The sequence below is a fragment of the Bicyclus anynana genome, chromosome 6 (assembly GCF_947172395.1).
Source record: "Bicyclus anynana chromosome 6, ilBicAnyn1.1, whole genome shotgun sequence".
NCBI lineage: Eukaryota > Metazoa > Arthropoda > Insecta > Lepidoptera > Nymphalidae > Bicyclus > Bicyclus anynana.
This window is the reverse complement of record NC_069088.1, coordinates 12320712-12609069: the sequence shown is the minus strand read 5'-3', so window position 1 is coordinate 12609069 and position 288358 is coordinate 12320712. Positions and strand designations below refer to the sequence as shown.

The following is a 288358-nucleotide window of genomic DNA, read 5'->3' as shown; positions in this document are numbered from 1 at the left end:
GAACTGTTTATCGGTTCCACAACTTAACATGTACAAAGGACGGAATACTTCTATTAAGTGCACATGTATTATTTATGTTAGGTCCATCCTATCCCATACATAGATAGATGACTTACTGGCAACAATGCCGCCTTTTGTTTGTCTGTTTTTTTGTTATTTTTTTCTCTCCTTATTTCATTGCCAGTATTCCCCTTTGTCGAATTAATTGTAAAGACAGTGTTAGGAATGGGCGCCATGCTTTCAAAAGGAAGGGGATTGACCCCATGACCTTTAGGTGTTAGAGTCCGCTCTCTTAACCGTGAAGGATTAAAATTGATGGTTGAGTTTTTACTTCACCCTAATAATCAAACTTGCAAGTATAAGTAGCGATATACTTTCTCTGCTTCCGGATTAAGAGTTTAACCTTGACGATTTTACTCTTGAAAGTTTCTAGAGTAGATTAAACTAATAAACGAGTAAGTTCAGGCGGACGAAGTCGCGGGGCTTCAGTAATGTCATATACCTATATGTATGACAAAAATTAAACATCACGAAAACATTTTAAGAAATTAAATATCACGTGTCTTAAAAGTGAAGGAAAACATCGTGAGGAGACCTGCAAACCAGAGAATTTTCTTAATTCTCTGCGTGTGTGAAGTCTGCCAATTGGCCTAACCCCTCTCATTCTGAGAGGAGACTCGAGCTCAGCAGTGAGCCGAATATGGGTAGATAACGATGACAAAAATATTTAGCACACTTATAACAAGAACAAAGAAGACCCAAATTATTAAAGTGTAGGCACAAGTGCGTAACGACAAAAATATGCAGCAATTAGCACTAGAGTTCCAAGACTTAACACAAATAGAACTATTTAGAGCGAATTGTTGCCACGTTACAAGCCGGCATGGCTTCCTGGCATGCTTTGAGTTATACGTATAATATGAAACGGCAAAATATGCCATTACTTTTTTTGTATAACTACAGTTAATTACATGTAGGATGGTGCGGGTGACAGTTTGTTTCACTCTTGAAAGTTTGCCGCGATTTACAATAATAGTACGTACTAAGAACGTCATACAAGCGACTGTCACCGTACCCATGATGATACCCATCTGAAAAACATTTTAATACAGAGCATTTTAATGTTCTTAAAAGAGAATTAAAAAAAAACATGAGGTTAGATTGCGTTTAAATTTACACATAGTATTAATTTATTCTATAACACATTTGCTCGTAAAGTATCTCTAATTTCACCAATTTCAGTATTGTAATGTATCTCATTACGCACATGTGCCGTAATGTAAAGTAAAACGCACATGTGATGTAATGTAATTTAAAACGTGAATCATCCTTCTAAAAACAAACGGTACTTTTTTAAGACGTAGCAGTTTTTATGGCAGAAAAGTGCTCAACATTTTATGAATAAAATTAACTTTGTGAGGTAAACTATAATAAAAAAAACATTTGATTCTTTCATTTTATTAATTTTGACAATGAATACAACCAATTATCTGTAACACGTGATAAAGTTAGTCCATACATTTTGTTAGTTTTCGAACCGTTAGCGTTTGTAGAAAGAGAATAAATGTGCCACATGGCTACACGCCCTACCTCTATAGCCAAGTGGCACGTCGATGACATTTGCTATCGACAGGTCACGTAATCAAGATCTGTCATTCCCATACATTTTTCTAGTTATCGAAGCGTTTGCGATCGTAGAAAGAGATTCTACGTGCCACTTGGCTACAGGGACTGGGTCTTTCCCGCATTTGACCATTTACGTTGACCGTAGAGTAAAGATACGGTTACTTTTTGCATTACTTTTCTTGGTGCAAGAATCAAACATTATATGTTGAGTTCAAAATATTAATTGATGCTTTTTTATGGGAACAGTTACTATATTATCTATACTAATATTATAAAACTGAAGAGTTTGTTTGATTAAACACGCTAATCTCAGGAACTACTGGTCTATTACTACTAGTTAGTACTATTCCCACGGGAACGGGAACCACTAACTTAACTAGTCTTTTAAATATTACCATTGTCCCAGTTCCTTCTTTAATAATTCGGAGCAACTTTGTTAGGACGTAGTACGACAAATAGTCCAGCGGGCGGGCATCTATGACCTCTCGGTGTTAAACCTTTATTCAGGTTTCAACTATATTACTAATCTAGGGTTTTGGTAGGGACCTTAATCTACTCTACTACTTTGAGTATCTACTAAGGGATTACGAAACGGGTATGACGCTATATTTGGCACAGCGTTGTTTGACTTTACAAGGTCATAATTTTACTTTCTTGCTTGGTAACTGTGATAATATTTTTGAAGAAAAATATTATAGGTAGATTGATTGTCACTTATTATCAGGTGATATCGCAGTCAATTGTCCTAGGTTAGAATTACTATGTACCTATGTACCTACTTATAATAATTTCATCTTCTCTACAATCAAAGTTTTCATGCAAAATACTCATAGGAGGCGACAAAACATCGTTCACAAAAAGGTAACGGAACAGAGATTGTCAATAAATAAATCTATTTCTTGTAATTCTCACAGCTCGTCCTGTGTGTTGTGCTGAACCTCATTCCATTCAGCAGCTGTCTCCCTCCAACCAGTGCATGACGAGGTGATGCCGTCTTTTTCGTGAACTTTGAATGTAACCGCCCTCGACCGAGGTTTTCTGAGAATCGAGCTCGTGGCATTTTTTAGAACGCTTTATAATTTGATCGGGAAATATTTATGGAAAGGGTGGCCGGACGCGGAGTAGTCGGACGAGTCAATTATCAGCTCTCTATGCCGCCGACTGAAAGCGCAATGGGTGGTTATCTGAAGGTACCGGATTTTAAGCTGGAATTTATGGGCAGAGATAGAGACTGTACGAGATGGAATTCGATAGACCCGGCGAACCGCGAAGCGTCTTGCGTTACGGTTGGGCTCTAATAACAGCCATAATCCTAACATTATTATCAATGTTATTTTCGATTTCGTCGTCCCATAATACATTGAGTTTGCATTTAGGTAACATTTTTAAGAAAGTTGAGTAAACTTCATCAGCTTTCTATGCAGCGCTTTCAGCGCAATGGGTGGTTATCTGGATGTACGCGATTTTAAGCTGCAATTTATGGGCAGAGATAGAGACTGTACGAGATGAAATTTGATAGACCCGGCGAACCGCGAAGCGTCTTGGATTATGGTAGGGCTCTAATAACTGCCATAATTCTACCATTATTATCAATGTTATTTTCGATTTCGTCGTCCCATAATACATTGAGTTTCCATTTAGGTAACATTTTCAAGAAAGTTGAGTAAATTTTATCAGCTCTATGCCGCCGACTGAAAGCGCAATGGGTGGTTATCTGGAGGTACCCGATTTTAAGCTGCAATTTATGGGCAGAGATAGAGACGACGAAATGGAATTTTATAGAACCGATGAATCACGAATATACTAGCCTTACGGTAAAAAAAAATCACCATAGTCCTACCACGATATCAAACATTATTTTAATGTAGGCATTTTATTCAAGGACAAGTTAGTTTTTTAGTGTAATATTAGCTAATTCAGTCACTTTCAGTCCACAGAAGACAATCGGTACTAGTTTATCACTCAAAATATAAAGTACTGCTGACTTAACTTTCAAAAGGTACCTAGCAGATTAAATAGGAAGAGGTTCGAGATTATTTTCAGCATATACTGCTGACTAACGGTTTCGACGCAGCATACCAGAAGCTTGAATGGCTTTTCGATACGTTTTTAGCGATAGTGTGGCAACTAGCAGCCAAAGCATCCAGACCAAATGAGGCCAATGTAAGAAATATAATGTAAAAAGTTTGGAATATAAACTAGAACATCTCAGTAGTCAAGCAATGTTTCTAACTATGCCTAAGTTAACAAAACTTTGTTGATAAAAGATGAACATTTTTAAAAATTGTGAAAGTTATGTAATTATTTATTTACTCAATATTATTGTTTATAGCTTATGTTTTGCCCACGGAATTATTAAATACAGTAAACTTTAGCGTTTTATATATTTTCTGGTTTAACCAGCGATACGTTGTCATTTGTACCAAATATCACATGCTCGGTACTCGAAGATGTTTAGATGATGTTAACGATATGTCTTTTAGTCGTCACCATCATCATCATTTAATTTTATGGTCGGGGCTCTTTTCTTATATGAAGGGATTTGAAGTTTACACCTACCTAACTGGCGAATAAGGCGAACTGCCATGCTGAGTTTTAGAATGTTTGATTATGTACCGATAAGTTACGTTAGAGTCAAACAACACTAGAGTTACATGAAAACCTGATGAAGGTCTTGAAGATGGTGTACGGAACTCCTTAGCATGGAACAACAAATCAATCCATCGATATGATTTACTAAACTTTGACGGCCTCCGTGGCGCAATGGTATGTGTGATTTGACGGAGGTCCTGGGTTCGATCCCCTTCTGGGCCGAGGTTTTCTTAAATGGTCCAGGTCTATCTGGTGGGAGGCTTCGGCCGTGGCTATTTACCACCCTACCGACAAAGACGTGCCGCCAAGCGATTTCGCGTTCCGGTACGATGTCGTGTAGAAACCGAAAGGAGTGTGGATTCATCCTCCTTCTAACAAGTAGCCTACCATCTTAGATTACATCATCACTTACCATCAGATGAGATTGTAGTCAAGGGCTAACTTGTAAAGAATAAAAAAAATATATTTTCAATTAGAGCAATGCAATATTATTGATGACAGTTTTGTATGTGAAAATATATTATACTAGCGGTCGTTCGCGACTTCGTCCGGTCTTGGACCTTCTTAATCCGATCCTCTTGCAACGTCCGTTCTTAGCAGACGTCTACCAAGTATAAACTTCTTGCCAAATTTCATCTTTGTATACTCTTTGTATACTTTCAAGTAGTTTTCGAGATTTCGTGATGAAGTGACCTTACCCATTTATATATTAAGATTTATGTTATATACATTATTGAACATAACATTATAACGACATCACGAATACCGAAACAACTGTTCAAAAATTGAATAAGATATCTGAAATATCTTCAAGTCTTACAAAGTGAAACGAATGACGACATTTTTGTTTGTTCGTGTTGGATGTGCTCCGACCAAATTCGTAGCACGGTGCTACGGTTGCTACGAAAAGCGTAGCTTTACTGTATCAAAATCTTTAAGAGTGAGTGTATCTTGTAGCTTCTAACCTTGTATAGCGGCAAATTGGTTTTAGAAGTTATTTGAGTGCGAATATATATTTTTTGTGTTTAGAATTAATATTTAAACATGTGTAATATTATAATTCCCTTCAATCTTAAGCATTATCGCTAGGAGTGAGCAGATCAATGGTTCCGCGGGATCGAACTCAAGACCTTTTGGCCTTTATTTCGGGTCCTTAACCGTGGAGATTGAAATTCAACGTACTAGAAGCCAACATCAGGGTTAATCCTCTTGTAATAATTTCTATAGGTACCCGTATTATACAGATACCACGCGCGCTTATACTATACGAGTAAGCATTGCTTCGACGCATTCGATCTTGTTTTGCTATTCATGAGTGGGGAATCTAATATTGTTCCAGAACAAGGTTGTCTTTCCAGTACCTGTTTCCCTAATGTTTATACCTAGAATACTACCCTTTAGTTTAGTTACTTGTTTATCTGTCCAGTACTCTGTTTTTTGAAAGGGTATCTTCTTATTTTAGATATGATTGTATAAAGATATTCAGATCAATATAATTATATACTACACAATACACATGTAAGCAAATACATAAATAGATTGGAATTATTTACCAAGATACGCCACGCTTGCGTGCGCAAGTAAGTATGACTTACGCAGTGAGTCAATTATACACTTACACGAAGTATGAACTCCCATTGTTTTAGGTATATGTACTTAGGCTCAACTTTCAAAAGTTCATTTCCCTCTATATAAATATAAAGCAAATCAATCTTCAAAGTTCGTTGTCAGTGACGTCACTTACACGCGCATACAAAGTTATCGCGCACAAACATTTGAATAAGCCGCCAGTTGTACAAAAAAGAACCCGTTAGATGATAAAATAAACATGTCCGAGCAGACGCAAGACGTCATAATCGTTTCTGCTAATTTGTCGCGAAGACGGGGCAAGGGGGGAGTTTCCGGTGCATGTGCATGACAATGAATGGGCCCATTAATAGCACCGCAATGAATGAACGTAAACACATGTGCACCCTCGACCGGTCGAACCCACTACCCCCCGGCTCAGTCCGGCCACATGGGCGACTTATGCAAAGGGCCATTCGGATTTCGGAGAACCAAGCCTTTGCGAGCTCGACAGCCACATGATGCAGTTGTTGCGTAAACCGTCATAAAACACCGTTAACATTGATTTCACGAGGGAACAAAATATAAATGGCGGCTCTAAACAGTTTGCCGGTCATTTTGTTTTTTGTACAGACTATTGTTAACTTTATCAAGATTGTATTAAAAGCAAATAAATACGCATTGATAAGCTCAGCACGATTTAGTACAAACTATTGCTCGCTTGGAACATCGATTCCAGATTATTCATGTTTATAAATTTTGTTTTATGTTTTATGGGGTCTGTTCGGTGAGAAAATATTATAAATACTATTGTATAGGATAGCGGTTCCCAAAAGGTGTTCCGCGGAACCCTGAGGCTCAGTGAACGGCACTGAGGGGTTCCGCGAAAATTCAAGATTTCCATATTGCAAATTGTTTCACTTATGATAATATGACTTAACACGCAACAAGACGTAAGGTAAGTGTATTTCCGTCTTTAGTTTACTTCTTTCTTAAGCTAGGGTTTCGCCAAAAAATGGTAAAAAGAAAGGGTTCCGATGTCAAAAGAATTCAGGACATATAGGGTAACAATATACAAGTAAACTTACCATACCACATTTTAAACTCAAAATATCCAAGTAACTTTTCTCCATCGATAAAAAATAAAGGAGCTTTCTTTGTCTTTATCAATGCATCGTTATCACTTTTCTACTCTCAAAATGATTCGACCTCAACCCTACTCTAAATCAGCCCTAAATGATCTATTTTCAAAGTCCCCCTACGCCATTGCCCTATTTATCTATCCTTTATTATATTTAAATGAAATAACAATTGAATGGCTCATTATTTTCCTGTCTATCAATTACTATTGTACAATGTGTAGTAATATACGTATTGCTTAGTTAAATTAAATAGCTCAGAGGTAAAAAGGCCGCGCTCATCACATATAGATCGTGGTTCGATCCTCGCTCATAGGAGGGAGTATAGTCGTGCCCACTCCTAACACTGACGTTTCTGGCTGGTTGGATGGAATAGGAATATTGGTCATATATAAATGATATGGCAGTTGTTCTAAAACAAACAGAAAAGATAAAAAAGGCAGGTAAAGAGTATTGTTCTGCCTACATAACACTAGTAATAATAAAGAAAAAATAAAATATTTAAGGACATAAAGACTTCGAAAACGAAAGTAAACACTCTCATTGCCTCGCGAGCATAAAGGTTTACAGGGAATTGGAAGGTTATTTAGAGTTTTAAGTATAATATCGCTTCCTGTGCAGTTGTTTGGTAAGAAATGCGAGTAAGAGTGTAAAGTTGATACCTGCGGCACAATGGGCAGGTACAAAGCCTGTCAATTTGTCGGGAACTGAATGCAGCAGGTTAATGCGACCGTTATGCGTTTGTAGTGCGCGCGACGAGCTGGCGCCAGATATCCGTGCGCTATTGTGCACTAACTACGTGCGGTATTGTGCACTGACTGCGTACGCCATTCTTTACTTTGCATCCGAAAAATCAGGGTTTTTTCACACTTGCTCACGTACCTCATTTCATTTTAACTATTTAGACACGGTTAATTTAATAACTAATTTTTTTACCAGGTACCTGTTTCCCATTATTTGCAAAGTCAATACAAAATATTTTTGGATTTTAGTAATACAAAATTCATTTTGTATAGTTTTTACCTATCCGTAGTCCGTTATCTGGACTCTGCAATCAAATGTCATCATCATATCAGCCGATGGACGTCCATTACAGGATATAGGTCTTCGGCCATCCAGCGAAATTCTTGTGACTCGCTGGGTGTCGTCAGTCCAACTGGTGGGGGGTCGACTAATACTGCGCTTTCTAGACCACCTACGTCCAACGGCTCTTCGAACTATGTGCCCCGCCCATTGCCACTACAGCTTCGCAACTCGTTGAGCTATGTCGGTGAATCTGGTTCTTCTGCGGATCTTGCTCATTGAATACATCTGTAATAGATGATAATACAAGATTTGGCTGGTGGGAGGATTCGGCCGCGGTCAGTTACCACCCTACCGACAAAGACATACCGCCAAGCGATTTAGCGTTCCGGTATGATGTCGTGTAGAAACCAGAAGGGGTGTGGATTTTCATCCTTCTCCTAACAAATTAGCCCGCTTCCTTCATAGACTGCATCATCACTTACCATCAGATGAGATTGTAGACAAGGGCTAACTTGTAAAGAATAAAAAAAAAGATAGAGAGCCTGTGATGGCAAGACATTCTTCATTTTATAAAAAGAAGTCCACTCATGGGGTAGGCAACCATGGAGTTTTGACAGTTTTAAAGATTCCAGATCATCAAGCATGATGAGAAAAAGATAAAATAAAAAAGGTTTGATCATCTCTGGCTCTTAGTTATTACCAACACCTGATGGCCTATTCACTAACTTTGAGTAACTTTAGTAGATATACACGAAAGCCAAAAAGCTGATTAAGAGTAATTCTGATTTATTTATTGTAAGTAAAAAACACGTGATTTTGTATTTACTATTAATTTATTGCTAACTGATTAAGTTACTAATCAATGTGTTATTGACTAGATGTTAATTATATTAGGTGGTTAATATACCAAAGTCAGTGAATAGGCCAGCTGGCAGATTGTTTGTTTCGATTATACGTACTTTATGTATTTTTTTTTAATGTTGGCACATATGAAGTACAGTAGGACTATTCTGTAAAGATGTTTTTATCACTTCGACAGTGTGAGCTTCGAACTCGTATCTATCGCTCTCTGTCTATAGTATCGTGTAAGACAGAGAGAGATATAGGTAAATTCGAAACTCGCACATGCGAATTATACAAAACATCGTCACAGAATAGCCCTCCAGAACCGGTAGAGCATGACAATTCCTTTCTACGAATATGTAGGCTTTATTTCCCAATAATTGGAGGAAATATTAATTACTTTGTTAACGCTTGAACATAATTAAGTAGACATTTGTATCAGTAGTCTTGTCACGTGTGTAATTCACTTAGAACAAAATAGGGCGATGTTTCGTAACTGATAAAACAATTTCACAGAGTGGATTTATCGGTATCATGCCATTAAATTTGTTTGCATAAGTTTATGTGAGCAGTTTATCACTACATCGACGTCCGGATGCGTTGGCCCCCGGGCGTTCGGCGCTTGGCGACACACATTCAGTGATACCTAGGGTTGCCAACAGTTCGGAATTACCCGGATTTGTCCTTAAGCTCGTTAAGAATGGCCTCTTCAAGCTATAGATAATTTCTTCATGTCTATCTTACTTGCCTATAGTTCGGACTACTTTAGTATTTTAGTCGAGTACGAACAATTTTTGGATTTACCGCCCAAAAATTGTTCGTACTTGACTAAAATACTAAAGTAGTCTGTACGGCCTATTACGGACCTTATAAAGCCGTGTGAAGGACGTATCAATCAAAGAAATTATCCGATAAGTAACGTGCATTGTTTCTAAACTTTAGCGAGTTATCAAAGTTTTGATCTTCTTTAAAAAGTCCATTATGGCACAAACAATATTGGTTTTACCGTTAATTATTTACATCCTTCGGCATTTTTTATACTTGAATACAATCTCCATCATAAGTGTTTCTGGACCGAAGATACATTTCATAACGAGCGTATTATATATAGTATATAGCGTAGTATGTGTAGTACAGTATAGGCCATATATATAGGGGATATAGTTAAGGGAGTGTTCGATCGCGGTTTAGTTTCCACGGGCTTAACAACTCTTTAGGCATAGGTAGGCCGCCGCTTAGCACCAATCAATGCACCGTGATCAACGCTGTGCTATAGTCTTACGTTAGGCTATGCGGTTACGGCAGTAAAAACAAGGATGAATTTCGAAAAATTCAACAAAAACTGCACCGATCGTCGTCGAAAATAAATAAGTAAATTTTTAAAAATAAATATACTGATAATAATCTATAAAACCAGATGTTATATGTCCGGTTTCTGAGCCCCAAAAATGTTGTCCTGGTTATAAGATTTAGGGAATGGCAACCCTAGTGATACCTAACGATTTTATCAATAGACTCCAAAAATTCAATTAAAGGTTATCAATACGATGCGAGTGACAATAAGAAACATCGAATTTTTTATCACCGGATGGATAAAGTGGGATATTCTCGGGTTTGTCTTCTTTGGTTGTAGAGCTTAATAAATAATAATAATCTTAATAATTTACTTCTTAATTGTAATTCTTGTAATTCGTAATTCGTGTGTATAATTCGATAGCTACTTTTTAATTAATATTAATAATATAAATGTGAGTTTGTTTCTTCGTTTGTTACGTTTTGCAGAGGAAAATCGCGATTCGCTAAATCAATTCGCACAACCACGACCTCGTTTGATATTTTAACATTTCCCATAGAACATATACGAAGGCATTTCGAATGGGCGGGGTGCGATGAGCCACCATGTGCACTGACGACATCAAGCGAGGGATTCACTGGACGCAGGCGACTCAGGATTGTTATGTTTGCAAGTCCCTATATCGGCTGATATGATGATAATATGTCGATAACGAAGGAATTTTGTTTCACAATGACAATCAGATACTGTCAGGTGATAATTTAACAAAATATTTAGTGTTACACACTACCACGCTTATCAAAAGCTTGATTTACGCACCTAAAGCCTAAAACTCTTTCTACTCTTGCTAAGAAGAAAGACAATAGGCAATCAAACAGCTGGTAGGAATGCAGTAAAGCGGTAATTTGTCGTTATTAAAAAAATTCAGTCACGAATTGCAACTAACTATCCGCGATGCAATATACGATTTGGCTGCCTCATAATAAGGGCTAATCAAACGGCCCGCATGCTTTATTATGAGACGACTTAATTGAGAGCGCGATTAACTTGAATACAATCATAAAAGCGATCCAACCATCACGCCAAATAGTGGTCACGTGGCCCGAAATTCGCCACAATTGCCTAGCGAAGTTTAAATAAGGGGTTTTTGATGAGCCGAATGGGGTACTATACGATGTGTTTATTATGTGTAACTCGGTTGGTAAGCGATACGGCGTCGCCCGTATGTGAATTGCATAAGTTATTTGAACGAGCTAATTACAAAAACGTTAATGCTCGCTTTAGAACTCGGTGTCAACATTCGTTTCATTACAAAATCCATAAATGAACCCGGATACATCGATATACAGTTCATTGCTTTCGCTAAAATGAATGAAAAGATAATAGTGTACTTACCTAAAGTATCCTCAACATTTAGATGCTTCACAAATCGACTTACGAATTTTCTATACCTATCTAACATTTCTCCATTTCTAGGTACCTATCTTTATTTTTCTACTCGCAATTACGCAATTGCATTAGCTTGAATGCTCTTTTATTTAAGACTCCCGAGCTTGACCTAGGAGGTAAATAGAAATCGAGGTATAATAAGTTTTAGCGCCGTACGTTACACATAACGATTTTTCAATTTTCAGTTCCGGTTCCCGTAGGAATACGGGGATAAAATATAGTCTATAGCATCCGGAAATAGTGTAGCTTCCCAACAGTGAAAGAATTTTTCAAATCGGTTCAATGGTTTCGGAGCCTATTTAATGCAAACAAGCAATCAAATATTTACCCTTTATAATATAAGTATAGATAGATAAATATAAATAATAAAGAGTAAACTCTAAACAAGAGCCGTGATAGTCCAGTGGATATGACCTCTGCCTTCGATTCCGGAGGGCGTAGGTTCGAATCCGGTCCAGGGCATGCACCTCCAACTTTACAGTTATGTGCATTTTAAGAAATTAAATTTCACGTGTCTCAAACGGTGAAGGAAAACATCGTGAGGAAACCTGCACACCAGAGAATTTTCTTAATTCTCAGCGTGTGTGAAGTTGCCAACCCGAATTGGGCCAGCGTGGTAGATTATTGGCCTAACCCCTCTCATTTTGAGAGGAAACTCGAGCTCAGCTATGAGCCGAATATGGGTTTATAATGATGATCTCTAAACAAGTAAAAAATAATAATTAATTATAATATTCCATCACCAATTAAATGGGTGGGTGTCATCCCCTTATAACTACTTAGGTACGAGATCATTTCTTCCAAACAAACAAATTGTGAAAACAACTTCTTGGTGCGGTGTTTCTTAAGTCCTAACCTTTAATTTAAGGGGCGGATAAACGAATCCGTCAAAAGCCGGCAACGCATTAGCAGAGCCTTCGATGTTGCAAGTTTAGGGACACGCACGAGAATATGGACGGCGAATAATCACTTGACGTCAGATTCACATACTCGTTTGCCTGTTATAATAGCATTAAAAATTTACCCTGACTCTAAAATTGATGCAGATTAGTACAGGAAGGAAGGGAGTGCTTATGAAAAAGCGGAGGTATTGCCATTGGAAAGCTAATTTAAAATGCTACATACCTAAGAGCCGTGATAGCCCAGCGGGTGTGACCTATGCCTCCGATTCCGGAGGGCGTAGGTTCGAATCCCGTCTGGGACATGCACCTCCAACTTTTCAGTTATGTGCAATTTTAGAAATTAAATATCACATGTCTCAAACAGTGAAGGAAAAACGTCGTGAGGAAATTATTTTTCTCTTATTAGCTCTCTTTTTCTCTTATTACTAACTTCTCATTCTGAGAGGAGACTCGTGCTCAACAGTGAGCCGAATATGTGTTGATAATGACGATGACGATGACTGCATGGGACTTATGGCTGTATGGCAGTGGCGAAGGATGGAATTTATCTGAAGGTAAGCCGTTCCAAAGAAAAGGAAATATAGCGTGATACAAATTACAGTTTCTCATATAATTATCTTGATCCAGTACGTCAATGAATATGCTTTTGCATGGATTTTTATAGGTAGCCCGGTGGGAATCGGCTTGCTTAAACTCTTCGCCGCTGCTGTATGGGACTCACATGTGAACTGTAACTACCACATTTAACACAATAGATCTTTATCGCTATTACTATTAGTCCATTTTTAACATAATTTTTACTGAGTTGAAAGGTAGAGATAGTCAAAATCGCTATGTGGTAGTTGTCGATGGGTTAAATAGATTTGGATTATTGGACTTTTAGCATGGTTAGTTTGTCTTAGAACTGGAGCAATTTCACTGTCTTCCAAAGTTCCAAGCCAAGCCATTATTATATTAAATGCTGCAACAGTCACTGGTGGACCAAATAAATAAATAAATAAATAAACTTACTCCCTAGGTATCTAGGTAGGCACTTGTATACCTAATTGAAGCGAAATTTAATGGAATGACGGCCTCCGTGGCGCAGTGGTATGCGCAGTGGATTTACAAGACGGAGGTCCTGGGTTCGATCTCCGACTGGGCCGATTGAGATTTTCTTAATTGGTCCAGGTCTGGCTGATGGGATGCTTCGGCCGTGGCTAGTTACCACCCTACCGGCAAAGACGTACCGCCAAGCGATTTAGCGTTCCGGTACGATGCCGTGTAGAAACCTAAAGAAGTGTGAATTTTTATCCTCCTCCTAACAAGTTAGTCCGCTTCCATCTTAGATTGCATCATCACTTACCATCAAGTGAGATTGTAGTCAAGGGCTAACTTGTAAATAATTAAAAAAAGAGTAAAATTGGCTTTTAATGAATCAGCCGTTTAACATTAATTAAAAATGTTTAATCAATCCATACATACAAATTTAATTACATCAATTAAGTACGATTTTAAAAACGTTTCTGTAAAAAACAATAAGTTAAACCACAATGTATTAATACACACAATTCGTATAAGCAACGTTCACCTTACAAACTAGTTCCCATGGCGCATTTCCCATGCAGCTATCATATATCGGACGGTCCAGAGGTCAATGCTGCCGATAAGCCATCGCTTTGATGGTGAATATACAACATGGCACTTTGATACGGATATAGGCCGACGTCAATACATGCTTCCCATTGAAAGACGTCACGCTTCCCACACTGGCTATCATAGTTTCGATAAAACTTATGGCTGTATGGGAAGTTCTTTATATGCGAACTAGTAGATGCCCCGCGGTATCACCCACGCAGTTCCCGATCCCGTGGGAATAGGGTATAAAATATAGCCTATATTATTCGGTGATACTATAGCTTTCTAATGGTGAAATTATTTTTAAAATCGGTTGAGTAGTTTTCAAATTGTAGCCTATGTTTTGCTCCGAAGTCCAATTTATGTCTATTCTATACTAAACACCCAAATCGGTGCAGTGGTTAAGCCGAGAAAAGGTAACAGACAGACAAGACAAACAGATTTGCTTTCGCATTTATAATATAAGTATGGATTGAAGGGTTTATGAAATATCATCATATCATATTGTTAATTAAGGTACAATATTATATTATGCTTCTGACTAAATTGTTTATTCTTTTTCGGCCAAAGCGGCCAAATTTATGGTGAGATTAACCATGTACGCAGGAGATATTATAGTGCACAAGTGTGTGCACTCTTTTTTCCTTCACTCTCATAGTCCGATGACCCGAAGACCAACAAGAACGGTGAGAGATCAGGCGCAGCACCGACGGCTTTACGTGCTCTCCGAGGCACGAGGGTGTACCAACACTGCCAAGTACCAACTCCAGGCTGCTATTCTTGTAAGAAAAATCCCAATAGGTATTTTTTGGCCTGGCCCTGGACATCAGAACCAGCTAACCACAGGACTGATGAGGCAGTTATAATAATACTGGCAAGTACAGCAGTCTGCGTAGTCCATGTGGCCTGTGGCAGTGAAACAAAGGCTGCGCCGGCGCGTTCAGACTATACATGCATACTCGCACGCTCGCACGTAGCAAAATAAAACTCCAAGGCAGCATTCCGACGAGAGATATTTTTAAGTGACTTCGAAAAAGTAAGAGGCTCTCAATATGTTGGTATCGAGTATGTTTGTCGATTATCCAAGCATAATTTATAATAAATGGTTTTATAATAAACTATTATCATTGTTGTTTATGTATTAAATCTCTGTAAAATCGTGGAGAAACCAGATTTTTTTAGATCAACAGCCTAGTTTTGTCTGCCTTCGGCCGTGATTAGTTACCACCCTACCACCGTTTTAGCGTTCCGGTACGATGTCGAGGTAGAAACCGAAATGGGTGTAGATTTTCATCCTACGCCTAACAAGTTAGCTTGTTTTCATCTTAGATTGCATCATCACTTACCATCAGGTGAGATTGTATTCAAAGGTTAACTAAACTAGGCTAGATCTCTTTAAGAGGATTGGAGATTTGGAGCTTAGACCCACCACGCTAATCCAAAGCCAAAATTAGATTGACGGACTTAGGTTGATAATGTTTAACGTTAAATATACTATGTGATCGAAACCATTGCTTAAAATCTTATTTTCGGCAGCCCTAACATGCGACTAAGTGAACAAAATGTCTATTTCTGTTCACTTGGTTCAAGACTGGTTTTCTTATTTTTGTAATCCACTTCTGAATCTGCTAAAAATATATTATCTAATATTTTATGGATAGTTTACCAATGGTATGTTATTTTATAATGTCATTGTAGTTTACTATACCTATTCTATCTTTTAAAGAAATGGTCATGTATAATGAAAGTTTATCGCTTTTTCGCAGATAATTTCGAGGGCTTCCGCTAGTAACCTATGAAGATCGAATCGATCGTTTCCCAGGGCGTAAGTACGAATTTGGTCCGGGGCATGCACCTCCTCTCTTCTCTCTCTTTTAAGTTGTGTGCACTTTAAGTGCACTAGGGTACAAAATGGAAAATTCCTCCTCCAATACAGGCACGTAATTAATATTCAGGGTATGCCTTTATGCATATATGAAGCTATATGTAGCTACGCTTTGGTAGGTACTATTTATTTTTCTTAAGCTTTAGATTGGTCGTGTTTGTAGACACAAGGAATTTGTTGTATAAAATGTGCTCCATGCGGGGGGTCTAGCGACGGTCAACATTTTGTCGAGATGAGAAAGAATATTGACTGCAGGAGAAATTAATGGATGATGTGTATTTGAATAATGTTACTTTATTGGGAATGTGTCTATAATATATTTAAAAATATGGAATGCATAGTAGGTACCTATTACGAGAGCTGGTCGACATTTTTGGGTAGGTATTTGATTCAATCAATTTGGACAGGCCACAATCAGAGGCACAGAAAAATGGAGGAAAACAATGGTATAGAAGTCATATGCAAAGGCACAGAGGAAGACCAAAACAGAGATGGGCGGATGAAATAAGACGTGTAGCAGGAAAATCTGCAAGGGATCGAGAATTGTGGAAAAGCTTGGAGGAGGCCCTTGTCCTAAAGGACAATCAAACAAATTCTAAATAAAGGCTTTTAGTATTATTATTATTTCATGCAAGCTGAATATTTATCCTGTTTCTTCTAAACTGTCCTAATATAGGCATACACTAAGATTTTATTGTATAAAATCTTTCAGTATACCTACAACTAAAAAAATCTACGATGATATCTTTGCGAAAAAGCCCTAGTACTCCCCAACCACGTCTAAAGTTCTAGGGTTAGTGTAGGAGATACAGGCCAAGTTTTCAGGTTGCTTCAAATAATTATATCTGACTACCCAAAAATGTCGACCAGCTCTCAGACTACGAGATACTTACAGATTATTATGGAAGATTAGTCAAAACCGTTTTACAGTCATTATAAACCTATTTTTTTTCTTTCTAGGTGAGAAAATATGGAAACCACTAGACCCACCACCCTGCAGCAATGCGGTTTGGCGGCCTTTAAGTTGATATAACATTTATGTTAAGGTATAACACCACCAAGCTCGCAGCCTGGGAATTTTAAATTTAAATTTTCAAGATAGAAAAGTATTTATTTCATAACCCAATCCATTACTCGGACTCAAGACTTTGTGATACCTTTTTTATATTTTTTTCGCAAACGAAGTCGCGGGTATCCGCTAATACCTATAGCATACTTTACAGATCAACTTAAAGAGATAGGTTCAATTAAGCCACGGCTCACACCATAATAATTTATGAATGAGACACATTTGGTTGTTACAAATCCAAACCACACTGATCAACCAAGGTTGGTTAAAATATAGAGACGACTATTGTATCCTCGTCGTTAGCTTGGCGGTAACTGGGTTGCGGAGGAGTTCAGAGGAATAGTTTAACCACAGACAATGAAAAAAATTATCAATTCAAATGTAGTAAGACTAGTTACACCCGTGACATGCGTCTATTAATCTATTGAGGGTACAAAGCCACCCTGAAGGACAATCGGGCGTGGGAGCTACGCGGGGGTATCCTAATGGATGTCTCAAATCTTATTACTTTTGTATTATTGTTGTGAAAAGTTTTTATTATATTCCATACAAAGAGAGTAACCGCATTGCATAATAGATCGTTCGCTGGTGCTAACAATGCGTTATTGCTCCGTTTTTGCAGCAATTGAAATTGTTTTGAATGTAGGACGACAATCGATATCATATTTCAGAGTTGAGTTGTCAATGCGACTAAATATATGTGAACGTAATTTCAATGTTGGTTGAATGAAATTCGCTTATTATTTATGGGAGGAAAATCCGTTTTCCGGCATGCAATTTATCAAAGCAGATGAGTTTAATATGCGCCATGAATTGTTTTTTAAGAGCGATACAACTCTATGCAGGTCAATTTTTTTTTGTAAAACAGAATATTTGCCATATATCTTTTTAATAGTCGGGAAATACTGTAGGATTGGATACGACAATAGCCGTAGGTGATCGAGCCACCACCCCTCGGTGATGAGTCCGACCGCTTTACCGTTGAGCTATTGAGGCTCCAAATAAACCTTCAAATACTTATGCCCTCGTGGGGTTACGTTACACCCCTGTGCCTCGAAGGGCATATTTATTAATTTACATCTGATAAGAACGTCAACCCGCATTGAACCAGCGTGTTAGCTCCATATCCCTCTCGTATAAGGTAGGAGACTTCTTGTCTTTGACTTGTGGTGAAGACTATTCAAATATTGCATGAAACAAATATTTTCCACTTGTGGTAATCGAACCCACGGCCGTGGATGCAGAAACACTATCCACTACGCCACGCGCCACATCTTAATATATATTTAAATGCGAAAGGTCAAGGTACCTAAATTTCGAAAACAGCTTGACGTACAAAGATGAACTTTGGTTGGGAGGTAATCTATAGTTAGAAGGTACCCGCTAAGAACGGATTTTGCGATAGGGCCGGATTAAAGAGGTCTAAGGGCGGACGAAATCGTGGGCGTCCGCTATATGTTTGGAAAGTACGTACGGAAAACATAACTCTGCGTATATAATATGTATTCTGTCTCTGCTCAGTCAGCCAAGTTCAGGAAATTGAAAGAAAAGGAAGGAATGTTTCATTCACATACCGACTGCGTTGGCCTGCATTGGCCTGTGACGCTCCAGCAGTTCGCCAGTTCTCCCGTCCCACACGCCCAGGATGAGTTGAAACTTTTTTTAAAGGGAAGCGATTCTTGGAAGAGCTCGGAGGCTGGCGCTCGCCGGCCATTGTAGCGTGCGGCTAGTTTTGATCTTATTGTTAATGGGACGCCAAGTTTTTTCATCGGCTTCGGAAAAAAGGTATCATCGGATCCCAACGGAAACGTTACGGGCCCTTGTGAAATAAAATGTGGATATGTATACGTTCTACGAAGGTGTTATTTTAATCGTAGGTCGGCCTTTGTTGTACAGGAATGTAGATGGCCTGTCATATTTTTAATGGGCAGTTTCTCAGCCCGTGGATTAGATGGTCAGGCTGATAGGCGCACTGAATGCTCGAGTTAGGTTCTGAGCGGTAGAAATTCAGCTGGTTACAAGAGCATAAAGGAGTAGAAAGGAAGTGTCCTGATAAAACTAACCTAACTGACTAAACTAACCTACTATTGCGTTAGGGTGTAAATAGATGAGCAGAGTATAAAAAATACACTATCTGAAATTTGCCTTAGGTTCAATCAAATTAAAGGATTTTCATGCTGTTCTCACAGAAATATAGTTAGGCCATGAGCATGACTTAGGGATAAAGTATCCTTAAACAGTAATATGTCGTGCAGAATACCAATTCCGTAAACCTCACTTTTGGGTTGAGTAATGATAGAAAAACCCTGGGTATAAATACTTCTTTAATTGTAAATGTTTACAAGGGCATTATAACGTTCGATATAATTTTTTTAAACGCCACCACAAAGCGCTCGTACTTTTCATTCATCGCACCAAAATGCGGGAAGCTTATACTTAAACACTATCCAGAGGCACAAAGGAAATTCAGAGAAAGGCCGGTAATGTACACATAATAAGGTACTCGTTGAAAAATCTTTAGAAAAGGGATCGATTTGAATGATACCGGTCTACCCTCACACGCCAGCGGGGAGGGAATCTCTCCTCCCACCAAAAGGATTCAGGGAACACGCATGTGTGCGTTAAGGAGGATTCACAAAATGTGCGTGTGTGCGTAGAGGAATTTTAAGGTCCAATTACTATCGAGCCGCCTTCCATTAACAACTTTATTTATAATGGAATGAATAAGTTGCGGCTTTTAATCAATCATGTGGTTTACAAGTGGCATCCGGTGTCGACAATTGTTCAATAAATGTTGGCCGTTTCAGTGAATTTCTCTTTTTTTTATTTAGATTAATATTGGGCACATAAATTAGCTTTGACTAAACTGGTCTGAGTAATGACAATATTGTCATGTATTTATGTTGATAAGAGGATTATTATATCTGTAACATAGAGAAGGAATAAGAGTTTTGTGATTGCGGCGGTATTAGGTGGTATGTAAAGTAGGTATACTATTGCTTTCTAACATATTATTTATGCTTTATAGCTTCTGCTTTCGCCCTAACCCCCCGGTTATGCTGCTGAGGTCCCATTAAGGAGCCTACGTCAATTACATAATCAGACAAAAGGAAAAGGAGTATCGTGATGAATTAAATCATTATAAAAATCTCCTATTTGCTAAAAACGCGAGGAGTTTTGATGGTCTTTGAGGAGGTGTATCACTTAGCCCTTATACCCTACACAAAGACGTTCACACATAATTATATATTTAAGGTAGCTTTGCAATCTAAAAAAAGTATGAAAAGTCGTGGAGTAATAGGTATAAGATTAGCGTGAACAGATAGGCCGGGTCTCCTACCCAAAAACGTTGACCAGCTCTCTAGCTACAATTTGCGACTCCGCGTACAATCCAGGTTTTCGGATAACTCTGTTCTCTCTATTAAATATCATTAAATTAAGGCCCGATTGATTGATTGATCGATCAATTAATACAATTGTAAAATATCAATGATCTCTTACAAATTTAATTGTCCATTTCATCGCCATATGAAGATCAATATTCAAGAGCCCACGTCGAACATTTGTTTTTATTTCATTCTAGTTACGGACTTTGGGAGTTTTTAACAGATAATTGGATGTACATTACCTAAGCTTTTAAGCTACATTTTAATAGACTTTTTATCCCGAAAAAGTCCACGGTTTATGCGGGATTTTCACAAATCCCAGACCCTGGGTATTTTTCAGAATTTCATCCGAACGGAGTTGCAGGCGTCCGCTATTTTAAAATGAATATTAGAATGTGGAACTGGCAGACCATTTGTAAATACATATTATGAAAGATATTATTAGCCGTGAGACTAAAGTAATAATATCCATTGTGAGGAAAATGGTTCATAACATTAATAATTCATTTATTGCGTAAACTATGTACCGTACATGTAAATTAATTAAATATTATTACAACAGTTTGTAACTTCACATGATTATAACACGCAACGCAATATACATGGAATGGAACATAGTCTTGCCCAATTTTATATAAGGATTCGGAGCTTAGAACCACCTCTGGGTTGGCGGGTTTATTGTGATAATGCAGTGGCGTAGCGTGCCTTAGAGCCCTGTACCAAAATAATTTGGGTGTCAATAGAAGAGCCCGCGTACGATACTGCTGGTACAGCGGTAGCTACGCTCATGTGGTAATGCTTCTTTAACGACCACTATAATGCACGAGGGTGTAACACCACCAACTTTCCAACTCCCGGGCTGAAACTCAAAATTTCTTAGAAGAAAATAAGTTCAGCATATCATAATCCCAGGACCTCATAATCAAAAGGTTAACCATTGGGCCATCGAGGCAGTTTGAAAGTATACTATAAAAAATAAAATGTTTTGTGAATCTTTATCCGCACTAAGCGCAATCCCTTTATCCAGGTTCGAGTGGCCGCAGCGACCGACCACAGCGCGCCCAAAAAACACCCCGAGACGTAACATAATATTTCCCAAGCAGCCTTTTATTTATTAGACTCGCACCGTAGTCCCGGCGCCGCGACTGCACCGCTTCCCAGAAACGAACTGCACCGCGTCGACTGAAGCCGTTAAATATGGAAAAAAATTATATTTATGTCGATGAAAAAATTGGGAAACGATCCAGAATTTATCTCCAAACTGTGAGCTACGAGCTTTTTGTTTGGATAGTGATTCGCAGGAGTACACAAACACTGCTTTACCTACGTGTCGTTCGATTAAAGAAAGTGCAACTTGTTATTGTCTTTAATGTATCTATACTGTACATACTTGTACAAGAGTATGACCATTATTCTATTATAACATTACTGCTTTTAATTAAGGGAAAAGCTTTAAGTATGGGAAAGGAGTCCGTAAGACAATAGTCTAATATCTAGGCAGTAAAGAATCCATTATCTCTCGATGTTTAGCCTGGTCACGAAACTGTGGATTTACTGAGGCTCAATGTCTAAAGAGGAATGGCTATCCCCGGCCCAGGCCTACCCTAACCACTCGGCAGTTTACTTATATCCAAAAAAGTTAGCTACAACGTTTTACGACATTTTTAATTCATCTCTAAGCCTGAGTTTTACGATATTTTTTAAAGACTTATTACTGTTTTTTTTGTTCGTTTCCTTGTTTGTTACTCAACAGGTACCAAAAAAAAATAATACGAAAAGGAAGTTGGTACCTAGTGCTGTTGTTCCCAACAGTGAAGCCCAGGATTCAATTCCCAGATTGAGTTACTTTAGGATTTTATATTTACTAATACTAAATCGGCTCAGGTCTCGCCTGGTATAAGCCTCCCTGGCCATAAGATAGGCCAGTATGAAGTTTGGAGAGAGTTGACTGTCAAACGTCCAAATAAAGAGCGTATTTTTTATATTGTAACATATTGTCTAATGGTATTTAAACTACGCTTCGCAGTTTGGCCTATAATATATACCTAAAACTTCTGATTATTACTTATCTACCTATGTGACAAATAAAGGATGAGACTGGTTTTCTGCAATTATTATTTAATTTTCTTACACGCAAACATATTTATAGTTCTGGTAAGAACGTATCTTAAACTATAAATCAGATAACAACACAACCGTAAAACACCTGTAAATGAATAGAGGTGGTACGAGTAGATCACAACAATGAAGCGACGTTACATCGCTTGAATGCGTTTTATACCCATAAAAATGGAAGGTCGAACGGCAAAAAGCGCAGAACTGAGGTACTACGAAGATACTAGTTCGATTTAAGCCGATTACTCAACTGTACTACAATATTTTACTTTTATTTAAGCGGATTGTCAGCATAACAAATAACAACAATTCTGTTTTTGTATTAAGTCATGAAACTAATAATATTTTGGCTGGTGGGAGGCTTTGGCCGTGGCTAGTTACCACCCTACCGGCAAAGTCGTACCGCCAAGCTATTTAGCGTTCCGGCACGACGCCGTGTAGAAACCGAAAGGGGTGTGGATTGTCTTCCTACTCCTAACAAGTTAGCCCGCTACCATCTTATATTACATAATCACTTACCATCAGGTGAGATTGTGGTCAAGGGCTAACTTGTAAAAAAAAAAATGTACTAGCAACGCGATATACGAGTACTTACCTAACCGTATATAGCGAACTGGAGAGTATTTCCCATAACTCTGGAGTTATTTACCGAAAATTAATTAAAAATGTTCAAGGAACATGTGTTCTAAAACTAATATTTTCGGGGTAAATAATATTTATTTTGTAAATAGATCTTAAAATGTGTCCCTTATACGTATTCTTACAATTATGACGTAGTCAAGTTTTACGTATTTTAAAATGCAAGAATAGATAAAGGGGTGTGTTACATAGATAGTCGGAATAATTTGAATTACTTTGTATAAAAACATAAAAATTTGTAATTTTTAGTTAAAAAAATATTAGTTATAAAGTTCGGCTCCTGTAAGTGGACTTATCAACACCTTGAGTTACGGGAAATACTCCTGAGCATCCTGTATAATAGAGTAGCTGTACCCCACAGTTTCACACGCGTAGATCTGGTTTCATTAGGAATATCGGGATAAAAAGATGATCTACTAATAACTCACAACATTTCGTTAAATATATTGATATTTTTAGGCAGCGTTATCGATGAAAGCTCCCTTGCTTGAAAGCTTGACTTTCCAAATTCCAACACTTTCAACAAACATCGTCATATTTCAAAACCTTGATGAATTTACACCTAAACTTGCCTAATGATTCACTCTATCGATATGAGTGAAAACCGCATGAAAATCCGTTCGGCAGTTTTTAAGTTTATCGCGAACAGACAGACGGACGGACTAAGAAGACTGTTTTATAATATCTAAGTAGGTATACGAGTAGATAGGCCACTGCTATTGTCCGAATAAATTATATCGTTTATCTGACTAAATTTAAAATTTTTCCTAATCAAACTATACACATTTAAAACAAATGTTGTGTGTGTGTGTTCACAAACAGTGAAAAATATGACGTACGTCGATTCTCTTTCTACAAACGCTAACGCATCCAAAACTAACAAAATGTATGGGAATTATAGATCCGTCATCGGAACGACAAGTTGATTACGTGACCTGTCGATAGTGTATGTCATTCCCATACATTTTTTAATTTTCGGAGCGTTAGCGTATGTCGAAAGATAATCGACGTGCTTCGCCTTGACTTATGTGCACTTACTTCTACCCTACCCCTACTCTACTCTATCCCTACCGCGCCATCTATTATATACTTACTTACTTAATCCAATTAACATATTCTCGTAATTTGCAATAATGAATGATTATGGAATTTTCTTGGAATCTTGGTACAGCGCCATCAACTCATGGATTATGTTTTCATCTAATATCTCTGTTAAAAGAAAGTCTGTTTGCCTTGACGAGATGGCCGACGAACATACCGGATTTGACACAAGCGCTGGACAGCGTTGATGCCGCAGTCCGCGCGGGGCACAACATTGGATATGACACCGCCCTCCGCAGGATAGAGAGCAATCGCAGTCCGCATGGGGCACCTGGACTTACACCCAAAACGACCCATAGGCCACGCAAGGACTCAGCCTCGAAAGGGGCTACTCGAAAACGACCGGGGGAGCTAGTTCCCCAGGCCTTACCGTGGCAAGGAGGCTCGAGGCCCGCACCCCCACCCGGATTCATCATCTGGAAGATGATCTGCCTGTTAGAATGTTTTCGAGCTAACAGACAATAATTTTGCAATGTATTGCGACTATAGATTGAGATGTAAGCTATCCTATCTTTCAAGTTAGATGCTCAGACTTACCATGGCAAAACGTTGTATCTAATGAAGGAAATAGTAGTCTCGAATCAGATATGACACCCATAATTTTTCATGGGTTGCTTGGGATAGGCGAGGAGAGTGACTTGAGTTGAGAAGGGGTGTGTTTGTTCTAAACCCTAGACACAACGTTCACAAGTGCGTGACTTCACTGCCATTCTCTGCCATTCTAGAGTCTTATTGTGGTTACAGTTTGATTTGTTAATTAAGTTGTCTTGACAAATATTTTGAATCAAAACCTTTGTTCAACATTGGTTTTCTTATTTTTTTGAATCCACTTTTGAAGCCTTCTGCTAAAACTAAATATTAAAAAAAATTACGAAATCGTAGTCAGTCCAATGAAAATAGACATATTATGCTTGTAAATTTTACGATCCAGTTCTACAGCATATAAAACGAACCACATAGCCATTTGTAGTTAACTACCGAACGCACTCAACTTTGTCCGTCCTAAGTCTTCCTAATCCGACCCTGTCGCATAATCCGTTCTTCGCGGACGTCTACTAACAATGAACTACCTCCCTGCCAAATTTCATCATTGTATGTTAAGTGGTTTTCGATATTTGATAATATATGTATGTAGATTAATTTGTTAGGTCATAATATTTATGGATTTACTTATTTATTGTGGTCTTCCAGATTCTTCATCATCATCATCATATCAGCCGATGGACATCCATTGCAGGATATAGGCTTTTTGTGGGACTTAAAAACATCACGATCCTGAGGCGCATGCATCCAGTAAATCAGGTTATTATCTATACTAATATTATAAAGCTGAAGAGTTTGTTTGTTTGTTTGATTGAACGAGCTAATCTCAGTTCCTACTGGCCCGATTTGAAAAATTCTTTCGGTGTTAGATAGCCCATTTATCGAGGAAGGCTATAGGCTACATATTATCCCCATATTCCTACGGGACCGGGAACCACGCGGGTGAAACCGCGCGGCGTCAGCTAGTACAGAATATTTAGCTTCTTAACCCTTCACCTATGGTTACAAGTCCAGGGTTTTACTCGGATTTTTTTCTTACAAAATGAATTCATGGAATGCATCAATCTCCTATTAAAAAGTGGATGCATAGTCAGCGACCAAAAAATGTCCCCACTCAATGAGTGCCAGACACAACTTCTTGGCACTCAATTCAAGTAGTTGCATTTGCAAATTCAAACTTAAACTTAATCCCTAATGTGGAATTTGCTCTGAATTTGGGATTTTATTGAATATTGGACTATATTTAAAGACCTTTAGGTATAATTTTCTTTTATTTTATATATTCTTATTATATATTTACCAATAATTCTAAAACTGTCAAAGCAAAATTGGCCAGTTTTAAGAGAATTTTTCTACATGTTTGTGCATCCTTTTATTATAAGAGGTCAATGATGGTATGCTATATATTTATCTCTGCACATTGTTTCTCTCTATTGGTTATGATTAAGTAAGAAAAATAAATATATTTTTGTAACTGATGTATATTTTTGTATGTGATATGATATGTCAATGTAAAAACAAATCACTCACTGTGAATCACTGTCACTGCCTGAATAGCCGGCCAACAACGAAAGTCCCGATGCAGTGGGGACACTCGCACTACTGTTTCCACACACATTTTCTTGTTTTTGCACTTTTACACTTTCTCCTCCATTTTCTTCTACTCCAACCTTTGTTTCCTCAGTTTTCTTTCTCACGAGATTCGCTAGCGCTGGTTTCTTAGATATGACACCCAAACTTCGATTCCATGTCTCATTTTTTTTCTTTGAAACAGGTTCTATGGGTTTCGTGTCACTTTCGATTTTAATGTTCTTTGCTTTTGGTTCATCATCTTGCACTTCTTCAATTATTTCTTCAGTTACGATTTTGTGTTTGGTTGTGTTGTTGAATTTCACTGATCTGAAAATATAGTATAATATGGTTAGGGTATAATTGATGAATGGTACTCTGTACATATATCAAAAGTCTAAACCTTAATATTCATTTGAGGCTGCATTGGAATAGAGATAGCTTACAAAGCTTCGGATCATAAGATAATAGGTTTGAGTTAGGAAGTTTTGAACAAATTCTCAATTGCATTTAGGAGTAGGGATGTTGATGGTGTAACATCCCGTACCTCAGAGATCACATAAAGATGGCATTTCCGGTCACTCATAATAACACTCAATACACACTGCATTAATTATACTAGCGGACCCTGTCAAGTTTTGTTTTGAGCTTTAACAAACTACTAAAATCAAGAATCATCCAAATTGGTGCGTCATTCGACTGTTATGTGGTCACATAAATTTTGAAATCCATTTTTATTTAAATAGATGAATGAAGTGCCCTTCTTGCTTATGTTTGTTATGCTGTATATTTTCCATAAATCCCACAGGAATCATGGTTTTAACAGGATAGATATAAGTACCCTGTGTTAATGCAGGGTATAATCTCTCTCCATTTCAATTTGAGTAGTTTTGGTGTGAAACAGTAACAAATATCAACACAAACATTTGCATTTATAAAAGGTAATAAATTGCTTACTTAATGAATTCATTGTCTTCTTTTTCTTCTCTTATCTTTCTTTCTTCTGCAGTTTCTGCCTGGTACTGTTTAAGCAAACCCTCGTAGTCTACAGTACGCTGTCTACGGTTAAGCTCCTTCAGCTCCTCAAGACTTTCTAACAACTCAATTTCTTGCCTGGATTGTTCAGTTCTATATTCTGGAAACATTTAAACAATCTTGATATAATATTTATTTATATATATTGCAACTACATACAGTGAGTTCTATAACTGCCATTGCATGGGGTAGTTGAAATTCAGGAATCCTAAAGAAAACCCAAGCTAATATTTACTATAGGATTTGTGGATGACTGTGTACCCACAATCACAATATTATGATTCTTTAAAGAAATTTAATTGAATCTATTTAATCTCTGTTCTAAATATACGTCCCACTAAACAACATATGGCTGACTGCACACAGCAGCAGAAGTAAATTGTATGTGTTTTTATGAAACACCTTCCTTTGCTAGCGACACATTCTTTGGAAGATATTTAACAGTTTATAGAAAACTTATACCTTACAACTTAAAACAGCTTAGCTTGTTGTAAGTAGTATTATTAAACATGCATATGCATATATAACATAAATCCTACTAACATTATAAACGCGAAAGTTTGTATGGATGTTTGTTACTCTTTAACCTTAAGTTGATGACGACGATTATAAGACCAGTATTATAATCGTCGTCATCAACCCATATTCGGCTCACTGCTGAGCTCGAGACTCCTCTCAGAATGAGAGGGGTAAGGCCAATAGTCCACCACACTGGCCCAATGCGGATTGGCAGACTTCACACACGCAAAGAATTAAGATAATTCTCTGGTATGCAGGTTTCCTCACAATGTTTTCCTTCACCAATTGAGACACGTAATATTTAATTTCTTAAAATGCACACAACGGAAAAGTTGGAGGTGCATGCCTTGGACCAGATTCGAACCCACACCCTCCGGAATCAGAGGCAGAGGTCATATCACATATTATGATAATATTTTGCAATATTCTCACAACTAATATTATAACATTTGATTTTGTTATGAATAGGTACTAATATTATAACATTTGATTTTGTTATGAATAGGTACTAATAACTACAGGGCCTATTTTAAAGTCTTTCATTAATTGAATGCTGCATTATCAGCGTGTGCAAAGTGAGTCCTGAACTTCTGACCAACAGGTGTAGGGTTAAAATTATCCTAGACAGCTAACCCTCCCCTTCTCCACTTGTGTTGTTCTCCCTGCCTATCCAAATATTTGGTAAGATCTTACTAGAGCAGCTTTGGATACCCATTCTAAGACAGAACGTTTGTTTGGAAAAAAGTTAATGCCTGGTTTAAATAGCTTTGTATATAATTTTAAGTGCTCTATAATGACAGTGTGAGTAAAGACCTATCCAGGGGCATCTTAATAAATAAATCGGCTAAAGTATCTCTGTATACCCACAGAAACAGGAGTTAAGACAGTGAAACTGTGGAGGGATCTGCTAGTATAATAGTAAAGTGAGCACCTAATAATTTCATAGGGTTGTTTGCCTCTTCCTCTTTTTGTTCTTCTTCTTCCCTTTTAGCCTGTTCCTCTGCCAACTTTAATGCCATAAAATTTCTAGTAGCACCTGCCTCAATTTCATAATCTGTATTCTTCGGATCTGTCTTAAAAGATATTTCTTGCAGACAGCGAGTGCACTGAAATGATAAAAGTGTTTCATTGTTTAAAAAAAGAAGTAATTTTTTTAGAACATAATCAAGAATTCTAACCAAGGTGAGTGGTTAAGACTTCTAAACTTGTGATCTAAAACCACGTAGACTAATCACTAGATTAACAAGACAGTTACTTTTTCATTGAAAACCCATGTTCGGCTCTGTTGAGAAGGAGTCTCCTCTCAGAATGAGAGAGGTTAGGCCAATAGTCCACCACCCTGGCCCGATGGGGATTGGTAGACTTCACACATGTAGAGAATTAAGAAAATTCTCTGTTTCTCCTTTACATGATATCTAATTTCTTAAAGTGCACCTAACTGAAAATTTAGAGGTGCTTGCCCCAGACCGGATTTAACACTAAGCTCTCCGAATCGCAGGCAGAGGTACTAGGTATAGGCATATCCACTGGGCAATCACGGCTATAAAAACCAGTAACTTACTTTTATGTAAAATCTGTATATTCTTATGCCCAGGTAATCTTCATTCTCGACATCTTCTTTTCGTGCATTAAACTTCTTCCCCTTATAAATATATTCGCCACAAGTTGCACATCGCATGTTAAATGGGGCCATCAAACGTACTGTGTATTGACGATTTTTCGCCAATTTCATACGAGGAATTTTCGAAGGATCGAAATCCGGAGGATAGTATTTCTAAAACCGAAGAATGCGATAAGGTTATAATTACATATTTAAAATTCATATTCCAAGCATTCAATGAATGTTTGGAAAAAAGTATGAATACTCACGTTTAAAACTTTTCTTTCCGACATTTTGCTATAATATTATCTTTTACAAAATAAACAACAATATTTTAAATTAGAAAACACTCAAACTTTGTACTTTCTTGGTTTCTTTGTAAGGTATTTTAATTTTTATCACAGACTATCCGTCATCTGTCACCACATCAAATCTGTCACTGTCACTTGCCTGACATTTTTAGCTTTATTCTTTCCCTTAAGGAAAAGGCAAAAGTATTACACCGTACATCCATGACTTCAAGGCATTCCTCCGGTCCACCAGCATAAAAAACAAAACTTTTCAAAACTCACTATAATCACTGCTGGATATTTTTATCTTACAAGTTGTAATGCTATATTATTATTATACATTTTACACATCAAAAACGAAGTTTTAAGTAAGTTTATTTACTTTAACTTTTGTGTGCCTTTTGTATGGACCGTACATGCAGTCTATGTACCGTAGGTATAATATAATGTCGTTGATTATAACAGCCATTACACATTACTATTCAGACCAATTATAGAAGGACCTGTATCACACTCATAGTCACAAAAAAAAATGTCTGTCATTTTCTGAGGAAAACGAGCTTAGATTTGTTATATATCTTATAATAAACTAGAAGTTTTTGTACGTTTTAACACCATTAAACTACACAAAAAGGTATTTTTACGGAGCTCTTTAACCGACGAACACGATTACAACTATTTAACATCGATTCAATAAAGACAGCTTTTATAATAGCATTAGATCGTTGATCATATACTTTGACAGAAAAGTAACATCTAGTGAGGCAGGTCCTATACAATGGTTGGTCTGAGCATAATGATGATGATGATAATTTACGATTTCGTTTTTACATAACATATATTCAGGCAATCCGTAATTTTTATACCATAAAAATAAAATTAAACATTTAAATAGTAAGAAAAAAAATAATCTAGGCAGCTTATTTATTTTAATTAAACTTTCTAAATATCGTTCCAAAATACAAAACTCCCACTGGTACTGGCACAATTTTTCTTCCAGAAAATACACAGGGATCATCACCAACTAAAAAAAGATGACTTTCTGTAACAAGAAAATATACTTAATCAAGAACTATCTATCAGCGACTCGAGTCTGCATATTTTATTTTATTTGCCCGGAATTTCCCTCATTGTAAGGGCTGTTGTCAAAAGTACGGCAATAGCCAAGCGGGCGAAAATTGAACCATAGCCAGCATAGCCTCTCCGTGTTGAGTCTGGTCCCACTGAAAATTCATTCAACAGCAAGAACAATTCCGGGGAAATGTTCCATAATAGTACAGAACACATAAGTAGTGGTAATAGTAATGGGCATAGTGCATTAAATGTCGACGGTAGAAAGTAAAAATTGTTTAATTTTTATATTTCACCTTTGCTACAGTTAGCATTGGAATGTTCACTATTTTAAAATGTTAGCTTTCTGTATTCTCCGTTGAAAATAAAAAATACTCGAGAAAGAATTATTAATTAGATCCCGATACATAGAATTTTAAAGTGAGCGCGCGGAGATCAGCCCGCGTTTAACGCCTAATTTTGTACTTCTGCCTTAAATACAAACTAATGGTTAGAATTAAAAAATTCTTATTGTGTTAAAAAGCCCATTTATCGAGGATTGGTATTTTTAAATAAAACAGACAGTAGTGTATCTGTATATACATATAAAAGCTCTAATGTAACGAAGTTTCAAATAATTTTGCATACCTAGAAACATTCTTCATTTTTGACGCATTGGCATAAAAGCAATCGAAAGGACATTTGAAGATGAATTTTTTTTACTTCTAATACCTACCTTTTCCTTCTAATACTACCCTCTAATCTCTTTGTCCACAAACCCATACAGTAACATATGAAACGTAACTGTATCTCTTTCTATATTCACTAACCTACATTTAACTCCCTCTCAACTTCCCTTTCATAACGTCACGTCACGCATTCATCAACTTCATTCCCAAGTCAAGCGTGCGTAAAGAAGTATTACTTCAAAATACCAAGAACTATTTTATTTATTGCCATGAACATAATAGCTGGCGTTGATGCGAAATAAAAGGGTGTCGCTGTTGTCGCGCTTATTATTTGTAATGTTTTGCAATATGGCGACCGCCACGCGTTAGTTCCAGTCATAGATTGTTAGATACTACGTTCCAGTTTTGGCAACCGGGTCAGAAAAGTTTGTAGCACTATACCTTTCTCGTCGGTTGCCGCCCGCTGCCAGTTCGTGCTCAAGAGCAGCAATCTTCTCCTCGTGCCGCGTGCGCTGCGCCTGCGCGCGTCGCTGCTGCTCCTCCAGGACCAACACTATCTTCTCTAATCTATGGATTTGCTGTTGCTTGTTCTCCAGCGTTGCGAACAGTTCTTGAATCTCGTCCGCTTTCGCTGCTATTTGTTTATTTACCTGTAAATAGTGTTTCGTATACAGAGAAGATTGGATTTTTAATTATCTTTATCTGGCTGCACCAAAAATAGGTACCTACTACCTATAGGTATGTGTAATTTTTTAACTAAATTTCAACGTTATTTTGAGGTACTATGACACATTCAATATTAGTTAGTTCTCTGCGCTCTTCGCGTTTCATTCGAAAGCGATTAGGTAAATGTATGACAAATTGATTTTACCCGACTGCACGAAGGGTTATTAGTGAGTTTTATACTTTCTTACTATTTTTATGTCTTTTTAACGACCTAGCGCAGTTATTAATTCTCAACAAAGAGGTATCGGGTTCGATTCCCAGGAATTAAGATTTTAAAGTTTTTTTTTGTTAAACACTACATTAACTGTACAACACGGTACCATGTACGGTGTAGTAATACACCATAATAATGATCTTTAACATCTTAATTCCAGCAGCTACAGCATTGAAAACATTGATTCAAGGCGAGAAATTTTTGAAAAATCCGAAAAAAAAATATAACTTGGTCACCCTAGGGAAAACTAAAAATTAGTACAATAATTAGGTTGTGTATCTACTATTTGCATATTATCTATTAAATAAGGGACACTCTGTATAATATGGTCATTCATCACATCTCGAAAACCGCTTAACGTACAAAGTTGAAATTTGGCAGGGAGGTAGTTCATAGAAAGTAGACGTCTATTAAGAACGGACTTTGCGAGAGGGCCGCATTAAGGAGGTCTAAGGGCGGACGAAGTCGCGGGTATCCGCTAGTTAATAAAAAAAAATCTCACTTCATCTACAACTTTCATGCGCTGCTCAAGATCCTTCTGCAATGAGAAGAGCTCGCGAGATTGCTCGGATTCCTTGTTTTTGAGCACGTTGATCAGTTCCTCGCGAACCTGTGTAACTTATGAACTTATATTTCAAATAATTATAAAATTGTCTAACATAATTCATAATTATAAGTTTAATTTAGTTATTATGTAAGCCACCGACCAACACACGATCAGTTTCACCGGACGTCAAGCCGTTAGTGCTGCAGGCATGTGAGATTACTAGATCGTCAGTGGCTGACATTACTTTTTATAAATACAAAAGTTAAATAAAACCGTTCGCTTGGATACCTACACTATAGCGATAAAAAGATTTAACGACTGATATTAAGAATGAACAGCCTGCAATTGTCAGACGTGCCTCATTTTATGAAGGGAGAACTATTTTTGAGGGCCTCTGTGGCGCAGTGGTATGCGCAGTGGATTTACAAGACGGAGGTCCTGGGTCAATCTGGAGGTCAATTGAGGTTTTCTTAATTGGTCCTGTTCTGGCTGGTGGACCCTATCGACAAAGACGTACCGCCAAGTGATTTAGAGTTCCGGTATGATGTCGTGTAGAAACCGAAAGAGGTGTGGATTTTCATCCTCCAGCGCAAATATGACCCTATAAATCTCTGTAGCTCCAAAAGTAATGACCGCAGATACCTTGTTATTTATACAAAATTGCATTACTAATAACATACTTACTCATAATTATACAATTTAGAACTGTCATCATCCCTATTGGATAACGTGTTTACCTATGACTGACTGGCCGTGACCATACTACCGTTGGTAGTAACATGGGCTGTCAAACCTCAAGCCTTTTTATGCTTAAGCCTCATGGTAAGTGATGATGCAATCTAAGATGGAAGCTAACTAAGGAGTAGGATGAAAATCCACACCCCTTTCGGTTTCTACACATTCGTACCGGAACGCTAAATCGCTTGGCGGTACGTCTTTGCTGGTAGAGTGGTAACTAACTAGCGATAGCTGAAGCCCACCGGCCAGACCTGGGCCAAATAAGAAAACCTCAATCGGCCCAGCCGGGGATCAATCCCAACAATAGACGATTAATTATATAAAAATAGAATAATATTAAAAGGCATTTATAAAAATGAGGTAAGTACTTAGGCTCGCGTTCTATTAAATATTCTTGAGTTAGGGTCGTCATTGTCAGTCAATTATTCTCACGTATCAGCAGTACCCACGCGGCATACTATACAAGTCATGTACGCAGTAACCAACACACGATCAATTATAGTCGTGGGTGCTACAGAAACGTGAGAATAATTGACCGTTTGTGGCTAGCTTTATTATTTAAGTAAATATTTGATTCTTTGAGTAACCTTGATGACTCTTGCCTGGGCTTTTGAAGTGCTGTCCTGGGTTGAAAGTTGTTGCTCCTTTTGCAATAGATCTTGTGATAATTTTTCATTGTGATATTCCGCATCCAGGAGCCTCGTTTGAAAATTCAAAATCTAGGAAAAACGATTTAAAAAAAAAAAAACTGGTCAATTGAGTGTCGGTCCACTCTCAGATTAAAGTGTTTTTCAGATAGCATGGGTACGGTGACAGTTGCCTTGTGACGTCCATAGAACGTATAATACTATTATCGCGTAACGCGGCCAACTTTCTAGAGCGATACGAACTGTCACCCGCACCATGCTATCTGAAAAAACTTTCGTGTCTACTTTAGAATTAAAACGATCGTAAGTTACAAAAAACAGAAGCTACTCGTACTTTCCATATTTATAAATAATGTATTTTTTTTAATACAAGACGAAAATTATCATGTTTTATAATGAGTAAATCAACATATTAAGTTATTTTATTATTGATATAAAGGTTTTGATAAATAAAACGAAGAATTTATACTATTAGATATGTCAGTAGCGCGTTGAGACTGAGGCGAACAATGGTGGCTAATTGTCTTAATTTCATTTAGTCGTATAATAAACAACGAAAGTTATTTTAACGAAAATAATATCTTAATATTGTCTACAATGTAGAGTTGTGTGTTCAAGAACTGTAAAAACAAAATGTACATAAATATTATATAATGTAAGTAAACACAAAATTGTGCATGTGTGTGCTCAGTGGAATAGCTAAATTCTGATTACTTTTTGCGATGATTTTGAAGGTATGTAATGTAACTAATAGTAGAAAATCTTTGCCCTTACTGATGTCCAATTCATATATTAACCATCGCCATAAATTAACACTCGTAAAATATATAGTATTTTGTCGGACCTGGGTGACGTTGTCGCATTATATAATCATGATGAACTTCCGCAAAGTAACGCCTGCTTCTATCCAATATTGAAAATCTTTGCCCTTACTGATGTCCAATTCACATATTAACCATCGCCATAAATTAACACTCGTAAAATATATCAATAATATAGGTACGTCTCAAACCTGATCTTTAAGTTCTTGGTAGTTAATATCATTTGGTGCTTCCTGACAATTTGTCCGAGTTCTGGCATACGAGTGCAGGTCTTTTACATAATTTTCGTATTGGATCACTTTCTGCTCACTGCAAAAAGTAGACTTCAACATATAAATCTACTAGCGGACGCCCGCGACTTCGTCCACTTGAAACTCGATGTAAACTTTAAAAAAAAAAGTATCCTATGTCCTTCTCCTGGCTCTAAACTACCTCCGTGCCAATTTTCAGCTAAATCGGTTCAGCCGTTCTTGAGTTATAAGTGGAGTAACTAACACGACTTTCTTTTGTATGTATGTATAGATAGACAAATAATTTGCAATAAAATAATATTGTGACTATAAATTGAGATGTAAGCTATCCTATCTTTCAAGTTGGATCAAAATGCACACGGAATGCAAATAAAATTAAAATCGGTTTAGTAGTTTAGGAGTCCATCGCGGACAAACACGTGACACGAAATTTTTATATATATAAAGATTAAACCTAAGTATTAAATACTCTAGATTTTTTTTAAAATAAATTGATTGCATTTAACATACTTATGCTTCATGTTCTTTGTTAATTCCCTGATTTGTATTTTCATCTTTGATATTGTTTCTTCTTTGTTTAATATTTCACTCATCAACTTTTGTTGCATTCCTGATTTATTTTCAGTTTCCTGAAATATAAAATTATGTTCGTATAGTAGAGGACTAAAAAGTTAACATTTAAGGTATTCAAATACAAATCAGTTAAATACGAAGTAAAATAAAATATATAAATAATAGTCACCGCAATCTTCGTCATTGTTTCCAAAAAACGGACTTTTTCTTTTCTGACCGCGGATACTTCTTCCTCTGTATTTCGTAATATATCTTTTGTTGCAGACAATTCCGCCCATAAATCCATCTCTCTCTCTGTCGGCAATTCTGTCGGAATAAATAAATATTTTTGTTACTAAACTCGATACCCAGTTTATACTTCCTTTTGAAATTTTGTCGCTTCAAGATCTGGAAAAAAACATGCTTAATTGTTTCATACCTGGATTGGGTATACTATCTTCAAGATTGATGATTTGCGTTTTTAAATCTTCTATAGTGTTTTGAGTTTCCATCAATGACATTTCGACCTCATGTTTTTCTTCCGTTATTCGCTGAGTCATATTTTTCTGCTCTTCAAGAGCTCCAATCAATTCTTTCAATTTGTTATTTAAATCTTGCACTTCCGATTTATGTTGTGTAGTCATCGATTGGATTTGTTCTTTTAATGCATTTACCCTGTATATACATGTCATCGATCAATGAAAACATTAGTAGATAGATGTACCTAGTACATGAAGTATTTTGTAAACTTTCGACTTACTCAGCCTGTAGTGCATCACGTTTTTGTGCTAAATGACCCGTAGCCATTTGTTCCGTTTTTAGCGTCTCTTTTAATTTCCTAGCCCTAGCTTCTAATTGAACATCTCGTTGTCTGTTCTGCAAGGTAAAATTATTTGTATTTTCTGCATTTAAGATATTTTTAGAGCTTGTCATTTTAATTAAAATATTGTGTTGGAGTACAGTATTGGTACCTGGTCTTCTAAGGCTTTCACGGTTCCGGTAAGGCTGGCTATACTAGCTTCAGACTCGCGCAACTGCTTGTCCATTTTGGAGACACGTAAACGTGTCTGTTTCAATAAAGATTCAGTTGTCGCTAGTTTCTCTTTCAAGGCTGTTTTAGCAGTTCGCTCTTCTTCTAATTCACGACGTAATTCCTTGAACATGACAGGATTGTATGTTAAATTTGTAGTTTGCATCTTGACTGGAACATAGATAGGACAACTGGAAGGAGATCCAATATTTGCAGTTCGAAACAGGTACCAAAACGATACGTATGACTCCAAAGGATATAGATTACGTAAACTGACGATCCTAAGGTAAAAAGAAGGACGAACTAGATCGAGAAGTTTTATAAAATATTAGTAATAAGCTACCTCATTCGCTGTAACGTCATCCTCAGCACGTGTTTCTCGTTTCTCGAGTCTTACACGAGGGCGGTTTTCTAAATCTTGACGCAGTTCCGCTATTTCGCGAACTAACGTTTCACCGACTGCTATTAACGTTGATCTTTCAAGACACATTTTCCTATAATAAAGTAGGTACACATTTACTTGACAACTAATATACTAATAATATTAACAAGCTGTAGAGTTTGTTTGTTTGCTTGAACTCGCTAATCTCAGGAACAACTGGTCCGATTTGAAAAATTCTTTTACTGTTGGATATCACATTTATCGAGAAAGGCTATATATTATCCCCGTATTCCTATGGGAACGAGAATCACGCGGGTAAAACCGTGCGGCGTCAGCTAGTAATTTATATATTAATTATAACTAAGACTAAGACCTCTTTAATCCAACCCTTATAGTAGTTTCGCTGTAAAAATGAAGTAACTTCGCCTGTTTTCCCAACATTTCCCTTCACTGCTCAGCTCCAATTGGTCGTAGCTTTATGAAAAGCATACTATAACCTGCCTAGGAGTATAAAGAATAATTGTACCAAGTTTCGTTAAAATCCGTAGAGTAGGTATTGTTTCTATAACGAACATACAGACAGACAGACAACAATTTTACAGATTGCATTTTTGGCATCAGTATCGATCACTAAATACCCCATGAAATACTTATATTTCCAAAATAACTATATTTTGGAAATATAAGTATTTCATGTACAGAATTGACCTCTCTACAGATTTATTATAAGTATAGATTTGGCATTATAGTGAATGTATAAATACTTAGAGAACTCTGCAGCGGTGTCAACAACGTTGTCCGCCCGGGACTTCATCTCGCGGAGAGCTTCGCAGAGTTCGAGCCCCTGCGTGTTGTAGCGAGCTACGCGCTCCACTGCGTCAGTGCCGACAAACTCCTGTGGAAAATGTTTGTGTTTATTGTATGTGCATTTAATTGGGGCTTAACTCAATATTTCCTCTTCTTAATGCTCTATGACAATGAAGATTTAACCAGGGACTACGATGTTTGATGACGTAATCCACATCGCAGTCTACGAAGCAAAGCCTGCGGAAGCCCCAAAAAGCTTGACGTCTTGAACGCCGATATAAAAGTCAACAAAATGAAAAATCGGATTCACATGGACCCGGCAAAATGTGCTTGTTCATGCCGGAAAGCAGATACCACGTAGTGTGCCTTCATTAAAAAAAGAAAAAGATGAAGTTAATCAACTTGAGGAGACTTCCTGAAGTAGATTAACTTCATCTTTTTCTGACTTTTTCATGGTTTGGATTTCGATGTAAGTATTTGTAAGTCGATAGCACAAACGCCTTGGTTGTTGGTATGTAAAGAGCATACGCGTTGTTAAAATATTTAAAATTTTATCAGAGGAAGCGTGTAGTACAGTAACCCGTTTACCAACAGACCGTTGCTTAGCAACCACCCACAGGCAGATGATAATTTGGAAGCATTTTTCGGCTCGAGTACTAGTTACGCCCACAACGCCCCTTTCAAACGTCTTTTTGTACACCTTACTGTTAGTACACACAAAGCTACGAGTATACTGGTGGATATACGGGTGTAATCAAACCCTGGCCCTCTCAGATTAATCTGGACCCCAAACCGTACCATCGTTTAAGGCATAAAGGCCTGAATTAATAGTAGTTCTAAAACTAATAAAACTCTTATACAAAATGGCCCGATAATGAAGAAGTCAAAGTGTGTTTAAAATAGCTATTAGATATACGTAGACTTTATAAATAGTATATTATTAATATTGTGTACTTCTTTACTTACATGGTTCTGTATAAATTCCTTAACCCAATCTATCAATTCTTGTCTTTCCGTAAACGCCTGAAGACATAACTCAGCAAAGTATCCGGGAATATTTAACGTCTTGGATTGTATGTCTGATAGAACAGAATCATCTGAAAATCAAAAATATAAACTAATGTTAGACTTTAAAAAGACTCGCTAGCTCACGTAGCGCCAGGGTGCAATCATACGCTACGCCCCCTAGTACCTATAAAACCGGCGTGGCGAGTGGCGCTTGGGCGCCCCTGAGATTGCGGCACCCGGGTGTAACGCACCCCCTTTAGGAGTAAATTTGCGCACGTCGCTTTCATCTCTTCTATCGATCATTATTAGACAGACGAAAAGAAAGATTTTTTTTTTATTTTTCTTTACCATTTAGACGCCCTCTAGGATTTGGCGCCTGAAGCGACCGCTCCGTTCGCCGTATGGACGGGCCGGCCCTGGGGTCAGGGTGGTGGACTATTGGCCGAACCCCTCTCATTCTGAGAGGAGACTCGAGTTCAGCAGTGAGCCGAATATGGGTTGATAACGTGGGAGTGGGAACTGCCACCAAACAGTTACGCCGCTGGGAGGAATATACGTATCATCATACATAGACTGCTAAAGTTATAATCGAGACGGGAAAATGATACTATCACTGACCAACAGGTAAAGTCGTTTTGAACAGTTCCAAAGCTGTACTGGTGTCGGGTGAAGCGGCGTCTCGGCACATTTGCGCCACCTCTTCCGGAGCCCAGTCCGCTACGTTGTACATCACCAGCTCCTGGTGACCTTGACACGCGTAGGGGATCCCCTCCCGTGTCATGTGCTCACGCAAGACACGTAGTCCGTTGTAAAGTTCTAAAACTGTTTTCTGAAATTAGATTTAAAAATTTACATGTACATTAGCGGATGTTCTGCGGTTAAGTTCAATTTCCGTTTCCGTGGTAATACAGGGATAGCATTAACAATATAGTCTATATTATCTCTGTGAAAAGAGCTTTAGCTTTTTTATTTTTTACAAGTTAAACTTTGAATACAATTGGTAAGTGACGATGCAATCTAAAATGGAAGCGGGGTTTTGTTTGTCTATGTCCAAGTCCATGCAAGAGGCCTAATTCCAGCATTGGACGTCTATCAGCTGCTTATGATGGTGATGTTGGATTATGATAATGATGATACCTACGATTATATGGATTTTATTCGTTAGTACCTGTTTAAGGTCGAGTTCCTTTTTCAATTCCTGATATTGTTTTCTTTTAATAATATATTCTGATTTCAAATCATTCCCATTCAAGGGAGAGGGCGGCGCAGAAGATTTCTTTGAGGGTGTTTCGGGTCGGGATAGTGAAGAGGCTGGTACAGATGGGGTCCGGGGTTTTGTTGGTGGGGTGTTGCGCTGCGGGGTGTTGGGGCGGCTGGCCGGGGTGCCGTGACGCTGCGACGGGTGCGCCGGGGTGCTGGGGCGGCTCAGGGATTTGGGTGTGGGTGGACAACTCGACACGCTTCCCGGCGTCTGTGGCCGACTTCGCAAAGGCTGCTCAGGACTTTCTGGTAGCAGTGGTAATTGTTCTGAAACAACATGTGATTGAATTTAACATTCAGTGTTCCTATAAGTCTCACTTTTGTTAGTATATAGTAAGCAATTATTATTAGTAAAGTTACGAGGTGGGTGGCGTGCACAAGGCTTGTAACTAGTGTAAGCATTATGAATGTACAACACTGACGTAAGTAAAGCTTTCTATTTTCGAATAACTTTGGTTGTGGATAAAGGTAAGTATTTTGTATTTGTAAAGGAAAACAGAGAGACATTGTAAACTTGTATTACCCTTCTTTTATTTTCTTTTGAAACAAATGTTCTTTCTTTGCGACCAGTGAGTAGCGCTAACATGCGACCAACGAGATAATTTCGTAAAGAGAAATAGATATAATTCAATCAATGGCGGCGCAACCGGAACTACCGCTATCTCCTTCATTGTGTTGGTACGATAGCGATGGGACTGGGACAACACTGACACCTTTGGACGAAATTTTGTCTATTTCTTCACTGGTCGCGGACCTCAGATGCGCGAGCGAGAATAGGCATATAGCGAGCGTAGGCATCTGTAAGGCTTATTCTGAACTCGGTGTACCATTCAAATAATAATAAGTCACTACATAATTTTTCATCGTATTTTCGTAATTGTGATCAACTAACATAGTTATTTCAATGAAATGATTCTTGACTACGTCATTTTACATCAAATGACAAAGACTTTTTTGTTTTACGACCATCTAACATGATTATTTCAACGAAATTACGTAAATTACGGTTTTTCGTTGAAATAATCTTACTAACTCCTACTACTTCTACTCGTATATAAGGTACTGCCACTTAAAAGCTTAATGTAAATTCATTAAAAATACGATGTTAGATGATTGCATAAACGAAAATGTGTTGAAAAAGCGATGTAGTGACTCATTATTTGAATGGTACACCGATATGTATAATAACCCTGCTTGCTGGACGGGATATATGTAAGTTTTATGTAAACTTGGTACCCACCGAGACCAGCTGCTGGGAACTGCACAGGAACAACCATCGCCTCCACGACTTGTATATCTGGAAACCGTAATAGTTAGTTAACCAAAACCTACATCTTATTCAATTAATATCTATTATTATCATAAAATAGCTGACACCGCGGAAACAATGGATTTTTCCGGGATGAAAAGTATGTTCTATTCAAAGAGCTTATTTTTCTCTACTATACCAAAATTCATCAAATTCAGTTAAGCTATTTAGCCATAGGTAAACAGACTTCCTTTCACAATTTTATAATATTAGCACTCTTATGTATTAGATATCGATAGATTGTTCAGACGTTTGGAAATGTTTTATGGGTGTAAGCATTCAACCCCTTTTACGTTATAACATTTTATACTATAGATATTTCACTATATTACTCATGGTATAGTAGTCATATAAAGAAAACAATATTGCGATCCACATACCGTACGTTACAGGTACATAATTGGCAATATCCTGCGATTCAGCCATGCTCGAATAAACAACAGATTCCTCTTGTTTAACTCGTACAGCCTCCGCAGCGCTACATGTATTGGTTTCTACCTCGGGTACCTCCTTATAATTAATAAAAATAGATATTAAGTTATATACGACTAATAACCTATAGACTCACAACATCTAACAATTTTTCACTTCAAACGCAGGCCACTTCTGTGACTATGTGAGCGTATGAGTCAAACAAATTTCACTCGCCGACACGCACACAAGCGTTCTTATCGTAGCGTAGCGATGCGTCAAGGGCTCCCATTTCGGGGCACTTATAACAGCTTACGAGTACACACTATCTATGTGTTCTAATCTATGTTAGTTATGTATTAGTATTTATACAGATTACTATTACCGTAAAGTAAATGTATACCTACTCGTATTTTATCAGGCGGCCCATCTAATGCCATATTTATTGTACTTGTTTTTATTTTTACAGCAAGCAACTACTCAAGATTTTGAAGCTCTATAGGTTCAGTTAGAAGATAAAGATTGATTATAAAATGTCTAGTCTAGTAAAAAAGATGTTATACTTATAAACCTAAAAGTAACATACCTCAAATGTAGACTCGTTAATTTCATGTTCACAGTTTCTGTTTATCTGAAAATGAAATGAAATTGTTGGAAGTTGTTGTTATAATATGTTAAACATTGTTTTTTTAATATCTACTATATATTAATATTTTTTAAACCTTTAATTTAAAGGAAAGAAAGAACGATTTCTAAAAATGATTACTTAAATAAGATGTAACCAAAAACTTGAGCATTTTTACATTTATATTAAATTGTTCCTGTATGTTAGCAAAGCATAAAATGATTTATTTAGATCACCAACACAATCATTACGTTATATGATTCTGAATCAGTAGTGCAAAACGTATTTTTTTACTTAAAGGTCAAAGTAAGGTCAGGTAAAATCAACTATCTATCAACAACTGAAATAGGTACGACACTCACTTTGATTTCAGGTATTGATTCAGACTTTTCGAGAGTGCGCGTGACAGTCGGAGTCCTCATCTGTAACTGTTTAGGGGTTAGATGGATTTAGGGATATTTAATACTAGCGAATGCACCGCGGTACCCACGTACTATGTTACTCGTTGATAATGAAGCTGATGATTGTGGTAAGATTTTTAAAATCAGTTTATTGGTTCAGTCGTAATAATAAACAAACAAACACACTTTCGCATATTATACATATGTACATACTGTTAAGCGCATTATCAACATCTATCTAACAACTGAAATAGGCCACTCACTTTGATTTCAGGTTTTGATTCAGACTTTTCGAGAGTGCGCGTGACAGTTGGAGTCCTCATCTGTAATAGTTTAGAGGTTAGATGGATTTCATCATCATCATCATCATCATATCAGCCGATGGACGTCCACTGCAGGACATAGGCCTTTTGTAGGGACTTCCAAACATCACGATACTGAGCCACCTGCATCCAGCGAATCCCTGCGACTCGCTTGATGTCGTCAGTCCACCTGGTGGGGGGTCGGCCAACACTGCGCTTACTAGTGCGGGGTCGCCATTCCAGCACTTTGGGACCCCAACGTCCATCGGCTCTTCGCACTATGTGCCCCGCCCATTGCCACTTCAGCTTCGCAACTCGTTGAGCTATGTCAGTGACTTTGGTTCTTCTGCGGATCTCCTCATTTCTGATTCGATCACGCAGAGATACTCCTAACATAGCTCGTTCCATCGCCCGCTGTGTGACTCTGAGCCTTCTTATGAGGCCCATAGTTAGCGACCAAGTCTCGGAACCATAGGTCATCACTGGCAACACGCACTGTTCGAAGACTTTTGTCTTCAGGCACTGAGGAATTTCGGACGAAAAGATGTCGCGAAGTTTCCCGAATGCAGCCCAGCCGAGTTGGATTCGACGGTTCACCTCTTTCTCGAAATTGGACCTACCTAACTGGATCATATGTCCTAGGTATATGTATTCGTCTACAATTTCGAGTGCAGCGTTCTCAACTATAACTGGGTGGAGCGATACATGAGCATTACACATTATTTTTGTTTTGCCCATGTTCATTTTCAGGCCCACCTGTTGAGAAACGCTGCTGAGGTCATTGAGCATGGTACTAAGGTCATCCAGAGTCTGTGCCATGATGACTACATCATCCGCGAACCGCAGTTGAGTGATGTACTCGCCATTGATGTTGATGCCAAGTCCGCCCCAGTCCAGAAGCTTAAAGACGTCTTCCAATGCGGCGGTAAATAGCTTCGGAGAGATCACATCTCCCTGACGCACTCCTCGCTGCAACTGGATTGGCCTCGTATTCTGATCCTGAATACGGACTGACATAGTGGCGTTTTCGTACAAGCACTTCAACGCTTGGATATACCTGTAATCAATTCGGCATCTCTGCAATGACCTTAGCACAGCCCAGGTTTCCACCGAATCGAAGGCTTTCTCATAGTCCACAAACGCTAAGCAAAGTGGCTGGTTATACTCGTGAGTCTTCTGTATAACCTGCCGCAGCGTATGGATGTGGTCTATGGTACTAAAGCCTTTTCGGAAACCGGCTTGTTCGGGAGGCTGGAAGTCGTCAAACCTATTAGCGAGACGATTCGTAATGACTCTCGAGAACAATTTGTAAACATGGCTTAGCAGCGAGATGGGTCTGTAATTCTTCAGCAAGGTGTTGTCACCTTTTTTGAAGAACAGAACCACCACGCTCCTATGCCACGCCTCAGGCGTCGTGCCCTCGTGAATGACGGAATTGAACAATCGCTGAAGGACTTTAAGTATCGGTTTTCCACCCGCTTTCAGGAGTTCTGCTGTGATTCCGTCCTCACCTGGCGCCTTATTGTTCTTCAGGTGTTTGAGAGCCACACTAATCTCGTATAGGCTGACGTCCGGGATATCTTCGGTATAGTGTCGGGTCAACTTGGCTCTGGGGTCTTTAGCCAAGTTGTCAACAGGCTGCTGGGTAGTCGTGTATAGCTGTCCATAGAACTTCTCGACCTCACTTAATAACTCGGGCTTGGAAGAAATCAGATTACCGTGCTCGGTCTTCAAACGCGTCAGCTGCCTCTGTCCAATAGACAGATCTCTGGCGAAAACTTTCGAGCCGCGATTGTTTTCAATCGCATTTTTAATACGCACGGTATTGAAGTTTCGCAAGTCAGCGGTTTGCGACTTAGAGATCTGTCTACTGATTTGTCGGTATTTTGACGCATCTGCTGAAGACTGCAATCTCATTTCTTGCCTCTCTTCCATGAGTTTAAGTGTATGGTCTGAGAACTTTTTGGTTCTTTTCGTACGGTGGGTCTTATAGAACTTAGACCCAACGGAATGGACAGTTTCCACGAACCTGTTGTTCAGATCGTCCACAGTTTCGCAATTTGCTAGACAATCAAAGCGGTTCTGCAGTTCTAGTTGAAAGGACTCGGGGTTTTGGATATGGGCACGAGTAGGTCGGAGCGTAGACTTCACCAGTCGATACCGTTCCAGCTGAACGTTGATATTCAACGTGCCTCTAACCATTCGGTGATCGCTACCGTTTTTCACCCTATGGATCACAGAAACATCGTTGAATATTTGCCGTTTGGTAGACAAGATGAAGTCAATCTCATTTTTCGTGGAACCATCGGGACTCATCCAGGTCCATTTCCTGTGTGGTGGCTTCTTGAAGAAGGAGTTCATCATAAAGAGGCCCTCCTTCTCCATGAAGTCAGCCAACATTTGGCCCCTATCGTTCCGTTGCCCATACCCAAATCATCCCACTTTCAACTCTGAACCGCTACGTTCGCCCAGCTTTGCGTTAAAATCCCCCATCACAACATTGTAATAAGAGTTTGAGGCATGTATGGCTTTAGAAATATCCTCATACAATACCTCTACCTCCTCGTCGGGATGTGTCGAGGTCGGTGCGTAAACCTGTATAACCTTCAACGAATACCGTTTGGTAATTCGGAGGACCAGGAACGCTACCCTGCTCGACACACTCTCGACTTTTACAACATTGTTCACGAGGGACTTGTGAACGATAAATCCGACACCACCCTGGGACTGTTGGTCGCCCTCCCGGTAGTAGAGCATGTTGCCGGATTCAAGGATTATCGAGCCCTCCCCCTCTCTTCGGACTTCAGACAATCCTATGACATCCCAGTGCAACTTGCTCATAACTTCTTCCAGCTCGATGACCTTTTCGTCGGATCTCAAAGTGCGTGCGTTGTATGTTGCCAGGTCTAGTCGTCGGGGTTGGCAGCGGAATCTCTTCCGGAGATTCTTAACACCCCTTGCCCCGCCGTTACCGTAACCGCTGCCAGAGCCAGGAATAGCGGGGCTGCCGGGGACTAGGGGCTGTGTTTTTGTTTGTTGGTCCATCTACAAAGTTTTGCCCGATACTGACCACGCTGGGCATGCGGGTTGGTCAGCGCAGTGCTAGATTATTCGCGCCGATGTCGCTGCTGCCCGACACCGGCCTGAGGCATTTCATAATCTAGCCCTTGGGAATGGATATACCGCCATTCGTCGGTCGCCAGAGCCTCGTCGGTCCATCTGCAGGGTGCACCACGAGCAGGTGAGGTTGACAATTGGGGAGACAGACTGGTACCAGCCTCCCCCTTACACCCCAGATGGATTTAGGGATATTTAATACTAGCGAACGCCCCGCGGTACCCGCGTACTATGTTGATCGTAGAAAATTAAGCTTCCGATTGGTGTAAGATTTTTAATATTAGTTTATTGATTCTGTCGTAAAAACAAAGAAACAAACGCACTTTCGCATTTGTAATACGTATGTATTTATATAACTGTTAAGCGCTTGTAGATATATTTTATTGATCAAGTGAATCTGATGGTAGACATGCATAACCATAGAACAGGTAGTTACTCGTGTCAACATGAACGTATGTTCGTTACGTAGGTACTCTTTTAAACAACAAAAAGGATTTTGATGAAATTTGGAATGGGAATGGAAATTATACAGTGGATTAACACAAAGGGCTACATTTGTATCTAGTTACTTTATATCACAGTGACATGAGTCATGACTAAGTTGTGTTTGCATAGTACTATTAACTTACTAATAAAGTGGGCAAGTGATAGTGACTTTTAGTAAGCGTGTCACCAACAGCTAACAATAACAACTCATTGTAAAGTAGAATCAATTGATCTATCTAATTTTGTTTATTCTAATTTTAATTGATTGATCTAATTAACATATTCGTTTTTATCTTTTTTTAATTCTTTACCCTTGACTACAGTATCACCTGGTGGTACGTGATGATGCAATCAAAGATGGAAGCAGGCTAACGTGTAGGAGGAGGATGGAAATCCACACCCCTTTTGGTTTCTGATTGATGGTATTTGTATCTTACTTACCTTGGAAGCCTTAGGCGATATTGGCCGTCTAACTGGAGAAGTTCGTTGCGTTGACGCTGCCGCCTGGTTGCGGTTTGTAGCGTTCTTGGCGGCGCGTGCGGTGGACGCGTTGGTTGGACGCGGCAAGATTCGCACGCCCTCTATTGTTAATTACATCACATAAAACATATGTACAAGGTTGCGTTACGTGTACAACTCGTGCGAATTAACCTGACACCTGGCTCGAATGACGTTTGTTTATGGTAATGAGTGCAAAAAAAATGCGTGATCTGATGTAACGTTCCATTTCGGCCAGGGTTCGGCGAAAAAACATGTTCTGTAAAAAGCTGTAGTTATTATATTTATTATTTATTTATTTGATAAACTGCGTCAATAGCTGCCAGATGCATTATGGATGGATTTGTTGCAGAGTGATCAAATATTAAGTGTTTGAAAAGAAACCCTTTTGTATGTAACTATTTTAACTTAGTTTCATTCGTACGATAAAATAACCAAATGACTATGGAAGAAGGAAGAAGAAGAATATGAAGTGAGGTTTCGGGTTTTAGGACTTTTTGATTGAGACAGATGTCAAGTTAATTCGCACGAGTTATACGTTCTCAGGAGGCGGCTGCATTCCCACCAGAATATTCATGCTATCATGATGTGTTTGACCAAGCATTCGCGAAAACTTCGGGTGCTTTGGACAAAGGCAAAAACTTTGCCTCGTTCGCTCTTGGCTCCAATTTTGCGAATTATCCATACTATTAATATTCATCCAAAGTAATATTATAAATAGATGGGATAATCTGTTTATTTGTTATTTTTTCACGGCTAAACCGCTACAACTATGTTGATGATTTTAGAGCAAAGCATAGGTTACTTTTATCCCAGAAAAAATACATGGCTCTCGCGGAATTTGTTGAAAATTGAAAAAATTATTTATTGGTAACCTCAGAATACAGAAAACCACCAGAAGCCACGTTTAGATGTCATTCTATAGTGCGCAGTGTGTCCAAAAATTGTACACAACAGCCTGCACTCGTCGCAATTCTCACCCGCGTAATGTTGCTAGTACATGAGGCTGTTAAATTTTTCCCTATTTTGTGGTAAAAATTTATAATGTTAAAAGGAAAACAATAAGTGTACAGTTCATCACATTAAATGTTAACTTGTATGGTAAATAATAAAAATAGTGGGACCGGTTTTCTAGTGATTGCTAAGAGTCAGCAAGAAAATGAACTCTAAAAAATTTAAGACAAGGACAAATAAATAATAGATATAATAAGACGGTTATTATAAAACTTATCAACTAACAAACTAAAGAAATACATATTTATAATAATAATTTTATATATTCCATATAATTATATTATATTATTATTATAAATATGTATTTCAATCGTGTGCACAGTTATTATTATCTCGTCTTATTTCTCTAATTTTTATGTCTCTTAAAATTCAAGTATAAATAAGGCCATTGAATTGGTTTAATATCTTTTAAGAATGTTTTGAAGATAAAAATATTTTATTTAATCCTCTTGCTCAAACAAACAAGCAAACAAGTAGGTACACAAACAAACAAAAGACCAAACAAGCACACGAAAACAAACAAATGTGCAAACAAACACACAAACAGACAAGAACGAACGAACTTATTATAATATAGCACGCCATTGTTATTTGTAAAATTTTAAAGCTTTAAGATTATTTTACACTTTCTTTATCTGCGCTGATTACCACAATTTTATTTCAACTTAATTACCGGAACCTATGCCTACCTATTTAGTTGATTAATATTTTACATAAATAATTAATCCTTGAATTGAAATTAAAAGTAGGGAAAATCAAAACAATTACATTGGCAACACTTACAAAATGAAGTCATCGGTTTCTATGACAACTAAATTCACGTAAAAATTATTCATTATCTATACTTATAATAAATCTGTAGTGAGGTCAATTCTGTACATGAAATATATTTCCAAAATAACTATCAGGGGGTGATTAGTGATCGATACTGATGCCAAAAATGCAATCAGTAAAATTTTTGTCTGTCTGTCTGTCTGTCTGTCTGTCTGTCTGTCTGTCTGTCTGTCTGTCTGTCTGTATGTTCTTTATAGAAACAAAAACTACTGGACGAATTTTAACGAAACTTGGTACAATTATTCTACATTCTCCTGGGCAGGTTATAGTATACTTTTCATTACGCTACCATCAATAGGAGCAGAGCAGTGAAGAGAAATGTTGAGAAAACGGGAGAAGTTACTCCATTTTTTAAGCTTCCGTCGCGTGTACAGCCTTAATGGTTAAAGTTACATAGAAATCATGTATGACGGAAATGTTCTCCTTAAAATTATGTATAAAAACACAACAGCATATATATGTCTATCTTTTATGGTTGACTCACAATAACACGTGTAACTCCCGATAGCTTAGCAGTTCGGAGCTTTCTAATTATATTTGTCTACTCTTATGTTTATAACACTCATCACTCATTCCTAACTAAAAAAGTTAACATTATTACCTATTTAATAAAAAAAGAATCATAAAAATCGGTAAAGAAACACCAAAGTTATACAAGAAATACGCTAAACCATCGCGCATGAATACTAACTCATGCTATAGGGATTATTTTTGTGTAAAGGTTGCCGCGCTCGACGCGACTCGCGGGGGGGGGGGTAATAAATAAAGAAGTGCAGCCTTAATGAGTAGGATAGGGGTAGGGTAGGGTAGGGTAGTGGTAGGATAGGGGTAGTTCAAAGTTTACAACGACTTTCACGCGGACGAAGTCGCGGGCGTCCGCTAGTTTTAACATAAGAATATTTATTTGTGCTACTTACACGTGAAATGTGATCCTATTCAGTTTCTTTTTTCTACCAACGGCATTTTTACACGAAGGAATAGCACAAGACGGCTTAATTTAATTAAATTTGTCACCTGTATAGCACGTCAAACAACACGACAAACACAGAGTGAGTAATCGTAAAATGTGTAGTTTAAATGGCTTCACTTCTTTGCGCTATCACTCCTTCTGGTGGTTTTCTGTATTCTGAGTTGGTAACATTCTTAATTTGTTAGACCTGATAGACTTTCATTCAATAATTGTGTTTTGCAAACAACCGCATCTGATGTCAAACCCCTTATTCTCCGACAATAGGTACGAGTAGCTACTTGCTTTTTAAATTGGTGGAAGACTTGCTCAGTGAATGAACACCACCTCAGCGATCTATAGGTTTATATAAAACTTACGTGGTTTATCTTTTTGCGGCTTAACTGTCGCCATTATTGGCACATTCACTGGGAAATTAGCATAAAATTTAATTATTTAAATATATAAATCTGTATAAAAGACAAAACGTTTCCAATTTTGTGACATGTTTATGTCATGTAGATGTTCTAATTTCGAAATCTGACATCATCTTGGTTTAGTATCTTTGATTAAAGATAGTGTGCCAGGGATTAGAACTACCCAAGAAGCCAGAACAGGACCAAAATCCTGTCCGAAACCGTGATATTTAGACACATTAGACACATAATTATATAATAACTAGCTGCCGCGGTTTCACCCCCGTGGTTTCCGTTCCCGTATGGTTACGGAGATAATATATAGCCTATAGCCTTCCTCGATAAATGGGCTATCTAAGGCTGAAAGATTTTTTTAAATCGGACAGTAGTTCCTGAGATTAACGCGTTCAATCAAACAAACTCTTCAGCTTTATATTATTAGTATGAATTCAAGTACTTTTTGTACTATAAAATATAAAAAAAATCCTTGGTATAGTTTTATTATTTACAGATATAAATTATGTTTTCACTATTTTCCTCGTAATTTTTACGTTTTTTTTTCTTAAGAATCTTTCTTTCCTTGTGCCTTGGTGGAGATTGACGGGCAGTAATCGAGTGTCGCGATTAGCAATATAGATATAGATCTACCTAAGCAGAACTATATGAGTTTTGTTACATTGTTTTATTTGTTTTTGTTTGTTGTTGTTGTTTGTTATTTAGTTCTGGAGGCACGTAAATTACCTATAGGTATGGTACATACACAGACAGGTACATACAGATTTTGTAGACTGATATTTCCAGCTGTAAGTATTAGGAAACCGACCCATTTCCATCATAAATAATTTTTGACCAAAAAGATTTTTCTGATAATAAATAATGTCAATTTCTATGTTCATAGAGTTGTCAAAATTATAGTATAATTTCAATTATAACAAATGTAGTATTTAAAAATTTTCGTAGTCTACTTTTAGGATTAATTTTTACTATCATAACAGTAAAATTTTATTAATTTCTTGTAAGTGTTCTTGAGATGTCGGGAGAACCAAAAACGCAAGGTTGTATTATAAGTACACAGTAGATTAAAGGCATACCTAACAAACATATCAACCAGATAGTTGGTATATTATAATCACTACGTTTTATCAACTCAGAAAGGGATCCTCGCCGTATCAACTAGAGCCGTCAAGTATTCTTTGTATAAAACTCCTTCCTGCACTGTCATAACGCGACGCGTAGCAGCGATAAGGAATTATAGTACCATCATCTTGTGGTAGAGGTAACATCTCGAACAGGTAACAGGAAATGTGACCTGGAGTGCAAAGGATCCTTTTAGAATTTATTAGCACTCACCATCCCTGACCGACATGTTCTCTATACCCACACTAAACAATTTATGATCACAATTCACCATTTCACCGATGCTTCTATTCAGTTTTCAATTGATTTCAATGCCGTTTCTCTATGTTTCTAGAACCGAGTAATGTTGAGTGCCCCCGCAAATGTCGTATTCCACAACGATTGCCGCCAGGACGGGTAAAACCTTTTCAACCAAAATATTTGACTGAAGATCAGGTAGGAAGTACGAATGTAACGTAATTACTATAATATCTGAAGACCTAAGATGCCGGTCCAAGAGATAAATTTTGTCTACATATGGTTCGTAGATATACTTTCGCCCCATCGCAATAAAAGAGTTAGCACAAATATCGCTTTGCTGCTATGCATGGGGAGAATAACAGAATACTAGCTGACGCCGCGCGGTTTCACCTGCGTGGTTCCCGTTCCCTTATGGATGTGGGGATAAAATATAGCTTATAGCCTTCCTCAATAAATGGGCTATCTAACACTGAAAGAATTTTTCAAATCGGTCCAGTAGTTCCTGAGATTAGCGTGTTCAAACAAACAAACTCTTCAGCTGTATAATAATAGTTTAGATATAAGGAAAGTGGTCTTCAGGTTTTATACCTTGTTTTATTTGGTCGGATGAAGTTAAAAATAAATTGATAAAAAAGGGACACAAAAAGGTGAAATTTAGATTTAGTTAAATCAAGTATTTATTTTTACTTTTAGAAAAATAAGGCGGACGTTGCCCCGACGCCAATAAGTAGCTCCATAAAGAGTATGACCAGACCAAGTTCAAATGAGGTTTGTATTTAGAAACGTATAAAAATGTTTACCTACACATATTTAAATCTGTATATGTTTTGAGAGTTGTCCTTTGTTGAGAGAGAGAGAGAGAGAACGACGCTCTAGGAGAAATCGTGAGTCTCCACAATTACATGGATAATTAAATATTCCTTGGAGAAGAATCAATTTCCAATCTGCTTTTACATTCCTAAATTTTAATATACTTACCCTTAAATCTATCACGATTTACAATGCAATTTTGAATTACCCGATGAATGACGATATATCACTGCACCAGGTGACTGACGATATAAATACATATCTATCGAAGATGTTGTAAAGTAGACGTTGAATAAAAGTTATAAATTGACGATTGTCGCTGCATCGTTGGCTCCGGAGTGCTTTCCTGTCCTGAGTCGGGCTATGGTGGTGTTACAACCATGTGCCTTGAAGAACACTTTAAACTGATATGGTCAATTTATCATTATCATTTGATAGTGATCAATAAATACTCAAACATTATCACGCTAAGCCCGCCAACCCATTGGACCAGCGTGGTGGATCTAAGCATCCCTCTCTCATAAGAAGGGAAACCTAGCCCTGTGGTGCACTACAATAAAATAAGCTGATCATGATAATGATGATCCCTACCCATAATCGGGTTACTAGTAGGCACGAGTTTCCTCTCAGAATGAGAAGGGTTAGGCTATCCACCTCGCTAGCCAAATGCAGATTGGCAGACTTCACACGTAGTGAATTATGAAAATTCTTAGGTATGCAACTTACCTCACATTTATTTTCCTTCACCGTTTGTGACACGGAAGTACCTGAAGAGATCTCTATTGCACTATTATATTTTTCATAAACTCCGTATAGTCTCGACCGAAGTCAGCGAATCGGGCTGCCGATGATTTTGGGGAACCGGCGACACGGGCGACCCGTACGCGACCAGAGCGAGAACGACTTCTGATGACACCAAAGGTTAGCCCACACCTGCGTTGCTAATATATCTATACTTATACAATAATAATATAAAGAAGACCCAAAGTTACTATTTGTTTCTGTTTTAGAAACCGACGCTGCCAAGAAGAGCCGTTAACGAGAAATTTCTCGAAATGTCGATGAATGGCAGACCTGGAAAACAAGTCATTACCGTTCCACTAAAGCAGGTAGACAGCTAATTGAATAGTATAAAACATCACTATACCGACACGTGTGTAGGGGTAGCTATGTGCGGGAAAAGGAGCAATTGCCCCGGATCGCTTGTGAAAGAAGGAAATTGCAAGAGTCACTATTTTGTACGACGTTAATCGTGGATCTACATATGTAGATATCATTATTTTTTCATGTTTACTAAAATTTAAGCTTCCATGCGTCAATTCAAGGAATCTCTACCTCAAACTTGATATTTAACTTTGTGGCACCTACATTATAGGTATGAATAATTTTGTTATGATTTAAAGCTATGAATAATTTTGTTTTCAGAAATGTAGACCACCTCATCATTACGGAATATCGACAGATCTTCCTGATCAGGTAATTGTTATATAGTCCAAGTACAAGAGAATATACTTTTTTTTCTTGCGAATATTTCTAAGCCTAACCCGGGATAACATACCTCGTAATTTACTAAATTAATGTGGCAGTTATTAAATTAAGTAGTAAAAGTATTCGTTGGGTAAGCATCAGTAAAAAGTCAGCTGTCTCGGAAAATCTCAATCGGCCCAGCCGGGAATCGAACCCAGGACCTCCGTCTTGTAAATCCACCGCGCAATCCACTGCGCTACGGAGGCCGTCAAAAATTATTATTCAATTTTCATAGCGTTTGCCATCGTAAACAGAGAATCGACGTGCCACATGGCTATAAACTATCTCCTTTCCAAATTTCAGCCATATCATTTCAATAGTTGTTGTCTGAAGGAGAACCTTTTAAACACACACTCGCGTACTCATTTATTTTCGTCATTGTACTTGTTACAGCAGTGTGACTAGTAAGTATCCGTTCAGGCAACATTATATTAATAATGCTTTTAGCTATCTTTAGAAGTAATTTTTTTTTTTTTTTTATTCTTTACAAGTTAGCCCTTGACTACAATCTCACCTGATGGTAAGTGATGATGCAGTCTAAGATGGAAGCGGGCTAACTTGTTAGAAGGAGGATGAAATCCACACCCCTTTCGGTTTCTACACGGCATCGTACCGGAACGCTAAATCGCTTGGCGGTACGTCTTTGCCGGTAGGGTGGTAACTAGCCACGGCCGAAGCCTCCCACCAGCCAGACCTGGACAAATTAAGAAAATCTCAATCTGCCCAGCCGGGGATCGAACCCAGGACCTCCGTCTTGTAAATCCACCGCGCATACCACTGCGCCACGGAGGCCGTCAAAAGATACCAAATATCTATAATAATATAAATAAGTAAGATACCAAATATTTGTTATCTTTAGAAGTAAGATACGTACACTATATTTTATTTTTGTTTAGGAAACAATAAAAAAATGTGAAGAGCTAGAGTTGCAGCGAGCTAATTTCTCTGATGCGGCGGATATGTATAATAGCGTGAACGATATATTTATGGATCTTAACGAAGAAGGTTACATTAATTTACGATATCAATTTATTTATATTTAGAAATGAAATTCCGCTCCATAATCAGTCAATTTATTACCAAACCGTACTGCTAAAGCAAAAACAAAAACAACGAATTGTTTTGTACACTCTTTAAGTTTAGTCGCTTTTATCTTTAGGTATACCTGTTGGACTAGTGTATTAAGCACAACACTAAAACATCTTGAATGAAAAAAATACACTATAAACTTAAAAATAACGTAATTCATTAAGGAACGCTTTATCAAATCGTCTTTTAAAATATTTCAGAATCTATTACGTCACGACCGCATAGTGATAAAATAATGCAGTTGCAAAGTTGTTGGCAAGAAAAATTTGTTCAGTTTGAAAAGTTAAAAAATGAATTAAACGACCGACAGGTAACTTTCCGACGTAATTTTACTGTGTTCCACATTTGGCACATCCATTGGCGGATTTGACAGCAGGCTAAGTAGATCTAGGACGACAGATTTAAGGAGGCGAGATTGGTTTAAAAATAATAAAAAATAAAAAAACTCTTCTTGAGAAGAGTCTTGCAAACGAAAATTTTAAAATTTTAGCCCTTACTATATGTAATGTACAATCAAAAAAATTGTGCAATTAATATAATTTCAAACAAGGGTATCGAATTTTAGGGGTCTTTTGACCCTTGATCAAAATTTTTAACAGTTTGGTGGCGACAAACATGTAAAACCGCCACTGAGCTTATGACAAAGATATGAAAAGCTTAATAAAAGCCATGCGTTGGATATAATTACCTATATGTTAAAAATTTTCCAATAAGATATTCGACAAAGTATTTTTTTGTATTATTCAATTAAGTAGCCATGTAAAATGTACTAAGTGATGGTGTAAAAATCAATACCGTAAAATAGGATGTGTTTTTAAAAATATTTTGCTAATAAAACAGAACATTATACTGGAAGTGTACGCATCGTTGAGGAACACTAAGCAGCAGCTGACGACGATGGGTCACAAGACCGAGATGCCGTCGACAGATGACCTGCGCATCATGAACGTGGCCAACATGACGCCCAACCAGTTACTGCAGCTGTGTGCTGAAACGAAAAGTCGGAAAGACGGTAAGGTTTTTTTATTTTAACAAAATATTAGATCCAAAGAACTTCGTACCGCCTTCAAATTATCACTAGCAGCGCCACCTGCAATATCTAATTGAATTTTCGAAACATACAGGAACCCATTGTAAATATATATACAGTACGATATACATGAAACTTTATACCCGGGATGAAATTACGGCACATGAGACTTAATAACCGAGGTGAAATTACAGGCACATGAGACTTCATAACCGGGGTGAAATTACAAGAGACTTTAAAACCGGGGTGAAATTAGAGGCACATGCCTCAAGTTGACGGGCAGGGCACAGGGCAGCGCATTGTAACAAATCTTCCTTGCATTTATCTGTGTGGCATTATTATAATATAGGCGATAGTTTTTCAAGGTTCCTCTGCTAGTTTCGTCAATTATCTATAAACTATAATTATCAAAATTATCTTACCATATTTTATGATACTTTATTGCATGATCTTTAATCACAATTTTTTGTACTTACGATTTAGGTATCTCCCATTTACGATAATAGCACAAACATCAATTCTGAAAAGAATCGTTACCGTATCAAATCAACTCGAGCCGTCCAATATTAATTATATGAAACTATTTACTGCAATGCACTCTAATCGGATTCGTAACGAAAACGCCTCACTTCGGGATAAGCTCACGAACCGAGGAGATACTGTGACGATCACAATCAGAGGTGATATGTGTGCTATATACTTATTATTAATATGAATTCCTTATTAGTTAACCTGACTAAAAATGCTTTGATGATCGATTTCAAAAAGATAAACGAGATTCCGTTAAAGTTAGTGGCTACATGTGAACAGACATTGGCGACGAGGAAAGACATGATAGACTGGTTTGAAAACTTAAAGAATCACGAACAGGTACATTATTCATTGTTTTTTTCCTTTATAACTTATTGATATAAATTTTGCTTCACATGAAACATACTCGTAGATTTACTGGTTTCACAAGTTCTGAGATTAAATATAAATTATGCTTAGTTTTACAAGATCTAGTTATTAGTATTTTATGGTTTTATGTTTACTAATTATTACGATTCTGAGGTTAGAATTTAATAGTAATTTAAAAAATAACGGGCATATTATTTATACCATCACTGTTGCAACAACTTCGTGCAAATACCCCCTTTTTACGTACAAATACCCAATATAAATAATGAATGTTAATACCACCCGTTCTTGAGTTTGAGGGTTCGAGCCCATGATCTCTCGCTGTCTTTATTCTTTTCTTTACAAGTTAGCCTTTGACTACAATATCATCTGATGATGCTGATGATGCAATCTTAGATGGAAGCATGCTAACTTGTTAGGAGGAGGTCTTTACTGTGGAGATATTGCGGCTTTGGTATGTTTAATGTTTCTTTCTTCCAGGGTTGCTCAAAGAGCAGTCTTTCTAAAAAGATATACGAGTTTAACGCAGAAAACGAAATGTTGAGTTGCACTTTGGAAACAGTGAAAAATGATTTTCTTAATGAATTGAACGACATCTTAAGGTAAGCATTTGAATTCGAAATTGGGGGCTAGTAATACTAGTTGATACGTAGAGCCCGGTCCATTTCGTTTAAAAACCTAAAAACCCATTTCGTTATATTTAAAATTTTTCTTTTCGCAATTTCGTTTAATGAAGTTTTCATCTTATTGGAAATTTATGAGGATATGAATTTTATTATAATATACTAATAAGCATATATACTAATAAGCATCCATATTAAGTATGCTGTCTGACTATAATACTGTTACCTTTTTATGTTGCAAATAATTACCCTTTCTTTTTATATTATCAGAACATGTATAAACGAAAGAATAGCCCTCCAACTGCGTACCGAAGAATTCACGTGCGAAATATCGGAACTGAATTCGCAGAACACCGAGCTCAAAAAGCAATTATACAATGCCGAGAATCAAAAGTCCCATATAAATAAAATAAGAATTGAGGTATTGGGAATTGTTTGTTTGTACAAATATGTGTAGTGTCAAAGTGTAGTAAAGTCTTTAAGAGTAATTCCATATCTCAAGCGATACCATAGTCCATAGATAATAATTTATTTGAGATTTAAATATATGTTTATAATAAATTACATGCTATAGCTGTTTGAAAGCAATCTTAGGACCCAGAGACTGAGCCAATAATTGCACGTACTTACTACTTAACTTAACTTAACTTACTACTTAAAATTTTCGTAAGTACAATTACGTCTTCTTAAAACACATAAAATAACCATTTAAATGACCATTAATTGTCAATATTTGTAAATCGAATAAATTAGTGTCAAAATTGATCTTTACCAAATTGACAACGTATACACAGGAACTCGAAAAGGAACTGAAAGATGAAAAAGTTAAGAAATTAAGAATACGAGATCACCTATCGCGTGCTGAAGGGCAGTTGAAAATTGAAGCGGATCGAGCAGCACAGCTAGAGGCGGCGCTCAACCAAGCAATCACACATACAAGGAGTTTGGAGCGAACGATACAACAGCAACAGGAACAGGTAATACATCAAAACCCCTTCCCGAACAGCAATCTAAGCCGAGGTCCGAGACTCGGAGGAAACGACCTTAGAGAGTCGTTCCGCCCATCTACTCTGCTTTTGCCGTTGGGCCCAATCAGGCGATGTTTCTGCTCTCGCCAAAACCCCCCGGTGACGCTGCTGAGGTCCCTTTAGGACTTAGACCCTACGGCACTTACACAACCTGAAAAAAACGTAATAATCTACCATACCATTATACCATTTTGACGAGCTCTTTGGCGCAGTTGGTGGTCCTGGATCCGATTCCCAGCACGGGTTAGTTAAGGATTTTATATTTTCTAAATCGGCTGAAGTCTGGTGTGGTGGTAGGCTTCGACAGTGGCTATATACTACCCTACCGGCAAGCGATTAAGCGTCCTGGTATGATGCCGCGTAGAAACCATCAGAGGTATGGGTAGAAGTGAGGTCTTCCAAGTTAGCCTGCTTCCATCTAAGACAATTAACATCAGGCGAGATTTGAGTATTTTTAATTTAATAAAAAAAAATAATTAGATGAAGTATCAACAAAACAAAATAAATAATCTTAATACAATATTTTTTAATTTGTCAGAATCAGCAATTGCAAAAAGATTTCGGCAGTGAATTAAATAAATTAAAAGAATCTATAAAGAAGAACACAAATCATATAGAGGATATTGCTACAGCTAGAGAAACTTTGCAACACGAGTAAGAATTTAATTTAATTTGTGAAAATATTTCATATTCAGGCTTTAATACATGATAACTTTTTTATTATTAGAAATGAAGATCTAAAGAAAAAGCTCCAGGAACTAACATGTCATTATAATTTATCTCAAAGTACAATGAAAGAAGATCTGAATAAAAATATCGCTAAGCTTATTGAAGTTGAAAATAGATACAATGAAGAATTGCGAAATAAAGAGAAATTACACAAAACTGTTGACTCCCAATGGGCTCGTTTACTGGAATATGAATCATGCCATAAAGACATGTTGAAAAAGATACAAGAAGCTGAAAGCACCACTAGTGAGTTTTATATTGGAACCTCACATGTCACCATATTTTAAAATTCTAATGCATTTTGTGTTTCACGTTTATATCTCCGCATATTATATCAATGATATAATATATGACGATATGATGTAAAGCAGTTTAGAACTCTCGTTTTGAATTGACTCCTCCTTGTTTGTCGTTGATTGAAGAAGAAACATCTTCTGAACTCTTCGGTCTCATTACTATGAATTGTTTCCTCTGATTGCATCACATTCTACCTATGTTTTACTTTTTCAGATGAACTTATGAACTACAAAAAAGAGTTGGAACGAACTAAGAACGAGCTAAATGAAGCTGTTACTAATTTAGAAAAATACAAAACATTAAATTCAGAACAGGAAGTTAAAATACTGGGAATTGAGGTATGAGTAAAAAATCCATATTTTTAAAATCTTGATAATTTTACTATTCCCAAACTAATTTTATAATACGTGTCCACAGGAAAACTTGAAAATTTCACTTGAGTTAGAAAAGAAAATCAAAACAGAAATTAGTAATAAGAACAATAACATCGCAGAACTTGAAGAAAGAAATAAGTTGCTTACTCAGCAGTTACTGGAAAAGTAAGTGACTGATTTTTTTTATAAATAGCAATACAATTACAATATACATCACATTACAAACATAATTAAAACCGTTTATTGCAAGTAGACTTTGTTTCTAAAACCGTTAAAAAGGTCTAGACTTCTCTATACTAAAGCCAAACTCAATTAGCAATGTTTATCAATAAACAATTTTTTTTTATTTCATTTCAAAGCTTATTATTTTTAATTACTTTTTCCTAAATTAATTAAAATAAATTTCATATGCATTAGGTATGACATACGTTTTTAAGTTGTTTACATTATGTTTATAAGAAAACAAATTAGAAATGAAGATATCATTTCTAATTTGTTTTCTTATAAACATAGCACAGCATTTGGCTTTAATATATAGGATCTATATTTTTGAACGGACTAATCTTATTAGTATTATAAAGTTAAAAAGTTGTGGTTCAACGAGGTAGTCACGAATTACTGGATTTTACCAGTTAAACTACAATTACTAATGAGAAACTGATTTCAGTCTTGGATAACACATTAGTGAGAGAAAGGCTATTACAGGCTGTAAAACATTAGGCTTTATATGCATTAATTCTATGCAAGTGAAAGAGCGAGGCACAGATAGTAATTAAATTAAAAAAGTCTACCACATAGGCTAACGAGGCAGAATAAACATTGTATATATCTTGTAAATAAATTAAATAAATTTTATACAAATTAACTATTGCAGTGATTGCAAAATGCAAACTTACGAAGATCAACTAAGTACTCTGAAAAGCCATTTAACAAAGATGCACGAACATTTTATTGAGTATGGAAACTTCGAAAAGATACACGAACAGGTAACTTTATTAGCATTTAAGTATGAGAATATTCGACAATTTTCATTTATTTTACTTTTTTTTATCAAAATAAAACTTAATTAATCTATCTTCACTATTGTAGGTCAATCGACAAAATATTAAGCTGGCTGAAACCAAACGAAAGAATGATGAATTATCTGAAGAATTAGAGAAAAAACAAAATAACTTAAAACAAGTAACCGAACTGTTAACAGAACATGAGAATTTATTAAAACAAAGACAAAGTTTTTTACAATCAGAAAAAGATAAAGAACAATCGAATATTCTAAGACTAAATGGCCAAATTAATGAAAAGAATGCTGAAATTAGTTCCCTTATTACAAACATAAAAACAAGGAAAGAACAAATATCTCAATTGGAAAAGATAATACTAACAATTGAAGATCAAAATAGAAAATGTGCTGTTCAAAAACGAAAAGACCATGATAAAATTTGTGCTCTTGAACAAAAAATTGCTGAATACGAACACTACTTGTCGTCTAGAGACCCTGAGTTACCAGATAATTTAGATAATCTGATAAAAATTCTCGAAGATGAATTAGGAACTTCTTATGATAATGATCACATTTCAAGTTGCTTCAAGCAGATTGAGTCAAATTACAGGAACCAAAATGATTCTAGTTATCAACCAAATAGTAAAAGGCCAGCTAAAATTGTGATGGGAAACTTTGTGAAGAAAACTTACATACCAAACAACGATGATATTAATAATTATAGAAACGATATTGACTATCCACGAAAGAAAGCCATTAATAGTACTGATACACAGCATTGTATACCAGCACCTGACGCTGAAAATTCGTTTGAATTTATGAAAAATGACGTGTGTACCGACGGAATATTGCAACATTGCAACCATTCAAAAGAAAAATTATCAAAAAAATTGCAATACATTTTGCCTAAACAAATGAGGGACGAAAAAAAAAGCAAAATGTTTAAATTTGCTAGTCCTCGAATAACATGACTTTATTCTAGGCTACAATATTTTTATTGTATTTGTCCAATGTACATGTAACTTTAAATTTACACGTATTTATTTACATTAAAATGTTTGAGATAAGTTAAAAAAAGTATATTTAATTTGATAATATTATTTTTATAAGCGAAAAAAAGGTAATAATCTTCTCATTCAGGTGAAAAATATGCTTGAATCTGGAACAAACAAATTGTTTTACTTACATAATATTTAAAGAAAAAAGATTTCTGAATTGTAGTTGTAAGGGGGCGTTCATAAATTACGTGAGATGTTTTAGGGGGGGAGGGGGTCGAGTCAAATCTCATCTAATCTTACGTTGGAGGGAGGGGGGGTCTCGGCATATATCACGTAATTTTTTTTCTGAATGAAACAAAAAAAAAATATACTATTTTGGTCAATTTAATCCAGATTGTACATGCTTAAGATTTAATCTTAAGCGTAATCGTAATACGATTAAGATAATTTCCTAATTCGTTCTAAAAAAATTAATTTCATTTATACCTCGACGTTATACATGCGTTAATACGCAACTGTCTACCAATTCAACCGCTGAATGCCTTCATCAGCACGCCTTATGACCTCTATTGCCCAAGGGTACGTGATGATTTAGAGAAAAGATGCTGCAGTACATGCGGTATTTATTTTGCATCTAGCATAAGAGTTGTCTCACAGATTGTCACGAGACGAGCTAATGAGTTACTGTGCGCAAGTGCCAACGGCTTAGAGTGGGTAGATCAGAAATTTCGAAAAAACACCTCACGTAATTTATGAACGCCCCCTTAGTTGTAAGTTGAAAACACAATCGCCTTTGTGTGTTGACTAACGAAACAGCAGAAACACCTAATCAAATAATGCTTTCACCAATAGAAATCTACATTATCAGGAAGTAACATATTATTAGGCTATATTATTATGTACTCGTATTCCCACGGAAATAGGAACTAAAAGCTACTCGGGGGAAGCCTCGTGGTTCTGCCAGCAATAGTATTGGGTACCTAATATTTAAATACTTCGCATTTGGACATTGTAGAGTTAAACATCTCCAGTTTTTCAAGGCTTTTCTGTCGTTGTCTGAGTGACGTTGTCGCTTGGATCCATCGGATTTTTCAATAAGTCATCATCATCATTAACAATCCATATTCGGCTTACTGTATGAGCACGGGTCTTCTCTCAGAATGAGGGGTAAGTAAAGTAAGTAACTATAGCAAATCAAATATCAAATACCAGGCTTCGGTTGTTAACAATTTTCGATGTAGAAACAGCGTGTTTCGAGCGGACTATTTCCCTCTCCAGCAATGTTTTCCGTCGCTCCAGTTGAGTCCTTACTCGTTCTTCTTTCTCCAGCTGTAAGCTTTGCGCGAGCACGGCACTTTCTAAGCTGAGCACGCGAGCACGTTCGGCTCTGAGCGCCGACCACGTGTCGGCTGCACATGAGCACATTGAACTTAAAGAACGTGAAATCTGTGAACATAAATGAAATCAAATATACTCAAGATATAAGTCAGATCCATAATAATAACAACATACTCGTAGGTAATAAAAAAAGCGCGCACGCGTGATGTGATAGTAAAATTGATGAAAGATTAAAAATCACAACAAGTAGCAAACTAAAATCAATCTTTTCGGCGTACGAGTACCACAAAGTGTGTTTATCTATACTACAATATCTACTGTGCTACAGCCTTTCTTAATGAGTACTGTTTACAAACAAACAAATTAAAAATGAGGGTATAAATCACTAGTCATTTCACACCTAATAATAATTATTATTAACTTGTTTTTAAATTAATGAAAATAAATTGGATAAATAGGCTTAGAACAATTAGTTAAGGTTAATATATTTTATATAACATTTTATACAAACAAACCATACATAATTTAAAATAAATAAGTTCTGAAATGACATGCGTTTTCTACTTTTATTTCTATGTATTTGTTGGTAAACAGTACTCATCAAGAAAGGCTGTAGTATAGTTCATGGTTTCCTACATTTTTTAAGTAAAATTTACCCGGGCGCAATTTAATTAGGCAACCCACTTAAATTTTAAATCATTAATTATCAGATGAGGGTTTATATTTCTTATGCTTATGCTAAGTGGTAGATACACGCCATTTCTATCGCCTATAGCTTGGCAACTTCGTTTGTAACACTCCCGATGTTCCGAGCGGGCCGTGGGGCGTGTAGCGGTGAATGAAAAACCCACGACTGATGCACGTCACTTCCCCGCACGCACGATTTCACACCCGCGCAATCCTTCCCCCTGCCGCCCGCATATCATGTAAGTGTTATCAACGAACTTGCCAGACTATAGCTGTTAAGTTTCGTTTGTCAAACCTCAGCATGCATATCATCTCCGATGGGTGGAGGATCAACTGTGTTCTCAAAGAAGGCAACGAGCTCCCGCCGCGTTCGAGTCATTTTAGTGAACAATTCCGCAGATCTTTCATATCGCTCCAACATCAGTGCACGGGATGCTGACGCTTTGACCAGCGCCGACCTTTCACGAGTTAGCTGTTCTACTTGCATGTGCAGCTCTAAAATCTAATGAACATTGTAAAGATAAATAATAAATACATCTTATTATTGCCCGACATAGCCCAGTGGATATAACTCTGCCTCCGATTCCGGAGAGTGTCGGCAAATTCTGTACACTGAAGATATTTTGCTAATTTTTATTTCAGGGCATTAAATAATAATAATAATCTTTACTGAAGTCAAAAATATTTTTTTTATTTTTTGTCTGTATCTTTCCGTGTTTTTGTTGACCGGACATCACACTGAAAATACTGAATGAATTCATATGTTTATAATTATAACTTAGCACGATTTGAGACGATCAGACAATACGAAGATTGATGAAGGATACTTTTTGTCGCGAAAATAAAATCAGAATAGGATGAAATCGGCGTTGAAAGTTTTATAAAAAATCTTTAAGTTTTCAAGTTATATTTGTAAAAATTGGTATATGTATTTCTAGAAATTAACACAAATAATATAAGTCATTCAAGATTTTTAAAATTTTACCCCTAAATGGCGATGTTAAATTTTTTTTTAAATATAAATGAGTTAAATTTTTGTAAAACGATAAGCGGACTGTTTATTATATACATAATTATAAGTATGCGACAATATAAATAGAAGAGGGTGAAATAGGGGTTGATAGTTTATTGCGCCATTCGGCCGTCATAAGATGCAAGAGACTAATGTTTATTACTTATGAGATAACTCCTATACACTATAGAATGAATAATTTAATTCACTGTGTAAGATAAAAAAAAATCAAATGTGTAGGTACCTCTGTTTGTAAGTCTTGATATGATATTTCTTTATCGTATAATTGATAGTTACGCAACTTCATTACTTCTAACCGTAGCGATGCTAATTGGTTTTCATATTCAGTCATACTTCGTTCCCTGTATAAAAAAAAATGTTTGAACATGTTGCTTAATACTAATTTTATGTTGTTGCACTTTGCTTAGACTTAATTTCATGATTTTATGTGAATACATAGAACACACCATTCTCGACCTACATACTCATATCGCCCGTCAGCTAGGGTCAACCAACTTAGGTCAACTCGTGACCCTTAAACCGTAAGTAGTCATTGCCTATCTGACCGATACTTGAAGGCTTTCATATCGCGGTGTAGCGCCGTATTACGAACGCCCGGTTCCCACTGGATCAGTTAACGGGCCCATGATCAATTCGCGTGGGAGCCGGAGGTTTGCCCACACAATTAGTTTTAGATATTTTTTATCCATTAATTACAGGACCTTTTAATGTTACCGACAGTATAATTATATGTATAATATGGCATTGTATACAATGCTTAAATTACCTTAAAACTTATATTTGGCAATGTATGTATAGCACAGAGATAAAAACAAAACTCAAAACACATAACAAGTAGCAAAATCAGACATGTTTACGGTCACCTACATATTACTGTACAACATATTATTTTATTCTCTGAATTTTTCATGTAATCATCTAATTTAGGAAAACTAAGATAAAATATGACAAACAATACATTATTTTCTCGTTTTCGTGCTGTTCTTCGATAACTTGCCGTAGCTTCATAATTTTTTGTTCTCTATTCAACAACTCGGCGGCCATTTTGTCTTCCTTATCTGCGCCTTCTTCTTGCTAAAATGATTACCAATTAACATTACATACAAGTAGCATAAAATGAAGTCACTTCCGCAGTAAATTCGCTTAGATATTATAAAGTATTCAACGGATGTTAATGCAGTTTTCAGCAACGGATAGAATGATCCTATCGGAAGGTTCATATGTTTTAGAAATACATATATAGGCACATATCTATTATTATAGGTATTCGTACAGCTTAGGCAAATGACACCCTTTAATATACAACCTTAACCCTACTTTATTATATAACCCTTCAAAAGGACCACTTTTCCTTGCATAAAATTGATAGTTCTGTGTTAACTACGAGTGGTTTAGGAAAGTAGTCTATGAATTGTGATTCCCTTGTGAGAGTCAGAATATACGTTTTTTTACGTTAACTTTGAAGTTATTTTGAATTTGTTATAGATTCAAGGGACCATAGCCGCGAGCATATGATTTTAATTATCAATTCGATACCTTCACACCTTTGTAAGACTAAGGGTTTTGACAGACAGACAACAAAGTGATGATGATGATGTTCTAAAATATAAATTATCACATTACCGCAATTTTTGCCAAAGAATTCAAAAAACTATCTTTGTCAGCTTTGCAATGACGAATTTCCTCTTCAGCGTGCTGAAGCGCCATACGAGTTGTTTCTAATTCTCTCCAGATCTCAGTTTCTCTATCCGTTGGTTCGTTCTCTATAAAATTATGTTAATCATTGTATTATTACTAAATATTGAATTTTTAATATCGTATTACTAGCTGACGCCACGCGGTTTCACCCGCGTGGTTCCCGTTCCCGTATGAATACGGCGATAATATATAGCCTATGCCCTTCCTCGATAAATGGGCTATCTAACACTGAAAGAATTTTTCAAATTTTTCAAAAGGACACCTAGTTCCTGAGATCAGCGCGTTCAAACAAAAAAACAAATTCTTCAGCTTAATGATATTAGTATAGATTGCTGCAAGGAATTTGCAATATTTAAGAGAGCTAACCTCTAGATGGGATATAATCAGAGCAATGTATGCGTTCCAAGTCCATCAAACGAATAGAACGGTCGCGTACATTGTCCAGATTCTCTTCTAATTGTTTAACATGATTTTCCAATTCCACAATTCGTTCCTTTGAAGCTGATCTTTCCTGTTCCTAAAATTAACGAAGTATATAAAACATAGGGTCTATATTAATTTTTCTTCTAAACTCTAAAGGTTTTAAAAAAATAACTGAGGGCAGCATTAAGGGGAGGTAAAGATACAGGTTTACTTTCCTATCAAAACATTAATATGTATAGAAATTATTGAATTATCTGCCTGTGATTACAAAATAACTGTGTTTTATATAGTTATTTAAAAATAATACTAAAACACGATCAAAAAATTTGTGTATGTCTGTCTGTCTGTTTGTTTGGGCTAATCTTTGAAACAGCTGGACTGATATTAATGGACCTTTTATAAAAGAGATAATTGAGGAACATAATATAGATATTATTTCCATATAAATCCATGGTCTCCGCGGAATTTGTTAATATCACGTGATTCGCCCGCGAGAAATTCAGTTGCGGGGGTGCGATAGTTTATAATATTAATGGATATAATAGATAAAGGTGCCTGGCTAAGGGGTGAGCCCCTCACTGGTAATACTTGAGATAACATGGCACCTGCTCGGCTACCTTCGCCTCCAGCGTCTCCAACCGCGCCCGCTCCTGCGCCTGGCGAGCCTCGATGGCCCGCTCCGCCGCATTCGCTTGTTCACGCAGTTCTTTTACTCTGTGTACAAATTATTGCAATGAAGTTCGATCTCAGTCCATCACAATGTTATAAAAGCGAAAGTTTGTATGTAAGTGTTTGTATGTTACTCCTTTTGATGTGCGACGGTAACTGCTAAACCGATTTGATTGAGATTTGGACTTGTTTTTCTGCCCGGGAAATCATGGTTCCTTCGCAAATTTTGAAAAGAGAATTTTAACCAGAATGACTCAAGGTGCAGGAATAATTTATAATAATTCATCCCTAATTTTTTGATGAGTAATTTATTTATTTATAAATACTATATACTGATGGCAAATTGTGAATTTTATGGAAATTAATTTATTCTTTGCATCCAGAAACATTCACTCGTCGTTGAGAAGTCTCTGCCATTAAGTTAGGTGAGTATTTAACTATCGAGTTTTAGGTTTAAATTTGTTTTAATACGTCGTTTGTGCAGTTCCAAATTTGTGCCTAAAATCTAACAGTGTTCATAATCTTATTTATAGAAACTATAGTTAGTTTTTTTTAGAAACGAGACTTCAAATCTGGTAATACCTCATACTGTTACGTATTCTATGGTAATACTAAGTGACGTCTGTTATGTTTGTAAACGTACCTTTGTTCGAGAGTATCACGCTGCCGGGACAAAGTTTCAATAGTCAGTTCATCCGTCTTCGAAACTTCCATTAGTTTCTTGGAACGTGCATCATAATTGGTCTCACGGTGGCGATACTGTCACAAAAAGTTATTCAAAGTGAATTCGGTAGCTATAAATAAAAATATAGTCATCTAATTAAATTTTAACATAAAGCGACCAAAAGTTAATTTTTATGCATTGAACGCTTATCAGTACGACCAAAGCCTAACAGCCATTTTTTATGGATTATAATAGCGCTAAAGGTAAGTATAGATGTGGCTAAGGTGGAACGCGTTTGACTAGAAAATGCCTATTCACTCTCATCTTAAAGATGTAAAGATCTCATTTTAAGGTTGTAAGATTTAGGATACAGTGACTTCGGTTGAGAGCTCCATACCCTAGCCTTGCCCTATGCGTACTTATAAGAAACCAAGAACCAAATCGCTTCGTACGAGTGCTAGGGATGTCAATGACATAAGGATGGAAACCTACCCGGTTTCAGTGCGATGGAAAAATAGTGACGGTAATAGCAAAACATACCAAATGCTCTAGTTCCTTGTACTTCCGTTGGGAAGTCTCCAGCGTAGTTCCTGCCTCCTTTAACTGCCTTTCCAAAGTCACAATCCTTGCTCGCGCTACTCTGAGCATACTCTCTGCTGTCGCAACTACCTCTTTCAATGATTCTTTTGCAGCACGCTCTTTGTTCAACTCTTCTTGGAGTGCCTAAAGTAATCAAAAAATATTGTCTACAAGACTTATATAACTTTGTCTTAGTTATAATATTTAAGTCAATATTAGATCGATTATTAAAGTAATTCATTTGCGTTTAACAGTAAGCTATTTTAGGATATGGTGGGTTGGTTCTAAGTGAAACTTTTTTCGCTGAAATCGCTTGCGATTAGTGTAGTCTGCTACAAAAATTCAGGCTTCCTTATAAGAGACAAATATAAGAGACAACTTATAATCAAGGAGGCCACGCCGATTATTAATCTAGGATACAAAAATCGAGGAGTCCATGCCCAACGCCAATTATATTTTATTATTTACAAAGTTTACCATAATTATTTTATTCCTTTTATCATGGTCGTAGAAAAAGTATTGTATGGCACTGCATGTAATTAACGATTGCAGCACTCGAGTTACAATGGTAAAAATAAACCCCCCTTTACGTGACAGTGGCATAAATAACTATTTTCCTTGTTTAGCTACTAGCCCGTCGTTTTGGTATAGTGTAAACTAATAAGTCGTCGGAATAGTGTAAACTAATAAGTAATAAATCGTATTACAATGTACTCGAACTCAATATTAATACGAACCTGATATGGTGGATCTGTGTTTGGGTCAGATTTTCCGACTTCAGCTACTTTAACCTCTGAGATTTGTTTCCTTGTCATTTCTTCAATTTTGTTTTGGAATATAGCATTCTCTTTATGCAGACGTTCAATTTTCTTTGTAAGATTCTCACGATCTATCCATGGTATTCTGAAGTAATTTTGTGAAGTGACAATTCTTAATAAAAACTTTTAGATAATGGATGTTAAAGTTAAAGGAAAAATTCGTTTATTTCAATTAGGCTTAATGCCCGTCCAGGTGAGGCGTTTTAATACGAAATTCGTCATTAGAAATAGGTATATATTTTTTTGATCGATATATCTCAATAACGATGAACGATAGGTAAAAAATATAAGAGATTTTAATTGTAGAACCTATGTACGTAAGAACAACAAAATAGTATTGAACAATACCTATAGATACTAATTTTTCTATAAATACCTCAAATATCACTTTTTTGGATAAAATGTGCTCTATACCTAAATCTATTTTGAGCCGTGATAGCTCAGTGGGTATGACCTCTGCCACCGATTCTGGAGGGTTTGGGTCCCAATCCATTCCGGGGCATGTGCACCTCCAACGTTTCAGTTGTGTGCTTTTTAAGAAATTAAATACTACGTGTCTCAATCGGCCAAGGAAAAATATCTTGTGGAAACCTGCATATGAGAGAATTAATTCTCTGCATGTGTGAAGTTTGCCAATCCGCCAGCCAACGTGGTGAACTATTGGCCTAATCCCTCTCATTCTGAGAGCAGACTGGAGCTCAGCAGTGAGCCGTATATGGGTTGATAATGATGATGATATAGTCTAGACCTACCTAAATTTATTTTGTTGATCAAAAATGCAAAAAGATTTTTCAAATCTCATTGGTAGTTCTACAGATAAGCGCGTTCAAACAATCTATAGATACTAGATAGTAATATTTACTTGGCAAGTCGAAGGGTATACGTTATCTTGGCTTTAAGATCTTCTGCGGTCCCCGCCACCAACCTATGTAGCTGTTCTGTCTCCGTATCGAAATCCACGTTCCTTGTCTTCCATTCCAAGTTCTAAGTAATTCGTATAAAATGTAGATATGTAACAATTAAATGTTATAAAATCATCAAAAGCTTAAAAAAGTATAAAATTTCATGGGAATAATTATTTGCCTGATCTTAATGAAGAACGGTGGCACCTGGACCTGCGGGAATAAGAAAAGTAGGCAGACGAAAGACCCGCTGGTGCGATGATATCGTCCAATTAGCAGGACGCTAAGAATAGAAGCGAGTGGTATCGGCTGGAGGAGGCCTATATATTATATACCCAATGAGGAATCCTTACATAGAAATAAGACTAACACTAATTCAACTGCAGGATATAGCCCTTTGGTAGGGACTTCCAAACATCATGATCCTCAGCCGCCTACTTCCTGCGACTCGCTTGATGTCGTCAGTCCACCTGGTGGGTGGTCGACCAACACTGCGCTTTCAAGTGCGGAGTCACCATTCCAGCCCCTTGGGACCTCAACGTACATCGGCTCTTCGTACATATACGTATAATTCTACTAACTGTTAGATAAGTAGCACGATCGCTACGATGCTTGGATCGCAGAAGATTCAGCAGTTCTATGCGACGAGCCATTATTTCAGCGCCCATACTGAGCACCTCTTCTGGTATCGGATTCAGTTGAGCTGTTATATGCTGTAGCATTTGTGGAGCTGTTAATAATTAAAGTAAAATCATGATTATCATTACTTTGGATAATGTCATTCATTCATTCATCATTCATTCATTTATTTATTCATTCATCATATCTGTGTTAAAAAATATATGTAAATGGTCTGTCTCCATTGAAACAATGATCAATTTTTTTTTGTATAGTAACGTGATAACCCAGTGGATATGACCTCTGCCTCTGATTTCAGAGGGCGTAGGTTGGAATGCGGTCCGGGGCGTGAACCTCTTACTTTTCAGTTGTGTGCATTTTAAGCAACTAAATATCACATGTCTCAAACGGTGAAGGAAAATCACGAGGAAACCTGCATACCAAAGAATTTTCTTAATTCTCTGCGTGTGTGAAGTCTTCCAATCCATCCAGAGCTCAGCAGTGAGCTAATATGGGTTGAAAACTTACCAAAAACGCCACTCATATCACAAGCTCGTGGTATATTCAGGTCATCCCTCAAGAGCAGCAGAACGTCATGTGGCGGCCATTCTTTTAGCGTTATGATACGTAATTCATTTAAAGCCTCGTCCGGAGCTCCGACACGCAGTTCTAGTTCTTTCAGTACCGCGAATTGTTCCAGAACCGTATTCTATAATAATTCATAACAATAACAGTATTATATAAATGTGGAAATAAAATATAAAACCTTACCAAAAACATAATCCCAAAGTTAGTACGTAACAATCCCAACTTGTAGGTAACAACTTACAAAATGTACATAAAGGCAAAGATTTTGTATAAAATATTTTTACCTTTAGGTAACCAAAACTACACTAAAGCCAAAGTAATAAAAATGATCGCGTGAAAATCTCGAAATATTTTAATGTATTGATGAAACTTGCCTGCTGTGCAATTAAGTTCTTCTTTATTTTCATAAATTCTCTTTTTTTAGTAGCCAATATTTTCAACGTTTTGCTAACTAAGCATTGCGGCAAGACTACATCTTTCTCTGCAACAAACGATTCTACGTTATAGACCAAGATCCCAGTGCGATGTGACGCAGCTCATTTTCTCAAAGATGAAACCTTGAGTTTCCAGTAGCATCTCATGTGCTTTGAATACCTGCGTCCAAGCCGTTAAGGAGTTCCTTAATCTGCGTTACAGCTCAATTATCAGATCGACTCCAGAACTTTTCATTTCATTTACATTGTAGTGATTTGCTTTAACGCACAAGTTGTCCCTATGATTTTTGAAAATTCCCTTCGATTTCTCCAGGATCCCAGCATCAGATTCTGACATGATAACAATGGGACCACCTCAGGAGTATATACTTTCAAACAAAAAAGGAATTATCCGAATCGTATCGAGTAATCGCGTAACATCTGCCGTAAGGGTTATTTTTAGTGGAGCTTTTAAGTATCAGACAAAAGTTCTGATCAACGAAAAGTGTCTGACACTTTTGATACTGCTTCAGAATATTATTCTTATAAATATGTTAAAATCAGCTATGTGAATTTATAGCGAACACTTCTTTTTACTTACCTTTCTCACCTGGTACCTGTCCAGGTTTCACATCACAAATCACCACAAACACGCAGGTATTCAAAGCACATAAGACGCTACTGAAAACGTAAAGTTTCATCTATGAGAAAATGAGCTGTGTCAGATCGCACTGGGATCTTGCTCTATTAGAGAACATGACGATATAACTACGATGTTTTAAAGTAAGAAAGTATATTTACTTACCTGGTTCCCGTTCTTGGTGTTCAGTTTTGTAGTTAGATGCGCCCTCTTTGGACGTACTGTGTGGTGCCGAAACTGTTTGTTGCGTATATTTCAAAGCATCAGTTGCTAAATTTAACGGTTGCTGTAAAAACTGGGGACACAAACATTTTTATATTTCAATCCGTCCTACTAATATTACAAACGTTTGTTTGTAAGGATGTTAGTTACTCTTTAACACCGCAACTACACAACCGATATGGCTGAAATTAAGAATGGAAGTAGATTTTATTCGGGATTAAACTGGAGGCTACTATTTTTTTAAAAATTTAAATACATATTTGAAAACCTTACATTCTCACTTGTCGGTGAATGACTTTGACATCTCCTGTATTTCCCGATGTTCTTCGCCTGAGCAGGGTTCTAAAATAAAAAGGTAATTATTTCAAGTTTAAAATTATTTCGGCAATGCAGACCCGTTACTGGTATGAATACTGAGAAACGGAGGCACGAGCGAAGCGTCCGTAACATACCGTACATGATACTCAACATAAAGTCAACCACTGACGATCAAGTAAACTCACATGCCTGCAGCGCTAACGGCTTGACAGCCGATAAAACTGATCGTGTGTTGGTCGCGATGTCCATCATCATGCCGATCACGAACAACACACGATTTACTTTATTGGTATTTAAAAATTAAATCCTTTTTCTTAAGAGCATACTTAAATGTAATTTGAAACTAGGTAATTAAATTCTGATTTACATCATCATCCACCACGCTAGCCCAATGCGGATTGGCAGACTTCACTCACGTAAAGAATTAAGAAAATTTTCAGCTATGCAGGTTTTCTCACGATGTTTTCCTTAGCAATTTTTGAGACACTTGATATTTAATTTCTTAAAATGCACACAACTGAAAAGTTGGAGGTGCATGCCCCGGACTGGATTCGAACCTACGCCCTCCGAATCGAAGGCAGAGGTTATATCCACTGGACTATCACGTCTCTCTTCTACAGATTCTAAATACAAGAACTTATTAAAATTTAAGTAATATCGGGTATTCTTTACTCGTGGTTTTGCTACTGGACTCGCAGACTGGGCCCTCCTGTAAAGCACAGGTCGTTTCTTCTTTGTGGTTCCATATTCGTTATCTGTTGCAATATCAAAACATTCAAATGGTTCTATTTATTTATCACTAGTGGACGGCTGCGACTTCGTCCGCGTGAAATTCAGTTATTCACAAATCTCCGGGGGACCATGGATTATTCCGGGATAAGCAACGATATTAAAAAGTAGTCTATATGTTAATTTTACAATTTAAACTATCGTGAGTGTTATTCATATAAATTGGGGCCCTTAGCCATGAGCTGGTTCTTGCATCGCGGCACGATCCAAAGTCGATGCAAGAACCAGGTGACTAAGTGCCCCGTATGGGTTCGAAACTAGTCGGGCATACTCCGACCTAATATCACGTGAGTTTTAGCCGTGTTTCATAATCAATTTATATGTTAATTAATAATCCCCTCTATCTTATAGTGTAGATTAGCTCAGACAAACAAACAGACAGATAGACAATATATTTCCTCCACCATGCCCAATATTAAAAGATAGACGCCAAGCTTCATTCAGCTATAATCTACATCGGATCTGCTACGTAAATTATAAAAAAAATCGGCCAAAATTATTTACTAACTTACTCGTAAAATATTAAACTAATATTATATTTTCGCATACGATAACGTCGGACTGATAAAATTGATCGCAAATAATGTTTTACTTATAATATTTAGTATTTACCAAGTTGATACCCACCGATCAAGGTGAAACTCAAGGTTTTGATGAAAAATATTACATTATACAATTCATAGTACATTATCTATTTTATGTCACGGTTAGCAGTTTTTTGGCAGCTATTCAATGGCATCGATTCACGAGGTCCTGGATTCGAGTCTTGGATCAAGCTATTTAGTGTTATAGTGCGCGCAAAATAAGTTTGCGCGTGGTCAGAATCGGAACTAACCAAAAGTGCCGCCATCTTGTTGTCTATCTCTATCTAACACTTGGCGGGTAAAAGAGATGACTAACGCTGGCAACATAATTGCGCCGCCAGTCATATATTGCGCGCACTCTGAGCTTTTCTTTTGTTCGAGAAATTCTCATTAAAGTTGGAAGTAATTAAGTTGGTGGTAGACCCCTGTGACTTGGAGAGCGTGTTACGCCATCAGTTCCTTCGGTTATTATCGTCAACATACGATAGCAAGCGTTACAGTATTAAACATTATAACCCGCCAACCCGTAATGGAGCAGCGTGGTGGTTCTGTTCGAAATCCACTATCGCATCTTTAAAGGAGATGCCCCGGGTCTGTAGACGTGTAAATAGGCTGATGATTCAGCTCATGAATGAATGAGTGATTCAGCTTTAGCTTTTTTATAATAGGTAGTCTTTGGGAAATTACATCTTCAAATTGTTGAACTCATAAGATACAATCTTTAACCAGTATCTTGCCTGTGACAACGTACGGAGCGTAGGTAATCGTGGACACCGATGGTTTGGGCTTATCCACAAATTCAAGGTTGCACAGACGGGAGGGCTAACAGTTTTTCTAAAAGATAAACTCCACAGGAGAAGTAAAGTCATCGACATACTCGTAGCGCAAAAGATTAGAAAACCGAAGTCACAGTGGACGAGAACTTATCGCAGTATAGATGGCCTCGGGGGCAGACGTGTTCTGGAGTACCATTTACTAATGCACCAGCAAGCGCAGTGAAGTAAAGGACACCCTCCAGCTCAATGCTCTGAGTAAAAGCTCCGACCTTATGAAGGTTGTGCGAAGTGGCTGGATCGAGGCGGAGGATCGAGTGTGGTGCAGCGCTCTCGGAAAGGCCTATCTCCAGCAGTGAACGAAGAGAGACTAATGATAATATTTTTAAACTTTGCATAAATATAGCATACATATGTAGTAATAGTAAATATGTAGGTAGGGGTACATAAAGTCGTTGAGGTATATACAAACTTACTCAGACATGTGAACAAACCAAACAGCGTACTTACCTAATTTGAATTTTAGGTTAGGTACCTATAATAAAATAAGGAACTTAAGCTAACTTTTCCTAAGTTAGCTTAAGTGAGTACACCCTATTCCCACGTGGAATGGTGGCAAAGAATACTGGCTGCGTATGCGCGCTAGCCACAGCAACCAGGCTGTTTCTGCCTAGGTTTACTAACTAATATAGGTAGGTAGTATTTTGAAAAAAATCTCACCCTGTAGCGACTGTGAATTTTGGACTGAGCCTAACATATTAAATATTTTTTGCCTTTTATTTATTGTAACTTGAAGATTTTGACAAGTTATGCAACTATGTCTATGACATCTGCATACATTTACAGCCGTCAGATTTTAATTTTACTTTTTTATACTCGTATTTATGCAAAAATAAAAAAAATCTTTATATCCGTTCCCTGATAGTGAATTTTTATTATTTGTATATAAAAAATAATATACATTAAAATATGGAATTAATTTAATATTTTATTAAGATTATGAAAAATCACGGAAAATGAGTTGAATGTAATTTATATGCAATTATCTAGTTTTATGGTAATAAATGCACCATTAAGGTAATGAATTACTTGCCTATTTAGTACCTATATTGACCTTGAGTCGGTAATATACCGCGAATTGTCTCCTTTGGGTAGATATTTTCAAATAATTTAATAGTTTCATACCTAATTATTACGACATTTTAAACATTTTCGTTTATTAAATTCAAATAAATAAGGTATCTTTCTGTTTTAGTATTTTTATTTAACAGTACCGGGCACCCGCAACTTCGTCTGCGTGAAATTTAGTTTTTACCTCCTATAATACCCCAAATCATGATCCCTCCATGTATTTTTCCAGAATAAAAAGTAACCTATAATGTTGCTCAATAATCTCCTCTGTCTTTCAGTGAAAGTCCTAGTATAATCAGTTCTAACCCGGCCCGAATACACAGACATAAAGACAGACAAAAAGTTTAAAAAGCTCGTTAAAAAAAATCAAAATTGGTTCCGTAGATTATAAATAAAATAAATAAATAAATATACTTAAACAATACACATCACTATCTAGATTACCCCCAAGACCTCACAAACTCACATAACCTTTTAGTTTTAACAATATAATAGCAGAGTATAAACGAATTTCTCAATTTGTTATACCAATGCATTGTTTATTTTATTATTTGTGCAGGTCCAAATTGTGTCATATAGATACATATACTAACCAACACCCCGCGGTTTTATCCGCGTTGTTCCCGTGCCAGTGAAAATACGGGGATAAATTATAGCCCATGGCATTCGCAAAAAAAGCGGCTTTCTAGTGGTAAAAAAATATATAAAATCGGTTTATTAGATCCAGAGATTACCGTTTATAATACCACAAACTCTCTCTGTAGCATTAATATACTTGGATATAGATTTTTGTAAACCTATAACGTACTTGATCTAAGGTGTTAAGCACCTTTAAATGACGAGGTAGATACTCTTACTTGTGTGTTTAAATAAGCCTTATGGCATTCAATACTCAAGTACCTGGGCACTCCACAAGAAATTAGTGCACCATGTATGTACCAGTAGGTATATTTATCGTATATACAAATAATAGGCTACAAATTCTGTAGAACTAGAGGAAGCCGGCGATTTCGTCTTCAAGAAAATTGATGTAAACTATTTTTCTATGTGACCATTTTTTTAGAATATAGAATAAGCTGTCCTTAAAATGTGTTTTTTAAGTGTAACCCTTGATCACGATCTCACCAGATAAGTGTAGATATGATGTAGGTAGATGTATGTATGTAGATGCCTATTCACTGTCATCTTATAGATGCCCAGATTGTAACAATTACAAAACACTGACTTCGGGAGAGAGCTCCATACCCTACTCAAGGCCATACTCAAAATCCAAAATCGCTTCGTACGAGTTCTAGGGATGTCAATGGATGGAAAAAAAATATGGATGGAAACCAACCCGGACATACCTACCTACCTATGCCATCGCGGATTTTTTCGTACATTTGTAAAATACGTATATCTCCCCATGTTTTGTACATATAGAAAGGATTATGCAGAGTTTTTCCTGAAAGTTACCCAGGCGGCAGGCCAGACGGATTGGCTTTTTCCGATACTTACTTTCAAAAGGTATCGTCATATTTTTACCGATTAATACGAAATTTATTAAGTACATCCTTAAACAATTCTATTTATGAAAACTGCATAAAAATCTATTCAGTATTTCATTGAGTTAATCACCAAGAGACTGTTACGTACCTATAGATAAATATTAGATATACCTACAACATAATATATTATTTCAATATAACTATCTCATCTTATCTTTGACCCCCTTTCTAATGAGGTAAACAGCATTTGTTGTAATTAGTAAAGTGCAACATTGTACCTAATTTATAAGTCGCGTCAGGGAAAAAGAACATTTTAAACAACTGAAAGTTATTAACCCCTCAGCCTTATTTCGGTTACTATAGGCTTTTTGCTATTTTTGCTGTGATACAACCCGAGAAATGACTAACACAGTAGTATCCAACGTGGGATGATACTGAATGTTCACGCTATTGTACGGTGAAGATGTTTAAATAGACAAGATATTTTCAGCTACGATCGCTGTAAAAAATGCGACGATCGGCCATGACCCCAAAGCGTTCACGAATATAATGATTCTGTGGGTGAATCGATGTGTTTACGTTTTTTATTTTAAAAAGTTCTGAGTTTTTTTTTCTTTTAGAATGTTGAGGTGGGTAAAAGAGGGATTTTATAATTTTCAAGTTTCACAATTTTTATGTGTGGGTATCAACGACATACATTGTACCTACGGTAGGTACAATATAATGTCGTTGGTGTGTCTGAATATATATGTCTGCAGGCGGCTTCGAAACGACGTACTTGGAAGTCCATCGGCTGATGTAATGATGATGATAAAGGGAAAAACTTATGGATACGCCTATAATAGTAATATTCAAACGGACGAGGATCGAATCCTAGACCTTTCTGTTTTAAGTTTATTAACCGTGAAGCTTTTGAATTAAATCTAATATATGTTTACACTAAGAATAATAGTTTGCCTCATAAAACTAAAATGTTCAAAGTATCAATTTAAATGATTTTATGGAGAAGATTTTCCATTTCCATTGTTATTGTCGGAACCAATGACGGTTCATTGCAATGTAGCAGAATCAGAACTTTTATTTGTATCACACATCTGTTTATAACGACATACTACATAAAACAATAATCCGCGTGTTTTTTCACATTAACGTCCGAGGATACTTAACTGATTTTTTTGCGGCTTTTACTGGTAGTTGCTATGGAAAGGAGAGTTCAGATGTGGGAAAACAGTTATACGACATACATTTTAGAGTAATTAATTTATAGAGATATGATTAAAATATCTACTTTATGAATTGTTTCAGTATTGCAAACGTCGTAGTGTGAAGACATTTTTTCCTATCGAAATGCGATGCTTTTCGCCATTACGGTATCGCCACTTCTTGCTGCTTGCAAGAAAACAAAGTCTCAAACATTTCAGAATTAGATACACCACCAAATGTTTCAGAGCTTCGTTTGAATGCATCATCGCTTACCATTAAAAAAGTCACCTCGCCATCGCAAGAAAAAAAGGGCTTTGACCTGCATATTGGCTCTAATAGGTTGTTATGTTAGTTTAAGCTATTGCTTGTTACGGCGATTCACGAGCAAACCGCTCACCGCTGGAGCGATTAACAGTTCAACATTACGCTTATCGGGCGCGAGGCACGACGATAACGCGGTTTGCGCTCACGCAGCCGTCAGTACTCAGTGCCGCAACAAACGCCGGCGCGACAGCTAGCAACCTACCGTCCGTTGGTACGCTAACTACCGTTCGCATACGTTTTCAAAACAAACAATATAACACGAGTGATATGCCGCAGGCCAAGTGTTTGGTAAACTTCAGTGTTGTGATAGCTTTCGCTTCAACTTGTGACGTTTGTTAGTACGAAAATATTGCTGTCTAGGTGAGTAATTCAGTTGCTAATTCAATTCCCGTGCGAAAATGTGAACTATTTTTCGGCCCGGCACTGAACCTGAAATAGGCCGCGCGCTGTTGTTTTTACCACAATTTCTTCAGGATACGTCTTGGAGATTTATGCTTAAATATGTTGTTGTTATTCAGTTGATAATTGTAATACTTACGTTTTGGCATTTAGGATAATATCTTTATTTGCTTCATATTAGAAAAGTTGTTATTCGTTTGATGGTGAAAATTGCAGATATTCTTTAATACCTATCGGGAAATTCATTATAATTACATTTTTTTTATTAATTGCTACATGTTAGCTATAGTATATTTTTCTACTTTTGCCGCCAAAAGCGGTTTAAAGTGCAGTTTATTATGTATTAATTTTATCTCGTTTATAAGTAACGTTTATGTGTATGTAGGTAAATAATAATTATATTTACAACAATATGTATGTAAAATTGGTATATAAACATTAAAAATTGTAAACATAAAACAAATACTCCATTGGCTTAGGTCGGCTTGAGGCCCCAAACTCTAACGACAGTTCAGTATAAATTGCCTATCCCTGAAAACTTAATTAGTAGGTACGAATCTGTACGAATTTGTTGTACGTGTAGTGTAGTGCCTACCTTTGTTAAAAATCTTGAGCACGCCACTGACGCTACACGTGTAAAATGCAAAGTGTTCCCAAAGTGTTCCTAAAATGCATTGCGAACTGTTTTTTTTTGCGTTTACCATAACCAATCACAATTGATGGAAAGCAATTATGAGGCCTAAGATGGAACGCGCCTAGAAATTGCCTATTCAATCTTGTTCTTCTTTCTACATACGGAGGTCCAACATGATATCTTGTCAACTTCACTTTAACTGGCCAAGTGCGAGTCAGACTCGTGCTCAAAGAGTTCTGTACCAGTGTCTATAAAAACGGCAAAAACACTTTTATTGTATTGGAGCTCCCTTAATTATTTTATTTTGTTGTTTAATATTATGTTGTTATAGCGGCAACATATACCTACATCATCTGCATCGGTGTTAGCGTGCCTTGGAGGGGTCCCTGTGTCGAAAATAGTTGAGGGACCCAAATTAACGGTAAAGAATTCTCAGTTAAATTGTCTGTAAATTCTCTCTTAATAAAAGAAATAAATACTTGTTTAAAATAAATATAAAAGTGATTTAACTTATGTAGGATGTTTCTTACTTTTGGTATCTTAACCCGGGAAAAAAAAGACTGCTTTTTTTAGTTTTCGTCATTTCTGAAGTGAAAACTACAGGCATCTTTTTTACACAGACACGGGCATAAGTTAGTTATTTCTGCATATCGTCTCCAAAGAGTTAAAAAATCTTTTATGGGTTTGGGTGTACTCTTCTATAACAAGATCCGCAAGACTGTAATGGACTTGCCAATGCACAACTTTAAGCAATGTGTTAAAAAACATTTACTTAGTCGAGGTTACTACACTATTGATGAGTTCCTTAACGACAAAGGTGCTTGGAGGCCATTGGATCAGCTTCCACCTTCATTTAATTAATTTAATTGTTATCAAATGTAAATTGTAATACTGTATGACTTTTTCAAAAGAGCAACTGTTGAGTTTCTTGCCGGTATCTTCTCAGCAGAACCTGCCTTCCGAACCGGTGGTAGAATCTTTACAAATAGTCAACTGACGTGTCAAAAGTGCTTGTAAACTGAGCCTACTTGAAATAAATGAATTTTGAATTTTATGTTTCTTTTTTCGGGAAGCGCCAAATTCTTATTTTTACCTTCCAACGTAAGAGGCCCCTGTCGTCCTTGGGTCCCGTATCATTGATAAGACTGATACGGCGGTAGTTACGCCCTGATCATATGTGAAATTTTCAACTGTCTTTCACGGTTCATCAGATACAGCCTGGTGACAGACGAACGGGCGGACAGCGGAGTCATATTAAAGAGTCACGTTTTACCCTTTGTATACGGAACCCTAAAAAAACGCTCTGAAGTAATTGTAAGATTTGCGTGCAAAGGTTCTTGCTGGTTGTCGAGCGAGTAGCGCCGAGAGTGTCGTCTAGCAGCGCACCCGACCGTAACCGGCAAATGGGATTTATTTTCACTTACTATAGGTACCCAGTACCCACCACTTGTAATAACACTTTCTTTTACTACTTTAGCGCAAAATAAGCAAAGGTTGTATTACGAGAGATCGTGTAACGCTCTCTTTGAACGTGTTGTGTTAAATGTCTACTTGTGTGGGAATACAAACGTTAAATAACGTTAACGTTTCGCTATTGTTTTATATATATATTTATAGAATTATCCTACTCGTAATGACCTCATGTAAAGTTTGGAAGTCTGCATGCATGGATGTTACGCGATAACGGATATGGTACATGTAAAACTACATATATAAGCAAAAAATACAAAAAACTTTGCGATTTTATAAAAAAAAAAAGTATTTTTGGAACACGCTCTTGACGAGTTTTTAACATAGGTATATAATCGGTAGATTAAAAATACAGTAGGTAGGCTATAGAGTACAATAAAAGTAATCATATTAGTCTAGATAAGATTTATTGTATTAGTATCTAAAACATTTGCCGACTGTATCAATTTTCGAGGGCGTTTATTGAAATAACATTCAATTAAAAACATAAAATAGCATTTTCAGTAAATTCTGAAACACAAAATAGATCATATACCTACGTAGTGTAGAAGATTAGGTAAGCATAAGGTATTAAAAACCTAACCTTTAAAAATCAAACATTAAGAGCACAATCGAATCTGTAGCACACAAAATGTATGTACTTAAAATAATGCTATGGACATTTTCTACAAAGTAATTTTTTATACAATATATATAAAACTAACCTATGTTAATTCATTTATAACACTAGCTTAAGCGGCGACTTGCAGTATTAATATGTATAGTAATTGGAAAGTTATCTACTGTACAGTATGCGTTTATCCTTTATTATCTGAACTTGAAAAGAAATATTATTTTTTTCTCTATTTCAAGTGCACCTCTAAAGTCAAAGTCAAAAAACATTTATTTAAATTAAGCTTAGTTTACGAGCACTTTTGAAGTAGTTCTACTTGCTGGCTTGTTTAAATTACTGTTGGTCCATATCACACTGAAGGTAACAAATAAATTGAAACAAATAAGTCAATCAAAAAGAATGAAAGACAATAAATATAAAATGTTCAAAATAGAAGCAAGCCAAACACGTGTAAATTTTCATACTTTGTAATTGAATCTATTTCAAGATATCACACTACGTAATATTAATATTTACTATTGCGATTTGCGAGAGATAGTATAGTAAAGTTTCCTAGGTTTGTTGCACTAAAACTTGAAAAAAAAACATAAAACATTCTTTATTTCATGATATGAGTTGGCAATATATTGAAATTGTGATTTACACAATTATCAAATAAAAAGTTAAAAAAGTGCACCCAACTCTAATATTTTATTACTTCTGCCAGAAAATGTTATGGACTGTTTACTTCACAATGAAATAAAATTCACCTGGCTCGAGAACAAAAATACAAGAGCTTTATTCTGCAACTTTTTAGGTTTACAAAGTAAACGTAGTAAGCGAAATGAAAAGCGTAAAAGGGTACGAAAGGCTTCTATTCCCTTAGATTTCATTCAAATCGTTAGATTTGAAGATGAAATCTTTTTAGTTTTATTTTTTTTTACGAAAATATCCTACCTTATATGGTTATCCCATGCGCTAGAGCTATCAGAAATGTTCTCTTCGCATATTCAATTAGACAATTACAAATGGGGTTATTGGCTGAACGAAAATTTAAATTTTATCTTCCATTTTTCATAATAGAATCGATTTTGATGTTAGGTAGTTGCATTTATATAGACATAATGTATTTTTATTTATTCTTATTTATCACTTCTTGCTAGACACAACTAATTAGTAAATTAGCATTTATTAATAAGGATGACATAATTAAACTGTAACCAACTATATTACAATGAGAGTACATACTTTTATGAAACAGTTAATTATATTTACATATTACAAGTTATAACAGTCATTATAATATGTCCCTAATGTAATACTTAACTTTGCAAAAAGTCATTGTTGCTAATTGCCTAAATATTTTTTTTAATTATATTCAGAAGCTCAACATAAATAATGCAAGGAAGGAATATTAACCGCATTACCTACTTGCGAATTCGTTTTCGTCAATGAATATAGAAAGAAAATAGGTTATTAGGCTAAACACAATAGCGAGAACATTTTTATGAACTCTATTGCTCGCTCTACAAAGTTTATTTTTGTTACTCTTTTAGTAATTTCTTTAATCTAACGAAGGTCAGACAAATCTACAGACCTAGATTCCTCAATATACTATAGATAACCAAAATTAATAAATTTACGTTATATACTTAAATTGACAATCATTAAAATTATTTATGATACACTATAACCTTAATAAATCTTTATATAAACCTATAACCTTAATAAATCGTGTCACTTTTTTAAAGCAAATATAGATTACAACGGTGAAGGAAAGACATCGTGAGGAAACCTGCATATCAGAGAATTTTTTAAATTCTCTGCGTGTGTGAAGTCTGCCAATCCGCATTGGGCCAGCGTGGTGGACAGTGGACTATTGGCCTAACTCCTCTTATTCTGAGACTCCTATCAGAATGTGAGCTCAGCAGTGAGCCGAATATGGGTTGATAATGATGATAGATTATAAAGCTTATCGTAAGAATAAGGGCCTTAATAGGTACAAGCTCTTAAATGATGGCTTCTGTTGGGCTTATCGCAGGATTGTTTATATACGAAAAAATCTTTGTTTAAGAGCTCGTACTTAGGCCCAGGTCTAACGATGACTACAAAAGTAAGTCCTGTGTTTTATGCAATGGATGTTTTTGACGATTTCCGTGACGCAGTCGTATGCGCGGTGGATTTACAAGACTGAAGTCCCGGCTTCGAACTTCGATCCTCGGCTGGGCCGATGGTGGTTTTCTTAATTGGTCCAGGTCTGCCTGGTGGGAGGCTTCGGCCGTGGCTAGCTAATTTATAGCCTCAATAGCTCAACGGTAAGAGCGGTTGGACTCATCACCGAGGGGTGGTGGTTCGGTCCCCGCCCCGTAGATCTATTGTCGTACCCACTCCTAGCACAGTCTTTCTCGACTAGTTGGAGGGGAATGGGAATATTGGTCATATTATAAAAAATATGGCAAATATTCTTTAATAAAAAAAAACTACCACCCTACCGGCAAAAACGTACCGCCAAGCGATTTAGCGTTCCGGTACGATATTTTGTAGACACCGATAGGGATTTTAATCTTAACAAGTTAACCCGTTTCCATCTCAGATTGCATCATCACTTACCGTCAGGTGAAATTGTAGTCGAGGGCTAACTTGTAAATAATAAAAACAAAATCAATTATTAAACGTCGCGTGGTTTCACCCGCGTGGTTCTTCAATTCAAGTCAAAGACAGTCATTCACTGTTACATTGATCTTTGCTCTTTGACATTAAACTGAAAGTACAGTTCATTCATTCAGAGTAACGTGAGCGGAGCATTCAGCATTGAATATTGTATTGTGTCATTATGTCTCGCCCATAATACACTGACGACAAAATGCCATCTGAATGCTTACTTCCTGGAACCGCAGTTAATCTCACTATTGTTATTTGTGCATTATAGACGGTCATGCTTGAGTTTAATTAAAACGAATAATAACGTTCATTGCATAGCTCAAAAACTTCAATCTAACTTGGATAATGATCGTAAAAGTTTAAAGACAAAACGCTAAAAGCTAACGCTTTGTGGGCATACCTAAATCAATACTGGTTGGTACCTTTATTATTTTTTAATCCCAACTATTTATTTCATATTATATATACAATATATATACAATAATATTAAAACTACGTATTTATCTATATTAATTACACATATTATAAAAAATGAAATATACTAATACATATAATAGACTGGTACCTAGATTATTATACTATAGGTACCATTGGGTATAATATATATACCTACCCAATACCAATACCCAATAATTTTAATTACATTTTTATCTTAACTGTACAATTAAAGGATAAACGGTTTGCCAAATTATTAAGTAATTAGTAAATTAATTCAATTGCAATACTGTTTTAACTGTGTACTAATTAGGTAAAGGTAAACATAATATCTGTATATTTTAAATGGGTTTATATTTACTTTTCGGTCTGTTTTGCGTTGTGATCGTGATTTTTTTCATATATTACTTGAAAAATGTTTTTACTCCTCTAGTTAAGTAATGATTAAAAAAACGTGGAACAACGAGGGGAAACTCACAAATTCTATAAAATCATTCATTATTTAGTACAAAGTAATAGGTATCCCTACCTATTACTTTGTACCAGTATAAAAACATTCATAGATGCAGAAATACACTGCCTACCCTGAGAACTCATGTTAAACTCATCATGAACCTGTATTTGAGAAAGATTTAGTATTTTTTTACAATTTTCTCACATAATACCCTACCCTAGTTGAAAACGTTGTGCAAGCTACTGTTGATTCCCTCAGTGAGACTGCCTCATTGGTCCATTGGTTAGCCTACGTGGCATCAGATCGTTAGGACCTGAGTTGGGCTATGAGTTACAAAAAAATCTAAATATAAATTCTTAGTCCGGAGTTATGTAATAGCTATTTGCCTCTTTTTTAAATAGTGTTTAAACTGAATTATTGGAGTACTACCGGACGCCCGCGACTTCGTCCGCGTGGAATTTAGTTTTTTACAAATCCCTCGGGAACCTTTTCCGGGATAAAAAGTAGTCTATGTGTTAATACAGGCTATAATATACCTATCTTAATACCAAATTTCAGCTAATTCGGTTCAGTAGTTGAGGCGTGAAAGAGTAACAAACATTCATATCATCAAAATCATCAGTTTTCGCAAATCTCGGGAAACCATGGATTTTTTTCGGGATAAAAAGTAGCCTATGTATTAATCCAGAGAAAAATCTATTTCCATTACAAATCGCTTCAGTAGTAGCGGCGTTATAGAGTAACAAACATTCAAACATACTTTCAAACATCCATACAAACTTTCGGGTTTATAATATTAAGTAGGATAGGATAGTAGGACTATAAGCTATATTTAGAACTGCAGGCAAGTAGCCTGTTGGCGGGCACTTCCGACAGATGGATAGACTTCCCGACAGCACGTAACAATTTACAAATGTTATCAAAGCCGGGAGCGGTGCTAACTTGTTACTAAGATTATTATCTATCTGTCAGATTAAACAATCATCTACACAATATTCGATCTATAAATAACTAATCCGTATGACATTATAATTATTATCAAAAGGATTAGTTATTTAAATAATAATGTTTCGATAAAACTACTTTATATAATAACTCCCTAAATATAATATCAGTGATTAAGTTACACAATAATCAGACATGGCGTAAGATCAATTATGGCCTACCTAATAAAAAGTATCCTATCTAGTACCTAGGCATATTATGTCAATCCAAGTCATAAACTACAATATATATTTAGATATTAGGAGTCGATAATTATATTAAAATGTATTAGATAAATTACGTAAAAACATATTTTGAATAGAATTTATGTAGGTAATTTTTAATGATACTCGTATGACCAATATTTTCTTTTACTCTGCATCTGAAACAACTGTCTATGATAGTGGGTACAACAATAATCTTTTTTTTTTTTACAAGTTAGCCCTTGACCACAATCTCACCTGATCGTAAGTGATGATATAATCTAAGATGGACGCGGGTAACGGTTTCTTCACGAGATCATACCGGGACGTCAATCGCATGGCGGTACGTCATTGCCATTAGTAGGGTGGCTAGCCAGGGCCGAAGCCTTACACCAGCCAAACCTGAACCAATACAGCCTAGCCAGGGATCGACCCCAGAACCTCTCTCTTGTAAATCCATGGCGGATACCACTACGCCACAGAGGCCGTAAATCTAGTGAAAGGATATCCAACTCAAGACCACTTGGATTAACGAGTAGTTCCAGCTCTTTAACCTGGAGGCAAATAAAAAAGCCTTTTATTTCCATTAAAAAAATTTCATTTTTACGAATTTACCTATAACAATTTAGTGCTTAATTAACTTAGAGGTATTAAAGCATTAACATTAGTAAAATTACAACCCAAAGAAAATAAAAGAAGTATTAACCTTGCACGATTTAATTTAATCGAAAATATTTAAGTACCGCTAAGCCTGAGACCTCATCAATTCCTGCTATCAGTCGTCATCTGTAGTCGCCCACGCTATGTTATTTACTTGTCACATGCCTTTTTAAGAAACACACCGTTAGGTGGTCTATAACTCTATACTCACAGAATAAAGAATGTCCAGAAAGATCTTTACAAGCCGGTGAAACCCATAAAAAAACCAAAAGTCACGCGTCTCCTTGATATCCGCTTATAGAAACTTTTTTCATAATTTGTATTTCAAAATTTAACAATAATAACAGTTACACGTAAATTAATGATAATAATCAATAATTACCAATAAAAAGATACTCCGTCTTATTTCTTTAATTTTTTTTCACATTTTTTAAATTATTTAGAAATACAAGACGCCATTTTTTTTAATAATATTGAAAATAACTGATGCGATGCTTCGTGCCGTACTAATTCGAGAATGTGTTAACTTTTGAATTTTGTATTTGGAATGGCTACGACACCATGGTGTTCCGTGCGCTCTATCTGCCTGTTATTCTTTAATCTTTGTCTATAGTCTACAACTTTCGTTTGCAGCTTGAGCTAAATCAATCGATCTCTACCAAACAAGTAGCCAGGCATCAAGCCGTATCTCTGTATGGTACCTAGTTAAAGAATATGGCATTAACGGTCGTGATCAAACAAAGTTTAATCATGATTAGTATTAATCTGAATGCTGAACAATAAAATCTCGGTTAGATTTAAAACAGGAATCAAAATATTATTAATTACTTACCTCTTAATTTTGAGTAACATTAAATTTACTTTGAAAACTGCCATTTTCCATTAAAAAAATATGGAGAATAGGTAAGGAAAACCGAATAACGTGAGCATTTACCCAAAAAATCCGTTTATACTGTTTCAGTTATAGTAACTAAAATTGGACGAGTTTTAAGTATGCAGATTTATACCTACCCCTATACTTAATTTATTTAATTATGGAGAAAGAACTACCTTACGTGGTCGATCTATGAATGTATCTCTTGAACGTATCTCTTGAACGTATACATTTTAGTTCCTTGTAAGTTCCTTTGGTTCCTTGTCCCTGATCCGCACCGCTAAGATACAGAGTGACCCTCCAGATGTAGTTTTCCAAACTAACTATAATGTGGGTATCTTCAAATCAGGAACCTTTCATTTCACCGTAGGAATCTTCGCTTACCGGCAGGACTGTTTGCACTCAAGCGATAACCTAATAACATCAAAAATATCAGCAGATAAATCGATGTCAAATCAGATGCACCAAATTACATAATTTAATTTTCCGCTAGAATACATCCTTTTGTTTTTGTATGACGACAGTATTATGGTATTTTCCAGTAGGAATTACGATCGGAACAATTGATACTCGTACAATAACGACTCTTAAACATTCTTCACCTATGTGCGAAACAATGCAAACTTAAAGCCCCTTTATGGCGTTTGGGGTAATAACCGCAAGACAACATATAATTGATAGTCTTCCACATTCGGATATCTATCTATCCATGGCACAAACAGATATTACATTTACTATGACATTTCTGAATTTTGTAGGCAATGACTAAGTGTCGCCGCGAATGGGCCACACGCGACAGCCACATACGCCGCCACAAAAAGCAAAAAGGGGCCACAAAAGTAGCTAAAGCGCGCGACAGCCACTTGTGGCCGGTGGTCGACACTGGCGGTCGGTGAGATAAGAGAGAGGGGTGCGGAATCGCGAGAGTGGAGTGTGGCGGCTTTTAGTGTCGGCGTTTAGTGGCCGGATCGGGCCACAAGAAGCGAGCAGCGACGATTGTAGCGTGTAGCGGCCACCGGCGTCAACCGTGTGCGGCGAGTCCATATAAAATGTTTGAAAACTACAGAAAATACGCCGGGAGGGGCGTTTTGTGGTTGTAGCTGGCGGCCCGTGTGTGGGAGCCCTAAATATTTAAACGCTTGAAAAAAACAAAGATACATAAAGAAAATACTGGTTGCATCCATAACTTTTAATTAGGCTAGGAGCTGTTTCTGACGACGTGCGACCTATCGTTCCGTGGCGACGCCGACGGTGCAGTAACGTGCAAAAATAAATCACGTACAACGTCATGACATGATGATGTGACGAAGGGGACAAGCCCTTAGCCAATGTAGATTCGTTTCATGATATCTTGAGCACCTGGGTGTGGATTTGACATATTGAACTTTTTTGTACCAACTTCGTCTCGAAGAACTTGTTATTTTCCCAAGCTTAGTGCTTCATTGTGATCCCAATCATCATCTTTATTATATCAACTAGATAGTGATCTTTATACATTGGAGCAGCGTGGTGGGTTACAGCTCCAAACCTCCGCTCCAGAAGGAAGGCCTGGCCCTGTGGTAGGCCTTCAGGTATTGCAGGTTGAGAAAGATAAAGCATCTATGCTTTAATGTTACTAAAATCTACTGCGTACAGAAAATTAAAATATCTTAGGTACCTGATAGGTACATCTACCTACTATTCAGTTACTATAGAGCAGCAAATGACGTGCAAACAGTACACTCACACACTCCCCACACACTTCCCGTTTATCCTTGCCGGGGTCAATTGAAATAGTATTGTGTCGTGACCTCTATCGAGCATGACCCAATCTTCATTACTAAAACAGTACATACACATAATTTAATTTTTTGAGGTGTATTTATTTTTATTTGACGAAAAATTTGAAAATTATGTTGTTGCACTATAATACGGTTCAACAACATTTTGTATTTAAAAAAATTATGATTTTCATAATTGGGGCTGAGATATAATATAGAGAGCCTACCGTTGACTCTAAGTCGCATCGAGTCCAATAGACGAGACTTAAGCAAATTTAGAAAGTATAACCGTGGTAATCAAACAAAGCAATGACAACATCAACTTCCTAACTACAGAATGAGAATTTTAATTTAGAATTTTGTGGAGGAAAAAACGTTTACCATTTTATAACTCAAAGCAGGATTCGAACCTAGATCAAGATAAGAAGCCACAAAGGCGACTTAGTAAATCAATATTTAAAAGCACTTCTTTATTCCTGTTAACTGTCAATAGCACCGATATACGAGTATTAGAAACAGGTTGACATCAGAAGCGCATTTAAAGAACAAAACACAATTTTAGAATAAAAGTCTGTCAGGTCTAACAATTCTCACTAAGAATGTTACCAATAAACTGTCGAGTGGCAGAGAATGACCTTGAGTGAAGTCCCGGACTTGTGACCGTTGTAAGTAGGGTTAAATCTAGTTATCAGTCTCCTTCTCTACTCAAGTCATTCTCCCAACGGATCGAACGTCACAACAAGAATGAGCTAGGCCGTCCGAGCGATTTACCACTACTCCCCACCTAACTCACGGAACATTTCGTACTATCTCGGCTCATGACGACACGAGCCGACCTATCGAAAGACTCACTCGTGCTGACATACATTATACTGCTTTTTCACAGATCCAGAAGGTGAGAGAAGATGGCAATGAAGGAGTGGCTTCAATGGCTGCCACCGCCGCGTTCCCTGCTGGCACTGCTTATAGCCATTGCCGGTTTCAGCGGCCGACTCTTCGCAGCACATCTGACACACTCGCCAACTCTACTCGTCGACACCTGCCATTCGCTATGTAGACTCGTTGGTCTGATCACAACATTACTAGCTTATAAGGTACGAAAATGTGCATTGAGAAAAAGTTGATGAAAGCATGATTCTTCTAAGTTATGATGAATAAAGAAGAAGTATCCCCATTGGGCCAGCGTGGTGGCTATTGGCCTAACCCCTCTCATTGTGAGAGGGGGTAGACCGATGAGAGGGGTTAGGCCGATGAGCTCGAGCTCAGCAGTGGCTCAGCAGTGAGCCGATTAAGGGTTGATAATGAAGATGCTGATAATAATAAATTAATGAAGCATGGCGCATTTGGTGGGTTGGATTCCCAGCTCGGGTCACTTTTTATTTTGTATAAGTTGGCTCTGTTCTGGTGTTGTGGTAGTCTTCAACCGTAGTTAGTACCGTTCCGTTCGTAACTATAATAATGAAACTTTTATCTTTAACTATGATCGTTAGGTAAAATCATGATCCGATTAGTGTCGCGATTTTCAAGGTCAACCTCTTCAGATGGTTCTTTTCCTGTCTTAAGTTGATATTACAAAGTTAGGTCTTCAAAGCTCTTTCATCTTGAAGTATAAACACAACACTTGCCCTAACTAAATTGGTTTATAGTTAGTCTTATCGCATGAAATCGTTTTATTACTCGCTCATTTAAAACTCCATTAATTACTTGCTTCATTTATTTTTAAATAACTATTTAACTTTATTGGTTGCGCCGTTATTGAGTTAAATAAACATAAAATAAACATAGAATAAACATAAAACATAGAACTTGAATTTTCAGAAATTTTTCAATATACTGCGAATTTTTTCTAACTTTACGTTTTTCACGGTTCTTTAGAAGATTCTCACCTTCTGCAAAGTACCTATCCGAAAACGTAAAAAGATGAATGAAATCGGTAAATTCGTCCTCAAGTTATGATAGGAAAGTGGGATTTCCACTTTATATAGGAAAATATATACGGTCGAATTGAGAAGCCTCCTTCTTTTTTTGAAGTCGGTTAAAAATTAAAGTTCCTCCAATTATAAAATTTATTCTCCACCATAAAAATCTTCTTAAACATACTCACTTCTTTGGCGTTTTTAATACTGAATCCCAATAAAAAAACACTTCGTCCCCTTTAACCCACAATCTTTTCCAAATTCAAACAAATATAAGCTCCACACGTAAATTAAAAAAAAATATGTTACTGATTAAAAAATCAAGTTATTTTTCACAGTATGAAAGAGCCGACGAAGGCGCCGGTCGAGAAGGTCGTCTCCGGAACACATTCGGCTGGGCCCGCATCGAGGTGGTGGGGCGCCTGTCCATCCACGTGTTGTTCGCGTCCTTCACCCTGGCCCTCGTCGTGAACGCGCTCCAACTGGGGGTGCACTCCTCACATGTACAACCCCCTAAGTACCCGAGGGTGATTGTCGGCAGCGCTGTCATTGGGCTGCTGTTTCATGCCATCAATTATATGCTACTCGCCGGTGAGTCAAGCTATTCATTAATAATAATAATAGTGTGTTCTATACTAATATTGTAAATGCGAAAGTACGAGTATGTCTGTCTGGTTGTTACCTTTTTACGGATAAACGGCTGAACCGATCAAGATGAATTATGGTATAATGGTAAATGGAAATTTGGAGCAAAACATAGGGTACTTTTTGATCCTAAAATAAAAATAAAAGGGGTTGAAAGTTTGTATGTAAAGTTCTTTATTTATAGTTAGATTTAAAAATTTGTTCATAAATCATAAAAAAATACGAAATAAAACATGATTCAAAAATTTTTGATATTCTAATTCCGTAAAGTGGTGAAATAGGGGTTGAAAGTTTACATTGATTTCTACTCGGACGAAGTCGCGGGCGTCCGCTAGTTTTGTTATATTTAAATGAAGCTATTTACATTAATTGCCATTAGGTACGAATAATATCGATATCGCGCCATGTGGTGTGTGCCGTGTGGTTACTATCGACCACAGTGAGAAAGCTTCCTTTCCTATCCTACGTACTTACCATAGGTATGACTAGTTTGCGCTGCAAACCACAAACAGCGAACGTCGTCCTATTTGTATGGTCAAAGAGCTGGTTGACATTTTTGGGTATGTTAGGTAGGTACTTATTTGACTTAGCCACGAGTATGAGGCAAGCTGAAAACATGTCATCTCTGTGTCTTATACTAACAACCCTAACACAGAACTGAGACTTGGCTGACTGAATAAAGGATATTTTTTTCAAAAAAGTCCTCGCTTTGGAAATAATACAAGAGCTAATAATATAGTACCACCCACACAGGTTTAGTTCTATGTCTGGGTAGTATACAGATCAAGTTTTCAACTTACTTGTAATACCTACTCAAAAATGCTAGTACGTGTTACTCTGTTGCAATGCTTTATAATAATTTGATTTTATTTCATTAGGTCGCGAACTGAGCTACAGTCGGCGGCTGAGTGTGACGGAAGGAGGGGAAGTGGTGTTGAAGACTGGCTCCGCAGAGCCCGTGCTTGCTCATGCTCCCACAGACATAGCCAGTAAGATTTTTAACTATACCTCACACAATGCTCCTAGAACATGGCCAATAAAAGCATTCACTACATTTACCGCAAGCTTTCAATATCCAAACAATTTCATAAGAATAAAACGCTTAAGATTGAGTACGCAAGAAATTCTGTACACATTGCGGCCCAGTATAAAGAGGTACTTAAGCAATACTCAACATCATACAAGGTGCCATGCTCGAGTAAATCCCAAAATCTCATCTTGGGCTCTTCTACTATTATAATTTTTACAAAGGTACAGCAAGGGATAGGTTTTGTGTCACATTTTCAGAGTACAAATATAGATAATATACAAGACTTTATATATATTTACCCAAAAAATTGTTATCATCATCATCATCACATCAGCCGATGAATGTCCCTCCAGGACACAGATAGGTCTTTTCAAGAGACTATCAAACACCATGATTCTGATTCGCTTGCATCCAGTAACTCCCTGCGACTCGCTTGATGTCGTCAGTCCATCTGAAGACTTACCAACACTGCGTATTCCGGTGCGACGTCGCCATTCCAACACCTTGAGACCTTAACATCCATAAGTTTATCGGACAATGTTATGAGAAATTGAACTATGTTATGTGAAAAGTGATAGTCGACCCCCCCCCCCCCCCCCCCAACTGACGACATCAAGCGAGTCGCAGGTATTTTAGGTTGGATGCAGGCGGCTCAGGATCGTGATGTTTGGAAGTCACTACAAAAGGCCTATGTCCCGCAGTGAACGTCCATCTGCTGATATGATGATGATAATATGTGAAATTGAACTTATTTCCACCATGAAGGCAGTCTATTCGTGATGGGCGCGGGGCTCACGCTGGAGTGGGAGCCCGTCGCCGCCAGGATCGCGGACCCGGCGCTCTCCGCCGCTGCTGCGATCATCCTCGTCATCTTTAATTATCCTTTCAGTAAGTATTAGTTAGGAACGAAAAACTGTCATATAAGCGTCAACCTCACTCATATCCGACAGAAAATTATCTACGTACGTTTTACTCTGTAACCAGGAACTCAGGAGATTTAGGCAATACACCTTCGTTTTTAAGTCTCATTAAAAAGAAGTTACATATACCTATGTTAATGATTTTTATTGTAATTGTATTCACTCAAGTAGTAGTTTTCAATCAAGTACTATCAACCCATATTCGGCCCACTGCTGAGTTCGAGTCTCCTCTCAGAATGAGAGGGGTAAGACCAATAGTTAACCACACTGGCCCAATGCGTATTGGCAGACTTCACACACGCAGAGAATTAAGAAAATTCTCTGGTATGCAGGTTTCCTCACGATGTTTTTCCTTCAACGTTTGTGACATGTACTTGTAAATATTTACTTTTATTTTTGCCCATTACTATTTTATTTATTAGGTCTTAAAAATGTACTTAGCCACTTGTAACATTAAAATAAATATTTAAATTTTATATCTACGTAATAACGACTGCAATTATGATAATTTATACGTGTTAAAAATAATAATAAAGTAAAGATGAATGGTACAACATACCTAGTAGGTAGGGTGCCTACTTTTTGGCAAATACGGAAGTTTCACAATATTGTAGTTTGCATATATGAAAAAGAACATTACCAAGGGCGTAGGTATCGCTGTATCAGCCGTATCAATGATACGGGGCCCCCAGACTACAGGGGTCCCCTACGTGTGAAAGCAAAAAATAGTAAAATGTAACCCAAAATCTCACTAAATCTGGTGCTTCCCGAAAAAAAGAAAAAAAAACTTATAAAAGACTGAAGTAGTATTCAATCAAGTATGCAGAAAACATTTTATTATATAGCATTAGATAGTTCTTTTTTAAGGATCAAATTTTTATAGTGATGAGGTCATTGTGCTCAGATAGTGTAGAATAACATAAACTGTCCTTCCGCGGTAGTATTGTTAAAGTATGGTTAATTATAGTTTTATTTACCATAATGTTATGCATCGGTAATCAGTTTAACGTGTTATTTAAATTTTGAACCTGCTATTTAACATAAACTCTAAATATCTAAATATCACCACAAGATTATATAATAGAAACTTTTTATAATAACAATGCAATTCACACAGCTAAAGGGCATCTAGAATATGCTTATCTATATATTATGATAAATTCAAAATGTACCTTCCTTGGTCCAGTGGTAAACTAAGCGGTCTTGAAATCATGTCTACGTCTTTAAAATATAGAAATTTTCTTTCTTCCAAGACTCTCACAGCAATACTTAGTTGGGAAATAGGTGGTCCCCATTGAACCCCATGTCGCGGAAAGCAAGTTAGGCTGTCGATCATTATCATCAAAATCTCGTCGCAGAGTCTATAACATTATCATCCTAAGCCCCTAAATCACATCGGAGCAGTATAGTCTAAGTTACTAACTTCCTTCTATAAGGCCCTCCTTAATATATGAGTTCGGGCCCTGCAGTGAACTAGATAATATTGCATGATTCTATGAAATAGATGTGTTTTTCTTTTTATACAGTGCGCTCGGCGGGACTGGTGCTTTTGCAAACGGTGCCTGAAGGTCTGGGCGCGTGTGATTTGCGCGCCGCCGCGCTGCGCGTGCCCGGCGTGCTCGCCATACACGAGCTGCATGTGTGGCAACTGCACCGCGACCGCCTGGTGGCTACTGCTCACGTCTGCTACGGCTCGCAAGAGGTAAGCTATATATTCTGTACCTTGGAGAGTACGTGAAGACGTCGGTCCAACCGCTTATACACTTAACCAATTTCCGATTGTGTTGATCATCCATCGGATTATGGAAGTAAGGAAATAGAGAATACCTTTCTGTGCCCTGTAATATCCTGTGCAAATAGCTATACTAAAGCCATACTCGATGTGCACTGTTACATCATTAGCAACCCATATTCGGCTCACTGCTGAGCTTAAGTCTCCTCACGGAATGAGAGCGGTTAGGCCAATAGTCCACCACACTGGCCTAATGCAGATTGGTAGACTTCACAAACACAGAGAATTAAGAAAATTCTCTGGTATGCAGGTTTCCTCACGATGTTTTTCCTTCACCGTTTGAGACACGTAATATTTAATTTCTTAAAATGCACACAACTGAAAAGTTGGAGGTGCATGCCCCGGACCGGATTTAACCCACACCCTCTGAAATCGGAGGCAGAGGTCATATCCACCGGGCTATCACTAGTGCACTGTTTACCAACAAACAAATTAGAAATGTAGATAGAAAACGCATATCATTTGAAGGCTTAAGTATAATCTCAATACGAGAATACTTAAATCTTGATCAGAGAATGGTAATTTGTATGGGATTATAGTTTTTTTTTTAATAAAAAGAAATTTATTTATATTTATTAATAATTCATACAATGTTAATTGATAGAACAAGCAAATATTGACTAGAAAATCATCGAACTTTATTATTTCTACAGCTTCACGTATCCGTATTCGCTGTTTAAGTAATTACGACAAAATATAGATACTTCTTTTATTTTAAACCAAACCATTGTTTTTTGTAGGCTTATCTGCAAAGCTCTGGACTAGTGTGCGACATTTTCAAACGCTACGGCATTGGACTGGTAACGCTTCAACCTGAATTCTCGCTATCTACAATCATGGGTAAGATTTACTGATTATTATAAGGCACTACAATATTTTTTACCCATTTACTATATTTCAGAGTTTTCATGTAAACAACTACAACTGAATAAGTTAATATAACTGTTTCGTGAAATCACAATGCGTTTTAAAAATTATATATTTAAAGGTACGGATGAGGAAAAGAAAATGTTAGTGGACTTTGCAAACGCGGCCTGCTCCTGTCCTTGCGCCAAGGAATGCACTGCGCCGCGCTGTTGCCAGGCGCCTCGGAGACCTTCTATTACTCGTATTTGATAAAGTTCAAATATCTTTGAATGCCATCATGATTCTTAAGCGTTATGTATAGAATTCGCATTTGAATTTACATTTATAAGACAAACCAAGGCTTGGTAAACATTTTGTCTATACTCGTATTGATAAATGTATTAGCGATGAAACACGACAATCGACCTAGCAATTCATCGTCTCTATTGATGGATCTAGTATTACCTAATTTCCTGCTGAGATCAGTTTTGTTCTTTTTGACTATTTTTAGTGATCATCCAATGTTTAAAATAAATATTTTTTTAAAGTAGAGACCTACTTTGTAAGTATGCTTTGTATAATATTACATGGATACAGGGTAATTATGTGCTCACTTTAAACGTATGCAATTATTATGAATGTGAGAGTAACTTTAAGATAAGAAGTATTTTATATTGAAGTTATGCGTGTTATAATTAAATCTGTAATCAAAGTTAGTACACTGTAAGCGCTCAAACGTCTATTTAGTTATGTATATATTTTAGTCACTAAGTTATATAAGTAAAATAACCATGGAAATATAAGTGAAAATAATTATATCAACTTTCAATACAATCGTACAAAAACAAAATCAGTACAACCAAAGAACTTTCCACAACTAAATCGACTGTTTTTTTTAGTTTAATTTCAAACTCAATGTGAAAGTCTGTAAACGTTTTTTAAGATTTTTATTTACTTTCACTTATAAGTTATTGTATACAATTAAATATCTAGTTGGTTATTTCTAGAAAATGGTAAGAAAACGACTGTTACAACGAATAATCGACCAGGCTCTTCGGGATGCCGCTAATTTGTAACTACAATATTAAAAACGATTACAATTGGTAATAGAACGATGGTCTGTGATGACCTTCATCATTTATAAATAGAGCTGAATTTTTTTTATATTTTTGTGCTAAAATGCATAAAAATATTTAAAATTAATAAAATAATGCATAGGAGACAAATTACCTCAACCGCCCCGTTTATTCAGTTATTTTAATTTAAACATACTAACAAGTTTTAGTATAATTTTTAATGAAACAATCTTATGTAAGTAACAAATATTTATTTGATAAGTATACACCGCAAACTAATTTTAACACTTTGCTGCACAAAACAATTAATAATTTAAAGCTTTAAGTCAAATCTTAATTAAGTAAATTAGAAAAAGAAATTAGATATGACAGAAACATTGTTCTAGGTCATCGAAAAAATACTTTGAAAATACCGAGCACCTCAAATTTTTATTGTTTAATTACATATATAGATAATATGATTTGAAAAAAAGACATTTTCCCATTAAAAAGACAGTTTTCACAGATAAACTTATTTACTACTCGTATCTAACCTTTTTTAGAAAACCAAACACAAGTACGTTCTTAAAGTTCATAGTAAAGAGCGAAATCGCCATACTGCTCGTTTTAACTGCGTATAGGAATATAAATAACTCTGTGTAAGATTTTATACATTGTTCTTGTTATTATAATCAAGGAGTTTCTGATTATATGTGATGTTCCTAGACAGTATTATGTGACGAATATAATTATAAAGATAATATTACTAAGTACCTAACTAATTAATGTAACAATGTTGACAAATTTAATGATAAACTGTACAAAGTTTTGTTGACTATTATTGTAAAATATATCAAATAGAAATCCTAACGATTTAAGTTTATTATTTACTTTTAAAATAAATTAGCGGTGAGAGCCACAATTTATATTTCAACAAGGGTCATAGCTCATTTGAGCCATACGGCACCTGAACACCGCTTAGAGTCGGACGGCTCATAAAATATATGGACTTCTATTGACATACGCTCTCTACATTATCTCCATACCATCACCGAGGCGAGGAGGGTAGCTCGGAGTAGTTTTAATGAGCCATGAACTTAATTTTAGTAAGATTTGGTTTGTTCGTTCAAAACGAATCGATGAGATATTTAGCACATTTTAATTAATGAAAACACAATTATATTTAATTTTTAATGCCTACTAAATGTTTTAAAATTTTCTATTAATTTAATTATTGTAAGATTGTTTACATAAATCGCATTATCGCATACAAAAGGCATTTTGAGGTCTCGTTATTGAGACCTCAAAATGCCTTTTACAATAATTATATTTAGTCGTCACGTTCATCGCTATTGTAAGTTTCAGAGGAATTGTACACGTTTAAAAGAAGTCTCCTGCAATGTGCTGGTTTACATGAGCGACTTTTCATTACCTTGTGACACGGTTTTCCTGATCCAGAGGGATGATGCTGAAAAAAATCCATAATTATGATCTAAGATATTTCCTATAAATCTATATCCCTTATATAAAACAATTGTGTTAGTTCCACTATTTATACTTCAAGAAGGGGTGGACCGATTTGGCTGAAAATTAGTGGAGAGTTTAAAACCAGGAGACGGACATAGGATACTTAGAGTAGTAAGGTTTCACGCGGACGAAGTCGCGGGCGTCCGCTAGTTTTAATTAAATCTGTCTAACCGTTTCAATGTATTCATTATTTTCAATTTATTTTGTTTGCAAAAATTTTTTTTTTATTTATTAAACAATAATTAATTTAATCACTATCGTATTTTGATTGACTGTTAGCGATCGTGTATTCATTTAAGGTCGTTTTTCTGGCACCACTTTGTATAATTTTTCCGAAAGCTTTCATTTAAATTGGTATAATTAAACGACATCATTGTTTTCATCAAAAACTCATACAAAATGATATGTATGAACAATAGGTAGGTATATCATTAACTTAAGAAATGATTTTCCGTATCATGTAGCAACCAATTGCATAACAGTAAGATCTTAAAAGACTAATCACACGACACGGCATGATGTCGAGCGTTTCGAGATAATCGCAAGTTTCCAACTAAAACGTCCACGAATAATAAAGTATCAGTACTCACGAGAATGTGTCGGTAATTGAGTTTGACTGCGAAGTCGCATTCGCCGAAACACTCGCTCCATCCCAGCCACGGACCCATCTCACAGTCGACGTCTACCGGAGCCGCCCACCCGCGTCGGAAACAAAACTAAAGCGAAAGCCACAACAATGCGTGCTGCGTGCGATGTTGCGTTCAATTTTGCGTCGTGTTCCCGATCACAGAACAGTGTGAACAGTATGAGCACAGCAATTTTTTAATTAATAAATTGGATGAATAAGACATATTTAGTAGTAGAAGTAGAGCTTACAGTGACAAAACCATTGATTATACACACATATGGTAAACTACTCGCACTATGAACATGCCCCGCCTACAGAGTGAAATGCTGCGCTTGTCAATCGAGACGCGCGGAAGAGCGTCAGACAAATTAGACAGGAAGGCAGACAAAGCGATAAGGTATCTTTACACGAACCATTTGAAACTACTTTTGTCTACCTAATAACTCAAAATAATTTTACACCAATAATTCAATGCCTGACATAAGTTAATAGTTAATACGGCTCTAATGACTAATAAGTTATAACTAAAATATATTGCTTTGATTGTGTAGGTATATTATATATTTACTTACTACTTAGTTAATTACTGTTTAAACTGCAGCGACGTACATTAACTACTACAAATTACAATGGTAGACTGCATGACGCGAGCTTCGTCACTGTGGATAAAGTTGAAGTGTGTTGTGAATGGGAATATAAAATTAAACGCAACATTAAACGGTTTTGTGTGGCCTTACCTTTATATATTAACAACTACCTTAAGATTTATGATATTGTATTTTAATTAGTTCGTACGATGAGACACAGCTAAATGATTTAGCTGTATTCGTACAGAATACAGTTATACATTAAACATCCATCAAGCTTACATTTATTAGTATTGTTAATTTTTTTAAGATGGATTAAAATTGCCGACGTTTTTTAATGCTATTTTTATAAGTTGGTAGCTTTTACCTAACATAAAATGTGGACCATATTTTTTCAACTAATGTTATACAAACATAACCTTTTCAGCCTTTTCATGAATCTTAGCCATTTTTTTGCACAAATTAACCGAGAAGTCAATAACACAACACAATATTATTTGTGTCAACTGAGAGGCTTTAAGTAATGAAAGTTTGGCGATATTTAAAGAAAGCATCTGTAAGTAAAAGAGGTAGGAGAAAAAATAAAAAAGCACTGTGAAAATTTGTTGAATGGCATAACATTACTCGTATGTTTCTCTCTACTCTGTTCTAGGTATAGCATTATTATTTTTCATCAAAACAACACATTAAAAAATTGCAACTACTGCATTTTGTAAGCTCTCTGCTCTCATTCCTTTTATACTCGTAACTTTTTCGTTATAGTAAATATGTATCCATACATAGACGAGTTCGCTTTCTAACGTATGAATACCTAACCTGGGGCTAGATAGCCATAAAAAGCTGCAGTTTTTCTCTTAATGGATACAGACTGCATTCATAAAAGCTGAAAGCTTTTAGAAATATGTATACAGAGCACGAACTAGTGATACAGAGTACCTATATACAGAGATAGCTAGAAATTTAAAAAAGACCATAGTAGCGGGTATAAATCTGCAGGTAGGTATGAAAAATATAAATAGCTACATCTAACTTATTTATTAACCATTTTCAAATATTCTCTCCATTCGTTAACTTTACTAGAACGACGGGGCTATAACCGCGTGGAAATCCTCTGAGAGGATTAGGGATTTCCACATATATTATATATCTTTCAATAATGTCAGTCAATATATCTCAGAGACACATTATTTTAACAGACCGACTTATTTCTCTATCTTTTATAGATTCAATTCTGAATCTTTCAACACTTTTTTTTCAAGTCTACTTCACAGATTATTATCTAATGATGTAGTATCTACGCTATTCTACTTACCAGGAGGCGATGCATCATTCGGCATCACTTCATTGTCGTCCGTTGATGGGGTTGGTTTCACCCTCTTTGTGCTTGCTTCTATGAGTGATGACGTTACTAGTAATGATATTATTCCCATTTTAAAAATTAACAAAACAACAACGGACGAATCGAAGTGGAATCGTCACCCAGACCCAACAATAAATTATCTCCGAACGCCGAAGAATCTTTCAACTTATGTTTCGCCTTTGCCATTGAATTCACTTCACAAATTGAATAATGAGAGTCTACATTTCCTGTGGATGCTCCGGTCGTAACCGGAGCGTAATGTGACGTACGATTTGTTGAGTTTGGATGACGTTGTTGTTGGATTCGTCGCTTTATAATGAATTAGGTAAAAGTATCCTTCGTACATAGTGAATTTCCGCAAAGTATCGCTTACGTGAAGTGCCGTTAAACAGTATGTATGAGCGACGTCGAATTTTGAGATCGTGGATAGGAACTAAGGTTATCTTTTTTTCCCAAATAATTTTCAGTACAAATTGCGAAGCCCGGAGTTAAGCTTTGAGTCATTATCATTAAATTTTGATATTGAACCTACCAACCTGCATAGGAGCAGCATGGTGAGCCTTAGCTCCCCTCACCTATTAGGAGGGAGACCTAAGACCATAGCTGGGCATTAACTCGTTAATCCGTTAATCGTTAATTAACGAAGTTAACATTTTGATTAATGGATTAACTTTTAAAAATGTTAACGGACCCGTTAACTTCCGTTAATGTGCAGAAGTCCGTTAATCGTTAATCCAATGCTTACTATTTACCGCGCGACGTGATTAACAGGTTTAGACAAGTAAGAAATTATGAAAGATTTTTTCAAAGAAATCAACAAATTACTATATTTATGTTAAAATTATAGAAAAAAACAAATTATGGCACTTTTCCCCAGTGCTCACCTTTATTTTTGCAATGGGGATCTCACACAATGATATAAAAATGCAATATTAACCAGTCATATTAACGGATTAACGATTAAGGTTAACTTGCGTTAATTCTTCCGACATAACGCTTTAACGTTTAACGAAGCTAACCTTTTTTGTAGCGGACTAACGATTAACGAAGTTAACTATTTGATTAACGGTGCCCAGCTATGCCTAAGACGCTAACATGCGACGAACGAGATAATCTCGTGAAGGGAAATATACAAAATACAACCAATGGCGGCGCAACCGGTAATACCGCTATCTCTTTCATTGTGTTGGTGCGAAAGAGATGCGACTGGGACAACTCCCATTGGACAAAAGTCGATATTTCTTTTCACTGGTCGCATATTAGCACCTCTGGCCTGTAGAGGGCTTAAACCATTAAGTTATTAATATTAATGGTCGAAGTTAGTGGGCCATTAAAATATGTTGATAATGATCATCACCCACGTCTAAGTATTCTAAACTCACTTGTGACATTCGTAGTATTGCACATTCTGGCGCACGTGTCTCTGTTGCGAAAGTTGTTAGCGTTGCCACCGCAGCCCGTGAACCCGAAAGGCTCACAGTGTCCGCGCGACGAGTCGTAGAACCACCGCTCTTCATACCCACGACAAGGTCCCACGGACATCGGCAGCTTACATATTTCTTTGAAAAAACATTAAGCGGTTAAGGAATAATGAAAAAAGTAAGCCTTAATAGATTTAGAAGCAGTCCACAGTTAATCCGAGAAGTTGTGGGATGTGGGTTCACCGCCAGAAGGACTATTTGTAATTTCTTACCCACTCCACACACGATTTCGCTTAATTGCAGGGGAAGAAAAGACATTACCATAGCATGATATTTACAGACATCCCAATTTTATTTTGTGAAGAATATCTTTATTTTGATTAATAATCCAGTAATTTAAATAAAAACATTAGCTAAATGTTTTTGATAATTTCTGGCAAATTCTGATACTAATTATTATAATAATAGGCTAATAATATCTAATTAGTACGAGCAATAAGCCAAAGATTGAACAAAACAATAGGCAATGCTAACTATATTACTTAATAACCAATAATTTGATTATAGCAATTTGAGTAGAATATTATGATTACACATGCAAATAGCACATATTAACGGCTAGTCGATATCTTTCTTGTACCACCTATCGACAGTGACATTTTTATCCACATTTTCGAGGTCACACTAAAATATATTAATCAACGGAAACTTTTCAGCCACTTGTCCTTGTTACTAAAAATACCACATTTAGAAAATGATAATTTCACCTTCTGTAACTGTCTCGTTTTCACAGTTGATGTCCTCTCCATCACACAGAGCTTCTTGCTGAGTCAGCGTAAACTGACAGCGGTCTAAGTGCTCCAGTACTTGAGACTCTAATTTAGGATCCTCGCTTGTGACATTTTCAAACGGCAGTTCCTTTTGGGAAAGAAGTAATACAGATTAAATCAAATAGAATACATAAACCTCAAAGGTTACAGGGACAGTGTTTAAGGAGCAAAAGAACAGGGAAGTCATGTTATATAGACAAAAATATTCTTTGAAAAAAATTGATAAATGATGAAATATTATCAATATAATATTATCGTGGTGAAAGCAATCGTAGCCGGTTCCATGTTAAACTGCATCGTCACTTAACATCAAGTGAAATCATAGTCAAGGGCTAACTTGTCATATAATTAAAAAAAAGTTCGTTGTATTGACTTAATTGGGTTAAGTAGCTAAATGTTTATTTTAACATTTAGGTACTTGGTAAATAACCATACTAGTTATGTTAGCAAAAGAAATACTTACGATATTCTGCAATTCAGCAAATCGTTGATTCCAATTGGTCAAGAGTCGCCGAGTAAGCTCCTGTTGGACCTGTGCATTTTGTGACACATAGAGACGAGTACGAATTCTCTTGCCGCGACCACAGCGCGCGGAGCATGGGGACCAGCTACCCCATGGCGTTATTATGCAATCAGATTTGGATTTTTCCTGAAAACGTACAACTTGGCTATAAATGTATCAGGGTTATTTTAGGCTTAAGAACAAACATGGAACCCTGCAAAAGGATTGATAGTAGCTGATAAAACATGACATGGACTTACTACGTAAAACCAATCGAAGTTCGTCGCGTTTTTTGGATCACCAGGTCTGTAAGGGAATGGAATGTGTTATTCTTTCCAGAAACTGCTTCTTAAAATCAAACATTTGTGTACCAATAGAACTCCACCTGTGTCTTCTGCTTTTAGAAAGACCACTAAAACTACGGTGCGTTCTCGCGTGTCTATCAAAGGCTTAATAAGTAGTTACGACTATGGTGCAGCGTGCAGCGCATAGTATACGACTCGAGGTAGAGATAGTTTATAGCAATAAGGCCATGTTTGCATGCTAAGTTCTTAGTTAATATAATTATTTTTTAATATTTTAATTAATTTTTTTCGCGGCTTAAGACGCCCAAGGTGCTTTCTTGCGGAGTGGCTAAAAATCTCGCCACGGACACCTGGTCCGGATTACCACCGGTTACCGGGTTGTACCCGCACGAGTTTTAGCAGACTTTCTGAGTAGCGAGTGACTATAAATATATCCAAATAATACCTGCGACCTATTACAAACCTGAGGCACGGTCCAGCGTCACACGGCATGGCCTGGCTCATGACGGTGCGCGCTCGGAAGCCCACGTGGCATCGCTTGTGAGCGCGCGGCGCCAGGTAGTGACGGGTGCGCGCGCGCACGCCGCACCCCGAGCACGGGGACCACTCTGACCACGGCGACACCGCGCACGGGCCTGATGATTCCGCCGGGTCGGGCTCGTACTCTGACTGTACCCTGAGAATCATCAGCCATCTACATCTACTGATATTCGTAAAATAAGGCTGAAGAGCTACATAGATTACATAAAGACGAGCATTACTTGTTTGTTTTAATGCCCTATATTCTCTGGAACTACAAAAAAATGTGATTCTTGAAGAGTAGTGAATAATAGAAGAATTTGTGTACTCTGTTAGGTTACTCTAAACCCTTTCTGACTAAAAACTCCTTGGTTTTGAAGATGTCATTGTCATTCGTCTGGGGAGAAATTACCTGCAATGCATCCTCGGTCCCCGACAGGTGCGGTACTCAGTGAGGGAGACCCTGCAAGCATCGGCCTTAGCCTTCGCTGGCCACACGTAGTGTCGCTGGCGGGCCGCGCGCCCCTCGCCGCACGACACGCTGCAGGCCCCCCACGGACCCCACGCGTGGGTGGCGCACGCCCCGCCATTGTTCATCACATTTTCCGGTATTTGTTCACCGACGACCTCTAAAGATCATTATCATCAAAATTATATTATCAGGCTATTATCAGCACTTGGCTACAGAAAGCAAGCAATGGCCACTTAACGTGCTCTCCAAAGCGCTAGCGTGTACTTAACTATGGACCTGAGATTAACATCTATAAAATTAGGTTGCATAGCCAATTGCCTCATGGCATGGCATGCTGCAGACTAACCAAGCAATTAAGGCAATCAAGTACTATAACCAAAAACACATCCACTCGAGGGTGGCACAAATTACAATATTTCCCAACTTAATTTTATCAACCAGAAAACATCGTCCTTAGAATATTATAATCAAACGAGTGATTGCAAAAGCCACATTCTGGTTCTAAAATGAGCAACTACGAGTATAACTAAAGCTTATGTAATTTTCACCAAAACTAAAAAGTAGAGACCTGTAAGATCACAGCTCTTCTCATAGAGTCGTAGTCGTGAGAGGCGCAGGCGGGCGATGGGCCGCATCTCTCCCGTGGAGCTGTAGAACGGCGAGCGAGCGTCGCGCGGCCACTCCGGTCGCAGAGCGCGCACGGGGGCTTGAGGAATCGTCGGACTTCGGCGGGACTGGGTAGGTAACATAACATGTCATCATCAATATGGCCATGACATGACAGATATGGCCCGCCGCAGATATGGCGGGCTATATCTGCGGCGGGTCATATCTGTCGTAGAAGAAATGGCCGCTGGTGCAGATGTGTTCTGAAGTGGAGACCACGTACCAGCAAGCGCAGTGTAGGACGCCCTCTAGCTAGGTCCGACGACATGATGAAGGTAATGGGAAGTGGCTGGATGAGGAAGGCGGAAAATCTCGGCCGATGGAGGTCCACTGTACATAGGCCTCTTGCATGGAATTTCAAACACAACGTTCTCGAGTCAACAGCATCCAGGGGCTCCATACAACCCGCTTGATGTCCTCGATTCTGAGACTGAGAGACCTAATGATGACATGCACACGATCCAGTCGGACGACGCAATACCGACTTATCATCAACTCCGAGCTTATTATCATAAAATGGCCGCTCTTCTCAAAGTGCAGTTCGCGTTGCATAGCTCCAAGGCTGAGTGGCCCACTATCCAGCCTGGCAAACCATTACCGACTTCTCAACTCCGGGCTGAGAATCTTTACTGAGAATATCCCGTGATCCGAAGCCACATACACTAACCATTAAACCAACGAGGCAATCAATATACTTACCATATAACTAAGGCCATTATCAGTGCCAGCGTCATAAGGGTACAGAGGTAAAATGGCCGCTCTTCTCCAAGTGCAATTCGCGTTGCAGAGCTCCAAGGCTGAAACGCCTACGATCCAGTCGGGTGACGGTGCTATCTTGGCAGCGAGAGACACGAGGTGATGCCTGGCGTCCACACGGAAGACTGCGAAGGTGCTCGGCATGCCCGCGCCGGCGACTTGCTGCCACGATATGCCGCGCGCTTTGATTATTGTGCGGATACGATCGCTCTACAATCAAAGTTGAGTTTTTAATTTCAATAATAACACAAAAATCTGTGCAAATCGTTTTTATTTTATATCATGGCTAAAGTAAGCTGAGTAAAGCAATGGACAGAACAACCAGAGTACAATTTATTTTTAATCTAAGGTTTTTTTTGTCCAAAAGGTCAAGCTATCAAACATTGCAAGCATTTTCTAAAGGCTTTGATGTACCTAGTTTGTCTAAAAAAACTTTTTTCAATATAAGGTAAAAGGCCCTAGGCATCATTTCACATAACAGGGGCCTCGCAAATGCTGTCACCGCGTTCTTTAGGTCTTATTTATTTATTAATTTATTTATTTATACTTTATTGCACAAAACAAAAACAATAACAAAGAAAACAAAGGAAAACATAGAAAACAAGTATGTGCAAAGGCGGTCTTATTGCTTATAGCAATATCTACCAGACAACCTTTGGATAAAGGAAGGTCTTTTATCTTTTTAAAACGCATAAGCTTTTGATGGATTTAATAAAGAGAGTATCACTAGATTCGTCTGTGTAGAGTAGAGAGAGATACGAATTTAATACAAAATAATCTTGGACTTCCAATAACTTTTTAAGCAGTTTAGTTTTGATGGTTTTTAATAAATTTAAGTTATTTATTAAATCTAATATTTATCTAGTCTTATAAATAATGGAAATCTTGCCTCTGCCTTCAGTTCTTTTTCCAAAGCTGTGGTGGTACCATCGTCCGCTAAGCGCCGCAAGCCCATGCTAGCCACTCTTCCCTCTTGCCACACGCGGTACTGCGCGTTGTGAGAGGCGCCTATGACGTCACCGAAATGCGCCCGCGCTCCCTCGGGGGGAAACTCGCGGGGGTGAGTGTTGCGAGACCACAGCCCTTCGAAAGTCACCTGTGATGAAAGTTGAATTCACCTATAGCAACAGTGGCGGATCCAGGATTTTGGTTTGGGGGGGCTTGACCCTGAAGGATAGTTTTGATCAAGAAAAACAATATAAAAACGGCCGAATGCGTATCGGGCTACGCGCGTGTAGGGTTCCGTAGATTGAATTAGCACTTTAATCCCCATGTAATGCACCAAAATACCTATAACCATACCCCACACCATGAGATAGACGATAAAAAATAAATTCTCACTTTGCATGTAAAAAAGGAACCACAAAAAAAATTTTTTGTTCAGCCTCTTTTTGTTTCTACGCCACTTGAAGGTTAAAAGACCAAATAGCTCTTCACCTTAGAGTCTAATTATATTTAAGAGTTTAATAAGAGTTAACTAAGCGTTTTAGTTTTCAGAACTTCGAGCCCTAATATTAATATTAAACTAGCTTTTTGAAAAGACTAGCTTCTTTTTTAAAAAAAGGCTAAAAGGCTAAAAGCTGAAAGCCCTCGCGCAGAGCCTAAATAGGCTCTATAGAGTTTAGGTTTATTTATTGTGAAAACATTTTATAACCACGTTTATTATAGATGAAAATGCATGTTTTGCTGCGTTACGTCCAATATGGCGGACTTTTACATGGCGAACTAAGTATATGCACTTCTACAATATGGATATCAAATGAAAGGGATTGCCGAGTGTAACTAGAAAATAATTGTGATTTCTTTAGATTTTCTAGAAATTTTTAAAATGGCGGCCATTTTAAAAATTTTTACTTTAGCGTCTGTTTTCGTCATTTAAGCAATGCCCAGATATCAATTTCATACGAAATCGGTGCAGGAATGGGAAATTTCAAATTGTCGCCTTTTTTACCTTAGAAACTGTTTTCATCATTCATACAATTTACAGATATTAATTTTTAACGAAATCGGTGCAGAAATAAAACAAATCAAAATGGCGGTTTTTTTTTTAATTTTACTTCAGACTCTGTTTCCACTATTCATGGAATGCGTAGATTTTAGATCGATTTTGTATAAAGTCGGTGCAGTTGAAAGAAATTACCCAAAGGTGGCATTTAAAATTTTACTTCAAAACCCGTTTTTATCAATCATGCAATACCCAGATATTGACTTTGAACGACATCGGTGCAGTGATGAGAAAATAGCGGCTTTTTTAAATAATAACTTACGTACCTACATGTCAAACAGACAAATCGTCCAACACATCGTCGTTATAGGTACAAAAAATATTACTTAAATGTCGATTTCTGCCAATCCACCGTAAACAGCATAAAAGAACATGGTTTCAATAAAAAGGCTACTTGCATCTAGGCGGTGCTAAGCCGGTGATGTATTAATTCAAGCCATTTAGATTTTGCAGACAGTGTTGTTTCATGTGGTCCTGTCAGAAATGGCTTAAATCAAGACAACACCGGCTAAGCACCGCCTTCATACTGATCAGCAGGTAGAACATATTATGATGTTATTTTTCGCTTTTTAGTTTACTGGGTACGTTTTTTTGGTTTTGAAGTCGGTTGTATTTTTTGTATTAAATTTTTTATTATTTTTCCATTTTTAGTGTAAAATTTCATCTCAAACGAACACATCAGACCCCTAATGACAGTCACAACTCATCTTGGTACAAAATTCTCAGCAATACAAATTAATCAAGCCCAAGCACAAGGTAGCTACCGTACACCGTTAAGGGGTTCCCTTAATTGACCTTGGTCTTCATCATCAGACCCCTAATGACAAGTCACAACCCATCTTGGTACAAAGTTCTCAGCAATACGACGATCGCCGAGGAGTTCCCTTGTCTGTTTTATGGCTCCATCATCAGATCGATTTTTAACCTTCATGAAATTCTAGTGCTTAAAAGTACTAAATGGAAAAGTTTACGAACACACTAGACACCCGTATAATTTTCGAAAGTTCCCCTCAATTTCTCCAGGATTCCATCATCAGATCTTGACATGATGGCAATGGGACCAAATGGGGACTATACCGTTTCAAACAAAAAAAGAATTTTTGAAATCGGTCCAGGCGTCTTTGAGTAATCGGTGTACATACATAAAAAAAAAATACCGAACGAATTGAGAACCTCCTCCTTTTTGAAGTCGGTTAAAAATGTAACTTTACTTGTAGGGGTGTGTACATTAAAAAAATACATTTTTCAAGATTTTATTTTATGACTATGTCGACATGTTGAATGTTTAAACTCATTATAAATTACATCTTTCTAGCAGAAATAGTCTTTGCGCTAAATCGCGGACAAGCGGACGGACATGGCGAAACTATAAGGGTTCCTTGTAGACTACGGAACCTTGAAAATGCTGTTCGGTTTTCTGCATATATCTGAAAAACTATTAAAGATTTTGTAAATTTAATAAGAGATTCAAAAAGTAGAGCAAATTCTGTAACAAAAAGCTCTAACTTTTGGATCTGTCAGACCAATATTTTAGAAATCCCAGTGGGATGAACATACAGCCAAAAGCAGGTAATCTGTCTCACGGACGTCTATAGCAGTACAAGCTACTGAACGAAGTTTAGATTTGTCAAGATATCAAATACTGTAATAAAGAAACTTAATTAACATTTGAAAACAGTAACTATCATAATTTTATTTTGAGATTTTTCATGGGAGGACTTCGATCCTTTTGGGGGGGGCTTGAGCCCCCTAGCCCCCCCCCCCCTGTATCCGCTAGTGCATAGCAACATCACATGACTATGTCTTCACGTGACTATAAATGACTTATCACTTTACGATATAAAACGCAGTGCGTTTAAAATCCATATTATACACACAAATTCAAAATCTTATCTAATTTAATGTAATGTACCTAACTATTATAAAGAGATTTTTGATTGTTGGTTTATTACGAATATGCAACGGCAAAGACGATGTCGTGTAGAAACCGAAAGGGGTGTGGATTTTCATCCAACTTCTAACATGTTAGCCCACTACCATCTTAGACTGAAACATCACTTATTATCAGGGGAGATTGTATACAAGGGCTAACTTGTAATGAATAAAAAAAATCCTTTTACAGAATTTTAGATTTCATGTATGTTACATGAAAACTAAAATTCAACAAATATTAGTTGACTCACTCCCCACTCCGCTAATAATAGTTAGCGTAAATCGAGTGATTTCAAAAAGTATATCTACCTAGCGTAGGTAGATTAAGATTTGTAACTCCGATAATTTTTTCATCACGGTTTTTTTACGGACATAAAAAAACCATATTGCCTAAATTCGAATTAGCGTAGTAGGTATATATAGGTATATAAAAAATAAAAAAGGTGTCTACTACGAATAACACACGCACCTCATACTTGGCTTCGTCGCAAGCACAGCAAGGCTCGACGATGGGCGGCTGTCTGCTGAGGGTGGCGGTGACCGGCGCGGGGCACAGCTTGCGCGCCAGCACGGAGCTTCTGCTGCCTTCGGTCTGCGTAGCGCGGGCGCACAGTCGCACGCACGAGTCCACAGCGATTGTTGGTGCGCTCCAGATCACCTGAATACTTAGACTAGTTACCGTTGGACATGCATCGCACTCAAATTCACCAACAAAGCTGTCTGTCGTATTTTGAGGAGGCCAAAGTAAACTCACACATCGAAAATTTTAACACCGATAAATATATCCTGTGTCCTTACACTACACACAACTATAAATTTAAATCGTAATACACATTCGTGAAACATCGATTCTGTACACACGTTAGATCGTGATCATATACTTTGACAGAGGGGTAACATCTAGCGAGGAAGGTCCTATGGTAATAGGTCTGAGCCTGAATAGTACCTTTTTAAAGCCGGGAGCACATTCACATCATTCGCCTAATTCCATTGATCATTTAAAACATTTGTCGTAACTTTATTCACATACTAGCGGACGCCCGCGACTTCGTCCGCGTGAAAGTCGTTGTAAACTCTCAACTACCCCTATCCTACCCTACCCTACATCTATCCTACCCTATCCCAAGCCTACCCCTACCCTACCACTACCCTGCCCCTGCACTACCCCTATCCTACCCCTACCCTACACTACCCCTACCCTACCCCTACCCTACCATACCCTACTCATTAAGGCTGCACTTATTTATTCCCCCCCCCCCCCCGCCCCCGCGAGTCGCGTCGAACATGAATTAGTATTCACGCGCGATGGCTTAGTGTATTTCTTATATAACTTTGGTGTTTCTTTACCGATTTTTATGATTCTTTTTTATTGAATAGGTAATAATGTTAACTTTTTTAGTTAGGGATGAGTGATGAGTGTTATAAACATAAGAGTTGACAAATATAATTAGAAAGCTCCGAACTGCTAAGCTATCGGGAGTTACACGTGTTATTGTGACTCAACCATAAAAGATAGACTAAAAAATATGCTGTTGTGTTTTTATAGATAATTTTAAGGAGAACATTTCCATCATACATGATTTCTATGTAGCTTTAACCATTAAGGCTGTACACGCGACGGAAGCTTAAAAAATTGAGTAACTTCTCCCGTTTTCTCAACATTTCTCTTCACTGCTCTGCTCCTATTGATCGTAGCGTAATGAAAAGTATACTATAACCTGCCCAGGAGTATGTCGAATAATTGTACCAAGTTTCGTTAAAATCCGTCCAGTAGTTTTTGTTTCTATAAAGAACATACAGACAGACAGACAGACAGACAAAAATTTTACTAATTGCATTTTTGGCATCAGTATCGATCACTAATCACCCCCTGATAGTTATTTTGGAAATATATTTCATGTACAGAATTGACCTCTCTACAGATTTATTATAAGTATAGATAAGTTGTTTTGAGATAAAGATCCTGTAATAGTCAGATCTTCGTCATATAATAAAAGCAGAAAGTTTTAAGAATGGTCTGACCAGTCACCGCCGGAGACTTTTAGAGCAATATGAAATTGCCAATATACCGGCCACCAGAGAATTTAAAGAAATGTGAAGTCGCTGTTATGTCAGCTCATATTGTTGATCGAATAAAATACAACGATATCATAGTGGTGCATCTCCGTTTAAACGCTTTATGTTTTTTGGGTTTTTTGGTGCATCTAGAATAATTATATTGACCAATGACGTAAATGTAGACATAGCTTTCCTCGGCTGCACTATGTATTATATGTAATGTATGTTTGTATGTCTGGGTAGATCAGTCAAAATACGTTAGAATAAAAAATATATAATATATCTACGTACCTAAATAGAAAGTAACACTTGTTCGGACAATAGGTAGCGGTCTCTATTCGATGAGGATGCTCAAGTTACAAAGAAACGAGTTGTTGAAAATCAATTTTCCAGGATGAAATGCGTCTTTGTACAAAGTAACAATATAGAAATCAAAGGAACTGAAAAAGCTTTGACCGCATTAGCATCCATACAAACGTTTCTAATCCTCTTCAAATCGTGTTTCAACTTTCAAGGGGATAGGATTATTTACAATACAGATTCAAGAAAATGAATACGTATAGGTAGGTAGGTACCTACCTACCTAAGTACAAATCTGTAAAAAGTTAAGTACGTATGTTCGTAACAAGGTATCTTGGATCTTTTTACAGATTATTAGAATTCATGTGTGTTGAATTAGTTGACGAAAAAAGTGGTCCAACGCTACCACTGATAAATACAAAGAGATGATGATAACATGATAACGACACCAGCAACTTCTACCAACACCAGCATTTAGCAATTAGCACCACCATTAAATACAGGATGTCCCGTAATTAATGGACACAACAGATAAAACATTATTTATAAAAATAGTATTATAGTACATTGGTAATTGAATCCTTAATATTAAACAAAAATCAGATCCTTAAAATTTTAATTACAGCAGCTTCAGCATTGAAAAAATTCAGTAAAGATGGAAAAATTTGAAAAATCCGAAAAAATATAACTTGGTCACCCTAGGGATTTTTGGAAAACTATTCAAATTAGTTTTAGATGGCGTATCTACCATTTGCGTTTTATCCATTAATACACTCCGTATATATGAATATAATTTATTACACTTCCTAAACATAGAACTCGACATTGTAGACGATATTTAGATAGTATTTGTTTAAATAACGTTCGTTGTTTACCACAAAGTGACATTGAGTTGACTATTCCTCTTTTGAGCGCCTCATTTTTCATGCGCTAGTAACCACAGATATAAGAAGTAACTTTTATAAAGTGCCAACTGTTTGTATTGAAACCAGCGTACCCGGGGGCGTGGCCTTACAAACACATTTATAGTGTAATAATACTTATCACACTGATAAACTCTTCACTTTATTGGCTGTTTAATATTTAGTGAAAAATTAAATATGTTACCCTTATTTTAGAGTTGAAAATTATTTATTACTGTTGTCTCAGAACAAATGAAAATTCTTGAATGAAAATTCATGAATGAAATCTATAGTACCGCTACTCGTCACTAGTTGTCTCTATTTATAAGCTTTATTATCTTATAAATAAGATTCAAAATGATCCTAACTTTGTTTTATTAATATTGTCTAGGGATGTGAAATAACGATAGTCTTAAACATCGATAGTCTCGTTACTCGCAGTACATAAAACGAACGTCTATTGTTTAAAAAAATTTGAATTTTATAAAACTAAGAAGAACAACATAGGTCAATTAAAAATTAAAAATATATGAAGAAACACACACAAGAAAGTAAAGAAAAGCATTTGTTTTAATGTACCACTCTGAAAAAACATTAATTCAACTGAAACTTTGCACGGTTCGAGTTTACACAACAAAGAAGGTCAAACACAAGTCCATAACTTGTGTACTTGAAAAATTTAGTACTTTCCACGAAACCTTAACTAATAGGGGATAACCCTATTTCACCCTTTCTATTTTTATATTCGCAACATGAAGAATCTATAACCTTCTTCGTAGTATTTGCTTAAATTGTGCTAAGTTTCATTTGATTTTATTAAGTAGTTTCGGAGTCATACATTTGGAAAAACCAATGTTAAACAATGTTTCACAAATTTCTCAGGACAATTTGACTAACAAATGAAAGTGATATAAAAACAAATAATAAAAAATAAAACACGAGATAGTACAGTATCGTCATATCTTTCTCAGACTATTCTTTTCCAACTATATTTAATTACAGAAGAAGATTTTTTATAATTTTTTCAGTATGTACTGTACAATATATGCCAATACAAAATAGACCAAACTACAAGTATTGATAAGCCTATCTGTCAACTTAAGATATCATCAGAAAAACACCACAATGTCACAATATTGCAATGTCTTAATTCGTTCGTTTAAGTTTTGAGAAACACGTGACCAGCTGCTCTAAGTATTTCGTAAATTTAATTCCTAAATATATAAAAAACACGATAGTATATTTTTTTTTGATTCGTCGGTTTTTTGCGGAAAATAACTCAATTATATCCTATTTATATATTTATTTTATTCCTAACACTTTAAGTTCGTCACTTTATTTGTATCCTAAAAGACACGAATACGACTTTTAGAATAAAAAAAATCTTTTTGTTTGGCACTGCCGTGACTACTAAATATCTTCTGTTTCCACTTTACATTAACGTGTCTGACTGCTTAAAATGTTTGGAACAAATTACAATGCGGTTTTGCATAAAACAAATTTTGCTTCCTAGTCGCCTCGATTCATTTTTTTCCTCTCCGGATTCCTAAAAAATTTTTCGAAAATTTCATCATGATCGTGTCATCATAATATAATAGTAGTAGATATAAAATATCGATATATTATTATCGACATCCCTAAATGAATAGCCAAATGACATATGCCAGCTGCTTAAATTCAAAACTAACATAAATCAAAATTACAGTTTTTTCAGGAGAACTAAAACAAGAAAAATAAAAACTATTTTTTGGTCTATTTTTCCTCTTATTTTATATAAAGCATAATATAATAAATACATTGGAATCATATTTTCAAAATGTTTTGCAGTTTTCTGATAAACTGAATGCTAGAGGAGATATTAAAAGCATAAAATATGCTGCTTTTCAATTGAAACCTTTGGCTTTGAAATCAATAAAATAATCGTATATTTATTTATTATTATATAAATATAAAATAACAAGGATTATTAATATTAATAATTAATACATTTAATTAGGAATAGATGAATTATTGAAATAAAATCATTTTTGTAAATTTTTGATTTATGATAGTTTTGTTGTTGTTGATGATGCAGCAAATGTATGCCCACTGGTGTCAACGGAATCTTCGAGAAAATCGAACTTGTATTAAAATAAAGTAAACTTTAGTACTATTCCCGTAAAGTTAATTTTAGTTTGTGACTTTGAGTAAAATTATTTTTTCATATTTTAATGAAAATAAAATAAAATACGTCTTAACGATGGTACAAAACACCATAATTTGATACATGTTTGTGGCGGCTAGCATTTTTGTATTCCAAAACGGCACAATACAGCATTTTTCTAATCGTTTTTAATTATTTTCAATTACCGAATTTGACAATCGCAGGACGTAACGTGTCAGTCAACGAAACAAGACTGCTAGTACATGCGTGGATAGGCTTGCGAAGCTCCGCACACCCGGGTGTAAGCGGGCCACGCCCCTATGCTACTTCTATTGCTAAAAGCGTTAGCTTTTAGCGATCTCTGTTCTGTGCTAGTAACACATCTAACAGTATTTAATATCATTGACGCTCATTCATAAAAGTGTAGGTTACAGTAGACGCTTGTAAAAAACTCAGCTCAGCTGCTTTTGCAGTGAGAAAAATAAGACAGTTTACTGATGTTGATACAGCTAGACTTGTTTATTTTGCGTACTTTCACAGCGTAATGTCTTACGGTATTTTGTTGTGGGGCAAGGCTGCTGATATACATTCTATATTTGTACTTCAAAAAAGAGCAATTCGAGCAATATATCAACTAAAATCACGCGAGTCCCTTCGTCAAAAGTTTAAAGAAATAGGCATTTTAACAGTAGCCTGTCAGTATATATATAACAGTATAGTTTATGTAAGACAAAATATTAATTTGTACAAACGAAAAGGAGATTTAAACCCACGTCTTACTAGACACGGGCATAAGTTAGTTATTTCTGCATATCGTCTCCAAAGAGTTAAAAAATCTTTTGTGGGTTTGGGTGTACTCTTCTATAACAAGATCCCCAAGACTGTGATGGACTTGCCAATGCACAACTTTAAGCAATGTGTTAAAAAACATTTACTTAGTCGAGGTTACTACACTATTGATGAGTTCCTTAACGACAAAGGTGCTTGGAGGCCATTGGATCAGCTTCCACCTTCACACAGGAAATAAAACTATAAGAAATTGTAATTTAATTGTTATCAAATGTAAATTGTAATACTGTATGACTTTTTCAAAAGAGCAACTGTTGAGTTTCTTGCCGGTATCTTCTCAGCAGAACCTGCCTTCCGAACCGATGGTAGAATCTTTACAAATAGTCAACTGACGTGTCAAAAGTGCTTGTAAACTGAGCCTACTTGAAATAAATGAATTTTGAATTTTTGAATTTGAATTTGTAAAGGGAAAAACGTGATATCTTTGATAACCGCGCAACACAGCGACGAGTACGATTAGTGAACTGTGTGTAACTCACAATCCGCTAATAATAATTAGTTGGCGTATAGGTATTAAATCTTTAATTTTTTTTTCATTTCAAAAAGTATATCTACTTAGCGTATAGTATAACAGTTGTACCTCCGTTATTTTTGCATATTTATCACGGTTTTTTACGGACATAAGTAAATAAAAAAATCGATTTTGCCTTAATTCGAGCTAACGTAGTAGGTATATTAGGTACCTATAGGTAGGTTAGGTAGGTACCTATTGCTGAGTGTCGATAAAATATCATAATTACCTGTACTTCGGTTTTAGGATGTGCGGTGGCATTGTCAACGGCTGTCTTGCAATTTTCGTGAGGTTTAGTTTGTGCGTCGTACGCTTGGAATGTCCCGAGGGAATGGGAGTTGACAACTTTAGTGGTGTTGGTTTTCTCATCATTCTCCACTATTTCGGACCATATGGCGAAACTTCCGAATGGCGTCGGCCCTTGTCCGCTGTCTACTCCTTGGACTGATACTACAACAAATGTACTATGAAAATTTAAATGTATTAGGTAGGTACTTTCCTACAAAAATAAATTAATTATGATAAATTTTCTAGGCATGTACCCATTTAGCACGTCGATTCTCTTTCTACAAACACTAACGCTTCTAAAACTAGCAAAATGTATGTGATCCTATCGACAACTTCATCACGTGGTCTGTCGATAATGAATGTCATTCCTAAACATATTTTTAATTTTCGAAGCGTTAGCGTTTGTAGAAAGAGAATCTACGTGCTACATGGCTACAGGCCCGGATTTGATCCCCAGCTGGGGTCAAATTAGGAATTTATATACACTTTCGCATTCTTAGAATACCCTAAATTACCGTGTATTCTTAGGGCCCCATATGGGTTCGAAACTAGTCAGGCATACTCCGACCTAATATCACGTGAGTTTTAGCCGTGTTTCATAATCAATTAATATGAATAACACTCACGATACTTTAAATTCTAAAACCAGGTGTTACCAATATAAAGTTCTCCTGGTAGGAAGAAGTCGGGGTCGCCCGCCACGCTCAGCTTGTAGTGCACGTCGGTCGGCTGCGCGTGCGGCGGCGCGCGCTCGCACTGCGCTGCGACGGACGCGCCCGGCCAGCGCAGGAGACACAGCGCAAGCAGCAGCATACTGAATGACAAGCTCTATAGCTTGGTAAGTTGGTAATAAAGGAACAGGTATAGGTCCCTGCAAATAAGTTGAACCACAACAAAACAACCAACAACTCGGGCGAAACCGCGGGAATTCTCTAATACATTAAATTTACTCGGAAAAGAAGACTACGTAATGTTTGATATTCGAAACCTTAATAGCTCCTCGGTTAAGGCGGCGGAATCAAAAGCCCTCTGGGCTTGGGTTCGATCATTGCTGAACTACGGTCCTACCTACTTACTTTTAGTACAAACTAATCGATTTGTTTAAAGTCCTATATTATGTTTTAAAAAATCAACGTACCTATATCTATTGGTATTATTTATTAAAGAGCATGATTTGTTTATGATTATGTTAATTATCTATGGATAAATAAAATACAGACAGAATGGTCAAGATTTTATTACGGTCATAAAATTTTAAAGGATCAAAGAAAAGAAATTTATAAAAAAAAATTTAACAACGTTAACAAATAGCAGATTTATAATATCTGATCTCTAAAGATATTTCTCGCTATATTAAACTTTAAAAAATAAATAGAATTTTTAAACTGAAAATCTTTTTCTTTTTAAAAGAAAACCAAAATCATCGAAATTGATTCAGAATTGACGAAGACGAGTAACTCCGACAAAAACAATACCTACACTACACGACGCAATTGACCTTCCAATAAGTTGAGAAAATATCTTGATACAAGTAGGTAACATAATACGAAATTAATTTAGAGATACTTGTATCAATCTCTTATTAATAACAAAGGATGTCAATCCGTTGAACTCTAAACAAAGAGATACCACTCACCTGCTTTCCACCTAGTGAAGACTGGTCTCAAATAATACAAAACAGAATTTAAATACCAATTCAATTGAAATAAATCCTCGTAATTCAGGTTAATTTAAATGAGACAAAAGAAGCTACGTAGGCAGCTACGAACAACCGTCCGCCCGCCCGCCCTACGCGCGCGACGGGGCTAAACTGTGAATTGAATAAAGGAAAACAGGCTCAGAGGTTATGGATTGGGGTTAGGTGATATAATTATTCAAACCGCGTAGTTTTTGATTTTGTTAATTGATTCCGAATATCGATAACTTTCACTTATATTGAGTTTTTCTTACTAAAAAAGGTGTTTTGTTTTGAATACCCTTACATGTTTAGAATACAGATTATTATCATAAGTTTATATAGTTGTTTAATCACGCAAAAATGGCTAAACGCATTTTGTTAAAGTTTGTTCCATACGTTGTATTTATTTTACCGTTATTTATTAAGGCACCCACTTCATTATAATGTTAAATCTAGACTGGCTATCTAGGTAACTCTTTTTATCACCTACCTATACATATTATAAAAGTCCTCCGCCGCCTCAGTTTGTCTGTTCGCAATTAACTAAAAGACTACTGAACGGATTTTCATAGTGATTTTCAACAAAGGTTTATCAAGGTTTTATATATAAATCGGTAAAAATATCACGATAATTGTAGAAAGTGTCGGAAAAAGTTAAGCCGCCTGGGAGTTTTTGTTGAAAACATTGTATAATCCCTCGAGATATAACAAAACAATGCATGGTGGAGTTATTTATAACTAGCGGACGCCCGCGACTTCGTCCGCGTAAATTTTGATGTCAACTTTACTACTACCCCTACCACTACCCCAACCCTACCCTACCCAACCCCTACATCTACCCTACCCCTACCCTACCCTACCCCTACCCCCACCCTACCCCTACCCTACCCCAAACATACCCCTACCCTACCCCTACCTTACCTACACCCTACCCCCATCCTACCCCTACCCCCATCCTACCCCTACCCCCATCCTACCCCTACCCTCCCCGTACCCTAGCCCTTTCCTACCCCTATCCCACCCGTACCCCTATCTCACGCCTACCCTACCACTACCCTACCTCTACCCCTACCCTACCACTACCCTAAACCCGGCCCTAAACCTACCCTACCCCTACGCTTCCCTAACCGTACCCTACCCTACCCTGTAACTTCTCTATCTTGCTAGCAAAATCGGTCCAGTCCTTCGAGAGTCATGGTGGTATGACCAAGAGAAATAGAGACTTCTATGCTTATAATATAAAGAGGTAAAGTAGTGTACCACTACAACGTGTGGTTGTAGGAGGTAATCTCTGGATCTACTGGACCGATTTGGAAAATTGTTTTACCAATAGAAAGCTGTGTCATAGGCTATGTTTGATCCCCATATTCACACGGGAACGGGAACTACATAAATGAAAGCGCCGGGCGTCATATAGCGGAATTTCTGCGTCTTTTAGAAATTTTGTATTATCTCCGAAACTATTTAAGTAATTAACATACTGTAAAGGGCAAATCTTATCTCCATAATATCCTTGTGATTATTAAATAATTTATTTTAATAAGGATTAAAGTTTAGTTGTATAAATAATGACGTAAACCTAAGTATATAAAATTAATAATTTTTAAAACACAAAAGGTACTATATCTGCTAATATATAGAAGATAGATATATGGTGTCGCGGACTTTGTTGTAGAACTTTTAAAGATACATAAAGCCTCCATACATTAATATCAATTTTACACAATACTTAAGGCAGCGCATGCGAATAAGTTTGTTTAAGAGGATTTTCAGTCCGACCTGTATGACAAAAACTGTGATAACTCGGCTAATATATATGATATCAATATAAAATATAGCCTATAGCACTCCTCGATAATGTAGCATTCTACTGGTGAAAGAATTTTCAAAATCGGACCAGTAGTTCCGAAGATTACCCCATTTAAAAAATGTGACAAACTTACAAACTTTACCTCTTTATAATATTATAGTATGCGCATTATCATCTGAGTCGTCCGGTCATAAAAGTCAAAAAAGATAGGAATGTGCAGCGCGCCTACCTGCGCACCCTAATTATCGATAAACGGCTACCTGCGCACGTGCTAATGATGAGTCAATAATGATTTGGACGATTCTGATTGGTCGGTTTCTAATGTAATTGCATTGCGTATTTTTTTTGCTATAAATGTGTTTACTGCAATTAAATAAATACATTCATGTGTTACTCGTTGCGCACTATGGATACTAATATATAATAAATTTGGCAGAAGACGAAGATTCTGATGATGAAGACTCAGATGAAGATTAATTTTATTTAGTTAATAATTATATAATATGAAATATGTATTATATTAAATCAAATATTGTTATTTTTTTTAATTTTGTGAACAAGATACGATAATAAACTTTACTTATCGATAATATGTCTTTCATTGTTACACCCTTCACTAGACGGCTCCATAAGACCCATAAGTGCAAGCGAGATAGATATAGAGAAATGATTTATGGCCCTAAGACTCAGTTGTTAATGCTATTAGTATAGTATAGAAGTATAGATATAGTTTTATCTATACTAATATCATAAAGAGGAAGGTTTTGACTGTTTGTTTGTATGGTTTGAATAGGCTCTGGAACTACTCAACTGATTTGAAAAAGTCTATCACTGTTGGGAAACTACACTATTCCCGAGTGCTATAGGCTATATTTTATCCCTGTATTCCAACGGGACCGTCAACGTCAACCACGCGGGTGAAATGTAATATAAAACATAATTTATCAATAATAAGTAATATTTTATTACAGAAATACTTAAAGATAAATAAAAATTTTAACTAATTTTAAAAATTCCTCAATAATTTACATAATTAATTTTTATAATTGTATCATATTTATAATACCGTCACTTACAAGTACTCGTACCTATTAAATCTCTAGGATAAATAGACACTTAGACATTTTTCTTTTTCACCTTAAATTAAATATTTTGAAAATTTGACATTCCTACGAGTAGAATGTTAATTTTCCATACTGCGTACTGCGCACATTTCTTTCAATTGCTTTCTGATGTAATTTATATTAAAAAGATCTGATTTTTGTTAAATATTTCGGATTAAATCACCAATGATTATATACCGGAGATAGCGTTATTTAGAAGCTGAAGAAGTAAAGAAATATGCGCAAGATTTTGAAATGAAAAAATTAAATGTCCGTTATTTACTATAAAAGTATATAAAACTCAATTACAATTTGTTTAAAGATAAAAATATACAAGTTGACTAGGTTAGTTACAACTACAGTTTGATACTATGAAAGTAGATACACAACATCCCAAAACTGTACTTCACATAATTCTATATTGATGTGCTGAAAAATACAAACACGTACTACACTAAACATTAATATATTTTACAATAGAAAATTGTGAACTGTAGAGTTAAGAATTTAAATTATAATAAAGTGCATTCTTAACAATTTATTCATAACCTCATTTATATCTAGATTTTGGTTTTAGGCGTTGCTGCCACTTCGAAAAAAAATGGCGGACAGTATTTATGCCATGCCCTATTTCGTTATTTATAATTTTAAATACCATATAGTAATTCCTAGAACATTCGGTAAAACTAAATCTTTGATATTTTAAATAATTAAAATAATAATGGTACATATTTAATTTAAATAATAAATTTAATAATTGAAATCTCTATAAAGGTATATTAAAAACGCATATAGCTCTCTACCATTCAAAATATATTAGCTCTACCTATACTCAATATTAGGTATTAGGTATTAATTATATTTATAATCAAAAGGGTCTTCATGCCCTAATATAACAGAAAACAATGTTATATACATATATTCAAAGCTTTGTAGCTTTTATCTACACAAAATAGTGCCTAAAACCAGTAAGCAATGCGATAAACTAGGGCTGTCCAAAGCACATACTATCTAGGGCCAGAGAAAATAACTACATAAATCAATTGAAGGGCCCAAAGAATTTTCTTACACAAAAGTAGATTTTTCTACTTTTTCACTAGATCCACAGGCCGTAGTTTGGACAACTTGCCATAAACAATTATATTGCAGTTACAGTTTGAGTAATTTTTTGTGCCCAATGTCTCTAAGGAAGTTTTCACTTCAAAAAAAGAGATGGCTATGACTTGTTCTGCAGTGGAACATTATATCAGGATGATAAACTGGTCATTGGTCGCAGGGCCGGATTAACCGTGTCAGGGCCCATAAGGATTAGACAATGTGATTCTCTGAGTGAAAACTACAGCATAAGTAGCATCATTGGAATGTTGCTTCACTTCTCAGGAATCTAAAGTAAAATATTTGTAACATACAAATGTCACTTGTATCAACATCAATCTATACTAATTTTATAAAGCTGAAGAGTTTGTTTGTTTGGTTTAACGCGCTAATCTCAGGAACTACTGCTCCGATTTGAAAAATTCTTACAGTGTTAGATAGCCCATTTATCGAGGAAGGTTTTAGGCTATATATTATTCTCGTATTCCTACGGGAACGAGAACCACGTGGGTGAAACCGCGCGGCGTCAGTTAGTACAATATAAATATGTAAACGTATGTCTGTTATTTCAAAATAACTGTGTTTCACCAACCGATTACAATTGGGTTTCCACTCAAAGATAGAAGAGGGTATTCAACAACATAATATTAGCTACTTTTTATATTGGAAAAATCAATGGTTTCTGCGGGATTCATGAATGACTGAAAAACGCAGGCGTCTGGTAGTATTAAACTTATTGGGCGCGCAGCAATCCGGCCCTGGTTGGTCGTTTACGACTGCGGGCGGTTGGGCGGGTGGTCGCGCATGTCGAGCACGTGGTCGATGGGCACGGGGCGGCCGTCGGCGCCGATGCGCGCCGGCCGCACCACGCCCTCCGTCAGCATCTTGTCCAGCAGGTTCACCAGCATCATGGCCTCGTACTCCTTCTGCAGCAAACAGAGAGAAACATAGATTTCTTTCAAGAACTTTATCTACGGTTATGGTTAGAGCCGTGATAGCCCAGTGAACATGACCTCTGCCTCCGATTCCGGAGGGTGTGGGTTCGAATCCGGTCCGGGGCACGCATCTCCAACTTTTCAGTTGTGTGCATTTTAAGAAATTAAATATCACGTGTCTCAAACGGTGAAGGAAATACATCGTGAGGAAACTTGCATACCAGAGAATTTCTGCGTGTGTGCGTGCGTGGTAGACTATTGGCTTAACCATATCGCGCGTTACGAAAGAGGTCTAGACGGAAAAAATTAAGACCAAAAGTTGAACCGACACTTTACCTGACGTAAGAAGGATGGTAATGTTTTTGCTATAGTTGTAAGACGTGACCTGACGACAGCTCCAGGTGAGCTCCGGGGTAGCGATGATAGCTATAGCGATAGCGATTGCGATTTCGATAGCGATTTTGATAGCGATTGCAATTGCGATTGTGATTGAGATCGCGAACTTCGTTCCATCCGGGTGTCCCTAGACAACACTCGAGTTTTTTTCAACAAAAAGGTAATACCAACCTGCTCCTCGGACATGCCCTCGAAGGGGTTCTGCCGCGGCGGGCGCGTGCAGCCCACCACCGGGTCGATGCGCGGCTGCGCCTGCAGGTACTCCTCGGTGTCGGAGTCCTCGCTGCTGGACGAGTACAGCACGGGCCCGCGCGCGCCGCCCATCAGCCCCTTCTGCGCGAGGTGCCCCGCCGCGTTGCCGAAGCCGGTGTACTTCACCATGCGACCCACTGTATCAACATAAATACGCCATACATTGATTTAACACGTTCGCTGCGGTACGAGGTCAGTTAACCTCGTACCACACCACAAAGTTTTAACGCGAGGTCAAAAAACCTCGTATTGCACGGTACGAGGTCAATCAACCTCGTACCACACCACGAAAAGTTTTAGTACGAGGTCAAAATACCTCGTATTGTATTGGTAAAGTACTGAAAAATCAATGCGGCAGAGAATTGGAATAACTAGAATTCATAATTTAAACAGTAAATAATTTAAATATGTAGTTCTAAATTTTTTTCCCTCGCGGACTAAGTCATTCGCTAGCGCTAATGATAAATAAAGTTTCTCAGACTGACCTTTCTCCTTGCACAAGATGAACAGGAGCTCGGCAACCAAGTCCCTCACAGACGTGACAGGAGTAGTAAGCAACCTGCACAACTGGTTGCGGAGGGTGTTCCCTTCCTCGGGAGGTCGAGACACGTCTCTCAGAGGAGGTAGAACAACCTGCCGCAAGTACTTGCGCTGGGGCCGGCAACCGCGAGCGCTCTTTATTAGCACCATGAGTATTGGAGACAGGTTTGTGTATTGGTTTTTGGTGTTCTGTAAAGAAATGTGTGAGGTATTTAAGTCCTACAGCCCTACTCGATGAGTACTGTTTACCAACAAACAAATTAAAATGAGGGTATAAATCGCTAGTATGCGCGGTGGGTTTACAAAACGGAGGTTCTGGGTTCAATCTCCGGCTGGGAAGATTGAGATTTTCCTAATTGGTTCAGGTCTGGCTGGTGAGAGGCTTCGGCCGTGGCTAGTTACCACCCTACCGGCAAAGACGTACCGCCAAACGATTTAGCATTCCGGTACGATGTCGTGTAGAAACCGAAAGGAGTGTTGACTTTTATCCTCCTCCTAACAAGTTAGGCGGCTTCCATCTTAGACTGCATCATCACTTACCATCAGGTGAGATTGTAGTCAAGGGTTAACTTGTAAAGAAAAAAAAAGGCCATTTTTATTGAGATTTTCATACTGATTATAGTATTATCTATATCCACACCACTAAAAGAAGTAAAATAGTGTTATAGTGCTAAATAGTACTTACTGTAGTGACTGACAGCCTGTACTGCAGTAGCTGCAGCAGTGCTTGTAATGCGTCCATGTTCCTACCATCGTATGTGCAGTGTGCTAGTTCGCCGTCATTCAGCTCAGGAGTTAGATACTGGTAGAACACTGGTGGCACACTAGAATACATTGTATCACTGAGCATCACAGATTATAAAGAGTGTTTGACACATTATAAGTAATAAAAGTTTAAGTAATATGATGGCATAATATGATAGAATGATGGCATTTATTTGCGAAAACGCTATAATCTTTATTCTGTGTTGTTATTTTTATTATTTTTGTATTTAGCTGTAAGCTTTCCTTTCTAAATAAATAAATAAAATGAGAATTCAGTGTTGTTACCAGCTGACAAAATGTCATCTACATACTATATGAAATCTAGTGGATATCTAGTATGTAGATGGATATTATCCACTAGTAAGCACCGGATGACATATGTATTTTGTATGTAGATGACATTCTGTCAATTGATTTGTTGATTATTTTAATAAGTTGATAATAAAGACCAAAATAGGAAATAGGCTAGCAGATGTTATTAATATTGTGACAGTTAGATACAGTCTATGATACATGATCATTGATCATATTGGTGACGAATGGGATTTAAACAGTGGCGTGCATAAGGTTGTCGATCAGGGTATGCACTAGTAATAAAATTGAGCCAACTGGAAAAATCTGTATTTAATAAGCACTAAGATGACAACAATTAGGGTATGCAGTACTTTAATGCATGTATGAAGTGCACTCCACTGGATGTATGTATGACCAGTCTACAAATACAAGTCTCTCATGGGAGCGGGGCTCATTCTAGTATCAGAACAGTATATACAGTACAGATATAGTAGATAAAGTGTAAGTCTGACCACCTGTTTGCCCTCATCAGATGGAAAATATATATGGTAATATAACACTAAGTGATATTCAATTGCATATTAATTTAAATTTTTTATATATGATAATGAATAAAGATAAAAACACTAACCCTGTCAAAAGATTAGCAATATTGCTGTGAAGTTCCATCAATGACTCCTGGGAAGTGGTTTGAGCATAGAGCAGGGCTGTGAGTGCTGGCATTAGTCTAAGATACATGGTCTCCTCAGCCTCACTAATTGGGTCCTCGGAAGTTTGGAATGTCAAATTGAACTGGGTCTTCAGTATCTCACACACGACAGCTTGTTGGTTATCCTGCAATAGTGTCAAATTGCGGTCGCAGATCACGGTCACCAAGAATGGAATGCTACCTTTAGATGGAAGTGAGCTTGGAAAAGGTATAAGTTTATTCTACCCATACTTCTTATGGTTTCTAAGAACAGAACGCTAAATCGCTTAGCGGTAAGTCTTCTTGCTTGATTATAAAAGAAATATAAGTGTAATAAATATATACTTTTTTAAAAAAAAAAAAAAAGAAATAGAGAAAACTAATTTTGACAGTGTTTTCACATAACTATTTGAACTAGTTTACAGACTTTTTACATGTTTCTTTTGTTTCAATTACTAATAGAATTTTTAATGATAATTTAACATATAAAGACCATTAAAAGTTATTATTTTTTCAACCATCCAAATTTCTCACACTCACTCAAGACAATATTTGTTACACCCTACCTGAGGCATGTTCTCTTGAGGCAGTTTATTCAAAAGCACATACCTGTAGAAAACAACATTGGGCCTCTTCAACCACCTCCCTACTTCCAGCCACATCACACTGAGATTCAGAGGCCTCCAGGACAAGCTCGTTCAGACAACTAATCAAATAATCCATCCCATGCAATTCATCTTTGATTTTAGCCTTTATATCCTGTCTCAGGGCAGTCAATATAAATAAAAGTTTCAAGTCATAAAGCATTATATCATCTTTGAATGGAATTTCTTTGTACGACCGTAGCCTTGCAACCAATCCCTGCGCTATAATGGTGTATGCACACAACCCGCGAGCCTCATTGCTGTTAAATGTTATGTTGCACAGACATTTCAACGCCTCTACCACCACCTCCTTCACTGGCATATCAACATCCATAGAGTCATCCGGATCAACAAAGTTGAACAAGCCAGCCTTCTCAATGAGTGTTATTATCCATTTCTCACAGATCAAGTTTTCAAGTTCAGTTTTGTCTCGGCTGTAACCAAACTCATTACTTTACTAACAATGTATGGTAAAAGGATATTACTGTTTATTTTGGGTTGATATTGGGTATTTGGGTTACCTACTATTTTAAAGCATTAGTTTAGCAATAAATCCATTAAAGACGTACCTTAACAACTTGATAGTGCCCAAACACAAAACATGAATGGATTCTGAAGACTTTGACTGCAAATGTTGAAATAACGCAGCCCAGAGAGAGACTCTTCTGTTGTTTTCCGATAAAAACGGAAACAAGAACACGCTATCATTCTGAAATTCAAATGTAATTACACATCAAAATAAAGTATTTTAAAATAAAAACAAACACTTTGGAAGGCCGACTTACAGTTTTTATAAATTTCTCTAAAATTTGAGCGATTTCCGAGTAGTTGTTACCGCTTAATAGATTGATTTCTTCTTGATTCATTTTGATCTTAAATATTGTTTAAAAGTCTTGAAATTAAAAATAAAATCGATTTTTAAATTTTAAAATCTAAAAACCCTCAGTTTGTCAAATAACAAATTCAATTTCAAACTGTCAATTGTCAATGTCAATTACTGTCACTGTGAAAGTCTCCATATCTACGTTCCAAATTACGCTCTTTACGATTTTTTAATACCTTATATTAAATCTATATTTTGAACTAATTATTGGGCTTTTAGATCTATGATAAATGGTATGGTAAAAAACTACTTCATTATTAGTTGTTATTGAAAAAATTTACTACTAAAATCATACTAATGTATTTTTAAAAAATCATATTTCCAGATTAATTCATTAGTGCTAATTTTATCTTCCCCTACACTGCGCGTGGTCCAACGCGCATGACGCACTTGGCCGGTTTTTCTTCATCGATTTTATTTCAAGCGTCTATGGTTTTTAACACTTAAAAAGTGGTATCCAGGGCCTTTAAATAAATAAATAAAAAGAACAACTTCGACATTGACAATTGACATATAAATCTAATAAATGTCATTGTCAAATCGGATCGAAAATCGAAATTCTCCGAGAAAATATTTTTGTGGAACTGGAACTGCAACACCGTTTATTGGGTAAAAAAACAAAGATTCTCCCAATAAAGGCCTAAAAATGGCTTCTGCGTTAACAAGTCACTTAAAAACTAAATTAGTACGTAAGTGTCAAGTTTAACTTTGTTTTGTAGCTCTAAATAATAACCAAACTCTTACATAATTGTTATAGTTACAAATTGACATCTGTTATAATTAAACAACATTTAAAATTAAGATGTAAGAATTTATATTAAGATTCTAATTCATTGACTATACTAATTTTCAGCCAAAAATGGGTACATGAGCATTGTTTATATCAAGTCTGCTCAATACAGTTCCGATGGTAGACCTAATTTGGCTGCCTATAAAAGAGGAACCGGTGGTCGCAGCAGTTTCAATGGTATTGTAGCTACTGTGTTCGGATGCACGGGATTTGTGGGCCGCTATGTGTGCAACAAGCTTGGGAAGACTGGCACACAGGTAAATAATACTTTTTTTAATAACTAAGAAGGTTTGATTTAGTGTATGCTCTCATTTATTTACATGTCTTTGGCCTCAGTCAAGTACAGTGTTTCCAATTCAAAACTCAAAAGATTGTCTAACAATAAATATATACATACTTGCATTCTGATAAACACTATATCTTTTAAAAATATATAGCTATGTATTGTTTTGTAGTAAATTTCAAATATTCTGTATGTGAAACACATTTCATTACTGAATTGCATGAATTAATTGTTATCTTTCATAACAAGAGATTTACAATTCAGTAATATAAATCTGAAATATGTATTAAAGTGCTTACCAAGTTGAAATTTTACTTGTGTAGATTGAAATATCAAATTTTTGAATTTGAAATTTTTGTACATGATTACAGATGATTCTGCCATACAGGAGTGACTTCTATGATGCAGCAAGATTGAAGTTGTGTGGTGACCTAGGTCAAGTGTTGTTCACACCTTTTGATTTACTGGACGAAGAGTCAATTGCTAAAGCAGTTCGCTATTCCAATGTTGTAATTAACCTTGTGGGCCGTGACTATGAGACCAAGAACTTCAAATACATGGATGTACATGTGGAAGGTGCCAGGCGTATTGCTAGGTAACATAGTCCTCTTAATTATGTATTTAAATATATAAAACTCAAAGGTGACTAACTGACATAGTGATCTATCAATGCACAGCCCAAACTACTGGACAGATTGGGCTGAAATTAGGCATGCAGGTAGATGTTTTGACGTAGGCTTATGCAAAGAAAGGATTTTGATCAATTGTACCCTCAAGAGGAGGGGATGAAAGTTTGTATGAAACTTTGTCAATTTTAAACCAATCGGGCTGAGACTTTGCATGCATAAAGCTACTATAACTTAGGCATTCAGTAAGAAAGGATTTTGATAAATTCCACCCCTAAGGGGATAAAATAGGGGATGAAAGTTTGTATGGAAAGTTATAGAGTTATAGTTTCAAAAATTTGTTCATAAATCATTAAAAAATACAAAATATAATGTGATTCAATAATTTTTAAAATCAACCCCTAAAGTGATAAAGTAGGGGTTGAGAGTTTACATTGATTTCTACACGGACGCAATTGCGGGAGTCCGCTATATTTTTATATATAGGATGTCCTGTGATGAATCTAATGCAAATAGGAGACAACAATTAATTATCTGAAACGTTTGATTTTTATTTTTATAATATGCAGAAGAAGAAGATGTTATAGTAGTTAACCAAGTTAATTTTTTTTCAGATTTTTAAAATAATGATATGTCTAATTATTTTTAATATAATTAGACAAACAAATTGTTTTAATAATATACATAGATCATACATATTTCTAAATTTTTATCAAAATAATATTACAGAATCAGCAGAGAAATGGGAGTGGAGAGATTTATCCACCTATCTTATTTAAATGCTGAGGAGAACCCTGTGCCGCTTGTGATGAAGAAGCCTTCCATGTATAAGGTCAGCAAATATTTGGGTGAATGTGCTGTGAAGGAAGAGTTTCCCACTGCCACCATCTTCAGAGCTTCTGACATCTATGGCTCAGAGGACAGATTTATAAGGTACCATAACATTCTGTAAATATTACATACATATACCTTAATTTTGTGAGTTTGTATAACTAAACTGGATCTACTAAAGTTTGTGAGCTAACGGGATCTACTAAACAGATCTTGAAAATTCTTATACCAAGAAAGATATGTTATTAGAGATTTTTGTACGCTTTATTTGATCCTTGTACTCAGTATGTTAAACCACAGGGTGTTTGCTAGCTTTTTGTATATACAGACTAGTGGATGCCTCACAGCTTCATCCGCATAGTTTCCATTCCTGTGGGAATACTGGAGTAAAATAGCTTTCCATGAAAGCTGAAAAGAAAGAATTGTTAAAATTACGAAATATTAGTTTCCTTTCTATGAACAAGTTGTAATCCATATGTGCCATATTGTCATCATGATTGGTTTTTGCTTTTTTTATGATAGTACTGGGCAGTTAAAAAAATTATGATAAACATTGGCTCATGTTTTGAATGTGGCTGAATTTGAGGCTGATGCGAATGGGATTTGTCCATTCAGTACTACCTAAACAATAACACTTTTGTTATAATATTTTGCTGATTATAGTAATGGCTGTTGCAGATCGTTTGCGACTTTCTGGCGACGTCACAGCCACTACATGCCACTGTACAAGAATGGTAAAGAGACCATCAAGCAGCCTGTTTATGTAGCTGACGTGGCTGCCGGTATTCTGGCAGCAGCACGCGACCCTGACACCAGGTGTCAGATTTATCAGGCTGTTGGGTAAGTCAATCATCATCATTGTTATCTGACGATGGGCGCCTTCTGCTGGACAGAGGCATTATCGACTTTGCTGACAAAAGAAATGATATCCATCATCATTATCAAACCATATAATCGGTAACTGCTGAGTTCGAGTCTCCTCTCAGAATGTGAGGGGTTAGGCCAATAGTCCACCACACTGGCCCAACGTGGCAGACTTCACACATGCAGATTTCAGGAAATTCTCTGGTATGCAGGTTTCCTCATGATGTTTTTCCCTCACCGTTGGAGACACGTGATATTTAATTTCTTAAAATGCACGCAACTGTAAAGTTGGAGGGGCATGCCCCAGACAGAATTCTAACCCACACCCCATGAAATCAGAGGCAGAGGTAAACTTAAACAGTTTATGCTGTGCATTTAATATGCATAATTAATATAATTTAATTTGATAATAATATAAATCTATATTTTATAAAGGAAATTATGTTGTATGGTATTTACTGTATAATGGGTGTGGGTAGGTAATGCTTCTGATATTGATAGTGTATTTGTGCTGCAGAAGAGAACTGTTTGTGTGATATATAAAATGGGCCCTGAAGTTGTTAAGGGAAAAATTAAAAAAAACTACTGTGCATAGCCAGTAAATATTTCAAAATAGGTATACTGTATGTTCGTAAAAACGTTTGTTTTTGAAAGTGTTTGTAAAGCCTAATTGAAATAAATGAATATTGACTTTGACTTTGAAGTTTGTTGTATTGTAGGAGGTAATCTCTGAAGATTTTGAAAATTACCAACTGAAAGCCGGGTTAGTAGTGAGTGTCATAGGCTATATTTTATCTCCGTATTCTTACGGGAACGGAAACTAAGAGTGTAAAACCGCGGGGCGTCGGCTAATTTATAAAGATAATTATTGTGCAAAAAATTTCAGCTTGAACAAGACACATTTTTAATTTGGCTTCCATTTTTAAATCCATGTTTTGATAATACTCATTATACTATGATTATTCATCATCATCATGTCAGCCGATGGACGTCCACTGCAGGACATAGGCCTTTTACAGGGACTTCCTAACATCACAATACTGAGCCATCTGCATCCAGCGAATACTTAACTTATTTTGTTTTTATTTTTAGGCCAAAAAGATACATGCTCAGTGACCTGGTAACCTGGTTCTATGCTCTTACGCGAAGAGATGAGAAGTGGGGATTCCGCCACTATGATATGAAATACGATCCCATTTTCCCGTTCAAGGTGTGGGTTGCTAATGCCCTGTCACCTGCTTATCCTTATGGTGGTCTACACTGGGAAAGTCTAGAAAAGGTATGTGTTTATGTATTTTTCCCATATCTACATAAATTTTGATATCTCACTTATTCAATCTTCATTTATAAAGAAATCTACTGCTTGATTAAAATATTCTTTGTACAACTATAACATAAATCTTATATACAGACCTGTTTTATATCATCAGAACCTCTAAAATTATTATCAGATGTAGTTTTAGATACCCTCTAGATAAGAGCCTAATAGCTCAACGGTAAGAGGACAGTCATACTCATCACAGAGGGATGGTGGTTTGGTCCCCACCCCATTTTGTCTATTGTTGTAACCACTCCTAATACAGTCTTCCTGACTAGTTGCGAGAGGAATGGGAATATTGACCATATTTAAAAAGATATGGCAAATATTCTTTTTTTTTTTTTTGCTTTATTTTGCAGGAAGCTACAACAGACAAACCAGTGAGAGGTGTACCTACCCTAGAAGATCTTGGAGTTACCCTCACAAATATAGAAGATCAAGCACCTTGGGAACTGAAGCCCTACCGTGCTTACCAGTACTATATAGATCAACTTGGAGAGTTCCCAACCCCTGAACCACCAAAAGTTCAAACAGCATTGTAAATTCATTATTTATGTACTATTGTGATCTAAACTAGAGTGGTAGAGCTCTTCTAATAAATTATGTTTTGTTTTACAAAGTTATTATCATTATTCATGTGACCATTTAGTTGATAGACACTGAAAATAAAACAAAATATTACAGAATTATATTTATTTTGCTTAATTAAGGTGCAGCTGGCCTGCCTCGTCCGAATCCTCCTCTCTGTAACAAAAATTAAAATTTAAAATAATATAGTTAAAAGTATCATCAAAAAAAACATACATACAGCCGAACGTAGAACAGTAAACGAGTAAACAACAGTATGTTTCTGATGAACAAATCATTTCTCTTTCAAAATTTGATTCATCTATTCATTAAATTTCAGGTAAAAAATACAATGCAAAAAAAAATATTACAAAAATAACAGTACTAGTACAATGTAGAATTGTATAAATGATAATGCTATGTATGATATCAATGGAATGGAAGTACTAAGTGAATTAAAATGGATAAAAAAGCTTACAAATTCAACACCAGCAGATCCTGGACCAACATCAGCTTTCTTATCATGTCCACCAGCACCAGGAGTAGTGGGAGCACGACGGTATGCAGAGCGATCTTCAGCCGAGCGAGCTGGGGCATCAGGGCGGCCAACGGCACCTCTCCTTACAGTCTCAGTACGTACTGATCTCTTGAGGGTAGCTGGTACAATTTCAGGGGGCAAATGAAGGAAGATTCTCAAGTACTCAATACCTTCATTTGTGAGGTACCTGAAACCAAAAATAAAATTATATAATGCCCTACACTAAGATGCAATTTATAATGAGATAAGACTAGTTTGGGGTACAGACTAAACAAACCTTTTCCAGTTATTGCATTTAATAATCTATGATTCAATTACTACTCATCTTCATGTAATATTGCAATTGCAGTACAAATTATTGTTCATGTGATAATTACTATAGTTGTAAAAGAGAATGGTGCAAATGAGTACACCAATATGCATTGCTATGCAGTAACAAAACTAGAAGTCAAAATAAACAACATTCAATCCATTCTGAAAGATGACAGTAGTCTAGTTATCACTTTTTTAAAAGGGTCCTAAAATTCATTAGTGTTCCCACTAGATTGAAAAAAAAATATATATTTATGTATGTTTTTATAAATACATACTCACATCACTAAAGGGACTATACTTTTTATAGCATTATAGAGTGGTTGTTATATGGAAAGAAAAATGTATACTTTTTCATTAGTACACAGTGATTTTCTTACACTAGCCATGTTTAAACGTATTAAGTCCATGACTTCTACTTATTGGTCATGGTCAACAACAGTGTACACATGCAATCCCAATTTGTAAACAAAAGAACGAATTCCTTAGAAAGTGTTTTTTTTGCAAGATGCCAACAGTCGAGTTTATTACAGGCTAGGATAATAAAGCGACAAAAGAACAATTTTGGCAACTTAAAAGGTACTTTTTATAACAAATTGTTGCTATAGAGAGTGGGTGTAACGTTATATAGTGTGTATTATTATATGGAGAGCAAGGTAAACCAATCAATTTTGATGTTAAATCGAGTGACGTTACTTGGAGTTTACACTATACATGAAATATTTTTTTTTAAATATTGTTTTCACAATATGAGCCAAAATGCAGTCCATCATGATGGTCTATTATATTTTAAGTGTTTCATGGTGTCACATAAACACCAAACCTTTAGGTAAAGGTTTAGTGTAGTGTTTGATAAAATTGATTGTATCAGAGTCGCAATTCACTTTCAAATATACATATACAAATTAAAATGTTGTCCAACTAAACTGTAAGTGTTTGATAGTCAACCAACTAAGAATTGTAAGTGAGTTTGTGGGCGCTCTTAGCCAACAAAGAACTATAGCGCTTCTAAACATACAAAACTAAACATACAGAGGTAATGAGGTTAAGGAATGGAAACAAGATATATTGTTAGGGTTGGCATATGCCAAATGACAATTAATTTGTTTGATATACACCTTTTCTATCGTCTCCCCTATCAGTGAGACATAATAAATTAAGATTAATCTAGTATTAACAAGTAACACATACACACAATCATAAATGACAATTATCCTACTAGCTATACAAATGATGCCCACATGATATGGTGGCAAGAATACTGGCTACGGGTAATAATTAGAATAAGGTCGCCTCGAGGGAGGGTGGGGGGGAAGGTGGGGGACCTCCCTACGTTATTTATTTACCGCTGAAAGTAGTAGTTTTTTTTTATGATTTTTTTAAATTTACGAATTTTTTAGGTTAAGTACGTATATTTTTAGGTCAAACCTCACTGGTATAATCACGGTTCACTCACAATCATCTTATGCATCACTTGTAACAAGATAATTCACTTTTTTTTTACAAGAAAACTAAAAAAAACTTAATAGTATTGTAAATGATTAATTAATATTGTAAAAATTAATGACAGTTATCAGCTGTGTCAACCATAGACCAAGTTTTTTATGACTGACACAGACTAGCATAGCAAATTTGTCACAGATTAACAAATACTACTAATAAATTCGAAATTATTGCCAAAATTAATGGATGGATGGATATCATCTTTATTGATAATGCCAAACTTCTTCTGTGCCAAAGTTTTAGTAATGGCAGAAAGCATTTTTAAGTGGCTACGCCAGAAGACTCGCTTCGTCGCCCCTTCATTCAGCTTCACCTATTCGGACCTTAGTTTTGCTACAGAGGTCGCCGGCTCTGCTTCTGGCTTCGCGCTTTACAAAAACACTCTAGGGGTAGGGCAGACAAGACTGCTTGGAGTCGGGGTGCCCAAATTTTGAATTTTTCAAGTAATTATCTAACACTATTTCATTATCTGTGGTTATTCTAGGTTTACTGTCATGCATCTGTGGCTAAAAACACGTTTTATAGGTTAGTCTATGACATTATTGCTTTTGTCAAATGAAAATTGACAAAAATATTAATTGTATTTAATTATTTATGTTTTTTTGGGATTTCTTGTTAAAAATGTGTATTATCTTGTGTTGTGAGTTATGCTTGTGATAATTGTGAGTGAAAAAATATAAAACCAGTGACTTTAGACCATGAAATCTGGCCAAAATATACGCACGTAACCTAAAACTTTTTTAACAAAAAAAATAAAAACTATCAGTCTCAGCGGGTAAAATCATGTTGTAGAGGTATTATTAGACTCCACAATATCCTCTGATATCATCATCTTATTTCTAGGAAGGCGACCTTATTCTAATGCCAACCCCTGGCTACATTTCCACATTAGAGAGCCAGGCCTTTGCACAAAAAATGAGCCTTCTCTCACCACTTGAGGCAATAAGATGTGGTTTTAATTCGAAAGTATCATTGACTAAACAACAATAATGCTTAAATTTGATGGATGATTAAATTAAAACTTTGATAACAGTGGCAATAGTAACTATATACAGACTAAATTTACAATACTGTATAATTGTGTATCTGAAGTATAAACATGTTTAACAACTCAATATCTAAAACGGAAAAAAACGTTACACAGGCAGGTTACTTACCAGTAAAAATGCCTCCACGCAAACTGTTCCTTGACGTATCCTCTAGATTTCAAAGACTGCATAGCTTTAATAACTTGGAGGTTAGGAATCTTCTCAAGATCTGGGTGTTTGGGTGCATGGTAGTCCTTCTTCGCTACCATAACACCTTCTTTAAAAAGGTATTCATAAATAGAGACACGGTTTTGTTTTGGCATCAACATCTTGATACACTACCTAAAACGAGAAAATCCTTTTAATCGTTGATCCTCCGGCAAGAGGTTATAAGTCAAAAACTTAAGATTATAAATTTGTGGCATAAAATTAATATTTCACTGTGTTATTAATTTAGCACTTTGGTGAATGATAAATAATAATCGCACTGGTTCTCACTGATTAAAAAGATTTTTAAAGCTATAAATTAAAAACACTACCTTTCGCCTGTTTTGACAAAAGAAAAGAGACAGAAAGAAAATGAGTGAAGTGTCAAAATGTCAATGTAAAAAGTTGACAGTTGACAGTAAAAGAAGGTTTATTTTTAATTCTATTTAGGGCTCTGTTTTCTAACTCTTTTGTGCCTAAGATAGCAAACAACAGACAGGCTGATGTTGGAAAGCCCGTGACTTGGTGCTTCTGTGGACTGAGTTTCTTCTGAAAATCTAATTTTATTGATAGGTAACAAAGCAAACAAACATTGCTTTGTGTTTCCGATGATACCTTCAGCAGTTAAGAAATAAAAAGTTCGTTTGTCTCTCGGAAATTGCTGTGAATAGTGAAAAAAGCACAAGCACAGTTATTCTCTGTTTGTTAAAGTGCTCAAAAGGCTTAGAATCCAAATGGACTTGTGAACAGTGACTTGGATCAAAAAAGTAGAATTCAAGAAATTATCTGTCCTGTACTCAGGACGTAAAAAAAAAATGTGACATCTGTGGATATGATTTTAAACTATAGTCTTTGATGGTTCTTCTTCATTTGTCGTCTGTGATTTAAAATGTTGGAATCCCATAGATTAAATAAATTTACTCTTTGGTTGGAATGTTTGTCGTTCTCGTTGGTTTGTACTTTGTCGTGGTTTGTAACTTTTTCGTGTCGTGATGTTTGTGATTTATAAATTTGGTTAAATTTAAAATAAAAACTCTTGAAGTGCATCATTAACCTGGGAAGTGCATCATTTAGCTAACATAATTTAGTTCAGAATGGATTTTCAAAATCGACCTGGTGGTAAAACCGGCGGAGGAGGCGTAGCATCATGGTCGGAGAGCAATCGAGATCGCCGAGAAAGGTTAAGGCAACTTGCCTTAGAGACGATCGATTTAAATAAAGATCCATATTTTATGAAAAATCATTTAGGTAAAGTATAATTCTCTCATGTTATTGGAAAGCCGTTCCACAACCACACACACAATTTCACAACATGTAGGGCGAGGTGGTGATTTGAATAATATATGAGATTGATACAATATTACTGAGGTCATAAGATGCAGACTACCCCTGTTTTAATACCTCATTTTAAAGTTGCCAGGTATCAATTTGGTCATAAATTCAGTAACACAGCTAACTTTAGGCATCCTACTTCTTGGTTATGTTTCTTTTATTATGAACTTAGTGTTTTATGAATTTAAAATATAATAATATTGTATTCTTAGATTTAACCATCTAACCATCTTAACATATTCCTTTTTAGGATCTTATGAGTGTAAGTTATGCCTCACTCTTCATAATAATGAAGGCAGTTACTTGGCCCACACTCAGGGTAAAAAGCATCAAGCTAATTTAGCACGGAGGGCTGCTAAAGAAGCTAAAGAAGCACCTCAACAATTGGCTCCTGAGAAACCCAGAATAGAGCCCAAGAAATTTGTTAAAATTGGACGACCTGGTTATAGAGTCACAAAGCAGAAAGATCCAGAGAATGGACAGCAAAGTTTACTATTTCAAGTTGACTACCCAGGTAAATTATAAGTTTGCTTTTGTTTTAATATAGAATGATTATTTTCCTTATAAATCTCTTTAAATACTTAATCCCTTGAAATATTTTTTGTGCTTGAACTGTCACTACCTAATTGTTTGATTATATTTTGTAATCATATTTATTACAGAAATAGCAGAAGGTGTTCAGCCTAGACATCGCTTTATGTCTGCATACGAGCAGAAAATAGAGCCCCCAGACCGCAGATGGCAATATTTACTATTTGCAGCGGAACCATATGAAACTATAGCATTTAAAGTTCCCAGTAGAGAAGTAGAGAAACATGACTCAAAGTTCTGGACCCACTGGAATAAAGATACAAAGCAATTTTTCCTGCAATTTGCATTTAAAATGGAGCCCTTAAGACTGCCTCCGGCACCACCTAAGATTTGGGAAAACCATGGCATTCGCTTGCCTCCACCACCTGGAGCTCAGATGATGGGAGTGCCACCTCCACCACCATTATTGCCAGTACCTCCTCCACCCCCATCTATGTAACCAATATTTTATAAATATAATACAATAAAATGTATGAAAAAAAAATTATTTCTATTAATATAATATCTTCAAATAATAGCAATTAATATTTAAAAAAATACCTACTATATTTTAATTCCTTTTCAACAAATCTAAATCATAGCAATGATTTAATTGAAAGACTAAGATCTGTTTAGAATAAGGCATGTAAGATCCCCTGCCACCGCGCTTCTGCGTAACCGGCGATACCTAAAATATTTTATGACAGCTTAACCTCCGATGGATTCTATACGGACATGTCTTGCTAGACGTTACCCGTTTGTCAAAGTACAAGACCAACTTTTTTGAAACGGTTTTCGAATCAATTTTTTATTGTTGTAATGAAAGAGTATAAAGTCAGTACGTTTTATTTTTTCGGTGTAATCATCTTCCTTGAGTTCCCTCAAAATGCCGGCTTCTGCAGTTGAATGGTATAAAAACGGTCAACAACTAAAAGATGAAATTACGTTTTACATCAAAGTAATAAAAACAATATCTAAAGAGAATCGATTCTTCAGCTGGACCAGCAAAACCTCAAAAAACGATAGACAATTTTATTGGTGAATTTGAGTGCGTTGCATTTCCATAATTCAAAGTAATGTGATGTGCAATTCTCCAAAGCTAATTCATCTATGGCGCATGAGATAGATTACAAAGCGTATGTGGTTACCACAGACTATTAGTTCATTCACTAATTTGAATTACTACTTTGGTGTAAGTATAAGTTATCGTAAATCGGAACGTTAAATAACGGTCATTTTGTACGACATTTTTTGTGAAATCGTGAACAATACAAATGACAACAAAAAAAAAGCGCGCGCGATCGTATCATTCGTAAACGAACGAGAGAACTGGAGAAGTTAAAATCTGTTTTTGTTAGAGTTTATCTATTATAATTTATAACGTATCTAATAATAAAATACTTCGGCATAAATAATGTTCTCCAAAGCGAAAAGATTCGATTCAAGTAAGTTTTATTTTTATCTGAACTTTTTATAATCATTATTACCTAGAAATAAAACTATTTAAGGAATCCAATTCAAGATTTAGACGATAATGTGTATGACATTAATTTATTCCTTGCTTCTAAATACTTGAACTTAATGAAAGTTCACAATCAATTATCAACGGTTATTACATATTATTATTACTAGTTACGACTAGCGCACACGAAACAGCCGTTTTAAAACTTTAAATGAATTACTTGTAAGATATTTATTAAACACCCAGACGCCTGCGACTTTTTCATAACTAAACTAAATATTTGTAAAAAGAACATAAAAACAAATTTTCATGGTTCCCCAGTATTTAAGTAATTTATCAGTCAGTCGGTTATCTTTTCATACATAATTATGTATGGATGTATTAAAACTATTCTTGCTGTATTGCCTTTGTGACCTATTGGGTCAAGTAAAAATACATTCATCTGTAGCCTTAAAACAAAGACTAGGTATAGAATAAGCTGTATTTAACTATGTAGTACTTACTACTACTGCTATGGAAAAGGCTTGCAGATACTGAGATGACCTAGAAGTCTTAGAACACCATAAATCAGAGGGTTTTTCTAAATATGATACTTTTATTATAATCATTATCAACCCATGTTCGGCTCACTGCTGAGCTTAAGTCTCCTCTCAGAATGAGAGGTTAGGTCAATAGTCCACCACGCTGGCCCAATGCGGATTGGCAGACTTCATACACACAGAGAATTAAGAAAATTCTCTGGTATGCAGGTTTCCTTAAGATGTTTTCCTTCACCGTTAGAGACTCGTGATATTTAATTTCTTAAAATGCACACAACTTAAAACTAGTAGGTGCACGCCCCAGACCGGATTTGAACCCACACCCTCCGGAATCAGAGGCATAGGTCATATCCACTGGGCTATCACGGCTACTTATATTATTATATTATTAGTTATAATTCCACAGCTTCTATCAAAAATCAACCAAAAATTCAACCAAAAAGAGAATTGGAGAAAGCTGGCGTTAAATTGACTCCAGTGTCGAAACCAGTCAAGGCAGTATCAACTTCGTCCAAAGAGAACCTTGATACACAGTCCCAGTGCAGCTCTATTCCAAGTACAAAGTCTTTTAAAACAGTAAGTAACTTACATTACACAAAGTTATATTAATATTTAATTATTGCAGCATTATATTTTATTAAACCAAATTTCATTAAAATCAGTAAAAGCAGTAAAGTCAGAAATAGGCAAAAATAAAACTCAAATTTACAATTTTATAATATAGTTATGAGTATGACAAATAAATAGTTTTTTCTTAATAATAATATTAGCTTCATATTGAAATGTTCCTCTATCCCTTCTAAATAAGCAAAATGTTTGGGTATGTGTGGGTATGTATTAGTGCAATTACAGCTTTTGAGGATGTCAACGAAGTCAGGGTGAGAAACCTAGATTTGAGTATGAAGCAAATCAGTCATTACTGAATTATTTATACTCAATCTCAACAATTTGAAAAAGTCTCTAAAAGATAGAAGTAACAATTAAAAGATTTTGTTCCTTAATTTACATGAACAATGATGAACATCTCGAGTTTTTTTTTTAAAAAGGATATTTGCGATATCTTGTTTTTTTAATATGACCAATATTCCCATTCCCCTCCAACTAGTTGGGAAAGACTGTATTAGGAGTGGGTACGACAATAGACCAACAGGGCGGGGATTGAACCACCACCCTTCGGTGATGAGTCTGACCGCTCTTACTGTTGAGCTAATGAAGCTCTATATATATTAGTTATAGCTTGAGATGTTCATCATTGCTATAAGAGACTTTATTCTAAATATTTTGTCTAAATCTCCTTTTGTAGAAGAATAAAACCTTGATTCAGCTGCATAGTTTCCTGTTTTCTCGGTTTTTAGTAACATTTCAAGTTGCTTGTGTCTAACTAGTTGTGCCAAAGTTCTAGCCCAGTCTGAAGTTGTAATTGTAATTGACTAGTATAATTAACCCTACTGAGATATAGTTTTGTACTATGTGTATAGTTTTGGCCTAACCCCTCTCATTCTGAGAGAAGACTCTAGCTCAGCAGTGGTTTGATAAAGAACAAACTATGTGCAGCTATACAAGGTGTGTTCAGAACAGAGTAGAAGTTTGGAGTGATTTTTAACAATATAAATTCATATTATTAAATTTACTCAAAAAACTTTATTTACAGCCAAGACCCATAAAGCCTACTAGCACCATAACAAAAACTACAAATAGCATTAAAAAGACACTCTTGCCACCAACCAAAAACAGTACCAAAAAGTGTGACAGCAAATTTCAAGATGACCTTATCAAAGCTCATGAAGTGGAAATCAGGTTGGTAAAGATTATTCTATGATTTTGAACATCTAGTAAAGTAGTTCTTTACTTTTCTTTTCTGATGTCCATAAAAGGAAAAGTTGAATACTTCCATACTAACACACAATGTCAGTGTAGAAGGAAATTAAATATTGTTATTGAATCATGAAATTCCATTAATTAGTCAATGGTATTGAATATTTTTGTAAATACCCAAATACAGTGAACACTTACAATCTAAATCATGACTGTGTTAATTTATTTCTTTTGTTTAGAAAAGCTAATTCTTCAATCTTACTAAAATAAATATTTGATGGTACAGGTTGAGCTTATTCTATGAAAATATGCTTAATACTTTAAATATTTACATGAACATAGAAGATAGAAAAAATAGTAGTTCTTATATACTACTACTAAGTAATTGTATATATCTCTCTTAAAATTTTGGTAATACATTAATATAAATATCATCATTTCAGGAACAAAGATTACACTATATCAGAGTACAATAAGCAGATTGATGATCTTAAAAATCAAATTGCTAAATTGCATGAAACACTCAAACAAAATAATGATGGTAAGGCTGAAGTCCAAAGGTTGGACACTGAATTTGGTCAATTAACTTTAGATCATAATAACATTAAGGTTGAAGATAGTCAATCATCAGATATTAAGGATCAAACCAAGGAATTAATTAGTCAGTTACAAAATCATATATTTGAATTGGAAATACAATGTGAGAAGTTAGAACAAGAAGTCAGTAGCAAACAAGTTGAATTGACATCTCTTGATGAAGTCATAACTATTAGAGATAGTTTGTGTGCAGATTTACAAAAAAAATTGACTGACACTGAGAATTGCTTAGAAGAAACTCGTCAAAGACTCGAAATGGTTAAAGGACATCATGCTTTAGCTTTAGAAGCAAATGAAAGTATTAGACGTGAATATAAAGCTGAATTAGAAACTCTTAAAATTAAATTTGACGAAGAAAAGCAAGCTAACTTGGCTAAATGTAAACTTGACCAAGAAATGCTCAAACAAAAATACAACACATTGATTGAATCAATTAAAAATGATATAATAAAGGAAAAGGATGATAAAATACAGGATTTGCAACATGAACTGGCCGTTAAAGAACAGGAAATGAAGGCTAAACTAGAACAAATTAATGAGGCAACCCATGAAAAACTCAGACTGTGTGAGATACAGTTTGAAGAGAGAAGTAGACTTCTTAAAGAGCATTGGTCCCAGCAACAAAAAGAAATTCAGAATCTCGAAGCAGAAATTAAGGAGTTAAAGTACTCTTTAACCAAAACTGAAGAAAAGAATCAAGTGTTGCATAAAGAATTACAGAATATGCAAACAGAAAATGATTCTCTGAAGAAAGAAAAGCGAAATATTCGTGATGAATTAGAAAATGTGAAAGAGGAAACGAAAAAGAAGATCATTATTTTTGAAAATGACATTAACAAGCTTACTGTAGAAGTTGATAAAACTACCAAAGAAAAAAATAAATTTGAAATGTCACTCTCTGTAACAAGAGACATTGTTCAAGTTCTGACTATGCGCCTGCGTGAGTCTGATAATGAGTTGGAACACTTGGAGAAACAAGTTCTAGGATTAAAAAATACAAAAGAAGCATTAGAATCTGAATTGGCAACCTATAAAAATACACTTAGTAGCACTGTTTTAGAATGTAACGAGTACAAGGAAGCTTTAGTCAATATTTTGAAATCAAAAGCAGCTTTGGCTAAGGAACATAATCGAATTATTGAGCACAATGTTTCTCTGATAGAAAGTCTGCAGAATGTGGAGAAGGAGGCGTATCGTGAGCTGGGCTCTATCAAGGAGGAACTCATAGAAGATGTAGAGTTACTCAAAAAGGAATCAAGTTCACAAATACAAATGTTAAAAGGAGAGGTAAGATATCAATAGTTTATGTAAATTATATGTATTGAGTATTACAGACTCATTTTGTTTTGGAAATGCAAAAAAGAAATTTTTGCCTGCACGGTTATGAGTTAAGCACGGTTCTCATTTATGTGGTTTGTCTATAATGCCTCTGCCACAATGTTACCTGCGCTGCGGCAATAATATTTTTATACTAATACATTAAATCTATACGTGATAGCCCAGTGGATATGACCTCTGCGTTTGATTCGGAGAGCGTAGGTTCGAATCTTTTCCGGGTCATGCACCTCCAACTTTTCACTTACATAGATGCATTTTAATAAATTAAATATCACATGTCTCAGACAGTGAAGGTAAAACATAGTAAGGTAAATTTTCTTAAACTTCTCTACGTGTGTGAAGTCTGCCAATACGCTGCGTGGTGGACTGAGGGCTTAACCCCCCTCTTTCTGAGAAGAGACCCGTGCTCAACAGTGAGCCGAATATAGGTTAATGATGATGATTTTTTTTTCTTTTCTCTTGTTTCTTGGTCTATCGGAGATCAGTCTCCGGACCATAATTCGATCAAATGACTTTTTAGTATGTCGTTTCGAGCTCTGCACATCCACTGATGTAGCGTCCCTCCAGGAATTAGTATATACTACTATACTATGTTGGCCAGTCGTGTTCCTTTCAGGCGGAATTTGCAGTCCCTGACGTCTAACCATTTGACAGCCAGGTTCTTTTTATGGCGCTCAAGCCTCTATAGGCCTCTAGTGACCAGTCTATTTCCTCCTTAACAGGTGAAATGTTAAGATGACTATGTGTTTCTGCAGTCTTGACAAACCATGGTGCATTACATACATGCATAATGATGATGATTACATTAATTTATCGTGTATCGTGTCATCAGGTGGAAAAGAAGCGCGTACTGTGCGAGCTGGCTACGGAGCACGCGGGGCAGGCCGCCGCCGCCGCCGAGCAGGCGCGCGCCCTGCTCGCGCACGCGGCTAGCGAGATCGCACGCATCGAGAGCGAGAACCGCGCGCTGCAGCAACAGGTACACTAACACTTGGCTGTAGCTTTGAGGGATCCCTTTAGAATGCATCAACACTCTAAAGGATCCCTCAACTCCCTTTTCCTGATCCAAGATCCCTTTTCCTGTCAGTCATGTTCTCCTTGCCCACACTAAACAATTTATGATTAATAATCTAAATAATATTTAGATTATTAAATTTGATATGAGTCAACTATCCTATTTATGATAGCCCGTGATAGCCCAGTGGATATGACCTCTGCCTCCGATTCCGGAGGGTGTGGGTTCGAATCCGGTCCGGGGCAGGCACCTCCAACTTTTCAGTTGTGTGCATTTTAAGAAATTGAATATCACGTGTCTCAAACGGTGAAGGAAAACATCGTGAGGAAACCTGCACACCAGAGAATTTCCTGATTCTCTGCGTGTGTGAAGTCTGCCAATCCGCATTGGGACAGCGCGGTGGACTATTGGCCTGACCCCTCTCATTCTGAGAGGAGACTCGAGCTCAGCAGTGAGCCGTATATGGGTTGATAACGACGACCCTATTTATTATTAGAAACAATGTTTTTAATTACTTAATATTTCTTTGTATTCAGATTCAAGACCAACAGTCGTTAGTAGTAGAGCTGTCTCTCCTACGTCAAGAAAACGAAGAGCTGACGATGACTCTGGCCAAACAGTCTTCTGTGATGGACAAAATGATAAAAGACGCAGAACAAGTGCAAGCCAAACCAAAATCGCCTTCTGTGATTCGAAAATCAATGAAAATTGGTAAAGAAAACATGCAAACAGTCATTTCGCCGCTGCGTGAACGAAATCATTAATAATAATTATGATTAACTATTTCTAGTATATGTTGATGAACAATCATCATTTATTTTACTAAGATTTTATCGTGTTCTGTTTTTGTCATTCAATGATTTAATTTATTCTCTGGTTTCTGAAAATTGTTTTCGATTGTCGTTTATTTATTATTGTTTTAATTTATCGGTTATTAAAATTACAGCTAAAAATGATTTACTCTTTATCATGAAGGTATTGAGCTTGTTTAGTTTAATGTTTGAGTTTCATTGGAATAAACGTAAAAATTACAATTAGTTTGATTTTTATTGTGGCCCATTTTATTATTTTATACTAAACGTAAAGTAAGGGCAAAGTAGTCTTTGTATCGTTAGTTCTAACATTGATTAGGACTGACGACTATCTGAGACAGTCTTCTATACGTATCATAGTAAGAGTTCAAATTCTGTAGTACTGCTCTGTACAAATTCTGTGATTATATAATTGATACTGAAGCCTAAAATATCTAATTTTGTCACTGAATTTTATGATGACCGGGCATCGTGCTGAAATTACTGAATGAATTCAAAATTTTAAACAACTAGGCATGATTTGAGGCAATAACACGAAGGTCATGGGATACTTTTTTGTCAAAAATTTAAATGGTATGGTAAGACCTTCAGTATCAGTATCCAAGCGCACAGCAGTGAAGCAGGCCAAGTTCCAGCAACAGGCCGCGTGCATGCCGTGCACTGTACTACCAGAAAAATACTTAAAAAAAAGTGTGTCAGCTCCGTCGCACGAATGGAGTTTACTCTTTTCAATAGCAACGCCTGAAAAGTGAAAGGTGCGCAACCGAGGTGCAGCGCTGCGTGCGCGCCCGCCAACAGCGTGCACGTGCGTGCGGACGCGCTAGGCATGTGCACGCTATGGCGGCTACGTACGGTGAAAGGTGCGCAGAATAGGTTGCGCACAAAAAACGTACCGAGGGGTATAAATGAAAAATCGATTGTTAAGGAGTAAACTCCAATAAGTTATGAAATGACATGCGTTACGTTTTTTGTGCGCAACCTATTCTGCGCACTTTTCACCGTGCGCTGTGCCGCCAACAACTTGCACATCGCACCCATGTGCACGCTGTAGGCGGGTGCGCACGCCGCGGCCTGCTGCACCTCGGTTGCGCACCTTTCACTTATAAGGCGCGAGTATTGAGACGTGCTTCGAGCTAACTTTTTGTTTTTTTTAACATACACACTTTTTTTTGTTGGTAAACAGTGCACATCGAGTAGGGCTTTAGTAATACTTATGTTAAAGAAGACTAAATGTATAGAATTGTAAAATAACTAATAGACTTTATAATATACTTCACATTATATATTTTACTCTTACAATGATATAATCATTAAACAAACAAGCCCAATAACATATAGTATATAGGTATAGTCGCCTATACAGCATACCCTATGTACGTCTCAATACACTCACAGCTAAATTAGAAAGTTGCGCACTAAAGGTGCGCACCAAAAACGTGACACTTTTTCGTTAGTTCAGTTGGTTTTACCCCTCGGATTTTTCTCATACCGGGCGCCTTATATATAAAAAATCGATTCTTAAGGAGTAAACTCCAATAAACTCCAATAATGTCATTTCAAGACAATAATGTCATTTTGTCGTTACGAGATCAGCGCATCTTCGGCGTGAGACAGAGAAATAGCCAAAAAAGTAACTGAATATTTAATTCAGCATAAAAATGCGGTGAATATTGAAACACTGTTTGTAGCCTCATACATAATATATTTCATATACCAATTAACAAAACGAAGCTACCAAACTACTAACTCTAAGAAATTAAATTACCCAGCATGTGCAGTTCATTCATTGAAATCTTGAGTAAAATGCCAGTCTTGATCTAGCTATTAACTGGTATCAACACATATGCACAGTTTCATTGAGATTCAGATCTCGTGCAAAACAATCTTAAATCTAAGCATTTAAAAATAAATACATCCAATCATTTCTGGCAAATTTCATTTCTATATAATAATAATGGCAAGATGTAATATAATAATACTTGGGGTCATGTCATGGTTAATTAAAATACCTACTTATTGCTATTAATTCACACAAATTTTTAGAAGTCACTACGCACTCATACCATTTAGGTTATAGCAGATATACCAATTCGGAAACAGATTCAAGTTGAACCGTTTACAAGTTATTTGTATAAAATCTAAATATTGCCCTGTGCCTTGCTTGCAAAGCTTAGTGTGTGATCAGAACTTTCAATAGGTAGAAGATACTTTACCGAGACACTGACTAAATGTTATCTTTGGTTGCTGCTTATATATTAAGTTTACATGTGGGTAATATGTGTAAGTATTATTAGACATTTAGACCATACAAAGAATATTAAAAGACTCGAGTATATGATTTAGTCAATGACTCATTTCCAAGGTGACATGTTTGCTATAACCTTTATCAATACAAAAATTATCCACAATTTATTCTTTGGATCATCAGACTTTAAAGTAAATCACTATTACTGTAGATATGAAATACCATCTTAACACTACAAATATGACTATGGAGCCTTGGTTTTTGGAAACGTTGTCTATCACTTACGACTCTTATCAAACTATTTTACAATGAGTATAAAGTACACCTATATATAAAAGTAATAAAACTAACTACAAGTATTACATTAATTTCAGATGGTACATAAAACATTAAAGCGACTATAGTTAAATGTTGACATGAGATCATCGTGTTTTGATGGGATTCGAAAATCAGTCTTATTATCTTAGTAAATAATTCCACGATAAACGGTACACTCTCTAAAACAGTATCAAAATCATTACAAACATATCTATCTGAGTATTATAAAGATTACAATGTCATCGTCTGCGAACACAGTGCATGCTAAGTACAGAAAAAGCTACATCCACATAAAAAGTATATCGGAAAAAAAAACTAAGTTTCAAGTTACACACAATGAAATGTAAAGATTCTATAAAACTCAGCAGTATTCAATCGACGTGCGCGTACCTCGGTACTACGTCTTTCTGTATCAGTAAATCGCACTCCGGCAGCCCCCGGTGTGGCAGGAAGTCTTGCCCCACCGCTATCAGGTCGTGTTGCTCGCCCGGCAGTCTGCCGTTCCACACGTAGTAGTAGAACAGTTGCTGAATGGCCGCCATGAAGCGGCGCTGCTCGGGCATGACGGAGTCGAAGGTGCCGAGGATGGCCTGGATGTCGGAGTCCACGTCGGCCAGGCCGGAGCCCGCCGCCCCGCCGCCTGCGCCCGCGCCCAGCGCCACGTACAGCGGCGCGCCCAGCCGCAGCCGCGCCAGGCTCACCAGCGGGCACAGCGTGCGCACCGACGAGATCAGCTCCACCAGCCCCGAGTACGACTTGTCGAAGATCTTGAACACGTCCTCCGTCAAATTCTTCTCCCCCAGATAGCTCTCGTTCACCATTTTCTCCACAATCTCAGCCGACCAATTCAGATGTTTCATTCTCAGCAGCTCAGAGTGGCCCGAGTGTTGCGTCGTTCCGAACACCATCGGTTTGAACATTTTCTCTTTGCCGATATTCTTGGCTTCCTTCTGTGCGTCCCAACGTTCGTACGCGTGCGTGCGCAGGTAGTGTCCGTCGAGCACCAGCCACGAACGTTTGGATTCGTCGGACGTGGGCAGAGTGCTGACGTCGCTCCCGAGCCACGTGTCCGGCGTCGCGGTCAGCACCTCCAGCGCGGATATGCGACGCAGACACTCAACGTCGTTGCACTTGCTGATCTGTTTGAACTGATCGTTGCTCTTCTGCGTTTGCTCCAAGGGTTTCCCGGGGAAGATGACGGAAGGCGACGAGAGCCACACGCGCGAGTACAGTTTGTGAGCGTTGAGCACGGTCGTCAGGGCAGCGGTCAGGGTGGCCCCAGCTCTGTGTCCGAGCAGAGTCACCGACTCAGGGTCGCCTCCGAAGTGTTTGATATTATTCTGTATCCACTTCAACGCAACGAGGAGATCACTTAGACCGTAGTTGCCAGAAGTCGGCGGGTATTTAGAGTTGGACAGAATATCTAGAGCTAGGAACCCAAATGAACCGAGCCTGAAATTCGGGCGTACGAAGACAACCTCTTTAGTACGTGCGTACATAGCGGAGGGCTGGGCGGGGCTGATGCCTCCCGCGAGAGTGTTGGCACCTATCAGCACGACTACAGGCAGCGGCGAATCATACCTCACATGGGGGGTTATAACGTCCAGAGTCAGACAATCTTCGTCTCCAATGGTGGTTCCGTTTTCCAAAAATTGTAGGCACAGTGGCCCCGGCTCGTGCACTTCTAGTGTACCGTTCCAACACATTGATATGTTGTTCAATGGTTATGCGTATGTGAATCTCTTTTCTTCCACTGGAGGAGTTGCATATGGTATACCAAAGAAATTGTAGACCCCATCGTCCAGAATTCTGTAAAGTTAATAGCCAATCAATCATGATAATTGTAATACAAATCCTGAGCCTCTATCAATATTTATTAATCTGTTTGTTATAGCTGCTTGATGATAATACATATATCAATAACAACAATAATTTTCATTTGATTGAATTGAATAGGTTCTGAAACTACAGGACTGATTTCAAAAATTCTAGCGCATGTGATAACTGTAAAGTCACTAAATGTGTTCAAGAACTGTTTGTCAGAAATAATATAAAAGTCATAAAAAAATCATAAAAAAAGTCAGAAATAATATTTTATCTGTGGCTCACCCTTCAATCAGTCCGCATGAAGTCTGTGTGGTGATGAACCGTCCGAGGCGCAGGGGGCGCTCGGCGGGCGGGCCGGAGCGCGCGCCGATCACTATCCCAACGATGACGGCCAGCAGCACTAGCAGCGTCACTCCAACCACCATCAAATCGTCTGAAACAATATCAAAAGGTTAGTTGACACATTTTTTAAATGGTCTTAATTTGTACATTATCATTCTACTAGATTGAAAAAAAATTGTCATACATTTTTGAGACATGATTACATGAAAATTTTAATTTCTAAACATTAATCAAGTCACCTATTATAAACTTCTTTTGTCGAATTCTTTCTGTCAGAGGCAGTCTCGTGGCTACTTTACCATCTTTCTCATCGTCCTGAAACAATTTATAAATGTTTTTTTTATTATATGTTTTTAATTATAAATGCCTCAAATGCTCAAGATAAAGGGGCCAAACTCAACACTGAGAAAACATGATTGTGTTCATTTCCTGCCAGTTGGCCTACATATACTCACTCCTAGTAGTTTTATGATCAAGTGGGAATATTGGTCAAAAGATACGGCTAATATTCTTTTTTTTAAGTATGACTATGACAAGACATTCATCTTATACAAAATATCTGTCAGTGAACTCCTGTTTAATAGTCCCTTAATAGGGATGATGACAGTTTTATCTATACTAATATTATAAAGAGGTAAAGTTTGTAAGTTTGTAAGTTTGTCACATTTTTTAAATGGGGTAATCTTCGGAACTACTGGTCCGATTTCAAAAATTCTTTCACCAGTAGAATGCTACATTATCGGGGAGTGCTATAGGCTATATTTTATATTAGTATGATATATATTCGCCGAGTTGACACAGTTTTTGTCATACAGGTCGGACCGAAAATCCTCTTAAGCAGACTTATTCGCATGCGCTGCCTTAACCATTGTGTAAAATTGAAATTAATGTATGGAGGCTTTATGTATCTTTAAAAGTTCTACAAAAAAGTCCGCGACACCATATATCTATCTTCTATATATTAGCAGATATAGTACCTTTTGTGTTTTAAAAATTATAAATTTTATATACTTAGGTTTGCGTCATTATTTATGCTACTTAACTTAAATCCTTATCAAAATAAATTATTTAATAATCACAAGGACATTATGGAGATAATATTTGCCCTTTATAGTATGTTAATTAGTTAAATAGTTTCGGAGATAATACAAAATTTCTAAAAGAGGCAGAAATTCCGCTACATAACGCCCCGCGCTTTCAATTACGTAGTTCCCGTTCCTGTGTGAATATGGGAATCAAACATAGCCTATGACACTCGCAAATAACGTAGCTTTCTATTGGTACTCGCAAATAACGTAGCTTTCTATTGGTAAAACAAACTTTCAAATCGGTCCAGTAGATCCAAAGATTATAATTTTAGGATAGAAGTCTCTATTTTCCTTTGTCATCGCACCACGCTCATAGGACTGGACCGATTTTGCTAAGAGTAGGGGTAAGGTAGGGAAGGTATAGGGTAGGGTAGGGTAGGGTACAGGTAGGGTAGGGGTTGTGTAAGGGTAGGGTAGGGGTAAAGGAATGGTAGGGGTAGGGTGGGGTAGGGCAGGGTAGGGCAGGGTAGGGGAGTGTATGCCTAGGTTAGGGGTAGGGTAGGGGTAGGATACAGTTAGGGTACGGGTAGGGTAGGAGTAGGGTAGAGGTAGGAGATCGATACTGAAGCCTATTTTCTATTTTTTGTCTGTCTGTTTGCCTTTTTTTTGACCGGGCATCACGCTGAAACTACAGAATGAATTCAAATGATACTTAAGACGATTTGAGACCATAATACGTAGAAGGATAATAAGATACTTTTTGTCGCGAAAACAAAATCAGAAATGGGTGAAGTAGGGGTAGAAAGTTTGTACGGAAAGTCCTTAATTTTTCTAGGTACATTTGTAAATGTAAAATGATAAGTGGACTATTTATTAGGTATAAGTTATAAAACTTGCAAAATGTGAAATAGGGGTTGAAAGTTGACATCGATTTTCACGCGGACGAAGTTGCGGGCGTCCGCTAGTAAATTATAAACTAAGATTAAACTAATGGTAAAGCAATTTTGTAAGTAACAGGGTATCTGCGATCATCACATTACTTTCGGATCTACAGGAAATTAAAGGGTCAGATTTGTGCTCACTTGCTTAAAAATATTGGCACAATGGAAAAGGAAATTCCAACACTCACAACAATATCTAGTTTAACATTCTCCATTCCATCATTAGGTGTGTCAAGTTTGTCTTCCAGAGTCTCCATTGAAGCAAGAGTGGCTTCAGCAGCACCGGCAGAGCGTCTTTGAAACATCTTTGGATACATAAATGTAAATACACCAAACTTTTTCTTCTGTCCAGTGTTATCACCCTCTGAAAAATTCAGTATATCAATTCGTCTTTAAGTACTTCTAGCCCACTACTTTCGCATGATATTCCAAAAGTTTATAGTAAGGCTGGTTTATAGTAAGGTGTAATGGTCAGCTCTGGGTCGCCATGAGACGTTTGCAGTGTAGAACTGATCACTGCAGACTACAGATGCAGATAATGTGGAGTGTGTCCACTCATGATTTTAATCTTATTTCGTGATTGTTCATTACGAATATAATTAAAACGGGTACATACCACGACACAATTACGAGATTTTTTATGTCAATATTTCAACCCAGTTGCATGGAAGTGGAATCCGGTGGATATATTTGTCCAAACCAAGAGGGCACCATGAAAAACCGAATAGCAAAAGCGATGTCGTGAGTGTGGTTTGCCGAAACAGCCAATAACGTGAAAAAGAACAAGAGGGTAGATCGGTTCTGCCTCTAACAGCTGCTGTCAGCTTCGCATCTCGCAAACTTCAATCCCGTCGTGACCACTAGTCGTGCAACTGGGTCGAAATATCGACATTAAAAATCTAGTCGTTCTATTGTATCCAGCTCACTAATGGAGGCCAAGAGATCTTAATTGTGAGTCCAAGGTTGTGTCACTGGCGTGAGTCAGTATGGCTGCTAACTGATCAGTATTGACAGCTATACAGTATTCTAAAATGTGTCCTACAAGATCACACATTTCTTCTGTCAGTGCAGATAGTAAGTGGTATACAGAGACAGAGTAAATCTATAAAAAAAACACCTATTTCTATATGAACAAATTTGTTTGTCTTTTCATTTGTAATAAAAAATTTAATTCTCACAAACCTTCCTTTTGAGGCTGCTTAAGGAATTTGGTAAATGGGCAAGTTTGTAAAAACTGGAAACGCTGTTTAGATTTGGACTCTTCGTCAGTTTTTTCAGGATTCTTTTCATTGTCTGTATCTTTTTCAATTGCTTCCTCTTCCTGTAGACAGTAAAAAAAATACAAATACTGTTATTTTAATAAAGCTAATAAATATTGAAATTAAATATGTCAGTAATTGATTAGTAGTGGACATGTGCAACTGTTTGTGTGAAATCGTTTATTTTTTTCAAAAATAAAATAAATAAAATTCAAAAGGAAATTAATATGTACTTTTCTAATGGTTTAAGTAACATGGTTTGGGATTTTTTCAAAGTATGTAGTGAACATAGAACCATTTTTAGTATTTTATATAAGTATTTATACAGATAAGCCAACTATATTTCTCTAGAATGACTATATCTAATCAACCAACCGGAAGCTGCTTTGTTTTATACAATGTGGAGGGATAAAAATTACATATAATTATGTGAACATCCATTATACAATAGTTTATGATTAACAATTTACTATAATTTTAGTATGTCATGTAATCTAATTATATTGAAAACAATATCACTTTTAGTTGTAATTTTAGAACTCAAGAATGGGCTCATCTATCCAAAACAAATGTTTAGGCTTTGTTCGGACTGTTATTTGTGCAAACTTCACATAAACCATCTAGTAGATGGTTTATGTGAAGTTTGCACAAAATTGTTCAAATGGATTCTTCATTTATCACATTTTTTGTTCTAAATTAATTCAGGGTTAGGGTAGGTGTAGGGTGGGGGTAGGGTAGGGTAGCGTAGAGTAGGGCTCTAGGGTAGAGTAGGGGTAAGGTAGGTGTAGGAGTAGGGCAGTGAAGGATAGATAGGGAAGAAGTGCAAATAAGTCAAAGCAAAGCTTGATCTGGTCCACTAGTCATATATGTATAAGTATTCTAGATTATTTCTTTAGCTTATCTGTATATAAACTTAAATCAATTTTTATGTACCTATACTATGAAACTATATCTTAATGAAGATGCCTGTGTACTGATATATATCTTAGGTTTTACTACTAAATTGTTGCACACCTATTTGGCAGATTGTAATTTGAGACAGTCCAATTTAACATCTGTACCACTGTTACCACATTCTGGCGATAAATGATTTTGAATATTGTATGGTTGGCCAAAATGTGTGGGTAAATGGCAGGATTTAATTAAACAAACATACTTCTTCTGATTTTTATCTTTAAAAGTTAGTTAGTTACTTTAAATTCTATTAAAAATCATAGGATTTACTAAAGTATAATATCAGGCAAATTTTAATAGAATTGAAGTATGTACCTTTGACTTCTCCCTGTCAGAGTTCCTTGTAAAGAATCCAGGCATTTTAATGGCACCAATAGGTATAAATTTTGGTTTAACTTCACGACCTTGTTCAGTTATGTCACCGGAGAGAGCTATCTTCACTGGGCCCTCATCATTACGGAGTTCCACCTCATCTTCAGCAGCCTGTTCTACTTTCAGCATCATTTCCTTCTCTTCAGCCTCAATTTGCAACTTATCACTGGATATTTTGTTGTCATCTTCATTGTCTACTTTATTTATATCAGTGGTACTCATTGTTATGTTCGAGTGACTGCTTGATCACAGATTCTGGTTAAATACAACATATACAAAAAATATTATAAAAAAAGTTCAATAAACTGAATGCAAAACTATTGTGTTAAAATGTAGCCTATGTTACTGGTTCATTATTAAAATTTAATCATCAAAATTGGTTGAATAGTTTATGTGCTAAGGGTGAACATACTTAAATACAAACAAACAAAGACTGCTGAAATAACAAGCCAATTGTTGTTATTGTAAAGAAGGCTGCACCAAGGAATAGGTGGCACAAATAAATGTATCCTTAAATTCAATCCAAAACTAAACGATATTCAATTCAATTAAATTTTTCATTTTATGTAAACAATATTAACGTGTGTGCGTTAAGTGATGTGATTGCTATAATACACTTGCAATGTACAAATTCATAACATAAAGTAACCTCGATTTGTACTTTACTCATTACTTAAGAATACTTTACTGGCTTGAGATTTCTATTACTAGACTTTGTCTAAAGGCAGGGATAAAAATTATAATAGGACATAATTTTATTTAGTTAAACTTGACATCAGGTAGACCTACAAGAAAAGAAAGAATGGAAGTACTTACGGCATATAGAATTAGATAATTATTGTCTATAAAACAATTTCATTTACACTAAATGTAAATTATAAAATGTATAATGCACCGGATATCAAAACACAATAGGCCGGCCACCGCTTTTCCGTTACAGAATAATAAATTATCAACGCATCGCGCCGCCGCTTCGGTCGATTAAATAAATTCTCTTTGGAAATTGGAGTACTTCCACAGACAAAAAATATTATTAAAAATTCCATAGACAGTGCAAAGAAAGGTTCTATCTATAGTCTGTGCATAATACAGATAATAGTTGAAATAGGGCTCAAAAGGTCTAGAACTCACAGCCATAGAGATAGTACAAGGATTTAAAAGTAAAAATCTAAGACCAAATACAAATGGACCAGTTCTCCTAAAAAATCTATATTTTTAGAGGGTGACGACCTTCATTGGTAGTCTGTGGTGACAAAGTAAACTTACACTTCGAAAATATCTAACACAAATAAATAATTATTGTGTCCTTATCATCCTTACACACAGCTATATTAGTTCGCAATACACACACACACACACACAGGATTGTGTAATTTTTACTCAGCTAACAGTTACATCGCTAATACTTGTTAGACAGTATATTCGATTATTTGATCGATGTTTTGCTGTTCCGTCAGAAGAATCGATTATTTGTAGATATAGTTTTAATTACAAATTTGGTATAGGTAAATAAGATAGAAATGCTTACAAATGAAACGTAACTTTATCTTTTAGTGCGCTACAAGTTGTTGATCGAAATAGGCATTTTAAGAGCGCTCTTTTTACGACAAAAACGATTGAAACAAAACAAAACGACGAACAATGAAACATCGACTTTTTATTTAAAGTTTTAGTTTTTTTTTAAACGCGTTATATTAATGATTCTTGACCTTGACAGGGGGTAACATATAACGAGTCAGGTCCTTTTGTAATTGATCTGAATGGTTTACGTTTATTTTAGTAGCAAAAGCATTCGTTTCCATAGGAAAATGGGGATAAACCCTGTTGACTGTTACTCGCTAGTAATGTAGCTTTCACTTGATAAATTCCGTTTAGTGGTTTGGGCGAGAACGTGTAACAAACAAACAAACTCATTTCTAATGCGTTATAATTTAAGACAAAAATTTATAAATAAAACTACTGGTATTAGAACATTTATAATATTTTATAAATTAAGTAAATTTAATATTTTAAAACTAGACTTCAATGTTTTTCTAAGGCTTTCACTAAAAGTTCATTAATATTCGTTATTAAATTTCTGGCATCCATTAGTAAGCCAGCGGTAACCATCGCATTGGAAAACAACTGCTGAGCGACCATATTTGCTAATTCCTTATCACTATTAGTAAGTTTGTGAAGCTTTTTGATTATAGGATGCCTGAAACAAAAATAAAAGACCACAATTAAAAAGTTTTAAAAACAAAATAGTACAAATCAAATCAAATCAAAAATCATTTATTTCAAGTAGGCTCAGTTTACAAGCACTTTTGACACGTCAGTTGACTATTTGTAAAGATTCTACCACCGGTTCGGAAGGCAGGTTCTGCTGAGAAGATACCGGCAAGAAACTCAACAGTTGCTCTTTTGAAAAAGTCATACAGTATTATAATTTACAATTAATAACAATTACTGTTTACATTTTTTATAGTTTTACTTTCTGTGTGAAGGTGGAAGCTGATCCAACAGCCTCCAAGCATCTTTATCATTAAGGAACTCATCAATGTTGTAGTACCCTCGACTAAGTAAATGTTTTTTAACACATTGCTTAAAGCTATGCATTGGCAGGTCCATCACAGTCTTGGGGATCTTATTATAGAAGAGTACACCCAAACCTACAAAAGATTTTTTTACTCTTTGGAGACGATATGCAGAAATAACTAACTTATGCCCGTGTCTAGTAAGACGTGGGTTTAAATCTCCTTTTCGTTTGTACAAATTAATATTTTGTCTTACATATACTATACTGTTATATATATATATATATTGACATGCTACTGTTAGTATACCTATTTCTTTAAACATTTGAAGAAGGGACTCGCGTGATTTTAATTGATATATTGCTCGAATTGTTCTTTTTTGAAGTACAAATATAGATTGTATATCGGCAGCCTTGTTCCCACAATAAAATACCGTAAGACATTACGCTGTGAAAGTACGCAAAATAAACAAGCCTAGCTGTATCAACATCAGTAAACTGTCTTATTTTTCTCACGGCAAATGCCGCTGAGCTAAGTTTATCAGACAGTTTTTCTATATGAGCACCCCACTGAAGTTTACAATCCAAGGTCACTCCCAGGAAAACTGTGGAACTCTCCATTTCCAGTGTTTCACCATCGATCATTATAGACTTATCTAATTTTTTAACATTTGGCAATGAAAACTCAATACATTTAGTTTTCTTGGCATTCAAAAGTAGATTATTTGCAGTGAACCAATGCGACACATGCGATATGGCACGGTTTACGTCGTCAGAGTTATCTTTATTTCTGTCGGACTTAAAAATTAAGGATTTGTCATCAGCAAACAGTACAATCTCACATATGCCGCTGACATGGTATGGTAAATCGTTTATGTACACAAAAAATAGAAAAGGACCCAGAATTGAACCCTGTGGGACGCCCATTATGGTAGTGGAACCGTGCGACTTTATATCATTTATGCATACCTTTTATGTTCTATCACTGAGATAAGAGGCAATGAGATCAAGTGCAACACTTTTGATGCCATAGTGGCTTAACTTGAGTAGAAGGGTGTTATGGTCAACACAATCGAACGCCTTGGACAGATCACAGAACACACCAATAGCATTCTTAGAACCTTCCCATGCTTCATAAATATGTTTTAAAAGTTTAGCCCCTGCATCAGTTGTATTGCGACCTTTTGTAAAACCATACTGTTCAGGATGAAACATGTTATTTAAATTAAAATGACATAAAAGTTGATTTAATATGATTTTTTCAAAGACCTTGCTAAGTGTTGGCAATATTGTAATCGGTCTATAATTATTAAGATCTGATTTGTCTCCTGATTTAAAAAGTCGTATCAATTTGCCATGCTTCATTAGGTTCGGAAAAATACCTAAGTCCACACATTCATTAAAAATAATGGCTAAGTGGGGAGCAATGACATCAATTATATTAGATATTACTTTCACTGACATGCCCCACAGATCTCCGGTTCTTTTAAATTTTAACAAATTGAAAGACTTTTTAATGTCTGATACAGTTATGTGGTGAAATTCATAAATAACGTTGCACTCTTTAACATTGCCTCTTAATAGTCTCTGGGCTTCCGTAGCAGACGAATCTAGTGAATCAGTTAACAAGATAGGAACATTCTGGAAAAAATCTTCAAAGGCATTAACAACCTCGATATCAGTGTTTACCTTTTTGTCATTGAAAATTAATTCAAAACTGATATCCCGCGGTTTGATTTTTCCTGATTCTCTATTAATTATATTCCAGGTGGTTTGTATCTTGTTCTCAGACTCAATTATTTTCTGTTTGATGTGTAACGATTTCGCAAGAATACAAACACGTTTGAAAATTATTGAGTAACTTTTTACATAATCTAAATAAGTTCGCATTTGAGTATATTGTTTTTCCTTGTACACCTCGTACAGTTTGTATCTACTTTTGTAAATGCCTACAGTAGCCCATTCGCTAAACTTTAATTTTTGGCTAGCATTAATGCGTTTAAAGTTAAAAATTTTACTAAACTCTCTGTCTATTGTCTTGAAAAGTGTACCAAACAGCATGTCTGGATGATTATTTTCAAATGCAAGACTTGGAATTTTAGAAATAATTGTGTTTTTGAATCGCTTTAATTTACTTTCAGTTATTGGCCTACACTTTACCCATTGATTGCTATTGGTTTTATTATTTAAGATAGTAATTATTTTACCACTATGATCAGAGCTTAATTTATTTATTATCTTCTTTCTCTCAAGCACACAATTATAAAATATATTATCCAGACAGGTACATGAAGTTGCGGTTATCCTAGTAGGTTCGTTAAAAGCATGCATCAAATCAAAACATTTAAATAAGTTAAGAAATCTAACAGATTTTGAGTTTTCTGTTAGAATATCAACATTAAAATCGCCGCAAATCAGTATTTGTTTGGAAGATGTTCACTGTGGTTGACAGCCATTAAAAATTAATGACTGCCTGAAAACTGTATTGAAAAAAATTACAATTTTTCAGAAAAAAAAAACCAATCTATTATAGCTTGGCAACTTCGATCGTAACACTCCCGATGATGCGCGCGGGGCGGGGGGCGTGTATCGATGAATGAAAAACACACGACTGATGCACGTCACTTCCCCGCACGCACGATTTCACACCCGCGCACTCTTTCCGCCCGTCGCCCGCATATCATGGGAGCGTTATAAACGAAGTTGCCAGACATTACTTCGCTACAAATGTAACGATTTTTATTAATTCAAAATCAATTGAGCCTTAGGCTGCCTGTCCACCAAAACGGAGCGAGGGAGAAACGGACTAATGTGGAGCGGAGTTGCGTACTGTGTCTGTCCATCGGAGCGGAGTTGCAGATTATGTTAAATAAATAAATGTTAATTAAATTGTAAATTTATTTAACCTCGCTCCGTTTCCCCGCTCCGCTTACCGGTTTTATATGAATTTTTAAACTAGCTCGCAAGTCCCTGTGCACTTAAGAGGAGCGGAGATTTTGTGCAATGCTATTGGTTAATAGGTATTTCTCCGTTTTTCGGCTCTGCTTCCTCGCTACTCTTCGGCGGACTGGCAGCTGGCTATCTTGGATGATGTAAAAATCTAAAATCCGCATCGTATGTATAGAACAAGTGTATCGGAGCGGATTTTATCTACCGTAAAATTAAAAATCCGTTTGATGCGAAGCGTCCGATACGTACAATGCGGATCTGTGGACGTCTACCAAAATCGCGTTCAAAGGGCCTATTACATAATATCGTCTTCACGACAAAATATCGATGCATGCCTTATACAAGCGGTTGCCCGCGACTCCATTCGCTTAAAATTCTGATTTTTTACAAAACCCGCGTAAACCATAGATTCTTCTGGGATTAAAGTAGCTATGTTCTGCTAGGTACAATTTATTTCTATAGGTACCAAATTTCGTCCAAATCGATTTTGTGGTTTAGCCGTGAAAAGGTAACAGACAGAATAACTTTCGCTTAGTATGGGATTATGGATAACCATAGTGAATAAGATATAAAATTGCAGCTCTTACTTTGGATTGATCTCCAATTGTGGTCTCAACAATGCAAATCTATTTTCGTCGCTTAGATTTTGTGCTTGAGTTCTAATAAAGTGTCGCGCGGCGGCCATTTCTGGAACTATGATCACGCAGGGATGCGAGTCCAACTTCTGCGTTGTTCGAACTTCGAATACTTTGCCCGACAAATTGGATTTTAGGAATGAAATCACTTCGTTTACTTGTCCTTGCTGCAAGTCGTCGCTTCCTGTAAATTCACAAGCATTGAGAGAGGAAACAAAATACGATTTTGTAGTATCTATGCTCAAAAATAATAATAATTACTATGTGTTACATTGTGAATTTGTTATTACCACATTACAGAAAGCTAAGCTCAGCCAAGTAACAAGCGTTTCTGATTTGGATGATCGATGTCCCTAAATAAAATGCATGTTTTTGTTTGTATATACGTATGTTCCATCTTTTACGTCTTAACTACTTAATTTAGAAAAAAATAAAATGCTCACCAATTTCAGAACCTCCTATGTGGAAATTGATTAAAAAAAAATACAAATTCATGAGATTATTGAGGTTTGTAAAATGGCATAAACTTGTGCCAACTACAAATAATAATTAGTTTTTCAACTCATACAAATGTAAATCCGGCTTTAGCCGTGTTCCATAATCAATTTTACGCTACTCGACTAAACTGCTAAAGTAGCATGAACAGGCTTTAACAGTTCTAAATGCATATACACTTCTACTTTGAACATACCAATGATCGACTCGCTCTGATCAGCGGCGTCTTTCTGCATGTCGTTCTCCACCGACACCAGCGCCCGCCCGCCGAACTCCTTCAACTCCAACAACACGAGCTCGTCATACATTTCGTAGCAGAACAACACTTCGACATCGCGTTTCTTCAGGGATTCGTAATATGGCGATGACTGTGCTAACTCGCGGCTGTAATTTGACAAAATCACACATGTAAGACGTAAGACTGTGTCTGTGTTTGTTAGTCTTTAATGCTGAAATTACAAAACCAATTTGGCTAAATCACATGGGCTACTTTTTATCCTGAATCTACAGTTTCTACGATATTTGTGAAAGAAAGAATTTCATACGAACGGACTCAGGGCCGTTAGTATAAAATACATATATTCATCAAAGTTTTTAATAAAAATTAAATATTCAAATATGTTGAATATTAATTTATAGAAAAGCATATTCATTACCTTGGTGCTGCCAAGTAATATATATTTCGCTGATCGTTATTCTGCCTCGCGTTGTAATCGGCCAATGAGGTTTTGACGCCATTCTCTAACTTTGAAGATTCAAAACGCAACAGTTTACCAATTTCTTCCTGCAATTATTATAACAATTACTAATTACAATAATAGGTATTACTATTTTATATTTTTTCTCTATGCAGTACACTGTTTAGTTAATGACTTCAGTAAATACCTTTTCTAGAGCATTTTGATTTGTGACAATGCCTTCTTTAAAGAACAAAGAATAGTCCTTGTAAAACATATCATATCCGACAGGATCTTTGTTTGCTGTGTCCACCATGAACTTAAGAAACCGGTTAGTCAATACAGTACGTAATTTGCTGTAATACAAATAAAACAAGTAAATCATATAATAATACGTTTTACGATGTTTAAAATAGAAGTTGAAAAAAACGTATTAACTGTGTGAAAAATCGCACTTATTAATCTAAACTAATATTATAAAAAGGAAAGATTTGATTTATCTTCGTTAAGATTTAACTTATATACTAATCAAATGATTTTAAAAATTCTTTCACCATCAGAATGTTTTTTCTTTACAGAGTAATGTAGGTTATACATTACTTTGTGAAGAAAAATACATTTCCCCGTATTCCCACAGGTACGGGAACTATGCAGGTCGGGGCGGAATATAATTGAAAAAATGTAAAAAAAAAAATTTTTTAGCCTTATCACCTTCCAAAAATGGTGGTATAAATATGTTTATTAAAATTAACCTTTTGAAGAATCACAAAATTGTAATTGTAATGTAAAATAATGAAATACTTACGCAATCAATGCACTGTTCTGTAGTAATTCTCTACTAAGATTAAGTGGAATGTCTTCTGAATCAACAACACCTAGAACAAAAAGCCATGCTTAGGAGTAACTAGTTAAGAATGGATTAATAATAATTGTTATCAAGCTGCATAATCATAGAAAATGAAACTCCACGTTTTTATTAATAAAAAAATATATAATAAGCATATCAATATTGTACATTTTACATTTAATCCAAATGGTAAAATTATAACTTGCATGAGTTTTATTTTGGATGACGTTCATTCAACTTCTAGACTACTCTGAATATGAGGATTGTATGATTGTACAGTGTGCGTAGTTGGGCATATTACAAGTATACCTGAGCAGTTTCACTTGTTACAACTTCAAAGCGGACTAGAGTTATATGGACATTTTTTTTTAATTCTTTACAAGTTAGCCCTTGACTACAATCTCACCTGATGGTAAGTGATGATGTAATCTAAGATGGAAGCGGGCTAACTTGTTAGGAGGAGGATGAAAATCCACTCTCCTTTCGGTTTCTACACGACATCGTGCCGGAACGCTAAATCGCTTGGCGGTACGTCTTTGTCGGTAGGGTGGTAACTAGTCACGGCCGAAGCCTCCCACCAGCTAGACCTAGACCAATTAAGAAAAACCTCAATCGGCCTAGCCGGGGATCGAACCCAGGACCTCCGTCAATAAATCCACCGCACATACCACTGCGCCACGGAGGCCGTCAAAGACATTAAATAATAGCACAATTTGAGACCATAATATGAAGAAGGAATATGAGGAAGTACACTTTTAGTCACTTTTTAAGAATAAACTACAAGTTGTAGTTGTACAAGATGTAGTAGTAGACATCATCACATAAGTAATACTAACCTTTAACAAATCTCAACCATTTTGGCAAGATATTCTCAGCTTTGCTCTTAATAAGAATCTTCCTAGAGTACAAAGCCACACCAACATCTGAATCTCTTGATAACTCAAAGAGCCCCGGCTTGCCCTCTGGCACATATAGAATAGACCTAATACTGAGTGGCGCATCTGTCTTATAATGGAGTGTGAAACGTGGTTTGTCATATGAATTGCTTATAAATCTATAGAACTCTATATGTTGCTCTTGTGTAACTTCTTTTGGCTCCATTAACCACAAAGGCTAGAAAAAGTAATATACACAATATTTTAGTCGGAATTAAAAAAATATTGCAAATATGTATTGTCTGGTCTGAGAGGATATGACTTTTGACTATTGTCGGAATCATTCAGTCGTGTCCTTGTTCCTTGAAGAGTGGGCCTAAGTAGGTGGGGGTTAAACTGGACGGGAGCGGTGATACAAGGCGCACGCCGTAAGGTCGGTTTCAGTATTCTGATGGAGGCCGAGCGTATATTAAAAGTATACAAGGCAAGTACAGACTCATAGTGTTCTAGCACTGTATGGTTTCAGAACGTAAAACAAAATGAAAGTTCTGGAAAATATACACAAATATTCTGCATATACTTTCTGATGCAAATTCAATTAATACTTCAAGAAAATATACAAGGCTAGACCAACGTGTTCTAAATTGTCATTGTATACATTTAGAATGCAAATGTTATCAAGTGTTTGTAAAGTAAATTTCGCAGGGATATGATAAAAACATGGTTTTGGACAATTCCCGAAGGGATTCGATCAAATAACGGAGAATGTTAAAATAACAACACAATTTAATCTTTTCCCTAAACATATCTAGTGAATTGAACAAATCCCTGAATTGGTCAGTGGGTATTTTTTTATTACTGTGGGTAGTAAAGAAGATAATATTATAATTTACATAAATAAATTTACCAACCTTAATTGAGTTTATTTGTTCACTGTTCAATAGAATTGGGCTGCCAATGAAATTGCTGTATTTCATTATTATATCTGTAACCAAAAATGGATCTTTACCAACTAAAGAACAGAGACTTACTAAAAATAGACAAAAGACTTGTTGAGGTCATCAACTAATAATAATGATTTTTTTTACATAAATTTCTGTGATATTACTTAAATTTACTGTAAATTAATACTAGACTAATTGTACTGCATTGGCTATGGTAGGACAGTCTCTTTGCACAAAGCCTTAATTAGTAATAAAATATTATAATATTTAACCAGAAATAAGAACTAACTTTTGACTGTTGCATCATCAGCAAATTCTCTGCAATCTGTCTTCAAATACACAACAATTTTGGTACCAATTGGTACACCATCTACTTCTTGTATTTCATATGTCCCAGATCTGTAAAATAATACATTATATTATATCCTTTTCAATCTTCAAATGAAAGTATGTACTGCAAAAGTAATATTTATTTAATTTTGAACAATGTTGCTCTACAAAGATTTCAAACATGGATCATACATCAAGTATACTCTTTTGACGGCTCTGTGGCGCAGTGGTATGCGCGGTGGATTTACAAGACAGAGGTCCTGGGTTCGATCCCCGGATGGGCAGACTGAGATTTTCTTAATTTGTCCGGGTCTGGCTGGTGGGAGGCTTCGGCCGTGGCTAGTTACCACCCTACCGGCAAAGACGTACCGCCAAGCGATTTAGCGTTCCGGTACGATGCCGTGTAGAAACCGAAAGGGGTGTGGATTTTCATCCTCCTCCTAACAAGTTAGCCCGCTTCCATCTTAGACTACATCATCACTTACCATCAGGTGAGATTGTAGTCAAGGGCTAACTTGTAAAGAATAAAAAAAAAAAAAATTCTTTATTTAATGAATAAAGAAATTTGTGATACCTACTTGATTAGCAGAGTTGCCAGGACAAGATTAGCTACATCAGCTGCAACTATAAGTAACTTCAAATTCTAATCATCATTATTAACACATATTTGGATCGAGTCTCCTCTCAGAATGGGAGGGGTAAGGCCAATAGACCACCACGCTGACCCAATGCAGATTGGCAGACTTCACACACACAGAGAATTCTCTGGTATGCAGGTTTCCTCACGATGTTTTTTCTTCACCATTTTAAGACACATGATATTTGATTTCTTAAAATGCACACAACTAAAAAGTTGAAAAGTAAAATTGTAGTACCAATATATAATTATAACTTAAATTCAACGAACCCATCAGAACTCCATTTATATCCAGAAGAGCCTGCAATACTGCTTCTGGTGAATACTTCAATTTTCTCAGCAACCATGAATGCTGAATAAAACCCAACTCCAAACTGTCCAATGATGGAACTGGCCTGCTCTGCGCCTTGCTTCTTTATTTCTTCTATAAATGATTTTGAACCTGATCTAGCAATTGTACCTAGGTTTGCAATTAGTTCTTCTTTAGTCATGCCTATACCAGAATCCTGTTGCAGAGAAAATATTCTGTCTATATGAAGCTTTTTGCAAATATTTTAGTTATTAATGTAACATATATATTTTTTAATCAATAATAAAAAAAGATTTACCTCAAAAGTGAGAGTCCTATTTTGTTTGTCAGTTGTTAATTTTATCTCCAGGGCTCGGTCAGCATTTTCCAATTGTGGTGAGTCTCCCGTGGCACTTACACTTAAATAACGAAACTTCTCCAAAGCATCACTTGCATTAGAGATAAGTTCTCTGATGAACACCTGTAATATTGAGATAATTCAGAATTAATGGATGTTTTTTGAATTCAAATGTGTTTAATAGTACTGTAACATAATTATTAAATCGATCTTTAATCAAAATTATGTTAAGAAAAGTAACAAAGTAATCATTAAGTACCAATATTTTATAGAGATAAAGTGTGTGAGGTTGGGGGTGGTAATCTCTAGATTTATTAAATAATTTTGTTCTTTTTAACAATAGAAAGCACTACATCTTAAGCAACTAACACATAAACAACAATATTTTATCTTCATATTCCCACAGGAACAGGGCAAAGCCATGGGGCATGGGAAATAAAATAAAAATCAATGAATGAATCAGGAAAAATGTACTCAATTTGGAAGACTTCCTCCTAAACTATGTTTCTGTTTTATTGTTTTGTGGTGTACAAGTGTATAAAAGGATACATTTTATTCCATTTCTAGTTTAGATTAGATCTTGTAAGTTCTACTCACCTCTTTATCTGAATACAAAGATCTTGCAACAATGTCTAGAAGCATTCTCGTTTCTGCTTGAAATTCTTTCCGCTCAGAATTTCCTTTTGTAGTCTCAGAGGGTTTTTGGTCGGAAACAGTGCTATAGTTCGAAGTAAACATAGGATTGCCTGCAATTAAATAAAATAACAACGTTAACCTGTTTACTGGTATATTATATAGTTTTATGATTATTACTTCATTTAGACACACCACTGAATCCATTGGCTGCAACAGTTACACATTTTACTGGTTTAAACTTATTAATTGAATGTTGATAAAGTAACCTAGAAAGAAAACTGTAGGACCCCAGTCTAGCTCGAAGTGCCGACATACTTAAGAGTACAACTAATGTACTATAATTAAATTAGTCTGCACAAGGATTTTTAGAAATTACAATTATTTAACTTCTTATTATGTTCTTTCTTTTAAAATATTTATTTTTAAAATTATTAGAAAAATTAAATCAATTCACAGCAGCGGTTCACTCGAATTAAACTGACAGTGACACTGACACTTGATAGATTGTCAATGTCATAGAAAAAATCTACAGACTATTGTCTATGCCTAACGTTTTTAATCATTATTAATTTTTTAATCAACGTAATTTTTTTTAGTTAAAACAATTATTAATAATACTTTTTTTAATAATTGCAAAAAATAGGCTCATGTTTGAAAATCATTACAAATATTTAATTTTTATAATACAAAACAGATACATTACTGATGAAAACAAGCAAGCAAGCTGCAAGCGTCACTTTCCGTCAGTTTGCAATCTACAATTCCACAGTTGATGTTTGAGAACTTGGTGCAAAGTGTCGTGTGTATTGTTGTAATTAGAAATATAAAAACAGAACTTTCATGTTGTTTTTAAATTTTAGAGAGAATTATCAAAACGTTTTCCGAATATATAACTTTTTAGATCTTCCATTTTACCAAGTTCATACAACTGTTTGATAAATCATTCCAAAAGTGAGATATTCTTCCTGCAAATGATTGTGCTGTGACTTCATAACTTGTTCTGTATCAAAACATTTGATTTTGGACAGTGTATTTATAATCCGAGACATTTATTACGTGCACTTGGAGACAATTCCTAACCATAATAAGTTTTACGAGATAAAAAAGTAGACCCATTCAAGTGGTTTGAAGATAGTCAGTGTCAATATGAAAAATGTGCTCAGAGTGTTCAGGACGAACTGGAACTGTTTTCTAATAGTGTTATCACAGTTGCGTTGCAGTACTTGAGGACTGGGTAGTTACTGATAGACATAATGGGGTTATGGTGGTGTAGTTGAGGAGTGTGGCTGTGCTGGCAAGGGAGTGAGAATGAGAGAGCAGAGGTGAAGGGGCAAGGCATCACCGTGGAGCACCTGGTCGGAGGCGGCGGCCCGGGCGGCTTGCTGCCCGGCGCCTCGCCTGCCCAACATCCACCTAATATGCTGCAACCCATTGAAGATATGAACCTTCCCCCCAAACGTCAAGCTGTTGTTGACCGACTAAGGTAACCTTTTTGCTAACACATCATGCTAGAGTATGTAGTAAATCATTGTCTATATATAATATCATATACCTATTAGGCTATTATCTATGCAACAAGTGATGTGCAAAAGGTTCTCAACTTGGGTAGGAATTGTATATACAAAATATAATTTGTAAACTTCTTCCAAAACAGGTTTGTGATGATTCCACATGGATAGATAGTGCATTTTTATATTTGTGAAGTCAACACTCAATCAATCTAGTGCCATTGAACAAGTTTTATGGTGGCACATACTGGTTTTTAGTGGTGCAGGACTTGTGTTTAGAATACCCTACAATAGGATATATATCTATTGCATATTTGTCTGGGACAACAGTGAATGTCCATTGCCTAACAATGATGAAGATGACCTGGCTAGAGTCATTCTCCCTTATACAAGAGGTGATTGCTTAAGTATCTACTTTGCCACCTTACTTTCCAACTAGTAATTAGTTAATTAGTTGTTCTAATTGGGATAGTACAATGAACTATCAATAACTGGACACCTGTTACTTCATCCTTGTGGAAATTGATTTTTTAGCAGATTTATTTTTCAGATCTTTACGATTTTCTGCCTGTCTGAAATTTGCTCCAAAATTAGCTTAATCATCTGTGAAAAGTGCATGAAAATCTGTTTTTAAATTATTCTATTCAAAAATTGTATGTATTGTATTGCCTAGTAGTGGGAGTAGTATAAGGGGGTGTGAGTAATGTTGATGAAAACCTGCATTAATCAGGATTAAATACTAAATATAGCTACCACTTACCGTCAGATGAGATTATGATTAAGCCTTATATAGGCTAATATGTATAAAAATTTAAATGTGTGTGTCATAAAGATATTCTGTAGGCTTTTCATAATAGTAGTGTATACATAGCACCCCTGCAAAGCCAAGGCAGAAATAGGCATTTGTTTTGTAATATGGTCTCCTTAAATCTCCTATGGGTACTAATTTAAAACAGAATATTTTTTAAAATATTAAATCTAGGATAAGCATAGCATGTAACTATTAGAAAGTATTACTACTACAAAGAATATCATCAGAAGCATATCCATAAGGCCCATTGAAGGGTCAGGTCTTTATCCTAATAAGAATTCAATGTAGGTTAGTGACAATGATTTGACTCAACAATGTTGAATATTTACTAGTATGATCAGCATCACAACTTGTTTACTAAGTAATTTACAATTAAAACTCCAAAAATAGTTGGTTACCAGACTTGAGCCAATTTAGAATATATAAAATCCTAAACAAACCTGAGGTGGGAACCGAACCCTCTCTCTTGAGATTGAGACTCACAGCCCTATCAACTGCTCGAAAAAAGGTATAGTTCTTATTATAGTTTGGCAAATTCATTCGTAACACTCCCGATTGTCCGCAGGGGCTGTGAGGCGGGGAACAATTACAGCAAAAAGTTGACCCTACACACAACTGAATAAGTTTTCAGATATTTCTGAATATCTTATACAACATAACTTGATATTATAATATACAAGTATGTGTATTATAGATTAACTAACTATTTAATTAAATATTATAATATGAGAATCATTTGCGGAATAAAAAGTTTAATTTGTTTACTTATAACATTGAAATAAGGGTTCCATTTTTGTATGTATGTACATTTGGAACCCTAAAAAGACACAAACAAATTAAAATTACAAACATTTCCCATTGAATAATAAATTAAATATCAGATAGTATAACATTGATATAAAATAAGTTATTAGGTTGCCTTGACAATCAATAACTTATCAGGTTGTCAGACTCACTTTATATGAATATGAGTATTGTATGCGTTTTGTTCTGACAGGTCATTAAATACAAGTAGTCGTCGACAGTGACTGCTCACGACTGAGCAGTGATCACTGAATCACTAATGCACCTCACTTCCAGACTCAACCCTGCGCGCACGATTTCACACCCGTGCAGTCCTTCCCCCTGTCGCCCGTATACCATGAGAGTGTCAAACTTGCCGGGCTATAGTGCATAATACAGTCTATTTTTCCCTAACTTCAGAGCAGTGGTGTGCACAAGGTTTTTAACTATCCTCTAAATAACCTGCTTTAAAGCTACTACTTCTACTAAGCTTTAAAGAAGCTAAAACACTTGATTCAATAACATAACTTCAATATTTGTTAAGAATTCAATTACTGTAGAATATTTTCATTAGCAACAATGATTTTTTAATTTTCGATTGTTCTACACTACAATAACAATAACACTCCACTGATAAGATATGCACATATTAAGTTAGTTGTATGGTAAATTACGTCGACGCTAACGGGACGGAACGGTCACATGGAACATGTTCTTAGACTCCTATAGTAGGTACAATACAAGTACTCAGTCTTATATGCAGCCAGTAATCTGCTGGCACAGATATGCTAACTTAAAGCGTTTTTAGAGATCCCTACTTCAAAAGAAAAACGACGGAACCCTTGTTTATTTTGTAATTTCTGTCAAGCTCAAGAGTCAAGACCTTGTCATGTGGGGAACGTCTGGAGGTATCGAATTCACATAAAAAGCATTAGGACCTTAGATAAGATTTCTTAGATTCTTCTTTACAAGTTAGCTATTGACCGCAATCTCACCGAATGGTAAGTGATCTTACCATTCGGTGAGATTGGCTAACTTGTGAGACGGGCTAATTTGTTAGGAGAAGGATGAAAATCCACACTATTTCGGTTTCTACACGAATTCGTATCGGAAAGCTAAATCGTTTGGCGGTACGTATTTGTCGTATGGTGGTAACTAGCCGCGACCGAAGCCTCTTACCAGCCAGACCTGGATCAATTAAGAAAACCTCAATCGGCCCAGCCGGGGATCGAACCCAGGACCTCCGACTTCAACCCCGCATACCACGGAGCCTGTCAATAAAAAAAAAATTACTTTAATATTTTTATATTTTTTTAAAACAAGTTTTTCTCGTACTTGGCCAAATAATTGACTGTGGCATAATATTCTTGATCGTGTGTGGCTAGCGTAACATGTACAATGCAAGTACAAAGTACACATTTTGCAATGGGATTTTTGAAAATGTTTCATTTTCGAGTTCAAAACATTGATGAATTAAATATACCTAGAACACACCAACAATCTCAATCAATTGTAAAACTCGACGAAATAGAAACATACTCAAATAAATAATTTCATCAATATCGGTCCAGCCATTATGAATTAATAATGGAACAATTACGACTCCTATGCGGACAGCTATTTAAATATGTAAAAGATTAATTTGGAAATAAGTTCCACTTGAAAGCATTCTGAACTGAAATTGTTCTATAATCTAGATTCTAGATAGTTGAAGTGTTAGCACCAGAGTCGATAAACTCAAGGAAAACAGACGGCAACGCGGCTCGGGCGGCTTGGACATGCGCGGAAAAACCTTCAGCAAAATCACTGCTTACTATTACCTATTACTACTAATTACATGCTATTTATCGCTTTTTATCAAATTAATTCGCTGTTCCGACGAAATTTGTAAGGCCTAATAAAGTTTTTCCATAAGAACTAAGAAAATAAGAAAAAAACGATTTCGGTGAATCGTTTTTTTCTGTAAATAAATAATGAAAGTTTTGTTTTGTTTAATCTAATTGAATACTCGAAAATATTCGAAGCGCGGGTGCCATACTCCCGGGTTGGCCCACCAGGTGGACTGACGACATCAAGCGAGTCGCAGGGATTCGCTGGATGCAGGCGGCTCAGGATCGTGATGTTTGGAAGTCCCTACAAAAGGCCTATGTCCTGCAGTGTACGTCGATTTACTTCTTATTCGTTTACGTACGATTATATTATACTAGCCGATATTTGGGGATAAAGTATAGCCTATTATACTCTCAAATGGCTTTCTCTGGCTCTTGTGGTAAAAGAATTTTCAAAATCGGTTCAGTATCCCCTATAATACTACAAACTTTGCCTCTTTCTAATATTAGTATAGACTAGAGGATGCCCGCGACCCCTTTCGCTTGAAATTCTGTTTTTTACAAATCCATGCGGGAACCATACATTTTTCCAGGATAAGAATATGTAGCCAATGTTCTGTTTCAAAGTCCAATTTCTCTCTACAAGGTTTCATTTAATCGTTCAGTGGTTTACCCGTGAAAAGACAAGACAGACTTTATTATCGCAACTATAACACGACCCAGGGGATTCGGGATTTTTTATTGTAAAAGCAAGCGCTTGAATCAACAGATCATGGTGATATTTTGGCAGACATATAAAATGGCATAACGTACGTTTCGCAAACTAGGAGTATTATCGAAATCAGTTCAATACTTCGTCAAACACATCGTAACTTCTTTTAAATTATATTTTATTGTTTTTGTATTCATTTGATTTACCCCCGAAAAGGGATCCTACTTAAGATTGTCGTTTAAATAAAATTATCTACTCTCACCGATGTCGTCTCTACTCTCGCCTGCGTTGTGGAGAAAGTTGAAATGGATATTGAACTGGGACGCGTATAATAGATAGGTATGATCTACAAACGCAATGCACTCAATGCAATATGCAGTGGTTATAGACTAATAATAATAAAGTAGATCTCCATCATACATTATTTTATTGAATACCAACGACCGCCCGTTATATGCGTGGAATTTGTTTAGTTTTTTTTTTGTCGGATTTTACCGAAAGCTAAGCTTAATGGACTCATGCAGTAAGGGTGACCCTTACTGCATGAGTCCATTTATCCGGAAATTCTGCGAAAACCATGGATTTATTCGGGATAAAAGTAGCCAGTGCTAAGGTTCAATTTATCTTTGTACCAAAACTAACCAAAATTCAGTGCTTGGCCATGAAAAGGTAATAGACAGACAGACATACCGATTTGCGGACAGAAAATGTTAGTATGGATTCTTGAATATGTAAAAACAAACAAAAAATTACAAAACAACTTCTTGAGGTTTTGTTATTTACCTGACGATGATGAGAAAGAATTGTGTTTTTGAAGTCAAAAGTTTGATAGTAGGTAGCTGGTAGGTACTACATATTACCTCAACAAATCTAAATATGTTATTGGCAGCATATTCGAAAAGATTAATCTTAATCGATTCTCTAATTGAAAAAGAAAAAGATCGGTCCAGGCGTCTTCGAGTAATCGGTGTACATACATAAAAAAAAATACCGACCGAATTGAGAACCTCCTCCTTTTTGAAGTCGGCTAACAAGTAACAACAGTTGGCCAAGATTGTTTGGAGAACTTCCGAGAGAACAATACGAGGAAACCTTTTAAAAGTCGCCAAAAAATGTATGAATAGCGATCGATTGCGGTTGTATTCATAAGTACAAGTTGTTGTTATTAAACAAACACTTAACAGAAGCCATGACCTGCCAGAAAATGTAGCTATAAAGGCTAAAGCTTTATTAGGCAACTACTAGTAGTTACACGAAATATAGTAGAGTTGTAAGAGTCAAAGAAACACGAATCGAAGTATTTTTTAAAGAGACGAAATCGAAAGAAGTCATAAATTAAGGATACTTATTACTTACCTATTAATCTAAGACTGAAGGTCTGAATGGTCTGGTCTTATCTATAGTAATATTATAAAGCTGAAGAGTTTGTTTGTTTGCTTGTTTGCTAATCTCCTAGGAACTACTAGTCCGATTTGAAAAATTCTTTCAGTGTTAGATAGCCCATTTATCGAGAAAGGTTTACTTATATGTATATATATTATCCCCGTATTCCTTCGGGAACCTATGTGTCTTGTCTATCACAAGAATTTACTCGAACTCGAACGAAATAAGGACTTGCGCGCGAATTGGAGTTTATTGCTGTTGTTCTATGCCTGAGTTCCAGCCCCGAATAAACAGGGTTATCTAATGAAAACTTAGGTCTTCAGTTTCAGGGGACCCTGAAATATGATTTCGTAAGAAGTTAGTTCGTCTTTCAGTTTATCAATATTAGTGAGAAGTAATGCTGGAACATGCCATATTATTGTCTTTCTAGTTAGTTCCTATATTGAATTTTCACTTAAATGAAATGATTATTAATAGTTTAAACTCTATACTACTGCAAATTTTTGAAAGCACTTTGACCACCGAAAATGATACAGACGAATTTTTTTACAATTTTCCTCTCAAACGCCAAGAAAATTAACATAGAACCTCCTCCTTTTTGGAAGTCGGTGAAAATATCACTACGATAACCATCTCGTCATGTCAAGTACCTCAGTGACGCCGACGTTCCAATGTTTACAATACGATAATGTCGTAGAGTTTCCCAACGAAATTAAAAATGGAGCAGGTGTACACTTGTACAGTACAGTGTACAGTGTACAGTGTACAGTGGTACCTGAGGGAGTTGGCGATACGGTGTCAGTGACATAGCGTGACACACAATCGGGACTTATCGGAGGCGTTGTTTGCTTTACGCGACTGCCGTGTCGCGGCCGTGGTCAATGAACTAAACAAAAACGAGCGCGGTGCTCCTTCAAGATAGCCAGCCTTCCGAAATCCATCCGGATTTTAAAGCTCTATAACTGATTCAGATTTCAAGATTACAAGAGTTAAATTGTTTATTCGATGAACTAGGTGACCTGTGCTGGTCTGTTCGCTAATTTGGTCTATAATATCAACCAATTATAATAAACATCAAATCTACTGAGGAATGTCATCTACCTACTGTATGATATCCACGAAAGGTTGTCAGGTAGTCGGATGACATTTCTAACATAGAATCTCAATTCCGTATAAATTCCTAAAATTCCCTATATTGCTTAATAATCGTTCCATAAACCTCCATTATTGGAACAAATACCTAAAACAAAACGAAAAATTTAACCAGTTAAGCTGTTTTCGAGTTTTAACACTGACAAACAGCTATTATTAATTAACAACACTAGAGGAAGCCTGTAACTTTGTCCGCGAAAAATACAGTTTATCACTATACCTGCGTAAATGTTTTCATGGATTGTGTTAATGGTTAATCCGATTCCAAATTCCATCCAAAGCCATTCAGTAGTTTTTACATGAAAGTGTAACAAACATACAAACTTTTATTAGTAGAATAATAATAGCTTACATTATTTAGATGTAGGTATCATAATATAAGTAGGAACTCGTTATGTAAGAGAAAACGCAACCATGTGATTGCAATCACAAAAAAATTGAAGTTTCTAAAACAATGTATGATGTTCATGTACCTATAATCTAGATGTTGTCTTTTTCTCTTTTTATACTTCACTGCATAAAAACTCGTAACTAAGTATAGCTCAGCTCAGTGTTATTTTCTTGGAAATAACTAATTACTGAAACAGTAAGCAATACTTATTCAAATCATCATTCAAAGAATCAGTCAACTCCACCCAATCGTCCTCCAACTCTCCGCTTAGTACCAAGTCATCTGAATCGTCCTTTAATTAAACTTGAAACAAATGATAAGACTATATCGGGGACTGTACGGACGATCGCTGTGTAATGCTATCAATGAGAATGAATCAGCAAATGCCTACTGGCACTCTTCGAATGTACGCGGTATGCCGTTACGGACAAATATAGTTCATCATTATCAGTCTATTTTAATGGCCCAGTAAGGCTATATAACCCCTCTGCCTTAAGGATTCTTCCTTAAGGCAGAGGGGTTATATAGCCTGGCCCTATATGGAGCTTTTATCCACCAAGATATTCCAATGCGAGATTGCGGGCTATGTATAATAGTGTGTCTATATTCGTATTTTTAACCCCCGACGCAAAAGCGGGGTGTTATAAATTCTGTCTGTCTGTCTGTCAGTGACTTGAGCTTTTTAAAAGTTCTGGAGGGTGAAAGTGGGGAAGAATAACAAAATGTCTGCAAATATGCTCTCAATTGAAAGCTCACTTATGGAGAATATTGATGAATTGATCGAGAGTGTAAATGTATAATTAATAATATCATTACCTTCGGGAGTTTTTCATAATGTTCAATTTTATGTTATTAACGATCACTATCAGATTTTATTTGTTATTTGTGTGTAAGGACTGGATAATGGACTTCTCAAATCTGGGCTGAGAACTTTTAATGAAACTTTCTTAGAACGAAGAACAGCTGATTATTATATAGTCCAAACTCACTAAGTCGTGTACGAAGTCACACAGACAATCTCTTTAGTTTTAGAATACTACCTGTAGAAGTATAGACAAGTATAGAAATTCAATGAAGGAAACAAAGTAGGTTTTTAGAAATGCTTTCCCTGCGAGCGATATCACTGTCGCTTTGCGCTGCCTCGCGACATTACCCGGGGAAGTTAATTACGGTCGATGTTACCAACTGCAACCAGTTTAACTCCATTATTCCACTTTCTCTTAGATATTACACTCACCCACATCTAAACTCTACGTTGACAAAGTAAAACAAAAGGTTATTCAAGTTTCTTATTTGGCAAACTTTAATTCAGTATTAAGTTGCCTCGTTGGTCCAGTACTTAGAATATTGACTTCGGATCATGAGGTCCTGGGTTCGAGTCTTGGGTCAGACTGTGACATAGTTCATAGTTATTTTTTTTATTCTTTAGGTACAAGTTATCCCTTGACTACAATCTCAACTGACGGTAAGTGATGATGCTATCTAAGACAGAAGCGGACTAACTTATTAGGAGTTCGGCCGTGGCTAGTTACCGGCAAAAACGTATCGTCAAGCGATTTAGCGTTTACGGTATGATGTCGTGTACAAACCGAAAGGGGTGTGGATTTTCATCCTCCTCCTAACAAGTTAGCCCGATTCCATCTTATATTGCATCATCACTTACCATCATGTGAGATTGTAGTCAAAATCGATTGTCTGTAAAGTCGGTTTACTGACGATAGTTGAACGTGACAACGTCATATGAAAATGGAATACTCATGGAATGGTTGCATTTTTCACAATAAAATGTTCGTTTTTCTAAAATACTGTTTAAAAATCTTCATAGAGCAGAATATAGGTACCTAGTTTGTGCAGCCGGCTCCATCGAATTATAAGACGTTGCCACGTCAAAAAATCTATTTCTTTTTTTTAATGTATTAGGATAAGTAGATACACCACGTAGTTTATGCGCATCACTAGAAAGGTTGAAACATCGCGCGCGTCGTGTGACGTACCGCCGCGGCGTCGATACAAAACTCGTTATGTAATGGCTACAAATCAAAAAGATTACCTAACTATGTACATGATACGGTGAATGACTATGCTATTATTGTTACCGGCAAGCGAAAGTAAAGCACTTACTCAATTTAATCAGTTTGTATTGATACTAAATTCGAAATACTTGCGTTATCGTCAAACTCATACAAAGTAGTTGGTAGGTACCTATAATGTTTGTTGTTTTTATTTAAAAGAATTTTATAACACTCGTCAGAGATTATCAAAAAGATTTGCTGTGATATTATTACTTTTCCGGTATTTGGTAACTTCTTTATGTATGTGTCTTAGATGTTATTATGTATTTTGTTACTAGTTCGTCGAAACTGAGGCGAACAAAGGTGGTTAATTGTCTTAATTTCATTTAATCGCATAGTAAATAACGAAAGTTATTTAAAATAATACCTAAATATTGTCTACAATATCGAGTTGTGTGTTCCAGGAAGTGTAAAAACTGTATATTAGACATATTTAGTGAAACTTGTGCATGTGTGCGCTGTAGGCAACTATCATATCTAGTATTCAATATCATTGATCTAATGCACTTTATAATATTCTGTTGTAACAGGTCAAAGGTCTTTAGACTAGACTAGCAGGTCGTTAAATAACTTAGCGGAAGACGGAAATCGTGCAAATCTTGTTAACACTAAACTAATTTTAAGAGTTAACTATTTCGAAATATATGGACCCGGACTGTAAATTTATTGTCAGTACAGTTTTTATTGTAACTGATATAGCTTTTATATGAGTTAAACATTTTTTTAGTAAACTGGTGTCCGACTTAGCTAATCTAGGCATGTTTTATCCCCTTCACAGTAATTTCTTTCACCACCACCAAAAGGTATACCTTTGTAGAGCAATCACATTGATATTATAAAGGTGAAAGTTTGTGTTTGTGTGTGTGTGTATGTGTGTAAGTATGTTTATGTTATGTTATAATATTATGTCCTCCTTTACGCTCAGCTACTGAAGCGATTTGGTTGAAATTTATAATGGAAATAGATTTTGCTCTGGATCATGGGTTACATTTCGTCCCGGAAAAGGCCATGGTTCCCGCGAGACTGATGTAAAACTTTATTCCACGCGAACGAAGTCGCGGGCGTCCGCTAGTAAGCAATAAATATTTATAGGACAGCGCTAATACCATAATACGGTTTAAAATCATTGGTAAATAATTGCAACTAATGTAATCGTTTTTGGCAAGTAGATATATTTACTTTTGCATTGATTCACGCGCTAGAAGAGTTTCTTTTACTTTTAAAACGCCAAGTTTGACTGTTTGTAGGCCCCAACTACTCTACTACTGATTTAGAAGCTAGATTTATGAGATTGAACCAGATTTATTATATGTGAGTTGTGACCTGACATTGAAGTAAACAAAATCGCGAGCGGCATCTAGTTTCCTGATAAAAATGTAGTTAAATATTATAAATATTACCATGTTTAAGTTTCTCCTTGTGTTGAGCAAACCGAGTCATGATAGTAATTTGTCAGTGGGAAGAACGAAGGTAAATCGCCTTGAACCCTTCACTGTTTGGTAACAGAGTTGAGTGACGAATAATGAAAAGCTTGTTGTGATATTTTTTGTTAACGAAGTGTCCGCATTAACATTTGCCCAAGGTGACCGCCGAGTCGCGGCTGACTGAGCTACGTATTGTTTGCAGCACCTTCATTTGCCTCATCTAATTCTGAAGTGTCCCAACAATGTATTAGGTATTACTCCAAATTTCAGTTGCGCCACGGCTAAGGTATTACAATCTGAAAGATACTCGTACCTCGTACAATGGCCGCTCATTGGCGTATTTGGTGTAACTCACTCCTGTTATAGTACTTAGAAGGTTTTTGCTTACTTTCATGGATAAAGAGTATATGGGTTATGTTTAAAATATATGGCTAATATTCTTTTGTTTTAGTAAATCAATTTGCGGTGTTGTAGGGGGTAATCTCTGAATCTACTAACCCGATTTTAAAAGTTCTTTTACCACTAGAATGTCGCGTTATTTGTGAGTGTCGTAGTTTTATCCCCGTATTCTCAGAGAACGGGAACTACTCTACGCGGGTGAAACCGCGGGGCGTCGGCTAGCTAACAATACATATATCCAGTCTAGAAACTCTGGTTATTGTACCTATGAGTATGTAGGTACCTAAGGGAAGTCAGAGTGGCCCTTATGACTAACCTAGTTTAAGGGCCAGGACGTCATTGTAATTCTATACTGAGTATTTCAAATAAACATTTCTTATTCTTTTAACTGTTCGACATCGTACTATCACTATTTATCCACTGTACCATTATAGGGCGTCAGATGGGTTTTTCTTAATGTTGACGTTGTTAATGCTTTTATAGTACTTATTCGTATAAAACATTTTCCGTATTACATGTCTTAAGGACATTGTTTGGATCTGTCTGTGTTTTCTGATTTTTACAACTTTGGGAACTTTCAAACAAGCGTGAATAGCCATTTCCTGTAGGCAAGCATTTCACAGCTGTCTGCCAGTATTCCTAATTTTCCTTGACTATATTAACTACTGCAGTAGAAGCCAGTAGTTAGTAAGTTTGCAGATCCAGTTACAATTTTTGCCATATTAGTAACAATGTATATTCTATTGCCAGGCGGAGGATAGACGCGTATCGGAGGCGGCAGTCGGAATGCGTGCCGAGGTTCGACCAATCGTTCACCGGGGCCTGCGAGCAGCAGAACATGGAGACGAGCGCGCTGCAGAAGCGGTTCCTCGAAGGGAAAGCCAAGCGGCAGGCCAAGAAGACGGACCGCAAGCCCGACCTGCCGTCCATCAGCAGCAATCTGCACAGCAGCGTGCATGTGAGCTGTGTGAGCTATCCTTTGTTTTTTTTTATTAGTTTTAGTGTTCATTAGCTTTTACCCTCTTCCCCCGCTTGATCGTCCCCTTTTTTTAATTTTTTGTTACCAATAATCCCATTCTCCTGCAATTAGTCGACAAACTGTGTTAAGAGTGGGTACGACAACAGTCCAGCGGGCGGAGATTGAATCCATGACCTATCGGTTTGACTCCGTTTCATTTTGTTACGTGGAAGTACTTAGCAGTAGGTACTTCCTGTATTTATTTTTTCATATGAATTAATGATGATCATGATTTAGCAAGTGCAGATGTGGCCTAGGATAGATAGCGCTTACCTAGATAATGACTATTCAAACTTCTTTTAAAGATACCCAAATTGAACTAAAAGTATTAAACTGAATGAAATTCTATGACACGTTTTACGATATACTATAATTGGGTTCAACTACTAGTTTGTAAAAAACTCATTATAATCCGTTCAATGATCCTTTAAAAACTTCTTATCTTGTGTCAACGATTTTTCCGTAAGAGAATCCCCAGTCTGCACAGAACTAAAACTGCTGTTATACAAAACTTATAAAATTATATTCTGAATTGATTGTATACTTGCATATTATTGCATTTCCATCTGATGATACCGATTAAGTGTCAACTTACTACATAGTAAAACATCATTGCATATAAAGTTTCGATATTCTATATCATATAGCTTCTGCGACATCACTCACTGCTTCATCGTAGGTTGTGACTGCATATTAAATTGATACATCTATGTATACTAATATTATAAAGCTGAAGAGTTTGTTTTATTAGTTGGTTGGTTGAACGCGCTAATCTCAGGAACTACTGGTCCGATTTGAAAAAAACTCTCAGTGTTAGATAGCGCATTTATACTTACGGGAACGGGGACCACGCGGGTGAAACCGCGCGACGTCAGCTAGTAAACTTCTAGTCCGCTCTGATATTGCAACACGCCAAATAGCGCAGCAACGAATATTTTAATTTAACCCCATTGAGATATGTTTTGTACCTACATTGAGTAGCTATACGCCTCGTGTTCAGAGCTCGAAGTTTGACGCATACATTTGGCTTCGTTACTATAGTATTATACGCATACATTATGTACATTTTAGGCACCAGTGATAGGTAACATAACTGGTCGCGCGGTTCGTTTGAATGTCACCTTGAATACACAACCTAAAGTTTCCTTTAATTTCCTACATGCGAAACTGATTTTTGTGTGCCTAAAGTGAAACTTTGGCTTTTTTGTTTTGAGCGAAGAGGTCGTGAATGATTTAGAAGGATCGTTCGCTCCCTTCACCTCGCAGCCTTGCCGGTAGCCAATCCCTACTGCGACGCGCCTTGTGCTCGTAGTGTGTACGTACAGTACACATAGTCCACACTCCACACGTTTGCAGTCATCGATTGTATGTAACCTTGCCGCTGAAGTTCTTTTGCGATGACGTCGGTTTCACGATGCATGTTCATACATTATTGCAATATCCCGTGTATATTTTTATTTCTATGTATATTGACTATTGATGCATAAGTTTATTTAGAGTATTTTGACGGCCTCCGTGGCGCAGTAGTATGCGCGGTGGATTTACAAGACGGAGGTCCCGGCTTCGATCCCCGGCTGGGCAGATTGAGATTTTCTTTACTTGTCCAGGTCTGGCTGGTGGGAGGCTTCGGCCGTGGCTAGTTACCACCCTACCGGCAAAGACGTACCGCCAAGCGATTTAGCGTTCCGGTACGATGCCGTGTAGAAACCGAAAGGGGTGTGGATTTTCATCCTCCTCCTAACAAGTTAGCTCACTTCCATCTTAGACTGCATCATCACTTACCATCAGGTGAGATTGTAGTCAAGGGCTAACTTGTAAAGAATAAAAAAAAAAATGTTGTTCACTTTTTACTAAAGGACCAAATTGCAAGAGTCGGTGATGTAATGTTTTTTTGGATCGAATCACTACTTTTTAATAAATAACTAATACAAACCTATACATGCACAATAGAAGCTCAATCTCTCCTATAAAAATCCATGTAGATCCCGGCAAGTAAGTTGAACAAAAAATGACAGTTGTTTGCGAAGGTACTGCAGCGTGGTTGCTCATTAAATATGTCAAATAAGTACCTAATTGAAAATTTCGTACATCATCATCGTCATCATTATCAACCCAAATTCGGCTCACTGTTGAGCTCGAGTCTTCTCTCAGAATGAGAGGGGTTAGCCAATAGTCAACCACGCTGGCCCAATGCGGATTAGCAGACTTGCAATTATTCGTGGTACCTCTTACTGTACGTCGCAAAACACCCGAATATGTGTTTCTGCACATGGTTCAACCTATAGGCCGCTTACTATACCTACAAACATTCACAATGGGGATGATGACTAGGTTTGAATATATTGATTTTTATGATACATTCGGGTAAATAGGGTCAATGCTAACTAATTTATATATAAAAAGCAAAGATTGTCTGGATATTTGCAAAATAAATGAGATTATAAAATTTCAAAAACTACTAAATTTTTTTTATCGTAATTAGATGAAAATTCATACAGTTTTAGCTTCCTTACATTAAATGTGACATTTTTTAATATATGAACTATAAAGATAAACGCACAAATAACAAAGATATTAGTAATTTTGTTTGAACGCGCATACAAATCTAACGACCATTACATGCCTATGACGTCATTTTTTCGAGCCATTTTGTATGGGGCGTTTTTCAGGGATCCGCGGCAGCGCCGCAAATCTGACTCTTTAAATCCCTGTAGCTCCGAAAGTAATGATCGCAGATACCCTGTTACTTTTACAAAATTGCTTTACTATTAGTATACTCTTAATTTATATACAATTTAAAAAACTGTCATCATCCCTATTACGTTTACTAGGTATCACTATACTATAGATTTCAAAATATAATAAATTCTCTAATGTGTAGGCACTAGACAAATTAATTAAAAGTTAATAGGCATGTTAATCCTTTTTATTACTAAATATGTTATTATAAAGATATAAGTAGGTAATGGTTTGATGACAAAGTCGTTGGGAATAGATCATAATCAGAATCATTTATTCATGGCTTCATGCACTGCGCACAATGCTACAATATTAGCTACCTTTATTCATGGTATTCGAACGTTAAGGCTTTGCGATGTTGTAATAAAATTATATTAATTTCATTATTATTTGCGCTTTTAGACTTATTTTTTTAAATGTTTTGTTTGCTACTCTTTAACGGCGCAACTACTGAACCGATTTAGCTGAAATTTGGAGTGGAAACAGATTTAACACTGGATTAACACATAGGCTACTTTTCCAAACTTCACACAAGCAAAGGTATAAGAAAATTTTATGGTTTCCTCACGATGTTTTTCCTTCTTCGTTTGAGACACGTGATATTTATTTTCTTAAAATGCACACAGCTGAAAAGTTGAAGGTGCATGCCCTGGACCGGATTCTACCCCACACCCTCCGGAATCGGAGGCAGGGGTCATATCCACTGGGCTATCACCGTAGTCGGACTTATATCTACTTGATAGATTTAGTAGTCTATAGCTAGCTAAGCATTATGAATGTAACTTTGCTGACCAAGAACAATTTATTAATATTGTAAAATTTCTCGAGAACCTCAAATAGCCAGACACACCTTATTTTATGAAGGCTAAGTTTATCAGTCCGTTTTCTTACCAAATTGCAGCCATTACAGTTCGTGCGCTGTAGTATGGTGCGGGTGACACTTCTTTTCACTCTTGAAAGTTGCTGAGATTCACGATAAGAGTAAGTACATATTACGAACGCCATACTGTCACCCGCACCATGCTACAGAGCACGAACAGTAATGTAGTTTCAACGTCCAGGCTTCATAAAATGAGATATTTGGCTATATCAAGCACTCAGTTAAATAATACAGAAATAAATTATACGAGTATACATATTGATATTAGATATACGTATGCTATATGGTCTACATGCATTCGTAACAACACAGGGGCAGGTGGTAGCGTGTCGTGAAACATAATTGTCAAGCAGCACGTGCCGCGGGACGCGACGAATCGCGCCCGGATGTAACCCGATGTCAATTGACTTGACCCCTGCCGCCGCATCCCGTGCGCTCTCTCTGCCGTCTGTCGTCAGACACGGCCTAAGGAAAACATCAGTCCTACGCCTAGCATGCGGCCAACGACATATTATCTCGTCAAGAGAAATAGACAAAATTTCGACCAATGGCGACGGAGTAGTTCGTCAGTCACGGTATAAAGAAAACATCAGTACGCCTATCATGCGGCCAACGACATATCCCGTGAAGAGAAATAGACAAAATTTTGACATAACATCATATTATCACTATTTATGTATATAAAAATAAATAAACGCCGGGCTTCCTTTGTCGTCTGTCGTCAGACACACCATAAAAAACACCGGGAAAGATACACTTGCACTACTGGCAACATCGCCTAACTATGTGTATGTGTAAAAAATACAATTCTCGATGACATACATCGTCTTCCAGGAATTTTTGGATCTAGTTCCTCCTTAACCCTTGTATCATAGATCTGCCATGTATCGCAGTAATCTGCATTTACGTAGTTGATGTCCCTTGTACTCGTCTGAAGCGTTTTGGCTCTTCGTTCCTGATTCGCGATTATGGAATGCTCTTCCGTTTTCCCTACCACCAACAACATGGGTATCTTCAAGTCTAGAATGAATAGCCACCTTCAAGGCAAGCGCGTTTCGCCATAGGCTGCATCATTGCCCACCTTGGCTTGATTGCAGTCAAGCAAGTCTGCATTAAAATATTTAGGGTCTTAGCAATTTTACACATACACTAAACGAAAAAAATGCATTTTAAGCGAGCAAAGTCAATCCATACTAGTTAGTATAGTAGTACCTACTCGTAGTTGATAAGATAGATGACTCACGACACCTGTATCCGCACGAGATCATTTTAAAACTTTACCACTTTCTTATTCTATCCGATAGTCGTGAGTGGATTGTCGCTGTTACGAGTTTAACCATAAAATTCATCCACGTCAGTAAGTCAGAAACAGAAAGCCCGTCGCAGATTTGTCTCTTTGCCAGTTGCACTTGTAAACTAAATTCTTTTAGGTGTATTGAAACTTTATGACGTCATAACAAAACGGTAGACCCGTTAAATTAAATAATGTAGTTATCTCAGGTGTTGCCAAGGTTTCGCTTTAGGTTCGCGTCAAGTAAATTTACCGCATAAAGCACTCTCGGCAACGCAATCCACCCCTGCACATCGCCTTCAATGAAAAAGACTAGGCATGATTTAGGACTATTACATTCCCCTGACATGCAAGCCATATAGGATCACAGGGACTTCAGGACTGAACTCACTCAGCTCCAGTGTTCGTAACACTAAGCCATCTGTTCTTAGAAAAGATTTTTATAACCCGGGATTGAGCTACATCGTTCCTCGGTTATGCACCACTAGTCCAAGTTACTCTCTCTCCATCTTTACCTGATCTAACTATGCATTTCCTTGTAGAGCACTTTTTGGGAGTCGGATTCGATAAAGAATTTTGTGTTACCTCACTAATATTTCAGTACCTATTAGTATAAGAGTCAAGTGTTAGCTTCCACACATGAAATCAGATGTATTCTCAAGTGCTACTATAAATACTCGTAGTTGTTGCTAGAGTTTCAATTTAAGTAGTCATATTACTGTTGAAACAGCTGGCTGGCATAGCTGTTAATCTTTTAAGAATTATCTTACCAGTCGTGTCAAATGTACGAGTAGATATTTGTCGCTTGCATAAAATCTGTTTATGTGATGGTAAGTCTAAAAGAGCTCTAAAATGGAACACGCTGGTTTGTTGACCTTGGAAGAGCATTCCAGACCTTATGACCTTTGGTACCAGTCATAAGGGACATCAACTACATAGGGTGTCTTGCTGAGCAATTTTAAAATAGTACTAGGTTTGGATAAGTTTCTGGAATGATGAACCCGCACTGGAAAGCGCAGCAAAAGCATCTTCTACTAAGTGGATCGACGACGGAGATTGTGGTGTAGTAGGCCAGGTGATGATTTGATAATTGTCATTACATTATTTTTATTGAGAAGCAAATCAGTAGGTTGCTAGGGCTGAGCACAGCGCACTGTGGTTGTGCAAACGGTTCTGTTTCGCAACCATCGCCTCGTATTGTCTCGCGCCGTTCACTACGACGACCTCCGAGACACCGCACTTTCCACAAGTCCTATCGCACTACAATTTTAAGGGTTTTCTAATCCAAGGTTTTCTTTTGCACGCACAATTGATTTTCAAGATTTTTTAGTACGTTGTAACTGCTTTTGCTTGTGGTCAGCTTATTCGTTTGCAGATATACCTGTGTATTTGGTAACTGTGCGATTTTTTTTCGATTAGCAACGCTCAATGTGCAGGAGTTTTCTCTCAGAATGAGAGGGTTTAGACCTTAGTCATGTTGGCATGTTTTTAACCGACTTCCAAAAAGGAGAAGGAGAGGAGTTTTCCTTCACCGTTTGAGACACGTGATATTTAGTTTTTGAAAATTCATATAGCTAAAAAGTTGCAGTTGCAGTCTCCTAATAAGTTGTCTGGGCTATCATGTTTTAAAATTTTTTCTGTACTGTGAACCATTCATTTATTTTGTTTATCGATATAAAATCGATAATTATGTTATTCTACGCGTAAAGCCTAGTAATCTAAGCAACAGGAACGACCAGACAAAAATTGTGAGATGTTAAATTTTTACATTTCTGTAAACATATTTTCATTACTGATTATTAGATCATAATAGGTAGGTACGAGTATACCACATTTCTAAAAAAAAATAACTGGCAATAATTTAATGTACTCATTTGAATCATCTCTATCAAAACGGTATCACGATTCCGGTACAAAATTTATCCAGAGAACTCTTTTGAAATCATAATCATAAGTATCAACAGTTGAATAAAAAGATTATTTCATTTATTTTCCTATTCAAGTCGCAATTAAAACTTCAATGATTGAATGTTATCGTTACCTTCACGTGATTACAACACTACAATGCGTGATCGCAATGAGTAAGGTATACCCGTAACTTACTACGAGTATAACAAAACAATGTTATACTTGTGTTCTAATTCTCTTAGAGAGATAAAGAGCCTCAATAGTTTAACGGTAAGAGCGGTCGGACTCATCACCGAGGGGTGGCGGTTCGATCCTCACCCCGTTGGTCTATTGTAGTATCCACTCCTAATACATCTTTCCCGACTAGTTGGAGGGGAATGGGAATATTGGTCATTTATAAAAGATATGGCAAATATTGTCTAAAAAAATTCTAATATCAGCCACTGACGATCAAGTAATCTCACATGCCTGCAGTGCTTAACAGCTTGACGTCCGATAAAACTGATCGTGTGTTGGTCGCGATCGGCATGATGCCATGCACATGGCGACCAACACCATGGCATAGTTGATAGTCAGTGGCTGACATAATGTATCTAACGTGAATACGTATGTGCCGCCCACGACTTTGCGTGAAATTAAGGATTTCCCAAATCCGCGACTTGACTCACTGCAATGAAAACCCCATCAAAATTATAACCGTTTAGGCTTTTTGTAGATGTGTTACTCGCTGATAATGTAGCTTTCTATTGGTGAAAGAATTTTTAAAATCGATCCAGTAGTTTCGGAAATTATTCGCTACAAATAAACAAACAAAAATCTTTCGTCTTCGTAATGCCAGTTTAAATCCGTAGGTATTTGTGCAAATACCAGTTTTAACCGACATATTACAATTACAGTCGTATGTAATGGCTGTTTTGTTTGCTCTAAGTCTCAACTGTGGGCACACGTTTAGCGGCAAGTGTGATGTTTGCACACGTGATATTATACCTACTCGTATTATATCAAGGCCGGACCAGAATTTGAATTCGCAAACATCTATGACGCCTATGCAAATACATTTCGTACGAGCGAAATGTGTGAATTGTTACAGCGATTAGGTACTTGATATCTCGGTATCACTTGGATTTTATAATGGCTAGATTAGGAATCAAAATCTATATGTATAATTGATATTAAATTGATGAATGAAATGACGGCCTCCATGGCGCAGTGGTATGCGCGGTGGGTTAAATGACGGAGGTCCTGGGTTCAATCCCCGGCTGAGCCAATTGAGGTTTTCTTAATTGGTCCAGGTCTAGCTGGGAGGGAGGTCTGGTGGGAGGCTTCGGCCGTGGCTAGTTACCACCCTACCGACGAAAATGTACCGCCAAGCGATTTAGCGTTCCGGTACGATGTCGTGTAGAAACCGAAAGGAGTGTGGATTTTCATCCTCCTCCTAACAAGTTAGCCCGCTTCCATCTTAGATTACAACATCACTTACCGTCAGGTGAGATTGTAGTTAAAGGCTAACTTGTAAAGAATAAAAAAAAATGAGTTTTGGAATGAGACGTAACAGCCCATTTTAGATTTTATATAGGTTCTTCTATGGTTCTTCTCCTCCTTTTCCTATATTGATATAAATAAGCTTTTAGAGCTTAATTCCGATATTTTGTTCCAATGCTGGTGCAATACCACGGAATTGCTAATTTCGAACCGCTACAAGTAAAAATGAAAGTATTGAAAAACATCTCTTCATAAGAATTTCTACTACTATATTGAACTGTAGGCGTAAACGACATCTCTCGTGAAGATTGACGAGTGACACGACAATATAAGAAAGTCAACCAATAGCAGCAGAATCGAAAATATCGCTCTTCTCTTTTGTCAGATCGCGACGAAAGAGGGAGCGATGGTTCAAATTCGCCAATTTTATAAATTGGTCGACAAAATGTCTTTCGTCACAAGATATCTCATGGCGACCTAGGCGTTCTGATTGAATGCCTCCATCGGAACACTGTGGAGGGTTGAAGTGTCAAATTCTCCTCATCCATTCCACGACATAAGAGTACGTATCTATACTGTGCAATAAATTGAGAATTGAAGTAAGTTGATAATGATGAGACGATATGAGCAATCAAGTGAGCGTGCTGTTACTATGCTGTTTAGAAACCGTGTACACGGTTTATCGATTCGAATAAAACCTCTCTGTACTTGCCATTCGGCGTTGCTGCTACACGAGCGATAAATAAATACAATTAATAGAAGAGCTTCCTCCTATTTTCATTCAGTTGTTATGCGGTTCTCCACATCCTGTTGTATATTAATTGATTAATAACTGGATTGAATGCCAGACTTGAGAGGTCCGTTTTAATTCAATTATTCACCACGCAGCGGCATATCTAGGTATACATTATTATTATTATTGTTTATTTACTTACAAGTATGGCATTTTAATGAAGAGGAAGAGAGGAATGAATAACAAACATCTCAGCAGTCAAAGAGTCTTTCCGCACTGGATCTTTTCTGAATCCACGACAATTCTGACATAGAGAACTTGGACCGAATTTGAATGTGGATTGCGACAGATGTTTGCTTATTCTTGGGACTGGCCATCATCACCTCTCGACGTTTGGCTCGGACACGGAGCGGACACAGTGCGCGAACATTCATCATACAAGTAATAAAGTCAAAGTCAAATATTGTATTCAATTTGGTCCGTGAACAACACTCGAATTGGAGATATTTTTGGATATGGAAAATTAAATTTGTATCTAACGCCTTTCATAATCTGGTAAAATACAAATACTTAATTAGAAGTGTCCTAGACTGAACTGTGGAATTAGGATTTCCTAATATTATGTTAGTATAACTCTTTCTTAATATTATACTAATGGACAAATGTTTGTTGCAGCAACAAAAGTTTGGCTGCGGCGATTACGAGCCGCCCGCCAAGCTTCAATGCGTCGGCGGCGGCACCGGCGGCGGCGCGGGGGAGGGGCTGACGAAGTTCTCCGTCGAGATCGTGCAGCAGCTGGAGTTCACCACGTCCGCCGCCGACTCGCAGCCGCAACAGATCTCGACGAACGTGACGGTGAAAGCCCTCGCCAACGCGGTGAAAACGTCCGGCTCCCCGCCGCCGGCGCAGCCTCCGCGCGTGCCCTCGCCGCTGGACTGCGAGCGAGAGTGCAAAGCCGAATGCAAGTCCGAGGTGGCCGACGACGAGTTCGTCGGACTGGACGAATGCGCGGCGGCGCTCGAACGCGACGCCGCGTCTGCGTTCCCGGGGCTCGCCGACCTCATCGGTGAAGACGACGGGGACGACGCGTTCGAATATTTGATCACCGAGATATCCGAGTACCCGGAGCTTATGAAGGATTTCGATCTGGACGGCGGGAAGCTCAACGGGGGCGGAGGTCTCGGGGGACTGGAGCCGCCCGAGGGGGAGCCGGCGCCGCGGCCGTACGGCGGCGGAGAGATGTCCCCCGCGGCGCAGACGCTGAAGCACATGGCGGAGCAGCACCAGCAGGCGACGGGCGGCGACTGGGCGCGCTACCGCGGGTACGCCGGCTACCGGCCGCGGCCGCAGCAGCCGCCCATGGACCACCTGCACATGTCGCAGCAGCAGCAGCTACATCTGTCGCAGCCTCATCACAATCTACAAGTAAGTGAACTTTTCGTTTCTTACTTAACTTCTCTGTGCAATAGTTAGAATGTTGCCAGCAGTAAAAATTATTATCCTCTCTGACAAAATTAAATTGTTTCCACACATTTGGACCCGCAACAAATCCACGCGAAAGAAGTCTCAAGCGTTCGCTAGTATAATAAAAACGTGCAAGTATTACGTATTACGTATAAAAAGAAACAGATTACAAATTCTAATATCATTAAGTATGCCAACATGATGCCGACGCCTAGTTTTGTGGAACGTCGTAATTTCAATTCCGCGCGCAAAATTTTCAATATGAACATAATGCGACCGCTTCCGGTAAAGAACGGTTCTATGATATTGTGCTCATTTATGGGTTGACATTGGGCGGTAGGTACCGACGTGCTTTCGGGATAGTACTTCGTCCGTTTCTTGGCACTTAATAAAACTCATTGCAATGAATTGCGTTTAGTAATTGGAAGTCTTATTTATTGGGTAATTCGTGACGTTAAAGGACATAAAAAACATGGAAGTCTGGTGTAGTATCGACCGGGGCAGAGTGCGCGCGCCGAGTGCCGGCACTGAGACTACGAAGGGTTAGAAACGAGTGCGACGCGACTATCCTTGCCGTCTTCTTCTATCGCGCTCGCCTGCTTATAGAGTATAGCTATCTACTGAAATTAACGTTCGCATTGCTAACGTTCATTACTTTTTCAGCTGCATTTCACGAGGTCTCGGGTTCGAGTCCCAGTTAACAAGAAAAAAAAACATTGAGGTTTTTCGTCATAAATATTAATATAAGCCTATTTTAACGGCCCATTACTAGTCCAGGCCTCCCTTGTTATAGGAGAGGAGATCCACCAAGCTGCTCCAGTGCAGGTTGGCGGCATAGGTTATAGAATTTTTGACATAGCATTTAAAAAAAATACTCAACAGCAGTTTGAAGTTAGAAAGTTATCGTTTAGTTATTTACACTCTCGTGCTTTGCGGAGCACGTAAAGCCGTTTCCACTATGCCTGATTTCACTACGGTCAGGTGCCTATTGCACTAAAATACAAGAAACAGAGTATAAACAGTGCACATGTGTCTGCGCGCACACTTGTGTACTCTACACAAACTTTCACCCGCGAAATTTGAATAGAGGAATAAAAATAGTTCATGGTACTCGCTGATGATATAGCTATCCATTGGAGAAGATTATTTTTTAGTCGGCTCGATAGCTTCAATGCCTGTTGGCTACAAACAAACAAAAATACTTTTCTTTTTATAATGTAGGTGTAGATCACAATTTAGCGTTAATTATTGATATTATTAATTTTAGAATAATTTATATAGCGTTCACTTCCGAAGCTCAAACCGACTGACATTTGCACTATCGCAATACAGGCGCCTCACGTGGGCGTAAAAATAATAAAACGCGTAACATTCCCTTGTTATCGGAGTATGTAAACACATAATAATAATGTTTACATTATTTTTTACTAAAAATAACGAAACTTTAAACCAGTAAATACTAAGTAATCGTGTAATATTAAAATAAAGAACCAGAACTTATTGATATACAATATTAAATAAGTAAAAAATACTATCGATCTTTGAAGTACCTATATAATTTGTTTATTTTTGTTTTTTTTTAATTAATCTTTTTGTTAAAACATGTAAGTTTACTTCTACTAAATGAGGTTGTAGACTGATTTCTGATTTTAAAGTAAATGACTGAATTCAAAATCACAATTTTCTATGTGAATGAAAAAAGAACAATTTTTTTCTATAACGGAAATAAATACAAGTAATTATAAACCTTGAAATATTCGAATATAAATATTTTCAACACTTAGTAACCTACTGACATCTATCGGACATCGTGATCATGATAGGCATATGTAATACGATCTTAGGGAAATCAGAAATATGCGAATAAAGTTGTAAAATAGTCTTATGACAAGTCAATAACTAAAAAAATAATAAATCCGACTACCTAACATGGTCATCACATCTAGTCATCCGTCTCGCGTATTTGGTACAGCGATTAACTAATAACGTTTTTCTAATTGTAGGTTTTTTCCTAAATCCTCTTGATGAGCTCTAGAATTTGATACCCATATCGTAATATTCGAAAAAAATATTTTTTTTTTTTTTCTCTTTGAGTCTATACCGTTCTCACACAGTCGTCGTGTCGATTTTTTTGCTTGCGTTATTAAGACAAATCTAAATACTTTTTAATAGATTGATTTGACTCTGACTTGAGAAGTTTGGTAACTGCTCCCGTAACTCTTAGAAAACCACTTCCTTCTTAAACATACCACAGCGGGACGTTGTATCCACATTTTGCAAGTGCGTGGAAAAAACAAGCCTGTTAATCGCTTGGTGGATTATCCAGCCATTCAGTCCATCCAAGATGGTTTGGATGGAATTCGGATCAACATAATTGAACATTACTTAGGACTACTGTACTGTAAATCGTTTTGATATAGAGCATATTATGTCGTAATGCGTTAAATATAAACAAGTCTGAAATAGAATTCGCAATTCGCAGATGTGCTAGGGCCACATGTTTGACTTAATTAATGTTGTAAATATAAAGAACGTTATTATGTAGTGGTACTTACTTGAATTGAAATCTATAAAACACAAATAAGTATTCATGAATCAATCAACCAATAGGATTTTAGTTAGATGAATCAGAATCCAAAATTTAAACGTGGTTTCTTTTAAACAGTATTGTGGCTTGGAATAATACATTTTCGTTTAACTAGGTTCTATCGTACCATGGGATGTGTCATTATTTATTCACAGTACGATGCATAATGTGTGACTTACGCATTTCTAAGAGGAAATATTATATCTAGTAACCTTCATATCCTTAAGGAAAAAGAGAAGGTAATTAAATCCTCGAAATTTCCCAAGAGGATTATTCCTATCTGTTTGTCTGTGCTTACCACCCGAATGCCAAAATTATCTTTTATAATACTTTCATAAGCACGATTTACAAGGAATTGATCATCATCAGCCATATTTTTATATTATATTTGGACAGGGCAAAGACTGCTACGCTCCTGTAAGAGAGATGTTTCTAGAGCATAGAGTATAGACCACCATAATTATCGAGCTGGTAATAATGTATGAATCCATAACGATTGATAATGACCGGGAAATATTTCATAGCTGCAATAAATTATTATTAAGGTTAAACTATACTAATATTATAAAGAAGTAAAGTTTGTGGTGTTGTAGTCGGTAATCACTGGATCTACCAAGCAGATTTTAAAAACTCTTTCACCATTAAAATGCCTCACGGGAACGGGAACTACGCGGGTAAAACCGAAGGGCGTCGGTCAGTTGTTTATTGCTATCACTAATAATGTATATCACTGCGGACCCGGCAAACGTTGTTAAGCCATATAAAAATAAAATCACGATTTAAAACATTCACAAACACCGTAAAACGAGAGTCTCTATGTTATCAGTCAAAGTTCATATGCTCACTTTTCTCGGCAAGTAGTGAAAAATTATGATAGAAAAAGTTACGGGATTCAGCTATCTAAGAGATTATCTATGGCAAAACCATCTGAGTTCATCAACATAAACGTGGAAATGATAAAAAACGTGTACGTATGTAAAGAAAGAACTGTACATCGATGGGATGACATCAGAACATTTGAATGGAATAAAAAGTGTAGCCTCCCGTCCGTTTACTTCCTGCATCGAGAACACGTGTCCCGCTGCCATCTCGGCACTCCCTTAATTAAAAACGTTCTATTGTACACACTATACACTGTATAAGTGTATAGTGCACAACTGCACACACATAGGTATTCATGCTCCTCGATGATCATGCGTGCAAATGTTGCCAGCGCGTTGTTATGTACGCTCCTTACAGTTGTCCTTATTTATTACATTTTTACTAGCTCTGTACTGCGATTTCGACCACGTAAATCTCGTTAAATCAACCAATTAATAACGCTCTATAGTACGTTCTCTATACTTCACACACATAGGTATTCTTGCTCTTCGATCATCGATCGATGATCATGCATGCAACTGTTGTTACTTTGTGCGTCTTGTAGGTGAATTATATATTTATGTACTAGCTCTGCACGGCGATTTCACCTGCATAAATCTCGTTAAATTAATCAATTAAAAACGCTCTATTGTTAACATTGCACACTGCACACATGAGTATTCATGGTCCTCGATGATCATGCGTGCAAGTGTTGCCAGCGTGTTGTTACTTTATGCTCTTTGCGGTTGTCCTTATTTTATTTATTTACTAGTTCTGCACGGCGATTTCACCGGCATACATTACTTTCATATGGAAATTGGAATATGTTGTATGTTTTGTCACAGATTACCTATAACTCTGTAACAAACATTCAGATTCTTTCTGGAGTTATCAATGGTGTAACTACTCAAAACTGTTAGAAAATTCGTTTTCAACTTACGAGTGGTTTAATAATAATAGTCAAGTTACAGTTTGTAATCACAAAAAAAAAGTTTTTTGTTTTAAAAATGTTGTTTTTATTAATCATTCGTTGGTCACTTACACATTCATCTTTTTAAAATATTCTTTCTAAACATTCTATTATATGATATATCATTATAGACTACAACAATAAGGATCATCCATTGCAATGGATTTGTATGTAAAACTGGACTACTCGCTGAGGTCACGTTTGGTTTGCAGGTTTATTATTAGAATGAACTTTATGCCTGATCCGAGTAGTGGGTGTCGATGACGTCGGCCCGTGGGCGTACTATACGAACCGTTAGGTAGACTAGCGATCTGTGACGTCACTGCCCAACAAAATCATTACCGAGGGGATGGCTGTGAACTCAAGTAATGTTACTCGCCGTCTCTACAAGTAATTACTAATCGATAGCGAGAGACTAGCTTATTACGAGTATGTGCAATGCGACATTTCAATGACATTGTTTTTTATACCTTGCAATATTGCAATTTAAATATAATAATTCGTCACAATCCGATGCATCTTTTGAAAGTGGTTCAGAACACACTTATAGCATCATCATCATTAGCAACCCATTTTCGGCTCACTGCTGAGCACGAGTCTCCTTTTAGAATGAGAGGGAATAGGCCATGCTGGCCCAATGCGGATTGGTGGACTTTACACACGTAGAGAATTAAGCAAATTCTCAGGTATGCGAGGTATGCAGGTTTCCTCACGATGCTTTTCCTTCCGTTTGAGACACGTGATATTTATTTTCTTAAATGCACATAACTGAAAAGTTGGAGGTGCATGCCCCGGACCGGATTCGAACATATGCTCTCCGAATTGAAGCAGAGGTTGTATCCACTGGGCTATCATTGCTCAATAGTAGACATACCTACCTATAAAACAATAATTCATTTTCTTGAATCGTAAAATATGATTTAGAAAAGTTATATGTACAACTAGTATATTGAGACAGGCATTATCAATAAATCGGTTTTTTTCAGACGATTTTCATCATTTTTCAAAACAAACTCATTTATTATGTGTAAAGAAAAGAGACGTGGTTTAACAATGCTGAGTGTAGTTTGTCACTATTGCGTACGGTTTTCCATCGTTTTCTATTAAACTCAAACAGCGCAAAACCTGAATCTATTTCGATCCCAGGCGCGGTATAACGGCAAACCAGTTCAGCTCAACATTGGTTTCACATCGTCGGCCAGCTATTGTAGGTGCTCTGTGATAGCGATCCACGGGCGCGCGGAAAGCCGATGCGCGACTAGATAAGCGATTCCGTTAGCTTGTCTGGCTGTACAATACAGCTTAGCGGGCTATTACGCATATTATATCGCGGCGAGTGGCACTGGCAGGTCGCGGGACGCGGGGCGTGGAACTGGTTTGCGCTTCGCGTCGTACCGGCGCGTTTGGACTCACGCCCATGTCTTTATAGTGGCAGCTGTCACCCGTGAAGACATTTCGTGCCTCGCTAAATGCGACGATTTCGGAGAGTTTAAACTAAACGATAATTTCCTCACATATGGGATAATTTATAATCGAAGAATACCGATATGTTTAAGCTTAGATTTAATAGTCATTTGTCATGGGAGATTCAGAATTAAACTTGCAAATAGACGAGCTCCAATTATATTTTTTACTGATTCATGCAATTAAACTGTTGATACTATTTACTCAATATAGGTAAGTATGTATACTTATAATAAAATCGAGTTATAGCTTGGGAACAACGCGCGCGGGGAGGGGGACGTGTAGCGATGAATGAAAAACCCACGACTGATGCACGTCACTTCCCCGCACGATTTCACACCTGCGTAGTCTTTCCGCCCGTCGCCCGCATATCATGGGAGTGTTATCAACGAACTTGCCAGACTATCGTTACATAATTTTTAACTTTAGAGCAGATGAACGGACATGAATCTTAATACCTATACATAAATGCGAAAGGTCATTCATCGTTCATCACGAAATCTCGAAAACCGCTTTACGTACAAAGATGAAATTTGTCAGGGAAGTGGTTTATAGATAGTAGAACATCCGCTAAGAACGAATTTTGCGACGGGGCCGGATTAAGGAGGTCTAAAGGCGGACGAAGTCGCGGGCGGCCGCTAGTTATTACATAATTGGCATGGAGATAATCTAACAGTCTAACTTGTCTGGAACTAGTCTAGAATCTGGTTACTGCTGGCAAACAGATTCTCGATATTCCCATGGGAATGGGATCTATGCTGATGATATCGCGTGTCCTACCAACTATGGTGTAATTAAGAAATTCCGTTTAGGAGTTTTAGATATTAAACAAACAAACATTGATCTTGCAAAAATAAATTAATAACTTGACAGTGTAATATTCGAATTCCTTTCTATCTCTCTCTATCTACGATATCGATATCTATATATTACGAAGAGGTACTTGTTTGTGATATTGTAGGGGGTAATTTCTGGATCTACTAAACCGATTTTGATAATCTTTTACCACTAGAAAGGCACGTTATTTGTGAATGTCACACTATATTTTATCCTCGTATTTTCACCGTGTGTCGGATTGTCTTATTGATGAAAGAGATGAATTAGAGACTCCCATTGTCGAGAAACATCGTTACAGATTAGCGCCTCTGAGAGATCATAATTCTATGCCATTTTAATAGAATAGATTGATATCATTCCAATTACCTGAATAGATATCCGCAAGAACAGGTTCCGCTATAGATATGAATGTTGCCGTTGACACGGTTATAAAAATGTTCTTAATACTGTTTATTGAGTGTTAATAAGCGGCTGAACAAATAAAGACGCCTTCTAAAGAAAAGTTTAACTCAATTACCATAACATCTTAATTTTGTGAATCGGAACATAATTAATATCGTCTTATTATCTTATTATACCAAACTATGGTGTATAACCAATATATGAGACGTGATAGCCCAGTATGTTATGGCGTAGATTCGAATCCGTTCCGAGGCATGCACCTCCAATTTTTCAGTTACGTGCATTTTAAGAAATTAAATATCACGTGTATCAAACGGTGAAGGAAATACATCGTGAGGAAACCGTATGAGAAGTCTGCTGCATTGGGCCAGCTTGGTGGACTAAGGCCTAACTCTTGTCATTCTGAGAAGAGACTCGTACTCAACAGTGGTCCAAATGTGGGTTGTTAATAATGAATGATGGTGTATAAGTTTAAAGTTGCTAAGCATTTGCCTTAATTACAATAGATGTGTAAGTACAATTAAAATATGGACATCTTCCAGTCGAGTGGATGACGAGGCGAACTTCAAGATTAAGCTAATACTTAGAATTAGAATGAATCATTGACTAATACCTGGATTCTAAATATAAAACTAAAGTAGATACTTCCCGTGATGCATACCGTAACAGTATGTTCGTTATTCTTATGTTCTAATCGAGTAACATGTAGGTTATATTTTATCCCCTTATTCCCGTAATCGGACCAGTAGTTTCTGAGATTAGCTCGTTCAATTAAACAAACTCTTCTTTATAATATTAGTAGGTATGGATAGTATAGATTAATAAAAAGATAATTGGAGCAGCGAGTTGTGAGAAATTCTCTCCTAAAAGTCATAGGCCTGGCCCTGATAGGCTGATGATGATTATTTGCTTTATAAATACTTGTAATAATAAATGTACGTCATTGTCTGGCAGGTGTCAGCAGCACAACACATGCAGGTGAGCGGCAACGCGGGCCACGTGTCTGCCGCCGCGCAGCAGGGCATGTACGCCAGCTTCCAGCACCAGGGGACGCCCTCGCCGCAGCATCACCAGGGTAAGAGAACCAAGATCGACCAACTATAAACCTGTTATCGACGCGATGCAACTTGCGGTACGGACCGCTTCAGTGTGCTCGTGGCGTTCGAGCCGTCCACATCTCTTGTTGAGTAATTCTTTATGGGTTACTTGGGATAGGCGGGAAGAGTGACTTGAGTGGAAAAGGGGAGTGTTAGATATCTGTCAAAGGCGCCTTTAACCCTACTCACATCGTTCACAAGTACGTGACTTCACTCAAGGTCATTCTCTGCTATTCTAGGGTCTTATTTTGGTTACAGTTTGTTTTGTCAATTAAGTTGTCCTGACAAGTGTTGTGAACCATAACCTTTGTTCGACATTAGTTTTTCTTAATTTTGTAATCACCTTTGAGTCCACTAAAAAACCTACTATAGAGGAAATAAGAAAAGGATCATCGACGGAGGGAGTGAGAACCGGTTTACACTTGTCGGTTGTCAGGCCCTAACTATTCATACCTGTCCGACACAAAATCGTATGATTAACGTTCGATTAATATCCGAGCCCGGGTACCAAGTGCAGTATGTAAAACATTCTTATGTGTGACATCCTTAATCCAGATTCTGGATAGGTAGTGAATTAATTAAGAATTTCAATAATATTGTTGGTTTTTTAATTAATTTACGTTGTAATCAGTAGTCATTGATTGCTCATCAATTATGATCCATATCATGCTTTATTGGTGCCTACGTAAGAGTATTGTGTTCAATACATATGCGCTTCTGTTGTGCCGTTATTTATCGTTAATTAATATTATGTAATAGGTACAACTATAGCTAATTTATAAATAAAATCTTTTCAGTTTATCCACTTTAGAAGTTTCATACTGATAATTGCGCGGTGGATCGGTTAATATTTTTAAGTTCGTTTTAATCGCATCGAAGTCGTCGTATCTACCTGGAATTTACTCAGTTTCCGGTCGTTCCGTTTGCCGATAGCTATTTTCGGTGTTACATTCTTGCCATACTTATTGTTTTTCGCGTTTTTATTTAATTTTAACTTATGCTTATCTTTATACGTCACAACTGATTAAAACTAGGCTGTTTGATGCTCTGTCATGGTAATGTTAGAAGCATAATTGATAAGGCTTTTCAGTTTGTTAGATTGGAATCCAACTTAACATCTTAGCTTAGCCACAATAGTAATAATAATATAACTAATATAGTCAGTTTTACATTAGACCAGGACATCTGCGATCGATTCGCGTGAAAGAGGCTCTAAGTTACATAAAACTATAATATTTAAAAAAACTTTCCATGTTATAGAAAAATATGTCGTAGGTAGGTAGGTAGGCATATAGTGTTCAATAGTGTTGAACAATAAGTTACATTTTAAGTAGTAGATAGTATCATGACTGGTGAAAATAAAGGCTGCCTTGCCCGGTATGGTAATTCTAAAACAAGTATCGCAATGAATAGAACTCGATATTTATACTTTTATTGATACTACATATACCGATATAGGTTCGAGTAACAACATAACGTTGCGTGCTTAGTTTATTTTTCATAACACACGCTCAGTACAATGCACCAAGGGGTATGGGTGTTCCTGCTAGCCTGTTCTAAGTGTCGCCAGTAATGTGGGTGAAAATGCACCTTATGTTGTCGCCATAAGCCGGGTGGTTTTGTAACTGCAGTAGCCGTACGGACTACGGTTGATCTGTGGCCGGGGGGAGGGCGCTCCGAGGTTGACGATCTGCGAGAAATGAGAATGCGCCAAGCGCGCTTCGGGGATGACATAGATTGAAGTCTTTATTGCGTTCACTTTATAACTGATTTTGCTTCTTTTTGTTGCCACCGTTCAGTTGTGATATGTGTACATGTAAAGTGTAGACTCATCGAGCGCAGTCCGACACAACTATACAGATATTACTAAATGTTTCTTTTTTTTTTTGTTGTTTGAAAATGTTATTAGGTACTGCAAAGACTATCGTTTTAGATTGAGGAAAGATGTGCCGGGTGTATTAATTAAAATTTTTAGTTATACATTCTTGATACATTTAAATCAAAAAATAACTTGCGACAACCCGACATACCTTATTTTAAGACGGCTGCAAGTTTGTCTGCTTATATACTCCTACCTTTAGTTTTCGTAACTCGGAAGTACAAAAGTAACCAAGTAGATATGACCGTATGGAGTTTGGAACGTAGGAGCTTTGAAAGGTAGCAGTTTTCAAGGATGTTGCGGACTCTTAGTCTACACGGAGAGAGATAAAAAAAACATTTAATTGCATATCTTCTATGGAAAACCCATTAAATGTAAACCAATGTTGGTGGCTTTCAATGGCTGTAAGCTCCTAATTTTGCGAATAACCCAGGTTAAGGTTATAACAGGAATTGTAAGTTTTTAATCTAGATATTTAAGTTTGGAACTCCCGTTTTTATTGCGTTACTATAGTCACACATACTCAGACCTTACCTTGTATCGCGCTCAAATTCACCAACAAAATTGTTGTTAATTAAGGGACAAACTCACATATCGAAAATATTCAACACCCACAAATATATCTTGTGTTCTTACAATACACACAACTATAAATTTAAATCGTAACACACACACGTAATTTGTGTAACAACACAATGAAACATCGATTCTATAGATGCAGTTTGTATAAACACGTTAGATCGTGATCATATACTTTCGACAGAGAGGTAACGTCCAGCGAGGCAGGTCCTATGGTAACTGGTCTGAGTGCAGATAGGTCACCGGCTAAACTAGATCTCTATGTCAGACTGTTGCGCTACAAACTGGCTACGTACATATGTATAACAATCTCAAGTGCCTTGTTACGTGACTAAGTCACAGCACGAAATTTAACATTGTTCGGTTACATCACTCACCTCGTTTCATAGTGCTTCACAATCGTTCCTCATTAATATTGTATCAATATCGTCTTACGGTCTTAACTGTCGGAATAGCATTTGGTCTTAGCTGTCAGAAAAGATTTTGGTTTTAGTCGTCTTTAAAAAAGGAATAAGGCAAAAAAATACAGAGAATAGCTGTCGTTTTATTACCATGCAGATACATCGTCATTCTGCTTATTTTTTAATAGGTCACTTCAGTGCCCGACCTCCTTACACGAGGGGATATCGAGTTTAAACCTTGACATCCGATAAAACTGATCGTGTGTTTGTCGCGAATCGCGATGGTCAATGTGCATGGTCATGCAGATCGCCGCCAACACACCATCACTTTTATCGGATATCACGTCGTTAGCGCTGCAGGCCGTTAGCACCCTTTGAATCTTGTTATTTTTCAAGGCCACCACAGTTAAAATTAATTGGGTAAGGTATCTACTTACCTACGGTTAGAAGCAAAGGCTGACTTCGTATGGCAAAAAGCTATCGCAGTCTCTCGCATATTCATATTTATTTTTATTCTCTACAAGTTACTACAATCTTACCCTATGATGCAATCTAAGATGGAAGCGGGCTAACTTGTTACGAGTAGGATGAAAATCCACACCCCTTTCGGTTTCTACACGACATCGTACCGGAACGTTAAATCGCTAGGCGGTACCTCTTTTGCCGTCGACCCACCAAGCAGACCTGGACCAATTAAGAAAACCTCAATCGGCGCATCCGTGGATCGAACCCAGGACCTCTGTCTTCGCACACCACTGCGCCACGGAGTCTGTCCATGTTCATTGTTCATATAGTTTTAACTATTTTGAAATTTGGAATTATTGCGTATTTTTTTTAATTACTTGTTCCGCAAGATTCGGCAAAGTTTTAGAAAACATGTCAAGATGAATGAAATCACTAAGTTATGGCTTGGCCAAGGAAAATAGGGACACACTTTATATACTTAGATATAGTACAGGCGTGGTGTCGTCTCATGCGCACATCACGTTCCATTTACAGCGAAGGTAATGATACGACTACTCATCATCTTTATCGATGTTTATTTGTTTTACTGTGTCCGAGGAATGTGTTTATAAGTCCGAACGAATGATCCATAATATTTACTGAGACGACGCTGCAGATGCAAATGAATATCTCGTACATCTAGCACTGACTATGAATCTAATTTGTTTTAAAAAATATAAAAAATATTTAAACTGTCACCAATTTACGGTTAAACTAATAGAAACATCATCATAAGTTATTTTTTGAACGGATCACACACCAGGGTCAGACCTGAGAGTTCCAATGCGAGCTGGCAGGCGTGTAATTTATCAGTAAGGATCACTATCAGATGTTAATGATAATAACGGGAAGGTTAATGGGAATGACATTTGCTATCGACAGGTCACCTGATCAAGATCTGTCATTCCCATACATTTTTCTAGTTTTCGAAGTGTTTGCGATCGTAGAAAGAGAATCGACATGCCACTTGGCTACAGGGGCTGAGGCGTAACACAACCTTCTAAAATCCAGGCCATAAAGTACCATGATAGCTTGATGATGATTCAGATGATATGATTGAATCCGGTCCGGGGCATGCACCTCCAACTTTTCAGTTATGTGCTTCTCCGTTTGAGACACGTGATAATTAATTTCTTAAAATGAAAGAAAGAAAGAAAGAAAGAAGAAAAATTTAACCGGACCGGATTCGAACCCACACTCTCCAGAATACGAGGCAAAATTCATATCCACTGTCTATCTATCACGCTATCACGGCTCAACGGATGCTAATGCTCAAATGCTTCAAATTTTATCGTGCTAATTTTAGTTTTCTTTTTTTTGGTGTTCTTGTTCTTATTCAATCAAATCTGCATTGAAGCAACGTAGTTTCATCTACACCAGTATTATAAAGAGGAAATATTTGATTGTCTTTGTTTGTTTGCTCTGAAACTACTGAACCCATTTGAATAATAATTAGGTATTTCACTGTTGAGAAGATAAACTAAAGGCTATATTTTATCACTGTTTTCCTCCGGGAACGGAAACCACGCGGGTGAAATCGCGCGGCGTCTGTTAGTATCTTATAAGGCTGAGAACATCGCCCTTATAACCAAGGTCGATAACTAATATGATTTTTGATGTCAGTGAATTCAGATCAGCGTGATAATGAAGGTTTTGTTCCCTAGGGAGCGGATGCGACTCGTACTCTGTCTCGCAGTCCCAGAGCATGAACTTCTCGCCGTCGATGCGCGCGCGACCCGCCGGCCCCGCGCAGCAGACAGCGCAGGGACCCGGGCAGCAACCGCTTGGTAATTTGCTTTTTTTTTAATATCGAGATTAATAACACAATAGAATTCACAAAAACACACTGAAAAGCTACTAACACAGGGAGATTACAAATTACTACTTGTCTAAGATACAGTGGACGTAAAGTATTTGCCGCATACTTAGTAATGGTGCTACATACTGAGCCGTTTTTAGGCAACACCATGTTACATAGGGAGCTTGTTTGGCTCCAAGCGTATAAGTGTCTGGTTTACTATGGCGGTTCAGGATTTTTTCCTCAATGTAAATATCAAAGTATGATAGAACGCTTCGTCAAAAGTTAGGTAGAGCCCAGTGCCTGTGCTTCGGTTGCTCCGCATTGGCGGAATCATTACCATGCTCCCAGTGCATGTCCTTTGTCACCAGACTACAACCATTCAAAAAACACCGTTAAATATTTAACTTTAAGGGTTATCTATCGTAGGTAGGGCTCACCTACCAAAAGTAACATCATGGGCTAACAAACTTTCAGTTTTGTAGAAATTTTATTTGATCAGGCATATAGATCATGGGCTAACTTTGAGTTTTTCAGACTTAGGTGATACATATTTTTTACGTCATCAGGCTTTTTGCTCTTTGTTCTTTACTTACTTGCTTATCAAAATGGTTCATACATAAATGCAGCGACATTTAGAAAATGAGATACTAAACCCGATACCTACGTACTACAGTATAAAAGCTTGGCGCTGGCCAGACGATGTAAGTAGATGAGTTTATGTTTAATAATGCAGACGGAGCACATTCAACGGGCTTTGCCACCGATCCATACACTTATCTACCTACCGCATACCTAATACAGGACACGGGATGTAGCGATGTACCTACCTAGTACCTACACTTTGTTCTGTGTTATTGAACGTGATGTTTTTTTCTATGGGAATAGTTTTTTTGTTCTCATCGACACTGTTACTAAGAATAGGTAAATTAATGACGTGAGTTATTGACGTGGGCCATTTTTATTCGCAATGATGATAGTATGGAATGTTATCGACATCGTAATATATACCTACCCACTGTAAAACTAAACATGTAGGTATGTACTAAGTACCTATGTACTAAATGCATGTTTAGTTCAACATAATACTGATGAAACATATTAATTGAATTTCTACTACACTATTAATAGTATTGACAGATGGTTGCGTGTAATTCTGGACTTCGTCTAATCTATCTTTGAAATCTATTGAGTGATACCGAAGATGCGTGCAAAAACAGACAGGCCGATAAAAATAATTTATAGTGTTTTCTTCCTTAGATATCGACTTACATCAGATGGAAGCACTCGCAGTCAAAGGCTAACAGGTCGTTAAGAAAAAAAAATAATGATTTATTTTGTTATCTACAGGAATAGCAGCGGCGGGAATATCGCGCGAGCAGCAAGCGAAGATGCTGCAGCAGCAACAGCAGCAAATGCTGCGCGCGCAGCAGCAACAGCAACAGCAGCAGCAGATGCGGCCGCCGCCTCCCGAGTACAAGGCGCGGTTCGCAAACAGCGCCGCGGGCCCGAGGCGAGCCGCCGCCCCTCCCCCGCGCGCCTTCCCGCCGCACGCGCGCCCCTACGCGCCCGACTGGCGGCACGTGCTTATACAGCAGCAGTCGGCGCGACAGCAGTTCCCGCACCATCACCAAGGTAGAATGCCCACACATTGATATCAGTAGGTCTATGCGACGACATATTTCGTGAAGACATTGTTTTTTTTATTCACTAACATGTAGGTAAGCCCTTGTTTGCGACCCTACCTGACGTTACAGTCTGTGATTGAAGCGGGCTGATTTGGAAGACAAGATTACCTTACCACTGACGGTTTCAACGCGGCATCCTACCGGAACGTTAGATGACTTGACGGTGTCTTGGTGGTATTTATTAGCCACGGTCGATGCTTACCATCAGACATATTGTAGACCAAGGGTGCCGTATCGCAAAAGAAAGAGCGATATTTTCCGCTAGGTCGCCATTGGTCGACTGTCTTTTACACTTCACGAAATTAATGTCGAAACTGCTGAATGCAATGAACAAAGAATAATAATTGATAAATTTTGCTATTTTCCGTGAAAAATCTATTCTAAAATATTCAATTGTAAAGCTTTACAATTATTGTACATTGCAGAGTCAATAACTCTGAAGAATGCTCCAGTATCAAAGTAAAGTACCTACGTAGACCCTTCTGAGACTAACTGCTTGCCAGTGAAATTGTTTACCAGGGCCTTCAGAACGTATTTTGATTCGCGCGTGACTTCTAAAGTCAAAGTGTGTTGACAGATATGTGAAAGAGGATTGTGTATCGACAAATATTATTATAAATAAAAATATTTATTAGAAAATTTAAATATGAGTGTTTGTTATCAGGTTTCAATATGGGCGGCATGGGTGGAATGGGTGGAGTGAGCGGCGGCATGACGCAACAGCAGCAACTGCAGCTGCAGCAGGCGCGGTTGCAGCAGCAGCAACTGTTGCAGCATCAGCAACAAAGGTAACTACATTTTGAGACTTATCTTAGCATTCCATGAATTCAACGTGGCGGTGCCAGATCCATCGCACCCGCACACTGTATGCATGAAACAAGTGGTTTTTTGGCAAACAATTTTTCAAAATTCGATGGGTACAGAACGTGAATTTTGGCTGTCTTTACACATTAAAATTACGAGCAAAGCTGTTTCTCGAAAATTGAAAATGGATACCTACCTTTTTAAAGAGTTATTTTGAAAAAATAAATGTTTAAATTATTATTAATAATTAAAACAAACAGAAAGTAATTTTAAATGTAGTGGCGCCAACATTTCAAATTGCTTCCTGCGTACGTGTTCTATAGAGCTTGATATGATTATCTAATACGAGAATAGATACAACATATTAACAGACAACGTTTAATGTAATTACAGTAAATATTAGCAAATAAATGTACAGTTCCGCAATGTGAACGTTAGAAAATGTACCTAATATACCAGTAGTTTTAATTTACATGCAAACAGTGATGTAATGATTAATTAAAACTTGTGTTTCCCCTTCTTTAACCTCAGCGCTCACCTTGTTGACGACTCGCGAGCATAACGCGCTATTAGTTACGAGGGTGACCATATTACAGAAAGACGAAAAAAGTTAGGGACACTCACAGCAGATAGGGTAGAATTAGGGACGCTCACAGCGGACATGCAAAAGTTAGGGACTCTCCCTCTCTCTCTCACCCTCTCTGAGGGTGGTCAGTAAATGTCAGGGATGCTCAAAGTAGTAGTAAGAAAATCGAAGTAGTAGTAGTAGGGAAAAATCAGGTACACCCACTCATCTGTTAAAATCAGGGACACTCACAGTGGACAGAGAAAAAATTGAGACGCTCAGTAAAAGTTATTATTATCATGGGGTCAAATAAAACATCAGGGAAAATTTAAAATTTACGCTGTTTGCATCCTCATGACATGGTTATAATGAATTAGTATTGTTTTTGGTTTAATTTAAGTTTATTTCGATACGAATACTTTTATTAGATTTTGGGGTGGTCAAAGTGTCAACTGCTATATAATTCTAAAAAAATACCATATTGATATTCACATAGGTCCATAGACAGTCCCGTTGCACTACTAATTCCTATATATTTTCTGTATATAAAATCAGTGAGTAACATCTGTATTCCTAAAGAAACTCGAACTACGCGTGTGAAACCGAGGCGACCGTTAGTTTAGAATGACTTAGTTTTAAATTGAAACTCAAAATGTACAAATTATGGCGACCCTACAAATGAACTCGAGTCATTCATTAATCGCATTAATCGTACTGTTTACTTCCAGGGCATCGAATCAACAGTCGTCAATGTCGCATCTAATTATGCAACAGAACCAAATGATGAGCGTGCAAGGACAGGTAATTATTATGTTTTATCGTACTTGTTTATCGTTTTACTTCATTGATTTACTCGCCGTTATCGCGGGGATGAGGAAATGTATAAGTAATAATGTTATTGTAAAGTTTATCGATTGCTTTGAAATTGTAATTAAAATAGTTCTTATGTAATGTTTATTTTTAACTCCGCCCCTATTAAAGCAATATTTTTACAATCTCATTAAAGCAATCATTTTTGGATATGTGTGATACAGTTGGTATCTTTGTATGTATATGTTTAAGTTCCAATGTAAACAACAATCTTATATTTTGGTCAGGGACAATTTTCTTCCAAAAAAATATATACTCAAAAGCTGTGGTAACCAACCATAATTTATACTAGAGATAGGGCACTAGTACATCAAAACTGAGGCAGACAAATACCCATAATTGTCTAATATCATTTAGTCGCTTATTAAAAAACGAAAGTTATTTAAACAAATAATACCTAAATATTGTCTACAATGTCGAGTTATGTGTAGTTATAGGAAAACACAAAATTGTGCCTGTGTGCGCTCAGTGCAGTAGCTGAATTCGGATTTCACTTTTTGCGGTGATTTTGTAGGCAACATGTCTATAATATGAAATATCGTTTTCAGTAACAATGTTTAATGATATAACCATATAAGGTTATTTTACAGATACTCTGTTAGTTAGCATGTTAGTTTTATTTTGTTTTAAAACTATTTATCATCATCTCTGTTTTCAATGGCACACACTTATAGTGCAAGTTGATTTACAGTTTTGATTTACGATGCGACTCTAATATAATATATAATAATAAATTTACATAGGCGAGGTATTCTATAAGTAAATGAAATATTTTTTCTAGATGCCGAACATTCACATGAGCCAGTCGCAGAGTATGAGCTTGCAGCAGTCCGGCATGGGCGGGCTCGGGCCCATGCAGACCATGCCGAGCCAGCAGCCGATGCACGCACAGACCAACACCATGCAGACGCAGAACATGCTCGGCAACGGGCCCATGCAGACTCAGAACGGAAACAACCCCTTCTCGCTTCACTCCGCGTCTTCCTTCACGGGCCAAACCGCCGACTTCAATCTCGACTTCCTTGATAATATGCCTTCCAGTGACACCAGCAACCTCACTGCGCAAGAGTTGCTCAACTCGCTAGACAATTCCTTCTTGAATGACATACTATAAATTAATGTTTATGTGTAATGAAGTACTTTCATAGGAAAATATTTGACCGTAACTGGACCAAGACTCCACAAGGCGGCTTTAAAATTAAAACATAGCCATAAGGGCTGTCCAATGTCCATACAATGGCATACTTTGACATTCAGCGTTTTTCTCTTCAACAAATGAAAGGAACGTATTTAGAGAGGTCTTGATATTATTCTTCCCTTTTGTACACGTAGTTTTACTCTAGTTTCATTCGATATATATTGTAGGAGAAATTGGGACACTTGTGTGACCCGAAACAGTTCCTTTACAAGCGCAATGAAGACGCGTAGACACGTTTAAATATTGTGCCGTGACTATGCAACGCAAATATTGCATAGACGTCGAATAAATGCGTACGCAACATGGACGTTGTGTATGTGTATGCAAGCATCCGACAAACGCGTACGCATTTCTGGCGTATTGCGTGCACGCATCCGACAAACGCGTACGCATTTCTGGCGCATTGCGTGCACGCATCCGACAAACGCGTACGCAACGCAGACGTCTTGTGTACACAATGACAATGCGTACGCTATACGGATTATGTATGTGTGTACGATAAACTCGTACGTAACTCACGGACCGCGGTGCGTACGCGTACGACAACCGCGTACGTTACTGTGAAGGGACTGAGAATCAGACAGCCCCAGAGAGCCGTGCAGTCATATCATTGTACCATTATTCGTATACCAGTTAATGTAGGTAGCTCGCGACCAAGGTGTAACATAATGTGACCAAAGTTTTCCATCAGAAATACGCGGCGGCAACGCCCCGCGAATCTTCCGATAATTGTAAACATTTTCTAAGCATTGTTTTATATGAACTATATTAATTATTCTAAAGAATTCCAATTCGTAAAGTTTATAGTTTTTATAATTGTTCATGCATAGTTCATTTGTAAAATATATTGTATAGTAAGGTTGTTTATAGAGTATTAACGATTATGTACTGCAGTAGTTGATGGCTCCCGAAAAACTTAATTTATCCTTGCGCGGGAACCATGATTCTCATTATTTGCTGATGCTTTTATATACTATGTATATTTATTACAGATATTGTTATTAATATAAGTGAATAGCACAAAAGACATTTCAACGATTTTATTTACACTTTTATGAATTTATTTTATAGAATGACATCATGATTGGGGCAATACATGTTTATAGCGTATATTCTTATAATCGAGTTTGTACTTTGCCATGTGACATTACAAAGTATTAATTTATTTGTATCTGGACCTCCACTACAATCTCGCTGATAATAATCATTCTTAAATAAAATAAAACTAAACAAATGAGATTGGCGCAAACGCCAATCACGCTGTTATCTCTATGAATGACGTCACTTACTAATGTGTTGTGTTTCGGCGGCAAAAATTTTACGTAGATATTTTTTCATTTATATTAATTTTTTACTGGTTATTATTGACGGGACAAAATAAAATATAGCTTGTGATACTTCTATAATTCAGTTTAAACACTGTTTACAAAAGAGGCAAATAGCCTATTTCCCTTTGTCGTCACGAAAACTTTTGCTGCATGTTGAAGCTAAATGTAAGGATGATTATTGTCAGCGAGGTTCGTTCTCCGCCTGCAAACGGCCCAATGTATTTTTATTTATAGTGCAAATGTACATTTTATCAGTTAAGTTTATTTTAAGATCATTCCTGTACCTAAGATGTAATTAGTAGATTATACTGTGATGTCGGTCTCAATGGTCTGTAGATTAATATAGAATCAATTATTATAAATAGAATATTGTTATTGTTAAGGATCTCATGTATTACTTAGAAGAGGTTTTTTGGGATTCTGGAGTTTTCTGGATGTTGGTATTATTTGACAAGTTCCGTCAGTAGGTTACGAGAATTAAATTATTGTACAATTATATATGTATAATATATTTTCAATGTATAATTTTACCACAAATGTGAAATATGTTAAATCATTTATTGAAATTCGGAAAGCATAGCTGACAAAAAGATTGTATATTATATGTATTAAATATTCCGTTTTAAGTGGAAAAATCATAATTTAATATAAATGTAAAAAAAAAAACCAGCTCTCTGTTACAGCTATTGACCAGTTGTAAATGATTGACACATTCCAGAGCCATTGTTAACAATGTTTTAACTTTAGGACCAATTTTTGAATGTTCTTTTGAAAATAATATTACATATTGAAAAAAAATTGCCTTTTTATTTTTTTTTAAACTTACCTACTACACGTTATAAACGATTAGTCTTTTTTTACTTAAATTATAGTAAAGTTACAAGTGGAAAACTTAATATGAGGAGATAACACTTTACAGAAAATTACATGAAAACAACTGAAAATACTTGCTCTTATTTTTAGTTATTTTCTATAGAGAGCGTCCAGTTTGGTACATTCGTATTTATTTATCTTAAATTTGTATTAGTTTTTTTTCGTACTGAGTAAATATACAGGGTTTATTTCCAATTCCAATCCAATTTCAAATATGCTGGGGTTATTTCCCATAACTCTCCATAACATTTATATTCTTTACCGAAAATTAATTAAATGTTCAAGGAAAATTCGTATTTTCGGGATAAATAATATTTCTTATGTAAATAGATCTTAAAATGTGTCTTATACGCATCCTTATAATTATGTCGTAGCCAAGCTTTACGTACTTTAAAATGCAAGGATAGATAAAGGCGTGTGTTACATGGATAGTCGAAATCATTTGAAATACTTTGTATGAAAACATAAAAAAAAAATATTAGTTATGCAGTTCGGCTCCTATAAGTGGACTCGTCAACTCCTTGAAGTTATGGAAAATACTCCCGAGCACCCTGTATATTTTGCTTAAAAGACGGAAAATCCTAATCCAATTCCTAGCTAGGGGGTCTATTACTGAATTTTATATTTTCTTGTTTGACGGTTTTCTATTAAGGATATGCGTCGAAAAAATTTATAATTTTTTGCAATGTTATAAATGTGAAATGCTAATGCAACAGGCTTGGTTGACTTTATTCTTTAGAAGCGGTCGAGTTAACGAATAACCCAGATGTAGTGCTATTCTGTGGCGATGATTAGTCTACATTGTGAGTCTCGAATTCGTTTGTAACTCACTTTTTTTAACACGACACTACCTATAGACATACAGAAATGGATTCGAAACTTACACTGTCGAGTAATAAAAATTACGTTAAAAAGTAGCGCTACTGATGTGGAAGTAACAGGCAGTAAGTAGTTACTTCCAGATCATTATTAGTATTCGCAAAAATATGGTAAAAATACCGCTTTGTTACCACATAAAAGAGTCCGCCTGATGTTTGTGTAGAATATCCGAAAACCGTTCCAACCTTCTCTCTAAAGCAATTATCTCCGCGGTTAATTCTCATACCATCTCATTGGGTTTAGTGTGGAAAATTCTCGGGTTCCTTACACGGGGACTGTAAAAGTTGTTGGGTTGTATGTACTTCGCTGTAATCGGCTCGTCGTGCAAACTCATATTGCGTTCGTAGATGTTCTCGTTCTTGCAACCGAAGCCTTTTATCATAAAGGAATTCATCTCTTGTCTACTCTTTCGCAGTCTTATACAAGAGAACACTGTGCTTAATAGGATGGCAAGTTTGAAAACGGCGACGACAAATAGTGATATCATGAATATGAAGTACTGTTCCTGGTACCAATCTTCGAGTTTAGTCTGGCAACCCTGTAATAAAAAAAAACATGATTATATCTAGTATTTCTATATTTTTTGAAAGACATACTCTATATATACAATTTATTCTTTGAGTCTGGCTTTAGATGTTTGACAAGCAGTTGGTGTGTAAAATTTAAGAAGCATCCGAAATGCAAAACTGTTTAATATTAGACTATCATCTGCTGCCATAGACCTTCCATTTTATAAAACCTATATAGTTTACGACCAAGTCTCGGTTCCGCGGATCATCGTTAACAATGCGCATTGTTTGAAACACCTTCGTCTTTCACTGGACTAAAGTCAACTGAATTTAGTGATACTCCTGAGGACCATAGGGCGCGGTGCGTTTAGTTGATCCCTCTCATAATTAGCCGCAAAGCTGAAAACTCCTGCGCTCCGATCAACATTTCGGCGCGTTCCGTGTGTCATACCGACCAATAATGTCGTCGCTGACGTTTCGGCGACAACGTTTCGCAGCTATGTCGCTACACTAAAGCGTTTTTGGTTTGGGATGGTGCTAAGTACTCTACTCTAAGTACTTTTCGTTCTCCTATCCGTAGGAGATTTCGCCCAAAGGATTAGCAAACTGAAGTGGCAGGGGGCGGGCCATATCTGTCGTAGAACAGATGGCCGCTGGGGCAGACGTGTTATGGAGGCCGCGTACCAGCAAATGCAGTGTAGGACGCTCTCCAGCTAGATGGTCCGATGACATCAAGAAGGTAGTAGGAAGTGGCTGGATGAGGAAGGCGGAGAATCGTGTGTGGTGGCGTGCTCTCGGAAAGGCCTATGTCCAGCAGTGGACGAAAACAGGATGTTGATTGACTGATTGAAGTACTCGCCGGCACGTGTCGGTAGGTCGCGTTGGGCGCCAATTCCTGGCAGCGCGCGGGGTCCGCGGGCGCGGGGCTGAGGTGCGAGCGCGGCGCGCTCTGCACGCAGCACGAGGGCGGCACGGACAGGCCGCGCGGGCCCAGGCGCCGCAGCTGCCACAGCGACATGTCGTAGTTGCGCGCGCTCGTCATGCCGCAGCACTCCAACTGGAATCAGCATTCACATTATTGTGCAGTGACCATCGATATAAATCGTTAGGTGGGCCCCTCCATACTAAAGAACGCACAATTTTATGTCATTACACAAAGACGTGCACGCACACTTTATCTTAGTACGTAACAAGCGCATGCTGTGGATGTTGGTGGGCTTAAAAAAATATTTACTGTTTTTTTTTTGTATTTTAATCCCTTAATTATGCCTTCGTGTTAATTTTGGAAGTGTAAAAACACAAGCCACAAGATGAATAAAGTGATGACGTACTCAATGTGCCAATGACAATTCCGCGAAGCTTTGAGGCCCATCTAACGATCTACGATCGATGGGAGTAAGTAAGAGGGTAGTAAGCCGGCGAATCCGTTGCGAAAAGCGTGATCGAGCGAGGCGTTTATGATGCGTGCTGACATCTACATGCATAGTGAAACAGTGTTTGTTATTTTAAACTATCAGTAGATGGCGTTCTTAGAGATCTTTGAAATATTTTTATACAGTTCGAGGACCGTGCGTTGCAGTTATACCTGAGGCTCATAGATGGATGTTTTGTTTTTTATTTTTGAAAGAAGCTTTACTTCAGTCGTGTGGTTTAGCACACTCTTTTTTTTAGGATCTGTCTTTTGCCAGTAATGTAGGGTAATTTTGAATTATAGAATCGATAGTCTTTTTTCTCTGTCTCTTAGATTTGTAATTTATTTAGAAAAAATACATTATATAGGGAGTAAAATACAGAATTAGGTAACATTTTTTGTTATTCTGTGATCTGAGCATTTATTAGTAAATTTAATGAATGGCCATATACATAATATTGTGTAACAGGTGCGCGCGGGACGATATCGACCATTTTTATTCCTGTGGATACAGGTGAACACTACAAATATAAGCTGTCTGGAGTATGCCTATCTTAAAACATTTGCGGCCCTCATATCGGTATTTAAACTGAAGTCTTAAATACCAATATAGTGATTTAGTCTGCTGATTGGATGTCCACTGCTGAATACCTCGTCTTTTATTCTTATTTAGAGACTTGGACTGCTTTAGTTTACTTATCTAAATGTATAAGTAGGTATAGTTTTTGAGGTCTTGTGTACCTACAATCCTACACTAATATTAGAGAGAAGGTTTGTATTTTTGTTTGTAACATATTATATTGTATCCTCGTATTCCCACGGAAACGAAAACTACAAGGTTAGTTTTTGACGACCTCCGTGGCGCAGTGGTATGCGAGGTGAATTTACAAAACGGATGTCCTAGGTTCGATCCCCGGCTGGGACGATTGAGATTTTCACAATTGGTCCAGGTCTGGCTGGTGGGAGGCTTCGGCCGTGGCTAGTTACCACCCTACCGGCAAAGACGTTCCGCCAATCGATTTAGCGTTCCGGTACAATGCCGTGTAGAAACCGAAACGGGCTGTGGAGTTTCATCCTCCTCCTAACATGCCCGCTTCCATCTTAAACTGCATTATCACTCACCATCAGGTGAGATTGTATCAAGGGCTAACTTGTAAAGAATAAAAAATAAAAAAAAAACCACAAGGTTATGTTATTAAAAGTCAGAGTTGCTCGAAGTACCTCAGTCTGCGCCAAGTCCAAGGCGGCGGTGAAGTGCTCGAAGTCTGGCACAGCGTAGTAGCTCTGCAGCGCGCCCACCGCGCCGCCGCGCGCCGCCTGCACGCCGTAGCAACGCGGCCACACCGCCGCCAGCACGCCCGCCGCGCACTCCGCCACCAGCAGCGCCAGCACCACCAGGAAGTACTGTAAGGGTGGCCGCACACCGACAATTTTTAGTCGGCCGATAGTTGGACGACTTTTTAATTGTGCGTGATTTAGGTTCGAGTTCACCGACAATCGTTTAAACATAATCAACCGTTTAAATAAGTTAAACGCCGTTTAGTTCAAATTTCCTGTTCACCACAGCCCATATGCCGGTGAAGGACGTAAATCGGGCGGTCTTAGTTGGACAGATGTGCGAGCTGTCATACATCGCTATACCTGTTCTATAATCGGCCGATTAAGTCGGTCGGTTAAAGTTGTAAGTGAGCGGGAGCTTTAAAACATTGTGTATAATGCGACGGTCGTAGCAATGGCGTGCATAAGACATTTAACTAGGGTATTTTTTATTAGGACACCAACAGATTACAATTAAATACAAATACATATATTGACAAGTAGTATATCTCCTTATAGGTAGACACAATTTAACAAATTAAAGAAAAAACAAAACCAAGGAAAAAACAGAAAAGTTAAACTAAGAATAAAAATAATGATAACAAATAGAAATAAAAATAATATTTCAAGAAATAAAAATCGCGCGGGTGTGAAGTAGTGTGCGCGGGGCACGACTTCACACCCGCACAGTTCTTTTCTCCCGTCGCCCGCATATCATGGGGGCGTCATCAACTAACTTTCCAAGCTATAATACTTTATCATCATTATCAGCCTATTTTAACAAGGCCAGACCTCACTCTTTATACGAGGGGATGTGAAGATAGAAGTTGACCCATTCTGAAGACCTAAGATTGATTTTTTTGTTCGTCTTCTTGTTTGTAACAGAATAAAATAATACAGCTTCAAATGTTACTTCGCCGCTTTGGTACACCGGCAAACATTTTGCCCTAGAAGAGTGATAAAATAAATATTTCTTCAAATTGAAAATGAGGGTATAAATCACTAGTCATTTCACACCTAATAATAATTATAATTAATTTGTTCTTAAATTAATGAAAATTTCGGTTAATAAGCTTAGAACAGTTAGATATTGATAATATATTTTATTTATGTTTTAATAAACAAACAATATATAATTTAAAATAAATAAGTAATGAAATGACATGCGTTTTCTACCTTCAATTTCAAATTTCTTTGTTGGTAAACATTACTCATCAAGAAAAGTTGTAGTAAACATATTTTGGACATAATAAGGCAACTGTCCCATGATAACTGAAAAACACTTTAGGATTTAACTAGGTAGGTAGAATAAATTATATTCTTATCAGATAGTACTTACGAAAGTTAGTATGATGTATCCCGGTATATACGTAGCCCACACTCCTATAGCGGCCACAGTGCAAACTGTGACCCCGGCGACCAGAAGTCCGAGCGCGACGTAATAGAAGGGGGGCTCTTCTAAGCCGTCTTCTGGCATCGCGAGCAAGCGCGACAGAAGGATCCTTCGTGTGTCGCACAGAAGTAGGAAACCGCATACCACTTTCACGAAACCACACGCCTTTATAGAACGAATGAAATATCTTCATGTAGGTATTTATATTATCAGTAGTTAATTTAGACACATCCCAATAATACTTTATATAGGACTAGCTGACGCCGCGCGGTTTCACCCGCGTGGTAAGGGGATAATATATAGCCTATAGCCTTCCTCGATAAATGGGCTATCTAACACTGAAAGAATTTTTCAAATTGGACCAGTAGTTCCTGAGATTAGCGCGTTCAATCAATCAAACAAACAAACTCTTCAGCTTTATAATATTAGTATAGATAGTACTTTAATTTCAAGTTTTCGATTTTATTTATCACCATGCCTTCACATAACCTGACGTTTCAAAAGCCTACTTAAAATAATTGAATTTTGACTTAGAAGCATAGAAAACTTGATTGTGGTGGGTAATGTAAAATAACAAGGACTATAAATGGGGTAGATCTAGATGCGATAAATCAGGTCAACTGAAGGACTCAGGCTCTGTTATTCCACAACATTTTTTCATCGGGAGATTACAAATTACTCGCCAATTTAATTAGGTATTGATAATAATTAATCTCTCACTTTAGGACCTATTATACCTACTTGGGTACATTGTTAAACAATTTTCAGGGCCTAATGGTTCTTTTTCGTAGTTCGCTAATCATCTAGGTATATCTAAGGGACAGTTAGAAATAATTCTTTTTGTTAGTTGACGAAAAATAATTAGTTCAACTTAACCGGTGTGTAACCTGCAGTGCTGAGTTATCAATATGTAGCAAAGACGTAAAGTCTGTTTACCTACTCATAAAATACCGTGGTTAGTGGTAAAAGAATTTTCAAAATCGGTTCAGTTGATCCAGTGATTACTACCTACACCCTCACCAAAAGTACCTCTTTATAATATTAAGCATAAATCACATCGTACATCAGTATAGAAAACTAATAATACAAACATTTTGTACAAAAAAAAATAACTTACAAAAAATATCGTATTGAAAAATCCAAACAGCACTTTTGTACTCGCGATTTTCTTCATGTTTATTTGTAAACAAAATCAAACGTAATATATGTCACTGTGTACAATGGTACTAGAACACGACCAATGGTATGCGCTATGGGAAATGCGTAGACGCGTATACACCTATGGATAAATGCGATGAATACGTACATTTGTCGGTTTTAGGGAGATACGCTCCGTTGGTCAGGTGGGGTGACTAATAATTAAGCCAGTTTTGTCTAAAAAATTATGCATGAGTTATTTTAACAATGTGCCTGCTACGAATTTCGATGTTACTCAACTCATCACGTTCCTCTACATTTAATTACAAAAATTTAAAAGCTAGAATAGTTTCAGGATTCTGACACTTCCAACAATTATTGTCATATTTCAACTGATTTACAAAACCTTGACAATTTTTATAGGTACTTTCTTATGTGAAATACCGCATGAAAATCTATTTAATAGTTTTTCGCGAACATACATATAGACAGATGAGGCGGAAGATTTTGTTTTATTATGTGTAGGTATATATGATGTCAAAGTTAGTAAATTCTTTGTAAAAAAATAAAAATTCTTTGCTTATAATAGTTAATGGAGATGTTATCCATCGTGAACAACTATTCAACAAAGGTATTTTAACACAGATACAATAAACAAACATAAAATGAAACTTTAAATCTAAAAGTAAAATTTAGAAAATAAAAAAATATATTTGTTTGAAAAAAATCTTGGGCTGTAGTGGGCTGTTGAAATAAACTAATGATCTAAGAAAAGACTAAAGAATGACCTCAGAAATATAAAACATATTTTATTATGTTACATATCACAAAATTTATTCTCAAAAATCGATATCCTTCTTTTTGAATCCGCCACAAGATTTTGGTACAGCTGTAATATCATCTTGTTCACGTTCACTTGACTCTTGGAGTTCTGAAAAAAAAAACAACCAGTTAGCTAATACACAAGGTAAAGGACACAAAAATAAAGTCGAAGTTACTAAGTACATATTACGGTAGTAGACTCATATCAAATTTAATATAAACGTTATTTATTTCGTGTAGGATATAGAATAACTAATAAGTGTCCGAAATATATCGATATCAAATAATAAAAGTTAATGATTTCATAGAAAACTTAAAAATGCAATCAATTTTTCCAAACGTCAGAAACGCTGTCGTCCATTTTGTGACGTCACGATGTCAAAAAATTATTTACTAATAATTTTATCAAACACTCCCTTCGGTAGGTTAAGGTTTAGTGTTAACGTGACGTCATGAAACAATTAAAATATAGACCATTATGGCCGACAGCGTTTTGGCTTCTATTCGTTTTGTTTCGTATTCTCAAAAAAATATTTAAATAGCTATAATTTATCTATGTATTCATGTTTCAAAAAAATATGAAATTTTTATTTCAATCTAGTAGAATAAATAAATTAAGACCCTTTTTAAAAAAAAGTATTACCTAGCCTATTGATGAATTTTTTAATGATAAAGATACTTCGAGTTAAAATCTTTACAATTTTTTTTATTTTTACTTCCACAAAACTTTTAAAATGCACCACACAACTGAAAATTTGGAGGTGCATGACTCGGACTCGAAACCACACTCTCCGAAATGCGAGGCAGAGGTCATATCCACTGGGCTATCACAGTTCTTGGCAGCTATCATACATACCTGGAGGCAAATGTAGTTTCTCTATGACGAACTTTTTCCTTCTTAGTTTGAAAGCCAGGTCAAGACTGGGGGGCACGAATGGCACCAACGAATGAAGAGCAGACAATTTTGTGATGTGGAACAATCCATGGTATTCACTGAACACTGGGTTAGTCTCTTTGCTTGATCCAGTGAATGATTCAATAGCTACAGCATTGTCTACTGTGTACAATATTCTATCTATCAAACGGTCATCCTGCAAAGAAAATGAAATTAATTTAGAAAGAATTAGTATTGCCATACAACGTGGCAATACTGCCAGCCTTCTGGGCACTTTACCAATGATCGTTGATTCGGACGAATTCTACGACGCCTGGGCCTTTAGATATAATTTAAATTTAGTATATTTCCTTTTTAATTTTTATAATATGTAGTTATAAATATGTAGGTACGTAGTTTTAATATTATTGTAAAACTTTATAAAATTTAAATACAGAAAAAATGCATCAAAAAAAAAATTATATTGTAACACAAGGGGTAATAATTTATTATATTTTTTGATATTGAATGAATTTGAATATAAGTTAGATGAGAATTTTGGGTAAAACTGGAAGACTATGAAGACACTAAGAGATCTTTTTTCTAAATGGATCATTAGATAAGGTGAGGCGTTACAAAAACTACATTTATAAAACAATTATTTTAAATATTCATGTAAGGGAATACCATTGAAATCTACAATAATATTGTCTTATATTCATTGTGAAAAAATCCATTGTCTCAGTTGCTTTTTCAAAAGACATTATAACAAGATTTAGAATTGTTTTCTCATATTAATTTCTGCTTATACAAAGACAAAAAGAGTACAAAATTATGATACTGAAGTATTTTTCAGATAGTATCTGTAGTGTAGACGTGTAGTAGTAGTAGTAGTAGTAGTAGTAGTAGCGTAGACGCGCCTATGCTATCTGAAAAGCACTTTACTTACATCAAACAAATGTGAAGGCATAGTTATAAAAATCACTGCATTAGTGTCTCGCACAAGAATTCTCAGACAGTACAAAAACTTGACAAGATCTTGCCCATAAGTAGTCTGCGTGTCACAGTCCATTGCCATCCAAACAGGAGATCCCAGAGACTGAATGCTAATTCGAAGAATGTTTTTATTTTTACTACAGCTTTTATACTCTTCCTTAGACAAAGTTGTCTTAATTTTTGTTAACAATGTGTGGTACAGATTATTTCTAAATCCTAAAACAGAATAAGTTTACGTGTTTTACTAATAAATAAACATTACATAAAGTAATTCACGGTAAAATATTTTTTTCAATTACATTAAATGTGTAATCCACTAGAGTTCAAAACTTCAATAAGGATAAGGTATACCTAGCTAAAATAAATTTAATATATGACATGTATACTGGGTGTAAGGGACAAGATACCGAAAACTGCGAGAAAAGGTTAAATTTAGTTTGCACAACAATAATATAAATACCAATTACGTCGGAAAGGAGAAAATTCCGATTTTGTAAATTTTGAGCACGCAATGTACAGCGAACACGAACTAAAGAAAAATAGCGAAAGGACCTAAAGTTCCGATATTTATTTCCCTCGGCACCGGCGGCAGTCGGCAATACAACGTCGCGCAGTTTGTTTGTGACTTTGTATAGATACCTATAGTCGTGACCTGCCTATTTGACCTCTTGGAAAACAGCTGATCGCGCGCATTTTGCAAATTAAATTTACATTGCTACTTTTTGTAAAAATCTTGATTTGACGATTTTTTATAAGAAATCGTATTGAGATAGATGAAATAAGTACTTCTAAGCTGTAATTAGTTAAAAAAGCTGTAAAAAATTACAATATCGTGAAAAGACCGACCAAAAATTTCAACGCTGAGAGACTCAGAATCATGTACTGAATCACTGGATTAAGTTTTCGGTAGCATGTCCCTTACACCCAGTATATGTATACAATAGCAATAAAATAACCTCTAACAAAAATATATTCTATTTTTTAAACAATTTGTAACTTACCATCAATATTACTCTCACTTTGTAATAAATGACAATAAGATATATTGCAGTTCTGCAGAGTGTCTTGATCAATGTGCTTGCTCAAATCAAAATGATGTCCAAAGTTTGTGTTGCTTCCAAATGATGACTCCACTTTGCCAAGTCCCTCGTATCTCCAGGCTATCTTCATCTCACCACCACTATCATGGCTTGACTTCTCTTCATTAGGTGCTGTACATGGTTGGGGTAGCTCCTTAACCTGATAAAAGAAAATGTACAGTATGTAAAAAAAATAAGTAATCTGTCTTTACATTTTCATAACTTCTATTCCTACACTATTACAGTCCGGTCGCTCAAAGACTCGTGTGTTACTGACAGGTTGTGATTGATTCAAGGTTATGCCAACTGTTTGTCTTTGTAGTAATCTCATTACTACAAAGACAAACAACAACAAACAAACTTAGCGGTTCGTCTTTGTCTGTAGAGTATCCATGCCCTCTCCTATAAGGTGGGAGGCCTGGCCCTATAATTAAATTTTTGAATTGAACTTCAGGCTTACTAAAGTTCGAAATTTCCAGAACGAAAACGTTGAAACCAAAAACCCGCTGTACTTTCTTTTGCGACACCACCGCCATACACAATCATTATTCCTTCGAGCAAGAACTGAGTGACGCAAAGAAAAAATCAAAATATGAAAAAACAAATCAAATATGGTTTTCAAAACACAAAACATGAGTAAAATATCTGTATACATTCGAAATTGGAATACCTAACTTAGGAGGAGATATTTGAGATCAAAGTAGCCAGCGACAAAACGCCAATTTCATATGTAAGTACTTAATATATGTAGGTAGTCCTAAACGTCATCTTTGGGTAAAGTATAGTTTAATATTTTAAGCCATAAATATATTTTTTTAAAGATTTATAGTGGACTTATTGAGGCTTTTATTAAGTTGCCAATTGCCATAGGCCACGCCGCTGTTTCCTAGGCGCATAATAGAGGGCGCTAAATCGAATACTATCGCGCTCACGTTTTGTGTTTCGCAGAATGTATCAGGGACGCGTGAATGTATTACAAGTCAAGACCTGCTGATGTTGTCAGTACTATAAACGGTGGCATCTTGATTCGGTATCGTAATTTTTGAATTCCGAACGGCTTCGTTTCGTTCGGATCGGAATCTGAAGATTAAGGAATAGGTAATGTGGGATGTTAAACAACTTGTTCGTATTCATATAGTTTTAACTTTATTTAAGTACTTACGAGCTAGATAAATAGGGATGCAACATAATATCCTGTATCGGGAATCAGATTTCAGAGCGTTCTGACATACTTATTTTCACAAGGATGGACCCTTTTCAGTAGCATCTCAACTCATGTGATTTCAATACCTGCGTGTTACCTGGGACTTGCTTCGTGAACCTATAAAAATTGCTACTTAGCTTATATGGCTGATTTTTAGAGTTCAAAAAAAAGGATGAGGTTCTCAATTCTTCAATGGTTTACAATACTTACTAGGTACTTTTCACTTAGATGGGTTGTTGTTACTGTCATTAGAGGTCTGGTGATGAAGACGAAGGACTACTACTACTAGCTACTTTAAACCATTGAAGAGTGTAATTTGGTACTGGTACCTGCCCAGCCCAGGTGTCACAGAGCAAGTCTCCACAAACACGCCGGTAATGAGGATGATGACTAGGTTTGAATATAATGATTTTTATGAGACATTCGGGTATATAAGATCAATGTTAACTAATTTATACATAAAAAGCAATGATTGTCTGGATATTTGCAAAATAAATAAGATTATAAGTTTTCAAAATCTATAAATTTTTTTTTATCGTAATTAGATGAAAATTCATACAGTTTTAGCTTCCTTACATTAAATGTGACATTTTTCAATAAATTAACTATAAACATAAACAAACAAATAACAAAAATATTAGTAATTTTGTTTGAACCAAGAATTGTCAGTTCCAGTCTATTTAACTGACTTGAAAAAGGAGGAGGTTCTCAATTTGATCTGTATTATTTCTTAAATAACTTGAAAACTATTTATTTTAAAATTACAAAATATAACATTTGTGATTTCAAAAACAAGCATTTTTTTTAATTTAAAAAACAAAATCTGCCAAGAGTAACCTTAATGTTCAACACTTCTTCAAAACTTTCCTGTAATCTAGGTTTAAAGTAGAGTCAAATCCAGCATTTTAAATGACGTTTCACAGAACCTAGATAGAGTGAATGGATTTTATTGTATTTTTTAAACAATGTACTATAAAGTTAATGCATTTAAATATACTGCTTAAAATACTACTAATTAAAAAAAGAGAAATGATATTTCTCTTTTATTAAGAATATAGAAAATAACACTAGTCATATTATGATGATTAGTGTTATTTTAATTAAAGTTACAAAATAAATATTTGAGATCTTCTTTAACAAGCTCTTTCATTTGATGTGTGACAGCATAATTTTATAACTGTTTGTAAGATTTTCATTTGTTACTTTGAGGAAAACTTTAACTTCTTATAGGTTTTAAATAGTGTTTTAGTTATTTATTTTCAATTGCATGGCAGTTTTTATTGCATTCCTTGAAAATTTTTATGGAGAAATTGGAGTTTATAGAAAACTAATCAAAACATTAAATACAAAACATTAAATAAGAAATAAAAAAGCATTAGACATAGAATTAATTTTGATTTTATTTTAGGTCTCTTAAAAAGGGTAATTTTGTTTTAGGGTTAGTTTAGAATTCATTTAATTATAGTGGACACATTCATACACTGATGATGTATTATTTGCACTTACAATATCCTGTGGGCTCTCATCAGCTGAAGCAACATATAAGTCATGTTTACAGACAACACCTTCGGCAAGGAAGTATTTGGTGAGTACTCTGCTATGACTACCCAACACGTCTTCTTCTGAAAACACAAATAAAAACTTAGTTATAATCAACATTATCAGCCTATTTAAATTTTTACTAAAAAGGCTAAAAAGATCTAAAGAAAAGATCGAATCCTCCAAAGAGGTCATACAATAATATCCCAGAGATAGGAAAAAAGGCAAGGATGACCACAATGAGAAGAGAAAATGAGAAGACAACCTGCCTAAAGGATGGCGAGTGAGAAAAGGCCAAGCAGGGTGGCAAAGTCTGGAGGCCTATGTCGAAGTACAACCTTACTGTTCTGGTGTAGATTAAGTATATGTAATTAGAAGTCAGATATTAAAGGCTATTTTTATTTATTTCATTTTATTTTATCAGCTTACTACTCAGGCCTCTCTCCTGATAGAAGCGAGCTTAGCCCCACCATGCTTAAATGTGGGTGCATAGAATTAAAGTGCTAATGATAATGGCCAGGCTTAACATACTCTCTGGCACAGGGGTATACACCACCAATTTAACCCCTTACAGCATACAAAACCATACATGATTTTGTTACTTTAGTCAAATTGAAAGTGCAGTGTTAGTCTACCCCTTACTAGGCGTATCAACAACATTGAGCACGAAACAAGAAGCCTTTGGATGTATGCAGCTCAAGACCATTGTTGGAATCCAGTAGTCCAGACGTCCAGCAGTTGACGTCAATAGACTGACAAGAATAAAAATAAAAGATGGTTATCAGTTTTTTCTATACCATACCTACTAGAAACACGCTGCCGGCAGGTAAGCCACCACCTGTAAATAATTTTATAGTACTTAGATTCAGCATTATGTATTTCTTAAGATTCAAAATCATTAAATCAAAGTTCATATGAAATAATTATAATATTATATTGTGCCTACCAATGATGAAATCCAAGGATGGTATTCCTGAAGATATGTAAATGAGGTTATTTTTTAATTTAGTCCCTCTGAGAGTAGTATGAAAAGAAGAAGTTTTATGAAAACTTGTCATTTTGTCCTATTAAACATAACGTACGTAGTATACAAAAATTATTAGAAGTTATGGTATCTTCCTGTTTTCTTACAAATGAAATTTTTTAAAGAGTCTATTTATTTACAAAAATACAAAAGCGTTGTCAAATGTCAAATGCGTTGTCAAATGTCATTGTCAACCACAGATTAGAGATATTAGATAAGTTATATATTTTCAACTGCTAAGCCAACGTCTTTGTCGGTGGCATAGAGTAGGATAATGGTCGGTGCCGTGCTCAGACTAAATACCTATGGATCTACTTGCACGCAAAACACCAACAAATAATGTCAGTCGTTTTTTGAGGTAAATTCACACACCCAAAATATTTAACACCGATAAATATATGTTGTAACACACACACGAACACATACATACAAGGGCATATACGCACTTATATGCACGTAAATTTTGAAGGTTAGGACGCATTGTGGGGGGGATTACCCCTTGGAGGTATCGCTTTCTCATTGATTTTGAGAAAGCGATACCTTTTATAGAAGCAGTTTAAACGCGTTAGATCTTATACTTTAACAGAGGGGTAACGTCTAACGAGGCAGGTCCCTTTATATTTCGTCTGAGATATGACGATAATGGTGACTGGTCCTCTCCTCTATGGACTGGTCACTCGTCTAAAGAATGATTGGTCTCTCTATAGTCTATGGTGTATGTCTATTGTTTATGGATGGCGTTGACTGTACACGTCAAAAATCAAAATCTCTACAAATAATTAAATGTCTCGAAAACAATAAATATAATTTGTTGTTCGATTATTTTTATCATAAGTGATAATAAAAGAAATAAACCATGCAAGGCCCTGCAGTTTTTATGGATATATCGCTTGAAGATCAAGTAAGTTCACGCGTGAACATAACCTATGAATCTTCCAATATTGTTTAAATAGATCATTTTTAGTTAAAAACTCTCTTTGCTCTCCAATTCGCACTCAAGTTTCGACTATTGTAAAATCTATTACTTTTAGGCCCAAGAGCTTAGAAAATATTTCAAGAGTCTAGGAGCTGAGATATCAGAAGAGAAATCTCCGAAAGGTATCGAGGATGATTTACATAAAATCGTTGGCGTATGCGACGTTTGCTTCAAAGAAAACAACGAAGCAGATGTTGAAGCTATACTTAACAGTATAGTCTCTATCATGGTTTCAGTAAGTACTGACTAGATTTATTGTTTTTAGCATGTTCTAAGGTGAGGTCCGGTATAAACTATGCTATTCTATAAATCTCTTTGTGTGTATCCCTGCCAGCCTTACCACTTTCAAAGCATTCAATATTTTCAAAGATTTCCAGGTTTTTCTAGGCATTGCTTTCTATCATGATTGCAGTAAAGCAGAAAAAAAGTAACATGCAAAATACTTGAACTACTTGTGTGAGACTATACCATAGCCTGAAATTTGAAATGGAAATAGTTTTACTCAGGATTAACACTTAGCAACCCATATTCCGCTCACTGCTGAGCTTGAGTCTCCTTTCAGAATGTAATTAATTAATTGTAATGTTACAGATTCCGTTGGAAAGAGGTGAAAACCTTATTTTGGCATTCAGTCAAAGACTTACTAAAGCTCCTGGACCAAAGCTTGGCATGGTTGCACTTCAATCGTATGTATTTTTGATCTCCATACTTGAGTCAAACTTGATGTGAAATGTTTATTAACAAACAAATTAAAAAGGAAGGTATAAATCACTAGTCCTTTTTTTTCTTCATACCATAATTTTAATTAACTAATTGTACCTAAGCCGTGATATGACTTATGTCTTCGATTTGGAGGGCATTGAATTGAATATTCAGATTCATTTTTAACAGATTAAATATCACATGTTTCAAATGGTGAAGAAAAAACACAGTGAAGAAACCTGCATACCTGAGAACTTTCTTAATTCTCTTCATGTATAAAGTCTGGAAATCTGCATTGGGCCAGTGTGGTGGACCTGGCCTAACCCTTCTCATTCTGAGAGGAGACTCTTGCCGAATATGGGTTGCTAATGAATTGTACCTAAATTAATGACAGGAAATTACATAAACAAGCTAAGAAGAATTTAGACATTGTTAATATCTTTTGAATAACATTTTATAAAAAAAACAATATAATGTCATCTATAAATATATGAAATGACATGTTTTTCAATCTTCCTTTTGTAATTTAATTATTGATAAACATTTGATTTTTAGGCTAATATTTGGATTTAGTATAGTTTTATAAATGTCCATGGTTTAAAGGTATCCATAGTTAGAATGGGTCTCAACTTTCATTACAGACTGTGGCGTCTGTACAACAACTTGGAGACAAATTCTCCACTCCGGTACCATGTGTACTATCATGTGATAGAGTTGGCAGCACGCGTTGGCTCTGTAGGAGACGTGTTCAAGGGAGTGGATCAGCTGACACGGGAGTTTGCTAGCTGCCCACCTTCTAATGAACAAATGCAGAAGCTATATAGGCTGCTTCATCAAGTCTTGAAAGATCAGAACAGGTATTATTATTATTGTATAAAACAGTACTAATATTTGTGGACACCACATGGGACCAAGTAGAAAGAAGAAGAACATTGCAGTAATATTATTTTACAATACAATTGTATTATTGTTAAGAAATTAATCAATAAAATAGCAACTACACTCATATATTATGTAGGTGTTGGTTAGTTCGGCATGGTTGAAAAAAAATTATGATCAAAATACTTCATTCTGCAGAGAGCTCTGCTACAAAGGGTCTAAAAGTGTGAAACTAGCAAAACTATATTGATACACAATTGGAAAAACATTAGGAATCAAATAGTAAATATATTCAAATATACATTGAATGGATCACCTCACTTTGTTTTAAATCTTACTCAAATCTTTCTTTTAAACTTAAAAAAAATTATATTAGTTTGTATGTCATTTTATTCCAAAACAAAACCTACAGTTTGTTTCATGTGGGATGGTGCGGGTGACAGTTCTTTTCACTCTTGAAAGTTTGCTGCGATTCACGATAATAGTACATATTAAGAACGTCATACAGGCGACTGTCACCATATTCATGCTATCTGAAAAACACTTTAGTGAATGATAACAACTTTAATTTGTGATATGATTAATACAATTTTTTTTTCAGTGAATTAGCAGCAAAAGTGATGATTGAGCTGCTTGGCACGTACACAGATGAGAACGCGTCATATGCCAGAGAGGATGCCATCAAATGCATAGTGACAGCGTTGGCGGACCCCAACACATATCTGTTAGACCCACTGCTGGCCTTGAAACCTGTCCGCTTTCTTGAAAGGGAGCTCATCCACGACCTGCTTAATATCTTTGTTTCTGAAAAGTTATCCAGTTATCAAACATTCTACCAAAATCATAAGGAGTTTGTACATTCTCAAGGTATGTTTTTTTGACTAACTTACTAGTGCACTTTCACTTGCCCTTAATTGCAATCTTAGAATTAAACTATCATGAGTGTTATTCATATTAATTGATTATGAAACACGGCTAAAACTCACGTGACATTAGGTCGGAGTATGCCCGACTAGTTTCGAACTCATACGGGGCCCTTAGTCTTGAGCTGGTTCTTGCAACGCGGCACGATCTAAACTTCAAAGCGGCGGCGCGACGCGCAGCTGCTCTTATCACTTGAACATATCTTTGCCAGTAGGATGGTAACTAGCATGTCCTAGAACCAGACCAGACCAGACCAGAGCCAATTTAGAAAATATATTGGGATCCTAAAAACTGTGCCAGAGAAGTCAAAGATCGCCTTTCTGCTACACCAGACCTTAAATTTATCCAGATCTGTTCTGACATTAAGCTGAGATGGACTAAATACATAATACATCCATAAATAGTCAAACATTATTATTTCTCTCTTTAGTTGAGATGGAGTGATATTGTGCTTTGATAGCCCAGTGGATATGACCTCTGCCTCCAATTCCGGAGGTCCAAAGGTTATTTTAAGTTTTTAGTTAATGAAGGAAAAACATAGTGAGGAAACCTGCATACTTGAGAATTTTCTTAATTCTCTGTGTATGAAGGCTGCCAATCCGCATCGGGCCAGCGAGGCGAGGGCCTTACTCGTGTCATTCTGAGAGGAGACTCTTGCTCAGCAGTGAGTTGAATATGGGTTGATAATGATGGTATTTATATCTCACTAGTTGACGCCGCGCGGTTTCACCCGCGTAGTTCACGTACCCGTAAGAATAAGGGGATAATATATAGTCTATAGCCTTCCTCGATAAATGGGCTATCTAACACTGAAAGAATTTTTCAAATTGGACCAGTAGTTCCTGAGATTAGCGCGTTCAATCAAACAAACAAACAAACTCTTCAGCTTTATAATATTAGTATAGATATCATATGTAACAGATTGATCCTTGCTTGCTTGGTCTACATATTTTATATTATGGTAACTCATTTCCAGGTTTGAACCATGAACTTAATATTAAGAAAATGAGAATACTGACTTTCATGCAAATGGCTGAATCCAACCCTGAAATCACATTTGATGAAATTGTCACAGAACTTCAGATTGAAGAGAAAAATGTAGAGTCATTTATCATTGAAGGTAAGTGAAAAACAAAAAAAAAATATTCCAAGTAGGTATATGTTATAGAATAAACTATTGATTTTACTATATCTAATATATAATCCATATGATACTGATCATTATAGAGCCAAAAATTTTAAGCCTCTCTAAGCTCGCCATCAACCAACCAACCAACCAACCAAATTGAAAAAATGTGATGGTTTATGTCACAACCACACAAATCATTAGGTGCCTGTACCCCAAGGGTTCTAGAATACAGTGATTAGGTAGTGTTATTGTTATGTGTTAACTGTCTCATTGATCCCATTGTAAACTGGTTCAGCTACAAACACTGAGATCCAGGATTCAAATTCTGGGACAGGCCAACAAAAATATTTAGTAAATTTACAAGAAAAATTTTAAGCCGCTTAAGAGGCTTAAGATTTTTTAAGATAAGTTAAGAAACTGGCTGCGCTAGTACACGCCTCGGAGAGCACGTAAAGTCATCGCTTCTGCGCTAGATCTCTCACCGGTCGTGTCGGTCTGTTGTACCATGCTGGACTATGAGAGTGAGGGAATAGAGTGTGCAATTGAGATTGCCGACACACTTGTGCACTATTATATCTCCCGCGTGTAGTTCTGCCAAAGTAAAAATTCAGCCCGGATTAAATATTCGGAATATTTTTATAAATATATTAATATTTTTATTAATATTTATTGTTATGAATTATGAATATTATTTAAACGGGTACATACCACGATAAAACGACGAGATTTTTAATGTCAATATTTCGACCCAGTTGCATGGATTGTGGTCACGACGGGACTGAAGTTGCGAGATGCGAAGTTGACATCAACTGTTAGGGGCAGAATCGATCTACTCTCTTTCTCGTTTCTTTTTTCAACAACCTCGCCTTTTTGGCTGTTTAGGCAAACCACACTCACGACATAGCTTTTATTATTAGGCGTTTCGCGGCGCCCTCTTGGTTTGCACATTCGTGGTATGTACCCGTTTAAATAATATTCATAATGAACTACCACGAAATAAGTTTAAAATCATTAATATTTTTTATTGTTGTGTGCAGTGCTGAAGACGAAGCTGGTGCGCGCGCGCATGGACCAGGCGGCGCGCACGGTGCGCGTGTCCAACACGATGCACCGCACGTTCGGGCGCGCGCAGTGGGCGACGCTGCGCGACGTGCTGCAGGCGTGGCGCGCCAACGTGCAGCACGCGCACGACTCCATGAAGTCCGTCGCCGCCGCGCAGATCGAGTACGCGCAGCAGCAGCAGAAGGCGTGAACCTATTGTACTACCATCACTCCGCCGGTTTATGGTAGGTGTCCACAGACCCGCATCGCGTCAAACGGCACGGAAACTACATACTATGTGCCTAGTGGGAGTTTTCAATATTTTCATACTGTATCTATCACGTTGACGTAAACGCAAATTTATATGCAATTGAAACAGTTGTACAGTAGTGGCACTAGATGACGTTGTTTCAATTCCTTAGAAATTCGCGTTTACGTTACGTGACAGTAACAGTATTAAACTGCCACTAGGCCCTCTGATCCGCGTCGTAATCGCATCGAATTTTATCTACAGTAAAATTAAAAATCCGTTTTCATGCTATACGTCCGATACGTATACGATGCCAATGTGGACGCCTACATTTAAACAACTATCTACATCATCAATACTAGCCGACGCCCCGCGGTTTCAGTTCCCCGTTCCTGTGAGAAATATAGCCTATGACACAATCGGCTTAGTACATTCCGTATGTATGTGCAAAATGTATTGCTATCAAGTTGATAGTTGTTACTTGACACAGATGAAAATTGCAGTCTACATTAAATTTCCGATACTGTATACTGTATAGCAAAATTAACTAAAAGTATTTCGATAAATTAGGACTGCAATTTAGAACTTGTGTCGTAAATCTCCATAATGTAATTTATGTATTACTTATACTTACTTTATACGGAAAAATAAAATATTACAACTATGAATTTTTTTTTCGTTTACGCACTCCCTATTGTTCAGCCCAATAGATATATGGTTCAGCCCAATAGATCTATGGTTCATCCCATTGGATATATGGTTCAGCCCAATATATCTATGGTTCAGCCCAATAGATCTATGGTTCAGCCCAAGGGACCTATGGTTCAGCCCAATAGATCTATGGTTCATCCCATTGGATCTATGGTTCAGCCCAATATATCTATGGTTCAGTCCAATAGATCTATGGGTCCGCCCAATATATCTATGGTTCAGCACAATATATCTATGGTTCAGCCCAATAGATCTATGGTTCAGTCCAATAGATCTATGGGTCAGCCCAATATAGATATGGTTCAGCCCAATAGATCTATGGTTTAGCCACTTGATCTCTATGGTGTAAATTACTGCCGTAGTAAGTTTTATGAATGGCAATTTTTTAATAATAAATGCAACATTGACCTTTTATAACTTTAGTTTCAAAATTATTAATATTACGCCCCAAATTTGCCACTACTACTTAATACATGTCTATGGCTTCATTCCAATTTCCACTTGGCGATCAGAACGTCCAAAACGTTGAACGTGGAAGCATGTGGAATACGTGGAACGTGGAAGCATGTGGAATACGTGGAACGTGGAAGCATGTGGGATACGTGGAACGTGGAAGCATGTGGAATTGTGGAATGATGGCCAAGTGGAACACAGCCTATATGTATTAGAGGGTTATATTAGGGGTGCACGCATACATAATATATCCTTGACTATCTTTGACTATTGGTCAATGTTGACTATTATCTATAACTTGCCTGTGACAAAGAGGATTTAGTAATGTGGCCTATAATTATTCTATGAAAGATCTCAAAATCCTGTCAAACAAAATTGACCTGCTTTCTTATCATAACAGAAAACATTAAATACAATATACAAGCTTATATAATAGATAACAAACATTTTGTCCAGCTGTTAATTAGCCGAAGGAATAGTATAAAGTAACGAAAGTTCTATAGATGGATTATCCGCACGAACACGAGAGTTGTTTCCGTCACGTGTTCCGCAGCTTTGTGTGCGTGGTTTTGTCTCTGTTGTTGGGAATGCAAGTGTACACCTATTTCATAGACCCACAGGAGGCGATGGAGGGGGACTTTACGGATGTCAAGTATATGGTCTTGCAGCTTACTCGAGGATTGTCTGAGGTTACTTTACTAGCAGATGCTGCGCGGTTTCTCCCGCATTGTTCTTGTTCCTGTAGGAATTTATACGGGGATAAAATATAGCTTAAAGCACTTTGGGATAGGCTTCCCAACAGTAAAAGAATTTTTCAAATCGGTTCAATAATTTCAGAGCTATTGGCAAAGTAAACAACCAATCAAATATTTCCTCTTTATAATATTAATTTATTATTAGTATCCATCCATTCAGTCGTTGAATTGAATGAAGTTTACTGATTTTAAAAAATATTTCTCGATTAAAATAAGCTGCATCTTCATCGAGTAATACGGGCTATTCTTAATCCCCAAATCCCCGTATCCGTATTCCCACGGGAACTACGCGGGAGAAACCACGAGGTGTCTGCTAATGTACCCATATGCAATATCACTATTTATTTTCCATCAGGCGTTGGTTAATAAATAAACATTTCTATTTTATCATGGTTTGCCGTGGAATATGTACTGGGTTTTTCTTTCTTCCAAGAAACCCGTTACGCCCCGTACCTCAGAGAGCACGTTAAACCCGTCGGTCCGGTCATTATAGTTAACATCTGATAGTGCCTAGTGGTTGTTAATGATAATAATGAGTAGGTATATGAGGAAGTCAGAAAGTGGCGTCAGTGACAGAAAATTGAGGAGTAAAAGGTTAGCTTCGCATGGACATGTATTACGGAGGATGAAAGTCATATTACTAGAAGAATGTTGCATTTGCATTTGCATTTGTGGAAGGATACAAGAGGAGAGATCGGCCAAGGAAGAGATGGTTGGAGTGTGTAAAAAAGGACATGTGTGTAAAGGGAGTGGATAATTAGTTGACGACTATAGAGAAGAATGGAGGAGATTGATATATTTTGCCGACCCCACTTAAGTAGAATAAGGGAGATGATGATTAGTGGTCGTTAATGAATTTAACATTATCACTCTGATCCCTCCAAGCGTTAGAGCAGTAACGTGGACAGCAGCAGAGTGTACGCAGGAGACCTGGCCTAGTAGTAGGCCATAATAGGCTGATCATTATGACTTTTGATGTTGTAGTTAATGCTACCTATCGACTACTTGGAATAGTTTAGGCAATCGAAGAAATATCTTTTGCTTGATCAGGTGAATCGCAAGCATGAGAACCTACAGGGTCAAATGGAGCGTATATCGCAAGCGATGCCCGCGCTGGCGGCAGCGGCAGGCCGGGCTAAAGATGCGTTGGAACCTTCTCGACGTGGCGTTCGACAATTCCTCGACATGCAAGATTATGACCGACAGGTAAATTATGATTCGAATATCACCATCAATATCTATGAGTGATTATTTACACGAAGTGGCAATTGGCGAGCCACATAGTTCGAAGAGCCTATAGTCGTTGGAGCTCCCAAGGTGCTAGAATGGCGACGCTGTAGCGGAAAGCGCAGTGTTGGTCAACCCCCATTAGGTGGACCGAGGACATCAAGCGGGTTGCATCAGCCGCTGGATGCTGTTGCTGGCGGCTCGAGATCGTTTTGTTTGAAAGTCCATGCAGGAGGCCTATGTCCAGCAATGGACCTCTATCGGATGTGTAATCGTGATTGATCACATTATCATTCCTAGATTCCTCGTCATCTTTTGTCGTAAGTGCGAGAGGCGAAACCCTTGAATTTTAAATTAGCGTGGATTCAAGTTTTATGGTTTAGGTACCTTATCTATACCTACTTGGGAAAATGCATTCTTTTTCTTCGTCGCTACACTCTCGACAGAGTGATCGTCATTTAGGGTTGGTGGCAATCCTTACGATCCGTCGCCATTTCTCCCGTAGTTTAGCTCTCCTAGAACATGTATAGAGCGAACCACGGAGAGCGCTTTTGACTTGGGATAAAATACAGCTATACCTATAATAGCTTTCTATTGGTGAAAGAATTTTTCCAATCGGTCCTGTAGTTTTTGAGTTTATTCGTTACACGCAAGAACACAAATCTTTCCTCTTTATAATATTAGAATACATGTCTATGTAGGTAGTAGGTACCTACCTGTACTATCTAGTAGTATCCAGCTTTGAAACTTGAAACCCCATTTGATAACTTCAAGATGATCGACTACGCGCTAGAGACGGCAGGCGGCCGAGTCGTGGACACAGGCGGGACGTTAGAGCACATAGTGTTCGAGTCGCCAGTGAGCTGGATGCTGCACATGCTCAGCTCGACGCTGTGCCGGGAGTGCCCCGAGGTCAACAGCATCCTCCGCCCCGGGAACTTGCCGGGGGAGTGCTGGGCCTTCCGGGGCGCGCGGGGAGAGGCCACCATCAGGCTGCTGGGAACTGTGCATGTGAATGGAGTCAGCCTTGAACATATTCCGCCGCATATTTCAGCTACTAGGTAAATGATTACTTAGCTACTAATTTTAATTTCTGAATACCTCAAACGTGTTTTTTTACTTCTGTAACTTATTTTTTTGATTAGGTATTTGACTTTCTAATTAAAATTTCTTAGGAATAAGGACTTAACCTCCATACTTGTATATAAGTAGGTATGTATTCTGTGCCTCCAGCTACAAGTCGAGTATTTTTTTAAATTTATACAAATAAAACCTTCATAGGTCGAATACTCTATAGTTCTATATCTACTTAATTCGAATTTTTAATTCCTCCCTTCAAGTTCGACTAATAGAGAGACTACAGTAGCCTTTTTCTGACTATACGGCTACCTAGCAGCATTATCACTTCCTCACACTGTCCTCCATTTCTCAGTCAAATAATGCATAGGTATCGTTACTTACTTATCGAGGAGGTCTTTTTATTCGTAAAACCTTATAGACTTACCTAACCTTAACCTTTTGACGGCCTCCGTGGCGCAGTGGTATACGCGGTGGATTTACAAAACGGAGGTTCTGGGTTCGATCCCCGGCTGGGCAGATTGAGATTTTCTTAATTTGTCCAGGTCTGGCTGGTGGGAGGCTTCAGTCGTGGCTAGTTACCACCCTACCGGCAAAGACGTACTGCCAAGCGATTCAGCGTTCCGGTACGATGCCGTGTAGAAACCGAAAGGGGTGTGGATTTTCATCCTCCTAACAAGTTAGCCCGCTTCCATCTTAGACTGCATCATCACTTACCATCAGGTGAGATTGTAGTCAAGGGCTAACTTGTAAAGAATAAAATAAAAAAAAATGGTTCTAAAAATTCAAAATTCAAAATTCATTTATTTCAAGTAGGCTCAGTTTACAAGCACTTTTGACACGTCAGTTGACTATTTGTAAAGATTCTACCACCGGTTCGGAAGGCAGGTTCTGCTGAGAAGATACCGGCAAGAAACTCAACAGTTGCTCTTTTGAAAAAGTCATACAGTTTTACAATTTACATTTGATAACAATTAAATTACAATTTCTTATAGTTTTATTTCCTGTGTGAAGGAACACAAACTAGAATACTCCTTAGGTAAATATCAGTAATTTTTATAATAGTGTCTTCTTACTGCCATGTTATTTATTATGATATCTACTTTTCAGAGAAATATCATCCGCTCCTCGGTTGTTTCAACTAGAAGGGTTAGAGTTTCGCGGAGACCCCTACCCGCACGACTTCGGCACTTTCGAATACGACAAGGAAGGGAAACCTATCCAGTACTTCGAAGTATTGCATCCGTCGCCGAAGGGGTTTAATCTGGTCCGAGTGAAAATATACTCAAATTGGGGTCACATTGTGTACACGTGCGTCTACCGAGTGAGGATCCACGGAGAGTTGGTGTCAGACCAGGTAAGGCCTACAGTGCCACCTAAAGACGATGATATGCGAATTGAAAATGAATAAGAATCATATACTTACCTAAATAAGGACAATTTTTAATCTGTGAAAGCAACATCGACGCCCCTGAATAAGAATGCTGTAAGTGCCTAATACAAAACTCAGTTCTTCAGACTTCACTCTAGCTTCCGTATTATATAGGTACTTTATTATGAAAAACTACGAAGAATTATTTAGTATTATTTTGGTAAAATTTTAAAAAGCCCATAATATTTACAAAAGAACGTTATATTTTGATTATGTCGTAAAAGACAAATATTCTTTCCGCGCAAGAATATGAAGTACCTAAAAGAAATAAAATTGTAATATAGTATCTCAAATAAATAAAATTAAATTAAAAAGAAAAATCACTTATACCCATAAGTGATTTTTCTTTGTTGCATGTGGGCTTCGACTTAATAAATTTATTTGAAAATAATTATTTATTCAATGTAAGTATTTCTTATAATAAATAATATTTTGTTTACGACATTTAGATTTAGATAACTACTTACTCGTATTTGTAACATTGTAAATGTAACTTTTTTAAAATGTTAAATTATTTTTATTTTATTTTAAGGTTATCTATTGTGTAGCATTATTTTTGAAGTGAATAAAGTGTAGTAATATTTTTGATAATTTATATTATTTTCGATAGAAATATTATAAAAGTCTTTACTACAGGATCCTATGAATCGTATTAATTAACTATAGAGAAGTGACATTGTTTTACGTTACTTGATCGTCTATGCAACTGGATCAAAATAATTATTGACAATGAAAAAACCTCGTATAGGAGGCATTTATTTGTTAAAACGTACTTCATTAAAGTACACCTAGTTAAAGAATAATAGGTAATATTCATAAAAATTTATAAAAGTTATAAAGGGATAGGAGCAGGTATACCCACCTAGCTACTACTAAACAATTTCTTTTGCTTAAAACATGACAGAAGGTAGCAACTTTATGCGATATTTTTCGTTTCCATGCGACATTAAATCCATTAATGCCAGGTGCCCTGCCCAGTTAGACGCGCATTGTGTTCTTGCACAAAACGAGAGAAAGCCAAAACCATGCATAGATGTTAATCTTGGTGTCCGGCAGCCGAATGCTATAAAATGTGCCCATTGTCAATCGGACAAAGCGACAAAGCACATAAATTAACATCAGCAAAGTGATCATGATCTCCCGCCGTGAGGCCGAGCTAATGGGTTGACCGGCGGAGCTTTGCAATTGTATGGATGCAGTATTGCAAGACATGTGAAAGGATAAATAAAATATAGTGAAGCTTAAGCAAATAAATAGTTGGGCAAATGGGCAAAAAATTACAAGCCTTTTCTATTAGATGCACATGTAGGGTAGCAGCAAATTTTGTTACGATCTCAGAAATTAACAATCCAAATCGTGTTTAGTACATCTCTAGAATGTATGCGACTCATCGTCATTCCTCTTAAAGTCACAAACAAAAATCAACGCCACATATAAACAATTTCTTCATAGCTGCCAGTAGGTTTCCAAACTCGACAATAATTGTTATTTTTTTTTCAAAGCGTAATCACTTACACTAGTAGTTACACTAGTAGATAGGTATATTACTGATCACATAGTGTCTATATAAGTAGATAACTTATATTGTTTCCGGAATATTCGAGTGACAACGTAATTTGTGGCGCAGGATGGAATTCCAATAGCAAGCTATAAATCTCAGATTTCCTAATGCGAAAATAATATGAAAAACGACTAAGCTTTATAGGTAGAGAAATATAGTTAGAAAATATTTAGGTAAGTACATAAATATACTCGCAATAGGTTAAAATATAGTATTTTTATGTCAGAAATCTTCAGAAAATATTAGAGATTACTATTATAATCAACATACAAAAAATAACCGCGCACATCTCTCCTATAAGTATTTATATTTGTGATTCTAAATCTAAAAGAAATTAAGTAACCTTTACTCTTTTCACATATTATTCCTAAGTACCAATTTCTAGATATACATGTTCAGTTCGTTAGGACAAGCATAAAATCGATGCTATTCGGTAGTCTATTCGTCCTAATGATTGTAGAGCTTCTGAGAGATACAATTATTCATTGACATAAACCTCTTTCTTTATAAAAGAAGCCTTCAGTGACAAATAGATGGCAGTTTGAAAGGGTGAAAGCACCTCACCGTGAAACTTACGTACTAGCACCGCCTACATGTATTACTCAATATTAATGATGTGATCTTAGTTCAAATGACTCTCGCAGTTTACTTGACGGGTATTAATGATGAGTACCTATTCGTGTCAGACTCGGTTTGGTCAAACACTTTAGAGAGAAGTTGACCGATAGTGAATAATGGTTTGATAAAACGACACGAGTCTCATTTACCTCCTTTGTATTTACGAATAACGACAATTTTCCCTCGTATCGTTAATCATATTGCTATCATGGATTTTCACCTAAAATTGTGGTGGGTATTAGTAATGAAAATTAAATTATATTTCAAGTAAATAATTAATTCCTACTTGTGTGATATGGCCAATTATTGCCCGTATCATCTATATTTCCTGTTGTGAGTTACGGGGTCTATTTTACCATACCAAAATCTGACCTATTGAAATTCATCGTATAACAGTTTTTTTCAACTAACCCATAGGCTTCTGTATCCTAATGTAATCCTTTTGTATATACTTAGCTGCTGTAGCCCAGGCATATGCATATACTAGTACATGTGTTTCTGTGGCCCAGGCATTATAGTTACAAAGGTACTTTTTTCAAGATTTTTATGGCTCCTTTTTGAAGTCGGTTTAAATTTTTATTATACCTGAAAACCACACGCGCACGATATTAAAGTTCACATATTAAGGAACATTTTTATGTTTTGTATTCATTTGTTTGAACGAGTATGGCATACAATGTGTCCTCCGCCAAAATATTTTACAAATATTTCTAGGCTATCGCTCGTCAAAGGCTTGCGTCGGTAAAGGATTACCGGCAGGAGTTTCACGGTTGAGTGTGTCGCTATAGAGTATAGAGCGTAGGTAGCGCGCCCTGTTTGAGCCTTCTGTTCACTTCCGAGTTTGCCTCAAGTTAGAGACTTTAGCGTTCCACTATAATTTATAGTGTAATAAATTTTGGCGAGTTATTGAACCCATGTAGATTTCGTTCTCCGAAATGCACTCTGTTTTGATTTCCAAAATTAATCTTGGAAAATACAGGACCCCATCATTCTAGATATAAGAAATAATAGAGTCGACAGGACTCAGATACCTGTAGCGGCTGTAGAAATTACAAACCAATGCTGTCAAGTAGTTTCGACTAGTTTCTGTATACTTATTGTCGGCGAGAGACAAAGCTACGTTCGAAGTACCTGTGCGTTATAATATTTGAGGAATTTCGTTGAATAATCTAATCGAAATGAATACCTCTGTAGTAAATTGTTAACGGTTGATGCGCGTAGCTCGTAAATGTTATGAACTTAACTTGAAAGACGACTTATGAAGACCTTAAATGAATGGTAAGTTCCTTGATGATGATAAAGAATGAATTCTATAGACATATTATATCAGTAGTCTCCCCTTGATACATGGGCATCTTTGTTGTAACAGATGGTTGAGTATCAGAACTTCCTGAGCTGAACCCACTGAATCCTGTAACTTGCGCCACACCCAGTCCTCACTATGTGCGTAGGCGGCAAGCGTAGTGGAGGAATTCTTTTTATGTCGTCTCGGAAGGCATTGTTTAGCAGATCTTTGTCCTAGCATTAGGAATGCTCTCGTGTGCGCTTCGATGACTTTTATAAATGTCGCCTCGAGGAAATGCGATTTTAAAAGCGAAAACATCAGAATTACAAGTCATTATGATACACTCTGGTGCCTCCGGGCAAAAGGGTGTTTGTTGTCACATCCTTACCCTTTCATTTTATTTCTATTTAACTATTTACTTTAAGTGCAAACGTACGTTGATTCTTTTTATTATTTTTTTGTGGACGAAATTGGTAGTGCAGTCGTTTGATGTAACTGATGTTTCGTGAAAAACAAGCTTAGTTCCGTAATACCAACATTGTGCATAGGAAACAATGTCAATATTGAAGATACAGGCTAACGTTTGTATTATTTTCAAATATATATATATTTATTTTATATAATAATCGGTAGTGGACTAAAAATCTGCGGTAGCCAGATATGTCCTCATTTAAATTTAATTTTGTCAGCCAATAATTATTTATAGATGTGATAGCCTAGTGGATTTGACCTCAGCTTGCGATTCGGAGGGCGTAGGTTCGAATCCGGTCCGGGGCATGCCCCTACAACTTTTTAGTTATGTGCATTTTAAGAAATTAAATAGGTATCACTTGTCTCAAACGGTGAAGGAAAAACAACGTGGGGAATCCTGTATACCTGAGAACTTTCTTAATTGTATACGTGTGTGAAGTCTGCCAATCCGCATTGGGCCAGCGTGGTGGACTAAGGCCTAAACCCTCTCATTCTGAGAAGAGACTCGTGATCAATAGTTAGACGAATATAAGATAATGATGAAAAATTAAGTGATTATTATTGATTAATTTTATATAACGGACAAATCCAGTTACACTAATTAAGTAGATATAAACATCCCAACAAAAATTAGTTACCTGGTATAGGAAAAATAAAATGAACTTTCTGCTGGTAAATCAGGGGGCCCTGGTTCTCTGCCAGCGGTCACGGAGAGCCTGGCACTTGGAATGGCAATTGCCGTCCTTGGAGTTGATAGTTGTTATTGAGAACTCTCATTGTATTGCTCTGTAGCCCTTGGAGCGTCACCATGCAGTAACGAAAACACGTCAATAAGGTACGTTTGCGCTTGCTGTATCCATAGTCCCCTTTAAGTAGAGCTGAGACTATGGATACGGCAAGCGTTTATATGCTCCTCTTATGCTGAAACCTGTAGAAGGTAGCCAATTATGGAGTTTGGATTGGTCTGGTTTTCTGGGCATTTTATAAGAAATCATGTACTTCCACTCACCAGTCGTTTAGCTTCGCGGCAACTCTTCGAAATTACTTTTAAATATCAGATTTAATGGGTCTCTAGCAATAGGTTCCCACGAAGCTGTGGGTCTGGTGAGTGGTGGACATGATTATTCATAATATCCCGTAGAAAATATAAAAAAATACGTTTTATAATCACAACAATTCCATGCTACCTTACAAAGCCAACTCGGTCCAAACTCCATAATTGGCTATCATACTTACCTATAGATCGGAACGTAGACTGACAAAGTTTCTGTTTTCATAGAATTAGGTATTGTTTATCTGGCTATTGCAGGCCCTCTTTCTATACATAGATTTATTTAAAAATTTAAGGGTAGGTAATATTTTTTTTTCCTGAAAGATAGAAAACAATTTTGCATCGTCCGAATGCGATGGAATAGCAATAGTTATAACTCATTATCGTGGCAAGCGAAGGGTTCGTGGCAGGTACGGCCCGTATGGCGCGATCGGCCCTTCATAATTTAGAAAAAGAGCCATTTATTAAACCCTTAGTAATTATTGGGTTCACTCTGGCATATTCGCTACCTGCCGACATTCGCCATTCTCTCTTTGTCTGTCGGCGTGGCGCCCTAAAGGGTTCTAATTTTAAATGCAGCGTGTAACTATTTCTGCCTTTATTCGTAAATTTCTTTTTCGCGGGCGGTTAACCCGCCGCTCGCTGTCCGCTGGACGCAATATGGCGTCGGTTTTTTATAACGAGCAAGGGTAAGCAATTAACTGGATACAATTCTCGTTTTGTGCCTTTGCGGTTGTTCACCAATTAAACATTACCACATGTGTATTGTGTACCTACAATGTTACAAGCTAATTACGTTAATTGCTTTATAGCTGGTAGGTAGCTTTTGTGATAAAATACCAACCTAGGTCAACTTAGGTACATATCAAAACATTTTGGTTTTTATGTAGGTACCTAGGTGTACCTATTCAAAAACCAAAAACCAAAATGTTTTGATTTTCATTAAATGTGATGTCAATCTGCAACTACTACTCGTAAATAATAAGTGCGTAATAAACAAAACCTATCGGTTTAAATTATGTAGATTTCTTCTCTGACTGACTCTGTCTTCCGAACCAGTGGTAGAGTAGAGTCATAAAAAACTGTCAAACATAGCGTTTCAAAATTGCTTGTAAACTAAGCCCACTTGAAATAAACACTACCTTTTAGTATATAAACAAAACTTCTGAAATTATGAATGTTTAGGTAAGTGAGGAGGTACGAGTAGCTAAAACAAATACGTAGACGCAACTTAAATAGACAGTAATAATAAATAAGCTTCCAAAAATCACGTAAATAAAATATTCGTTCCATAACATTGTCGGATAAAATTACACGGTCGAGAGTCCAGTGAGTGCGGGCAAACACACGGCGTCCATCTCGCAGTTTGTCCGCAAACACGAGCCGAATGAATACCGACATGCGTGTTTGTCGCTGTAGATCGCGTTACAATAACAAATATTCCCGTTTATTTATACGGCATCGATAATCAGGCTACCATTCGCGAGGAGCGGCCTGCCGCCCTCGCCTTTGTCTAATGCGATGCAGTCGCCATGGCAACGCTGCAGCCCTACGACAACACATGAGAGACCATAAAAAACGAAATCGAAAGCAGAAAACTCACTCGCCTAACCCCGGTTCCTGTCGCCGTGAACGTCCGAGAGTTCCCTTCTTTCAAACATAATTTATGATCTCGGGGAAATAAACATAAAAAATAGAAAAGGAAAAACGACGGCACGCACGATAAAAAACCTCGTCGTAAAAGTGCGTCGGGCGCGGGGTGCGTCAGAGTTGCCGCCGCCCCGTCCGCGGGCGGCAACCCTTCCGCTGCCCGCCTCCGCGCCCCACACCACCGGTAAAGGGTTAGGGCGACTAACCCTCGCGCGCCCTATGTAACGACCTATTACGATATACATATGCCTTTTCACTATACCGCACTACTACGAAAAACTTACAAGCTACGTAACCCTTTGCTACGAATCGTTGCGTTCATATTGGAAAATTAAAATGGGTTGTAATGATCGAACAAGGTTTTGTCTAGCAGAAAAATGTGTACCTACGGTAGCTTTATTTTAACGAAAAAAAGAAGCTTTTATTTCGCCACAGCAATTTAGGAATACATTTTAAGTGCATGTTGGCTTAACTCTAGTACAATTATTATAGTAACATCCATTGTTCCAAATTACAATCAAGCCTACACTATTATAGGTTTGTTTGTCATTTATGATCGATATCGATAAATTAGACTGGTTTAGATGGATGACGATGACGCGGCGAAGGATGGTAACGAGTGTTTGATGTAAATGTGCATGGTACGTGCGTGCTGCCGAGTGCGGTCACTTGGGCAAATCACGCTCTCTCCCGCGCTCTGTGCGTTAGTGTAGGTACCATAGTCTGTACATATTACCCTCTTACTGTCTACCCCACGAGGAAGGTACATAACTGTCGCTAAAACTTCATTACATCGTATTTTGGTTGTGTGCTGTATTGATTATTATTTCAGCTTGATAAAAGAAAATTATCCTTGCAATTTTTATAGTGAACTTATTACACAGTAACTTTCAGTTAAAAAAATTACTATTGCTTACTGCTGAAATGGAAGGTACTATCTACCAGATAGAGTCGACGAAGTCGCGAAGAGTCCATACAGGCCGATTCCCGCCGGATTACCTTTTAAAAATCCATACATGCATATTCATTATTGTAATAAATATATGTATGTATGAGAAACGGGAGTTTGTATCAAACGGTATGAATTTCTTTTTCTGTGGGATGGCTTACCTTCGTCAAAATTCCATCCTGCGCCACTGCTACCTATCTCTTGATAGATTTTAACACGCATATGAGGTGTCATTAGATTCGTCTCAGCTACGGGTGCGGGATGGGAGCAAAGAGTAAATTATTACTCAGTACAGTTTTGTTTAATTGATTTTTTTATTGATTAATTTAATTTGCTTTGGTTGCGTAGGTATGTATCTACTTACGCTACGCCTGCAAAACAAGAAATCTTTATTTAATTTGATCGTTTCTATAAAGAAAAATCTTCATCCCAAGTTATCGATATCGAGTGCCAACATAGCCATTACAGTGGGGTCACTTCTCTACTAGGTTTTTTATCCATTCCACCCTGCTCGCCGACCGCCGCCGCTTCGCTTTTTGGCAATTTTATTTATTGCCGATATCTGTAGCTTTGCCCAGAGGAAAACTCGCATCATGTTAATTTCCTGTGCGACTATGAACACACTATTTCTTTGAGGAAAGTGGCCAGCATAATATACTCGTACGAGTATTATTAGTGTCTATCTAAGTGCATATACCTAATATCTACACAGATTCATGTTCATTTCTTTTTTTTCTTTCGAAATAGAATAGCCACGGTGATTTTCTTAAACATGATCAATAGCTTTGTTAGATGTGGGTACAACAATAGCCAAACGTGCCAACATTGAACCCTAGATCTTTCGGGATTGAATTTTTTTTTAGTTTGGCTAGGCTAGCGTCTGGCTGCAATTATGTCTGATAATAAGCGATGATGCAGTTTGTGGTGGAACGAACTTGCCTAAAGATGCCTATTCACCTTGACTTGTAGATAGTTACATTGTAAGTGGTAGCGAAAACGGAAGCTGGAAGGAAATTGCGGCTATAATTCTTGCCTATCTGCATTTTATAATTTTTACATATACAGCTTTTAAAGTAAAAGCTGATGATGACTTTAGTCTTAAGAAAAGGAAAAGATGAAAATTGGAGTTTTATAAATTATGCTTTAGAAGCTTAATTTTAAACTGCGAAATATATCTTATTTTATATTATCCGACGCCTGCAACTCCGACCACGTAAAATGTTTTTTTACGAGTAACTAAGCCTATCTTTGAACTGAAAGACGGAAGAGAGTTATTATATTTTTGTTTTGTGTTCTATTGCTCTTCTATTCAATTGTATTGTCCAATGAAATTTTTCGAAATTTAATTTATAATAGATACCTACATAGGTACAATATTTGTTTTAAAAACGCGAGACTGTCTGTCGGTCTGTTCATGCTAAAATTAGAAAAAAATAGTTTCAATAATCATCTGAAAAATAGTCATCTGAAAAAATATGTACTACAACTATGTCCCATTTACTTACTAGTAGATAAGTAAGATATGATGTTTTTAGACACTTTATTAATTAAAATAATATTTAATAATGTATACTTATATTATAGAGCTGAAGAGTTTGTTTGTTTGCATGAACGCGCATTACTGGTTCGATTTGAAAAATTCTTTTCTTTTAGGCTATATTCCCAGTATTCCTACGGGTACGGGAACCACGTGGGTGTAACTGCGCGGCGTCAGCAAGTGAAGAACAAGATATACAATATACTATGATTTATGTAATATAATATTCTTTCTCTTTGTTCTTATTTATGTGGTAATGTAAAATTCTAAGTAACCTACTCAAGTGGAATTTAATTAGTTGATGATGGTGTTGAATAAATTGTTATATACTTGTATAGGTAAGTAAGTACCTATCTATCTATTCGTAATAGTAGAAAGCCAATTGGTAAGAAGATATTATGATAAGCCAGTTAGGTTAATCCGTAATACGTTTCGATGTTAAAGTCCACGGCTACGTGTTTTACTGAAGCACCGGTGGGTATTAATAACGGCTACTTTATGCGAAGGGCTGCTCGAGGATCGTTGGGGCTACACTTATTTAAATTCCCATTTTTGTACCAAATTTACATTAGATTCCACACAGGCTAAGATGTTAAGGTACGGTCGGACCCTTGCGTTGTAAATTGGGGTCCGCACAAAAACCGTTGAACTTACATACTGAGCCCATAACGTCCAGCCGTTCGGTCCGATCTCGATGAAAAACTGTGGGATTGCCTACTTAGTTTTTTTTTTACATCCCTTTGATGTCCGCTCTTTTTGTGTAACGATTCGCAGATTTTTTTGACAAAATATCGATCGCCATTAACCGGTGTACTGGATGGTTTAAATTTACGTAAAACTTGTAAATTCCGGAGGGGACGATTACAGACACATGCGCGAGCGCGTCAAATCTTCAGCCGGCGCGCGCCGCGGCTCGGGGACGCATTATGGCTTTTTTAAACGACAGTAGAACGGGGGAAAAGTATTTTTTAAAAATAAAAATTACTTTTTTAGCCAAAAAATGTGTCCCCGCAGTTGAATTTCAATTGTTGCGTGTCAGATGAGCACGCGTTAGATTTTATGTCGGGAAGGGATTTTTTATTGCTCGCTGTGTGCCGGCGAACGAGACTTGTGTCTTCACGTGCCACACGTCTTTTTATAAACAAACCCTCTTGGTTATTCTTTAGTGCCTTTTGTAGTTTTGTCTGCAGTAAGTGTTGTCCATCAATTTAAACCATTTACGGAATTTAAAAATGAAAAATCGATACAAAACATTACAGTTGGTATAAATTGAACTGTGATGACTGAAATTACACTGATTAAGACTAAGAGTTAATAAAATTAAGTTAAGTAGATGATCCATAATCTTGGTTACAGAGTCATACATACATAAAATAGGCTTATAGGGTAGTAGGTAAGTAGGAACTTATAAATAGAATGAATACAATAATATTATAAAGAGATAAAGTTTGTTGTGTTAAAATACTTTTACCACTAGAAAGCCACAGTTTTTATTCCCGTAATTTCACGAAAACGGGAATTACACGGGTGAAACCGCGGGGTGTTGGATATACTTAGTTATCAACAAACTGAATATTATATCGTTTTAATCTATCTTATGTGTACCGATATTTTGTAGGTAAGTACCTACTTCCTCTTCTCAATATACCTACACCATTATGGTAATTGGCAATTTTATTTTTAAGTATCACAAAGTAAAAGTCTACATAAGTGACGCTGTTATATTACATAGAGCGTAGTCTCAAACGCTGCACACTACGAAAGCTTGCGGAGGGTACGACACCGAAAGAGGTGAACAAGTCACAACAACTTTTTACTCCCTTCAGAGGGAGGGTCGGCCCTCCCGCACACTCGTCCGCAGGGCCTCTGGAGATGAAAGTTTTGTGGGGTTAAAGTACATACACGTATGTGTGAGACAACAAACGCGCACTAACCTAACTCTAACTTTAATTGTATCTTTTCAATCGATACTTTGATGGCAAGCTTACTGCTTACACTAGTTTCTTTGAGACATTTTGTTACTCCAGCGTATTTCGATTTCAAGAAATCTGAGTGCAAATTAGATTAGACATCTATTCTTGAGAAATAGATTTGATTAATTATAAAGTATAGACTTATGGATCTGTTTAAGCCTAATCTTAGGCCTCCCTATGTATAAAATGCGATTTATTTAACTCATTTACTATAATTACGTCGAATTAAAGTCGAATTAAGATAACTTAGAATTTTCAAATAACAGAGATTTGAAGATTTCTTTCTTTCACTATCACAGTAATTAGAACCAATTTTGTAAATGGAAAAATTTGTGTGTGCGTGTGTGTGTGTGTATTTGTTTCTCCTTTGCGCTGCGACTACCTACTGAAGCGATTTGGCTGAAATTTGGAATGGAAATAGATGTTATTCTGGATATACATAGGCAACTTTTCTTCCCGAAAAAATTCATGGTTCTCGCGGGATTTGTGAAAAACTGAATTCCACGCTAGTAAAGAATAAATTGGAATTTGTACTACTTGTACAATGCGTGTGTTTATGTAATCAATACGTGGCCACCATCCCCTATGCTAGATGCAAAAAATCGTAGACAATTGCATCTGACCCGTTGCATTCGCTTTGCATAAATCAATGGGACAAACCAGAACTACCATTTTGAACGGAAACTTGAACGAGGGTGAGTAAATAGAAATGCTTATACATTCCCTTGTGCCCTTCCCTTCTCCTTACAACTAAAGTTTTTCTTTTTTGGTAAATATTATGTACTTTGCATGCGCTTGACTTAAATCAAGTGCCTGAACGAAAGCATGCTAGGATCTTACTGTTCCGAATCGCGATTGGAAGCATCTCAAACATAGACATTGAAAAGTGCTAAAGTGTTAACTGTTTGCAATCTACCTACACTCATCACAGTTTAATTATTTATTAATTAGGAACAAATTTCCTAATATTTTAGGAGTATAACTTTAAGTACCCAGTCTCAGAGCTTTTTGAAAAAGCTAGTCTGAGGAAGTGTCTACAACGGCTTGTTTGCTTATTTCTGCTTCCAAACAGCATTGCTGAGTTATGGTTTGGTGATATGACATGCATAGGAGGCTTAAAATCTACTCTTAAGGTTGATGGAGATAGGGCAGTACCTAGGTAATTTCTAGGACTTTGTGTGATGAGCCCTGCAAAGTTTTACTCTTATGGGCTATGGTTTTCCACTTACCACCAGATGAGCCAACTACATGGACCGTCAATTATAACCATAAAACAACGAAAACTTTAAAAGTAAGTTTAAATTACTAAAGACCAATTATAGTGTCTTAGGTATGTATCTAAAATTAAACATATGTCAAAATAAGTACTGTATAAATATAGGTTTATGGCTATAATACATTGGTTAGCGATTATTTATTGAATCGATCAATACAATTTCTTTACCTGTTGAAATTTACAACAAATTGTCTGAGATTCTTCTCAGAAAAACGATCGGACGGCGCGATAACACTTTGATTTTCTCACACATTAAAATTCAATTGCACGGCGCTAACTTGCATGATTTATTCTTTTCGACGAGATCATTTTTCTCGAAGTGTTAAATTTTTACAATCTGATACGAGACGGCGCTACTTAATTTACAAACAATGCTTTGTGAATTTGCTCTAATATGCTCACATTTGTCTAGAAAGCAAAAAAGTCTACATTTGATAAATAAATAAATCTAAAACATTTAAATTATCATTTCTTCACATTGACGTAGCATAATTTATTTGTTCCCATATAATGTCCAGCTGGTATATTTCCTATTTTGGTCCTTAAAATCACCCATCAAAATAAAAAACAAATCAATTGACAAAATGTCATCCACTTAGTATGATACAAATTACAAATGTCATCCGATGCTTACGGTGGATATCCTAAAGTATGTAGATGACACTTTCTTGTCTACTTCAATAGGTTGATAATAAATACCAAAATAGTGAAAAGGCCAGCAGATTTGCACTAATTTCCACTTTTTCCTTAGATGGAGTAAGTACTTTAATATGACTGACTAACTTTGTCAGTTTACGCCAACGGTTTTTTTTGTTCAAGGATTTGAACTCGTTAATTCCGTTAATATATGGAATACACTTTCAAATGTGCACGTATGGACGTGCACATTTGAAAGTGTATTCCAGAAATACGGAAATCATCGGGCGGAATGTTTAGTTTTGTCATCGATTACGCAAACTGTTTCAAGGGTGCGCTGCGCTTGGCCATTGTGAAAAAATATGAGAGCGTAGAGGTATATAAAAACTGCATGCAGCTGTCGGCACACATGCGAATTGTAGCGTACGCGTCGCGCGTACAGAAGGGCGTATGTGCGGTGCGTAGCTTGTGTGTTTGCGGCGTTTTGGAGCGCGAATAACGACGGAGAGCTACCCTCACGCACATAGGCCGCGGGAAGGGTTCCGCACTCAATCCGCGCTGGGAAGGGTTCGCAAGGCCACGGACGCCCGCCGACGCGCAGGCGCACGCGATCTTGCAAAAAACCATTATAAAGAACACAACAGCTCTGTTTTGTTGTTAATACAGTAGATTGTTCGTAAATTTTCCCTTTTTATAGCAAAAAAATGTAATATCATCAACTCGTTCACGCCCGGCCTTTCAAAGGGAGCTTTTTGAAGAGGGAACAGAAAAATTGTTAAAAACGGGTAAAAAGTGGGTCAGAAAGGGTGCTTTTGAAACTAGTAATCATTACTTTGCTTCGATCGATTGCCGTTATTATGGAAAAAAATTAATCCCGAATGAAGTTTTTTTTTCAAATTGCATTTCTTATAACGGATTTAATTCGCTCTTGTAATATGATAACTGGTAGACATAAGTAGGTTTGTAGTAATTTTAAAACTAGCTTGTTTTATGCTAATTGAGAAATCGTTACTTTGCGTTTTAAACTTCGAATTTTCGTATACAAGTCGGCATTATACTAAATTATCACACTGTCTTAATAAATTGTTTCATTTTAGGAGACTGTATAATAAACCTAATCAATATGGCTTAAGATGGAAATTGAAATATGTCTGAAAAACTAATATAATTAGGTACCTATTAAAGATACCAATTGCCAACGAACGCTTTGACTCTTATCTGCGACTACGTGTATCAATTTATAAACTGTATTTCCGCGCAATTTCTGTTACATTGATTAATAAAAAAAAATGTGTAAGTAGTGGCGCATCCCCACAAATGTGTAAAAAATGAAATCTCAATCATTTATAAATTAGTTCCGCGGACAGTTATGGCATTCATCCCTTTATCAGTTTACAATCGGCCGTAATATAAAAGGGTACGAATTGATTGTTAGCTGGTATTTTTTTTTTATTTATTACGTGTCTACGATAGATTTACGTCCTATAGAGATACCTACGAATGTGTGACAAGCGGCAACAGTTGGTGAAACCACGAATAAATGGCTATTTTTAAATAAAAAACAATGGGGCGTAAGTGAAATGTATCTACTTATGTAAAACATGGCAAGACTGCTTTTTATGTATTTATTTAATATACCGGTTTATGGAATATGTTAATTAGACAAAGTCTATAAAAAAGGAAACTATAGGCGATAAGCATGAAAAACTTTTTATCAATATACATATAAATAAAATTGAAGTTTCTGTCTGTAATTTCAAGATGCTGTTTCAGGATTTTATAGTGATTTACACGGCACTTTAACACAATCAAGATTTTTAAAATCTCTGTCTGTTTGTCCGGGCTTCTTTGGAATGGCTGGACCGATTTTAATAGGACTCTCATTGGAAGGTGGATGAGGTTATTAAGCAACTTATGCTACTTTTTATCCCGGCAAAATACAAATTTCCCGCGGGATTTCATGAAAAACTCCACGTCACACATACGAAAGTTAATAAAAATATGTGTAATTGTGTGTCTAATAGTCACTGCTGATACAATTGTTTAAAATATATTTCCGTTCATAATACTGCAAGAATATTTTTTTACGTGAGTTAAATTATGCCCACAAAGAACCCTTTTACCTGTAATGTGCAATTACACGACGTTTACACGGAAATCATGCCTTTACAACCCTTCCAACTTTTCTATTGTAAGTTTTTTATACGATGCACTTGCGCTTCCACTGCGTCAATATTTGACAAATGAGCAATAGTCCAACATGGCCATATGTTGAGTGTAAATTGCCACCGAATATAATTAAAATATTTTTATATTAATTATTATTTTCACTCATTACGTAAACTAAACATTGTTGTGTTTACTCTACTCTTATTTCTTTATTATAAGATTGTAATAAAGAAGCTTACCTATTGTATTCTTTCTCAATAAAAAAAAAAAAAAAAGAAGCTTATAATTTATTTCTTTATTAGCCGTGACTTCGTCCGCGTGGATTACAGTTTTTCGCAAATCCCGCGGGAACCATGGATTTTTCCGGAAGGATATTCCATTTCCATTACAAATTTCAGACAAATCGTTTCAGTAGCCGCAGCGAAAAGGAGGAACAAACATACACATTTACACACAAACTTCCGCCTTTATAATATTAGTGTGATTAATGGGACATTTTTCAGTATGATTACAGTACTGTATAGAACAGAGGAAATTTGAGCTTACTATCAGGTTGCGTATATAATACGGGTAGGCAGTTGTGATTGTTTGCGGCTTGGACCAGTTAGTTTAGTGGGAGTAATCATTTTTGATAATATCGTTAATCATTACGAATATCAGATGTTGATGATAATGATTAAAACCGCTGGCTCAACTTGCTTTCTGTAGCACAGATGTAACTATGTGCAATGTTATACAACGTCGGAGTATGCCCGACTAGTTTAGAACCCATAGTTTAAATTCTAAAATATGTACAATGTATATATATACCACACTGTCATTCGGTCTGCTGCTGAAAATATCGTAAAAGAAATAGAATGAATTGTCTCTACACTGCCAGTGGCACTGACTATGACTAGTCAGGATAAAAATTCAGCTAGGTTATTCTGTAACTATATTTTTGTAACTAGCTGTTTGCGAGTTTCAAACTCACCTCTGTCTCTCTCTGTTTAACACGATACTATAATGAGAAAGATAGCGATGGATTCGAAACTTCGAAGTGAATTCGCACTTGCGAGTTATACAAAACATCGTTAGAGAATAGCCGTGCAGGACGTCACCTTTATTTCTCGAATCACCTACCGGCAAAGACATATTGTGAAATTGTCAAGCGATTTAGCGTCCCGGTATGACTCTGCGTATAGATACCATCAGAGGTATGGGTAGAATAAACTTGTATCTCTTTCAAGTTACCATATTAATTAACTAGCGGACTTCGTTGCGTTGAAATTTAGTTTTTCACAAATCCCTCGGGAACCATGGATTTTCCGGGATGAAAAAAGCCCATGTGTTAAGCCAGAGTAAAATCTATTTCCGTTTTAAATTTCAGCCAAATCGGTGCAGTAGTGGCGACGTTAAAGAGTAACAAACATCCATACAAACTTTCGCGTTTATAATATTAGTAGGATTGCATCGTCATTAAACATCAGTGAGATCGCACTCAAAGACAATTATATTATTTAATACTTCACTGTTATAAGCCTTACTTTCTTTACATTTATTTAACTCTATACTGAGTATTAAAGTTACAACCAACTCGCGCGTGGTGGGTACGTTTTATTAATATTTTTACTATCTCTAAGTCAGTTTTTATACACAATAAAAAGTTGGATAACCGTGACAGTTGAGCCAAAACAGCTTTCTGTGGACACGGGAGTTTTTTTAGACGTCACCTGTTAAACTCATCCACGAAAATATTGAATTAGATTACTTAAGTGTCGCACGACTATAATTTAAAATGTATTAGGTACCTTTATAGGTGACATTTTAAACAATTTAAGGATAAATAGTAAACAAATTCGAAATAAAGTTTTGTTTCGCTCCCTGAATAGGTAGGTAGTTTTTATTTGTAATAGGTGTACATCATTGCTTTGAGGCAATTGGATCAGCTTTCATCTTCACACAACAAGTAGAATTAGTTATTTTATGTATCTAATTATAATAAACATTGTAAAGAATGATAAAAGGGTAACTGTTTCAAAAGTGCTTGTAAACTACGCCTGCTTCTAATAAATATACGAGTGGTGTATATTTGCTGTAATAATACTGACTTTCAGGCATAATGTGTCGAAAGTTTCAGTCAATGTATAAAATGGTCTACATTATTTTGTATTAGAGACATCTAACCTGTGCTTAATGCTTTATTACTTTAATTGGTTTGTAATTCTTTTGTATAAATATGTATAGTTGACATGTTTACAAATATAATGCTTTTTTTATTTTTATTCTTTACAAGTTAGCAAGTAGTCAAGGCTACAATCTGACCTGATGGTAAGTGATGATGCAATTTAAGATGAAAACGGGCTAACTTGTTAGGAGGAGGATGAAAATCCACACTCCTTTCGGTTTCTACACGGCATCGCTAAATCGTTTGGCGGTACGTCTTTGCCGGAAGGGTAACTAGCCACGGCCGAAGCCACCCACCACCCAGACCTGGACTAATTAAGATAAACTCGCTCGGTCCAGCCGGGTATCGAACCTAGGACCTCCGTCTTGTAAATCCACTGCGCATACCACTGCGCCACGGATGCCGCCGTCGTTTATAACACTTTATATTATTATGTAAACTTATACATTAACGTTGTCTACATTTTTTCAAAGTAAAATTTTCATGATAGGTATAAAAACAGCATATCTTATCATATTTTAAGCAGGCAGATGTATAAAAACACATTGCCATAGAAGGTTTATCGATTACCGTATGATCCAATTAGTAGATATCGAAACAATCGGCCGTTTTGACCCTTAAAGACGCTCAAATAGCTCTATCAGTATCGCGTCGAATTAGGGTTATACGATCCGTGAGTTTTTTTTCATCTGAGACACGCGTTCTTACCCCTTTTTTAATCGGATTTCGAAGGCGCGTGTGCAGGCTTTTTTATGAAACTTAATAAAAACCTCAATCCACCTTATTGTAGCCGTTAGGGTTACGTTTTTTTTGGAATTAATTTGAAACGCGGTAGGTGAATGTTTTAATTAGTCAACTCACTGAGCTCCAGGATGTGAAGTTATAGCGCCTGTTCTTTTGTTTTATTATTTTACTACTATACTACAATTTCAACTGTAACGAATACATACAAAAATGTGTGAGTGTCGGTTCCGACACACGAATGGAACTCCTTCCTCATAAGTAAATACCTGTCTATATTACATTAAATAAAGTACACATAAAATTATCTCAAAGTGAAACATTTCTAAACTAGGGATGTTGCTCAGAAAAATCCTTCCCAATAGTTCAAAAGTTATCAAAACGCTTGTTTAAAATAAATATTTCATTTTAGCTATGATCAAGCTTCTTAATTTATTCTTATTATATTACTTATAGTGTAGTAGTTGTCTTCTTAGTATAAAAGTTAGCCTTAGCCTGTAGTGGGCTACAGATAAAAGACTAATGAAGGTTTTGCCTATTTACTTGTTTAACGAGTTCCTATTGGTTCAATAAGTGAATGAATGAGTACTTACTAGTATAGTGAATAAAAATTAGACATGTCGTAAATTACGTATCTTATAAAAGAGGTCTTTGGCCTTTTTGCCAAGCTACAAGTAATTACGTTTAAGAAATTTGTGACAGTGGCGGAAATTCCTTTAATGAAATAGGCTGCGGAAAAAACGCTATGGTATGTCATTAATATTCAAAACGTAAGTAGGGGCATTATAAAATAATAGGAGTAATTTGGGACGGAACGCGTCCGGCTCTCGGCGGAATGTCTTGATAAGATATGCATGGAAATATGTCCGCTTATTACATTTTTTAAGTAAATCCATTCATCGAGGGCCGGCTTTCATTCTAGATAATTAATTAAACTTCTATCTCGTATTTAATATCAATTATGCGACAGTAACGAAATACTTATGGGTGCCTATAATGTATTCTACGTTAACTTATAATCAAATTACCAACGTCATGCCTGTCCAATAAATGTTTTATTCGAAAAATAACAATTTATATCAGTGAACGTATGTAACTGAGTCCAAATAGTAGAGTTTAGAATATTAGTCTGTTTGCACTCTAAACTCAGACCCGTCTGGACCGATTTTTGCGATTTTCACTTATATATTGTGGCAAGTTTCAGGCATTATTTAATGTTTGTTTTATTAAGATTAGTTTACAAACGAAAATGTTATATTGAGCCGTTAAAATTTAAAAGCCCTGGATTATGTAATGAGTAGGTATTTATTTCATCCTTTAGAGCGATCCATAAGATTCTTGAAAGACAAACACGACATACGCACAACCGAAGAAATCCGCGAACGAGAGTCTTTACAAATAATAATCAAAACTTAACGTTTCAAAAGTGCTTGTAAACTATGTCTACAATAAATGAATTTTGATTTTGTTTTTTTAATTTTGAGGTATGATATTTAAAATTCTATACAACCGCAGAATACATAATAGTACAAGTGTAAAACAGTTTGACTTAATTGAATATATTTTTTGGTTTGCTTCATTACAGGAGTGGCTCATGCTACAAAACAAAACGAGTACCTACCTTAAGGAAATTGCCGAAGAATCTAAAAATTAAAAAGTTAGGTGGTACATAGTCCAGCAGGTTAGCTAATAAAATCAATAAAACAGTAAATGAATAAAATTATTGTCAATTTTTTTAATGGAAACTTGGTACGTGGTATTTAAATATGGAATACTTAGGTAGGTAAGTACATTATTTTGCAAACGGTTATGCAAATCACGTAATAATATTTCCGAGAATTAGGATATTGGCAAACTCTTTTGTGTGACTATAAAAGGTTTACAGAGGAGACAATGCAATGCCATTTGAAAAGGAGCAACATTTTTAAAGTTATTGCAGCGATATTTGCTGAATGCTTGACACGCTTTCAAGAAACTAGCAAAAATACGACTATAAAATATGGAACCCCAATTTTTTGCCAAATCCTTTTGTCTCATTAGGTATACGTAATTATAAAGTAGCGTCCTAAAACAATTTTCCTATGAATATTCAATGTCATAACAATAGATACTAAATTTTTTTTTTGTAAGGCCGTTCCCGTTTTTTATACGTCCATCATATCCTAGGATATTTATTTATTCGAGTAGAATGACTCATATAGGTAGTTTTAATAACAAAACCTCCTAATTAATTATGAAACACTGCTAAAATTCACGTGATACAACGTCGGAGTAGTCCCGACTAATTTCGAACCCTTACGGGGTCCTTATTCATGAGCTGGTTCGGCACCATATGCATACGCGGCACGATCCAATCCAGTTTGGTTGTTTTAGCAGTGTTTCATAATCAATTCATTATGAATAACGCTCACGATAGTTTAAATTCTAAAAAAAACCTTTAATAATAATTTACTATCATTATTATCATCATTAACAACCTATATACGGCTCACTGTTGAGCACGAGTCTTCTCCTAGAATGAGGGGTTAGGCTAATAGTCCACCTCGCTACCTTAGCTAACCCAATGCGGAATGGCAGACTTCACACACGTAGACAATTAAGAAAATTTTCAGGTATGCAGGTTTCTTCACGGTGCTTTTCCTTCACAGTTTGGGACACGTGATATTTAATTTCTTAAAATGCACATCGTCGTCATCAATCCATATTCGGCTCACTGCTGAGCTCGAGTCTCCTCTCAGAATGAGAGGGGTAAGATCAATAGTCCACCACGCTGGCCCAATGCGGAATGGCAGACTTCACACACGCAGAGAACTAAGACAATTCTCTGGTATGCAGGTTTCCTCACGATGGTTTCCTTCACCGATTGAGACACGTGATATTTAATTTATTAAAATGCATACAACTGTAAAGTTGGAGGTGCATGCCCCGGATCGGAATCGAACCCACACCCTCCGGAATCGGAGGCAGAGGTCATATCCACTGGGCTATCACGGCTCATAAATGCACATACCTAACTGAAAAGTTGGAGTTAGGTACTTGCCTCGAACCGGATTCGAACCTATGCCCTCCGAATCGAAGCCATGTCCACTGATACTCTCCACTGCGCTATTACAATATACTTGAAATATTTATTATATTTTTGTAATAAAAGAGAAACATTGATAGAGATAAATTAACAACATAAAAAAAAATAATATAGACAACGAAAGGTTATAGCGTGGTAGACAGATATTAAAGCTCACATAATATACAGACACTTTTAATAATATAAAGTGTGGTTTTAAAACACTTATGTTATTTGCAAATAAACAAACCTCGTGCGATCTGTATGAAAGGTAAAAAAAGATTTATGGTAGCCCAGATAACAAGGTGGTCCAGTTTTACCGGCTAACAAAAGTTTGCTTAGAAATAAAAAAAAAAAACAAAACAATACCATTCGGGTGTGAGACTCTTTTGAGGGTTCATGTTCACAAATTAGTAACCAGGGTTGTATTATGTTCTATATCATTTTTGCTACCTATATAAGCTTTAAAGATATTATAGAATTATTACACAGATAAGTAGGTAACTGTTTGTTTCATTACAGTAGGCTTTATAAATAAGTTGTGGACGCCCGCGATTTTGTCCGCCCTTAGCCTCTATTCGCACGAGCGCTTTTTTGATGGACGTTACAAAAGCTAAAGTATAAGCTCCCATGTCAGCGTTATAAAAACGCAACGCTTTTTTTCGAGCTGTGTTGCATTTTAAATTTTGGGCGTTAGAAATAGACCTTCCTATAACTTCATACTATGTATTTGAACGCTTCTTTAACGCCTGCTAAAAAAACGCTCGTGCGAATGGGCGCTTAGACTTCTTTCTATCTATCCCTTCGTAAAGTCCGTTCTTATTATAGTTGTCTAGTCCTATAAACTATCTTTTATCTTTGTACGAGTACGTCAGGCGATATACGAGTGACCTTTCGCTTAAAACGAGTATTTATTAGATGATAGAAGATACCTAATATTATTTTATATATTAAAAGTTAAACCATAATGAGATGTAATTATAGTTGCGATCGTATAGTGGTTCGTGACAATGCTATAAGTTGTATATAAGTACTAATTATAAGTAATTGTTTACCGCTCCCGCTGCAGATGGATTACCACTTTAACCATGAAGCACAAACTCCCTAAACATGTATATTTACACTTTATGTACGGACATTTTTTATACATAGATACGTATCATAGCATGTACCAATTTGTATTAGGTATATCATTGTATACGGGATATCTTTCATAGTAAATGGACTGACTAGACTACAATGAATAGCGATTTATTTTTACTACATTACCTTTTGAGGCTTTTCACATAGTTTCTTGACGTATTAACAAAGAAGCATATAGGCGTATTGAGGTGAAAATCTTTATATACCTTAGTCAACGTACGCATGAATGGGTTTTAAAAATATGAGCGATATCGAGAGGAGAATGTGGCTGTAGGCATTTGGTGTCGGATAGGCTGATCAATCATGGAGCCTACCCCTTCTAACCCGCCCCGCGCGGCTGCTGCGCGAAAACAAACGGTTGCCAGGCAACGGGGGGGAGGGGGCGCCCACACGCTACCGCATCCGACCCCACATATGTATGACACACAACTTTGCCCAGTCGTTCACGAGAGCCGAGATGCACAAATATCTGAAGTCTGTCGATAACAGCGAGCTTTTGCTTTTTAGCGATCGGCTTTGTGTTATGATGTTTGATTTTCATTTGATGTGAAAATATACCTATGCTATGCTTTATGTATTAGCGAAATTGTTAACACCGGTGAAGTACTTAAACAGAATTGTAATCACACCAATATTATAAAGGCGAAAGTTTGTGTGTAAGTGTGTAAGTATGTTTGTTCCTCTTTTACGCTGCGGCTACTGAAACGATTTGGCTGAAATTTGGAATGGAAATAGATTTTACTCTGGATTAACACATAGACTACTTTTCATCTCGGAAAAATCCATGGTTCCCGCGGGATTTGTGAAAAACTGAATTCCACGCGGACGAAGTCGCGGGCGTCCGCTAGCTTAAATATAAAAAGCAATGGAAAGCGTAGTTTTGGTCCACCCCCCACTAGGTGGACTGACGACATCAGCTGGCTCTAAACCGTATATAGTGTTTGAAAGTCCATACAAGAGGCCTGCGTCCACATGTGGTCCATCGGCTGACGAACGATGAATGAAGCACATAATCTACTTTTTAAATCGTTGTTCACAGGAATGGGGTCTACGCGAGTATATTTGCAAAGTACAGGTAACTCTCAATCATCAGAATTTTCAGCTTATTGTTAACGGCCTACTACAGAGCCCGAACCTTACTCCTTATGTGAGATTTGTATATAGAACTTTGCCCTACCACGCTTCTCCAGTGCCAATTGGTGGGCCTCTTCTCAGTATTACTATTAAATTATGATAGGTGTTGTAGATTACCTACATGTAGTGCCAAGACAAACTCCGCTACAGAAATTATTTTATACATCAATAATTATACAATAAAAAATATATTAAACAATACAATATTTTCATCATCATCATGGTTAACAATAAAAATATGTTCAATTGAAGTTCTGTCAAAAATCCCGCGAGAAAACTCTTGGTCTACAAATATTGCTTCACACTTAGCAATTAATTAAAAATGAAAATGGTCAAAAAATAACTGTATCATTGACACGAATCTCGCAAATCCAAGTTTATATACCGCAATAAAACACCAGTATTTGCTACTTAAATAAGTTGTTGTGTTTGTAGGTGTAATTGGGAATGAAAGAAAAGAGAGGTCTCCGAGCGGCGCCGCGCGGTGATCCATCATCCCGACTGACCGCCGCCTCCACACACCCCACTTACTTTTCACTTTCTCTACATATTTTAAGGAGAATAAAACTTTCCCTTCACTTTGCCCTTTTATTTTTCCTTTTAAGTCTTAGTGCTGGACCTACACAGGCAATCTTTGATATAAATACAACGATGTTGTGATTACTTTGTGTTTTCTGTATTTCGTAACTGTCTCTTTACCTTTTTGTGGATTCATTGCTATTTTTAAACGGTTACCTTTTTCATTTCTTTTATTTTTTTTCAAGTCTCAGTGTTAGAGTTATACACTTTCATTGAGTTTATTCTTTTAAAATTATACAGATGTAGTGAATCTGTTCTTTTGTTTCCATTTATTGCTATATCGTACCTATGATTTTCTAGATTCGTTCTTCGACAGCTTTTTTTCTGATTGTGTAAGTGCCGTAGGTTCTTATAGGACCTCAGCGGGGTCACCGGGGTGGTAAACTTAGACAGTGTGTGTCCAAGAAAGCACTACCTCCATGTTTATTACTTCAGCCTAGCACATAGTAAGACGTGTTTCTATCCTGGAGAAGTTTTATTGCAGGCGATGGTTAACCAATTAAAATAAATAAAACCAATTTTGTTAAATTAAAACCAATTAAATTCAGTGAATTTGACCATTCACTTATTCAGGCCACTCTAAAAAGGTACATTCGTAATTATTTTAAAATGTTCTATTTTGTATTTTGTGTTATTAAAAATTGTTACCATGTAAAAAACACAAGCTAGAACCAGTCTAGAACATTAGCTAGAAAATTCTACGAGTAGTATAAAATAATTTTCTCCAAAGTGGTCACGGGTCCTATCAAATCGGGTCAATATCGAAAATTTGAAGATGTAGGATAGACCTCAAAAGCCTATATTTATATCTACTACATAAAAGTTCTCTTTCCTATCGACTTTATAATACAAACTACATACGAGTATGAGTAAATAAAATCATTTTTATATCATTGAAAGTTGTATTGTATAAAATTCTCTTAACATTTTTTTATATGTATTATTAATTATTTAGTAATTTTTGAAATAGAGCTTTTCTTCCACCCTTAAGTGCCCATAAAGCTATGTTAAATATTAAAAGGTTAAAAACCTTTTTCTGCACTTCGCTTTACTCTAAATTGCTGTGTCGACAAACGTAATAAAATCCTGTCCTTTTACTTCTTGAGTAATTCCGGCCACTTTGCAAATCTTACCTGTCTCGTTATCTATCTCACTGACGGCCTCTTTAGATGATAAAACAAAATCCTTTTAAAGAGTCACAGTAAATACTACTGAGAGTTCACTGTCTCTGATAGAGTAACTTTCATTTTATCGGCTTCTTCAAAAGATACTGGTGTATTCTTTGTAATTTTATCAATAGACAAGGACAAGTGATAAACAGTGTTTCCATTGTTCGGGGCATGAGTAATGTCAGAAGTGGTAGCTTTATATAATAACTACTGGCGAATACTCCCGACTCTTTTCAAGAATCCGTTATGTCAGTACCTGTCTTCGAAAATGCCACGATAATTCATGTAGTTACAGAGATTAGAGTGACTAGACAGACATACCAATCATGAGACAGTACAAAGAGGTATTTGACAGCTTCCGTGGCGCAGTGGTATGCGCGGTGGGTTTACAAGACCGAGGTCCTGGGTTCGATACCCGGCTGGGCCGATTGAGGTTTTCTTAATTGGTCCAGGTCTGGCTGGTGGGACGCTTCGACCGTAGCTAGTTACCACCCTACCGACAAAGACGTACCGCCAAGCGATATAGCGTTCCGGTACGATGTCGTGTAGAAACCGAAAGGGGTGTGGATTTTCATCCTCCTCTAAACAAAACCGCTTCCATTTTAGATTAAATCATCACTTACAATCAGGTGAGATTGCAGCCAAAAAAAATCCTGAGCGTCAATTCAATATCAAGCTTATAATTATTATAATACATATAAATATCAAAATAACTTCATTATCATCATAGATGATGATGAAATTGTTTGTTTATTTTATGTTTGAATTAGTTATAGGTAGGTACATGTCAAAGTTTCTGTTATTATATTATAGCTGTAATAGAAGTAGGATACCTTAGCTTGAGCTTTGTCAGTTTAGTTTAAAAAATGTAGGTATTTTTGAACTTATTTTCTGTTTCCAACTTTACTTGCAAATTGTAATTTTTTTTAGATTACGAGTAGGTAGTAATACTACAGGGTGATGGTGATAAGTAAATTCGTTAGCTTAAAATAAGGTGTTCCTGTGGGTATCAAAGGATATACCTCCCTAAGGGTTCCGAACATGCATGAGACGAATTCTACAAAAAACTCAGCACCTCTAATTTTATACCGAATTATCATTAATGAGTTAACCAGCACTTAAGTTTTGTAGGTTTTCAGATAAGTTTAAGTTAATAAACAGTATCTGTGGCAAACAACCCGAGTGCGGGCGGTGCGGGCAGCATCACTGTGTCTATAATAAATGAACGGGCGCGGGGACGCTGACCAATGGCAGCCCCACCCTCAATCAATATGATGGACTCGGCCGCGAGGGGACGATCGCTCACTGATTTTTTCCCTCGCTGACAGGACTCGGGAGGACGTTTTTGCGCCCTCGCCACGGGTCCAGTGCGACGAGGGGAGCGAGCAATTAATAAGTGCGCGGCCGCTGACGACGGCGCGAGGATTTGCCGCTGCCCGAAAACACTCCTTTTCCTTGTACGACTGACAAATTTTATTACCTCATACTACACCTTATGTTGTGTTATAGACGCGTCGTCCAGAGTTATCCTTGTGCTGTCTCCTCGATGAGTCAGTATTAACGATCACATTGTTGTATTCAAATGAGTATTTAAATAATTCATGATCCATTGAAGCTGAAATATCGTCTGTATAAAGTTACAAAACTCGGCAGCCGCTATAGGCTATTGCTAAAATCCATCATACGAAAGCAATTAAAAAGCAATTAGAACTGATTGCTTGATATTCATAGGTACTTTGTAGTTGACGTTCTGAAATCTCTCGAAAACATTCTCGCAATTTCAGACATCGAAATCTTAATCTAAGTTTAAAATTTCTTCGAGAATCGGCAAATTTTGTACTAAGTCATTAAAGTATAAAACTTCGGTCATTTTGCTGGCGATGCTTAAAAGCCTTTTTAGGCTGAGAAAAGTAATCTTTCATTAGGGTGGGGAGAAGCTAAAACGGAAGTTCTCTTTGAAAGGAAAATTACACGTCGGATGCCTGCGTGCCGTTCGAGGGAGATGGATTTTAATTACGTCAAACAAAGTTGTCGGAGTTTGTTGGAAACTGGGAGTCGGCCCGACTCGCAGCCATTAATATCGACTCATGAGGAGCGATCAGGCGCGCGATACTTACAACTTGCTAATGACTACACTTTGAATTTACGTGCTTCTTGTAATACCTACGTTCATATGACATATATATCTGTAATCACAATCTAGCTTACCTACTTAAATAGCTAATTAAACTAATTATATACCTAGTTGTACCAAAGTCAAAGTGAAATTCATTTATTTCACCTACTGACAATTCGTCCAATAAAGCTTATCTATGGGCCTATGCACTCCGCGTTTTTTAAACGCGCCGTCGACGACTGTTTGTAGCGATACATACGCGATGCTAACGCGCGTGTTTCAATGCAAACGACACGTGGACGCACGTTTTTAAAACGCGCGTCAACGGCGCAATTTAAAAAACGTGGTGTGCACTACCTACATAGAATAAAAAGCCATGACATGACAGGTTTACCTTTTACGAGTACCCACCTATAAAATTAAATAATAATATGCTAATATGCAATTCTAATCAAGGCATAGGCACCTACCGAATAATATGAGTTTAGAAGGATATTTTTTTATTAGACAAATTATAAATTAATGGCGGACATTCGTTTTAAGATTGATTAGTGTGATTAGAAGCGATATACATTGGTAATTGGTCGATGGAACGAGCTGGAGGCGATAAATCGGCCGCGCCTTTATAGCGAACTGAAGTGATGCGACGCTAACGCTATGGAAATGTATCGCGGCGTTAATCAGAGTCCAGCCGCCATTAATTTGATTAGGGTTACTGGGCGCGGGGCTATCAATCCGCCACATTACCATGTCGCTAGTAGCTACCGACCAGGGCTTCCAAAAGCGATGCAGATCGCTGATCATTGATGGCAGGTAGTACTACCTGGTAGGTGCTAGTACCCAATATGCACGTCTAAATCTAGCTCCAGTGTTCTACTAAACTTCAGCTTGCACATTTTGAAATAGAAACTGATGTATAGGTAAACCTTCATCACTTTGGTTCTTCTGCGAATCTCCTAATTTCTGATTCGAACACGCGGAAATCCTAGCATAGTTTTTTCCATCGCCTGCTGTGTGACTCTGAGCCTTCTTATGAGGACCATAGTTAGCCACCAAGCCTGAACTACAGGTCATCACTGGCAACACGCACTGTTCGAAGACGAAGTCTTCAGGTACTGAGGAATTTCGGACGAAATATATCGCGAAGTTTTCCGAATACAGCCCAGCGGAGTATGGATTCGGCTTTTTCGAAATTAGTGGTACACACATTTTTTATTAAAGCCATTAGGTAAGGCGTATATTATTTGATGATAATGGAAGCAAACCAAACTATATTTAGAGTGAAAATCGCCATCCCTGTTGAGTTATAAAGTGTAATTTCGACCGATTCGTGTTGAGCAGTTTTAGGTCAATTAGGCAGAGTCGCGCCCGCAGGTCTCCAGCAAGTAATCAGGGGCACGGCGGAGTTTATACCGTGTTAATTTGACTAATGCGTCTCCCAGGTTAGCTAGTAGCTGATGGGTATCATATTATGTACATACACCGTGGGACACTCCGCTGTGTTATACAGTTGATGGCTGTAAATCGTCAACCGTGTACACTCAAGGTTACCGTGGTCGTTAAATTAATTAGAATGGAAAACACGGCTGATATAGGATTACGGAATGTTTTGTATATTGTGACGTTATAACATAGGTAACAGAGGGAAAAATGTAGGTAATACCTACTAATTTGATTTATGCAGGCCATTTCCGATAACAATGGTGAATGTAAAGAATTACACTAATTACTACTACAGATATTACCTGTAATTAAGTCATCGACTAAGGGATAGTCTCAAGAAGAAAATTAGGATACATAACACTATGTATCCTAATTTTCTTTTCATAGCTTTTATTTTAATGAAACCACAACCAGTAACCACCATCGGCCTCCGTGGCGCAGTGGTATGCGCGGTGGATTTACAAGACGGAGGTCCTGGGTTCGATCCCTGGCTGGGTCGATTGAGGTTTTTTTTTAATTGGTCCAGGTCTGGCTGGTGGGAGGCGGTGTGGATTTTCATCCTCCTCCTAACAAGTTAGCCCGCTTCCATCTTGGATTGCATCATCACGTACCATCAGGTGAGATTGTAATCAAGGGCTAACTTGTAAAGAATAAAAAAATAGGCCATAGGACCTAGTACCGTACTTTTATAAAACCCTGTGCACATACTTGTAGGTGGGTAACTTAATGTACCATCTTACCATATTATTGTGGCTATTAAAATATACCTAATAGTTTAAAAATAAATAAAAAATTAGCAAATGTTTAACAAAATTGGCATTACATCAACCGTGATTGTAATGAATATAAATGACGATAGCATTAATCGGGAGCCAGTGTCGTGTCCAGCGGCTATTAGTTCGTGCTACTTAACCAATTAGACACGAAACAATCGCCCACATAGTGGTCGCGCGCTGAATACGCCCCTATACCGACAGTAAAATGACGCTTTTTCCACACCACTTTGTCATTCTTTATGATATTTTAAAAGGCTCATTACTACCCCGGTTGCGTATTAACTAAAAAAAGAAAACTTTACCAAAAGTTACTTATTCCGATGATAGGGGACAATTTTACGATTCCCACAGCCCTGTTATTGTTGTTTTGTGACAGTGACGCGTTCGTACACGTATAAGTTATTTGTAACTAAGGCGTTTGTACGGTTATTACATTTAATTCCACTGTCGAACATTATTAACACCATTTAAGGAAAATAACTCCTATATACTTTTACTACTCCCTTTATGGGTGCAAAATGGTAATCTATCTACGTTACTGAATTCTTATTTTATTAACCGACTTCCAAAAAGGAGGAGGTTCTACGTTCGGCTGTATGTATGTTTTTTTTTTTTTTTTTTTTATGTATGTCCAGCGATAATTCCGTCAATTATGGACCGATTTTAAAAATTCTTTTTTTGTTTTGAAGGGTTTACTTCCAGGGTGGTCCCATTTTTTTCATGTCAGGATCTGATGATGGCATCCTGGAGAAATTGAGGGGAACTTTCGAAAGTTGTAGAGACGGCTAGTGCGTTTGTTAGTGTTTCCATAAGGTATTTTAAACCACTACAACTTTATGAAGGTTTGGAGTTGGTCTGATGATGGAGCCGAAACACAGACGATGGAACTCGTCAAGGATTTACAGCAGTCACCTTTTTTTGGGCTTGATTAATTTGTATTCATGAGTACTTTCCACCTATATGGGTTGTGACTGTATTAAGGGTCTGGTGATGAAGACGAGGGACAGTGAAGAGAACTCCTCGGCGGTTCACAGTAGCTACCTTGTGTTTGGACTCGATAAATTTGTATTGATGAGAACTTTCCACCTAGATGGATTGTGACTGTATTAAGGGTCTGGTGATGAAGACGAGGGACAGTGAAGAGAACTCCTCGACGGTTCACAGTAGCTACCTTGTGTTTGGACTTGATAAATTTGTATTGATGAGAACTTTCCACTTAGATAGGTTGTGACTGTACAAACGCAGTGGGTATGCTAACACTAAAAATAAAAAAATAAAAATTTTAATAAAAAAAATTCAACCGACTTCCAACTCAAAATAAAACTTTAACTAAAAAGCAAAAAATAACATCCTACCTATGTGCTACCTTCTGATCAGTTTGAAGGCGGTGCCAAGCCAGTGTCGTGTTTTAATTAAAGCTGTTTCTGAAAGAAGCACAGAAATTTTGTAGTTTAAACGTGTTTAATTAAAACATCACTGGCTTGGCACCGCCTTCAAACTGATCAGAAGGTAGCACATAGGTAGGATGTTATTTTTTGCTTTTTAGTTAAAGTTTTATTTTGAGTTGGAAGTCGGTTGAATTTTTTTTATTAAAATTATTTTATTAAAAAACCTGCATACCTGAGAATTTTCTTGATTTTCTACTTGTGTGAAGTCTGCCAATCCGCATTAGGCCAGCGAGACGGACTATTGGCATAAACTTTCTCGGTCTGAGAGGATAGTACTCTGATGATGATGATAATGATGAACATTTCAATATTAGGTATTTCATTATTAGGTATTCAATATTAGGTATTCAATACTAGGTATGACTTCGATGGTGGTCATTTATAAAGGTACTTTGATCAAGATTATTCCAACCAGTGGGCTTGCGTAGTTTTTACATTAGTGCCTAATAGGTATATATTATTAAAAGACAAAGTTTATTCGTCGTTCGTCGTCATCGAATTGTAGACTCATATAGATCGTAAAGTATTTACTAATTAAAAATATCTTTCCAACACTGGAACCAATAAATAATAATTGTTTTTATTTGCTAGAAAGGGTCATTATTAGATCCTGCCTCAGCTCGTATTATGTAGATGACCAACAAAGTGATAATTTGTAAATGCTTGTTCATAAATGACAAATACACTCGTGTACACAAGTGACTAAAATTATAAAGTAAGTAGAACAAGGAAAAAAATATTTGTTACTTGGTGTAATTAATTGAATTTTATATTTATACAGTTATATACCCAATATATTTAATTAAGAATTCTGTTATAATAGATAACAATGAAAAATGCACTTCGAGGGAAACTTAAACATACCGACGTCAGATATCTCTAAGATGTCAAGGAATGAACTTGGAAGAAAAATTAGGAACAATGGATTTAGCGTTTTTGGAAAAAATATTATGGTTTTAAAATTGACGAAGACTGTACCAATAAAATTAGATGTCAGTTGTCTTCAATTGCCAGCAGGAGGGGGTGACCGCATTTAACTCATTTGTGGCCGAACTACATGCGGGAGTATTTTATCAGACTTTATACAATACGTTCGTAGCGTTTGACTGCTGCATTAGAAGCGATTTCCTGTTTTTATTTCATAAATAAAAGTAGTTATATATTAACATGAAACGACTTTGTATTGAAGATACCAAGATATCTAATCGGAATCAATTTTGAGCGTGTCTGTACTTTAGAGTACCTATTTTATTATTAGTATTCTATACGCTAATAGATATCGACCATATTTTAACCATCTGAATGTATATAAGAAGCTAATAATGCTCAAATTTTCGTCTGCTTTATTAATCGTTTTCTTAACGAATTCTTCGAATCCTATTAATGGAGTTTGGTAAATCATAAGTAACATGACACTGTATAGTAGGTTTTTTATCTTTAGAAGTTATGATTTAAGTATAGTCATGACTTGGCAGTCAAGTGGATTACAGCATACGGAAACACTTACCTGAATATAATAGGTATAAGCAAGCTGTGCCCCACGGTTTCACTCATGTTTCCAAAGGAACGCTATAGGAATATCCGAAGAAAAATAACTTACCCATGTAAGTACTATAACTTCAATGATCTGAGCACCTATTTCGCACCTGGTTGAGGTTGAGTCACAAACGTCGATCAATTCTTTCGCAATTATAATATTAGTTAGATGCACGTGGAGATTATTTTAATTACGTCCCGGGCTCCGCCTCTACGCGGATTGGTCGGTTAACCCTTCCGCTGCGAAAGGGTTATTATTATACCCCTATCGCATGCGCGCGCGCCGCCTCGCTCCGCGCCCGGCATATCTTTTACCTTTTTTACGCGGTTCATTTTTTACCCAGTGAGATCGCGCTTTGATTGGTTGGCGCGAAAGGGTTACGATGTAAATAAATCCGACGGTTCACAGAGGAAAGCTGTGTGCCTATTACATGTAGGCGCTTTGGAGAAAGGGTTGTCTTGATTATTATATAACGTGTAAAACGAGGGGTTATAGAAAAGGGGTCATGGTTTAGAAAGATAAACAAGAGTCGTGCTTGTGTAGTAAATAATGTTATTATTATTCTTAAAATATATCTACCGAATTAGGATTTGGTAGTCCTAGTTATAATATATTTACATTTGCATAAAACGTAGTTAGGTTGGTACTTGGGCTTCTTTTTTTGTTTAGATTGAAACTTGTCATAATTGGAGATTGACATCAGGGTTATCGTGAAAAGAAAATAATAATTAATTAACTATCATAAAGATATAGATGTTGTACCTATGTAATAGTTATGAATATTACTTAACAAAATATATGTAATGAAAAAGTGTAAATGATCATATTTGTGTAGAAGATACTTGTATGCGATCAATAAGGACACAAAAGCAAAGTACCTAATGCACTTAATTTAGATAGATATGCCATTTAGATAGACATCCTGTCTTCCGACATCAGTTGTTGAGGACGTCTATGATTACCGAAACAATTTTAGCCAGTAACGAATCCATAATACAACGCTTATCTTTAGCCGCTGCTATAACGAAATAATTTGTTCTAAAACAACTTCATATTTAATTTGTGCACAATTATTTCAAAAATTGCAGCTGGCTAATTGTATCCACACATGTTGCAATCCTATTTAACATAGATCAATTAAAGCAATACTAATAAATAACCGCTGAAATAGTTCGGTGTGACACAAATGCGAATCGGTTACGACTTAATTTTGCGCAAAGGATTTTGAGGGTTAAGTACGTGTTAATCTGATGACTTTTAAAATTGGGTTTTGTTGGTTTGAAGTGAGAGTTGGTCGTAAAGAGGAGCGTGGCGGTCTGACGTGACTGATCCAAGTACACGAGGATTACCGCCGCGGCACCTTGTTCGTTTCATTTCATTAGTTTTAAAGCTTGTCAACGCTCACACTGTTGCATCTCCAAATATCAACGGATTAGTGTGATAACGTTGACATAACGTTGTATAAATGTGCTATGAGGCTTTAAACAGGCAGGTTTAAATGGTAAACATTGGTGTTTACGTAATATTATATTCGAGAAAAGAGGCCAAGCAAATTTTCAAGAAGTTCTAACTAAAAAGAATTTATAAGTAGGAAACTTTAAGGTTTTGCTCTTGGATTACAATCGTATCATATTTTACTTAGTTATTGCGAAATATAATAATCAGTAGAAAGGTCTTTTTATTATAAAATTATTATTATCTATGTTGTTTGCTTTCATATCTTCTTTCAATTTGAAAATAGGTAGGTAGGTACCTACTTCTTATCCAAATCAATTAAAAATTATTGTAATTTATTTAATTATGCAATAAATACACAGTTAGTAATACCTAGGTAAATTAGTAAAGTACTCAACGTCGTTCAAGTACCTATCATAATTTAAAAAAGGACTTTTTTATTATTGGTTACCGTCATTTATTCAATTCTTTTTGAAAATTCTTTTTTGAAAATTCTTTTTTGTTTGAAAGAGTACTTCCAGATTGGTCCTATTTAATGTTCATGAAAATCGGTTTAGAAATTTTGTTTCAAAATTAAAATAATGAAATTGCCCGTAGGTAGGTACTGTGGTGCTTTCGTTCACTATACAAGGACACTAAATACAGAAATATTAAAAACTTTGTTACAAAAAAATTCAACCGACTTCATTATCACAAAACCAAACTAAAAAGCGAAAAACAGCATCGTGTGTGCTACCTTCTGATCACTTTAAAGGCGGTGCCAACACAGTGATGCATTAACTCAAGCCGTTTAAATCATAAAGATTTTCTTTCCCGTGGTTCTTTCAGAAACGGCTTTAATTAATACGCTACTGGCTTGGCACCGCCTTCAAAGTGATCAGAAAGTAGCACACGATGTTACTTTTCGATTCTTAGCTTATTTTTGTGATTTAAAAGTCAGTTTAATTTTTTGTTAAAAATAATTTTTAGAAATTGTTATAAATTTTATAGCTATTTCATTTTAATGATAATTTTTTGAGCTTAGGTGATTTATAAGGTAACATTATTATTACGAAAATTATTGTAATGACAATATTGAAAATCTTAATTTTAACTCCTTATACTTATATTTTTTCACACACAAAACATTGTATACAATGAACTAACATTAGAAGCTAATAATTTATTTATCTGACGCGTTCTGCGGCGGCGCCATAAATAAAATCTATTAGTCGAACATCACTTGACGTTTGCACAAAGGGCTAATAATTCCAACTTTTGTGCAACCGCCGGAGCTTCGGACCGGGCAAAAAGTATGCGTAGGTACAAACCCTTCCCCACCTGCATTCCCACGCCATGCATGAAGAAAGTGCTACACACGTTGACTATTTAAAAAAAAAATTGCGCAAATAAAATTGCTGTCAAACATTCAAATATCAAAGGGTCTGATTTGAGTGAAAGAAACTATTATGGGATGCGTGGGAAGAAATGCTGCCGTATCTATAATGCATACGAATGTTACAACTTGCAGCAAAGTTTAATAGTCGAGGTAGGTAGCTTCAATTATTAAAAAAAAAACATACATACAGCCGAACGTAGAGCCTCCTCATTTTCGAAAGGCGGTTAAAAAGAAATTCAAAACAAATTAATTAAAATCCGACGGTCTGTGCTAGAGATGATCATTGCTATCCCCCTAAAATAAGCAGTAGGTAAATTAATTTAATTCTAAGCTACAAGAAAGGCATCATTTTGCTCTACCTTAGCGATAACGAATGTCAAGTCTCCGGTACTATGCTAATTGAAATAATTTATGGTATTTTATTTAAATAAATAAGTAGTTACGTATCAAATTAATCAAGAATATTTTTAAAATATTTTGTAAACACAAAACAGAATAGCCTTTTGTTTCTAGCAGTATCAAAAAAAGCAAAAGAAACAGATGTCTCGTCACCGAAATATATACAGAAATAATATCATTAGGTCTTGTAGGTACTTATCATATAAGAAATCTGTAGCTTTCTATTTAATTACATATAAATAAAACTGAAGTGTCTGTATGTGATTTCAAAAGAACTGTTTATTTCAAGTGTTTATAGCTATTTACACGACATTAAAACATAATCAAGCTTTTCTTAAAATGTTATGTCTGTTTTCTGTTTTCCTGGGATAATCTCGGAAACAGCTGAATCGATTGTAACGTGACTTTCACTGGAAGATAGAGGATCGTATGGAATAACAGGCTAATTATCTCGTTGAATTCTGTTTTTTACAGGATTTGTAAAAAACAAAATTCAACGAATACGAAGTTGCGGGCGTTCGCTACTTATTGTATATCTAATATATTAATGTAGATAGACCTAATTCAATGGTAGTAAAATTGAATATATTCTCCGCAATTTCTGGGAAAGGTTTACGTAATCCGATCCACGATCAAAAGCTTCGGAGGTTTAGAAAATGCAAATAATGCAGTATCTGCGATCTGCGACAAGATTCCCACGTGTTTCCACTTCGCTCCGCGGCTGCGTGTGCGCAATCAATGGCCCATCTGATCTGCGCAAAAACATTGGGGTCAGTAGACGAGAAACTGGGCTAGTTCTCCGGTTGCATCGACCCTTTCACTCTCGATCTATACCTGCGCTTTTTACTCTCTTCCCGGAATCGGAGACGGCGGCTGGCTGTTGTTCTCAAAGTTTGAATCGGTAGCTAAATCCATACTTCCATATTAAAATTGTAAATACGAAAATAAGTGTGTCTGTCTGTCTATAAGCCCGAGAATTTTCTAACGTCCGTTAAAAAACTCTTGTTCGAGTGATAATTAATTTCATTGCTAAATCAGTGAACGGATTTGGATGAAATTTGTTAGAGATAAATTGGCCCTCGGAGCAGAATACAGAACAGAGAATATTAAAGCTAACGCTGGGCAGAACATCCTACATAGTCTACATTTTATCTCGGAAAAATACATAGTTCCCGTGGGATGTACCTATACAAAAATGAATTTCACGCGAACGGAGTCGCGACCGTCCGATAGTAACAATATAGTTGATAAAAATGATTAAATACAATAGTTCTTTGTCTATATTTTCATTTATACAAAAATACTAAAACGTAAATAAAAAGGGGGTGGCGTTGGTGATAAATACTTTACGGCCTCTTCTCATAACTATACCTATGAAATATACAAAAATATCATGAGAATTGGTCGACTCGTTTCGGAAGTGCGACCAGCGCAGCGCAGCGATAACACTCACCAATTTTTATATATTAGAGAACGACAACAGTATACGCAGAGGCTGTCAGTTGAAAAGAACTTTTTTAAAATCATCTTTAAAATGTTTTTTCATAAATGCTACTGCACATAAAGTTCTATCCTAACCGTAACATAAAATTACTTGTACGCTTATGTAAATTATCTCTAAACACTTCACAAGGAGTTGATTTTTAAATTTAAAATGAATTTAATTACACTTTTGAAACCACTGTGCGTTGCGCCAATGGCCTGTAATGTTTCGCAAATTCTTCCATTTCTATGGGGTCCTAAAATAAATCAAATGTATATGGGATACTCACAAAAAAGCGGGTTAATTACTCTTCTTCGGGTTAGTTCTATGAAAGGATCAAATATTTTGCTAAGCATAGTAATATAAAGATAGTCATTTAATTTGGGACCCACCTAAGGTTGAATTTTGCACTGCTTTTTATTTTGTCATTGTAGGTATTTACAACAGAAAATAAAAATACACAAGTCAAATAAATAAACACGTTGACAATACTAATAATAGTAAATGAAAACATTAATTATTTTTTTCAATATTTAAGTAACCATTAAGAAATTGTACAAAATAATAAGTTTTAATAATTTGCAAATTTTTCATTTAAAAAATTACACCGCAATTTGCCCAAACCAATAAATAATTATTGCTTTGGGCAACTTGATCAGATCTAAGCATCTAAGCAATGGTACCTAAAATATATAAAAAAATGCTCTTTAATCAAGTCTTACAACAAAAACAAAACTTTTTGTTATACCTACTTGTACAGAAAACTCGGTAGGTACTTTACTTAGGCACTCGTAGTTTATGAATTGTTATGTAGACTCAATTATTGAAATATATTCTTAGAGAGAGGTTATATAAACATATTTGAGAGAAAGTTTATGTTAATTTGGATGTAGGTAATTTCTTTTTCTGCTTCGTTAATACTCTTCCAATTTTAAATTCGCTGGTAAGTATAAATCTTCCTTTTATAGTCAGGTAAGGAATATTTTTTTGGTGTAAAATATTAAGCAGTTCTCGAAAGCCTTATGACTTCTAGTTAAGGTACATTTTCGTATACACTTGTTCTTTATAGTTTGGACCAACAAAATATCGATGTAAGTTGATATTGGAGCGATTCGATCATTTATAACTGGTATTTGGCGGCAAACAAAGATGGAGTAAAAAAAGTTTCCGACTGTGACGGGGGAGGATAGATCGAGTATTATTGCCACACTTGCACTTTCAATATCGTCTGTAAAGATATGTACCATCACATTAGATCTCACAATGCGTAACCTTCACGTGCATTTTATAAATGGACGTATTTATATGAAGGAGTGCAGGTAATTAGTCTCTTCACAACAAAATCAACATAATATTTTATACAGGTAAATATATATTCAGATGCAATGATAATCTTATACTACACATATACAGTGCATACTCAGAGGCACAATTATCCGCCCACTTTAATATGCGTGAGTATACTAAAATGGGCTGATAATTGTGCCTCTGAAGTCTGAATATATATCAGTGTTTGGACACTGGTCAAAAAATCATGATTTAATTCTTAATAAATTATTTAACTTTGTATAAAACTGAGAAGAATATAATTTGATTAACTAAAATTCAGCAACGCAAATTACTTGTGCTAGAAGTGGAAACAACACACCGAACGGGCAAAGTCAAGCGTTGTCCGTAACCTATGAGCTATTAAGGCTTATTGAGGCTAACTGCCTCAATGATCCCGTGGTAAGCTGGTTGGGCAACGGGCAATAAGGTCCAGAGTTCGAATCCCGGGTCAGGCAAAAAAAAAATGGGATTTGTTTTACAAGAAAATCATAATAGCAGCCTGGAGTTTGGAAGTTCGCGGTGTTTGTACTCCCCCGCGCCTCGGAAAGCACGTAAAGTCGTCGGTCCTGCGCCTGATCTCTCACCGGTTGTGTCAGTCTGCCGTCCCATCGGACTATGAGATTGAGGGAGTAGAGAGTGCACCTGTGCTTGCGCATACGCTTGTGCACTTTCATATCTGTGTACATGGTTAATCTTAACATGAAATTGGCCGCCGAGGTTGAAAACGTTTGGTCGGAAGCATTATTATTATCGAGGCTTAATCGATATGATGTTCCAATGTTTTGCTTGACTCATACTGTCTTTTATTGTATACATTTAATAGAAAACTGTTATAAAGGCATCAACTTTTCGTCAAGGTTAGGGAGAAAGAACTAAACAACGATAACGAAAATCGATTGACAAGTAATTAAATATATTACTATCAACACATTTTTTATTTTAACAGTATTTAATAATAGTATTTCTAGATCCTGAATTCGAACCCCAAATTCACATGTACAGGTAACCCGTATTCAGGCAACAGATTCTACCAATACGCCAGAAAAACTACCAAAACACGATCAGAACTATAGGAAAGCAAATGCAAAATAAAAACGCGAATAGCCCGTAGTTAGTCAACAATATTGGACTTGAGAATAGTTGCGAATATCGTTTGTCGGTTTGTCGATACAAAGCCATGTGAACGGGTGATTTCACACTCTAGTGGGCTGGAGTGGTGCGATATCGCTTGGTTGCACTTCGAGACCACAGAAAATTGCAACTTATGTACAAACAGAACTATTACAATCAATTCTCTAAAGCCAATAATGTTTGCTATTCAGGTAGACGGAGAAATGGTGTACCGCAATTAATTTTGTCTAAACATATGATAGCACAATAAATATTTTAGAATATGAGTATATTCCTTTCTGTAATGTATAATTTTCAAATATTCATAATATATGAATAAATAAATATACCTAAGCAATGCACACATTACTACTTGGCCCCAAAGTAAGCATATAGCCTAGGTATGTTATGTTGTTAAAATTCAAAGATCTCATGCAGAAAAATATTTAGGCCTAATAATAGATGACAAGTTGATTTGGGACTCTCATATTGATCAACAAATTTCAAAATTAACATCACTAACAGGTGTCTTACGAAGAATATCGAATTGCATTCCGTACAAAGTAAGAAACACTATCTACAACGCTCTAGCAAAGCCACATTTAGAATACTTAATAGAAATTTGGGGAACTGCTGCTCAGACACATCTTAACAAATTACAACGCACACAAAACAAATTAATCAAGACACTATTTCATTACAATTTTTACACACCAACAAAAGATCTTTACACTAAAACAAAACTGTTCAATATCACGCAACTATACACATACAATACCTGTCTCATAATTAAAAAAATCATGACCAACACACTACATTCTACTATAACATTTAAGCATAGGACTAACAAACTCAATCTCAGGAATAAATATAAAATCAATATTTGGCGACCACGGACAAAAACGTATGGAAATAAAAACATATTATGCGAGGGTGCTCAGTTATATAACAATCTGCCAAACTCCATTAAGGAGTTAAATAACATAAAAGCATTCAAGAAATCGATTAAATCCTACATCCTCACAAACTTGGACAAAATATTGAAAAAACAATGTAATTAAAATTTTGTTACAATAATGCATGCTGTCTGCAAAAATGACGATATGTTAACTCTAAGTTAAGTGAACAGTACGTTCTTTTTTGGAGAAATAAATATCTTTAAACCGATGTTATGCCTACTAAAATTTTATAACATTATCATCATTAACAACCCATACTCATCTCACTGTTGAGCACGAGTCTCCTCTTAGAATGAGAGGGTTTAGGCTAATAGTCCACCATGCTATCCCAATGCGGATTTGCAGACTTCACACAAAGATTTTTTCCTCACGACGTTTTTCCTTCACCAAAATTAAATAGGTATCACGTGTATAGAGGTATATTTTAAGGGTGACACGTTTAACTGACAAGTTGAAGGTGCACGACCCGGACCGGATTCGAACCTACGCCCTCCAAATCGACGGCATAGATCATAACCACTGGGCTATCAAGGCTCATAACATTATACTGCATTATATAATTTATAAATACAACCAGATTCTGTAAATCACCCATGCTCTTCTCTCTAATATTTTACAGTAGTGGGAATCGAACTAACGGCCGTGGATGCAGAAAGCAGGGTCACTTGCACCACGTGGCCGTAAGCTTAAGACGCTTACTTCTCCTCTAACCACCATTGGAATTTTATGCCGCCTAAATAACAGCAGCTGGCTGTTATTTAGGCGGCATAAAACAACACTATATCAAGCACTATTCAAATCTTTAAATCTTAATCCGTGTTTATGAATATGGGGGATAGAGCATAGACCGTCAAACTTTCAAAATTTAAAAAATTCAAATTTCATTTATTTTAAGTAGGTTCAGTTTACAAGCACTTTTGATACGTCTGTTGACTATTTGTAAAGATTCTACTGCTGGTTCGGAAGGCAGATTCTGCTGAGAAGAAACCGGCAAGAAACTCAACAGTTGCTCTTTTTAAAAAAAACATACAATATTATAATATACAATTGATGACAAGTTGTCATTACAATTTCTTATAGTTGACAACATTACAATTTCTTATAGTTTTACTTCCTGTGTGAAGCTGATCCAACGGCCTCCAAGCATGATGAGTTCCTTAATGATAAAGATATCATTAAGGAACTCATCAATGGTATAATAACCTCGATTAACCAAATGTTTTTTTAACACATTATGCATTGGCAGGTCCATCACAGTCTTGGGGATCTTGTTATAGAAGAGTACAACCAAACCCACAAAAGATTTTTTTACTCTTTGAAGACGATATGCAGAAATAACTAAGTTATGCCCGTGTCTAGTAAGACGTGGGTATAAATCTCCTTTCATGATATGAGTTTCAAAGTAACACATCTCAAGCCTGCGCCTGAGCCGGTGCGTACATATCGCACGCGAAGATTTTCGCCTGCCTGCACTCGAGAGCGCGCACACGTGCAGATTACGCGTTTCAAAGGATTTTTTACAATAAAACATATGCCGCTTTTTGCTTAACCCACTTTAGACTCGATTATAACCTTCTTACCTACATTTGCTTCGGTCTTTGTGCAAGTGAAGCCGCCGAAACGGTTACACTCCTGACTGTCTGATCCTGGCGATAATAAAAGTCAGATAAACATATTGTTTACAATGTTACGTTACATAAAATGTACATATTACGTTTTTTACATTACTTGAAACAGAAGGTAATCGAAAGATTTGACACAATCTATAAGGTTATTAAGGTTTAATCAAAATCTTTTACAAAAGAACCTTTGTAAAGATTTAAAATTTATACTTATTCTTCAAGAAAAACTCAGTAAATTATCCACTAAAGTATTATTTAGTAACCCGGCATGGATCCGATACTTGAATTCGAGACAAATTAACTATAAATAGTACCCAATATACGTATTTTAGACATATTTTAAAACCATCCAAACATTTTTTATTCTCGTAAGATTTCTAAATGCTTCTACATTTTTATAAATTAATATTATCTAGGATTAAAAACCTCGAACGTATAAGAGGTTTCTTACTACCGACTATTTACACGATTTTGTATCCAAAATCATCGGTTTCGGTCAAAGAAATTATTGTTCGCTCGTAGTAGACAGAAAGGAATCAGGATGAAAAAAAAACTGAAGTATGGTGTAAGGTTTTTGTTTATGATAACACATCGAGGGACGAGATGGCTCGCATATGGACGCGCAGGAAGACCTTGCGGAATACATAGCTCTCATCTTTGTGCAATAATGCCAGGGTTGCTACATCACGCCAATAAATAAATTATGTATGTGTATATTGTTGGCAATTAGCGGCCTGCGTTACGCAGTGGTATGCGCAGTGGATTTACATGACGGAAGTCCTGGGTTCGATCCCCGGCTGGACCTTATTTGGTCCAGGTCTGGCTGATGGGATGCTTCTGCCGTGGCTAGTTCATACCAGCAACGACGCACCGCTAAACAATTTAGCGTTCCGGTACGATGTCGCAGATCCCTGAAAAACGCTCCATACAAAATGTCACATATTAGTGACGTCGTTGGCTCGCTGGTTTAAACAAAATTTTAAATATCTTTGTTATTTGTGTGTTTATGTTTATAGTTTACATATTGAAAAATGTCACATTTAATGTAAGGAAGCTAAAACTGTGTGAATTTTCATCTAATTACGATAAAAGATTTTAAATAGATTTTGAAATTCTTAAATCTTATTTATTTTGCAAATATCCAGTAAATTTTTGTCTATACTAATATTATAAAGAGGTAAAGTTTGTAACATGTAGGGTAGGGGTAGGGAAAAAGTGCACTTAAGTAAAAGCGAATCTTGACTGGATCCCTGTATGGACAGTCCTTAATTTTTCTAGGTACAGTTGTAAATAAAAATGATTATTGGACTATTTTAATGTATGTGTTATAAAACTTGCAAAAAATATAAATAGAAAAGTGTGAAATAGGAATTGAAAGTTGACATCGATCTATACGCGGACGAAGTCGCGGGCGTCCGCTAGTTCTTGTATAAATTAGTTAACATTGACCTTATTTACCCGAATGTATTATATAAATCAATATATTCAAACCTAGTCATCATCCCTATTAGGATATTTCATTTTAAGGACACGTACTTAGGTTTGGACAGCCCTGTGTCTGTTTGCACCGGGTCCCACGGTTGGTGTAACCGGAGCCGGGCGTCCGCGGCTTCCGTCCGGCTTTTAGCGCCGTCCCATCGGTCACCGCACAGTCGCACACACCTCCACATATCCACCACTTCTCCACCCACGCGTACCTACTTACTCATAAAACCAAGCCACCACAACTACCTACTACCTTACGTATGGTCTAACTATCGTTAGGTTTGCACAAGTGTTCTTGATATGTTTTGTTAACATTTGCCGCTAATTGTTATCGTCTAATTTTGTAATTAATTTGTCGTCGTTAAAACAGTGAGGCTATTCTTTGTGGATATCAATAATTAGTACCTACGTGTTTTTGACAATAAATATTTTATCTTCACAAATCGATATGTGGTTAGGTTAGTACAACTCAGACGATTCTATGAATTCATTGGTATGTGGTGGTTGGTGGTTTCCATATATAACAAATCAGAAAGTAAGTCTGTCTGTCAGTCTGTTCTTTTCCCGGCTAAACCAATAAACGGTGTGGATGGTATTTGTTACAGAGATAAAATGGACATTGGAGCAAAACATACTTTTTATCCCGGTAATAACTATGGTTCCCGCGGAATTTGTAAAGCAAAAAACAAAACTTACCGCGAACGAAGTCGTAGGCGTCCGTTAGTCTAGAGACTTTAGAGAGACTTTTTGGCTAAATAATATAATGGATTATATACGTGTGAAGATTATCATTTAAAAATGAGCGTATCGGCGGTAGACAAAGCAAGGGCAACGCGGTGGGCAGCGAAGGCTCGGCGCTTCCCGGGTCATTAATATTAATTAGGCTCGCCGGCCGCTACCGACGCGCCGGCTTCAATGCACAGCCTCTTTGCTTTTGACTCGCTGCGAAAATTAATTACTCGCAATCTTTATGTTCCAATTATAAAGGCCTTCGCAACAAATTAAATCTGTCCGACGCAGGCTTCTTTTGAGAGAGGTTTCACTGTTAGTGAATTGATAAATGTTCGCCGCGCGAATTCTCGAATTTAGCAAAACGCAGATATTTCAATTAAAACGCTAAATTATGAGCACGAAAAAGTGATAAAAAAGTCCGTGCTTTTCAAGAGCGTTTTGACAATGAAACCGCAATTTCGCCAAAGTTCGTTACTCGATGAATGAAATAATTTTTGTAATTGTATGTTATTTGCGAGCAGCCGTCGGACGTAAAAGCGAAATCGATTCCCGATTTCAGCTTTTGCATAAGTATACGACTTCCGCGTTCGAGGAGCAAAAACTGAATATTGACGAAAAAACTACGAAGTTTCCCTTTCATCCCGAGGCAAAATATTTAACGGCCGTAACCGGATATCTCGGCGCGCCCTTGGAAACAATGAAAGAAACCATGAACGTGTTATTACGTAAGACCAACATTTAATAAGCATGTTTTTTTATTTTGATTCGGGTTTTGGTTATCCATTAATTCGCTCGATGTGCAAAAAATCATCGGGTGCTGTATGTACCCACGCCGTGCTATATTTGAATAGATGGATGGCGCGCCCATTGTTGTGGGAAGATGCGGAAATGGGATATTTTCTTTCGAGAAATATAATATTCGACTGTATTATGTTGACCTAAAGCAAAAAGACTCAACCACGTAATGTATAACCATGTGCAATTGAAGTGGCTTCTTGTTGCAAATTATTAAATAGGTAGTTAGTTATAAGCTTATTTGTAGTTTGTACAACATTTAAATATACATAATACACATACACTTACATGAGGTACTTCTTGTTTTATAAGAAATGCGTTTAAACTCATACCATAGTCTAGTAGTAATAACTTTATGCTATTACTAAAACCGTACTATAAACGTCAAAAAATAACCAACTCTTTCATCAACACCATGGTAAAACTCTTTACATTTATATTTGGTATGTAATTAATAATTATTTTAATTCCCCTTCCGGCGTTGGTATTTCCTGACACGTACAATATAGGCATCTTCATCATTGCTTTCCATCAGGCTTGAATGTGGTCAAGCGTAAGCCTACATCAAAAAAAAAAGTGGTTTTAAAATGCAATTTATCTGAAACTATAATTGAACGCTTTTAACAATTAAAATTTATGAGAGGCAAAATCTTACGTGTTTATTATTTGTCAATAAACAATAATTGTATGTCTATTGATATTACAGAATTTTGGAATCATATAATTTTAATATTTTTTTTTTGCTTTGCCATAGACCAATAACATTAAAAATCTAAAATTATGCCAATTCCATATTTCGGCGTAGATATATTCGTAAATATTATGGTTTTTACGAAATTGTACAATTTTACAATTGATATAATGTTGATTGACATAGGTGTGCCCACACAATGGTAAGTCGGTTTTAAATGCTCTTTTTGTGACCAATCTTGTCTAAAATTTCGGATTTAATATCATATCGAGCAGGATGTAGCATTTATAACTTATAAAAACTCAGAGTAAAAACGTTTCCATAGATATTTTAGCAAGAAGGCAGTTATTGTGTGATGGCAAGTAAGAAGTAATTAGTGATTAGTCAGCTGATTTTTTAAGTTATACCACAGTATACTTATTGTACTGTGGTTATATACCTACAATGTATTTCGAATATTAAATTATACTCAAATTGAAAGTTTTACCTACATATTATGATCCACCAATGACCAAACTATAATAACATTGTTTTTTATCCACTAAACATAATCAACATCAATGCAAGTTGAAAAAATCTGCAAATGAAAGTCATCATCATCATCATCATCAAAATGTGCAAAGGGTGGCGAAGGATTCGA

General features: G+C 36.7%; 17 protein-coding genes and 1 pseudogene across 19 annotated transcripts; 8 read left to right on the top strand and 10 right to left on the bottom strand.

Moving 5' to 3' along the window:
* Positions 1–26044: 26044 nt before the first annotated feature.
* On the bottom strand, positions 26045–29947 carry LOC112046039 (splicing factor YJU2). The gene is made up of 5 exons (XM_052882083.1): positions 29785–29947; positions 29477–29689; positions 28847–29021; positions 27319–27496; positions 26045–26691 (listed from the first exon to the last, which is right to left on the bottom strand). Exons 1-5 carry the CDS (start codon positions 29806–29808, stop codon positions 26319–26321), a joined length of 963 nt encoding a protein of 320 aa, XP_052738043.1. The 5' UTR covers positions 29809–29947; the 3' UTR covers positions 26045–26318.
* A 772-nt stretch (positions 29948–30719) lies between these two features.
* On the bottom strand, positions 30720–41816 carry LOC112046046 (forkhead-associated domain-containing protein 1-like). The gene is made up of 16 exons (XM_052882160.1): positions 41768–41816; positions 40436–40794; positions 39886–40096; positions 39226–39356; positions 38217–38347; positions 37414–37564; positions 37012–37194; positions 36801–36916; positions 36480–36715; positions 36231–36367; positions 35999–36117; positions 35429–35546; positions 34357–34488; positions 32987–33094; positions 31986–32194; positions 30720–30847 (listed from the first exon to the last, which is right to left on the bottom strand). The coding sequence occupies exons 1-16, from the start codon at positions 41802–41804 to the stop codon at positions 30823–30825; spliced, it is 2403 nt and encodes an 800-aa protein (XP_052738120.1). The 5' UTR covers positions 41805–41816; the 3' UTR covers positions 30720–30822.
* Positions 41817–57394: 15578 nt separating this feature from the next.
* LOC112046047 (putative leucine-rich repeat-containing protein DDB_G0290503) lies at positions 57395–62808 on the top strand. The gene is made up of 10 exons (XM_024082507.2): positions 57395–57589; positions 58100–58221; positions 58513–58663; positions 59037–59219; positions 59809–59924; positions 59998–60245; positions 60510–60634; positions 60714–60835; positions 61545–61656; positions 61760–62808. Exons 1-10 carry the CDS (start codon positions 57431–57433, stop codon positions 62639–62641), a joined length of 2220 nt encoding a protein of 739 aa, XP_023938275.2. The 5' UTR covers positions 57395–57430; the 3' UTR covers positions 62642–62808.
* On the bottom strand, positions 62705–75917 carry LOC112046048 (trichohyalin-like; annotated as a pseudogene).
* Positions 75918–80714: 4797 nt separating this feature from the next.
* LOC112046054 (zinc transporter 1) lies at positions 80715–100459 on the top strand. The gene is made up of 8 exons (XM_024082517.2): positions 80715–80929; positions 92582–92789; positions 93950–94202; positions 95135–95245; positions 96052–96174; positions 97733–97908; positions 98739–98838; positions 98987–100459. The coding sequence occupies exons 2-8, from the start codon at positions 92601–92603 to the stop codon at positions 99112–99114; spliced, it is 1080 nt and encodes a 359-aa protein (XP_023938285.2). The 5' UTR covers positions 80715–80929; positions 92582–92600; the 3' UTR covers positions 99115–100459.
* A 763-nt stretch (positions 100460–101222) lies between these two features.
* Positions 101223–122881, bottom strand: LOC112046052 (spondin-1). Of its 2 annotated transcripts, none has more exons than XM_024082513.2 (16): positions 122097–122878; positions 121117–121274; positions 120402–120622; positions 113879–114067; positions 110362–110568; positions 109416–109682; positions 108619–108784; positions 107991–108207; positions 107523–107735; positions 107015–107060; positions 106716–106901; positions 106190–106340; positions 105384–105560; positions 103954–104049; positions 102017–102108; positions 101223–101367 (listed from the first exon to the last, which is right to left on the bottom strand). In XM_024082513.2, the coding sequence occupies exons 2-16, from the start codon at positions 121271–121273 to the stop codon at positions 101230–101232; spliced, it is 2523 nt and encodes an 840-aa protein (XP_023938281.2). In that variant the 5' UTR covers position 121274; positions 122097–122878; the 3' UTR covers positions 101223–101229. The 2 variants fall into 2 exon arrangements, 1 of the variants encoding a protein (XP_023938281.2); XR_008250898.1 differs by having other exon boundaries at positions 101227–101367; positions 102017–102142; positions 122097–122881.
* Positions 122882–126875: 3994 nt separating this feature from the next.
* LOC112046061 (synembryn-A) lies at positions 126876–131634 on the bottom strand. Its single transcript, XM_052881996.1, has 8 exons — positions 131446–131634; positions 131230–131369; positions 130626–131094; positions 129960–130162; positions 128955–129093; positions 128215–128458; positions 127649–127866; positions 126876–127072 (listed from the first exon to the last, which is right to left on the bottom strand). The coding sequence occupies exons 1-8, from the start codon at positions 131524–131526 to the stop codon at positions 126917–126919; spliced, it is 1650 nt and encodes a 549-aa protein (XP_052737956.1). The 5' UTR covers positions 131527–131634; the 3' UTR covers positions 126876–126916.
* A 424-nt stretch (positions 131635–132058) lies between these two features.
* LOC112046040 (NADH dehydrogenase [ubiquinone] 1 alpha subcomplex subunit 9, mitochondrial) lies at positions 132059–136941 on the top strand. Its single transcript, XM_024082492.2, has 7 exons — positions 132059–132232; positions 132397–132590; positions 132988–133211; positions 133972–134175; positions 134752–134913; positions 136030–136216; positions 136615–136941. The coding sequence occupies exons 1-7, from the start codon at positions 132190–132192 to the stop codon at positions 136795–136797; spliced, it is 1197 nt and encodes a 398-aa protein (XP_023938260.2). The 5' UTR covers positions 132059–132189; the 3' UTR covers positions 136798–136941.
* On the bottom strand, positions 136934–140881 carry LOC112046041 (40S ribosomal protein S10). The gene is made up of 4 exons (XM_024082493.2): positions 140743–140881; positions 140333–140545; positions 137301–137547; positions 136934–136999 (listed from the first exon to the last, which is right to left on the bottom strand). Exons 2-4 carry the CDS (start codon positions 140530–140532, stop codon positions 136961–136963), a joined length of 486 nt encoding a protein of 161 aa, XP_023938261.1. The 5' UTR covers positions 140533–140545; positions 140743–140881; the 3' UTR covers positions 136934–136960.
* Positions 140882–141374: 493 nt separating this feature from the next.
* On the top strand, positions 141375–142838 carry LOC112046044 (splicing factor 3A subunit 2). The gene is made up of 3 exons (XM_024082501.2): positions 141375–141658; positions 141993–142256; positions 142405–142838. Exons 1-3 carry the CDS (start codon positions 141505–141507, stop codon positions 142770–142772), a joined length of 786 nt encoding a protein of 261 aa, XP_023938269.1. The 5' UTR covers positions 141375–141504; the 3' UTR covers positions 142773–142838.
* Positions 142839–143556: 718 nt separating this feature from the next.
* LOC112046058 (paramyosin) lies at positions 143557–150115 on the top strand. Its single transcript, XM_024082525.2, has 6 exons — positions 143557–143757; positions 144720–144889; positions 145965–146110; positions 146572–148012; positions 148896–149042; positions 149615–150115. Exons 1-6 carry the CDS (start codon positions 143727–143729, stop codon positions 149840–149842), a joined length of 2163 nt encoding a protein of 720 aa, XP_023938293.1. The 5' UTR covers positions 143557–143726; the 3' UTR covers positions 149843–150115.
* Positions 150116–151571: 1456 nt separating this feature from the next.
* LOC112056232 (neurotactin) lies at positions 151572–160177 on the bottom strand. Its single transcript, XM_052882048.1, is given in 7 exon segments — positions 151572–154262; positions 154563–154713; positions 154862–154937; positions 156780–156955; positions 157774–157912; positions 159120–159431; positions 159993–160177. Coding segments are annotated over 6 exon segments (2259 nt in total). The 5' UTR covers positions 159399–159431; positions 159993–160177; the 3' UTR covers positions 151572–152824.
* A 962-nt stretch (positions 160178–161139) lies between these two features.
* On the bottom strand, positions 161140–171845 carry LOC112056233 (heat shock protein 75 kDa, mitochondrial). Its single transcript, XM_024096622.2, has 13 exons — positions 171556–171845; positions 171325–171473; positions 170689–170850; positions 170351–170586; positions 169403–169512; positions 169081–169154; positions 168131–168407; positions 167253–167322; positions 166656–166803; positions 166427–166554; positions 165967–166154; positions 165228–165459; positions 161140–161373 (listed from the first exon to the last, which is right to left on the bottom strand). Exons 1-13 carry the CDS (start codon positions 171674–171676, stop codon positions 161199–161201), a joined length of 2070 nt encoding a protein of 689 aa, XP_023952390.2. The 5' UTR covers positions 171677–171845; the 3' UTR covers positions 161140–161198.
* Positions 171846–172117: 272 nt separating this feature from the next.
* Positions 172118–216226, top strand: LOC112056230 (neurogenic protein mastermind). Of its 2 annotated transcripts, none has more exons than XM_024096618.2 (9): positions 172118–172846; positions 184578–184785; positions 194554–195303; positions 203418–203538; positions 208588–208710; positions 210072–210356; positions 211074–211197; positions 212507–212579; positions 213430–216226. In XM_024096618.2, the coding sequence occupies exons 1-9, from the start codon at positions 172782–172784 to the stop codon at positions 213760–213762; spliced, it is 2082 nt and encodes a 693-aa protein (XP_023952386.1). In that variant the 5' UTR covers positions 172118–172781; the 3' UTR covers positions 213763–216226. The 2 variants fall into 2 exon arrangements, with proteins under 2 accessions (XP_023952386.1, XP_023952385.1); XM_024096617.2 differs by having other exon boundaries at positions 184578–184794.
* An 808-nt stretch (positions 216227–217034) lies between these two features.
* LOC112057269 (tetraspanin-17) lies at positions 217035–223022 on the bottom strand. The gene is made up of 5 exons (XM_052882005.1): positions 222674–223022; positions 221503–221721; positions 220068–220250; positions 218295–218492; positions 217035–217464 (listed from the first exon to the last, which is right to left on the bottom strand). The coding sequence occupies exons 1-5, from the start codon at positions 222728–222730 to the stop codon at positions 217147–217149; spliced, it is 975 nt and encodes a 324-aa protein (XP_052737965.1). The 5' UTR covers positions 222731–223022; the 3' UTR covers positions 217035–217146.
* A 455-nt stretch (positions 223023–223477) lies between these two features.
* Positions 223478–230387, bottom strand: LOC112056229 (elongator complex protein 4). The gene is made up of 7 exons (XM_052882137.1): positions 230154–230387; positions 230010–230045; positions 229175–229290; positions 226387–226624; positions 225339–225601; positions 224372–224606; positions 223478–223624 (listed from the first exon to the last, which is right to left on the bottom strand). The coding sequence occupies exons 1-7, from the start codon at positions 230263–230265 to the stop codon at positions 223533–223535; spliced, it is 1092 nt and encodes a 363-aa protein (XP_052738097.1). The 5' UTR covers positions 230266–230387; the 3' UTR covers positions 223478–223532.
* Positions 230388–230945: 558 nt separating this feature from the next.
* Positions 230946–236796, top strand: LOC112056231 (eukaryotic translation initiation factor 3 subunit M). The gene is made up of 7 exons (XM_052882115.1): positions 230946–231132; positions 231263–231442; positions 231799–231893; positions 232551–232766; positions 233390–233655; positions 234689–234832; positions 235879–236796. The coding sequence occupies exons 1-7, from the start codon at positions 231088–231090 to the stop codon at positions 236091–236093; spliced, it is 1161 nt and encodes a 386-aa protein (XP_052738075.1). The 5' UTR covers positions 230946–231087; the 3' UTR covers positions 236094–236796.
* Positions 236797–237765: 969 nt separating this feature from the next.
* On the top strand, positions 237766–241845 carry LOC112057095 (SUN domain-containing protein 1-like). Its single transcript, XM_024097586.2, has 4 exons — positions 237766–237985; positions 239102–239257; positions 240053–240339; positions 241466–241845. Exons 1-4 carry the CDS (start codon positions 237800–237802, stop codon positions 241764–241766), a joined length of 930 nt encoding a protein of 309 aa, XP_023953354.2. The 5' UTR covers positions 237766–237799; the 3' UTR covers positions 241767–241845.
* Positions 241846–288358: the final 46513 nt, after the last annotated feature.

Excerpts from the sequence above, each read along its gene's own strand:
- LOC112046039 (XM_052882083.1), bottom strand. The coding sequence starts at position 29,808 with ATGTCGGAAAGAAAAGTTTTAAAC. Across the intron at positions 29,022-29,476 it reads TATACAGATTTTACATAAAA|TGCACTCGCTGTCTGCAAGA; the intron begins GTAAGTTACTGG and ends TTATCATTTCAG. Across the intron at positions 27,497-28,846 it reads CAACCCTATGAAATTATTAG|AATATAGAACTGAACAATCC; the intron begins GTGCTCACTTTA and ends AAATGTTTCCAG.
- LOC112046046 (XM_052882160.1), bottom strand. The coding sequence starts at position 41,804 with ATGGTTGTTCCTGTGCAGTTCCCAGCAGCTGGTCTCG. Across the intron at positions 37,565-38,216 it reads ACCGCTGCAGAGTTCTCTAA|GAAAATGTGTCTTGAAAGAT; the intron begins GTATTTATACAT and ends ACTTTATTATAG. Across the intron at positions 36,917-37,011 it reads TGAAAGCCTTAGAAGACCAG|AACAGACAACGAGATGTTCA; the intron begins GTACCAATACTG and ends TTTACCTTGCAG.
- LOC112046047 (XM_024082507.2), top strand. The coding sequence starts at position 57,431 with ATGAATTCCTTATTAGTTAACCTGACTAAAAATGCTTTGATGATCGAT. Across the intron at positions 57,590-58,099 it reads ACTTAAAGAATCACGAACAG|GGTTGCTCAAAGAGCAGTCT; the intron begins GTACATTATTCA and ends TCTTTCTTCCAG. Across the intron at positions 61,657-61,759 it reads TCGAAAAGATACACGAACAG|GTCAATCGACAAAATATTAA; the intron begins GTAACTTTATTA and ends TCACTATTGTAG.
- LOC112046054 (XM_024082517.2), top strand. The coding sequence starts at position 92,601 with ATGGCAATGAAGGAGTGGCTTCAATGGCTGCCACCGCCGCGTTCCCTG. Across the intron at positions 92,790-93,949 it reads CAACATTACTAGCTTATAAG|TATGAAAGAGCCGACGAAGG; the intron begins GTACGAAAATGT and ends TATTTTTCACAG. Across the intron at positions 94,203-95,134 it reads CAATTATATGCTACTCGCCG|GTCGCGAACTGAGCTACAGT; the intron begins GTGAGTCAAGCT and ends TTATTTCATTAG.
- LOC112046052 (XM_024082513.2), bottom strand. The coding sequence starts at position 121,273 with ATGCTGCTGCTTGCGCTGTGTCTCCTGCGCTGGCCGGGCGCGTCCGTC. Across the intron at positions 107,736-107,990 it reads GGACCGAGGATGCATTGCAG|GGTACAGTCAGAGTACGAGC; the intron begins GTAATTTCTCCC and ends GATGATTCTCAG. Across the intron at positions 101,368-102,016 it reads TCAATTACCGACACATTCTC|CATCATCCCTCTGGATCAGG; the intron begins GTGAGTACTGAT and ends GATTTTTTTCAG.
- LOC112046061 (XM_052881996.1), bottom strand. The coding sequence starts at position 131,526 with ATGAATCAAGAAGAAATCAATCTATTAAGCGGTAACAACTACTCGGAA. Across the intron at positions 130,163-130,625 it reads CCCAATGTTGTTTTCTACAG|GATAACCAACAAGCTGTCGT; the intron begins GTATGTGCTTTT and ends ACACTATTGCAG. Across the intron at positions 129,094-129,959 it reads ATTGCTAATCTTTTGACAGG|TGTGCCACCAGTGTTCTACC; the intron begins GTTAGTGTTTTT and ends AATGTATTCTAG.
- LOC112046040 (XM_024082492.2), top strand. The coding sequence starts at position 132,190 with ATGGCTTCTGCGTTAACAAGTCACTTAAAAACTAAATTAGTAC. Across the intron at positions 132,233-132,396 it reads CTTAAAAACTAAATTAGTAC|CCAAAAATGGGTACATGAGC; the intron begins GTAAGTGTCAAG and ends ACTAATTTTCAG. Across the intron at positions 133,212-133,971 it reads GGTGCCAGGCGTATTGCTAG|AATCAGCAGAGAAATGGGAG; the intron begins GTAACATAGTCC and ends ATAATATTACAG.
- LOC112046041 (XM_024082493.2), bottom strand. The coding sequence starts at position 140,532 with ATGTTGATGCCAAAACAAAACCGTGTCTCTATTTATGAATACCTTTTT. Across the intron at positions 137,548-140,332 it reads GCGTGGAGGCATTTTTACTG|GTACCTCACAAATGAAGGTA; the intron begins GTAAGTAACCTG and ends TTTTGGTTTCAG. Across the intron at positions 137,000-137,300 it reads GATCTGCTGGTGTTGAATTT|AGAGGAGGATTCGGACGAGG; the intron begins GTAAGCTTTTTT and ends TTTTTGTTACAG.
- LOC112046044 (XM_024082501.2), top strand. The coding sequence starts at position 141,505 with ATGGATTTTCAAAATCGACCTGGTGGTAAAACCGGCGGAGGAGGCGTA. Across the intron at positions 141,659-141,992 it reads TTTTATGAAAAATCATTTAG|GATCTTATGAGTGTAAGTTA; the intron begins GTAAAGTATAAT and ends ATTCCTTTTTAG. Across the intron at positions 142,257-142,404 it reads ATTTCAAGTTGACTACCCAG|AAATAGCAGAAGGTGTTCAG; the intron begins GTAAATTATAAG and ends TATTTATTACAG.
- LOC112046058 (XM_024082525.2), top strand. The coding sequence starts at position 143,727 with ATGTTCTCCAAAGCGAAAAGATTCGATTCAA. Across the intron at positions 144,890-145,964 it reads GTACAAAGTCTTTTAAAACA|CCAAGACCCATAAAGCCTAC; the intron begins GTAAGTAACTTA and ends CTTTATTTACAG. Across the intron at positions 148,013-148,895 it reads TACAAATGTTAAAAGGAGAG|GTGGAAAAGAAGCGCGTACT; the intron begins GTAAGATATCAA and ends TCGTGTCATCAG.
- LOC112056233 (XM_024096622.2), bottom strand. The coding sequence starts at position 171,676 with ATGTCGGCACTTCGAGCTAGACTGGGGTCCTACAGTTTTCTTTCTAGG. Across the intron at positions 170,587-170,688 it reads ATAGGACTCTCACTTTTGAG|GATTCTGGTATAGGCATGAC; the intron begins GTAAATCTTTTT and ends TCTCTGCAACAG. Across the intron at positions 161,374-165,227 it reads CAATTGGAGATCAATCCAAA|GCATCCTATAATCAAAAAGC; the intron begins GTAAGAGCTGCA and ends TTTTTGTTTCAG.
- LOC112056230 (XM_024096617.2), top strand. The coding sequence starts at position 172,782 with ATGCTGCAACCCATTGAAGATATGAACCTTCCCCCCAAACGTCAAGCT. Across the intron at positions 172,847-184,577 it reads GCTGTTGTTGACCGACTAAG|GCGGAGGATAGACGCGTATC; the intron begins GTAACCTTTTTG and ends TTCTATTGCCAG. Across the intron at positions 212,580-213,429 it reads TGATGAGCGTGCAAGGACAG|ATGCCGAACATTCACATGAG; the intron begins GTAATTATTATG and ends TATTTTTTCTAG.
- LOC112057269 (XM_052882005.1), bottom strand. The coding sequence starts at position 222,730 with ATGAAGAAAATCGCGAGTACAAAAGTGCTGTTTGGATTTTTCAATACG. Across the intron at positions 221,722-222,673 it reads TTTTCAATACGATATTTTTT|GCGTGTGGTTTCGTGAAAGT; the intron begins GTAAGTTATTTT and ends CGTTCTATAAAG. Across the intron at positions 218,493-220,067 it reads TGGACTTGGCGCAGACTGAG|TTGGAGTGCTGCGGCATGAC; the intron begins GTACTTCGAGCA and ends TGCTGATTCCAG.
- LOC112056229 (XM_052882137.1), bottom strand. The coding sequence starts at position 230,265 with ATGACAAGTTTTCATAAAACTTCTTCTTTTCATACTACTCTCAGAGGG. Across the intron at positions 229,291-230,009 it reads CGGCAGCGTGTTTCTAGTAG|AAGAAGACGTGTTGGGTAGT; the intron begins GTATGGTATAGA and ends TTGTGTTTTCAG. Across the intron at positions 224,607-225,338 it reads TGCCTTCACATTTGTTTGAT|GATGACCGTTTGATAGATAG; the intron begins GTAAGTAAAGTG and ends TTTTCTTTGCAG.
- LOC112056231 (XM_052882115.1), top strand. The coding sequence starts at position 231,088 with ATGCAAGGCCCTGCAGTTTTTATGGATATATCGCTTGAAGATCAA. Across the intron at positions 231,443-231,798 it reads TAGTCTCTATCATGGTTTCA|ATTCCGTTGGAAAGAGGTGA; the intron begins GTAAGTACTGAC and ends GTAATGTTACAG. Across the intron at positions 231,894-232,550 it reads GGCATGGTTGCACTTCAATC|ACTGTGGCGTCTGTACAACA; the intron begins GTATGTATTTTT and ends CTTTCATTACAG.
- LOC112057095 (XM_024097586.2), top strand. The coding sequence starts at position 237,800 with ATGGATTATCCGCACGAACACGAGAGTTGTTTCCGTCACGTGTTCCGC. Across the intron at positions 237,986-239,101 it reads TTACTCGAGGATTGTCTGAG|GTGAATCGCAAGCATGAGAA; the intron begins GTTACTTTACTA and ends TTGCTTGATCAG. Across the intron at positions 240,340-241,465 it reads CCGCATATTTCAGCTACTAG|AGAAATATCATCCGCTCCTC; the intron begins GTAAATGATTAC and ends TCTACTTTTCAG.